A 285,946-nucleotide genomic window follows, 5' to 3' on the forward strand; every position below is an offset into this window, starting at 1 on the left:
ACCAGATGAGCCTTTCGGTCTCTTCCAACCCTACAATTCCGTGACTCTACAGAAAGATAAATCTGGGGCCAAACAAATCTTCTTTCCGGCACTTGGCGCTGCTTTCCCTGCACCTGGTTGAAATGCAGGCCATTGCCTTGCGTAGGAGGCCCTGCCAGTGACCTCTTTACTCTGTTTGCTTGGCAAAGGCACCTTCTGTGGGGTGTTGCAGCTTCCCTTCCCCGTTGCTCCAGCACAGTCCCAGCCCCCTGGCCTCTTTTATCTCCCCCGCCTTGCAAAGAGAGCCAGTATGAAGGTCAATGTGGGAGCAGCAACAGCAGCAGCAGCCGAGAGCCAGCCTCCGCCGCCACCATCTCGCTTGCCCACGGCTGAATGATGGGGAAGGGCCAGATCCTTGGAGGACCCAGCGCCTTTCTCTTCCTGCTGTTCCTTCTTCTGGGGGACACCTCAGCACCTAGCACAATACCGTAAGCTGCTTGCCTGGACACCTTCCCCTTCCCCTTCTCTCCCTGTGCTTTCCACAAACTTCTTGAAAGAAAATTCGCTTAATTATATAAATTAGAGCCATGGAATTGTAGAGTTGGAAAGGGACCAAATTTCCTTTCTATTTGGCACTACTCTCTCTCTTTTTATTAGTTTTTTAACACCCCATTTTCAACAATAATTAAACATACTTTTACATCTTATTCAATGTTTTTGACTTCCATCAGCCCTGTCTGAAAATTTTCCAGTCTTAGCGTGCATTTCTTATTTTCCCTATTACATTTCAAACTTATAACCAGTATCTCTATCTTTTTCTACTTTGCAACACTTTGTATATTTCTCCTTACAAAACTTCTTGTAGTCCTACTAGCGTAATTTGTTGATTACAGTTGCTCTTCAAATAATTCATATACTTCTTCCAATCTTCTGTACATCTCTGGTCCCGCAGGTTTCAAACTCTTTCTGTCATTTTGTCCAATTCTGCATAGTCCATTAATTTTGTCTGCCATTCTTCTTTCGTCGGAATTTCTTCTTGCTTCCATTTCTGGGCTAATAGTACTCTTGCTGTATTTGGTGCTACTCTGCGCGGTATTGCATTTCTATTATTTTGGAAGGGACATAAAAGTCTCATCTTAAACAAAACAACATGGGTTGTAGCCACCTGTAATGAGCCATAGCCCTCTTCAGCTATCTTAAGCACTGTCACATGGAAGAAGGAACAGGCTTGTTTTCTCCTGCTCTGGAGGGTAGGACTCGAACCCATGGCTTCAAGTTACAAGGAAGGAGATTCCAACTCAACATCAGGAAGAACTTTCGGACAGCAAGAGCTGTTGGGCAGTGGAATGGTCTCCCTGGAGAACTGTCCTTCCTTGGAGGTTTTTAAGCAGAGATTGGATGGCCATCTGTCATGGAGTCTTTAGATGAGATTCTGTAATGCATGGGGTTGGACTAGAGGACCCTCGGGGTCCCTTCAAACTCTAATATTCATAATTTATTATAATAATTTATTATTTGTACCCCACCCATCTGGCTGGGCTTCCCCAGCCACTCTGGGCAGCTTCCAACAAAGATTAAAAATATATCTAAGATTCTATGATTCTATGTCCTCATTCCCCTTTCCCCCCAGGCACCACTTGGTGCTGGTACCCTTCGTCATCCAGGCAGAAACCACCGAGAAGATCTGTGTCCATTTGAGTCACCTGAACAAGCCAGTGACGGTGAACATCACCCTGGGAAATCTAGCAGAGACTCGCACCAGCCATGTGGTGTCCAAGACAGATCTGTTCCAGTGCATCCCATTCCGGGTGAGTTTTTCCTCACTTAAGCATGTTCTCCTTCATGGAGAGCACGGGTTGCGGTGGGGTTAACCAGACACCCCTGTTGCTGGGCAAGTTGGTTGGGTCGGCCCAAAGTGTGATTGGACTCCTCAGGTTGCTTTGGAGAGTTTGATGTTGCCTTTGAGTGACAGCCTGGGTTGAATATATTCACTGCTTCCTCTTTTCGCTGCGAGCATCGGATCACCTGCCCACCCTCCCTAATTTTAGGGTGTTTTTTGCGTTTGACCTTGCTATGCCTGTCATGGGGTCGTCTGCTTTTGGGGCAGGGGCCTGGTAGGAATTTTGTCCATTTGGCTGATTGGCTGGTGCCGTTTGGTTTTTGCCTACTGTCACAACCTGCAAGGTTGCGGTTAGGCATTGGTTTTAGGAAAAATTGGTTGGTGAAGTGGTATGGATTGGCTGTGCCTGCCCCTCCAGTGCTGTTGCTGCAAGGGTATTCCATTAAAGGAATCCAGCGGCTCACCACGCTTTTGTCCGCACCCCTGTCAAGGGGGATAGGGCCACGCAAGAGCCCCTGGGAGCATTTGGGGAGAGGTGAGGGTCTGGCACCCAACTCTGTCTACTCCCCATAAAATGTTTTCCCTTACTGACTTCGCAGGCTCGCGGATGTCAGTTCTGTCCCTGGGCAGGGACAGGTAGTTGTAACCAATGCCTAAGCAACCACTCACATTGTTTGCATTTTAATAAAGTTGTGGCTAAAATTATGCCAAAAACCTTAAACAAAAATTATGGTGTGAAGTGTGAATTTATTTAGGGGTGGCTTGGGGACCTCGACGCACAACCATTTTGTTTTCTGTTACTGATCAAGATGTCTGGGCATTTTTCCAAGGAAAAGCAGGATTGTTGTGGTCTCGTAGGAAGCTGCCTTATCCCAAGTCAGAACATGGGCCTATCCAGCTCGGAACTGACTTAGCAGCAGCTCTCCAGGATGCTGGACTCCATCCTAAGGAGGACCATGCCCATCCCCACCTGTGGCCTTTGATCCGAAGCCCTCCAACCTGGTTGCCCTGCACTTGGTCAACCCAAGGATTACCTATCCCTCCCTGAATTCAGTCCCAAACTAGCTGGGTGTCAAGGCTTCAGGAAAGCTATTCCTCCCGGGGGCCACCAGGTGGCGCGTTGGAAGATGGCCGACAATAACATCTCTCTGACCCATACAAGGTAATTAAGGGGCTGCTATGGGAAGTATGCAGCCTTCCCTCCCCCTCCCCAGGATGTGGGGGACCCTGTCTTGCCAGCGGTGTTCACAATGCACCCCCTGATCCGGGAGATGGGGGTGCCGAACACTTGGCACGAGCCCTCGGTGAAGTCAGCTCTTCCTGACGCCGATTCCAATTAGCACGTGCTGGTTGCTTCAGCTCGGAATTATAATTGGAAACATACGATTGGAAAGGAAGCTGAAGCACATACATCAAGTAAAGCTCGACACATAAGGCTGCTGATTAATGGATCTCTGTGACCGGGAGTGACGGATGGATAAGGAAATCTTCTGATGAATCACCACTAGGAGACTGTATGTTTGGAACGAAGGGGGGGGGTGGAGGAAAAAACCTTTTTTTCTTTACACGATGTGATATTAATAACCCTTCACCCCAGAAAGAAATAAGATCGTCGCGTTTTTATCAATCATAAGCAGGATTTTAAGAACTGTGTGGGGATGGATTACAACAGAAGAGAAGACTGGTGAACGGTGAGGAAGAGGAAAATTTTTATGACGCAGTTAAAAAATGGCGTCTCGCCAAGACAGGCTTGCCGGAGAAAGAAGGACAGGGGGGAGGAGAATCAGGATCGTTCGAAAGAGAAGGAGTGTTGGAATGCAAGTTTGACCTGACAGAGCCCCCCGATCTGTTTGATATATCTGGCTAGCCTGAGGAAAAATAAAGGACAGACCGAAGGTTAACTTTGTTTATGGAAGAGATGAACAGAGGCTGTCCCTGAGAGAGATAGTTTTTGAAGAGTACAAAACCCACACAGAGACGCCAGTTTCCAGTCTGCTTGTGAGAACCATCAGAGATCGCAAAGAAAGGAATATATGAGAACAACAAGATGAGAAAGAAATTAATAAAGGACTATCCGGATCGAACTGGATAGAACTGTCTAATTTAAAGCAGTAAAATATGTGATGCCTGGAGCTATCCGGAATTTTGGACTCGTGCCGAGCTTGATGTATGGGTACCCTTAACAAAATTTAAAATTTGGCTGTATAATCTGGAACTAATGTGATTTGAATAATGTGATGTGATTGGCCTGTTAATAAAAATTATTTTTTTAAAAAAGGAAAGCTATTCCTCCCTCAGCTGCAGCAAGAGCAGAGAAAACAAGGCAGAGTCTCATATATATATATATATATATACATCATATATATATATATATATATATATACATCATATATATATATATATATACATCATATATATATATATATATATATATACATCATATATATATATATATACACATACAATTTCAACATAACAATATATCAAAACATATCATATTCATTATTTCCCCCCTTTTTCCCCACTCCCCATCAAACCCTCCCTCTCCCCCAAGACTTCCCTCAGCTCCTCCTCTCTCTGATTTCTCAGCACATGTTATTCTTCGCATGTTATAAAATTATATCAGTCCTTATATTACCTATCTACCATGTTGTCAATCAATAAATTTGTGTATGTTTATTGAAAACCTGCCAAGGAGTCCATTTCGTTTTGTTGTCTTTTTAAATACTTTGCATAAAGTTCCCATTCTTCTTTAAAGTCACAGTTTCCTTGTCTCGCAATTTGGATGTCAACTTCGCCAGTTCTGCATAGTTCATCAATTTCTCTTGCCATTGTTCCTTTGTCGGGGTTTCCACATTCTTCCATCCTTGTGCTATCAAGACTCTTGCCGCTGTTGTGGCATACATGAATAAATTTGACATTTGTAAAAAAACAACAACCCAGAGGCATTGTAGGACAAGACTTGCCAAAGAAAACAAATGCATAGACTTTTTAAATGAGTTTATTCATTCATAATAGCGAGAGACAAAAGAATGCAACAAGCCCTGACAATGGCGTTGCTCCAACTGGGCTCCTCCTTCTGAGCAACAGCATCTCCCTTTATGGTGGCCGCATGTGGCCAAATGTCTCTGATTCTGTTGTTCCTGCGCTCTTAATGAATGCTGCGTTCTGGAAGAAGGGGGAGGGTCAGAAATACTCTCCAGTGACAACGTGTCAGCTCTGCCTCTGCCTCTGCCTCCTCTCCCCCTTCTTCTAATACTTCCCAACTCTTTCGTTCATCTATCTCTGAACTGTGACCTCCCTCAACCCCCTGCTGTAAATCGATGCTGCAGTCCTCTTCTCCCGCCCACAGCCGCCCCAAGGTGGGCTCGAACAACCAAGCTTCTGGTTGACAGCTGGATGCCCTAACCCCTTGATCTATGCCATGGGTAGGCAAACTAAGGCCCGGGGACCGGATCTGGCCCAATTGCCTTCTAAATCCGGCCCGCAGACGGTCCAGGAATCTAAGGGTTTTTACATGAGTAGAATGTGTCCTTTTATTTAAAACGCATCTCTGTGTTATTTGTGGGGCATAGGAATTTAGGAGATTTCCACCAGCCTTTGGACTGCAACTCCCATTGGAGTTGGGCCGGTGTTGGAAGTTAGCCAGGCTGTTGGCCCCTCACGACCAAATGAAGATGCCTGGGGGCCACAATGGCGCCTGACATCTCCACCACCTGAAGGTGCATGCCTGGGGTGTTGGAATGTTCTAGAAGAAACTTGAAAATGGTCTTGAACAAGTTGCTAGGCAACAGAAAATTTCCCCAGCAACAGGTGTCCTTATTAGGGCATGTGATCAACTAAGTCTGGGTCAGTGTAAATGGGTATGTGAATGAGTCAGCGTTAGGTCTCTGGCCGGATGGGTAAAAGAGAAAAGGATCATGTTGTTTTATTTGTTTTTGACCCGTGTAAAGTTTTGTAAATAATAAAGGCTCTGAGAAACAGAACCAAATAGTGTGTACGGTGGACGCTCGGGTTACGAACATGATCTGTGCGGGAAGCATGTTTGCAACCCGCAGCGTTCGCAATCCGTGATTTGGCGCTTCTGCGCATGTGCAAAGCATGATTTAGTGCTTCTGTGCAGGTGCAAGCCCCGAAAACCTGGAAGTAACCAGTTCCGGTACTTCTGGGTTCGGTGCAGTGCACAACCTGAAATCGCGCAACGCGAAGCGTCTTTAACCTGAGGTATGACAGTATTCCTGTAATGGGAATTCCACTAAGTAAAAGATGCAGGAAAATTTTTCTGTAAAAGGAACTCTGCTGCAGAAAGAAAAGAAAACCCATGAGCTCACGCACCAACATGGGGATCCTTGGATCGTGGCTGACTTCACACACGAGCAACACATCCTGTAGAATTCTATCCGTTATATTTTATCTGTACAATCAGAATGAATTTCAGGAAGCAATATGCTTTTTCTGTGCAGCCTGAGCAAGAGCGTGAACAATGTTACTGTTACCCATGGGTAGGCAAACTAAGGCCGGGGGGCCGGATCTGGCCCATTCGCCTTCTAAATCCGGCCCACGGACGGTCTGGGAATCAGCATGTTTTTACATGAGTAGAATGTGTGCTTTTGTTTAAAATGCATCTCTGGGTTATTTGTGGGGCATAGGAACTTGTTCATTATTATTTTTCAAAATATAGTCCGGCCCCCCACAAGGTCTGAGGGACAGTGGACCGGCCCCCTGCTGAAAAAGTTTGCTGACCTCTGCCCTACCCCACTGCCCTGCTCACAGTTGTGAAGAATCTTTGTACATTCTGAATGGTCTGTGTCACCATTCAGTAAAAAGAGGTCGGAATAGGCCAATATGTATGTGGACTGTCCCTGGATCAAGTGACTTTTCTTCTCTAATGCTGCTGCCTTCCCCCTTCTCCCTCTTCTTCAAGGTCCCCAGATTGAGTAACTCTTCTGGTGCTTCTGAGGCCACCCTCACCGTGGAGGTGGTGGTGGAGGTGGAGGTGAAGATGCTGATGATGATAGCCCGCGAACAGAAACAGGTACTGGTCAGGAACCCAGAGAGCCTGGTCTTCGTCCAGACAGACAAGCCCATCTACAAGCCAGGGCAGGAAGGTAAGTGAGAGGCTGCAGTGGCAGCAGTGACAGTGGGAGAATCCCCTACAGATCACGCTTCCCTTTTCCAAATACTTTTTATTTAGCGGACCCTTCTTGCTGTGGGAATGTTGAAGAAAGTAGGAGAGGATATATTGATTAAATATTACCCATCCTGACTCACGCTAGTGGCCAAGCAGCAAAGCACATTCCCTTGCAGATTGTTGGAAGCAAGTTGATGGATTCATTAGTTAAGCAATCCGGTCTGAAGGGCTCCTGGTAAGTTTCCCCTCTTAAAATAATAATAACACGGCAGTCTTCTTTAAAAGTAAGAGTAAGGTTTACAGTGGACACTCGGGTTGCGAACGTGATTGGTGTGGGAGGCACGTTCGCAACCCGCAGCACATGCGCAAAGTGCAATTTAGTGTTTCTGCGCATGCTTGAGCGCTGAAACCCGGAAGAAACCCGTTCTGGTACTTCCGGGTTCGGCATGGTGCGAAACCCGAAAACGCGCGACCTGAAGTGTTTGTAACCTGAGATATGACTGTACTTACATTCAGTTCACAGCAGTAATCTGAAGGCAGGCTTTATCTTGTGGTTACAGTTACATTTGTAGAGAAAAGAAGTCTCTGAGCTAGGCCTCAGACTTTCTACCTCGTGGCTTCCATCCTTTGTAAGGATGAGCCGTGTGCTGCTGGCTAAGAGCCAGCAGAGAGGAAGATGGCAAAAGAGCCAAAAAGCCAAAGATGGCTGCGTGGCTGGCCCTTTTATAGGGTCTGCTAGGGTCACACCCATCTACCCATGCTATCAATAGGAGCATTGCATCTAGATCAAGGGAAGTAATAGTGCCACTGTATTCTGCTCTGGTCAGACCTCACCTGGAGTACTGTCTCCAGTTCTGGGCACCACAGTTCAAGAAGGACACTGACAAACTGGAACGTGTCCAGAGGAGGGCAACCAAAATGGTCAAAGGCCTGGAAACGATGCCTTATGAGGAACGGCTAAGGGAGCTGGGCATGTTTAGCCTGGAGAAGAGGAGGTTAAGGGGTGATATGATAGCCATGTTCAAATATATATAAGGATGTCACATAGAGGAGGGAGAAAGGTTGTTTTCTGCTGCTCCAGAGAAGCGGACACGGAGCAATGGCTCCAAACTACAAGAAAGAAGATTCCACCTAAACATTAGGAAGAACTTCCTGACAGTAAGAGCTGTTCGACAGTGGAATTTGCTGCCCAGGAGTGTGGTGGAGTCTCCTTCTTTGGGGGTCTTTAAGCAGAGGCTTGACAACCATATGTCAGGAGTGCTCTGATGGTGTTTCCTGCTTGGCAGGGGGTTGGACTCGATGGCCCTTGTGGTCTCTTCCAACTCTATGATTCTATGATTCTATTCTATGATTCTATTCTATGATTCTATTCTATTCTATTCTATTCTATTCTATTCTGTGATTCTATACTTGTTCACACACAGGGGGAGGATGCTCCAGAGCAGGTATGACAGGAAGTCCTCCCTGTCTGAAGCAACATTCCCCTGTGTGTCCACTCTAGGCAACAGGAAATGTTGTGTTTGACTGCTTCAGCGATGATACATCCCACCCTTGCCAGGGCATCAGCTGCCAAACATTCCTCTTTTGACCAGAGATTTGGGGGGGTTTGTACCGAGTACCATCTCCATGAGCTCTGCTCCTGAGCCGTGACACACAGACTAGCAGAGTCACATGGAAATCCTTCCCCTCCTTCTTCCTTTCACAGTTCGGTTCCGCATCATGTCTGTGGACGAAGATTTCCGACCCTTGAACGAGACGGTGAGTTTCGTCATCACGTGCGCCATGCTGGTCTCTGGAACCTCTTTCGATCCATGCACACTTTTGGGGCCTACAAAGAGGAATGGGACAAACAAACAGACAAACAAACAAACATGGCACCCCCCCGTATCCACCTCTCTGTTTCTGATGTTCAAGCTGCAAGTGCTGATCTTCATAAAGCTCGAAACAGCAACATGCATGCGCAGGAAGGGGTGGCGACTAGCAGCTTATGAGGAACTTCAAGGTTTGGAGAAGTCTATCACATCTCCAAGAACTGAACCATAAGGTTGGGATGGGGTGGCTGCTGTTATGGAACACTGCATGTTTGCAGAGGAAGGACTTTCGTAATGCAATGATGGTTGGGCTTATTTCCATCTTTCCTCCCCACCCATGTCACACGAACCCCTTCTGTAGGGTTCTTGCCAGTACCAGGCCTGGCAGCATCAGGGCTGGAGGGTAGAGATTGCTTGACATACCCCAGGGGGGCATTTTACTCTTCCCCAGTTGGGGAGAGCAAGACCTTCTCTACTGGGCTTGCCCACCTGATGGGAATGTATATGCTCTGACCTGTGGCCTTTGTTTCTTTTAAGCACTATGCTGTTTTTATTGATGAGTTGTTTTATTTGTTGATTGGCAAGGAAAAAAGGAGAATTCCTTTATGCAAAGATCCAGGTTAGGAGCAAGGACTCTTTGATGAGGGAACCCCTGCAGAGATTTAAAATCACAACACAATTCAAGGCATGGAAATATAAGCTGCTAGAGCTTTAAATATGCCCATCTAAGTTCCTTCCAAAGTTTTCCACTTCCCCTAGTGTAGAAAAAGACAACGCTTTTGGTCATTTAGAAATGGTTTACTTACAAACTCTTCAAAGGTCTGGTTCATGCGTTTTCCCATACAGCTTTCAGAAAACATAGACAGTTGTTGTTGTTTAGTCGTTTAGTCGTTTAGTCGTGTCCGACTCTTCGTGACCCCATGGACCAGAGAACGCCAGGCACTCCTGTCCTCCACTGCCCCCCGCAGCTTGGTCAGACTCATGCTGGTAACCTCGAAAACACTGTCCAACCATCTCGTCCTCTGTCGCCCCCTTCTCCTTGTGCCCTCCATCTTTCCCAACATCAGGGTCTTCTCCAGGGAGTCTTCTCTTCTCATGAGGTGGCCAAAGTACTGGAGCCTCAGCTTCACAATCTGTCCTTCCAGTGAGCACTCAGGGCTGATTTCCTTCAGAATGGAGAGGTTTGATCTTCTTGCAGTCCATGGGACTCTCAAGAGTCTCCTCCAGCACCATAATTCAAAAGCATCAATTCTTCGGCGATCAGCCTTCTTTATGGTCCAGCTCTCACTTCCATACATCACTACTGGGAAAACCATAGCTTTAACTATACGGACCTTTGTTGGCAAGGTGATGTCTCTACTTCTCAAGATGCTGTCTAGGCCTGTCATTGCCCTTCTCCCAAGAAGCAGGCGTCTTTTAATTTCGTGGCTGCTGTCACCATCTGCAGTGATCATGGAGCCCAAGAAAGTAAAATCTCTCACTGCCTCCATTTCTTCCCCTTCTATTTGCCAGGAGGTGATGGGACCAGTAGCCATGATCTTCGTTTTTTTGATGTTGAGCTTCAGACCATATTTTGCACTCTCCTCTTTCACCCTCAATAAAAGGTTCTTTAATTCCTCCTCACTTTCTGCCATCAAGGTTGTGTCATCTGCATATCTGAGGTTGTTGATATTTCTTCCGGCAATCTTAATTCCGGCTAGGGATTCATCCAGCCCAGCCTTTCGCATGATGAATTCTGCATATAAGTTAAATAAGCAGGGAGACAAAATGCAGCCTTGTCGTACTCCTTTCCCAATTTTGAACCAGTCAGTTGTTCCATATCCAGTTCTAACTGTAGCTTCTTGTCCCACATAGAGATTTCTCAGGAGACAGATGAGGTGATCAGGCACTCCCATTTCTTTAAGAACTTGCCATAGTTTGCCATGGTCGACACAGTCAAAGGCTTTTGCATAGTCAATGAAGCAGAAGTAAATGTCTTTCTGGAACTCTCTAGCTTTCTCCATAATCCAGCGCATGTTTGCAATTTGGTCTCTGGTTCCTCTGCCTCTTCTAAATCCAGCTTGCACTTCTGGGAGTTCTCGGTCCACATACTGCTTGAGCCTTCCTTGTAGAATTTTAAGCATAACCTTAAAATGAGAAATTAGTGCAATTGTGCGATAGTTGGAGCATTCTTTGGCACTGCCCTTCTTTGGGATTGGGATGTAGACTGATCTTCTCCAATCTTCTGGCCACTGCTGAGTTTTCCAAACTTGCTGGCATATTGAGTGTAGCACCTTAACAGCATCATCTTTTAAAATTTTAAATAGTTCAGCTGGAATACCATCACTTCCACTGGCCTTGTTATTTGCAGTGCTTTCTAAGGCCCATTTGACTTCACTCTCCAGGATGTCTGGCTCAAGGTCAGCAACCACACTACCTGGGGTATATGAGACATCCGTTTCTTTCTGGTATAATTCCTCTGTGTATTCTTGCCACCTCTTCTTGATGTCTTCTGCTTCTGTTAGGTCCTTTCCACTTTTGTCCTTTATTATGGAAATCTTTGTACGAAATGTTCCTTTCATATCTCCAATTTTCTTGAACAGATCTCTGGTTCTTCCCATTCTATTGCTTTCCTCTATTTCTTTGCATTGCTTGTTTAAGAAGGTCTTCTTGTCTCTCCTTGCTATTCTTTGGAAATCTGCATTCAATTTCCTGTATGTTTCACGATCTCCCTTGCATTTTGCTTGCCTTCTCTCCCCCGCTATTTGTAAGGCCTCATTGGACAGCCACTTTGCTTTCTTGCATTTCCTTTTCATTGGGATGGTTTTCGTTGCTGCCTCCTGTATAATGTTACGAGCCTCCAGCCATAGTTCTTCAGGCACTCTGTCCACCAAATCTAAATCCTTAAACCTGTTCCTCACTTCCACTGTGTATTCATAAGGGATTTGACTTAGATTGTATCTTACCGGCCCAGTGGTTTTTCCTACTTTCTTCAGTTTAAGCTTGAATTTTGCTATAAGAAGCTGATGATCTGAGCCACAGTCAGCTCCAGGTCTTATTTTTGCTGACTGTATAGAGCTTCTCCATCTTTGGCTGCAGAGAATATAATCAATCTGATTTCGATGCTGCCCATCTGGTGATGTCCATGTGTAGAGTCGTCTCTTGTGTTGTTGGAAAAGCGTGTTTGTGATGACCAGCTTGTTCTCTTGACAGAACTCTATTAGCCTTTGCCCTGCTTCGTTTTGATCTCCAAGGCCAAACTTGCCAGTTGTTCCTTTTATCTCTTGACTCCCTACTTTAGCATTCCAATCCCCTATAATGAGAAGAACATCCTTCTTTGGTGTCACTTCTATAAGGTGTTGTAAGTCTTCATAGAATTGGTCAATTTCAGTTTCTTCAGCACCAGTAGTTGGTGCATAAACTTGGATTACTGTGATGTTAAAAGGTCTGCCTTGGATTCGTATCGAGATCATTCTATCATTTTTGAGATTGCATCCCAGTACAGCTTTTGCCACTCTTTTGTTGACTATGAGGGCCACTCCATTTCTTTTACGGGTTTCTTGCCCACAGTAGTAGATATGATGGTCATCCGAACTGAATTCACCCATTCCCGTCCATTTTAGTTCACTGATGCCCAGGATGTCAATATTTATTCTTGCCATCTCATTTTTGACCACCTCCAACTTACCCATGTTCATGGTTCTTACATTCCAGGTTCCTATGCAATATTTTTCTTTACAGCATTGGACTTTCCTTTCGCTTCCAGGCATATCCGCAACTGAGCGTCCTTTCGGCTTTGGCCCAGCCGCTTCATCAGCTCTGGATCTACTTGTACTTGCCCTCCGCTCTTCCCCAGTAGCATGTTGGACGCCTTCCGACCTGAGGGGCTCATCTTCCAGTGTCATAACTTTTATATGCCTGTTGTCTTTGTCCATGGAGTTTTCTTGGCAGGGATACTGGAGTGGCTTGCCGGTTCCTCCTCCAGGTGGATCACGTTTGGTCAAAACTCTCCACTATGACCTGTTCATCTTGGGTGCCCTGCTCGGCATAGTTCATAGCTTCTCTGAGTTCTTCAAGCCCCTTCGCCACGGCAAGGCAGTGATCCATGAAGGGTTTTTTTTTTTCCCGTCTACGAATGATTTAGCACCGGGTTCCCCACGAACGTGCGGTGCGCCAAGGGCGAGAGGCGGCCCCCTTCTGGCCGCGCTCCGCTCCCCGGGCGGACGGCTCTCCGCACAATGTTTTATTGTGTTTTTATATATGTTGGAAGCCGCCCAGAGTGGCTGGGGCAACCCAGTCAGATGGGCGGGGTACAAATAATAAAATTATTGTTATTATTACAGGCTAGTTCCAAAGTGATGAAAATTCCTAAATTATACAAGGATGGCTTTGTTTTTTTAAAAAAAGTCATTCAGTGCGCGCTTGGAGCAACCAGCTCAGACCTTTTTACAGGCCGGGATTCACATGGTAGACTGAAGGAAACAATAGAACAGAAAGACTTCCTCCCAAAGTGAAGTGGAGTGACTTACCTAGGCCTGGCAGGACAGTTTACTCTATGACATTAACCCCTTCATGCATAAACTAGACTTCAGCTGGGTATCCTGCATTATTAACTGGGACCATTATGGTGAAGGAGCTTAGAGATATTAAAGGTAAAGGTACCCCTGCCCATACGGGCCAGTCGTGTCCGACTCTAGGGTTGTGCGCTCATCTCACTTAAGAGGCCGGGAGCCAGGGCTGTCCGAAGACACTTCCGGGTCACGTGGTCAGCGTGACGAAGCTGCTCTGGCGAGCCATCACCGGCGCAGCACACGGAGACGCGGTTTACCTTCCCGCTATAAAGCGGTACCTATTTATCTACTTGCACTTAGGGGTGCTTTCGAACTGCTAGGTGGGCAGGAGCTGGGACCGAAAGACGGGAGCTCACCCTGCCGCGGGGATTTGAACCGCCGACCATACGATCGGAAAGTCCTAGGCACTGAGGTTTTACCCACAGCGCCACCCGCATCCCATCTTAGAGATATTAGAAACAAACAAATCAAGGTGGGAGCAGGTTTGTGTGGTGCTGGGAGGGGTAACACCATTCATTGCTGTCTCTGAACCCCCCTCTTTTTTTTACTCCACAGTTTCCTTTGGTTTACATCCAGGTAAGTGTCTAATTCCCCGCTTCTACTCCACCACCTCTCATCATCACACCAGAGCGGCTGTTACATTGCCCCACTCAGACCACCTTTCCTAATATCCAGAGGCTGCTTCATTCCATAGCTTCCCCATAAGCCGCTCACATCTCCCGAGGGTTTTAATTTTGCCATCTCTAACAAGTGTTACGCGCCTAAGTTCATCCCTTCCTGCAACCCCTTTGTGGGGTTCTTCTGTAGCACCCTGCTTGTGGTTAACGCTTAGCTGGAATGAAATATTCAACGCAGCAATAGAGAAATTAAAATAATAATTTATTTGTCAGACAAATAAATATGAGGCACAGTGGTATATGGTTACCAAGCTCTGGCCTGGCCTCTTGCCATTCTGGCCAGCACTTATATTTCTTTAATCCAGCCCCCTTGCTCCTCCTGTGGCTGCCTCTGTCCAATCAGCCTGGTTGAAATTCCTATTGGCTGTTTGCTAGAACCAATCACAAAAGATACACCCATTTCCTCTTGCCCTTTTATGGAAATCAAAAAGCTATATATTCTTCTATCTATAAATGACAAATAAGTAGTAATATATCTTACATGTGTCTCAACAAGGAACCTTAATTACCAGTTCACCTCGCCCTATTGCCCTCCAGAACAAATGGTTTAATCTTAAATTTTTATCTTAAACAGATGTCAAGGATCTTGAGTTCACATCATTATTGAAAGATCTCCTTCTCTTGAAGGTCTTTAAAACAAAGGCCTGACAACCATATGTGCTCTAATGATGTTTCCTGCTTGGCAAGGGGGGCTAGGCTGGTGGCTGATGGCCCCTGTGATCTCTTCCAACTATATGAAATAAGAATCTAGCATAAGGATTTAACATTTCTTAGTTTCTAATTCCTTTGCATAATTACATTTAAGCCAATATATTTAATACATAACATAAATAACCTTTTAAAAGGAAAAGAAATCTTAAAAGGATCTCAGTTTAAGAAAGAAACAACTTTAGAAAAAGACTTCCCAAAATACTCTCTTCCTTTCTGCCAGCTAGATGCTTTTCCATTGCTCTTGACCTTTGAACCTTAGGAAAATATGGCTCAAGTTTAATGGGAGGCACATGGTTTTATTTTACTATTTATCCACTCTTAATTATGTTTATCTCTGCCTTTTTTATCTTCTGTAATATGTAGGGTCAGTGTCCTCGCTCTCAGCCTGTAATTCTCTTTTTGACTTTGAGAATTGTTTTCTGCTATAAATCAGGGGCCCCCCTTGTCTAGGAGAATAAACATCTTGCCAAGGTTCTTAGGCAGCTGCTCTTCTGCCTGGCATGAACATTTGAAAATCTTTAAGCTCATTTTAAGATACAGGCCCTGATCAAAATATAAGCTTGATAAAAATGCAGGCTTATGATTAGATGCCTCACTTCAAAAGAAAAAACGAGGCTGCAGTTTTGGGGGGACCATTAAGTGTGGCTGAAAAGACTATTTGGCCCATAAGGGAAATGGCTACGACCTTCTCCTGTGCCTCCTCCTCCTCCTCATTTTTTTAAAAAAAATATTTCACTCATCCAAGCAGCCTGTCGACATCCTCGGAGGTCACAGATTGGAATTGAACCCATGCAAATTGGCTAGACAGGACTCTAGCACTCTCCTGCCCCGGCCCTGTTCCCACGGTGGAGTCTACCTCTTTCCGAATCTGAGCAACTTTGCAAAATCACTGCAGGAGATCTTGGGTTCCTTACAGGCCCCAGTGGCAAAAGTGGTTCCGTTAGATTGCGAACCACCTGAAAGGGTCTCCTGCTACTGTTTCCTGCGGATGCGTTAACACCCCATAACAGGTTTATGAGACTAAAACATGGAACTATAATCTCTGGGGTGTAACCCTGATGGATATTGTTAGTGCTGTTGATGGAACTGCTCTAGCGTGTATTTTAAATTATGTGTGGCTTTTGGAATTGATTGTATACTTTTAAAATTGATTTTGTACTTGCAAACTGCTTAGAAGACATTAGAAGAGCATCTTTTCCTGCCCATTTCCCCCTCTCCCGGGGATTTCATTAGTTTTCATGGCTCCTCAAATAGACCTCAGTCTGTTGCCATCCTTGGTTAGCAATGCCCCCACCCCCTTAAGAGTGTTTAAACATCCATCCAGATACCAATAGCCCAGGAAGCCTTTGCAGGAGCCACAGGTTTTCTTGACCACTGATTGTCAGAACGCCTTTCAACAGATGTCAGCGACTTGGTTGTCAGTAACTGGTTCTGGCCCGACTGGACTGGAGCACTTTCAGAGACCTTCCAATCCTGGAAAACAGGTCCCAGCGGTGCATCGTGAGCACCAGACTCATGCAGAGTATAAATAATGTGGAAGCTAGCTGTGAAGCATAACTCCTTTTATTTCTAATAAAGGGACCCCTGACCATTAGGTCCAGTCGTGGCCGACCCTGGGGTTGCAGGGAGCTGGCGTACAGGTTCCGGGTCATGTGGCCAGCATGACTAAGCCACTTCTGGCGAACCAGAGCAGCGCACAGAAACACTGTTTACCTTCCCACCGGAGGGGTACCTATTTATCTACTTGCACTTTGACGTGCTTTCGAACTGCTAGGTTGGCAGGAGCTGGGACCGAGCAACGGGAGCTCACCCCGTTGCAGGGATTTGAACCGCCAACCTTCTGATCGGCAAGTCCTAGGCTCTGTGGTTTAACCCACAGCGCCACCCGCGTCCCTTTATTTCTAATAGCTACTACAAACTAATGAACTACTGACTTGCATGAGTGTTACAGCTCCCACTCAGCCATCTGGTCACTACGTAGATAAGACTCTCTCCACACACAGAGTCCAGCAGTCAGTCAGGAGCGGAAGAGAAGAGCAGTTTCCGCCCCCTCCTTTCTCAAAAAATCAGATCAGGAGATTCTGTCAGTGGGAGGGGTGAAAATATCAACACTGATATGGCTCAGCACGGTCCCATTTGGGGGCAGCTGCAGCTTAGACCCCGTCCCTGCTTTCAACCTGAGCAGTGTCATGCGTGGAGAGTCCGCCTCACCCTTCGGTAACTTCACAGATAATAATTAATGAGCACTTTATGCTCCTTTTTATTTCAGGCATCAGGTTGTTAGCAAAAACCCACATCCCTCCCCAAGGAGAGCAGTTGGCTACTCTAAATCTTCTCCCTTCTGTCTCCCGAAATAGGCGCCAACAGGAAGTTCCTCATCCTCCTCTCTGCATCCTTTGTTCTCTAATATGTTTGGATCTCCTAGTTTGTGGGGAGGGAGGTGTTGGAAAAACACCTGGGCATGTCTGCCAACTTCCGAAGTCTTCGGGTCGTCTCTCCTGAAATATACTCAGAGTCGCAAAGTGATTTCATGCTCTTTATTCAGCTCATGGTGGTGAGGAGGAATGAATGAAAGTCTCCTCAAAGTATCTGCTTTATATACATTATTTACACAATGGGCTGCACATGATTGGCTAATTCCAGAATTCTACTGTAAGCCTATCAGGTTGTGGATTCACTTCAATCTGGAGCATGATTGGGTGGTTCCTGACAACCAATCATATTGCTGCATTGTTCTAGGATCAATCAGACTGCTGCCTTTTGGATCCTATTGTACTAGGACCAATCAGACTGCTGCAGTTTGGATCCTATTCGACTCAGTACATAACACCCCAGTGGTCCTCTCTGGCTATAAATCTCCTTCAGTACAGAGAGACCAGTGATAGGCGAACCTCCTCTCCTGAAAAGAGCATGCCAGTCTTCTGGCATATCATAGCAGAAGAAAGATTCAGTTGTAATTTTAAACTATTTTATTTACAGTCTATATACAGTGACTCCATCAGTATGTCTGTGCTCTCTGAACACCAGTACAAAACTGCAACACACACAGAAGTGAAACTAAACTTCCAACAGTACTCAGAAGGAAGAGATAATACAGACTTTCTTTCTCACGCTCTCTCAGACACTCACATGATGTATACAATCATAGTACCACTCGCTGGAGCAGCTTGGATAGATAAAAATCCTAACAGGAGGGTCCTCCACACTCCCTAATGACGTCTCTGCTATCTGTCCCCTCCCTTCTGTTTCTCTGGTCATTATCTTGTAGCTAGGTAACTCCTGCCGAAGCTGCTCTGTATTTCTCCCTGCTTCTGAGCCCGCTGGAAACAAGGGGTGTGTGAATCTTCCCACTCCAGCTCCTCTTCTGAGGAAAGCTGATCTGCCTGCGAATGCACTCCCCCATACTCTGCTTCAGACCATTCCCTGACAAACGGCTTCTTCCGTGACCCCCCTCTTCTCTTGTGGCTCCCAGGACCCCAAGAGGAACCGCTTGCTGCAGTGGACCAACGTGGAGCAGACAATGGGCCTGGTCCAGCTCTCTTTCCCCCTTTCCTCTGAGCCCCCGCAAGGCACCTACAAAGTGGTGGTGCAAAAAGCCTCCGGGAGCAAGGCGGAACGTCTCTTTGAAGTGAAGGAATACGGTGAGGAAGGAAGGAGAGGAATCGCTTGGTCTGGGGAACGTGGTGTCAAGGACAGCATGTGGAAGGGGGTATTTTCTTGCACACTGGCAGCGCCGCTCAGGAATTCTGATAGAAACTGACAGATCAGTGCAGTTTCAAAAGCAGCGGACGAAATCTTTGGAAAGATTTGGCCCGCCATCTTTATTTAAAGTTGGGCCCAGTTGGATTGAAACATAGACAGAAGCCTGCAAAAGGATTGTGCAAAATTGGGTTCTTAGATAACTCGAGAGGCGTGCAAATGCATAGTGAACAGCTTCCCAAAATATCTGGCCCTATGGCCAGGTTCAGCGAACTGGTCCTGCTACTGGAAGCAAGTGCACCAGGGCTTTCTTCCGCCCTGCCCCCCCCCATGCCCTGCAAACAGTGGCGTAGTGTGAGTTGCCAGTGCCCGGGGCTGCACAGAGGGAAATGGAAGGAGTATGCATGCACGTTCATCTGCCTAACAGCCAGGAGATCGCAGACACAGAAATAAGAAGAGTTGTTCTGTTGTCTGGAAAGGTCACTTCCTGGTTCGCATGGTGGCTGGGTATGGGAGAGTTGCCTGTGTGAGTAGGACGGATCCTGGAGGCTGGAGACAGGAACAGGTCTTGCTCTGTGCTGGATCCAAAACTTAGTTCGGGGCACATGCGCCAGCTCCTAGGGACTGAGGCACTTTCGTCCCCCCCCCAGATGTGTGGGGTTTTTGAGGGGGGCAAACTCCCTCAGTGTTCAGAGGGTGTTTGGCTCTGCCCCTGGCTCCTTGTGACATCGCCCGCTTGATGTCAGAATGTCGCGTTGGGCCCCCCAATCTTGAGAAGATGGCACCTCTGATTTGGGGGCTTCCCTGGAAACCTAATGGGAAAAAAAAAATCTGTTGTGGGGTGTTAATGCTGCACGCATTTGCCTCCCTTCTGTGCTCAGGCTGATTATGTTGTCTTTCATCCCCATGTTCCTTTCCTTCCTACAGTGCTGCCCAGGTTCAAAGTTTTGGTGAAGGCACCCAAGGAGATAACATTTGTGGCTGAGGAACTCGAAGTGACCGTCTGTGGCCTGTAAGTGAGAGCAACCTGGGCTTCGCTCCCAGAGATGTGGGACCACGTGAATTGAGAACTTGGGTGATGTTGCTAGCACCAGCTAACCTCTCCTCCAATCATAGCTGTCAACTTTGTTGTTGTTTAGTCGTTTAGTCGTGTCCGACTCTTCGTGACCCCATGGACCAGAGAACGCCAGGCACTCCTGTCCTCCACTGCCCCCCGCAGCTTGGTCAGACTCATGCTGGTAACCTCGAAAACACTATCCAACCATCTCGTCCTCTGTCGCCCCCTTCTCCTTGTGCCCTCCATCTTTCCCAACATCAGGGTCTTCTCCAGGGAGTCTTCTCTTCTCATGAGGTGGCCAAAGTACTGGAGCCTCAGCTTCACAATCTGTCCTTCCAGTGAGCACTCAGGGCTGATTTCCTTCAGAATGGAGAGGTTTGATCTTCTTGCAGTCCATGGGACTCTCAAGAGTCTCCTCCAGCACCATAATTCAAAAGCATCACTTCTTCGGCGATCAGCCTTCTTTATGGTCCAGCATTTGAAAATAAGGGACCAGCAGCCTTGAAAATAAGGGACCAGCAGCCAAAATAAGGGATTTTAGTCAACCAGTTAAAAGGGACCAGATAATTTTGGAGAGCCCTTCGTTTCCAGAGGTTGCTGCTCAAGACACCAGCCGATGAAACACTGCAATTAAATAACTACCAGCAGCAACCACTTTTCGCGTAAAATGAAGTCCAAGCTACGAAGATGCTGTGGCAGTTCTGTATCTTTTCTCTCGTGCTCCATCTGCAGCTCTCAGTTCCATCAGGCGGGGCGGGAGGAAGGGGGGGGGAATAGCGCCCAAAGTAAACCCGCAGATCAGACCATCTATGCTAGTCTACCAATTCAAATCTATGGGAGAAGCACTTGCGGTCCTTCCTTTGTAGCCCTTGGAACACCTGCCCGCGCCTCTGCCTCCTCCTCTTCCTCCTCTCTCTGAACTGCTTTCTCTATGGTTGCCCTCGCTCTCCTCTCAAGGCTCCTCATCAATTCATAGGCCATGCCAGGCTGCCCATCTCATTCGGGTCCTTCAGCGGCACAGCCGCAGTACGGCCTAGCGGGAGCAGCGGAGACGGGCAGAGGGGAGGCCCCAGGCAGAGACGCTCAGTTCGGCGGCCACGAGGAGGATGGCAGCGGAAGGGCCCGAGGCTCCCACAAGTCCCGGCGGGGAGGGGCTCCCAGGGGCCGAGGCTGGTGAGAGGAGGCCGGAGGGGGGCGGAGGGGGGCGGACCGGGCAGCCAAGCAACACACTTGGAGCCTCCCTCCTCCCTGGCCGGCAGGGAGGGAAGGAGAGGAGCTGCTTCCTTTGAAACCTGTGAAATTTAAGGGACATCCATCAATAAGGGACAGCAGCGGGACATGGCGCTGGGAGAAGGGACTGTCCCTCCAAATAAGGGATGCTTGACAGCTAGGCCTCCAATCCAGCCTTGGCCGCACCACCCTAGCTCTGATGGAATGATTGTCATAGCTGCACTGAATTCCTCACAATGTTGGGCCACTTATTCAGGGCTTATTTCACCCAGAACTCACTTGAACTCCATTCCGGAACCTCTCAGGTGGGCACCATTGCCACCATAAGAGAACCTTGGTTTCCAGACATTTTTGTACTGTTTTTGCTACTTAGAACTCATAGAATCATAGAGTTGGAAGAGACCACAAGGGCCATCGAGTCCAACCCCCTGCCAAGCAGGAAACACCATCAGAGCACTCCTGACATATGGTTGTCAAGCCTCTGCTTAAAGACCTCCAAAGAAGGAGACTCCACCACACTCCTGGGCAGCAAATCCCACTGTCAAACAGCTCTTACTGTCAGGAAGTTCTTCCTAATGTTTAGGTGGAATCTTCTTTCTTGTAGTTTGGAACCATTGCTCCGTGTCCGCTTCTCTGGAGCAGCAGAAAACAACCTTTCTCCCTCCTCTATGTGACATCCTTTTATATATTTGAACATGGCTATCATATCACCCCTTAACCTCCTCTTCTCCAGGCTAAACATGCCCAGCTCCCTTAGCCGTTCCTCATAAGGCATCGTTTCCTGGCCTTTGACCATTTTGGTTGCCCTCCTCTGGACACGTTCCAGTTTGTCAGTGTCCTTCTTGAACTGTGGTGCCCAGAACTGGAAACAGTACTCCAGGTGAGGTCTGACCAGAGCAGAATACAGTGGCACTATTACTTCCCTTGATCTAGATGCTATACTCCTATTGATGCAGCCCAGAATTGCATTGGCTTTTTTAGCTGCCGTGTCACACTGTTGGCTCATGTCAAGTTTGTGGTCAACCAAGACTCCTAGATCCTTTTCACATGTACTGCTCTCAAGCCTGGTGTCACCCATCTTGTATTTGTGCCTCTCATTTTTTTTGCCCAAGTGCAATACTTTACATTTCTCCCTGTTAAAATTCATCTTCTTTGTTTTGGCCCAGTACTCTAATCTGTCAAGGTCGTTTTGAAGTGTGATCCTGTCCTCTGGGGTGTTAGCCACCCCTCCCAGTTTGGTGTCATCTGCAAATTTGATCAGGATGCCCTTGAGTCCATCATCCAAGTCGTTGATAAAGATGTTGAATAAGACCGGGCCCAAGACAGAACCCTGTGGCACCCCACTAGTCACTCTTCTCCAGGATGAAGTGGAACCATTGATGAGCACCCTTTGGGTTCGGTCAGTCAGCCAGTTACAAATCCACTGAGTGGTAGCATAGTCAAGACCACATTTTACCAGCTTCTTTACAAGAATATCATGGGGCACCTTGTCAAATGCCTTGCTGAAATCAAGGTAGGCTACATCCACTGCGTTCCCTTCATCTACCAGGGTTGTAATTCTGTCAAAAAACGAGATCAGTTTTGGAAGTCAAACGGACTTCCAGAACAGATTCCGTTTAACTTCCAAGGTACCACTGTATAATGATGTCATCTTTCAAGTGATGCTGTGGCTGTTTCCTGACTACAGGTACACGTACGGGAAGCCTGTCGCTGGGCAGGTGAAGGTCCGTGTCTGCCGGAAATGTAATGAACACAGAGGCTGGCATGTTTATTCCAGTTCCGGAGGGGGCTGTAACAGAGAAGCATCGGAAGGAATATGTGAAGAGTTCAGTGGAGAGGTGAGACCCAAAGCGGAAGCTGAAAATGAAATGTAGAATACTGTTGGGGAGCCGGCCCTCCCGGGTGACCTGTTATAATTGGACATTCATCCTGATTTACTCAAGGGGAGTCCCAAGGCTCTGGGAGAAACCCCAGAATGGCATTCAGCAGGAAACGAGGGAAATGTCATCCCATCAGACAAGCCAAAATGATTGAAATTGTGGGTATGGCTGCAGGAATATATATTTGTTCATTTTGTTGGTGCCTGTTGTTCCTCACTGAAGTCTCTTCAAAAACCTGAGGAACATTTGATCCCTTTGTCCAGAAAGTATCAGGGGGGCCTACATGCCCATCTGGGGGGATTTAAAATAAAATAAAAGCAAATGTCCTAGTTTGGGGGGGGGGTTAAATTTTTTTAAAATTTTTCGTGTACTCATAGAATCATAGAGTTGGAAGAGACCACAAGGGCCATCGAGTCCAACCCCCTGCCAAGCAGGAAACACCATCAGAGCACTCCTGACATATGGTTGTCAAGCCTCTGCTTAAAGACCTCCAAAGAAGGAGACTCCACCACACTCCTTGGCAGCAAATTCCACTGTCGAACAGCTCTTACTGTCAGGAAGTTCTTCCTAATGTTTAGGTGGAATCTTCTTTCTTGTAGTTTGGATCCATTGCTCCGTGTCCGCTTCTCTGGAGCAGCAGAAAACAACCTTTCTCCCTCCTCTATGTGACATCCTTTTATATATTTGAACATGGCTATCATATCACCCCTTAACCTCCTCTTCTCCAGGCTAAACATGCCCAGCTCCCTTAGCCGTTCCTCATAAGGCATCGTTTCCAGGCCTTTGACCATTTTGGTTGCCCTCCTCTGGACACGTTCCAGTTTGTCAGTGTCCTTCTTGAACTGTGGTGCCCAGAACTGGACACAGTACTTCAGGTGAGGTCTGACCAGAACAGAATACAGTGGCACTATTACTTCCCTTGATCTAGATGCTATACTCCTATGGATGCAGCCCAGAATTGCATTGGCTTTTTAGCTGCCGCGTCACACTGTTGGCTCATGTCAAGTTTGTGGTCAACCAAGACTCCTAGATCCTTTTCACATGTACTGCTCTCAAGCCTGGTGTCACCCATCTTGTATTTGTGCCTCTCATTTTTTTTGCCCAAATGCAATACTTTACATTTCTCCCTGTTAAAATTCATCTTCTTTGTTTTGGCCCAGTACTCTAATCTGTCAAGGTCGTTTTGAAGTGTGATCCTGTCCTCTGGGGTGTTAGCCACCCCTCCCAGTTTGGTGTCATCTGCAAATTTGATCAGGATGCCCTTGAGTCCATCATCCAAGTCATTGATAAAGATGTTGAATAAGACCGGGCCCAAGACAGAACCCTGTGGCACCCCACTAGTCACTCTTCTCCAGGATGAAGAGGAACCATTGATGAGCACCCTTTGGGTTCGGTCAGTCAGCCAGTTACAAATCCACTGAGTGGTAGCATAGTCAAGACCGCATTTTACCAGCTTCTTTACAAGAATATCATGGGGCACCTTGTCAAATGCCTTGCTGAAATCAAGGTAGGCTACATCCACTGCGTTCCCTCCATCTACCAGGCTTGTAATTCTGTCAAAAAACGAGATCAGGTTAGTCTGACATGACTTATTTTTCAGAAATCCATGCTGACTATTGGTGATCACAGCATTCCTTTCTAGGTGCTCACAGACTGTTTGCTTAATGATCTGCTCCAGAATCTTCCCTGGTATTGATGTCAGACTGACTGGGCGGTAATTATTTGGGTCCTCTCTTTTCCCCTTTTTGAAAATAGGGACAACATTTGCCCTCCTCCAGTCTGCCGGGACTTCGCCTGTTCTCCAGGAATTCTCAAAGATGACTGCCAGTGGTTCTGAGATCACATCTGCCAGTTCTTTTAATACTCTTGGATGCAGTTCATCTGGCCCTGGAGACTTGAATACATCTAAACTAGCCAAGTATTCTTGTACTATCTCCTTAGTTATTCTGGGCTGTGTTTCCTCTGCTGAATCATTTGCTCCAAATTCTTCAGGTCGGGCATTGTTTTCTTTATCGGAGAAGACTGAGGCAAAGAAGGCATTGAGGAGTTCTGCCCTTTCTGTGTCCCCTGTTTGCATTTCACCATCTTCTCCTCTGAGTGACCCCACTGTTTCTTTGTTATTCCTTTTGCTACGAACATACCCATAAAAGCCTTTTTGTTGCTTTTAACCTCTCTAGCAAGCCTGAGTTCATTCTGTGCTTTAGCTTTTCTGACTTTGTGTCTACACGTGCTGGCTATTTGTTTGAATTCCTCTTTGGTGGTTTCCCCCTTTTTCCATTTTTTGTACACATCCTTTTTTAATCTTAACTCAGTTAAAAGTTCTTTAGATAGCCACCCTGGCTTCTTTAGGCACCTTCCATGTTTCCGTCTCATTGGTATTGCCTGAAGTTGTGCTTTTACTATCTCCCTCTTAACAAACTCCCAGCCATCATGAACTCCCTTTCCTTTTAGTATTACTGTCCATGGGATCTCACCCAGCACTTCCCTAAGTTTTATGAAGTCGGCTTTCTTAAAGTCAAGAAATTGAGTCCTAGTATGCTTGGCTGCTCCTTTCTGCTGTATAGTAAACTTCAGAAGAGCATGATCACTCGCGCCTAATGATCCTTCCACTTCTACCCCACTAACCAGGTCATCAACATTGGTTAGGACCAGATCTAAAATGGCTGTTCCTCTTGTTGCTTCTCCCTCTTTCTGGACAATGAAGTTGTCTGCAAGGCCAGTGAGGAATCTGTTTGACCTTATGCTCCTGGCTGAGTTTGACATCCAACAAATATCCGGGTAATTGAAGTCCCCCATTACTACTATCTCCCTTCCTTTTGCATGCTTGGCCATCTGTTCCAGGAAGGCATCATCTATGTCCTCCGTTTGGCTTGGGGATCTATAGTAAACTCCCACAATGAGGTCACTGTTATTCTTCTCTCCCTTAATTTTGACCCAAATGCTCTCACTTTGGCTTTGAGGTTCTAAATCTTGGATCTCTTCACAGGTATACACATCCCTGACATATAATGCCACTCCTCCTCCTTTCTTGTCTGGTCTGTTTCTCTGAAATAGATTGTATCCCTCCATTATTACATTCCAATCGTGGGACTTATCCTACCAGGTTTCAGTGATGCCTATTATGTCATATTTAGTTTGCTGTACCAAGAGCTCAAGTTCATCTTGTTTATTTCCCATGCTTTGCGCATTAGTGTACAGACACTGAAGTCCATTAATCATTCCCCCGTGTCTCTTATTTAAGGATTTTTTCCTCCCACCACTAGGTCTGTGTGCTGTTTGCTCCATTTGGTCTATGGCATTTGGATGATCATCTTCATCGATGGCTTTCGATCTGCCATGGGCTGCTTGGTGATGGCGGATAACTGGGGGGAGAGCGAGTGATTGTCAACTTTTTTGGCGATCGCCCAAGGAAAGCTCAACAAATGTCCGGATTTTTCCTCTTGAACTATTGCCAGCCTTGTATAAACGGACAGATATAAATGAATGAGTGTGCCGAGATCAGTGGCTATTGTGTGAACCTGACTGCCTTGACCTCAAACACCTTGTTTTGTGTAATGACGCAATTCTCATTGGTAGCTGCTACAACTCTCTGTCTTCCGGTGCAGGCAAATGGGCATGGCTGCCTCTCTCAGGTGGTGAAAACCAAGATTTTTGATCTGAAGCGGGAGGGATATGCGATGAACCTCAAGGTGGAAGGCAAGATCGAAGAGGAAGGCACAGGTATTTTATTTTATTTATTAAATTCATCTCCCACCAGTCCTCCAAAGGAGCCCAGCATGTCAGTTTTAAAACCATTCAGCTAAGAAAAACCTTCTGGAAACGTTTCAAAACTCCTAATCACCCTGTTATGTACTGAGTGGAATAGGATCCAAAAGGCAGCAGTCTGATTGGCCCTAGAACAATAGGATTCAGAATGTAGCAGTCTGATTGGCCCTAGAACAATAGGATTCAGAATGTAGCAGTCTGATTGGTCCTAGAACAATAGGATTCAGAATGCAGCAGTCTGATTGGTCCTAGAACAATAGGGTCCAGAATGCAGCAGTCTGATTGGTCCACAGGAGCCATATAATCCAGCTCCAGGTGGAAGTGAATCCGCAACCTGATTGGCCTACAGGTGAATCCCGGAATTAGTCAATCACGTGGGGCCCATTGTGTAAACTTTTTGTGTAAACAATTCCTGCGTCCAGTCAGGCTTCCCTGCGCAGCTCTGACCTGGCAGGAGAGCAGAGTAGCAGTGGTCCTGCGTCCATGTGAGATAAGGGATAAATCAAGTCCAAAGACAGTTCTTATCTCTAGAAGCGTTTATTTACAAAGCAGTAAATCAGTCTCATTCCATCGGAACTTTCCGGCATCTCCGTGCTTCCAAAGGCACACAGACGCAGCCTCTCTGCTGAGCTGCGTCTCAGGCAGAAGCGAAAGCAAGTCTGCACACAGACTGTGACGCACTTCTCTGCGTCAGGCTCCTCCCAGATACAGGACACCACGGAGTTTTAACCCTGTCAGTTCCAAACTCCACACCCCCTCTTGTCCTGCATCTGGGGACAATAGCCAACAATGCTTTCCCCATACACAGACCCTCACAGAACTCCTCGTGCTTCTGGAAGGTTAATGGTTTTGTGAAACCATCAGCGAGGTTCTTGGTTGAGGGACAGTATTTCAGAGCAACTAGCCCCTCATGAACGCTCTGACATACATTCCGGAAACGTATGTCCAAATGTTTGGTCCTCGCCTTGAATTGCCCCGTCTCAGCCAATTTGAGGCATGGTTGATTGTCTTCATGCACCACAATGGGCAGACAATTCTCTCCACAGATTTCCTCGACCAAACACACATAGAACTCCAGCTCTCTGCAAACATCTGATAGCGCACTGAACTCAGCTTCAGTAGATGAAAGCGCTATGAGACTTTGCTTCCGGGACCTCCACCCAATTACTGAGTCCCCAAACTTCACCACTAGGCCTGACACTGACTTGCGATCCTCAAGGTTAGCCCAATCCGAGTTCACCCAAGCAGTCAGCTTGACTTCTCCTTCAGCTGACATCTTGAGGCAAAAGTCTTTGGTATCTTGCAGGTAGCGTAGCACCCGCTTTATACTATTCCAGGCCTGCACACTAGGACTTGAAGCCTCTCTACTGAGCAGATTGACAGCAAACGCTATATCTGGTCTGCTCCACTGTGACAGATACAACAGACTACCCAGAGCTGACTGAAAGAGTTCAGTATTCTCGAACACAGCGCGCTCTACTTGCTGGCTGTCCTTCACAAAACTAGTCTCCATAGGACTTCTCACTCCTGCACAATCACTCATCCTGAACTTCTCAAGCAACTGTTCAATCTTACCTTTCTGGCAAAGCAAAAAGCTTCCATCACTTGCCCTTGTGATCTCTACGCCTAGATAGGATTTGACATCTCCAAGCTGCTTTAGCTTGAACCGCTTTCCAAGCTCTCTAGCAAACTTCTCCACCTGTTTACCTGTCTGTGCCATGATCAAAAGGTCATCTACGAACACCTGCACCACTTGCTGAATCTCTAATGTAAAGACAACTGTCTGCAAGAGATCTCTTAAAACCTAGCTCTTCTAAGGCTTCATGTAGGCACATATTCCAATTTCTGGCAGATTGGCGTAATCCATAGATGGATTTGTGCAACCGCCACATGACGCCTGGCTCACTGACTTCAAACCCTGGAGGAGGAAGCATGTACAACTCCTCCTTGAGATCTGAGTTCAGGTAGGCGACATCTACATCAAAATGGTTCACCAACCAACCTCTCTGTGCTGCTATCGCCAAAAGCGTTCTCAAAGTCTCCGCTCTCGAGGTCGGCGAATATACCTCTGTGAAGTGGACACCCTTTCTCTGTGTGAATCCTTGGGCCACTAACCTCACCTTATACTGTGGTTCTCCTGCTTCTGTGGGTTTCAAGCGGTAAACCCATCTGCAGCTCATGGCTTTTCCACCCATCGGCAACTTCGTGAGGGAGAACACACCTAGAGACTCCATTGAGTTCATCTCCTTCTGCATCGCCTCATGCCATTTGCTAGCTTCTTCCTGAGGCAACTTCTGAACATCCTCAAAGGATTCAGGTTCACATCTAGCCACATCAACCCAGACACTTGTGGCTTCATACCTTTCAGGTGGCTTCCCTTTGGTTGATCTTGCTGACCTCCTCAGTGTGAATTCTGGAACTGCGCCTGATTCACCTGGGTCAGCTACACCATCCCCTGTTTCTGAAACCTCTCCCTCTGACCTGCTGCACCGTTTCAGGCGTACAGCTGATTCTGCTGGCGAGGATGGTACACTCCTTAGCTCAGACTTGACAGAGACCTTTGGAGGGGTCCTGGGACTCCCTTTTGGAGAGATACAGAGCCTCTCCCTTGGAGATCCCGGCTCTGGACTCTGTGGCTGTGGACTGTGCACCTCAGCAACAGGTTCAGCCTCGTCCTCCTCCTCTTCCTCATCTGTGTCTGACAGAACATCTGGGTTCCCATGGAGACGTTTCCACCCACTCTGCTCGCAAAACTCAGCACTGCCGCTAATAAGCAGCTTAGACTGGTTGCCAGTAGGGTATGCGAAACGCCACGCCTTTGAACCCGGCTCATAGCCCACAAAGATCATCTTCCTAGATCTTGGCTCACCCTTTCTGCGCATGGCCTTTGGAATGAGGACCCAAGCCTCAGACCCAAAAACGCGAAAGTAGTGGACTTTCGGTTTCTTCTGATGCAGTAAGAAAAAAGGTGTGTTGCCTACACTGGAATTGTACACCCTGTTCTGCACAAAACATGCTGTCTTATAACTCTCAGCCCAAAAGCGCTGTGGCAAACCTGAGTCTGCCAACATAGCGTTCGCTGCTTCCTGTAACGTGCGAAATTTTCTCTCTGCAACCCCGTTCTGTTGCGGACTGTAGGGGGCAGACAATCAATGACTGATACCCTTCTGCCTGAAAAACGATTGCAGCGCAGAACCTGTGAACTCCCCCCCCCGCGATCAGATTGAAAGGAAATCACCCTGGTAGAGAACCACAGCTCTACCGCTGTGATCCAATCCCTGATCAGTGCAGCTGCTTCTGACTTACACTTAAGCGAGAAAACCCAAGAATGCTTCGAAAAATCGTCAATCAGAACCAGAACCCATTTAGACCCAGCTAAAGAAGGCGTTGGCATGGGACCTGATAAATCCACATGCACAAGTTCAAAGGGTTTGCTGGTTCTCCTCTCCGACCTGGGATATGTGCATGTTGTGACCTTCGATTGCTTACAGGCTTGACAATCTAGGTATCGGTCGCATGCCTTGAACCTACACCCAATGGTGTTTTCGTCGGCCTTCCTCACATATGACCACCCAATGTGCCCAAACCTCCTGTGCCACAGGTGCACACAATCATGGTGTGGTGGGACATTGGCACACTGCACTTGGGCATCTTTAATGGACTCTCCACTAGCCCCATTTTCCACCAGTCCCATTTTTCCACCAGCCCCATTTTCAATAGGCATCTGCACCAGAAAGAGCCTGTCTTTTTTCTCAACACTGTAGAGCTTCTTCCCATCCCTGTAGAAGGAACACAAATTGTTAGAGAACAGAACATCGAACCCATCAGCAAGAAGTGTTGACACACTCAAAAGAGAATGTGCAAGCTCTGGGACCACAAAGGCTTGCACCTCGTGATCCAAAAAAGAACAATATAACAACCCAGTTTCAGTCAATGGTCTCTGAGACCCATCTGCTAATGTGACATAGTGTCCAGTCTTGCAGTTTCTCAGGAACTCTCGAGAATTTACGAGACAATGCGAAGCTCCCGTATCGATAATGAGAGATAAAGGGTGTCTCTGGCTGTTTTCCAAAGTTGCCATGGCGTTGCTTGCACCCCCACCGGTTGCCATGGCCACAGCCTCCCCCCGACTAAGGCTTTTGCCTTTTCTCAAAGACACCATCGCAGCTGTGAGATGATAAGACGCCTTGTCTTTGTTTTTCTCCTGGCCGGCTGCTTTCTCATGCCTTAGCTGAGAACTGGCCTTGGGAAACTGCTTTGTTGACATTCCACGCCGGCTGGTCTCTCTGCCATCCTGTGGCTCTAGCAGATAATGCCCTTCGCTGTTGGACTTCGCCTCAAAGCATAAACAACTCTTGGAGGCTTTGGCTTTCTCAGAGCTCTTGGATCGGCATGCACCCCCACTCCTGGGTGCCCAGCTGCCTAAGGAACAGACTGCTACTGCCTTCCTCTTCCCAGCTCTCAGCCTCTCTCCAGCACACAGTCCATCACACAGATGTGTTGAAGCATAGAAACAGCTTCCAGGAACAATCTCAACTCCCTCTGGGCTTGGTGCTCTTTCTGAGCATGGTGCTCTCTCTGGGCATCTCTTAGCCCCCTCTGGTCTGGCTCCCACTGCGGCCTGACGCCGTCTTCAGTGCCTGCCACTTGACCCAGGGCTTCTTTCCTTGAAGCTCTGGCAACAGCCAAGCATCAACGCTGGCTCTTTGCTCTCTCTCCAGAGCAGCAGCCACGTCTGCTTCACAGGCTTCCACATTGGCCCCATTCAGTCTTTCGAAGGGGAAATTATGGCTCTCATGGCCCTGCTGTGCCTGGGCAGCAGCCATCTTCCACCCACCGGGGCTTTCAGCGTACTCACACGTTTGCCAGAAAGCTGGACCTCCGAAGCAGCCGTCTTCCTTGGCTTTTGGCTCCGCTCTCCAGCATTCCCCACTGCCCTTCCTGGCAGGGGCTCTCAGCAACGCAACACTGGCGGTCTTCCTTCCTTCTCACACTTGTCAGGAAACGCGGAACTTCCATAACCTTTTCGTGTAAACAATTCCTGCGTCCAGTCAGGCTTCCCTGCGCAGCTCTGACCTGGCAGGAGAGCAGAGTAGCAGCGGTCCTGCGTCCGTGTGAGATAAGGGATAAATCAAGTCCAAAGACAGTTCGGTTCTTATCTCTAGAAGCGTTTATTTACAAAGCAGTAAATCAGTCTCATTCCATCGGAACTTTCCGGCATCTCCGTGCTTCCAAAGGCACACAGACGCAGCCTCTCTGCTGAGCTGCGTCTCAGGCAGAAGCGAAAGCAAGTCTGCACACAGACTGTGACGCACTTCTCTGCGTTGAGCTCCTCCCAGATACAGGACACCACGGAGTTTTAACCCTGTCAGTTCCAAACTCCACATAAACAATGTATATAAAGCAGACATTCTGGGGGAACTTCCATTCCTCCTCACCACTGTAAGCTGAATAAAGAGCATGAAATCCAGTCTCGATTCAGAGTATATTTCACACTCGCTCTGAAAACCTAACAATTTCAGGGGAAGGTCTTTCAGCCATCAAATGCTTAGGAAAAACAGGGTTGATTTTGCAATGTCTCTAATAAGCTGTGGGGATGTAGCAGGACGCATACCCCTAAACATTTTGTGTTGCCCTGACCGACCGATGGACCAACCGACATGCCAGCTGTCTTTGCGGTAGCAGGGCAGACTGGAGCTCTGTCATTCTCCCTGCTGGTGCCCAGGGAGGGGAATGTGGGGCGGCCATAGTATGTTGCATTCTGAAGGTAAAGGAAGGACTGGACCCTGATTGATTCAATAGACACTAGACTTGACCAGCAAGATTCTGGGAGCAAATGCGATAGCCACTCCCTGGCCCAGGCCGTTTTTATTAACAAAAGAACTTTAACACAGCATTTGTAAGAAGCAATCAGCTTTCCTCTGAACATTTCAAAAAATCCCCATGTGGGAACAAAGTCAGATCGGAGGAAGCTGAAAAGGAAAACAGAAAGAGGCAATGAGAGGTAAAGGAGGTGCTGTGGGATCGGTGGAAATTAATGTTTGTTTTTCTTTTTAGTGTTTATATTATTAACTTGTAAGATATGGATTTGTGTTTTTTGTTGTTGTTTTTTGAATGTCAGTTTTTGTGTTTTGTGTATTGTTATTTTTTGATATTTTTCTTGTTGTTGTTGTGTGGAAAATACTAATAAAATTTATTATAATAATAATAATAAAATAAAAATACCAAATCATTTAAAAAAACAGATCAGAGGAAGCTTCTTAACTACAAAGAACTACTTGAGCATGCTAAATAAAACAGGAACCAAGGAGGAATGCATTTAGCAAACCCGGTAGGTCATAAACAGGCAGTAAACAGGAAAGACAGGCATTTTTATCACCTCCATGTGAACTCTGTTTCCTGACCCTAAGATTAACAAAAGTTACATCAAAGCTACCTCCTATCTTTATGTACTCAGGATGCCTGGTCTGTGTATGTGACTGTCGGGCATAGAGAAAACGGGGCAGAGAGGCAGAGGCTTGGATTGGTCAGAAATCATGTCACATGACTCAAACCCAGTCAAAACAATGGCTGACACAATGGCTTGCTTCATTTTTTCATAATTCCTCATAGCAACCCCACGTGACCACCACAGTGGTGGAGGCGATGCTACTACTGCTCCTCCTCCTCCTCCTCTTCCTCTTGCCAGGCTAGAGCCAGGAGGCGAGTTCTTGCCCCTCTTTGCTCAAGCAACCCTGCCGTTGCCGGGGGCCTTCCCGTCCTCTCAGTGCCATCGCTGCCGCCTCGAATCCCTCGTCCAGGGGTTAGGGGCAGGAAGGGGGAGAGGGGGAGCAGCCAAAATGAGAGTACCCCTAAACATTTTTTTAAAGAAAAAAAAGCGCTGCCTATAAGTTACTAATGAATATACCATTTGTCTGATAATAAATGTTGGAAATGTAAAGAACATGAGGGAACATTCTTTCACCTCTGGTGGACCTGCCCTAAAGTGAAGGCCTTCTGGGAAATGATATATAATGAGTTGAAAAAGGTATTTAAGTATACCTTCACTAAGAAACCAGAGGCCTTCCTTCTGGGTATTGTCGGCCAGAAGGTGCTAAAGAAGGACCGAACATTTTTTATGTATGCAACAACGGCAGCAAGGATACTCATCGCTAAGAGCTGGAAAACTCAAGATCTACCCACACTGGAAGAGTGGCAGATGCAGCTGATGGACTATATGCAACTGGCCGAGATGACTGGTAGAATCCGAGACCTGGGAGAGGAGAGGGTTGAGGAGGACTGGAGGAAATTCAAGATTTATTTACAAAAATATTGTAATCTGGTTGAATGTTAAGAAGGATGCTAGATCATAAATAACTGCCCACCACTGAATTAGATCTGAATTTGACGATAAGAGAGATTAAGGAAAATATAAACTTTTTGGAAAACTGCTAGATTTTATTTAAATGAGCGGAGATAAGATAAAGATAAACAAGTGGGTAATTTGCTTGGAAAAAATTTTTTTTGTAACGATGTAAGTGGGAGCGGGAGACGTGAGGGAGTCCAAAGAAGTGACGAAATTATGTTATGTAATAAGTAATGTTGTTTATTATTTATGCATTTGTATTCAAAAAACTTTAATAAATATGTATTAATATATATATATATATAAGTTACTAATGAAGGAGACTGATACAACTCCCTAGGAAGGCATTTCATCATCAGGGAGCCACCACAGAGTGGACCCTGTCATGAGTCACCAAAAAACAGACACCCTCAGCGTTCGGCCTAACCAGGAGGGCCTCTTCTGCTCATAAGTAGGGCCCGAGATGGTTGATATTGGGAAAGGTGCTCTTTCATGTACTTTTAGGCACAGGTATGTGTGAACCAAGGAAGGACCAAGGTCCAGGGGCTTATTATGGTCCCTAGCCTCTCCCATTGAAAGGATCAGGCTCCTGCCACTATGGGTGGACAATGCTACTGGCCAAAAGGGAGAAATTGTCTAGCCTGACAAAAGAAGGGCAGCATTTTAAGCAAAGCAGAAGCCGGCAATGGAGCTTGTGAGGGCAGACAGGAGGGACATAACATTCCCTCGCTTACCCACCTTCCTTCCCCCCCCCTTTTACTTTTTATTGATTTGTTAACAAAATGAGTGCAAACATAACAAAAAGAAAGAAAACTAAGAATTGGTAACGCAAACCATGAAGCGTCACAGCCTAGAAGGGTGAAATGCAAAGATACAGCACATCTCCAAAAAGGATAACAAAGTTTCATCTCCTATACGGATACCCTTTACAATAATAAAGATTTATAGAAATAAAAGTATTCTCCACCTGTGAGTTCCATCTTTATTGAGAATAAAGGTTCCATATAGACCAGACATTTGCATATGCAAACGGCACCAACAATGTGCCTCAATATTTGTATAAGAATATTTGCATAAGAAAATCATGCCACATATCGAAAAGAAATTCGGAAAGAAATTATTGATTCAAGCTCTGCCCTTTGGGTACTTTTTCAAGATGGGCAATTTGTGAAACCCTTGAACACCAGCAATCCCAAATATTAAGATTAAGGATATTCTAGGATTTGGCAACACAGCCCTGAGCTGCTCTTAAGAGATGAGAAATAAGTTATTTACTTTTCAAATCCCATTCTGTTTCCATATAGGTTCAAAATTGCCAGGTGGAAAGATAGAGTAACTGTTTGTTTGTTTTTTACCAAAGAGATCTCAGCAAATGCCTTATTCCACAATTCAGCCACCTTTGACCAGTCCCACCATGTGTGCTTATATGTACCTACCTCTCTTTGACTATTTGGCAGGGGTGGAATTGACAGGCACGGCTTCCACCATGATCATTACGACTCTCAGCACAATCACCTTTGAGAATGTGGACTCTTACTACAAGCCTGGAATCCCCTTTACTGGGCAGGTAAGGCAGGCTGAGAGATCCCCACTGCGCATGACCCCACAGCTGAATGTTTGTTTTAAAGACAAATGTTCCCTGTACGCACTGGAACAGGAGGATGGATGGGCCACGGTGGTTCATCTCCCAGCCCCCAGCCCTCATCTCCAGTTCCGACCTCTGAGGTGCCACCTCTGGAATCCTGATGCAATTTGTGTGTCCTCAACCTTCTCCATCCTCACCCACCTGAACTTATAGAACGCCCCCTACAGACAGTCATCTCCCTCAGAGGCGGAGTAAGGTGGGTGCGGTGGGTGTGCCCCCCCGGGTGTCATTCCCGAGGGGGGTGACATCACTGTGCCACCCCCCTGGGATGCTCAGCGCGGGCGGCACACCCCTGGGACACGCACTCCCCATTCGCGTTTCCGTGCGCTGCTCTGGTTCGCCAGAAGCGGCTTAGTCATGCTGGCCACATGACCTGGAAGCCGTACTCCGGCTCCCTCGGCCAATAAAGCGAGATGAGCGCCGCAATCCCAGAGTCGGTCACGACTAGACCTAATGGTCAGCTGTCCCTTTACCTTTACCTTACCTCTTCTTACATTCGGTTCAGGTTATGTCTTTTCAGGTTGCGCCCCATAGTGACCCAGAAGTACTGGAAAGGGTTACTCCCGGGTTTCACTGTTAGCGCATGCGCTCAAAATGACATCATGCGCATGCGCGGAAGCGGAGAATCACAACCCGTGCACGTGCAGACGCGGGTTGCGTTCTGCTCATGTTGCGAATGGGGCTCTGGAACGGATCCTGTTCGCAACCAGAGGTCCCACTGTAATCATCAACATCATCTTCATCATCATCATCATCATCAGACCAAACTGCTATATGTATTGTTTTTGCCCTGCTAGGTGAAGCTTTTGGATGCTGCCAAAGTGCCAATTGCCAATGAAACAATTCAGATTAGGGTACATCTAACTGGAACCAGCACCAACTACGTAACTGATGACCAGGGACGAGCCCAGTTTTCCATAGACACTGATAACTTCACAGCTCCTGAACTCAGGATCCATGTGAGTGTTCAAGGGGATTGAGAACTAAATAAGGCAATTTATTCTTTGCAAGCACAAAACACGGGAATATCATAGAATGGTAAGAGTCTTAAAGTTGGAAGGGACCCAGGGGTCATCTAGTCCAACCCCTGCAATGCCGGAATCTCAGCTAAAGCATCCATGATGGACGGCCGCCCAATCTCTCCAATATCAATTGGATCGGTTGAAATTTTAAAAAATGCTTTGAGATTCAGTTTCCTGTGGCTCCTACTTTTCTCTTTCTCCTTCATCACCTTTTCTGGGTTTGTCATTTCCCATTAATTTCAATTCCATTTCTGAATCCAGGAAATGTATTGGGACTAGAAAAAGACCCCCAAGGGCTGGGACTGTGTATGTGATAGCAGAAATGGCTGTTGGGTTGATACATCTGACTCTTATTGTCTCCTAAAGGTGTGTGTTGGTTGCTGGGCATGCAAATAGGTCTGAGATGAATCTCGAACTGGTGTAATATCACAAAGTTGATCTCATAGTCCCCAAGGCACCAATGATTCCCTAATACAGGAACAACAAGGATTTATTTTCTCCAGTCCCTGAGCACCTGCCATTTTCCTCTTTCTTTCTTTGCCAGGCAACTTATAAATCGAACTCTGCGTATGAACAAGGCTGGATCAGTCCCCAACACCAGGGCGCATCTTATTCAGCGGGGCGTTTTTACTCACCAAGCCAAAGCTACCTCCACATTGAGCGTGTTCCTGGGACCTTAAGCTGTGGTCAGACTCAGACGCTCCGGGTCCATTATATTCTGAATTCAGCTGTCGTAAAAGAGGAGGAGGTGGTCTTTTACTATTTGGTAAGCCTGGACAGAGTGGCCTTTCTTTGGTAGGGACTTGGGAGTGGGCCTTCTCAGTGGCTGCTCCCAAACTTTGGAACCCTATTTAGGGAAGTTTTTAATGTTTGATGTTTTATCGTATTTTTAATATTCTGTTGGAAGTCACCCAGAGTGGCTGGGGAAACCCAGCCAGTTGGGCAGGGTATGAATATTATATTATATATTATTATTATTATTATTATTATTATTATTATTATTATTATTATTATTATTATCATCATCATCAGGGGACTGCCATCGGAACAGGGGAGGGAAGCCGGGAGGCCGCAGGGATACAGAGAGCTTCCGAAACTCCTGAGGAGCAGTTCCTCCTTCAGCGGTGGGAAAAGCCACACCTTCAGTGGAGAACAAGGGGAAGGGGCCAGCCAAGGGAGGAGAGGGCTCGAGGATGTTGCTGAGAGCCCCAGCGCCTCACCTAGCCAGGCTGGGCAGGAGGGACGCACACCCCTTCCGTCGCCCAGCTTGCACAGAGGGGTGAAACGCAAAGAGGGGAGGCGGAGGCTTGGGGTACCAAAGTTCTTATGCTGGGGGAGAAGCAAGAAGGGGCCACTCCCGGCTTCTGCAAGTGACTGAGACAGACATGAACTTGGTAGATCTGCACTGTAAATAGTTTGCACAATAAAACCTGTAAAAGCTAGGTCGGAGTCCTGCCTGGTTACTCACGAGCAACCACCATCCGCACCTGACAGTTATTATTATTATTATTACTCTTCATAGAGAAGTTAGACTGGCTCCCTTGTCGTCCGTCTGCCTGCTGTTTTATTCTGACAGGCCTTTGTGAACTGACTGTTTCTTGGTTTTTTTTTAAGGAAAGGACTTTGAATAGTGCTCATTCAAATCCATTTTCAGCTGCCAAACTATGTTTGATTTCTAATTGCAAAGATAGGCTCAAGCGTAATGGCAATTCATGTTGTACTACCAGGAGAGAGATTGTTTCTGGAAGCCAGAACACTCCCTGTGTGTAAGAACTGCTGGCATATCAGTGTAACAATATATTTTGCCTCCTCCATCCTCCTCCATCTTATAGGCAAATGGGTGGCCACAGTGAGAGTAAGATGCTGAACTAGATGGACCACTGGCCTGACCTAGCAGGCTGTTGTGTTCTTATGCTTTTATCAGGCATTTTCCGCCTTCCATGCAGGTGATGGCTAAGGGGGTCATTGTGCGATCAAGGACCCATGTTCTGCCTGTGGAGCACAGAGGAGGTACTGGTAAGTGGCACTCCATTCCCATTTCCTCCCTTGATTCTTGGTGACCTTTCCAATTTTTTATAAACCCAGGTGATAACGTAAACCAGGGGTCAGCAAAATTTTTCAGCAGGGGGCCACTCCACTGTCCCTCAGATCTTGTGGGGGGCCGGACTATATTTTGGAAAAAAATAATGAACAAATTCCTATGCCCCACAAATAACCCAGAGATGCAATTTAAATAAAAGGACACATTCTACTCATGTAAAAGCACGCTGATTCCAGGACCATCCACGGGCCAGATTTAGAAGGTGATTGGGCCGGATCCGGCCCCTGGCCTTAGTTTGCCTACCCATGATGTAAACCCACACCTTAGTACAGTGCCACCACATATGCTTCCATGTGCCCTTGCGGTTCCGGCATGACATGTTTCAGAGTTTCCTCAATTTTATACTCATAGACAATATAATTTTACACTCATGAATTGTAATTGTTCTCTTCCTCCCTCTCTTCCTCCTTGGGAATTTTGTGTCAGTGCACTATGCCAATCATTTGGGGTTCCCTTTTCAGTCAGCAATGTCACTCAGAAAGTCTCCCAGAATATACTTCCTCAGTTCAGCTCACCTGTGGGAATAAACACATTCCAGTTCTGCTTTAAGTATTGATGGAAGAATTAACATTACAACTTATACAACTGCTGGCCTAAGGAAAATAAAGTAAAACTACGTACAGTGGTACCCCGGGTTACATACGCTTCACGTTACATATGCTTCAGGTTATAGACTCCGCTAACCCAGAAATGGGGACGCAGGTGGCGCTGTGGGTTAAAGCCTCAGCGCCTAGGGCTTGCTGATCGAAAGGTCGGCGGTTCGAATCCCTGCGGCGGGGTGCGCTCCCGCTGCTCGGTCCCAGCGCCTGCCAACCTAGCAGTTCGAAAGCACCTCCGGGTGCAAGTAGATAAATAGGGACCACTTACCAGCGGGAAGGTAAACGGCGTTTCCGTGTGCGGCTCTGGCTCGCCAGAGCAGCAATGTCACGCTGGCCACGTGACCCGGAAGTGTCTCCGGACAGCGCTGGCCCCTGGCTTCTTAAGTGAGATGGGCGCACAACCCCAGAGTCTGTCAAGACTGGCCCTTAGGGGCAGGGGTACCTTTACCTTTACCTAACCCAGAAATAGTGCTTCAGGTTAAGAATTTTGCTTCAGGATGAGAACAGAAATCATGCTCCGGCGGCGCGGCAGCAGCAGGAGGCCCCATTAGCTAAAGTGGTCTTCAGGTTAAGAACAGTTTCAGGTTAAGTGCGGACCTCCGGAATGAATTAAGTACTTAACCCGAAGTACCACTGTGCAGAGAATCATTCCTCCTCCCTGCTCTGCAGCCATCAGAGCAGAGTAGCAACCACACCTCCTCCTTCAGAGCCTGTCTAATAAAGAGGTCTGTTGCTAAGGAAACCCTTTTGTGGCGAAGACCTGTTGCTAGCAGAAAGCTTGTTGCTAGGGGCAGATTTGTTGTTAGGGGCAAAACTATGCAAGGATCATTTCAAGTCTGTTTTTAGACTTCCACTAACATTTCGTTATCTACCAGCCAAAGGGGTGTTTTCTCTGGACCTCTCTGTCGACATGGACACTGCTCCATTGGCCCGTTTGCTTCTCTACACGATTTTGCCCAATAAAGAACTAGTGGTCCATTCAGCAGATTTCACCGTGGAGAACTGCTTCGCAAACAAGGTAAGGTTGTGGGGACTCTCTGAGGCCCAGCGCAGACATGGCCATGAGGCTCTCTGTTCCCTTTGCCAAAGTTCTCACTTGGTAGTCCATAGAGCACCATTTTTTCCAGCTGGACCAGCAGAATATTAACTTGTTGGCAGCTGAGGAAGGCGACCCAAGATGAGAAAACAAATCCCAGAAGGGATTATCTCTGTGCTGTCATGTAATAGAATGAACTCTTCAAATGCCCTTTCTATAATAATTTTTATTATTTTTTAAATTACAATCCAATAATAGCCTCATTATAACAATACCAAATTGCAATACAATTACTAAAAGCAATAATAGTAATTATATAATTTAGGTGGCCCCCTGCGTGCAAGATTTGATGGTTTGATTATTTTCTTTACTTCTGCGTTCCAAAATCTTATTAATTTCAATTACATTCCGGTCAAAATAATAATCCCTTATCCATCAACTGCAATATTAATAACTTCCATTTGTGGTGACACATTAAATGATTTATAGATCTACAAGTGAGGCACCCTGACTATATCCTTGTTCTTTCTGTGTGTGGCAATTATTCTGTGGTGTTTCTTCCTGTCCTTGTATAATGTTATGTCTGCCTTTTCCCAGTTGTTGCTGTTCTCCACCATGCCTTGGGCGGGGTTGACATCCCCTTGTTGTTTCAGAAATTATCCATTGCTCCGTCCCGTGCTTTGCTGTTTTGCAACTTTAACAACAGCTTCAAAAATCACTCCGTCCCAATAAATAACCTGTTTTCACAATTTTTTCAAATGCCCTTTATGCCTCCAGGTGAATCTGTGGTTCTCTGATGCTGAAGGCCTCCCTACCAGCAAAACTCACCTCCATCTTGCTGCCTCCAAAGGCTCCCTTTGTGCTGTCCATGCTGTCGATAAGAGTGTCTTTCTCTTGAAGCCCGAAGTTGAGATGTCCCCTAAGACTGTGAGTCAAATCTGCTTTTGAAGCTGTCCTCAAGTGTAACATTCCTAGAGCCACTTTTGCGCTTCCGTGCCATGGGGTGTGCTGATGTCATGTACACGAGCCAGGTGGCATGTATGTCTGGTGTGCTGACTGTTGGGATGCATCCAAGGGAACGGGGGCAATTGGCAGGCCCCCAGCTGGCTCCAGCCCACTGGCCGGCAGCCGGGCGATCTCCGGTCCTTGGTGCAGCATGAATCTGCGACCCAGAGCTTCAGAAGCTTCAGAAGCGGGGCACGCAATGTTACGAAAAAGGAGCAATGCAGCAGCGAGCTGCAGCTGGCTGGAAAGCCAAACAGGATGTTGATGTTTGGGACTGTACTGTGGGAACAAAGGCACAGTCTATTCACTGTACTGAGCACCGGATGTTAGCTCAGAGTGTCATCTGACCTGTACTGGAAGTACAGGGGTGGAGTTTCTTCTCTCTGCTGTTGGTGTTTGGAGAGTGCAGACGTGTTTCTCTGTACTGCTGCGTAGACAGAAATAAAGGCATGTAAATACATTTCTGTCTGTCTCTTTCCCCTTCCCGGGGAAGGCAGGGAGGAGGGAAGAGTGGTGTGTTCTTCTCACGTTTGAGGAGGATCGCCGATAGAGACCTCGCCTGCATCCTGCCGGGAGCCGCAGACAGGGAGGTCAACAAGGAACTCAAGCCGGGTGCCTGGAGAGTGGCAAATTCCTCTGACAAGGCTTGAGATTCCAACACGTAACTCAGCAGAGATAAGAACTCTTCGCAACAGAAGGGCAGATTAGAGGCTGTGTAAAACATATTTACAGGCATTTTATTCAGCATAATCAGGACAATAGGAAAAACATGCCTGCTCCCCTTCGTGTCCAAGCAAACAGCATAAGCAAAAGCTATACACAAACGGAAGTTCCCAGCAAGCTGTGCTGGAAAGTAAACAGACATGTGACACACAACAGCCTGTTCCTCTTAAGGTGGAACGGACTATCTTAACACTGACGTTGTATGGCCCTGGCCCCCTCAATTGCAGGGGCAAGGCCATATATCTCCAAAACACTTCCTTTCTCAAGGAAGCCAGACTCTGGATAACCACTAGAACCTCTGGAGTCTCTCGTTTTTCAGAGACTGGGGTGCATACAACAATTTTAAAAAACTAAGTTTCATTCCAGTTATATGCCGGACTGATAAACTGAGGACCAGGGATGCATAGAACATCTGTATCCACTTTTGAAACGGTTTGGCAAAGTGTTGAATGGACCCATTCCTTTCTGTCCAAACTGTGTCCTGGAAACCAAGTCTCGTGAGGCACAGTTGAGTATGTTTAGCCTGGGGAAAGAGAAGGCTGAGAGGTGATCTGATGGCTACCTTCAAGGCTAAAAACAGGGCAAGCTTGTTTTCTGCTGTGCCAGAGGGTGGGACCCGAGTCAAATTACAAGAAAAGAGATTCCAACTAAATATTGGGAATAACTTTCTGGTGGTCAGAGCTGTTCTGCAGTGGCCATGCAGGGACATTTTAGAGGAGAGGTGATATGGAAGGCGTTTGTAGAATTTGTACTGTTAAAATGGAAAGGGGTCAAACCATCGCAAGAGGTGTTGAAATTGTGGGTGGTTGGATAGTAACAATGGAATGGTCTCCGTGGCGAGGTGCACATTTTTATTCTTACTTATTTATGATTATTACTTTGTAAAAAATATATAGAAAAAATAAAAAATAGCAGGGGCATTTTAGGACATGCTTAATTGTGGCTACTTTTGTGGTCAGGTTTATGATCTGCTCCCTGTGAAGGACCTCCGAGGTTACGTCTACAGGCACCACTACCTGCTTGACCCGTACCTTGATCTCTGCACGGGTAGGAAAAATATTGTTATGGAAGGCATCAGCTACAGTCAAGGTGATGCCTATGACATTCTCAAGGTGAGTGCCAAAGGACCCGCTGCATTGGCATGAGACCCTTAATCTCAGGGTCATGGGTATGAGCCCCATGTGGGCGAGAGGGTCCTTCATTGCAGGAGTTTGGGCTAGGTGATCCTTGTGGGCCACACCAACTCTGCAATTCTATGATTCTGTGATTTGTCGGGGAGTGAAATGTCCGCCAGGAAGAGGAGGGCACATTGTAGGGACCCACCGCGTGACAGTGGCAGCTCAGCCACCCAAAATCTAGGGCTGTAAGGAAGCACGGTGTTGCATTCCACCCCGCATACGTCGCACGCAGCAATGTTTCCATTCCCCTGCAGTTCGTTTTCCACCAAAAGCTATTGTCCTCTGCAGAGAGATTATGTAACCTTAAGAAGAGCCTGCTGGGTCAGGCCAATGCGTTTAGTCCAGTGTTCTCACATTGCTCAACCAAATGCCTGTGGGAAGCAGCCTGCAAACAGGATCCGAGCGCAAGAGCCCTTTCCCCCCTCCTGTGGTTTTCAGCGACTGGTATTCAGAAGCATCACTGCCTCCAGCTGGGGAGGCAAACCATCATCATCATGGCTCGTAGCCACTGATAGCCTTTCCCCCTCATTTGTCTGATCCTCTGAGCCATCCACATTCGTGGCCATCACTCCCTCCTGTGGAAGCGAGTTTCAGTGTTGAACTAGATAAAAGGTAAAGGTAAAGGACCCCTGGATGGTTAAGTCCAGTCAAAGGTGATTATGGGGTTGTGGCGCTCATCTCGCTTTCAGGCCGAGGGAGCTGGCGTTTGTCCACAGAAAGCTTTCCAGGTCATGTGGCCAGCAGGACTAAACCACTTCTGGCACAATGAGATGGAGGCCAGAGCACATGGAAATGAGGAGATTTCACCCATCCCATATCCAAGAATCTCCTGAGGAGCCTGCTGATTCTACAGAGAGGAGGAGCAATGTTCTGCTTTCTACTTAGTCAGTGAGTGAATCAGTCAGCGAGTGAGTCAGTCAGTGTATCGGAGAGAGAGAGAGTGTTAGAGATCATGTCTAGAGATAAGGTTGCTGCTAAGAGCAGCTGCAGACTCTCAGTGTAGCATTGATTTATGCTTAGATCCTTTAGCTCTGTATATAGTTTTGTATCATAGTTGTAGCTATAGAATAAAAGGAAGATATTCTACAGAGCTGCTCTCCGAGTGGTTTATACTGTGCAAGACTCTGCAAAACTCTGCTGTGCAACGACTGTATTATTGTGCAATTGAACCCGGTGCTCTCAGCTCTAAGCTGTGAGTCCACAGCACGGTGACCTGTCCCTGTGAGAAAGGTGGTCAATGGCAGTGCTACCCAGCTCGCCTAGCCCAGTCGGGGTTGAAGTGCATGAGTCCAGTTGGTGCACTGGCTCAAGGGCGATGCTGACAGGAAATGCCTTTTTCCTTCCCACCGGACTGGTGCCTATTTATCTGCTTGCACTGGCGTGCTTTCGAACTGCTAGGTGGGCAGGAGCTGGGACACAGCAACGGGAGCTCACCCCGTCGTGGGGATTCAAACCGCCGACCTTCCGATCGGCAAGCCCAAGAGGCTCAGTGGTTTAGACCACAGCGCCACCTGCATCCTTACAGTTGAACTAGGCACCATGTGAATAACTGCTTTTTGAATCCGCCCTGAATCTTTCAACATTCAGTTTCACTGGATGCCCATGAGTTCTAATGTCATGAGAGTACTGTGTCCAGTTCTGGGCACCACAATTTAAGAAGATGTCAACAAGCTGGAACATGTACAGAGGAGGGCAACCAAGATGATCAAGGGTCTAGAAACAGGTAGGTAGCCATGTTGGTCTAAAGCAGTCGAGATATATATATATATATGTATATACATACACAACAGGTTTACCATACCCATTGAGTCAGTCACCCATCTCCTACTACCCTCCTGAGAAAAGCCCCTCCCCACCCTCCCACTATATATAAGGGTCTGGTGACTTCTGTTTCAGTGTATCTGAAGAAGTGTGGATGCACATGAAAGCTTATACCAAGAACAAACTTAGTTGGTCTCTAAGGTGCTACTGGACTATTTTTTTATTTTATTTTAAAACTATATTTCAAGGGTGTGGAAGCCAAGCCTTATGAGGAACGGTTGAAGGAGCTGGGCATGTTTAGCCTGGAAAAGAGGCTGAGGAGCCCTTCAAATATTTCAAGGGCTGTCACATGAAAGAGGGAACAAGCTTGTTTTCTCCTCCTCTGGAGCGTAGGGACTGGACCAATGGCTTCAAGTTACAAGAAAGGAGATTCCGACTAATCATTAGGAAGAACTTTCTGACAGTAAGAGTTGTTTGGCAGTGAAACAGACTCCCATGAGAGGTGTTGGACTCTCCTTCCTTGGAGGTTTTTAAGCAAAGTTTGGATGGCCACCTGTCCTGGACGCTTTAGCTGAGATTCCTGTGTTGCAGGCGGTTGGATGGCCACTTGATTATCCTTGGGTTCCCTTAGGTAAAGGTAAAGGGACCCCTGACCATTAGGTCCAGTCATGGACAACTGGGGTTGCAGTGCTCATCTTGCTCTTTAGGCCAAGGGAGCCGGCGTTTGTCCGCAGACAGCTTCCGGGTCATGTGGCCAGCATGACTAAGCTGCTTCTGGCGAACCAGAGCAGCGCACGGAAATGCCGTTTACCTTCCTGCTGGAGGGAAACCTATTTATCTACTTGCACTTTGATGTGCTTTCGAACTGCTAGGCTGGCAGGAGCAGGGACTGAGCAACAGGAGCTCACCCTGTCGCGCACTGCACACCCTTAAAAGGTAAAGGTAAAGGTACCCCTGCCTGTACGGGCCAGTCTTGACAGACTCTGGGGTTGTGCGCCCATCTCACTTAAGAGGCCAGGGGCCAGCGCTGTCCGGAGACACTTCCGGGTCACGTGGCCAGCGTGACAAAGTTGCATCTGGCGAGCCAGAGCCGCACACGGAAACGCCGTTTACCTTCCCGCTGGTAAGCGGTCCCTATTTATCTACTTGCACCCGGAGGTGCTTTCGAACTGCTAGGTTGGCAGGCGCTGGGACCGAGCAGCGGGAGCGCACCCCGCCGCAGGGATTCGAACCGCCGACCTTTCGATCGGCAAATCCTAGGCGCTGAGGCTTTAACCCACAGCGCCACCTGCGTCCCTCCCTGCACACCCTTACAACTCTGCAATTCTTTGATTCTATGAGAGAGGGAGAAAAATGTTTCTCTATCCCCCTGTATCCTTCCAGACCACCTGGCAGTGGGCAGAGGAGGATGTTCAGCTCCTGAAGGGTTAATCCAGATTAGGTAGAGACTCTCCTGGTCAGGTATTCGGGAACAGAGACACATATGCTGTTTGGGAAGGCATAACGCTCTAGAGAAGGGTTCATACTGGCTCATTTTCTCATTTTGCAGGACTTTGGCTTGAAAGTTTTTACCAGCATCAAGATACAGAAGCCTAACCTTTGCAGTGAAGAGACACCAGCAATTGCCAGTAAGAACCTGGTGGCAATGTTGGTGGCAATTGTGGGAGTAGGGGTGGGATTTCCTCCAGTTAGCCTTCGTTCCATCTTCATGTTGTTGTTTAGTTGTTTAGTCGTGTCCAACTCTTCGTGACCCCATGGACCAGAGCACACCAGGCCCTCCTGTCTTCCACTGCCTCCCGCAGTTTGGTCAGACTCATGTTTGTAGCTTCGAGAACACTGTCCAACCATCTCATCCTCTGTCATCCCCTTCTCCTTGTGTCCTCAATCTTTCCCAACATCAGGGTCTTTTCCAGGGAGTCTTCTCTTCTCATGAGGTGGCCAAAGTATTGGAGCCTCAGCTTCACACTCTGTCCTTCCAGTGACCACTCAGAGCTGATTTCCTTAAGGATGGAGAGGTTGGATCTTCCCTCTTCATAATGCCCTCAAAATCACAAGATTTATAAGCTCTGCAAATTTAAGAGGAACGATAACAGCTTAAGAAGAGCCAATGGCAAATCTTCTCTAGCATCCTGTTCTCACATTGGCTGAAGGGTTTCTTGTGGGAAACCAGCAAATGCACATCCAGCTATGCTCTACGTCTCTAAGGGCCTTGACTAAAACTTTTGCTGAGTGCCTAGTTCTACAGCCCTATATTTTTAAAAAAATATTAAGATACTTGGCAGAAGGGTTTTCAGGAAGAGTTTCACTTGCCTCATCCCTTCCGGCAATTGCATGCTGTAAATAGAAAGTTTACAGTGGAACCTCGGTTCCCGAACGAAATCCATTCCGGAAGCCCGTTCAGCCTGCGAAATGTTCGAAAACCGAGGCATGGCTTCCCATTGGTTGCAAGAGCTTCTTGCACTCCGCAGAAGTCGTGTCGTTCAAGTTCCGAAAACATTTGAAAATGGAAGCATTTACTTCTGGGTTTTCAGCATTCGGGAACCAAAACATACAAGAACAGAGGCATTTGGGAACCGAGGTTCCAATGTACCAGTATTTGCCCAAAGATAGATTTAGAGTGTATTTTGTTCTATTGCGCGCTTATGAATTTGCCACCGTTATCGTTATGGTAAAATATCATGCTATTTAAATGGCATAGATTAATTAGTCACTCAGCAGCAATAGAACATGGTTACAGTGGTACCTCGGGTTACATACGCTTCAGGTTACACACTCCACAAAGCCAGAAATAAGCCTGAAGAATTTTGCTTCAGGATAAGAACAGAAATCGGATTCTGGCAGCGCGGTGGCAGCAGGAGGCCCCATTAGCTAAAGTGGTGCTTCAGGTTAAGAACAGTTTCAGGTTAAGTACAGACCTCTGGAACGAATTAAGTACTTAACCTGAGGTACCACTGTATAGGCCTTGGAGGACACATGGTGATTTGCAGAATTCTACCTTTTGTTTTAAAAAGTGAAATGGCTTAAAAGTTAAGTGGAACCAAATAGAAATTGGGTTCTTCAATGCAGGTTGGGGGTTAGATTGTAAACACAGACACATACACACAAGACAGCTGTGTATGAAACACAATTTATGACACACACGCACATACACAAAGAGAGAGAGATAGAAAGTACAAAGAAAAACAAAATGAAATTAAATAAATAAATTAGTTGGCATCTGTCTCAAGAGATAATGTAAGAGTGCGGCCTTAGGGGTAAAGTCAAACCGTTGGTGAGTTAGAGCACTTGCTGTGGCTGTATGGGAGAGACATGTTTAATTGCAGCTGGAGCAGAGGAAGGTCTCGGTTTTGCTGTTACAGATGCACTGTGGTGTTACTTATCTCTGCTCTCCTCCCAGTGGTCATTTCTCCTCTGGTCACCACTGTGGAAATAAAGTACATAATTTAGGGCAATATCCAACAGTCCCACTCAGAGTGTACCTACTGAAATCAAGAGGGCTTTCTGTTCATTGAGTCCGAATAACAATGGCTATCATCTATGCTCTGTCTTCCTTCAAGTTGAGCAAACTGAGAGTGGACTGCCAGGAGCTCCAAGCATTCCTGCACGAGAAGCCGCAAGAACAGGAAGCCAGCAGGAGACGGTTAGGAGCTACTTTCCCGAGACGTGGCTCTGGAACACGTGGATAGTGAAGTAAGTACAGTGGTACCTCGCAAGATGAATGCCTCGTAAGACGAAAAACTCGCAAGACAAAAGAGTTTTTCGTTTTTTGAGTTGCTTCGCAAGACGAATTTCCCTATGGGCTTGCTTCGCAAGACGAAAACGTCTTGCAAGTTTGTTTCCTTTGTCTTGCAAGTTTGTTTCCTTTTTCTTAAAACCGTGCATTCACTTCGAGGAGCAACTCATAGCACGCGGTGTGGTAGCCTTTTTTGAGGTTTTTGAAGACTTTGGTGATTTTTGAAGCTTTTCCAAAGTCCGTGCTTCGCAAGACGAAAAAATCGCAAGACGAAAAACTCGCAGAACGAATTAATTTCGTCTAGCGAGGTACCACTGTCGTGGTTTTCAGACTTTGTGGGGTGTGCATATTGCAGATATTAATATTATGCAGTTTGAAGCGAGTGGATGCATAAAAACGGGCTCCTTTGGAAATGAAGCACTGTTTAGCGAAAGCTTTGCTTGCGGAACTTTCTTCAAAACAAAACAAAAACATCCAAACAACTCCATAAGACATATGCCAGTCCAAGGCATAGGCTCAGCATCTTACAAAATGTCAAACAATTTCAACAGACCTAGAAACAGAGGTCTGTCTCTCCCCACAACCTGCATCCTGCCTGGGGCTGTTTATCTGGAAAGCTTGAATGCCTTATGAAGAACGGCTAAGGGAGCTGGGCATGTTTAGCCTGGAGAAGAGGAGGGTGATATGATAGCCATGTTCAAATATATAAAAGGATGTCACATAGAGGAGGGAGAAAGGTTGTTTTCCGCTGCTCCAGAGAAGCGGACACGGAGCAATGGATCCAAACTACAAGAAAGAAGATTCCACCTAAACATTAGGAAGAACTTCCTGACAGTAAGAGCTGTTCGACAGTTGAATTTGCTGCCAAGGAGTGTGGTGGAGTCTCCTTCTTTGGAGGTCTTTAAGCAGAGGCTTGACAACCATATGTCAGGAGTGCTCTGATGGTGTTTCCTGCTTGGCAGGGGGTTGGACTCGATGGCCCTTGTGGTCTCTTCCAACTCTATGATTCTATCTACATCCTCACTCTCACAGAGCCCAGGAACAAAGGACTCCAGCCATCACCCTTCCAAGATGGCGAAGTTGCAATTCAATTCAATACCTCTCATGTGATCTAAGGTTAAACACTCATATGTTAGATTGCAGAAAACAACATTCCATTATCAACTCAGTTAAGGCTCAGAGTCCCTTAGAGTACGGCAGTGGAATTTTCCAGCATTAAACCCTTTCACCATTACACATAAGCATTCCCATTTCGGTGTCAATTAAAACCATTATAATCAATAGGGCAGTGGTGGTGCTGGGGGAGTCCGTAGCGAAAATCCCTTGAAAGAAATGCTGAGAACTTGTGGCCCTCCAGGTGTTACTGCCATACAACCTCCATCATACCTGCTCACAGGCCATCCAGCCCGGGGCTGATGGGAGTTGGAGCCCAACAACAATGGGAAGGCCACACAGCCCCCACCCCACAAAATCTCTGCCCTATTACGAGCCATAACCCTAGGGAGAATTAGGCAAATTAATGAAGGACAAGGCTCTTGATAGCACTTTGAATACTTGGAAGTGGTGTGCATTTTACAGGATTTCCCTGGTGATGGGAAATGAAGGGAGCTATGAAAATGTTCCTCACCCTGCACGGCCATCTTCGGAAAAATAAAGGCCTGTCACATTGAAGATGGATCAAACATTGCTGGGGCTTTGTCGACATGCAGAGGGCCGGGAGGCCAGCTGGCAAGCCTCAGCTCAGCCGACTCCTTCCATCGACCTCTGCTCTGATGTAAATCAGCTTCAGAACCAGGGTGCGCTATCAGCAGATAGAACTGCACACACAGGATAGGCGTGAGGCTTGTGACGTTATACTACAACTACAGATCTATTAATCATAAATCAGGACAAAGAAACATGTCGTCTCTCATGTTGTCTCAGAGAGAAGGGGAAAAAGCAAAAGCCGGTGTGGTGCAGTGGTTAAGAGCAGTAGACTCGTAATCTGGTGAACCGGGTTTGCGTCTCCGCTCCTCCACATGCACCTCACAGAGTGTTTGTTGTGGGGGCAGAAGGGAAAGGAGATTGTTAGCCGCTTTGAGACTCTTTAGGGTAGGGATAAAGTGGGATATCAAATCCAAACTCATGTGGTAACCTTACTTACCTTGTAGTAAGGTTAAGGCTTACTGGGAAATGATATACAATGAAATGAAAAGGATGTTTAAAATAACGTTTGTAAAAAAAACACCGGAAGCCTTTCTCTTGGGAATTATAGGGACAGAACTACTTAAATTGTATAGAAATTTATTCATGTATACGACTACAGCAGCAAGAGTGGTACTTGCCCCAAAATGGAAAGAAGCAGAAGTCCCAGCAAAGGAAGAATGGATATGAAACTGTATGGAATATGCAAAAAAGGCAAAACTTACCGGAAGAATAAGAAATCAAGATAACAAACTTTTAATAAAAGAATGGAAATGGTTTATTGAACATTTACAGACAAATTGTAAACAGATAAAAACACTGGCAGGGTTATTGTAATAACCTGCAGTTACGGTACATAAGAGTAAGAGAAATAAATAAGTTAAGTTAATTTGGATATGCAAAAGGTATTAAAAACAAAGTTAAGGAACCGCAGAAAGAGGGGGAAGGAAGTCAAGTTTTAAAATGTCAAAATGACTGTAAAATCAATGGAATGTGTATATCTGAAAAGATATGTACAGTGGTACCTCGCAAGACGAATGCCTCGTAAGACGAAAAACGCGCAAGACAAAAGGGTTTTTCGTTTTTTGAGTTGCTTCGCAAGACGATTTTCCCTATGGGCTTGCTTCGCAAGATGAAAATGTCTTACGAGTTTGTTTCCTTTTTCTTAAAACCGTTAATACCCAGGGAATCCGCGCTCCGCAAGACGGAAAAATCGCAAGACGAAACAACTCGCGGAACGAATTAATTTCGTCTTGCGATGCACCACTGTATATGTATATGTATATACATATACATATATATAAAACCCTTGGGACCCCTTCAAACTCTATGCTTCTTTGATTCCTGTTCTTCTCTGTCCCTCAGCAGCGAGTCCCAAGGCGAGATTGACATCCCCGTGACCATTCCGGACACCATCACCGAGTGGAAGGCTGGAGCTTTCTGCTTGTCCCCGGATGTGGGCTTTGGGCTGGCCCAGGCTGCCTCCCTCAAGGCCTTCCAACCATTCTTCCTGGATCTGACCTTGCCCTACTCTGTGGTGCGGGGCGAAGCGTTCACCCTGAAGGCCACCGTCTTCACCTACATGCAGCGCTGCGCCAGGGTGAGGAACGCCCTAGCTTGGCTCCCGATTCCCAAAAACTCCTCGCCCTCTTTTCCTTGGCGTAGAATTTGGATCGCCTAGGCACGGAATCATATTTCTGCTGGCACCCAAGACTCTTGAGCGGCAAGAGACTTTTGTTTCCTCCCTGCTAACACCTTTCTGTTCACGGACAGGTCAGTATCTCGCTGGCTCCCTCTGCTGAGTTTGTGGCTTCCCCTGTGGAGAAGGAGGAGGAATCTTACTGCCTGTGTGCCAATGAAAGGAAAACGGTCTCTTGGACGGTAACTCCCAAATCTCTGGGTAAGCAGCAATACTAGGAACTGGGTAATCACAGTGGCGTAGTGTGGGGGGTGCAGGGGGGCCAGCCGCACCGGGCACAACATCTGGGGGGGGCGCGCTCGCCGCCTCCGGAGTCGCCGAAGAGCCTCGGGCACAGGCTGTAGCAGAGCCCCATGTCTCGCGGAACCGACGAGCTGTGCGCGCGTCCGGGCTGAAGGCGTCCGGCAGGCAGCGGCTCTCAGCGCTCGCCACGGTCCCCACGCGTCAGGGCCATGGAGGGCGCGCCAGGCAGCCCCTCCTCACAGCCCCGCTGCTGCTGCAGCTGCTGGGCCATGTTGCATTTTCCTCGCCTCTCTGCCCTCCTCCTCCTCCAGGCAAGCGGCATCGTTTGGGCAGCAGCGCCAGCTGCAACTCGCCTCAGATCACCTGACACGGACCCACCGCCGCCGCCGCCGTGGCTACCTTACCGTAAATACCCCAGCCCAGGCAGCAGCAAGAAGAAGCTGGCAGCGGCGGCAGGTTAGGGGTTAGGGGCGCAAATTACTTGCCTTGCCCCGGGTGCTGACAACCCACGCTATGCCACTGGGTAATCACCACTGCCTGAAAGCGATATGAGCGCCGCAACCACATAGTTGCCTTTGACTGGACTTAACTGACCAGGGGTCCTTTACCAAACTCTTAGATCAGGGGTATGTATAAATGCAAGGAGTCCTGATTCCTCCTACAGAGTTATCTCCCTTAGACTGCAGTGAAAGTGTGTGTGTGTGTGTGTGCGCACGCGCGCGCACTTCCGGCATGTAAATACAATATATATATATATATTTCAGATTAAATATTTACAGTCAGATATCCAACATACATACAACATAGAAACAAGATTCCAAAGAATCTGCTGGACTTCCCTCCTCCCCTTTGTTGGTCCTATTGTTAATCATTTCCTCCTGCATCTTTTATGATAATCCAAATCTTTTACATCTCCATTGTGTCCAAAATTCACCATTAAACTACAAGTGTTATTCCAATCCTACTAACGATTTTAACTATTTACAACGGTTTTTAAGATAAACTATAAATTTCCCCCATTCCTTGTTAGAATTTTGGTCCTCCTGATTTCTGATTCTTTTAGTCATTTTAGCCATTTCGGCATAGTCCATCAACTTGATCAAATACAGTGGTACCTCTACTTACAGACGTGATCCATTCCGGGGTGCCGTTCGCACCCCAAAAAGTCCATAAGTAGAGTGCCGCACGTGCATGTGACGCGATAGAGTGCGCATGCGCAAAGTGTGCAGATCGCTTCTGTGCATGTCCAAAGCGGTGAACCTGGAAGTAAACACTTCCGGGTTTGCCGCGTTCGTAACCAGAAAAAACGCAACGTGAAGCAAACGCAACTCGAGGTATGACTCTACTGTATTTTTAGAGTCCATGGCAAATTTGGCTACTGCCTACATTTTGGATATGCATAGATTTCTCTCCCAACTTTAAATAGCCTGATAGAAGAAGAAGAAGAAGAGTTTGGATTTGATATCCCACTTTATCACTACCCTAAGGAGTCTCAAAGGGATGCGGGTGGCGCTGTGGGTTAAACCACAGAGTCTAGGACTTGCCAATCAGAAGGTTGGTGGTTCGAATCCCCGTGATGGCGTGAGCTCCCGTTGCTCGGTCCCTGCTCCTGCTAAACTAGCAGTTCGAAAGCACGTCAAAGTGCAAGTAGATAAATAGGTACCACTCTGTCGGGAAGGTAAACGGCGTTTCCGTGCGCTGCTCTGGTTCGCCAGAAGCAGCTTTGTCATGCTGGCCACATGACCCAGAAGCTGTACGCCAGCTCCCTTGGCCAGTAAAGCGAGATGAGCGCCGCAACCCCAGAGTCGGTCACGACTGGACCTAATGATCAGGGGTCCCTTTACCTCAAAGCAGCTAACATTCTCCTTTCCCTTCCTCCCCCACAACAAACACTCTGTGAGGTGAGTGGGGCTGAGAGACTTCAGAGAAGTGTGACTGGCCCAAGGTCACCCAGCAGCTGCATGTGGAGGAGTGGAGACGCGAACCCGGTTCACCAGATTACGAGTCCACCGCTCTTAACCACTACACCACACTGGCTCTCTGATAACAATGGAAAGGATTGCAAGTGAATCATGCTATTAACAAAATAGAATGAGGCCGGCCCTTTTTTCTCTTCTAGGGGAAATAAACTTCACAGCGAGCGCTGAAGCCCTGAAATCTGAACAGCTCTGTGGGAACGAAATAGTGGAGACGCCCCACAAAGGGCAGAGGGACATAGTGATCAAATCCCTTTTGGTCGAGGTACGAATGATGGCAGAGCATATGCCTGCACTGCCCAGGGTGGGGGCGCTCCCGAGGGGGGCGTGGTGCGGAGGATGCCCTCCCAGGCACAGGATCGCTGCTCGGGTGCCTGGAACAGCCTGTGTGCCCTGCAGCTGGGTGCAGAGCAAGCCACTCATGGTGGACATTTGGCATTCCACCCACCTGTGATTCCCAAGCCTCCCCCAAGTTGTCAAAACAAAGGGGGAAGGGGGAAACACCACCAGCAAAGCGGCGCAACTCCCCCCTTACCCCAACTGCTCAGGGTAGGCTTGGGAGTCACAGGCAGGCAGCACGCCGAATGTCACCCCCCTCAGTCAAGGCACCCAGGGCAGTCCGCCCCCTTCCTATGCCCCTGGGTACGAGGGCTGCTTTAATCTTGATTTGGGGTTGCATAAGTGTGATTTTGTGGGGAGTAAAGCAGACCCTCCAAGTGTCCCTATTTTCCAAGGACAGTCCTGGATTTACAGAAGCAGTCCCGGTTTCTGATTTGATTCTGGAATGTCCTGTCCCCCCCCCCCCCAATTGTTATTGGAGGAATGCTGGAGGGCATGGCCGAGCAACATCTTTTGCAATAAGTTGCCTGAATCATTAGGGAATAAAGAGAGAACGGGAACTTGCTCTTCCTCCTCATTGGTTCCTTCTCTTTCGTCAATTACTGTACTCTCCTGTGTATAAGACAATGATTTTACTAAAAAAAAAATGTAGTCCAAAATTTGGGGTCGTTTTATACACTTGGTTTGGGCTCTTGAAATAAGGCAACCCAAAAAAGCTCAATAACTTTGGTCAGCTTCCCTCAAAAAAAAAAGGTCAGAGTTGTTCTGTTTGATGTTTTAAATATTGATTTCTTAATAGTAAGGTAAACTATTTCCTTTCAGGGTCTGTTTTGCTTCTTTTCCAAGTTTCAGTCAATGTGAGCCTTCATGTGCCAGTGTATTAACTTATTGGCTCTATCTTGGCTGCATGTAAAATTCATATACAGGGACCTTAGGGTTTGTAATAACCAAATAACATTTAGAATGGCTTTGTTTGCCATGAGGAATACACATTAAGTTTTCTTTATCCTTCCAACCAGACTACAGTGGTACCTCGGGATGCGAATGGGATCAGTTCCAGAGCCCCGTTCGCATCCTGAATAGAATGTAAGATGTGACTGTGTGTCTGCACGTGCGCGGGTCGCGTTTTGCTGCTTCCGCGCATGCGCGTGATGTCATTTTGAGCGTCTGCGCATGCGCAAGTGGCATAACCCGGAAGTAGCGTGATCCGTTACTTCCAGATTGCTGTGGAGCGCAACCCGAAAGCGCTCAACCTGAGGCACATTCAACCTGAGGTATGACTGTATTTCTTTCTGCACACTGCTGGAATGAAGAATTTATTTCATTCTCCCCTCTCCTTTTCTTTTCTCTCCTCTCATGAAGCCGGAAGGCGTTGAGAAGGATGTGGTCTTCAACAACCTGCTATGTGCAGCTGGTAAGTGTCTGCTAATGGAGGCATCCCTACCCATTTCTCTGTATGAATCTCACAGAACTGGAAAGGGCACAACTGCACCATACAGAAACATCATCATCATCATCAGTTGCTTTTCTCTTATTTATTTATTCATACTTTTCTATTTATACATTTCACTGATTTTACAATCATTTTGACATTCCTTCCCCCTCTTTCTGCGGTTCCTTAAATTAAATTAGTTTTTAATAACTTCTGCATGTCCAAATTAACTTAATTTACTCATTTATTCATCTTCTTTAAATATATACTCTTATAAAACTGCAGGTTATTACAATAATCTTGGCAATGTTTTTATCTGTTTTATAATTTATCTGTAAATATTCAATAAACTATTTCCATTCGTTGGTAAAAAAAAAAATGTTAACAAAGTAGTTGCTTTTCTCACAGAGTGAAGCAAAGTGACAATTATTATTATTATTATTATTATTATTATTATTATTATTATTTATAGAAGTAATTACACACCCTTTGTTAGCTATTTTTCTGAGTCATGTAGTGCTTTCACCCTCAAAGCCCTAGTGATGAAGTAGACTCCACACACAAGATTTTGAAGACGACGCTTTACTTGCAGGATGGCAACTATTACAAGCAATAATATTTATGCATATCAAGTCAAATACAATGCAACCCTCTCCCTTGAGCCCAAGAGAGGGTCTTCTTGTTTCTTGCTTCCAAAACTCCTTTGAAGCCAACCATAAATTATCAGCCCATAGCTCCTCAAACCTGGAAGGGAACAAAGAGTAGGCGTGCAAATGTTCCCGCTAACTGGAAGAGAGGCTGTAATATCAGGCAACAGGAATGATCAAAACTCCCTCTGTTCTGCTTGCAGAGAAGTCGAAGTCATCAGGACCTGTTTCTTTAAAGCTGTCAGGCAATGTGGTGGAGGGCTCGGCCAGGGCCTCCTTCTGTGTGCTGGGTAAGTCATGAAAACTTTCCGGGGCTCGGGCTTCTCAGAGACCCTGTGTAAATGCTCTATATTCCACTTCACCCTTCCGCATGTGAATAGCTCTCTCCAGTTCCAACGTCCTGGGCTGAGTGCAGTCGCTTATGAAGTCAAGACAGCACCGACCACATAGATGTCAGTGTTAGGTTTCTGTTATGCCACTGTGCAGTTCTTGGAGTCACAAGACTCTGTTGACATTCCAGACTGTTGGAAGTCTCACGGGAGACGGATGTTGAAGTTACTGGTTTCCTCTTTCTTTGTTCCTGTTGTTTTCTGTCTCTCACAGAGAGCAGATACATATTCTTTTCTGTCCTGCGTAGTCGCAATGTAGCACACACTTCATGTCTCCTGCTGCTGTCTGGGTACTCTGCTTAAAGGGGAGCATGCCTGAAGTCTCATTCAAAGGCTTAGGTCGTTAATCACCGTCAGAGGAGAGCCGAAGGAGTAGCCTTTACAGCTGGGTCGTATAGAGGCTCCGACAGTCAGCAGGCTTGGAGGAGACCCAAGATTTGCAGAAGTAGCAAACAAAGTTGTGGAAGGAGAGCTAAGGGCTAGAGCTGGGGTGGAATGGAACAGCTCAATGAGGATTGAGCATGCACCATGGACATGGGATGCTAGCAAACCTTTGGGAAGGGAAATCAAGTGGCGGGGTAATGAAATGGAGTATGCTGGAAAAGAATGTATCTTTCTGGAACTCAATGCTACATGCTGTAAATATTTGCACTTATTTTCTTCTTGTCTTTCCCCTTATTCTAGCACATTCTTTCTTGGCCTGGCCTCTCCTTGCCTCCTTAATTATGCCTCCATCTGAGCCCAGTCATTTCTCATGTAATCTGGCACTGATAATATGTGGGAATTAGACTCTAGTTCCCATTTACAGAACTATGTGAAGGGAGGAGACCGGGTTGTTTAACCCTTTAACTAGTTCCCTTTTCTGTTCTATAAAAACTACGCAAAACACACTCTCTTTTTAAAGTTTAAATAACAAATAGCTTTTAATCAGTGTACAGTCGTACCTCGGCTCCCGAATGCCTTGGGAGTCAAACATTCTGGCTCCCAAATGATCAAAAACTGGTAGTAAGTGGTCCGGTTTTCAAATGTTCTTTTGGAAGCGGAATGTCCAATGGGGCGTCTGCGGTTTCAGATTGACTGCAGCTAAACAGAAGCCGCACTTTGGAAGTCAAACATTTGGGAAGTCAAACGGACTTCCGGAATGGATTCTGTTCGACTTCTGAGGTACGGCTGTACTTGCACTTGTTAGATTAAACATACAAGGCAGGCAGGTGTTATGTTGCTAATACACATTGCATAGATTTGTATCTTATTAGCACTTAATATTTATCTGCTTCCATCTGGCCATTCTCTCCTCCACAGCATTTTCATTACGTACATTTCCACCCGAACTATTTCCCCCTCCCCCTCCCTGATCTGTGATTTCCTGATCTGTGTTTATGGAAGTTTTTAATATTTAATGCTGTATTGTTTTTAACACTCAATTGGCAGCCGCCCAGAGTGGCTGGGGAAACCCAGCCAGATGGGTGGGGTATAAATAAATTATTATTATTATTATTATTATTATTATTATTCCTTATGGAAATTTGCATTGCTTTGATGTTTTCTTTTGTCATGCATTTCACTTGGTGGCTCTGCACCATCCCCTCATATTCCAACCAATCTTTTCCCTCCCCTCCTCTTCCCACATCCCAGGGGACATCCTCGGAACAGCTATAGAGAACCTCCACCAGCTTCTTCAGATGCCCTACGGCTGTGGGGAACAGAACTTGGCCCTCTTTGCCCCCAACATCTACATCCTGGAGTACCTGAATAAGACTGAGCAGCTGACTGAGGAGGTGAAGTCCAAGGCCATCGGATACTTAGTGGCTGGTGAGAAAAACTTGTGAGGAGAGGATGTACGGGGAGAATTCTACATTTGTTGTTTCCTGCAGGGCGGGAGGAACAATGTGGATTCACTGAGAACATATTTATAAGCATGGCTGCCGGCTTTACTGGACTGAAATCAATACATTAATTAACTACCACACTAGTTGTTGGATTGCTTGTTGTTGTTGTTGTTGTTTAGTCGTTTAGTCGTGTCCGACTCTTTGTGACCCCATGGACCAGAGAACGCCAGGCACTCCTGTCCTCCACTGCCCCCCGCAGCTTGGTCAGACTCATGCTGGTAACCTCGAAAACACTATCCAACCATCTCGTCTTCTGTCGCCCCCTTCTCCTTGTGCCCTCCATCTTTCCCAACATCAGGGTCTTCTCCAGGGAGTCTTCTCTTCTCATGAGGTGGCCAAAGTACTGGAGCCTCAGCTTCACAATCTGTCCTTCCAGTGAGCACTCAGGGCTGATTTCCTTCAGAATGGAGAGGTTTGATCTTCTTGCAGTCCATGGGACTCTCAAGAGTCTCCTCCAGCACCATAATTCAAAAGCATCAATTCTTCGGCAATCAGCCTTCTTTATGGTCCAGCTCTCACTTCCATACATCACTACTGGGAAAACCATAGCTTTAACTATACGGACCTTTGTTGGCAAGGTGATGTCTCTACTTCTCAAGATGCTGTCTAGGCCTGTCATTGCCCTTCTCCCAAGAAGCAGGCGTCTTTTAATTTCGTGGCTGCTGTCACCATCTGCAGTGATCATGGAGCCCAAGAAAGTAAAATCTCTCACTGCCTCCATTTCTTCCCCTTCTATTTGCCAGGAGGTGATGGGGCCAGTAGCCATGATCTTCGTTTTTTTGATGTTGAGCTTCAGACCAGATTGCTAGTAGCGACCAATTTTAATCACTGGGGCTTTGAGTTCAGGACACACTTTGAAACTATTGAGAAACTGAGGGTGGCGTGTCTTCTCTTGATGCCCAGATAGCCTCTGAGCATCCATCACCGCCCCCTTGGTTGTGTGGCTGAGTAACCTTTCCTCCCCTGAAAAGTAAAGGTAAAGGTACCCCTGACCGTTAGGTCCAGTCACAGACGACTCTGGAGTTGCGGCGCTCATCTCGCTTTATTGGCCGAGGGAGCCGGCGTACAGCTTCTGGGTCATGTGGCCAACATGACTAAGCCGCTTCTGGTGAACCAGAGCAGCGCACGGAAATGCCGTTTACCTTCCCGCCGGAGTGGTACCTATTTATCTACTTGCACTTTGACGTGCTTTCAAACTGCTAGGTTGGCAGGAGCAGTAGCAAGTAGGGACCAAGCAACGGAAGCTCACCCCGTCGCGGGGATTTGAACCACCAACCTTCTGATCAGCAAGTCCTAGGCTCTGTGGTTTAACCCACAGCGCCACCCGCTTCCCTCCCCCTGAAAAGTACATAGAGCCAAAGGAGGAAGTTGGAAGAGTGTTGCTCTTTCTCACTTCCTCCTCCAACTCTATGTGCTTTACAAGGCTCGGATTAATTCTGCTGGCTCTACTCAGATCCCTTGAATGAACTAGGTGTGTGTTTGTGTACCCACTTCCTTTCTGTCTCTCTGTGGGGTGAGTGGATAGCAGCATTTATCAATGGGGTTATTAGTTTGTTTTGTTCTTGTTTTTATCATGTATTTTGTGTCTTTATTTTGTATTTTTTTTTACCATGAACTGCCCTGAGATCTTTGGGTGAAGGGCGGTATACAAATTTATTTTTTTAAAAAATGGATAAAAAATAAATGTTAAATGATATGCTATCTTACTACTTCCTTTCCCCAAAATGGCATATCTGACTAGTTTGGGGTAGCATTTAGGAAAACACTGAATTTAGCATTGCCATAAGGAGCACACTCCTCTCCTATTATTGCAGAAGTAGACATAATTCCTTAAGAATGGATTTCCTTAAGAATGGAGGAATTATCCTCCATTCTTAAGGAAATCAGCCCTGAGTGCTCACTGGAAGGACAGATCCTGAAGCTGAGACTCCAATACTTTGGCCACCTCATGAGAAGAGAAGACTCCCTGGAAAAGACCCTGATGTTGAGAAAGATGGAGGGCACAAGGAGAAGGGGGCGACAGATGAGGAGATGGTGGGACAGTGTTCTCGAAGCTACAAACATGAGTCTGACCAAACTGCGGGAGGCAGTGGAAGACAGGGGTGCCTGGCGTGCTCTGGTCCAGGGGGTCACGAAGAGTCGGACACGACTAAACAACAACAACAGACATAATTCACAAAATGATAGGTGCAAAATAGAAAAGTAGTCCTTATTTATCAGGTTTCAGAATTGTAAGTCTCAAGAAAATATTCAACCTTGTGCTTTTTGTTGCATTACTGCTTCTTTCCATAGAAGATGCCTCTGTTGAGTTTTGGGTCAGTTGCAAATTTTATCAAGAAGATTAAAAAAGGGCAAAAAACCCCACCCCGATTCTCCTTCCATTTCAGGCTACCAGAGGCAACTGAACTACAAGCACTCTGATGGCGCCTATAGCACCTTTGGACAAGATAACCGGAGCCCAGGGAACACCTGGTGAGATTGACAGAGGCTGCCTCATTTATGCAAGGCATATACATACATGTTGAGCAGGGGGAGGTTACCTGGTTGAATTGCCTTGAGAGTCCAAATACACTATGTCAGCTGGCTCACCCTTATCTATATGCTTGTTGACACTCTCATAGGGCTCTATAGGTTTGTGGGACAAGACTTGTCCTTGCAGAAGCCATGCTGGTTCTACGTCAGCAAGGCTTGTTCTTCTATATGCTTGGTAATTTTATCCTTGACAATTCTTTCCTGGGACAGATGTTAAGCTAACCAGCCTGTAATTTCCACAATCCCTACCCCAGGATATATTCTATCTTAATACAATTCTGTATTCCTTAGCTTAAGCTGTCGATTTTTTGTCTCATACCTGAAAATGCTTTCCTGGTGTTGCATCCAATATTATTCATTCTGAGGTCCTATCAAAGGGCACATTTCTGGGCTTCTACCTTTCAAATTTCCCCAAATGCATTGGCACTGGTGCCTGACTCTGCTGTGCTCGGTGGCTTTCTTGCAGGCTGACGGCGTTTACACTCAAGTCCTTTTCCCGAGCCAGACCCTACATCTTTGTGGAAGAAAAACACATCCAGGATGCTCGGGCGTATCTGGCTTATAGGCAGAGAGAGAATGGCTGCTTCAGAAGCGTTGGGACCCTGTGGAACAACGCTCTGAAGGTACAGAGAGAGGGAGAGAATGCAGTCAGAACCAGATGCTGGGGCAACCTCAGAAACAAAAATTCACCAGTGTGGTTTGTGTTGGCCTTTGGGGCTGAATTAAGTTGGAAATGGTCATGGTGTGATTACCTTACACTGTTCTCTTGAGCTCTTTCTGAGGCCGCTGGACTGAGGAAATTGTAGTGTGGAAGATACCATGAAAAGAGAAGATAGGTGGGAACATAGATCCCATCCCTGGGGTGCCATAATAATAATAATAATAATAATAATAATAATAATAATAATTTATTATTTATACCCCACCCATCTGGTTGGGTTTCCCCAGCCACTCTGGGCGGCTCCCAACAGAATATTAAAAACACGACAAAACATCAAGCATTAAAAGCTTCCCTAAACAGGGCTGCCTTCAGATGTCTTCTAAAAGTCAGATAGTCCTTTATCTCCCTGACATCTGATGGAAGGGTGTTCCATAGGGCGGGTGCCACTACTAAGAAGGCCCTCTGCCTGGTTCCTTGTAATCGCACTTCCTTCAGTGAGGGAACCGCCAGAAGGCCCTCAGCGCTGGACCTCAGTGTCCGGGCTGGACAATGGGGTGGAGATGCTCCTTCAGGTATACTGGGCCAAAGCCATTTAGGCCTTTAAAGGTAGCCCCACGTAGAGCACATTACAGTTGGGGTGCCCGGCCGGGTGACCCAATGCATTGCACGTGTGACATCACATGGTGTGACGAGGCCCAATGGGGTTCATCACAGCTGTGGGAGGACCATAACACTCTCTGGAAGGCCCAGCAATGTGTGACATCATACATACACGACAGGCACCCCCAATGTGGGGCGGAACCCAGTGCACCTGGGGGGGGGAAGCAGTGCAGAACTGGAGTGGAGAAATGGGACCATTTGCATGGAAACCATCCATGATAGGGGACCCATGTAGACTGGAGCTCTAAGTATGGTGGACAGCCAGAAGAAGTGCATCCTAGTATCAGGTGGGTTTTGGAGAAGGTGGATCTTGGGAGATGGAGAAGGACCTTCACATACCCCATGGCGCTGCCTTTTCTTTCCTACAGGGTGGGGTGGATGACGAGATCAGTCTCTCTGCCTACATCACTGCTGCTTTGCTGGAGAGCCACCTGCCTCTCGATGTAAGTGTCTGTCTTCTCCTTCCCGAAGCCCATTGTGGAACAAACAGTCATGCAGGGCAGGCAGGAGGTGCCCCCCACAATCACAGCTGAATGTCTCTCTGCAAATTCCAAATCAACAAACAAGTGGGGTGCATGTTTCCTTCTCAAGCAAAGCAACCAGCCTTCTTTCTTGTGCAGAGGGCAGGAGAACCCATGACCCTCCAGATCTTGTCGGACTACAGCTTCCATCGGCCCCAGCCAACATGGCTAATGCTCAGGGATGACGGGCTCTGTAGTCAACCACAGATGTTCTCTAACTCAAGTCTAGCAAGTGGCCTTCATGCGTTCTGTGGCGGGAATTTGTTTCACTATCCTGGCAGAGCTGAGAATTTTCCTGGTTTGATTAAGATGGGTTTTCTTCATTCCAGTGGGGGAGATGCAGGACATATTCCTTGGATGAAAGGTGGTAATAATAATAATAATAATAATAATAATAATAATAATTTTTATTTATACCCCACCCTCCCCAGCCAAGACCAGGATCAGGGCGGCTAACACCCGATATAAAAACAAATTGATTGAAACACAACTTAAAAACAAGATTAAAATACAACATTAAAACATTAAAATACAGCCTCCTTTCAATGGAAACTCAAATCAAAAACTTTTTGGGGGATGAAAAATCAAGTCTTCACCAAGGCTAACTTTCCAGACTGGTCCTACGTGGGCCAGAAAAAAGCCAGGGAAGTTCCCAAATAGGAGTTCCATCACAGAAGGAGAAAGGAAAAAGGAAAGAGGGGAAGGGAGTGAAGTTGATTCCAAGCCAAAGGCCAGGCGGAACAACTCTGTCGTACAGGCCCTGTGGAAAGAAATCAGATCCTGCAGGGCCCTGGTCTCATGAGGCAGAGCATTCCACCAGGCTGGGGCCAGTGCTGAAAAGGCCCTGGCTCTGGTTGAGGCTAATCTGACTTTCTTAGGGCCTAGAACCTCTAGGGTGTTGCTATTTATGGACCTTGAGGTCCTCCGTGGGACATACGGGAGAGGCGGTCCCATAGGTACAGGGGTCCTAGGCCATGAAGGGCTTTAAAGGTCAAAAGCAGCACCTTAAATCTGACCCTGTACTCCACCGGGAGCCAGTGCAGCTGGAAAAGCATAGAAAAGGTAGAGAAATTTAATAAATGAATAAAAATGAAAGGGGTTTTCCAGAGGCAACTGGTTGTGAGATGAGAGTGCCAGACTAGATGGGCCCTTTGTGTGATCTAAGGCGCTCTTGTGATGTTCTTAGGTCTTTGCCCTGCCCAGCTTCCTGCAGTGGGTGGGCCTGACTCTGCTATTCCAGCCACCACCTACGGGTTCCCCCCAGGCCTTCTGAAACAGCTACAATGGCTTGGGATAAGCCTCTCCTCCCTCCCTTCTCTCCACAGCATCCCACCGTGCGTAATGCCCTGTTCTGCCTGGAGACGGCGGCTCAGGCGAAAGAGATCCACGTTTACAGCCTGGCCTTGCTGGCTTATTCCTTTGCCCTGGCAGGGAAGGAGGAGCAGAGGCAGAAAATGCTGCAGTTACTCCGCGAGGAAGCCGTGCAAGAAGGTGAGAACGGATCTCTGGGTGGAAGGGAAGGGTGTAGTACTCAACCCTTCTTCAGCTCCGAGGGCCTTCTGGCGGTTCCCTCATTGCGAGAAGCGAGGTTACAGGGAACCAGACAGAGGGCCTTCTCGGTGGTGGCGCCCGCCCTGTGGAACATCCTTCAGATGTGAAGGAAATAAGCAGCTATCTTATCTTTAAAAGACATCTGAAGGCAGCCCTGTTTAGGGAAGTTTTTCATATTTAATGCTGTATTGTTTTTAACACTCGATCGGGAGCTGCCCAGATTGGCTGGGGAAACAGCCAGATGGGCGGGGTATAAATAATAAATTGTTGTTGTTGTTGTTGTTGTTGTTGTTGTTGTTGTTGTTGTTCTCCCCTTGAAAATCTGGTTCCTCATTCCCTGGTGGGAATGAATAGTTGGCAATGCAGACAAAACCACCAGTCCAAAGATCCACCTCCTTCTCAGGATCCAAACAGTTTGCTGGCCCTCTTCCCACATTCCACAGCACCGACATTGTTAGGGGTGCCTGGGTTGCTCGACCCAAACATTAACGACTCCCTCCCTCCCTCCCTGAAGAGGATGGCTCCCTTCACTGGCAGCGACCTGGAAAGAAAGAGGTGGACACGCACTTTTCATTCTTTGGTCCTCCCCGGGCTCCGTCTGCGGAGGTGGAGATGACAGCCTACGTCCTTCTGAGTTACCTGACCAAACAGCCAGCCCCATCCCAGGAAGAGCTGGAGACAGCCACCCGCATTGTCAAGTGGCTCAGCCGGCAACAGAACCCCACTGGGGGCTTCTCCTCCACTCAGGTAAGCCTCCTTCCTTCCTTCCTTCCTTCCTTCCTTCCTTCCTTCCTTCCTTCCTTCCTTCCTTCCTTCCTTCCCTGCCATTCCTTCCTTCCTTCCTTCCTTCCTTCCCTGCCATTCCTTCCTTCCTTCCTTCCTTCCTTCCTTCCTTCCTTCCTTCCTTCCTTCCTTCCCTGCCATTCTCTCCTTCCTTCCTTCCTTCCTTCCTTCCCTGCCATTCTCTCCTTCCTTCCTTCCTTCCTTCCTTCCTTCCTTCCTTCCCTGCCATTCTCTCCTTCCTTCCTTCCTTCCTTCCTTCCTTCCTTCCTTCCTTCCCTGCCATTCTCTCCTTCCAGGGATCCAGACCCAAGTTTGCAAGGAGTGAAGGGAAGGCACAGCCAGCTGTCAGGGCTGCTGCAAACCCCTGAAATCCAATAAAAAATTCCAATCAAAAATTCTATACAGAATGGGAATGCATAGGAGAATACATGAAGAAACATGGTGTTAAAGCAGAACTCTTAATAGGCAATTGTTAAGCGAGTAAGGACAAAAGAAGTAATTATAATTTAACAGTTTTCAAGTTACTCTATTTTATCAAAGCAACTAGAAAAAATATATATTATGATGGGAAGATCTCGCACAGGTGAAGTGAAGCAGTGGGGAGGAGGGGAGGGTTAGGTTGAAATTGGGAAATTAAATAATATATGGGACAGCAAAGGATATACTAGATTCTTATAGAATAGTAATATATTGTAACCAGAATAGAAGTTTAAAAGTGGAAGTAAATGTACTTTTTGTTTTTTCATTATTGTAATAGTTATTATTATTTCTTATCGGTAGAAGGCAATGTTAATTTAGACTTCTTTGTTTTGCTGTCTGTATAATTTTTTTTAAAGTCAATAAAAAAAAAAGATCTCCCAATCATAGGAAATTGGGGTATGGTAATGGAAAGTCCAGGGACGCGGGTGGCGCTGTGGGTAAAACCTCAGCGCCTAGGACTTGCCGATCGTCAGGTCGGCGGTTCGAATCCCTGCGGCGGGGTGCGCTCCCGTTGCTCGGTCCCAGCGCCTGCCAACCTAGCAGTTCGAAAGCACCCCCGGGTGCAAGTAGATAAATAGGGACCGCTTACTAGCGGGAAGGTAAACGGCGTTTCCGTGTGCTGCGTTTGTGCCGGCTCGCCGGAGCAGCTTCGTCACGCTGGCCACGTCACCCGGAAGTGTCTGCGGACAGCACTGGCCCCTGGCCTCTTAAGTGAGATGGGCGCACAACCCTAGAGTCTGTCAAGACTAGCCCGTATGGGCAGGGGTACCTTTACCTTTACTTTAATGGAAAGTCCAGGGCCCGTTGAGGATGTTGCCAAAGTTTGGACGCCTTGGCTGAGAATGCAAACCCCAAGGAACCCAAATTCTCACAATAACTTTGAGGTGACCATTGATGTCCCCCTCGGTCAGCTTCTTCCCTGGCAGATTGGGGTATACCATATGATGTCCACATCCCTAGGGAAAACTCCCTTGCTCATTGGGGCCACTTATACATCCTCCATGTGGGGCTACCTTTGAAGGTGACTCAGAAACTGCAATTAATCCAGAATGCGGCAGCTAGACTGGTGACTGGGAGTGGCCGCCAAGACCATATAACACCGGTCCTGAAAGATCTTCATTGGCTCCCAGTACGTTTCCGAGCACAATTCAAATTGTTGGTGCTGACCTTTAAAGTCCTAAATGGCCTCGGTCCTGTATAGCAGAAGGAGCGTCTCCACCACCATTATCCAGCCCGGACACTGTGATCCAGCTCTGACGGCCTCCTGGCAGTTCCCTTGCTGTGAGAAGTGAGGTTACAGGGAACCAGGCAGAGAGCCTTCTTGGTAGTGGCGCCTGCCCTGTGGAACGCCCTCCCAGCAGATGTCAAAGCAACGAACAACTATTATACTTTTAAAAGACACCCAAAGGCGGCCCTGTTTAGGGAGGTTTTTAATGTCTGACTCTGTATTGTTTTTGACATTTGGTTGGAAGCCGCCCAGAAAGGCTGGGGAGACCCAGTCAGATGGGTGGGGTATTATTATTATTATTATTATTATTATTATTAATAATGACCTCTGTGTCTGCCTATGCTGTCCAGATGGGCAACTCTTGTGTGCCAAGGCCCGGTGACCCGCAGTTCCCTAGTGGATAGTAACCTCCCTCCATCCAAACAAAGGCTTAAGGTAAAGGTAAAGGTACCCCTGCCCGTACGGGCCAGTCTTGACAGACTCTGGGGTTGTGCGCCCATCTCACTTAAGAGGCCAGGGGCCAGCGCTGTCCGGAGACACTTCCGGGTCACGTGGCCAGCGTGACATCGCTGCTCTGGCGAGCCAGAGCCGCACACGGAAACGCCGTTTACCTTCCCGCTGGTAAGCGGTCCCTATTTATCTACTTGCACCCGGAGGTGCTTTCGAACTGCTAGGTTGGCAGGCGCTGGGACCGAGCAGCGGGAGCGCACCCCGCCGCAGGGATTCGAACCGCCGACCTTTCGATCGGCAAGTCCTAGGCGCTGAGGCTTTAACCCACAGCGCCACCTGCGTCCCAAACAAAGGCTTACTCAACGCCTAACCTCACAAAGTTGTGACGATTGCTACAAGGTAGGTGTATACCAAATGGCTGGTGTGAAGGGCGCGAGAGGAGGGCTCTCTGGCCATGCCACGATTTATATTTCCCATGGCCACGCCTCCTGCTGACACTAATTGGTCGGTGGAGCTACCCCTGGGCGGGGCCCTGCCCAGCGACGCAGCCTAGATGGCAAAAGTGGCAACGTGTTTAAGTTGCTAACTATACATTGGAATCTGCTCTGGATCAAAAGGAGTAGAATTCATGACAAGATGGATGACAATTAGGGGGCCCTTCCAACTCTGCAGTTCTACTAGTCTATGATAACTGGGCTTCAACCAGGGGACAACTTCAAACTGAGGACTGTCCTCTCTACAACAAGGTCCATGCCCACCTTCTCCTTGGTCTGTGTTGCAGGACACTGTGGTTGCCCTCCAGGCCCTCTCCCTCTACGGTGCCTTTACCTACTCCAAGAGCAGCACGGGCACAGAAGTGACCCTGAGCTCCACAGGGGGCATCCTGAGGCAGTTCCAGGTGAACAGCACCAACCGCCTGCTTCTCCAGTGCCAGGCTCTGCCCAGAGTGCCAGGGGACTATGACAGCACGGCCACGGGGGAAGGCTGTGTCCACGTCAAGGTGAGTGAGTGTCCCACCCGGGATGGGTGCCTGGGAAAGAGAAAGTGTGACATGTGGTGTTCTGGATCCCAGCAACACAACTGCCTGGACCAGCACTGCCTGGCGCAAAGATCGGGTGGCCCACGAGACTGTTGAGGTTGCACAAGGTGGTGGCAGCTTTGCTTTGGAAGACATTGCCCTTCCCTAGAAATGATCAGCTCCTTCTGGTGGAGTATGGAGAAACCAAGTTGGGGCAGTGGCCCCGAACAGGTAGCAAGAACAAAAGGATAGGGGGACCCCGGTCTTGGCAGCAGTATGTTTGGAAATGATCTAGGGGTCAACATTGTGTTAGCCAAGAAGCTAATGCAGTTCTAGACTGCATCAGTGGAAGTATTGTGTCCAGATCAAGAAAAGTAATAGTACCACTGCCTGGAGTATTGTGTCCAATTATGGGCAGCAAAGTTTAAGAAAGGTCTTGAAAAGCTGGAATGTGTGCAGAGGAGGGCAACCAAGATGATCAAGGGTCTGGAGACCAAGCCTTATGAGGAACAATTGAGGGAGTTGGGTATGTTTGGTCTGGAGAAGAGAAGACTGAGGGGTGACATGATAGTCAACTTCAAACAAACTGAAGGGCTGTCACATGGAGGATAGAGCAAGCTTGTTTTCTGCTGCTCCAGTGGGTAGGACGAATGGGTTCAAAATACAATAAAAGAGATTCCAACTAATCATTGGGAAGAACTTTCTGACAGTAAGAGCTGTTTGGAGGGTAGTGGGCAATCCTTCACTGGAGATTTTAAACGGAGGTGGGATGGCCATCCGTAAGGGATTATTTAGCTAGGATTCCAGCATTTCATGGGGTTGGACAAATGATCCTTGGGAGGATCAACTCTACTCTACTTGGGATCCCTCCCAACTCTACTATGGTTCTGTGACCAGTAAGCAAGGGCTGTATGGCAACCTAGCAAGCCAGGGAGTGGAAATAGGTCATTCAGAATCCCAGAGATGTGCCAAGGAAGGGATAAGTTGTTCCAGCAAAGGCTAGATGCTAACTGAACCATTATATTGCCTCTAAGACACTAAGACCTTAAAGGGGCAGACCTCCAGCCTGAAGCTGGGGCCTGTGTCCTCTCTCTGCTAACTCTCTGGCCCATCTGGGGGTATTGGCTAGAAGGCTGCATTGGTTGATGGGCTCAGTGATGTCAAGATCCATATTAGCCCCTTGTGTCACAGTCCGGTTCACAGGCGATCGAAATCCTGGCAGGGAACATCAGGACCAGGGGCAAGATGGCGGGGTGGGAGCGGGAACGGGAGTCCAGAAGCCAGGAGTCAGGAAGCCAAGAGTCCGAGGGTCAGAGAACCAGGAGTCACGAAGTCAAGGGTCCGAGGATCAAGAAGCAGGAAGTCAAGAAGCCATGGTTCAAGGATCAGGAAGCAAAGAGCCAAAAGCAGCAAGGCAGGAAGCGTGTCACTGTGGCAAAGAGCCGAAGGGAAATGTTGACCTTATATCCCTTCCCAGCTCTTGCCACCTGGTGCTGTGAGTTACCAGTCGGCCTCACCTGTGCGGCCGCACCTTGCCTCTTCAGAACAAGTCCTGCAAAGTCCTATTGGTCACAGGGCCTGGCTCTTGCACGCACACCTGACACCTTGGTTGGCTGTCCTACTGCCCTCCTGGTTCCAGAGGCCGCTTACCCTCTGAGTTGGTGTCTAAGTCACTGTTGGAAACCAAGGACATGCCTGATGCAGAGAGAGAGAGAGAGAGAACTACACAACTTTTAGAAGACATCTGAAGGCAGCCCTGTATCAGGAAATTTTTAAATGTTTGATGTTTTACGATGTTTTTATGTGTGCTGGAAGCCACCCAGAGTGGATGGGGAAGCCCAGCCTGGTGGGTGGGGTATAAATAATAAAATTACTAATTATTATTAGAGCCCTGTTTCCTTTCCAGACCACTTTGAAATACAACGTGCAGCCACACCAGGAAGAGGCGCCGTTCATGCTGGAGGTGCGCACAGTTCCAGAGACCTGCGCTGGACCCAAAGCCCACCAAACCTTTGACGTTGCCATCAATGTGAGGTAGTCCCCTTCATTAGCCAAGGCTATTTGGGAATCTGGACCATCCCACAGTCAGGATGTATTAGAACAGCAGTTCTCATCCTGTGGGTCCCCAGTTGTTGGACTACAACTCCCATCACCCCTGAGCTCTGGCCTTGCTAGCTAGGGGTGATGGGAGTTGTGGGGGACCCACAAAGGCTGTATTAGAAGATGGATAGATGGTTACGGGGTGGGCTGTCAGGGGCGAAGAGTGGTGCGATTATTTCCCCTCTCTCTTTGGCTTCTCAGTTACACCGGCAACCGACCGGCCTCCAACATGGCCATCGTCGATGTTAAGATGCTCTCGGGATTCATCCCGGTGAAACCATCCGTAAAGCAGGTAAGAGCTTCGTTTGTGTGTGAAGGCTCCGCCACAACTACAGCCTGCTTCCTTGGCTGTAGGAGACTTGAGAAGAAAAGAGCTGCCTTTGCCATATTGCCTACCTACCCCAGGCATCCTCTCTCCAAAAACAGCCACGAGGATCCCTCTGGGTGTCTCACAAGTGGGACTTTCTCCTTCTGTTTGTTAGCCTGTCTCCAAATTTTGCTACTCTGAGGCCTGCAACCTTTGTTCAAGAGGCGCCAGTGAGCTTTCGCAGCTGATGGATACAGTAATTGGCCATGGGATTGTCCAATCCCGTCTTGGTTTTAAAGTCAGGTGACCTAACGGGCATAATCATATCTTGGGGCTGCGAATGTTGTACTAGCTTGCAATGTCCACTAGCCACTAGTTAAGTCACTTGGAGACCTTCTGGTGACAAGTGACTAATAAGTCGAATGAATGAATGAATATAAGCCAAGGACACCACACAGCTCAACCTCATCTGCCAGGACTACAGAGAAGGCTCTCCTTGCTCTCACCTTAAGGTAGACTATGCTGCACTCCCTGAGGCTTCAGAGATCGCCTTTCCCCATATATGCCCACTCGACCCCTTCGATTGGTGGAACTGGCATTGTTACATTTGCTGCATAATACCCGTTCTGCATTTGTAAGAACTCGATCTTCTAGTGTGCCAGCACCTGCACTGTGGAACTCCCTGCCTCTTGACACCAGGCAACTGTTAAAAACATTCTTGTTTTGACAAGCCAACCCAGGTGCTTAGGAAGCTAATGCGAGTTTTAATCTGTTTTAGCTTTAATCTGTTTTAATCTGTTATAGCAGTCTACTGCTATATTAACTTTTTGAAAGTTTCAAATTATTGTTGCTGATGTTTCTTATTCAGAGATTTATAATTTTATTTTTTTCACGAACCACTTTGAGGTTGCTTTTTTACAGTCAATAAGTGTACGAATTTTATGAAAGAAAGAAACAACAACAATCTTCATTTTGCGCCCACCAGCTGGAAAGGCACAATCTGGTCCAGCGCACGGAAGTGAGCACCAGTCACGTCCTGCTGTATTTGGAGAAGGTGAGCAAAGATGTCAGGCTTGCGCAATTCTCTCCTCCCCCAGTAGCACCAAGGAAGAAACAAGAAAGTTCATATTTATGGTTTTATTCAGTCATTGTGTTGCAAGACAGAGAACCCAGCCCTCAACTCCACTGTGACGTTGCTCACTTTGAGCTCCTCCCCGTCTTTCCCCCACAACAGTACCTGGCTCCATGGAGGGCCTCAGAAGACAAATGTCGTTGAGCCCTTTGCTCTTGAATTCTAACTGAGCAGAGAGTCGTGGGGCGTGGTGGTGCTTCTGTGCTCTCCGACTCTGTTGCGAGTTCTCCCCCTCCTTCTCCTAACACCTCATAACTTGGCAGCTCTGCGTTCTGCTGTAATTCAATTCTGTTTCTCACTTCTCCTGAAACTGCTGGAGAAAGGAGGGGGGCGATCCCCCCACCCCCTCCTCCTCCAATGGATGCAGAGGAGAAAGAGGAGGCGATCCCTAGCCCTCCTCGTCTGTCCAGTCCCTGACAAAAGAGGGCAGAGACAGGAGGCAGGAGAATCTCTCCTTTGGTCCAGTATATCTGAAGGAGCATCTCCACCCCCATCGTTCCGCCCAGACACTGAGGTCCAGCTCCTTCAGGTATACTGGGCCGAGGCCGTTTAGCTTTAAAGGTCAGCACCAACACTTTGAATTGTGCTCGGAAACGTACTGGGAGCCAAGGAAGGTCTTCCAGGACTGGTGTTATATGGTCTCGGCTGCCACTCCCAGTCACCAGTCTAGCTGCCACATTCTGGATTAGTTGTAGTTTCTGGATCACCTAAAAGGTAGCCCCACATAGAGCGCATTGCAGTACAGTGGTACCTCGCAAGACGAATGCCTCGCAAGACGAAAAACGCGCAAGACGAAAGAGTTTTCCGTTTTTTGAGTCGTTCCGCAAGACGAATTTCCCTATGGGCTTGCTTCGCAAGACCAAACGTCTTGCGAGTTCTTGTGAGTTTGTTTCCTTTTTCTTAAAGCCGCTAAGCCGTTAATAGCCGCTACGCCGCTAAGCCGTTAATAGCCGCTAAGCCGCTAATAGCCGCTAAGCCGTTAATAGCCGCTAAGCCGCTAAGCCGCTAAGCCGTTAATAGCCGCTAAGCCGCTAAGCCGTTAATAGCCGCTAAGCCGCTAATAGCCGCTAAGCCGTTAATAGCCGCTAAGCCGCTAATAGCCGTGCTTCGCAAGACGAAAAAACCGCAAGACGAAGAGACTTGCAGAACGGATTAATTTCGTCTTGCGAGGCACCACTGTAGTCCAAGTGGGAGATAATCAGAGCATACACCACTTTGGCGAGTCAATCTGTAGGCAGGACAGGTCTCAGCCTGCATACCAGATGGAGCGAGTAAACAGCTGCCCTGGACACAGAATCTCAGCAGTCTTGTGATTCTGTATCTCAAGTGATGATCCCACCTGCTTGTCCACAGGTGACCAACATGACCCAGAGCTACACCTTCACTGTGGAGCAGGATGTGCCTGTCCAGAACTTAAAGCCGGCTGTGGCAAGAGTCTATGATTACTATGAAACAGGTAAGAAAGGCCCCCACAAATGAAGACCATTAAGGTTCACATATCCCACTTCTTAGTTAACTCCCAAAGCAAAATTTAAAACCACCATGCAGTAGATGCATTTATGAGCATTCTGCAACCAACCCCTTAAAAACCACCCACTAGTCTAAAAGTGGTGATGGAGAAAGCTCTGGGGGGCAGAGTCTGGCCTGACCACCTTTCTCTCTTGCTTCCCTCTCTTTCCAGATGATGGTGCTGATGCAGAGTACAGCGCCCCCTGCAGTACAGGTAGAGTATGAACAGAGATTGCCTTGTGCAAATCTGAACTGGCTCAAAAGTACCAAAGGCCATCCCAGACCATAATCCAGCTTTCTTCGGGGGGCAGGACATGATATAGGGGAGTGGTTTCCAAACCTTTTAGGGCCTCTGCCCCCTTGGTTCCCCAAAAATCATCCTCCCCTCATAGTTGTCAATGTTTCCCTTTTTAAAAGGAAAATTCCCTTATTCCGAATAGGATTCCTCGCAAGAAAAGTTGACAGCTATGTCCTACCCTACCCTATAAAAAGCATTATTCAAAACAGCAGTTTTCACGACCCACGAATGAAGGCAATAACACAATAAAATTCAAAACAGTGGCAATTAATTGCATGTTTATTCAAAACCCAATTCAGCTCTTTAATTGATTCAACAAAACGGATGAGTTTGATGCAGTGCTGCCAGATTTTTAAAGCCTGATAGTCATTTACACTTCCAGCACCGCCCCCCCCTGCTGCCCACTTGGCTCTTAGCACCACCCCAAGTAATCCCACTGCCCCCCAGGGCATGGTACTGCCCATTTTGGGAACCACTGATTTAGCCTCCTGGATTAAAGCAACTTGAATGGAGGCCAGGCCTCCTGTTGGGCAGGTTGAGGGGCCCCACCTGGGCTGCTAGGTTTGGGGAAGGGCATGAAATGGCAGCAGTTGGGCATGGGGGGGGGTTGGAGAGGGGCTGCCATCTGGATCTCCTGCCTCTGTTTCCCCAGAGCATATTGGGACACTTGTGGGTGAATGCTTGGCCAAAGGAGATTCTTATGCTCTTTCCTCCACTGCAGCCGAAACTAAGCGGGAATGAATGATGAAGAATGCAGCCCATCACTTCTCAGGCGGACTCTGCTGGCATCTGGTCTCATCGCTGACCCAAATAGGGCTAATTTAGCCAGCTAGCCCTGGTGATCGTCTAATGTGTATTGGATGGATTTCCCCCCTAAATTGATTTTTTAATTCTGAATTTATTGTTACTCACCTTTTATACTGCATTTTATGCTGTTTTTTGTTGCATCAGTTAAGTGTTTTAAATTTGTTGTTAGCTGCCCTGAGCCTAGTTTTCTGAACCGGGCAGGGCGGGGTATAAATAAAAAATTATTATTATTATTATCTTCCTTCCACCGGATAAGGAGGGGGGACAGAGCAGCTGGGACAGAGCAGTGGCTATGAAGAGGGAATGAGGATCTCTCCAAATGCAAGGCTCATCCACATCTCTGCTTTCCCCTGGGAAAAAGCCACTTTCTACCGCTGAGTCGGAGCAAACATTGATTGGGTTTCTCCATATGGAGGTTTGCTCTGATTTAGCGCTCAAGAGAGGGTTGTCCAAGGGAAAATAGTAAAGGAAATTTTTTCTAGAAATGGGACAAGCAGAAGTGTGTGGCCCAATTTGCTTATTCCACCCCTTGATAGTCCCAAAGGTCTGAACTGCAACCTGCTCTGGCAAGACCCGGAATAACAAAAGGAAGAAGAGGGTATCACTCAGCACCTCCTTTGTTGTTTTTTTGTTTTCATTTTGAGATCCGTCTGTGTGGCTTCAATTTCCCTCTACAGGATAAAATAAAAGAGAACTCGTATTTTTGATTCCAGTCATGTCTCAAGCATATCTCTGCGGGCATTTCTGGGGTGGGATGTGGTGCAAATCCAACCATTTATTTTTGGTGTTTTATATTCTCTGATGCATTTTAGTTTTCCAACTGGCCAAAATCAGGGTTGAGCAGCCAGTTTAGCAGCAAACTCATAAAGCAGGTTGCTGCTGAAGGGTGCATGCGGTGTTTGTGTGTGTGTGTGTGTGTGTGTGTTTGTGTGTGTGTGTGTGTAGCTTCAGATGGAGCAGATGAAAGAACATAAGAAGAGTCCTGGTGGATCAGGCCCATGGCCCAGCATCCTGATCTCACAGTGGCCAACCAGACGCCTCTAGGAAACGCACAAGCAGGACCTGAGCATTATAGATTTTCTTCTCCTGGTCCACCCTCTCCAGGAGACGATGGGAAGAACGATGCGGATTATATGAAGCATCTGATGATGTCGTCAGAAACAGGCAAGAAGGAAGCAGGAAGAAAGATGTTTGGAAATCAAAGAAAACCAGACAGGCATGAGAGGAAACAGTCAAAGAATGGGCAGAAGAAATCCTCTACTTCTCAGGGTGCGGATGACAGAAACAGAACAAAAATGAGTCCAGTGTATATTAAAACACTCAGACACAACCCCGACTAAAGAGAAACTGATGGACTACGCAGAAGTGGCAAAATTGACACATAAAGTACGGGACAAGGACAACTGTGACTTTAAAGATGAATGGGAACCTTTTACAAAGTACTTAAAGAAACAACAAAGTGAATCGGACTCCTTGGCAGGTTTTGAATAAGCACTCACAAACTTTTTATTGACAATAACCAGTCAGATAAATTAAGGATTCATACAATTCTGTAACATGCATTTGTAGAGAAATCAGAGACTGGAGCTGAGGGAAGTTGGGGGGGAGGGGAGGGTGGGTCATTTTATGGGGGGGAGGGGGAAGTAGGGGGAAATCAAGGATATGTTTTAAGATAATATGTTTTGTTTAAATTCTTAATAAAAATATTTTTTAAAACACACATTTAGACACATCAGAATTAAATAGTCATTGCAGAATCCACACAGGGGAGAAACCATATAAATGCACGGAGTGTGGAAGGAGCTTCAGTGTGAGTGAGGCAGGTTTTAATAGATTCACTGGAACATTGAGTTCTAGTGGACCTCCTTGCAGAAGAAATTCCATAACACTGGAGCCACTGCAGAGGAGACCCTACACCACAGCCTTGTTAATTTCACAAAAGGAATAACGTCTTGGAACCATCCTAGATAAAGATTTGGCCTTATCAGAAGCTATGGTTCTAGTCTAGATATCAGTGGGGACAGAACTGGTCTCCATTTCTAGTTCCTATTGTCAGATGTTTGCATCATTAGATGTTCTTTTGTATTCAGTTCAGGTCTGAATACAATAATGTAGCATTTGGGCATGAAGATGCAGCCCAGAAGCCCAGCACTGGAGGCCAAGATGGAGAAAACCTGAACGGCCACCATGTATTTCCCCTTTGTGCTCAGGTAGGTGGGCACAAAGGACACCCAAACACTGCAGAAGACCAGCATGCTGAAGGTGATCAGCTTGGCTTCATTGAAGGCCCCAGGCAGATTCCTGGCAAAAAAAGCTACTGTGAAGCTGATGGCAGCCAGGAAGCCCATGTAGCCAAGGGCAATGTAAAACATGGCAACAGACCCTTCATTGCACTGCAGGGTGATCTCTCCAGGCTGGGAGTGCATGTCGGAATCTGGGAATGGTGGAAACATTCCAAGCCAGATGGTGCAGATGAGAACTTGGACAGTGGAACAGGAAATGACAATGGAGTTGGCCAAACTCTTCCCCAGCCATCTCCTCACCCTGTTCCCTGGCTTTGTGGCTAGGAAAGCCAAGACCACTGTGATGGTTTTGGCCAACACGGAAGAGACGGCAACTGAGAAGATGACACTGAAGGCAGATTGTCGGAGAAGGCAGGTCATCTTCCTTGGCCGCCCAATGAACAGGAAGGAGGACAAAAAGGAAAACAGGAGGGAGACAAGAAGGATATAGGTGAGCTCCTGGTTGTTTGCTTTGACTATGGGAGTGTCTAGGAATTTAATGAAGATTCCTAACACAATCCCTGTGGTTAAGGACAAGAATAGGGTGAAGGAGGTCAGGAGGGTCCCCAAAGACTCTTCATAGGACAGGAAGGTGATAATCTTAGGGACACATTGATCTTGATCTTTGTTTGGATGCTGATCTTCTGGACATTTGGTGCAGTGGTCTGCATCTGAAAAGAAAAGCATCATTCATATATCACTATTATCTCTGTTCTGTATTACATTCTATTATATTCCGAAGTCCTACATGCAACAGGTGAAGGAGTGAGAAGATGTGATAAGCCATTTAGTGTCCAGTAGGAGTTAGAATAATAGATTCATATAACTGTAGAGTTGGAAGGGACTCAGGTATCAATTGAGTCACATCCTGGCAATGCAGGAACCACAGCTAAAGAACCTCTGGCAGATAGCCGTCCAACCTCACTTCAACAGGCAGAAGGAGGCATCCCGACCCCATCAGTTTGTACATATGATACGATACAATAATCTTTATTGTCATTGTCCCATACAGAACAACGAAATTGAAAAATCTGCATAAGACATTCAAAAACCAACAAGCCAGCTATCCCAGCTATCCCAGCCTGGTTAGCCCCTAAAAACTCTGATACCCCATTATTAAATACAATATACTCCCATACAATAGACTCCTTACAATGTGTTTAAAACCAAAATCACATTAGGGTAGAAACTGTTTCTAAGGAACACTGGCACTGACATATAAATTCCTTTTCTTTGCCTGCTCCAAGGTCTGCCCTCTTACCTTCCAGAGCAGAGATTGTCCCTTTCATGCACCGTGAGCAACTGTAGCAGCAAAAGGGTTGGCCTTCATGAATTACCTTGGTGTATCCCCGGCGACAGCTTTCGCTGCACCTTGAATGAGGCGGGGTCTGTTCATAAAAGGAAGGAAGTGGGTGGAGAAAGTGAACAGAGAAAAGTTTTTATCTTATAACGATAGAACTTGGGAAATTTAAAATTTAAAATTTAAAATTTAAAATTTAAAATTTAAAATTTAAAATTTAAAATTTAAAATTTAAAATTTAAAATTTAAAATTTAAAATTTAAAATTTAAAATTTAAAATTTAAAATTTAAAATTATCAGAAACCGGGATGGCTTCTGTAAATCCAGGACTGTCCCTGGGAAATAGGGACACTATTGTGTCTGTCATTGTCCCCTTCACTTGTTGGCTTTGAGTTTCTAGTAAAAAAAGAAAGAAAATTAAGTAGGTCTCACCTGGTTACACCACCCAGGCCACACAATGGCATCTGGATCTATAGCAAACGTTATTGTTGAGGGGTTGTGCCTCTCTGCACTCCCAACCTTCACTTTCTCAATTGATTTATTGGGGAGCACTAACACGTTCACAACATCGAAGGCAGCTGCCAAGTGTCCGTTCTCATCCAAGTGCAGCCCGTCTACGGAAGTATTGTCAAAGTGGAAGTTTCTCAGGAAAGGGTGAAGCTATTATGGCAAAGAAAACAGCAGCATTTAGAAATGGAAGTCGGATATTGCAAACCTGCCTTGTTGGACCTCCAAAATTTCTGTGCATAGATAAGCAAGCATGTTCTGGAACAGCGTTTCCCAAACTTGGGTCTCCAGCAGCTTTTGGACTACAATGCCCATCATCCATAACCACTGGTCCTGCTAGCTAGGGATGATGGGTGTTGTAGTCCAACAACAGCTGGAGACCCAAGTTTGGGAAACACTGTCCTAGAATATGAACAGCCTGTTCTCCCTTTGGCCAAACCAAGCCTGTCGGAAACCCACAAACAGTGTGAAGTAATGAGGTCCGGTACGCTTCCACTGCCACTGCTCAGCTTCTCTGGACCGTAGCAGAGTGTAGGCACACCATGTGCTTTGTGTTTGAGCATGCAGGAAAACAGAGTCTGTACGCAGCTTCTTCACTAATCTAAGAAGCTTTATTATGTACAGCAGCAATAAATCAGAAACTCCAGAGACGGCATCTTGTCCCCCATCTCAGTCAAAAACGAAAGGAGACTGAACACAAAGAACAGATTCCCAGATGAGGGAAACCACTCCCCATTGGGCAGGGTGCTTACTCTGAGCTGTTTATGTTAAGTTGTGGCGAACATATCAGACAAGACAGCGATTCTTCAAACAGCTCTTGTTTATTCACAAGCCAGGACGGAACTGAACTGAAGGGTTCAGTCAGCCTGCTTATATAGACCTCCAGTACAACGTAAACAGTAAACAGGACAGGAAAATAGGATTTCAGAAAGAGAAGTCAAAATTAGAAACAGAACTGTTGGAATCCAATACTAAGAACTTATCAAAAATGTATAACTTGCTGTTGAAATGGAATACACAGGATGAAACGGTGAAATCAGCAATGATTAAATGGGCACAAGATATTGGTCATGATATTATGTTTGCTGACTGGGAACAGTTATGGACCACCGGTATTAAATTTACTGCATGTAATGCTTTAAAAGAAAATATTATGAAAATGATCTATCGGTGGTACATGACCCCAGTCAAGCTTGCAAAAATTTACCATTTGCCTAATAATAAGTGTTGGAAATGTAATGAGACTGAAGGCACTTTCTACCACCTTTGGTGGACCTGCCCAAAGGTTAAAGCTTTCTGGGAAATGATCTATAATGAAATTAAGAAGGTCCTTAAGTGGACTTTTCCCAAGAAACCAGAGGCTTTCCTCTTGGGCATGGTTGGCCAAGTGGTGTTAAGGAAGGATAGGATATTCTTTATGTACGCCACTACAGCAGCAAGAATTCTACTGGCAAAGTATTGGAAGACGCAAGAACTACCTACTCTGGAAGAATGGCAAACAAAGGTGATTGACTTTATGGGACTGGCCGAGATGACGGGCAGAATCCGTGACCAGGGGAAAGAGACAGTGGAAGAGGACTGGAAGAAATTTAAAATATATCTTAAAAATAATTGTAAAATTGAGGAATGTTAAGATGTCAGGGGGTAAGAGGTAAAGAATTGCAGCAGTAATCAAAAAACTAAAGGAACTTTTATGAAAGGGAATTAAGATAATGGACCTAAGGGTTGCTAAAGAACCATTAAACAAGGATGCAGGGATGGGGAGGTATGGGGAAGTCAAAAGAAAGAAGGGCATGAAATGATGAGTTGGAAATTATATTGTTTTGTATTGTTTTTGTTATCTGTTTGAAAAACGAATAAAAATCATTAAAAAAAAAATACAACGTTACTGTAACAACTTTCTAAAACTATCCAATCACTGAACGTCACTTTCGATCCCTTATTTGCATAACTATCTACAGTATCCCCCTGCTGGCCCAGGGTGAGAACTTCAGTACATAACAGTTTAACCCAGGGAAGATTCTGGAGGAGATCATTAAGCAAACAGTCTGTGAGCACCTAGAAAGGAATGCTGTGATCACCAATAGTCAGCATGGATTTCTGAAAAATAAGTCATGTCAGACTACCCTGATCTCGTTTTTTGACAGAATTACAAGCCTGGTAGATGAAGGGAACGCAGTGGATGTAGCCTACCTTGATTTCAGCAAGGCATTTGACTAGGTGCCCCATGATATTCTTGTAAAGAAGCTGGTAAAATGCGGACTTGACTATGCTACCACTCAGTGGATTTGTAACTGGCTGAACCCAAAGGGTGCTCATCAATGGTTCCACTTCATCCTGGAGAAGAGTGACTAGTGGGGTGCCACAGGGTTCTGTCTTGGGCCCGGTCTTATTCAACATCTTTATCAACGACTTGGATGATGGACTCAAGGGCATCCTGATCAAATTTGCAGATGACACCAAACTGGGAGGGGTGGCTAACACCCCAGAGGACAGGATCACACTTCAAAACGACCTTGACAGATTAGAGAACTGGGCCAAAACAAAGATGAATTTTAACAGGAAGAAATGTAAAGTATTGCACTTGGGCAAAAAAAATGAGAGGCACAAATACAAGATGGGTGACACCTGGCTTGAGAGCAGTACATGTGAAAAGGATCTAGGAGTCTTGGTTGACCACAAACTTGACATGAGCCAACAGTGTGACGCGGCAGCTAAAAAAGCCAATGCAATTCTGGGCTGCATCAATAGGAGTATAGCATCTAGATCAAGGGAAGTAATAGTGCCACTGTATTCTGCTCTGGTCAGACCTCACCTGGAGTACTGTGTCCAGTTCTGGGCACCACAGTTCAAGAAGGACACTGACAAACTGGAACGTGTCCAGAGGAGGGCAACCAAAATGGTCAAAGGCCTGGAAACGATGCCTTATGAGGAACGGCTAAAGGAGCTGGGCATGTTTAGCCTGGAGAAGAGGAGGTTAAGGGGTGATATGATAGCCATGTTCAAATATATAAAAGGATGCCACATAGAGGAGGGAGAAAGGTTGTTTTCTGCTGCTCCAGAGAAGCGGACACGGAGCAATGGATCCAAACTACAAGAAAGAAGATTCCACCTAAACATTAGGAAGAACTTCCTGACAGTAAGAGCTGTTCGACAGTGGAATTTGCTGCCCAGGAGTGTGGTGGAGTCTCCTTCTTTGGAGGTCTTTAAGCAGAGGCTTGACAACCATATGTCAGGAGTGCTCTGATGGTGTTTCCTGCTTGGCAGGGGGTTGGACTCGATGGCCCTTGTGGTCTCTTCCAACTCTATGATTCTATGATTCTATGATTTGCATAACTATCTACAGTATCCCCCTGCTGGCCCAGGGTGAGAACTTCAGTACATAACAGTTTAACCCTGTAAGCTCTGATTCTCCTCACAAACAGGACCGGAGCGCACCTGCAGTGCTCTCCGCAGCAGGTATTTAGGAGCAGAAGAGGATCATCGTGGCTTAGTAGCCATTGATAGGCTTCTCTGTGGACTTATCTGTTTTTCTTTCGAAGCCATTCCAATTGGTGGCCATCACTGCCTTCTGTGGGAGTGGGTTCCATAGATTAACTATTTGTTGCATGAAGGAGTGCTTTCTTTTGTCTGTCCTGACTCTCCCAGCATGACCCGTGGCCCTTCCCATCATGCAGAGAAGGGCACAGTGAACTGGCGAGAACTTCTTGGTCCAGCCAAGCGTCCAAGGGGCAGTCTTTGGTATGCAGTGCCGCAGACAGCAATGGAGGCTGGTAGGTTAGGGCAAATGGGGCTCCAGCCCACCAAGCTTCGGCCAGGCTCCCTGCCCGCCTCCTTACTTTTAACCAATCCAATGGCTGGCATTCCCTGTCAGCTTCCTCCTCTTTGGAATGTTGCATTCGTAGAACTCATCAAGGAAGAGGATGGGGATGAAACATTCATTTGACTATGCTTGTCATTTACCCCCCTGCCTTATGAGGGCCAATGACCACAGCTAAGGAGGAAATGATGCTCATTGGAAGAACTTTGGACCCTCACTAACTCTCAGCCTATTGGGGATGGAGGAGAAATTCAATTTCAGTTTGTGATCAAAGCTGAATTTATCAAATTTGCACAATAAGAGAACCGGAGCAGAGCCAGCCTTCCAAATCTGCACTAAGCCCAATTTCGCAATGCGGTTCTTCCAACCAAACAACATTCACAAACATTTGTATATTAGGGGGAAATGTGTCATATCCATGAAAATAGCATACAGCATGTTGTTTTAGGAGCACTTGCTTCCAAATATGTGTACATTAATCAAAACCGCATACAAAAAAATGTGTTGATTAGAAGAAATTCACACTAAATTGCTGAAGAATTTTCATGAGGTTTTCATGAGGTTTCATGAGCAACAACAACAACTGTTGCCCTTCCTCTTCTGGGAAAGAAAAAAAACTTAAACACGTAGCAGAACTCCCCCAAAAATAGACCAGAGGCAATTGTACTTCATTCAGCAGAGCTTTTACTTGCTACTGAAGGCAAATGAGCATAATGGTCACAAATCCAGTACATTCAGGACTGGCACAGTCCATAAAAATCCAGTTGCAGCACTTACAAAAACTTATAAACTTATAACAAGACTAAACCTTAACACGAATGGTACAATGTACAGAACATCACACCAGGAGGAAGAGAGACAGAAAGGGAAAGCTTTCTGTTTAGGGAAGGTTTTAATGTTTAATAGGTTATTGTATTTTAATATTCTGTTGAAAGCCACCCAGAGTGGCTGGGGAGGTCCAGCCAGATGGGTGGGGTATAAATAAATTATTATTATTATTATTATTATTATTATTATTATTATTATTATTGACCCAGGCTCCTTCTGGCCCATATTTATAGTCAACATGACCTTAATTGGAAGAGATAAGAAAACCAGTTCAAGCCAGCTATACTCAGATTCTCTGAAGGTAGAACCCAAACAATCACGAAGCTTCTTTCCTACAGAGAAGCTTCCAGAAACTTCCAGAAACCTCTTGAATGAATTAGAATAGGAAAGATCACTGCACATCAGATCAATACTTTCTGCACTAAGAAATGCAAACTGACAATAACAACAAGATTTTTATTTTTTACACCCTGCTCATCTGTCTGAGTTGTCCCAGCCACTCTGCGCAGTTTCCAGCATATACAAAAACATAAAACATTAAACATTGAAAACCCTATAGAAAACCCTATATAGCTGCTAAATGTTGCTAAAGAAAGGCAGACAACCTAACTTGTGAGAAACACAAATGGAAGAAGAAGAAGAAGAAGAAGAGGAGGAGGAGGAGGAGGAGGAGGAAGAGGAGGAGTAGTAGTTTGGATTTGACATCCCGCTTTATCACTTCCCTCAGGAGTCTCAAAGCGGCTAACCATCTCCTTTCCCTTCCTCCCCCACAACAAACACTCTGTGAGGTGAGTGGAGCTGAGAGACTTCAGAAAAGTGTGACTAGCCCAAGGTCACCCAGCAGCTGCATATGGAGGAGCGGAGACGCGAACCCGGTTCACCAGATTACGAGACTACCGCTCTTAACCACTGCACCACACTGGTTCCCATAGACTCAAGGTATTAAATGACCTGGCAATAATATTAGCAGTGAAGGAGAAAAGAATACCTGCCATGGCTGTACCCTTTGGAAGACCAAGTCGCTTCCACCTCCCCTCACCATCCACCGGGATCTGGATGCAAATGCAGCCCTTAAGGCAAGCACCAGAGCCCGGACCAAACTGTAAATCATGTAGCTGTCCAGGGTCAAGCTGTCTCCATCAACCTCCTGATAAATGCTCTCCTTCTTCTCGACGCATCTCATTTGACCTCTTGCCGTCAACGTATGCTTCAAATGAAAGCAACGAAATCCTTTCTTATCAAACCGCGGTTTGACGTTTTCATACCTCGTCCCCTTTTTGAACTGCATTAGGAAGGCCAGTGAAATGTGGATGTTTTGCATATCAAACATGCGGTAAAGAGCACTCAGGTTGATGTCCTGCAAAGCCGTCATGATCCAAACTTTACCTGGTGTGGGCTGCTTGCTCCTCACAGCCCGGAATATGACGTAAGCTAAACCGAAAACAGATTGAGAGTCCCCAGAGAAAATGACGATGTTGACTTTCCTCTGCACGAGGAAAGCAATCATGGGGGAAATATTTCTGTACAAAACGAGTGCTGGGATTTTTTCTGAGAAGGCCACGCAGATCCCCTCCCTCGCCAGCACTTCTGTCAAACTCCTCATGAGTCTCTCTCCGTTGTCATTTTCTGGAACGACGAGGCCAACCCACCTCCACCCAAAATGCTGCAGAAGTTTGGCAATGCCCAGGTATTTGGTCTCAGCACTTGGGACCATCCTGTAGACAAAAGGGAGCTGAGATTTGTCTTTCAGAGCAGGAGAAACAAAATCGTAACTGACCTGTGGAGAAAAGGAAGGTTTCGAATCTCAGGATAAAGCTAAGGTGTTTGCAAACTTAAATATCACAACTAGCTATTGAAATGGCTGTTGTCATTTATTGTGTGTGTGTGATTTTGCAATCAAAATCCTAGACTATGTCAGTACATAATCTGCTCAATCCGTTCGACTTCCAAAACATTTGCAAACCAAGGTGTGGCTTCTGATTGGATGATTGGCCCCAGAAACAATGGCAGCAGCCAAAATGGAAGTACGGCTTCCGAAAAACGTTCTCAAACCGGAACACTCACTTCCGGTTTTGCTGTGTTTGGGAGCTGATTTGTTTGTCAACTAAGCCGTTCAGGAACCAAGGTATCAGTGTACCAGCCACACTTTCCTACCTGTGGGGTTTTGTAGATGCTCAACATATTTGAAATCTGGCCAGAGATATCAGAGTCAGCCCCTTCGAGGACAGCCAAGAGGTTATTCCGCCTTCCGCAGCAGTAGTTTGGGATGTTTGTTTGCCCAGTAGAGAGAAGGTCTATTGTAGCATCATAAGTCGTCCTTGCATCAAAGTAGTTTTCGTAGATGTTGTAGCCCAGAGTGACGTTGAGCAGGAGCCCAGGATCCCTGCTGACTCTCTGAGTGGCAAATATGAAGGGGAGGAGCTGCCTGAACTGCACGTTTGATAACCTGCAACAAAATTTGTGTCCCACATTTAACGACCATCCAGCTAGATGAATGCCCACAGCATTCAGCCTGGCTCTGACTGTTAACTGTCTCTCACTTTGCTGGGGTTTGAAGCTCATCCTGTCTGTGACATCATACACTGATGTCAAAATGATACATCTGCGTTCATCCATGGTAACGTCACTGGCCAATAAACTCCAGCAACTAGGTCACCAGCAGCCTGGCTCTCCAGCAAACTTAATGTTTTAGCCTGAGCATGAAGAAGAATATGGAGATCATCAGAGGGGTTAGGCTGAGTGTTCACCAGTGTGCGGATATCCAGCTCTACCTCTCTTTTAAATCGGAACCAGTGAAGGGGGTAAATTTCCTGTGTGAGTATCTGGAGGCGGCTGGAGGATGAATGGTGGCTAATGGGTTGAGGTTGAATCCTGACAATCCTGTTTTGGAGGGACAGGAGGCGGGCGGGTGTGGAGGACTCCCTGGTCCTGAACAGGGTAACGGTGCCCCTGAAGGACCAGGTGTGCAGCCTGGGAGTCATTCTGGACTCACAGTTACCCATGGAGGCGCAGGTCAATTCTGGTCTGGTACACAGGTTGAGACCCTACCTGCCTGCAGACTGTCTTGCCAGAGTAGTGCATGCTCTAGTTATCTCCCACTTGGACTACTGCAATGCACTCTACATGGAGCTACCTTTGAAGGTGACCTGGCAACTACAACTAATCCAGAATGTGGCAGCTAGACTGGTGACTGGGAGTGGCCGCCGAGACCACATAACACATAAGACCTACATTGGCTCCCAGTACGTTTCTGGGCAAAATTCAAAGTGTTGGTGCTGACCTTTAAAGCCCTAAATGGCCTCAAAGGCCCAGTATACCTGAAGGAGTGTCTCCACCCCCATCGTTCAGCCCGGACACTGAGGTCCAGCTCCGAGGGCCTTCTGGCGGTTCCCTCACTGCGAGAAGTGAAGTTACAGGGAACCAGGCAGAGGGCCTTCTCGGTGGTGGTGCCCACCCTGTGGAATACCCTCCCATCAGACATCAAGGAAATAAGCAACCACCTAAATTTTAGAAGACATCTGAAGGAAGGGAAGCTTTTAATATTTGATGAATTATTGTATTTTAATATTTTGCTGGAAGCCGCCTAGAGTGGCTGGGGATGTTGGAATCTATTGTTTACATGCAGCTTTGCAAGTTAGCAATTAGTGTCTTCACAGCCTGGGAAGACAGAGCATGAAAGGAATCTGTCTAGAGATGAGGAGACCCAGCAACAGCTCTGTGATTGGCTGAGGTCCCTCAGATAGGCAGCATGACTTATGACACTGCTTGTTAGAATGGTTAGTGTCGGTGAGTATTGAGTTGGTTAGTGTTGAGGAGTTGCTGAGAGTGAAGAAGTCGTGTTGTAAGCAGTAACTTGTAGATAGACTTGTATGTTTACTGCTGTATGTAATAAACTACAAGAATCAAGTTGCTAGTCGTCAGCTTTGTTCCTGATCGTCGTCCTGCCTGGGAAATCTCAAGAGTTGCCTAAGAAACGCTGCAGTACTCTGCTATACTCTGCTAAGCTGTGCAACAGGCAAAAGCACTTCGAAAGTTCACCAGGGGAAATTCAGCCAGCTGGGAGGGGTATAAATCATATATCATCATCATCATCATCACTGTCATCATCATCATCATCATTATTCAATGACAACACCAGTCACTGAAGCAACATATATTGTATGCCATATGAGTTTGATTGATCGATTGAGTTTACTTCTGCACTGCTATTTTTCTAGAAAAAGAGGTGTCATTAGTCACCATGAACGCTTCCCTCATTATCTTATAATGGCAATGGCACCCACCTGAGAGGAGCCGTGACTGAGTTCCGGCAAGTTCCGGCTGATAAAAATACCATGTTTATATGTCATTTTCCCACAATGAGCTGTGCCCAAAGCTGCTTACAGCCAACATTCAAAACATCAAAATACAAATATATACAAAATACAGACAATGCCAGCAAATTCAAAAACTGCCAAAAAATTTGAAGGATTTTGAAGAGATAAGAGATTTATTAACTGATTGGCGACAATTTCATCAATTAAATGATATTTTCAAGACAGATAAAAAGAGGGGTTTCAGTCATGAGACCTCAGGATTTGAAAAAGATTTGTTAGAAAATAATAATAAAAAATACTGTTGAAAATGTATGACTTGCTTTTGGAATGACATACAAAGGATGAACAAGTTAAATCTGTAATGATACACTGAGTAAGGGATTTGGGACGCAATATCCAACTTTCAGATTCAGAAAGGTTATGGAAAACTGATTTGAAATTCTCGGCGGGTTGTACACTGAAAGAAAACTATATGGAAATGATGTAGAGATGGTATTTGACTCCCAGTAAGTTAGGAAAATTGCATAAGGCAGGTACAAATATCTGTTGTAAATGTAAAGAGAAAGGAGGCACCTTTTATCCTATGTGGTGGTCTTGTGAGGTAATAAAGGCATTCTGGGAAATGAAAAATTCCAACCCCTTGCTGTGCAATTTTTACAATTTATACATTTTTTAATTTTTTTGTGGTGTTTTTTAAAGCTGTGAAGGCTAGGCATACAAATTTAAGTAAAAGTAACGATGATGATGATGATGATGATGATGATGATGATGATATTTTGATTTAGGTATTTTGTGCTTTTAGTATATTCTGATTTTAACCTGTGAACCGCCCTGAGACCTACGGGCATAGGGTGATATATAAATCCTAATAATAATAATAATAATAATAATAGTAATAATAATAAACTTTCTGCCAAAAGAGGGGATATTGTTCAGTTTTAGGACCAGAGAAAGAGAGAGACTGGAGCACAATTGGCACATACGAAATCAGAATCAGCAGGAATTGCAACAAATCCACCACTGCCCCTTAATTAAAGGTAAAGGTACCCCTGACCGTTAGGTCCAGTCGTGGATGACTCTGGGGTTGTGGCGCTCATCTCGCTTTATTGGCCAAGGGAGCCGGTGTACAGCTTCCGGGTCATGTGGCCAGCATAACTAAGCCGCTTCTGGCGAACCAGAGCAGCGCACGGAAACGCCGTTTACCTTCCTGCCGGAGCAGTACCTATTTATCTACTTGCACTTGACATGCTTTCGAACTGCTAGGTTGGCAGGAGCAGGGACCAAGCAACGGGAGCTCACCCCGTCGCAGGGATTCGAACCGCAGACCGTCTCATCAGAGGCTCAGTGGTTTAGACCGCAGCACCACCCGCATCCCTGCAATTACCTGCGCCCCTTAATTACTTACGGGTAATATCTCGTAGAGGGAGTCTTGGAGAACTTGATCGGGAGTAGAATGACATTGGTGGCAGATACAAACCCACTAATGATATAGTCTGCTGCTCTGTAATAATTCAAAGGGTCTGTCTGGTTGTTTATGAAATTCAAGGGGCATTTTGCCACCGGCATCTCACAGGTTGTCCGGGAAAAGAGTATCACCATCAGCACAATCTGGATATACCTGCCACAACTGCTGCCTCTGGGGCTGCTCTCCATGCTCATGAAAAGCAGCCAAGACCCTCGGGCAAGGCTGAGACTGCAATGAATCACAGACGGAATCTAGTCATGGCTACAGCGCCACATAGGACGTCTCAACCTGACTCGGCCCCCTGCTCCCCACCCCTTCCTAATTGTCACCCGAGGCTCTCAGTGGTGCAGGAGGTATTTATGCCGCATGGTTGCTGCTGCAAGAAGTTTCACCTCCTTGCTGTCGATTCCGATGTTTCTGTTATTGCTCTAAATTGTGATCTTTGGGAATGCCCTTGAGCATTGGCAAGGCAATGGAAAATAAATTACTACAATTCTGATAAGTAGCATGGGATGTATCACCTCTGCAGCCTCCTGGACTTACTGGGTGGGTTCAGTCGTGGAACTGGTTGGGGGGGGGGGAGGAATCCCGCCTCCCAACTTCCCCCATATAATATTGCAATAGGTCAGAGGGGGGCAGGCTGGACCTTTAACCGAGAAATCTTCCAAAATCATCCATCTTCCATCATTATTTCTATGAATTATTATCCATGCCCCAGTGACATTACAAGAGAGGAATGGAATGAAACCTTCCCACTGGCGGAGTCCCTGCCTGCCCCCAAATCACAGCCAAAGGTCTCTATGTGCAGTAGGCATTTCAGGCATGTGAAATGGAGTTGCGTCACGCTGCCTCATTTCTGTTATTTGTATCCAAGTGAAGTTTTGACCAGAAGAAGAGTAACAAATAACTGTGATTTATTTACTTTTAATTATAATTAACAGCTCTGTACTTTCATGGATTCTCCCTGAGGCTCTAGGAGCAGCTGCAAAGTTGGAGGAAAACATGTTGGTGGAAACACAGATTCTGAGAAGGGTCAGGGAGGGGAAAGGTGAGATTGGTCTGACTTTTAGTGGAGAACTACCATAAGATGATGGCGGTTGTGGTGGTGATTTTATTATTTGTCCCTACTCATCTGACTGGGTTGCCCCAGCCACTCTGGGCGGCTTCCAGAACACAGTTGTACCTCGGAAGTCAATCGGAATCCGTTCCGGAAGTCCATTCAACTTCCAAAACATTCATAAACCAAAGCACAGCTTCTGATTGGCTGCAGGAAACTCCTACAGCCAACCAGAAGCTGCGGAAGCCCCATCGGATGTTGCAGAAATAACGGAGGACGACACAGGAGTTGGATGCATGTGAGTTGTGCAGGAGCAAGCAAGCTAGCAAGCTCCAAGCAAGCTGCCGGCTAGCTCTGCCTTGGCTCCTTTTATTAGCAGAAGTCAACAACTGGAAACTGTAGCGAAACCATCCTGAACTTAACGTATTTCCAGCAAGGCACATTTCTAGTGTTAGCAATTCACGTGCCAGGCAGGTGCTTCCCCCCAAATGTTCCCCTGATACTCGAAAGTCTGCTTCATTCGTCATGCTCCAGCCAAGTGGAACTTAAGCAAAGCTTTCTGCGAGGGAGGCAAAGGTCAGAGAGTGGGCATGGCGGCTAGACATGCTGTGGCGTGTCTTATGCTGAGGTGGGGGTGCCCCACACTGCACCCGCAACCTCACAGTATGTTCGGCTTCCAAAAATTGTTCAAAAACCGGGACACTCACTTCCGGGTTTTGCTCATTCGGGAGCTGATTTGTTTGGGAGCCAAGGCATTTGAGATCCAAGGTACGGCTGTATTCAAAAACCTGATAAAAAATTAAACATTAGAAAGCTTCATCGTATGATATGCCAGGATCAATCTATTCATTCAGGGTGTATATGTGACCTACCACACAACAGGGCTGATTTACTGCTGAGCATCATTAAAATGCGAAACTGAGTCACCAAGAACAATATCGGTCTCCTCAGGAAAGCAGTGGTGGCTCAAGATCTGCAGCTGAGATCGCAAGATAGGGTAGCTGCAGGGCTGAGACGGCTTCGTCTGTAACCTGAGATGTGAGATGTTATTCGATGGGGATGGGAATACGGGCAGATGTAAGAACATAAGAAGAGCCCGCTGGATTTGGCCAGCAGCTTAAGGTTTAAGGTGCTGGTTTTGACCTAGTACCTACGGGACCGCCTCTCCTGGTATGCCCCGCGGAGGACCTTAAGGTCCACAAATGACAACATTTTGGAAGTCCCAAGTCGCAAGGTGTTTAGATTGGTCTCAACTAGGGCCAGGGCCTTTTCAGTACTGGCCCCAACTTGGTGGAACACTCTGTCACAAGAGACTATGGCCCTGCGGGACTTGACATCTTTCCACAGGTCCTGCCTGGCCTTTGGTTTGGACTCAGTCTGACCCTTATGTTCCCCCCCCCCGCCTTTATGGTTTTGCTCAATGGGCTACTTTTAAAATGAGGCTGCATTTTAAATTGGATTTTAACCTGTATTTTAAATTGCCTACCCCCCCCCCCTTATGTTTTTATTGTAATTTTACCAGTGTTAGCTGCCCTGAGCCCGGCTCTGGCCGGGGAGGACAGGGTATAAATAAATAAAATTTATCATCATCATCATCATCATTGTTGAGTATTCTGTTCCCACACCTGTGGGAAGCAGGAACTGAGCCCAAGACAACCCTTGCCTCCTGCTGTCTGCCTTTGACCATGTAGGCAGAGCAGATGAACTTAGCATAGGTGCCAACTGTGGGGGGGCCATGGTCCCTTGCCCCTAATAAGTTTCTTCTGGAGGGTCAGTCCCCTCAATATTTTATCCCCCATCACCACCCGCCCGCCTGCCTCCCTCGGTCTCAAGGGGGGTGACCACGCCGCACAACATACACAAGGATCAAGCTTATGTTGCAGAATCTGCTCTCGCTGTGAGCACATGTCGTCCAACCTGCTGACGTGTCACCCGAATGCCACATGCGCTGCTCAATTAAGGTGAGCATGTCTCATGGCATGTGCACACATCCGCTGTGGATTTTGGGGGTGTTCTGGTCCCCTCCCTGAATTTTTTTGGGAGGGCCTCAGCAAACGCTTACACAAAACAATGACTTGGTACCTAAATACCAATAGACTGTTGTGGCGTTTTCCCGTTCTTTTGGAAATGTCTGTACAGGGGGAGAGAAAGGGTTAATAGGTAGACCAATAGAAAAGCCAGAGGCAGAGCCTACGTGTTTATAAAAGGGCTTAGCCCAAGGGTGAATTGGTTGGTTGGTTGGTTGGTTGGTTGGGAAAGGCAGTTGGGAAAGCAGTTGGCAGACAGTTGGAAACAGAGACAGTTAGTGCAGTTGGTTCTTTTGTGAGGGGAGGTAGAAGAGTTATAGACAAGATAAAATAAGACTAAGAAGATAAAGGGTAACAACATTTTGAATGCAGCTAAAGTGTATTTGTGTTTGCTTTAAAAGGTGAATCCTTTATTAGGCATAGCAAACCTCACATTATCAAACAAACACCGTATACAAATTGTGCAAAATACGAGCTCAGCATAAGAAGGTTTGTCCCAGTCAGAGCTTTAACTCCAGAGAAAATCAATTTGCATAAATAATACAATATAGCACTACCACATCACCGATCAACTAAGAACCACTAAATCTCTTTATAATGGCCCAATATTTGTGTTTGCAATAAACTACACTCTTCTTTGTTAACTTAAGAACCTGACTGAGACTAAGTGATTTACTGGGGAGGACCTTATTGGTGGCAGCGGATTAGTGTACAGGTCAATAGTCCGTGAGACAACCGGGGCCTCCGTACGAACGCCACAACTGTTGACATGCAAAGTCATAAAACATGTCTCTCACAGATACCATTGGTTTTTCAATAGGGGCCATGTAGCAGAGGTGCTTTTCCCCCTTTGTGATAAACCTGTATCACACAGTACACTGCTTTCCTTAACACCAGGGATGTCCAACAGGTCGATTGCGATCTACTGGTAGATCCCCGGGAGCTTTTGGTAGATTGCATTCGATCGCTGGGTCCCTTTCCTTAGCGTTGCTAAAATGCAATCCGTCCCCGCCCCCTCGTCCTACCCTCTACGGATATGCAGTGAGGCTTTTAGTTTTGCCAGTGATTTGTTGGTGAGTGGCCGTTCCTCTTTCTCCCCCCAAACCCTTAAAAACGGTACTTTCCTCCTCCCTAAAAAAAGGTCAACAACTTTGACCTGAAAACCTGTCAGTTTTTAATTTTGTAAATAGATTGCAGTCTCTTGGGAGTTGGCCACCCCTTTTTACACCAATTTTACACCCTGATTTCTGGAAAGAATTGCATTTTTGCATTTTACTTCTTTATCAGAGGCCAACTATGAATGTCTGCTTAGGCAAGCAAGAGATCTGCAACATACCACACAGTTTTTTTGCATATTTGATACCTACAAAATATTAATAGAACCTGTGGGCTTTCCATGGTCACTATAGCCTCATCTTCATTGGCCATAACCTATAGCCTTTGGGACATTAGTAAAGGGAAGAGAAAATATTTAAAATAGCAGCTCATAATAATCACTCACAAGTGAAATAGCTTTTTTTATTACTTCTTTGCTGAACTGTGTAAGATGGGGAAAAAATCTACTAAGAATCAGATGCCATCTTTAGTTTTGTTGTCAGATTATCTTTTCTATTCAAGTTAGGCCTGAGTATAATAATGTAGCACTTAGGAATGAAGATGCAGCCCAGGAGCCCAGCACTGGAGGCCAAGATAGAGAAGACCTGCACGGCCACCATGTATTTCCCCTTAGTGCTCAGGTAGGTGGGCACAAAGGACACCCAAACATTGCAGAAGACCAACATGCTGAAGGTGATCAGCTTGGCTTCATTGAAGGCCCCAGGCAGATTCCTGGCCAGGAAAGCCACCGTGAAGCAGATGGCAGCCAGGAAACCCATATAGCCAAGGGCAGTATAAAACATGGCAACAGACCCTTCATTGCATTGCAAGATGATCTCTCCAGGCTGAGAGTTCATGTCGGAATCTGGGAATGGGGGAAACATTCCAAGCCAGATGGTGCAGATGAGAACTTGGACACTGGAACAGGAAATGACGATAGAGTTGGCCAAACTCTTCCCCAGCCATTTCCTCACCCTGTTCCCTGGCTTTGTGGCCAGGAAGGCCAGCACCACAGTGATGGTTTTTGCCAAGACTGAAGAGATGGCAACAGAGAAGATGATGCTGAAGGCCATTTGTTGAAAGAGGCAGGTCTCTTTCCTTGGCCTGCCGATGAAGAGGAAGGAGGTTAAATAGGTGAGAAGGAGAGAGACAAGGAGGATGTAGGAGAGGTCCCGGTTGTTGGCTTTGACTATGGGAGTTTCCTTGTATTTAATGAAAACTCCTAACACAAAGATGGTGGTTAAGCACAAGAATAGGGCAGAAGAAGTCAGGATGATTCCCAAGGGTTTTTCATAGGCCAGGAAGTTGATAATTTTAGGAACACATTTATCTTGATTCTTGTTTGGATGCTGGTCTTCTGGACATTTGGTGCAATGTTTTGCATCTGAAAAGAAGAACAATGACTTCAGCATCATTCATATGTGCGCAATTACTCTGTTACGTTCCACAAAAGACATGTTTTGTTCTGAAAATTTGAACTACATTTGAAAAATAGACTAATAGCCTGTTCCAATATTAAGGCAGATTAATGTGTTAATTGAATTGCAAAGGGTTAGTCGATACATCAAAATGGCAAGCAGTCACATGTAAAACACTTGGGGTAGTGGTAATGGAGATGATACTGGGGGGCTGGGATTTCTGGATCCTTAAACACCCACCAGTCCACCCATAAGGCCATTTCTTTGAACTCCAAAAAGGTCTAATTCATCCAAAAATATTTAAATATAATTTACCCATTCCTTAAAGGCTGCCCTTTCCTCTGGAGAAACTTACCTTCTTGGGTAGAGATTGTCCCTTCCTTGCAGGGAGCGCAATCATAGCAGCAAAGCTGCTCTCCTTCCCGGTTCACCTTGACATGCCCAGGCTGACAGTTCTTGCTACATCTGGAATGAGGCACCATCTACTCATAGACAAAGGATCAATAGTGAGGGCTATTTCTATCTATGCAAAGTCACCAGAAGTAATAGGAAGGGAAAGTAAGGGCAGTGGCGTAGCGTGGGGGGTGCAGGGGGGGCCGGCCGCACCAGGCGCAACATCTGGGGGTTAGGGTTAGGGGGCGCAAATCCACGGGTTAGGGGGCGCAAATTACTTGCCTTGCCCTGGGTGCTGACAACCCACGCTACGCCACTGAGTAAGGGGATTATGGGAGGTATTTTCATCAGGACTGTGGTATCATAAGCAGTTTAGACCTTGATTTTGGCTAATTATATGTATAAAAATGCAGTTTAATGACTTCTCCGCAAACTGGTTCATTCAGTTTGCTGTTCTCAACCTAACCTGCTCCATGGTATTCTGAATTTCCTGACCTCATGGATCCATTATGAGAGCAGATCTTACTTGATCCCAGCCTCATCTCTGTATTTGTTACTTCCTTCAAGTCTGTTAGGAACCTTAAGTAAAACTTAAGGTATTAGAAGATATCTGAAAAATCCATGTTGCTGATATGGAAACCACACTTTTGCAAAGCTCAAGGGTGACCTTCAAAGGGGTATCCGTGAGACGCTGTTTCTCTCCAGGAACGAAATTCAGCTTGTAATCAGGAAAGAAATCCAGCCTGTGTTCTAAACTGAAGCAGATTAGCTGTCAAAGAATTTACGATCAGGTTCCTTCTTTCGCATTGCCTTTATAGGTCCATTGTATACTTATTTAATAATAAGAATAATTTTTTTATTTGTACCCTGTCCATCTGACTGGGTTGCCCCAGCCACTGTAGGCAGCTTCCAGCATATGTAAAAACAATAAAACACTAAACATTAAAAACTTCCCTGTACAGTAGAACCTCTACTTACAACAGCATCAGGTTACAAACCCTTCAGGTTACAAACTCTGCCAACCTGGAAGAGTTACCCCGAGTTGAGAACTTTGCTCCAGGATGAGAACGGAAATCGTGTGCAACTGCAGCTAGAGGCCCCATTAGTGAAAGCACGCTTCTAGTTAAGAACAGTTTCAGGTTAAGAGCAGACCTCCGGAACGAATTAAGTTTGTAACCAGAGGTACAGGGCTGCCATCAAAACCAGTGGGCTTACTTCTGAACAGAGCTGCATAGGGAAATCTACTCTGATGTAACCATGGTAAAAAAAATGAAGTCAGGCAAATTTTATTCCAGATTTGTTGATCCAGAATTCTTTCGTGTTTTGCTCTGCCCACCTTCAATATCGATTCCACCCTCAGCCCTGCCTGCAGCTCCCTGAGAGATTCGCTCTTCATTTCCCTCTGAGGGAATGTGACCCTTGGGAGAAAAAATGGTTGCCTGCCCATGATTTAACATGTAGCTCAAAACAGAGGAGCTCTGATTTGGAATTGCCATGCTTTTTAGAGAATGAGTGAATATGGAAGAACCTTTCCTGAGTATTTTCAAAGCAATGATAGCTCTCTTTTTTGAGGTCTAATCAACAATACCAGAAGTATTGTTAGAACTTAACAGATGATCAAAAGAATAACATTAATTGAATGGCTCAACCCACCTTGTTAAACCAAGGAGGCCACACAATGGCATCCTGGTCGATGGTGACTTGTACGCCTTGGGATCCCCGTTTCTCCACACACCCAACTTTCCCTTCATGAAGGGAGTTATTGGGAAGAATCACAAAGTTCACAATATCAAAGTCAGCTGCCAGTTGCCCATTCTCATCCAAATAAACTCCATCCACAGAAGCATTATAAAATCTGACGTTTCTCAGGAAAGGGTGAAGCTAGAAGGACAGAGAAAATCCTGGCATTTATCGAAGTTGGTTCTTTTCTTTCTTTTTTGTTTGAATAAACTTTATTATAATTTTAAAGAGAGATACAAAGATTATTATCAAATATCACTTTATCCAAACTAAAATGTTAATGTAGCTAAAAACACAGATCCAGACAAAAAGGGGGGGGGGAGAGAGAGAGAAATAATAATTTATTTATTTATTTATTTATTTATTTATTTATTTATTTATGCATACCCCGCCCATCTGGCTGGGTTTCCCCAGACACTCTGGGTGGCTTCGAACAAAACACTAAAATACAATAACCTATTAAACATTAAAAGCTTCCCTAAACAGGGCTGCCTTCAGATGTCTTCTAAATGTTTGGTAGTTATTTTTCTCTTTGACATCTGGTGGGAGGGCGTTCCACAGGGCAGGTGCCACTACCGAGAAGGCCCTCTGCCTGGTTCCCTGTAACTTGGCTTCTCGCAGCGAGGGAACCGCCAGAAGGTCCTTGGCGCTGGACCTCAGTGTCCGGGCAGAACGATGGAGGTGGAGACTCTCCTTCAGAGGGTAGATAGAAAAAGGATTAAAATAGAGTCATGCTCCAAGATTCATGGCTGTTGGTGCTGACCTTTAAAACCCTAAATGGCCTCGGTCCAGTATATATATATATATATATATATATATATTATTATTATTATTATTACACATGGCTTAGGGTCATAGAATCATAGAGCTGGAAGAGACCCTGAAGATCATCTGGAACCAGGCCTCTTAATTACAGGTATATGCAGCTGTCCCTTATGGGGATTGAACCTGCAACCTTGATGTTATCAGCACCATAGTGGCCACACAAGTTTGTTTTTTTTTTTAAGTGGCCCCAATTTACTTGAGGTCGTGGAAAATGGGGCCCTCTTTCCAGCAGTGGAGCCTAGTGGAAAGGACTCCTTTGGAAGGTGGTGGACACTCCTTCCTTGGATGTTTTTAAACAGAGGTTCGATAGCCATCTGTCATAGATGCTTTAGTTGAGATTCCTGCATTAGAGGGGAATGTAGGAAGATGACTAGCACTACAATTCTATGATGCTATGTTTCTATGATAAATAGGGACCAGTAGAAGCTCACATGTTGCAGCCGAGGAGGAGTCAGAGGAGTCAATGTGACCTCAGAATAGGTAAAATCTTGCCTCAGGTAAAGGTAAAGGTACCCCTGCCCGTACGGGCCAGTCTTGACAGACTCTGGGGTTGTGCGCCCATCTCACTTAAGAGGCCAGGGGCCAGCGCTGTCCGGAGACACTTCCGGGTCACGTGGCCAGCGTGACATCGCTGCTCTGGCCAGAGCCAGAGCCAGAGCCAGAGCCGCACACGGAAACGCCGTTTACCTTCCCGCTGGTAAGCGGTCCCTATTTATCTACTTGCACCCGGAGGTGCTTTCGAACTGCTAGGTTGGCAGGCGCTGGGACCGAGCAGCGGGAGCGCACCCCGCCGCAGGGATTCGAACCGCCGACCTTTCGATCGGCAAGCCCTAGGTGCTGAGGCTTTAACCCACAGCGCCACCTGCGTCCAAAAAAAAAAAAAATCTTGCCTCAGTTCTCCTCTAATTCTGAAAGCACCTCAGAGACTGGCTCCAAGATAGTAAGCTGCCTTATACATAAGGAATCTCTTTTCTTAAAACTTGTAGACATTGGTGTGAGTCCTACCCTCCAGAACAGGAAAAAACGAGCTTGTTCCTTTTTCCATGTGACAGCCCTAATGACCGCTCCCCACTTAAAACGGGGGGCGCCCTTTGCGGAGACGCGTGCAGCCCTGGATCTGGAGTGGCCCCATCAGCATAGGCTTTGCCTTCCCTCAGGTGGGATACCTGGAGGTCCCTGCCTACCCCAGTGAGTTGTCCAATCCCACCTGGGGGAAGCGTTGCCAGGGAAACCAGGCCAGGTAGGGGGAGGGATTACCTGCCCACACAATAGAGGGTGGATCTTAATTGTTAATCCTCACTTGGCTCCAGAGCTTCTCCCACCCTACCCACCCTCAGTTAATGTCTTCTTTTGCAGGTTAACTTTTCTTCATAGGTTTTGCAGGTTAGCCTGTCTCCACAGGTATGCGGGCGCTGCTACGATAAGGTCGCTGTTAAAGGGCCGGAAAGGAATTTCCCTGCATTGGCAGGTTTCGCCTTTCCCGTAGCAAAACGTCACAACTTTGGCGGTATCAGGCCTTGGGCGGAATCCTTTAGTCCATCTTCCTCTTTGCGGCGGCGATACCAGGGTTCCCCGTTAAAGGGGTTTTTGAAGGGAGGCTTTGGCCGTACGCCGAAAGGTCATCATTGCTCTCCCCTGCGGCGGCGGCATAACGGGGGCGGCTATCTCTGCTTGAACGTATGTTCTCCAGAGCCGGCCCATCCCCCCCACACACACTGGATAACCCTGATGCTCCCTAGGTCCCCGGCTGGGGACTGGGGAGGGAGAACGCCCAATGCCTGAGCCAAGGTCCACCCACATTTGAAATTTAATAAAGTTGTGGCCAATTTAATCCCATAGCACGTTGTCTAGAGTCGTTATTCCACATGACGGGGGGGACCACTCGGGATCTGGGGACTCCGCCTGTCCACGCAAAGATATTTGAAGATGGCTCTCATATCTCCTCTCAGTCTCCTCTTTTCCAGGCTAAACATACCCAGTTTCTTCAAGCATTCCTCTATTGTTAGTAAGCCCGGTATCCCCAATCTTATATTTGTTCATCTGGTTCTTCCTGCCTCAGGGCAGAACCTCACATTTCTCCCTATAGAAATTCATTTTCTTAGCTTGGGCCCAGTTCTCCAATCTGTTAAGGGCATTTTGATTTCTGATTCGGACTTCTGTGGCATTAGCTACCCCTCCAAGTTTGGTCTCATCAGCAAATTTGATGAGCACTCCCTCAATTCCTTCATGCAAGTCGTTTCTAAAGTTCAATTTGAACTTAGCCTGATCTTTTATTCCCCTTCCTTCCCTCCCCCTCCCCTTTCTATGAAGATTACCCGCTCTGGGATCCCACAGCTAATTCTCCCCTGGTCTCTCTGCTGGCCCAAATAGGACTAATTTAGCCAGCTAGCCCTGGTGATCATCTAATGATTATTGGATGGATTTCCCCCCTAAATTGATTTTTGAATTCGGAATTTATTGTTATTCATGTTTTATACTGTATTTTAAGCTGTTTTTTGTTGCATCAATTGTGTTTTAAATCTGTTGTTAGCTGCCCTGAGCCTGGTTTTCTGAACTGGGAAGGGCGGGGTATAAATAAAAAAATATTATTTATTATATAGATGTTGAACAAAAACGTTGTTCTTGGAAACCCCAAGGATTGGACCTGTTATATAAGTAAAATAACAGTTGCAGAGTGGAACTGATTGTCAGTTCAAGTGGAACCATATACCGCCACGTCACTAGAATAAAAAGGAATACCTGTGCTGACTGGATTCTTTCACCTTCCGATCTCTTTCTGCCCACCATCAACATCCACTTGGCTCTGGATGAGTCTGCAGCATTTAAGGCACGTGCCAGAGATCGAACAGTGTTGTAAATGCTGTAAGTGTCTTGAAAAAGGCTTCTTTCCAGGACATCTTGAGGGTAGCTCTTCAGGTTCTCCTTCGCAGTGCATCGGTCCTGGCCTTTCACAGATAACACATGCTTTGAATATAAGCAATGATATCCATTTTCCCAGATTGTATTCATATCGAGATTACCATGATATATAACTGGCAGGTTATGCTTCGATTTTTTTTTGGTCTGGATAAATAATGATAAATAACCATAGATGTGCTTGTTCATAAGCATTGTGGGAGATAGGTTGGAGTTGAAGTACGACAAAGCTATTGTGATCCAAATTTTCCCTGTAATTGGAGTCAGGGTTGAACCCACCACGTGAATTGTTGTTAATACATCTACCAAAGACAGAGACTCCCCATAGTACAGAAATACATTGATTCTCCTGTCCATGGAAAACAAAATCTTGTGCAGGATCTTGTCAAGCAAATCGGGCACAATGAAATCCTCTCGTGACATTTTTTGTGAGAAGGCAACACAGACACTGCTCCTAATGAGAACGGGGGTCAAGGTGCTCCGAAACCTTTCTCCATTGTCCGTGTCAGGAGCAATGAGCCCGATCCACATCCACCTGAAATGCAGAAGTAGACGAACAATCCCTTGGCTTGGGGGTTCTTCATTTGGGATCACCCGGTAGATGAAAGGGAACTGTGCTTTGCCAAGAGCATGATTAACGGAAATGTAACTTACCTAGTAAGGAAAGGAGAGATTGAAGAGTTTCTTTTGCTTTCAGGGCAAGCACTGATATTATCAATTAACTGGGAATTCTGTTCAGGAAGAGTCATGTCCTGCACATTTCTCTGTGTGCATAGGGTGCTCCTAAGCAGCTGTTTAATAGATATTTCACATCTTCCGTGCGAGGTCAGTTCTATAGATTTCTTTTCCTGCCCTATATTTATCAGCCTTCAGCATAAGGTCCTACCACGTGGACTCATTTCACTTTCTGCTTCTCACCTGAGCACTGCAGAGAAGCTACCTGGTGCATTACATTTATATATGCCATTTTGAACTGTGATGATATCTCATAAAGCGGTTGGCGATCGCAATGCAATGTGAGGAAGCACCACACTTTTCTAGGTATTTGGAGCAGCTCTGAAGCAGGGATCGCAACACTGATAGGTGATTTTGCAAGGGGAAAGTGCAAATGTGCCATCCCTCTACTTCTGCCAAATCAAAAAGGAAGGAAAGAGGAGAGGAGAGGAGAGGAAATGGATAGATGCAGCTGGAAGAAGTAAAGATATAACCTTAATGGATCTGAAGAACTCTTCTCAGCAGATCTACTCCAAAATTATTGGTGCCAGGCAGACCCCTAAAAGGTGGCATTTTTATCATGCTCCATTTCCCCTTGTACTTCCCCACTAAGCTACTAAGCAGTGTAGTTCTCATGAGTGTTCTGTTTATAGAAACATAGAATTGTAAGGGACTCCGAGAGTCATCTAGTCCAACCCCCATGCAATGCAGAAATCTCAACGCACTGTCTCCCATCCAATTTGAAACCATACCGGGCCCTGCTTAGCTTTGAAAATGTGCTAGCAATGTTACTGCTGCACTGCTAGGATTGTTTTCCTTCTTACAAGGGTGCTCTGGTGAACTCTCCTTGTGGGACTTTTCTTCTCACAGCTGGACAAACCCTTCACTCAGGGTGGGAGATATTCCCTAACCACATGCCTACTATTAACTGGAACAAGGGGCTGTGTGATTCCTCTGGTGGAAAGGGCAGCCCTTACTTCTCTGAACAATTCCTGGCATTTTCTCCAGCAAAGCAGTGGTTTCCTGCAGGCTGCCTATGCTTTTGTTTTCATACCTGGGGGATTTTGTAAATTCCCAGTGAACTTGAAATTTGGGCAGAGGTGTCCGAATCAAGCCCTTCAATGAAAACCAGGGGCTTGCTCTGTCTTCCGCAATTGTAGTTTGGAACATTTGCCCTGCCAGGAGAGAGCAGATCTATCATCACGTCGTAAGTCATTCTTGAATTGAAATAGTTCTCATAGAGGTCATAGCCCAGGGTGACATTGGGCAAAATCCCAGGATCCTGATTTATCTCATGAACAGCAATCTGCAGGGACAGGAGATACCAGTAGGAGACATCAGTCCTGCCATAAAACAATGTATTATTCTCATGTCATTCTCCATTCGCTGAAATCATATCTTAATCTTCAGCCTCTGGATTTTACTCAAAGAATGACACCACAGCTTTCGCACAGATCTAAGCAAGAAGCAAATTGCCATCACAGAATCTGCCATAAGTGTGTTTGATACAAGGCAAACAGCTGCTTGCCACCAAAGCAGAGACAGACAAAAATCATCAAATTGTAGAGATGAAAAGGACTCCATCCCCCTAAAGTGCAGAAATCGAAACTAAAGCATCCATGACAAATGGCCAATACATTTGGGCACTAGAGCCCTGTAAAGAGGGAGTACGCAATATTCAAACATGTCAAGGAAATGTTTCTGGAATGGTGGGGCATTGGACAAAATCATAGCTGAGTTTAACAGCCTTATTCTGATTTCTTTTCAAGTGCTTACCGTATAACCACATTTTGTGGGGGCATGCTAAAATTGTACGTTGACAGCATAGATTGCACTGTAGATATGAGCCCACTTATGATGTGGTCTCCTGGCTTGTAATAGTTCAGCGCATCTGGATAGTCCCTCCTCAAGTTCAACGGGCATTCTGCCTTCAGCATCCCAGAGGCAGCACTGGGTAGCAGCTGAAGGAACAGCAACAGCAGAAGGAGCATCACTCTGGGTCTGACGGCTGTTGTGGCCACTATTGTCACTGCTCTTCATAAGCAGCTAATGAGAAGAAGCCCAAAGTCTCCAGCAAGACCCCATTGACATTTCAAAACAGAGGGGCGATATGGGACCTCCACATTGGCAGAGTCCCTGCCTGCCACAAAAGCCCTCAGTGACACATGAGAGACTTAAATACAAACCTGTTGCTTGAAGTTGCCTCATGCTGCTCTCCACTCTGAGGTCTCTGTTATTGGTCTCAAAGGTGATGTTTGGCTGGTTGATCCTTTGGGTATTTGCAGGGAAAAGAGGAATAAATCACTGTGATTCTGATAATTGCGAGGGGAAGCATCAGCTCTGCCCTGTCAAGGACTATCTTGGTGGGGCTGGAGGAACAGGTGCAGAAGGAAAACAGTGTTTGCAGGATCTCACTGATGCCACTGCATCTTCTGGCAAAGTTCAGGGAGGGGGAAAGTGACCCTGAAAAGTGACCCTTTATTTGAGAACGGCCGTCTGATGAGCTGGGATCAAGCTATTCTTTTTGGATAGGCGTTACCACCACTTTTGAATTCATAGGCCTCTTTGCAAACCAAAGAAACTGTCCCACCCCACAACTTGCTACCACATGGTGCTTATTTCATAAGGTGAAAGATGAACATTAGAGTTTGTCCCTTATATTCCCAGAAAAATATCTTTAAACGAACCATAAGGGCAGTGGCAACTAAAAATGAGCTATTCTCTATGTACACATCTACATGCGCCCCATTATATTTTAAACTTAGAGAGGCCTATGAACATACACCTTATTTTAATGAATTGACTTTTGCACAACTTTGGAAAGCTTTTACATAGTTACGATTAAATACAATAAACTCTGCTTATAGAAATGGGAGACACAGAGGCATACCAATAAATGAACGTGTTTGTATTAGGGGATGTCCTGAAGTAGAGGACCTTATGCATTATATCTTGCGCTGCCCCTTATATAATAAAGCAAGAGAACAATTACGAGGCACTTGTTTAGCGAATGGCTGTGGGGCAAGTCTTGCCAGGCCACCAGAAAAGTGTTCGTGGTGCTAGGTGTTTTCTTTTCTTTTTTTATAAGATATTTATTAAAGTTTTCAAAAATAATACATTGTACATTGATAATATTCTTTGAACCGCCCTGAAAGCCCTGGTATATAAACTCAATTAATAATAGTAGTAGTAGTAGTAATAATAATAAAGGTAAAGGGACCCCTGGCCATTAGGTCCAGTCGTGACCGACTCTGGGGTTGCGGCGCTCGTCTCGCTTTATTGGCCGAAGGAGCCGGCGTACAGCTTCCGAGTGCTGAAAGTGGGCCATCGGAGTGTGGCAAAGTACATCGGTGACCTGCTACGGCACCGCTGTGTGCTTCTACAGGCTGCCTTCCGCATCGTGGATACTACGGAAGACCGTGACCTAGAAAACTCAGCAGCTGTGCCACTGCAGCTAATCGATGAGAGCGCTGCAACAGTAGAAGAGGCCTCCCTTTCAGGAGAGAAGCAGAAGTTCAGCAAACGGAAACCTTTGCTCCCACCCTGCGTCTTGAACCCGGCAGAGAGGCTACGAACTCCTGAGCTAAGCCTTGAAGATTCTGCTATCACTGGGGATGAGCCCATTTTAGACAGATACAGCAGTATATCCGGACTCCAGAAGAAAAGGAGATGTTTAGCAAGGCTCAAGCATGCCTGTGACCTCGAAGCCGCAAGTGATTCAGACAGGCTTGCAAGCAATAGCCTTCTGATACATATTTTGCTCTAGGAGGCTTAGTTTGGTAAGAATAGAGTATATACTTCCAAAGTTAATGCTAAATACATTACTTCTGGTAAATGAGCCATCATAACCACTAGAGGATTCTGAAAATTTGTGTCCTGGGCTTTTTAGACTTGTCTACCTATGAGGCTCCAGTACTTTGGCCACCTCATGAGAAGAGAAGACTCCCTGGAGAAGACCCTGATGTTGGGAAAGATGGAGGGCACAAGGAGAAAGGGGCGACAGAGGACGAGATGGTTGGATAGTGTTTTCGAGGTTACCAGCATGAGTCTGACCAAGCTGCGGGGGGCAGTGGAGGACAGGAGTGCCTGGCGTTCTCTGGTCCATGGGGTCACGAAGAGTCGGACACGACTAAACGACTAAACAACAACAACCTATGTACTGCCTGAAGCAAAGGGATTCATTGGTTGCCAGATGTAATTCCTGCCCCCCCCCCAGCTCTCCTGTCCCACTAAGAATCTCCCGCATCCTTCAGGCATGGCTCCTTCCACCCTACTGTGGTAATAATTAAAGACAGGTTTGGGGGGCCTGGATAACTTTGGTTACTGGTGGGGACCACTAGTAACCAGTTGGTGAGGTTGTCTGATTATTTCCCTTCACCTCTGACAAGAGGTATAGGAAGTGGCCACATTGCAGTGGTTTGCATGCTGTTTAGGACAACTTTTGGTGTAAAGATTGGTGTATCTCTGGATGAGAAGTAGTATCCACTCTTGAAGGGTTGGGTGGAGGCAGTCAGCCAGCCTGAGCAACAAATACCTCCGTGAGTTGGCGTTTGACTTGAATGAGTGTTTGTCTGGTCTACTTATGGTCCTCATAGTTAGGCATGAGAGAGTGGAAGAGAAGTGTGAAAATCTAATTGTAGGTTGTTTTAGACATGCATGCTTTAAACCTAGATCCAGAAGAAAAAGTTGTGGCTTTGCAAGCATCTCTTTATAGAACATGGTATGGTGATTCCTGAACATCATACCCGTGTCACAAGATAGGTGGTGAGTCAGTCACTCTGATTAATGGAGCTGCTTAGTTAATTTTTGACCCTACATGTACATGGTGAAGGGAGGGCGAGCGAGCGGGGGCCTCCGGCGGAGCTCCCGCTGCCAGGGGCAGTCTACATGCGCGGAGGGAGGGAGAGGGGGCTGGTGCCAGGCGCTGCCTAGAGAGGCCTCCTAAATATGACCCGTTGCATCTGATTTTCGCTCCTTCTTTATTTAGGGAGTCATAGCATGTTGGTACTAAAGGGTTAAGAGGTAACAAGTCGCTCTAATCACTGAGCAGCTGGAAGTCATTAAGCATCCAGGAATGTGAGTTGGTTTGTATAAATAGTCAGTTCACCCATGTTTCTCTCTCCCCCCCCCCCCTTGACCTGACTCGCAGACTCAGTTTGTGGCCATGGGCGTGTTTGCTGATATGAGTTAAGTTTAGAGTAAAGTTTGCTTTATGCCGGAGATAAAAGCATGTGTGCTTTATCGCCAGGGTTTTTTTGCTTTTGTGAATAAACTTTTTTCCTGAGTTCCAAAGTGCTTGCTCCAGGATTCTTCATTTATAAAAGGCACTGACTCTCCTGCCTCCTTCAGCCGCTGCACAAAATTCTCTGCTGAGATAAGACTTATGGCGTTGGAAGCGCACTGGACGTTTACTTAACATTAAACTAATCAAAGTTTAATGGACATAGCAGGACTTCTGAAAGAATGCGGGTAAGGGTATGCTTTAACTTCGAAGGAGAGAGAGGAAATGCGCCAGAGTGTTGTGGTCAGTGTAGGATTAGCCGGGTTCAGTACTTTGTCCAGTTCCAGTTGCTGCATTTTAAGGAGGAGATAGACAAACTGGAGCAGGAATCTTTCTGGCTGTGGGGGGCCAAAAACTTTCGCAATCTAAAATGCGATTTTTATGGCTTGGTGGAATGCAACCTTTGGATAAAACGTTGCTTTTGCATGGAAGCTGTGTGTCACAGAGGCGCCACTCGTTTTCCTGCCTGACTCCCGTATGCTTGGTGCTTTGTATATTTCACTGTACTACTACTACTATGATAATACTATAATGTAATTGGGATTAAAAAGGTGTTCTATTGAAAAGAGATGTTACTGATAGACTTTTTAAAATGTACAAAATACTTTCATTCAGGCAACGTGTTGTTTTCTTTTATAGGCATTTGCTGCTGTTAAAAGGTAAATTATAATATGAAGGGGGTGGTTTGCTGTTATGGAAAAATCTAGGTGTGACGCTGCTCAGTCACCCAGCTCGTTGGGCAGAGCCCGCGGGTCCCTGCGGAATAAAGGAAGGAGTCCAGCCAACCAGAGCAAATAGCTGTAGACCAAAGTTTATTGTGCAATAGGTTCAAAGAGCAAATTTTGAACCCCGAGGATGGGGTGACAAAGACTTTTAAAACTTTCCCACCATATCCCAGAATACAGTTTACACAGCATCATTGCTACATCACTGACATGTCACCAAAGGGGAGGGGTAGACAGGGGTTACACTAGTTCAACCTTGGCAAACATGTCCAAACTTGGTACAAGATTAGTATAAGCAGACAAGGCAGGGCAAGACTCAGGTATAAGATTAGCATAGACAAATATGTCTTAAGTACCCACCACCCAAAAGTACAATAGAAGTTCCTTTTCATGTCTGGAGCCTGAGTCGAGTCAGGTGATGAGATTTGACTTCCCTTGGCTAACAATGAGCCCAGCAATTGTCACCTCTGGGAACCTCCTGGAGTCCCTTTTCAAGGGGAAAATAGCTTTGGAATGGAGGAAACTGGGAAAGGAGATGATTTTATATTATTTTTAAAGCTAGGTAACTTCCCTGAGCTGTCAAGTTGAAAGGATACATTCAGGCATAATATTTGTAATATTTAACTTTAAAGATGTGCCCCCCCCCCTGTAATTTCCGTAACATTTGCTAAAACCCTACACCTTTCCTATTCACTTAACATGCAGCAACCTTGTTAAACTTGTCTTCAAAATGTTTCTGCCTGTCTTACATTGCAACTGCAACTGACATGCACGTTTTATTTTGTCCCTTTTTACAGACTGGGCTCGTCTTCAGAGAATGAAACCAAAGCCACTTCTGCTATTTCTGCACCTCCTTCTGCTTCCCTTTTCTCTCCTTCCTATCACTCTAATAAAAACAACCCTGTTATCTCTAAATTTGATCCAGAAGAGCAACCTCGGGACACTGATAGGTTTGCTAGTGACAGCAATCTGTTCACTACAAAATGGGGACAGAAATCCAAGCAAGATACTGAATGCTTTATAGCTACTACTTCTTCTGCTTCTGGGAATGAAAATAAACCATTTGCTCTTAAAAGGGAACAAGAATCCCAGATAGAGGATTCTTCAAACTCTGCTAAGTCTCCCCTGCCTGTTCCTGCAACTTCTGTTCTTGAGTTGGATCCTTCTGCTTTTCAGCTTTTTGATATTGATAATCCTCCCGTGTCTAAAGTGGGAGAGGACTCTGAAAGTTTTAACAGTCCTCCAGCATCTTTCTCTACTCCCTCCTTAGCAGGAAACCTTGATGATTCCAAGCATGTTCATGTTGTGCCTTCAGAGAAGCTCCAAAATGAAGGTTTAACTAATCAGATAGATCCTGACAATTTGATCCCTGGAGATCTGAATGTAAAACCCACCACCCTTTCTGTTATTCCAGAAGTGGGATTGGATGATGAGCATCTGAGTGATTATCCCCAGGGTACTGAAAAGATTGCAGTTTCTGGAGATTTGTCCAGGAGTGGAGATGGTTCCTCAGAGTTACGGTCCTCCATTGAGGGGGGAGAGCTGACAGCAAATAAAAGACTGAGGCAAAGAAGGCATTGAGGAGTTCAGCCCTTTCTGTGTCCCCTGTTTGCATTTCACCATCTTCTCCTCTGAGTGACCCCACTGTTTCTTTGTTCTTCCTTTTGCTACGGACATACCCATAAAAGCCTTTTTTGTTGCTTTTAACCTCTCTAGCAAGCCTGAGTTCATTCTGTGCTTTAGCTTTTCTGACTTTGTGTCTACATGTGCTGGCTATTTGTTTGAATTCCTCTTTGGTGGTTTCCCCCCTTTTCCATTTTTTGTACACATCCTTTTTTAATCTTAACTCAGTTAAAAGTTCTTTAGATAGCTACCTTGGCTTCTTTAGGCACCTTCCATGTTTCCGTCTCATTGGTATTGCCTGAAGTTGTGCTTTTACTATCTCCCTCTTAACAAATTCCCAGCCATCATGAACTCCCTTTTTAAATATAAAATCTAAACTTGCACTAATAGAGGTACGTAGAAGAGGAAAATGTACTTTATTCTTTTTAGAAGCCAAAGCAGGAACGTGTGTGCATGCAGTACTTCATGCAAGACCAAAAGTAAAGGTAAAGGGACCCCTGACCATTAGGTCCAGTTGTGGCCAACTCTGGGGTTGTGGCGCTCATCTTGCTTTATTGTCCAAGGGAGCCAGCGTACAGCTTCCAGGTCATGTGGCCAGCTTCCCGCTGCATTCGGTACCTATTTATCTACTTACATTGTGTGCTTTCGAACTGCTAGGTTGGCAGGAGCAGGGAGCTCACCCCGTCGTGGGGATTCGAATCGCCGACCTTCTGATCGGCAAGTCCTGGGTTCTGTGGTTTAACCCACAGCGCCACCCGCGTCCCTTCAGACCAAAAGGAGAACTGCACAAAATTGTCCAGGTACAAAGTACTGTAGGGTTGCCTGAACTAATTGTGTGTGCTTCTTTCTGACTTCATCCTGTGAAACCAATGCATACTACAACAAGCAAATCATCTGCAAAAAACCAGAACATAACATCAAAGATCTTAGATAACCAAAATGAAGCCGATATAAAGGTAATTTAAGACACACTATATTTTAAAACCTAATTGGGTGGTCTGTGCCTTGAGCTAGGAAGCTTGTAAATTTATTGGCGGGATTAGACAAACTGCAAAGGGGTATAGTCGTTTGGAGACAGAAATGTGTTCAGGTTTTCTAGGTTATCAATTTTCTGATAATAATAATAATTATAATAATAATAATAATAATAATAATAATAATAATAATAATTTATTATTTATACCCCGCCCATCTGGCTGAGTTTCCCCAGCCACTCTGGGCCTTTTACTGACACAAGTTTAGATCTGTGAGTGGGTATGAATTCCCCAGGCTCAAATCTTCACCAAAGGACTTTGGCCTGAAAAGAATTTTTGTTTTCAGATAAGCAAGGTTTAGTGATTTAGTGCCTCCAACTAATATTGCAAATGATCTGTTTGGTGTTTGAGCACAGAACCTGAATTATTATCACTTAACTGAAACAACCACTACAATATGATCAGAAGGGACCATCTGATTAAAGGTAAACAGGTCGGAGCTAAACAGTACAAATTGAAAGCTTTTGCAGGTGACTTAGTATTGACATTACAGGAGCCAGAATCTAGTACTAAAAGGGTATTGGATCTGATTCAAGAATTTGGTCAAGTGGCAGGATTTAAGCTGAACAAGTTAAAAACTAAGGTTCTTGAGAAAAATTTAACACCGATTGAGAAAGAGAGGTTTCAGAAGGAGACAGGTTTAACATTAGTTAAGAAAGTTAAATACCTGGGGGTTAATATGACCGCTAAGAATTTAAATTTATTCAAAGATAATTATGAGAAATGTTGGTCAGAAGTGAAAAAGGATTTAGAAATATGGTTAAATTTGAAGCTTTCCTTGTTAGGCCGAATCGTTGTTATAAAGATGAATGTGTTGCCAAGAATGTTATTCCTGTTTCAATCATTGCAAATTTTGGACAAGATGGACTGTTTCAAGAAGTGGCAGAGAGATATTTCTAGATTTGTCTGGCAGGGCAAGAAGCCCAGAATAAAATTTAAAATACTAACTGATGTAAAGGAAAGAGGTGGATTCGCCCTGCCAGACCTTAAACTTTACTATGAATCAGCAGCATTTTGCTGGCTGAAGGAATGGCTGCTTCTTGAGAACACAGACATTTTGGATTTAGAAGGTTTTAATAATGTTTTTGGGTGGCATGCATGTTTGTGGTATGACAAGGTTAAAGCTTACAAAGCATTTAAAAACCATATTGTCAGGAAAGCATTGTTTAATGTCTGGACAAGATACAAAGATTTACTTGAAAATAAAACCCCAAGGTGGATATCACCGATGGAAGCAAAGGCTCAGAAAAAGCTCAATTTGGAGGCTAAATGGCCAAAATATGGGGAGATTTTGGAACAAGAAGGTGACAAATTGAAATTGCAGAGTTTTGAGAAACTAAAAGATAAAGTGCGAGACTGGCTTCATTATTATTAAATAAGGGAGGCTTATAATATGGATAAAAAAATTGGCTTTCAGGTGGAAAAATCAAAATTGGAAACAAAACTGTTAGATCCCAAAACTAAGATACTATCAAGCATGTATAACTTGCTGTTGAAATGGAAAACACAGGATGAAACGGTTAGATCTGCTATGATTAAATGGGCACAAGATGTTGGACATAACATAATGTTTGCTGACTGGGAGCAGTTGTGGACCACAGGTATGAAGTTCACAGCATGTAATGCCTTAAGAGAGAATATTATGAAAATGATATACAGGTGGTACATGAAACCAGTCAAGCTTGTAAAAATATATCATTTGCCCCATAATAAGTGTTGGAAATGTAAAGAGAATGAAGGTACATTCTTTCACCTTTGGTGGATGTGCCCAAGGATCAAGGCTTTCTGGGAGATGATATATAATGAAATGAAAAAGGTATTTAAATATACCTTCTTGAAGAAACCAGAGGCCTTTCTCCTGGACATGGTCGGCCAACTGGTGTTAAAGAAGGATAGAACTTTCTTTATGTACGCTACTACAGCAGTAAGAATACTCATCACAAAGTATTGGAAGACACAAGATCTACCCACCTTGGAAGAATGGCAGATGAAAGTGATAGATTATATGGAACTGGTGGAAATGACTGGCAGAATCCGAGACCAGGGAGAAGAGTCGGTGGAAGAAGATTGGAAGAAATTCAAAGACTATTTGCAGAAACATTGTAAAATTAATGAATGTTAAAATGATGTCGGATTGAAATGAAGCGGCGTTAGCAACAAGGTTAAAAAGAATATGTAAAAATGGATTGATAACGGATGAAAATATAAAGTTATAATATGTTAAGAGATAGAAATTAAGATAAAAACAAAGAGGGTAAGGATTTGCTGAATTAACCATGTGAACTGGAATACAAAAAAGGGAGGCATGAGGAGGTCAGGGAAATAAGTAAATGAAATTTGAGATATGAAAAGATTGATTTGTTTTTAACTGTTTTCTATTTATTTTCTCTGTATTTTGCATTTTTTCCCCTTTGTATTCTTGTATTTTTTGTATTCTTCTTTTTTCTTCGTTTTTATTTTGTAACTTTTTCTCTTTGTAAAACTTTAATAAATATCTTTTTTTAAAAAATGAAACAAACACTACTGCTGCTGCTTTGTATTTATTTAGTACTTTTCGCATGTTATGAGGAGGGTTTTATCTTCACTTTTCCATGTTTATTACTGGGAAGAAATAGTTGAAGGCAGGTGTACAGAAACCTTGTATGCACATTTGTCTGCATGCCATAAAAGTTGTTGTTGTTGCTTAGTCGTTTAGTCGTGTCCGACTCTTAGTGACCCCCTGGACCAGAGCACACCAGGCACTCCTGTCTTCCACTGCCTCCCGCAGTTTGGTCAGACTCATGTTTGTAGGTTCGAGGACACTGTCCAACCATCTCGTCCTCTGTCGTCCCCTTCTCCTTGTGCCCTCCTGTTGGTTTCTGCTCTCTTCACTGTGCAGCGAAAGGCTTGTCACAAGACAATGTTTACATTCCACAGACAGCATTGCTGTTATGTTTCCCACGGGAAAGGGGAGGCTGGATGTGACGTACACTGGTTTCCTGTTTTTCACTGTTCTTTGCAGTTCAGTGTGTTTCTCTCTGAGCTTCAGAGGAGAGAGGATGCAGTTTTCTGCTCCGGCAGAGACAAGATGGTTTTCTGTAATCTACCAGCTATGAAATGTAAATAAAGCAATACAGAGCATGTTGGCACGTATTCCTCATCATTCCGCTGTGCACTTGGATGCTACAAATCAACATTGTGGTTATGGGCCCAGAAGACGCAGTCATTGGAATTCCGGAAAAAGGATCGGAATGCAGAGGGACGGATCGGACGGTATCTGCGCGTCAAGATGATTGATGAGGTATGTGCTACTGCTCCGGGCAGCCTGCCAGCTTCTAATTAATGGCTTTATGGCTGGACTTTGAACTTTTATGTCCGTTTGCCGGGAACAGGCAGCGGCTATGGCTATGCTGGCGAAATCGAAAGTAACTTTTACAAGGGCTGAAGCAGCTGTAGAAGTGACGCAGCATGATTTAGGCAGCAGAGAGAAAGCTGTTTTGAACTTGCCTTTGGAATGAGGCTTGAAGCAGCACAGACACAGCTTGTATAAAGCAGCTTGTTTAAAGCAGCAGAGATGATGCAGAAGGCTAATGCCAGAGTCATGATGGCCCTTCAGGATGCTTGTGGGATTCCCAAGCTCAATAAGAAAAATTATACGGACTGGGTTATCTATGCAGAGGCTATTCTGCGGAAAGAGGGTCTGTTTGAAGTTATTACAGACACCCCCCCAGCTCCAGTTACAGATGCATGGAAAGCTAAGGATTCCAAAGCAAGGGGAACTCTTACATTGATAGTATCCCCAGAAGAGCTCTGTCTATTGCGTGATAAGACCTCAGCCAGAGAAATTTGGGACGCTTTGAGGGAGGCGCACTTGATGACAGAAGCTGGATCTACTATGTTTTATTTTAACAAGCTGCATAAGATGGCTAGCTGCAGAAGGCTGGCTGATGCAAGTGGGGAATCTGATGCCAATCAGCCACATGCTCAGCTCAGAGTAGCCTGTGATACTGCCATGATTCAAAATGAAGCAGATTGCCAGGGTGATAGCTGCATGGGTAAGGGGGAGACTTCACAGTCGTCATCCCAGAGTGCAGTGGAACCACCAGATGGCGCCAAAGCTTTGAAGGCAGTGAAATGCTACTCGTGTGGACGTCTAGGCCATATGAAGAGGGAATGCAAATATCCCAGGGCCAAGACAGAGCAGCGCAGCGGAAGCTCATCGCGTGGAAAAGGCCAGAGCAAAGGCAAAGGTCCAGTGTCCAGGACAACGCAGCACAAAGCAATGGTCTCGCGCTTCACTCCAAAAGTTGCAGAGGTCCAGAAGACGTCTAGATCTTTCTTCGTTGTTGATTCAGCGGCAACCCATCACATGTGCAACGATAAGCGACTGTTTGTGTCTTTTACACCGCAGGAAGGTGCGATTCACCAGGCGGATGACCACACAATTCCCAGTAAAGGCTACGGAACTGTTGTTCTTCACAGTTTGGACTTATCGATACAGAATGTACTTTATGTTCCAGATGCTAAACATAATCTGCTCAGCGTCGGACAGCTGAATGAGCGGAACATTGACGTTTCCTTTAAGAACAAAAGGTGCATCATCACAAAGAAAAATGATTATGTATTGTATGCTGAATATGTTGATCGTTTATATGTTTTGTATTATGATGATGTTGTGCAGGATGACACTTGTTGCATTGCAGGTTCTAACAAAAGTTTGCATGCAGAATGTATTCATGATTTTCATCGAAAATTTGGTCATTTGGGTTTTGAGGCAGTATCTAAAATGCCTGCCTTGGTTGAAGGTATGACTATTAAACCCTGCAGGTACCACATGAAGTGCAAGGCATGCGCAGCAAACAAGGTGAAAATGGCTGCGAAAGGTAAGGTGTCTAGTAGGCAAGCTACAGAACCATACCAAATTGTTCATGCTGATTTGGTTGGACCACTAGCGCCCTCTTTGGGTGGAAATAGGTACTTCATGGTTCTCATTGATGCATTTTCCAGGTATATTTATGTGTACAATCTCAAGCAGAAATCAGAGGCTTTTCCTAGGTTCAAGGAATTCTGTGCTTGGTTGGAAAATGTGCATGGTAAGAAGGTAAAAATTCTTTTCACAGATCGCGGGGGAGAATTCACTTCTCAGCAGTTTGAAGCTTTTCTGACTGAGAAAGGAATTCAACACGATTTGTCTAGTCCTCGCTCGCCATGGCAGAATGGACTTGCGGAACGAGCAAATCAGACATTGCTTCAAGGGTTAAAAACCTTGCTACATGATGCAAATCTTCCAGAGAGTTATTGGGCCGAAGCTCTCTCATGTTTCACTTACAGTTATAATCGCAGGTTATCTTCAGCGATTGGTTGTACCCCCTATGAGAAGATGTTTGGCAAGAAGCCATACATCAAACACATGAAAATTTTTGGTTCTGACATGTGGGTTCACTCACCACAAAACTCCAAGTTAGACAAGCGTGGTTTGCATGGTATCTTTCTAGGTTATGAGAAAGGTTCTTACAGAATAAGGATGACTGACTCTAAGACAATTAAGCTCACAAGAAGTGTTGAGTACAATGCCAAGTGGGGGGAGAATGTTGGAATTTTCCAATGTTATCCTGATGACAGTGATGAGACTGAGGATAGTCAAAAGCAACCACAGCAACCCACACCCACTGAGGAAAGTTCTGATTCTGATTCTGAGTCTGAAACTGAATCGGGTGATTCAGAGGATTTCAAGAGTGCGAAAGCCTCTATGCGACCCTCTGAAAGTTCTGATCAGGAATTGGAGGAACCATTGTTCACAATAGGTCGTTTTTCTCCTAAGAAGGAAGAGGAGAGTGTTGAAGACCTACGGCTAATTCGCAGGTCACAGAGAGCCACAAAAGGCAGACCTCCAAAGAGATTTGCTGATGAGTTTGCCAAGATAGCAGTAACAACTGTTAAAAGCTCCAAGAAGGTATTTGAACCTTCAAGTTTCCAAGAAATCCAGGATTTGGATTCAAAGGAAGCTGAACCATGGTTAAATGCCATGAAGGCTGAGCTTGATTCCTTGGAAAGGAACAAAACATGGGAACTTGTTCCAGTAGTTCCAGGAATGAAACTGCTTGGAAGCAAATGGGTCTTCAAAGCGAAGACAGATCAAAATGGCAAGATAGTCAGACACAAAGCCAGATTGGTAGCCAGAGGTTTTGCACAGGTACCAGGTGAAGACTATCACGAGACCTACTCACCCACAGTGAGGTATGAGAGCATTAGGCTTATGCTCAAGCTAGCTGCAGAGGAGAATTTACACATTAGTCACCATGATGTGAATACAGCTTTTCTGTACGGATCTCTAAATGAATCACTTTATATGCTTCCACCTGATGGCGTACAGGTAAAACAGGGATTAGTTTGTGCTCTGAAAAAGTCCCTTTATGGTCTCAAACAAAGTGCACGGTGTTGGCACACAAAACTCACTGAGGTATTGTTTTCTCTAGGTTTTCAGCAAGGGAAAGCTGATCCATGTGTATTTGTCAAAGAGGAGGGGCAAAAGAAACTGTATTGTTTGTTTTATGTTGATGATCTTTTATTCTTTTGGGATGATGTCACAATGTACAATAACGCCCTAGCTCAACTGAAGGAACACTTTGACATGAAAGATCTTGGTGAGGTAAACAACTACCTATCTCTGGAAATAGAGAGAGATCAAGATGGTAACATTCTAGTACACCAGTCACGGAAAATTGCTGATGTGTTAGGCAAACTAAACCTGATGGATGCTAATCCTGTAGACACACCAATGATAACAGGTTATCAAGTAGATGACACTGAAGAAGCATTTTCTGACACTACACTGTACAGAAGTGTGCTAGGCAAGCTAAACTTCATTGCCAGATGTTCAAGACCAGACATTGCTGTTAGCTGTAATTTGCTAAGCAGACAAGTCAACAATCCTACTGTTAAGGATTGGAAAGCTCTGAAACGCATAGCACGGTATTTGAAAGGCACTATGCATTACAGACTGAGATTTAACAATCAGAAGTCTGGTGGTCTTGAGATATTTGCAGATGCAAGTTTTGGAAGTGACACTACAGACAGGAAAAGCACGTCTGGAGTTTGCTATATGTACAATCAGGGTCTATTTGATTGGTCATGCAAGAAGCAAACAACAGTTAGCTTAAGTACTTGTGAAGCTGAGCTGAATGCACTGTCTTATTCACTTAAGGATTGTGAATGGTTGTTACAATTGTGCAAAGACATGAAAATTCCTGTCAAATGTCCAATCCAGGTTTACCAGGACAACAAAGCATGTTTGGCTTTGCTGAATTCTGAAGGTTGTAAGCAAAGCACGAAGCACTTGCAATTGAAGTTGCAACATGCTAGGGAACGTATTCAGAAGGGACTCGTAACGGTGTCCTATATGCCAGGTAATGAAATTCCTGCTGATGTATTGTCCAAGATTGTATCAAGGGATCAACACTGTACCTATGTGCAGAAGTTGGGTTTGTACTGATATTGTACGAACACGCTGCCCAGTGGTGTTCACAGAAAGGGGGAGGATGTTGGTTTCTGCTCTCTTCACTGTGCAGCGAAAGGCTTGTCACAAGACAATGTTTACATTCCACAGACAGCATTGCTGTTATGTTTCCCACGGGAAAGGGGAGGCTGGATGTGACGTACACTGGTTTCCTGTTTTTCACTGTTCTTTGCAGTTCAGTGTGTTTCTCTCTGAGCTTCAGAGGAGAGAGGATGCAGTTTTCTGCTCCGGCAGAGACAAGATGGTTTTCTGTAATCTACCAGCTATGAAATGTAAATAAAGCAATACAGAGCATGTTGGCACGTATTCCTCATCATTCCGCTGTGCACTTGGATGCTACAAATCAACACCTCCATCTTTCCCAACATCAGTAATAAACATGGAAAAGTGAAGATAAGACCCTCCTCATAACATGCGAAAAGTACTAAATAAAAGTACTTACTGGCAAATCCTGAAATTCTAGTTTTTTGTGAATCTTCAGTAGCTTTTAAGATGCTTTGACAGATTACCTCTTTGCTCTGACATCATTCTTGGGATTCCCCAGTAATCCCTGAAACCAAAGGTTTCTATACCTTCCTTTGATCCTTTGACGCCACCCTTGCAACAGTGCTTGATATCAAAATGACTTTAACTTGTTCATTCTTCCTTCCTAAAGAAATATGATCCTTCACTGACTTCCGGTCGGCGCCAGCGCTTAATGGAGGTCCTCCCATCGATCTCCGGAGGAGGACTACTCCGCGAGTTCGGGTCTGACCGCTACGGCGAAGCGGGGACCCCTAAAATCAGAGGCGCGGAAGCCTGTGAACAAGGAGACTCGGTGGGCACCATTTGCGCCCCCCCTTACTGTTAAGGAGCCTTTTTAAAGGCTCCGGAGTGGCATCGGGGTGCGTGCGGTGCTGAGAGTCGTTACCCAGCCCGTGGAGTGAAGCCGCGTCGCCATTAGCGGAGAGCGCTGATTCCTTCTTGAAATTTGGTCTGAAATCGAAATACCCGTAAGTAGGATTGGAAACCTTACTGGGACTATAAAAGTACTTGAAATTTGGCCGAAATCGGGGGACGGTAAATAAAGGAAGTCTGCCTCCCCCGGACTGCATGATTTTTAAAGCAACGGAATTGGAAAGCTGCAATTGAAGGAAAAGTAACTTTGAACTCTTTGAACTGCTTAACTTTCACATTGAACTTTAATTCCCCCCCCCCCAGCAAGCAGGAGCAGGGGGGGAAGAAAAGGGAATTTGGTTTGACCTGCATGAGAGAAAATTTAATTAAAAAAATCTCTGCTGTCTCTGACTCTGGTAACAGACTGCCGGGGCGAAGCACTTTGACAGGGGACTGTCAGATAAGATCTGCTGCAAAGCGCAGACTTTATTGGACTTTATTGGATACAACTTTTGGGACTTTACAGAAATAACACTGTTGCAATTAGTACGGAAAATACCAAACAACTGACAGAACTTACAACAAAATTAGACTTAAATACTAAGAGCATTACGTCTAACACAGAAACCATAAATAAATTGGTTCAAGAAAACGCCACAATCCGAAAAATCGCGGAAGAAGCCAAATTCACTGCAGAAACCACACAGGAAAGTTTAATACCAGTTTGTAAGAAGCTTGACCAACATGAGGCGGCCTTGTCTTTGTGGGAGATGCAGAGGAAGGAGAAGAATCTGAGACTTAGATTGGTTCCCAAAAGTGAGGGGGACAACCTTGTGGACTTTCTCACCAAAGAATTTTCAGAATTTTGGCAGGTAAAGCCAGAGGAAGATGAATTTAAGATAACAACTGCCTTCAGATTGGGTAGAAGGCAAGGCAGGAAGATTCCAAGGGATTGTCTGATAACTTTGAGATCCAAAGAGGAAAGAGATAAAATATTAAACCTGCATTACCAGAGAACTCTTCAGATCGGAAACGCTTTGGTGCAAATCTACAAGGACATCCCAAAATATATTCTGGAGGTAAGAACCTTCTATAAGAATCTGGTTGACCTGCTGAAGAAGAACAACATACCTTTTAGGTGGGAATTTCCACAAGGCCTGTCTTTTAACTTCAAAGGAAAGAAAGTTAAAATAAAAACAGTGCAAGATAAAGAACAATTCCTTGATAGAAACGAGGAGGACCTGGTGAAAGGAGTGTTAGAGTCGACTTCTGAAACAGATCTTGGAAACCTGACATTTGGACTTAAGTCACCAACGGAAGAAGAACAGTTGCAGGGAGCAACTGGAGGTAACTAATTAATTATGTCTCTGCAATTTTTAACCTGGAACTGCAATGGACTGAACCTTCCCAGAAAAAGACGTGAGGTTTTCCACATTTTGAAAAGAGAACAATTGGATTTAATTTGTTTACAAGAAACCCATGTGACAAGGGCACATAGAAGATTGCTTATAAATAAAAGATTAGGACAGGAATTTATCTCATCAGATAAAGTTAAGAAAAGAGGAGTGGTGATTTATGCAAAGGAGAGATTGGCTCCAAAATTGATTTTTAAAGATGAGCATGGAAGAATTTTGGCAATTGAGATACAAATCCAAGGAGAAAAATTTTTGACAGTTGGCATTTATGCACCGCACCAAATGAAGGGAAGGCAGAATTTTATAAGAAATTGCATGAGACATTAATGGACCATTTGGATTATAAGGTGATCTTATTAGGAGATATGAATGGCGTGGTTTCTACAAATATGGACAAAGCACAAAGACAGGCGGTTTCTAAGGATGGGAGACTACCTAAGACTTTCTTTGAAATGACCGAAAATATGGACTTGATTGACATCTGGAGAACAAGAAACCCTCTTGAGAGAGAGGGAATATTCTTTTCAGAGGCTCAGATGACATGGACAAGAATAGATCAAATTTGGATTACTAGTGGAATGGCTCCAAAGATAAAAAAGTGGAAATCTGCCCAAAGACATGCTCTGACCATAACGCAGTAAAGATGGAAATGAAACTAACAACAGCAGGTTCCTTCAGATGGAGAATGAATGACACCCTATTCAGAGACGTTGAGATTTACAAAAAGGCCCAAAAAACTTTGAAGGATTATTTTGAGATAAATCTGAGGACAGATGTTGAGAAAAGAGTGATTTGGGACGCAAGCAAGGCCGTGATGCGAGGTTTCCTAATACAACAGAATTCTTTAAAGAGGAAGAAACAAAATGAGAAGAAAGATAAGATTTTGGAAAAAATAAAAGAAGGAGAAAAGAAATTGAGGTCTAAACCAAAGTCTCATGAGATTTTGAGAGAAATCAAGTTTTACCAGATGCAGTACATGGAACTGATGAACCAGAATGGAAAATTAAGCAAATGAGACAGAGGACATTTGAATCAGCGGACAAATGTGGGAAACTTCTAGCATGGCAATTGAAGAAGAGACAGAAATTGAACACAGTTACAAGCTTGGAGGTGGATGGAAAGAACATCTTTAAACCAAATGAGATCAGCAACTGTTTTCAGAGCTATTTTAGAAGATTATATGCTCAAGGGCCGGAAAACGAAGGAGATATAGAAGATTTTCTTAAGAAATATGGATTACAAAAAATTTCGCAACAAAGTATGTTGGTTCTAAATGAGAAAATAACAGATCAAGAAATAGAGGGTGCCATTCAAAACATGCAATTAGGGAAATCTCCAGGACCAGACGGACTAACCTCCAGATACTATAAAGCATTGAAGGAATGGTTAATACAGCCGCTTAAGGAGGTTTGTAATGAAATATTAGAGGGGGAAAAGGCACCTGAATCATGGAAAGAAGCTTTTATTACACTTATACCAAAGACTGAAACTGAAAAAAATCAGATCAAGAACTACCGCCCTATATCATTACTTAATGTGGATTACAAAATATTTGCTGACATTTTAGCAAAAAGACTGAAGAAGGTGTTGGTGGAGGAGATTCATAAGGATCAGGCAGGCTTTCTCCCAGGAAGACATTTATCAGACAATGTAAGGAATATAATTGACATTATGGAACTGCTGACTGTAAATATTAATACAAAGGCAGTTTTAATTTTTGTGGATGCGGAGAAAGCCTTTGATAATATTTCTTGGAACTTCATGAAGAAGAATCTCCACGGGATGGGGGTAGGCCAAAGGTTTGAAAATGGCATAGGTGCAATATATTCTGAACAAAAGGCAAAGTTAATTGTAAATAATGTGGTTACTGATGAACTTTCTATAGAAAAAGGGACACGGCAGGGGTGCCCGATATCCCCATTACTTTTTATATCAGTCCTGGAGGTTTTGTTGAATATGATCAGGGGGGACCAGCTGGTAAAAGGAGTTCAGGTCGGAGCCAAACATTATAAACTGAAGGCATTTGCAGATGATTTAGTATTGACTTTACAAGAGCCAGACACTAGTACAAAAAGAGTTTTAGAGTTAATCCAAGTCTTTGGTCAGGTGGCAGGATTTAAGCTGAACAAACAAAAAACTAAAGTTTTGGAGAAAAATCTAACAAATGTTGAAAGAGAGAGTTTTCAAAATGAAACTGGGTTAATGGTGGCAAAGAAAGTAAAATATTTGGGGATTAATATGACATCTAAAAATGTGAATTTATTTAAAGACAATTATGACAAATGTTGGACAGAGGTAAAGAAAGATCTAGAAATATGGTCGAACTTGAAGCTTTCCTTGTTAGGCCGAATTGCAGTGATTAAAATGAATGTATTGCCTAGAATGTTATTTTTGTTTCAGACATTACAAATTGTGGATAAACTAGACTGTTTCAAGAAGTGGCAGAAAGATATATCTAAATTTGTCTGGCAGGGCAAAAAGCCCAGAATAAAATTTAAGATACTTACTGATGCAAAAGAAAGAGGGGGGTTTGCCCTGCCGGACTTAAGACTGTACTATGAATCGGCAGCTTTCTGCTGGTTGAAAGATTGGCTACTTCTTGAGAATGCAGACATTCTGGATTTGGAAGGATTTGACAATAGGTTTGGTTGGCATGCATATATATGGTATGACAAGGTTAAAGTTCACAAGGGTTTCAAAAACCATATTGTTAGGAAAGCATTATACAATGTTTGGATTCGATATAAGGATTTGCTGGAAAACAAAACTCCTAAGTGGTTATCACCAATGGAGGCTAAGGAGGTGAAGAAACTTAATATGGAATCCAAATGGCCAAAATATTTTGAAATTTTAGAGCAAGAAAGTGGCAAATTCAAATTACAGAGTTTTGAGAAAATAAAGTCCAAGGTACGAGATTGGCTCCATTACTACCAAATAATGGAGACCTTTAAACAAGACAGGAAAATTGGCTTCCAGGTGGAGAAATCGAAATTAGAAACAGAATTGTTAGAACCCAATACTAAGAATTTATCAAGAATGTATAATCTGCTGCTGAGGTGGAATACAATAGATGAGACAGTCAAGCCAGCAATGATTAAATGGGCACAGGACATAGGCCATGACATTATGTTTGCTGACTGGGAACAGTTATGGACCACCGGTATTAAATTTACGGCATGTAATGCCCTAAGAGAAAATATTATGAAAATGACTTACAGGTGGTACATGACTCCAGTCAAGCTTGCGAAGATTTATCATCTGCCCAATAATAAATGTTGGAAATGTAATGAGACTGAAGGCACCTTCTTTCACCTTTGGTGGACCTGCCCAAAGATTAAAGCCTTTTGGGAAATGATTTATAATGAAATTAAGAATGTACTTAAATGTACTTTTCATAAGAAACCAGAGGCATTTCTCTTGGGCATGGTCGGCCAATTGGTGTTAAGGAAGGATAAGATTTTTTTTATGTACGCCACTACAGCAGCAAGGATCCTTCTAGCAAAGTATTGGAAGACGCAAGAACTACCCACACTGGAAGAATGGCAGACGAAAGTGATTGACTTTATGAGACTGGCAGAAATGACTGGCAGAATCCGTGACCAAGAGAAAGAGACGGTGGAGGAAGATTGGAAGAAGTTTAAAGTATATCTTAAGAACTGTTACAAAATTGAGGAGTGCTAAAATGTCAAGGGGAAGGAAGATGCAGAATTACAGCTGAAATTGTTTGATGATTTAAGGGGAAATTGAGAAAGATAATAAGTTTAAATTGGCAAAAAGGGTTGCTGAAAAACTGTAAAATAAGGATGCAAAAAGGGTGAGGTATGGGGAAGTCCGAGAAAGGAGGCTTATGAAAATGAGGTTGAGAAATTATATTTGGGTGTTTGCCTGTATTTTGTTGATGTTCCTATGTTGTTGTTGTTTTGTTTTAAAATTGGAAAATTAATAAAAATTATTATATAAAAAAAAGAAATATGATCCTTCAGACCCCGCCTACGCTTATGGTCAGCTGACACACAGCGAGCTGATCCAGCTGGTCTTGAAGCAGGAAGATGCGATTGCAAAGCGAGATCAGCAGGTGTGGGAGCTGGAAGACTACATTGATAACTTGCTTGTCAGAGTTATGGAGCAAACCCCTAACATTCTTCGAGCTCAAGCTCATGTGAATAAGAAAGCTGGAAAAATGTGAAGGAGATAGAAAAAGGGACATGACAGGGGTGCCCAATTTCACCATTGCTTTTTATATCGGTCCTGGAGGTCCTGCTGAATATGATTAGAATAGACCAGTTGGTTAAAGGTATACAGGTCGGAGCTAAACAGTACAAACTGAGAGCATTCGCAGATGACTTAGTTTTGACGTTACAGGAGCCAGAATCTAGTACTAAAAGGGTTTTAGACTTAATTCAAGAATTTGGTCGAGTGGCAGGATTTAAATTGAACAAGTCAAAAACTAAGGTATTAGAGAAAAACTTAACATCAATTGAAAAAGAAAGGTTTCAGAATGAGACTGGTTTGACTGTGGTTAAGAAAGTGAAATATTTGGGGATTAATATGACAGCAAAAAATGTAAACTTATTTAAAGACAATTATGAAAAATGTTGGTCAGAAGTGAAAAAATATCTAGAAATATGGTCAAATCTGAAACTTTCCTTGTTGGGTCGAATTGCAGTTATAAAGATGAATGTATTGCCTAGAATGTTGTTTTTGTTTCAAACATTGCAAATTTTGGACAAGATGGACTGTTTCAAGAAGTGGCAGAAAGATATTTCTAGATTTGTCTGGCAGGGCAAGAAGCCCAGAATAAAATTTAAGATATTAACTGATGTAAAGGAAAGGGGTGGATTTGCCCTGCCAGACCTTAAACTTTACTATGAATCAGCAGCATTCTGCTGGTTGAAAGACTGGCTGCTTCTTGAGAACACAAACATTTTGGACTTAGAAGGATTTAACAATGCTTTTGGGTGGCATGCATATTTATGGTACGGCAAGGTTAAAGTACATAAAGCATTTAAAAACCATATTGTCAGGAAAGCATTGTTCAATGTTTGGATAAGATACAAAGACTTACTGGAAAATAAACCCCCAAGGTGGTTGTCACCAATGGAAGCGAAAGCTTTTAAAAGACTCAATATGGAGTCTAAATGGCCAAAATACTGGGAAATTTTGGAACAAGAGGGAGACAAATTGAAATTGCAGAGTTTTGAGAAATTAAAAAATAAGGTGCGAGACTGGCTTCATTATTATCAGATAATGGAGGCTTACAAATTGGACAAGAAAATTGGATTCCAGGTGGAAAAATCGAAATTAGAAACAGAACTGTTAGAACCCAAAACTAAGATTTTGTCAAAAATATATAACTTGCTGCTGAAATGGAACACTCAGGATGAAACGGTGAAGTCTGTTATGATTAAATGGGCACAGGATGTTGGACATAACATTATGTTTGCTGACTGGGAACAGTTATGGACCACCAGTTTGAAATTTACGGCATGTAATGCCTTGAGAGAGAATATTATGAAAATGATTTACAGGTGGTACATGACTCCAGTCAAGCTTGCAAAAATCTATCATTTGCCCGATAACAAATGTTGGAAATGTAAAGAGACTGAAGGTACATTCTTTCACCTTTGGTGGACGTGCCCAAGGATTAAGGCTTTCTGGGAAATGATCTATAATGAAATGAAAAAGGTATTTAAATATACCTTCCCTAAGAAACCAGAGGCCTTTCTTCTGGGCATGGTCGGCCAATTGGTGCCAAAGAAGGATAGAACTTTCTTTATGTATGCGACAACAGCAGCAAGAATACTCATCGCAAAATATTGGAAGACGCAAGATCTACTCACCCTGGAAGAATGGCAGATGAAGATGATCGATTATATGGGACTGGCAGAAATGACCGGCAGAATCCGAGACCAGGTAAAAGAGGCGGCGGAAGAAGATTGGAAGAAGTTTAAAGACTATTTGCAGAAATATTGTAAAATTAAGGAATGTTAGAATGATATTGGATAGAAATTAAGCAGTTTTCAGCTGTAATGTATAAAAGAGATGGAAAATAAGGTTTTGAAATAATTAAAAGAATCAGTGGTGAGGATTTGCTAAACAAACAAATTGAATTAGAATATAAGAAATGGAGGTATGAGGAGGTCCGGAAAATAAGTTAAATGAAAATAAGTAAGTGGAAACTTTATGTGTTTTTAAATCGTTTTTATTTTATTTTTTGTATTTTTGTATTTTTGTATTTTTGTATTTCGGTTTTTCTTGTCTTTTTGTTTTATAATGTATTATCTTTGAAAATCTTAATAAATATCTTTTTTTTTTAAAAAAAAGGAAAGATGTGAAGGAACCAATTTAACCTAATCAGTGGCTTCCTTACTCAAACTTTGGAAGTAGTGAATGTGGAAAAGCTGCTTGTACCAAAAGAGATTATTATTTACTTGTCTTAGGATAGAGTATGGAAGTGAGAGCTGGACCCTAAAGACGGCTGATCGCCGAAGAATTGATGCTTCTGAATTATGGTGCTGGTGGAGACTGTTGAGAGTCCCATGGACTGCAAGAAGATCCAACCTCTCCATCCTTAAGGAAATCAGCCCTGAGTGCTCACTGGAAGGACAGATCCTGAAGCTGAGGCTCCAAGACTTTGGCCACCTCATGAGAAGAGAAGACTCCCTGGAAAAGACCCTGATGTTGGGAAAGATGGAGGGCACAAGGAGAAGGAGACGGCAGAGGACGAGATGGTTGGACTGTGTTCTCAAAGGGACCAGCATGAGTTTGACCAAACTGTGGGAGGCAGTGGAAGACAGAAGTGCCTGGCGTGCTCTGGTCCAGGGGGTCACGAAGAGTCGGACCCGACTAAACGACTAGACAACAACAAAGCATAGAGCTGACTTACCTTGGAGACTGCCTTATATAATCTACAAAGTCAATAGTGTTAAAAAAACACCTTTTACCTTTTAGTACATTGTACATGTTTTGCTGCTCTGCAGGTGAAAGGCCTGAAATTATGGGACTGTGGAAGGAGTTGTGAGCCAGATTTTACCTGTGAATAAGCTCCAAGGGGCACATTTTTAAGGGTTTAGTCAAAAAATGAACACTTCTCTGTAGTTTTTCAACTCCTGATTTCTTTACTCTTTTAGGATATTAAGTTTTAGTGCAATATAAGCAATCATATTTACATTAGATATACTGGATGAACAAATATTTATGAAGTACCTTGTTTGGATTTGAGTTCCTGGGAAATAAGCACTTCCACCTGAAAGCTGGTTGCCTCTCTGCTTACAAGCAGCCCAGTCTATTAGGAATTTCTGCTGTTGTAGCTCCACCGAATCAGTAATTATTAAGAAAACAGCTCATTCATTTGGGTGGGGCTTAAGCTGTGCAGGCTTACATAGTCACTCTCCCCTAGTGGGTAACTGATTCCCTATGTAAGCTCTCAGAATACTTAGAATTAGTCAAATTGACAGATATAATAAGACAAAAACCAAAAAGTGAAGTAAAAAAAGAATGGAAGTGCCTAAATGATTCCCTCAAAAGTCAAGGTTCGAGGGCAGAAATCTGGCTGAGTCTGGAATAACCTTGTGAAGTGAAAGGACATGAAAAGAAAGGATTTGTATCTAGATGTTAGGATAGAGAGGATAAAGAAAACAGGAGAACAGGAAGACAGAATGAAAGATAAAGGAGGTGCTGTGGGATTGGTGGAAGTCAATGTTTTGTGGTTGTTGTTTTAGTGTTTATAATATTAACTTGTAAGTTATGCATTTGTTTGTTTTTATGTTTTGTTTTGTCTTTTTCAGTTTTTGAATGTTGATTTTTGTGTGTTGTGTATTGTTATCTTTTGATATCTTTTGTGTTGTTGTTGTGTGGAAAATACTAATAAAATTCATTTTTTTTAAAAAAAAGCTGTGCAGGTTTCCTGCCAACTGTGCAAAATTGCCTGCATTTGCCCTTGGGAAGTGATGAAGATCCATAGTTAAGAAATAAAAAATGATGGTTGTTCGAGCAAACCCTGCTGGAGTGCCGTGATACCACTATCAAAATGAAATGTCATTTGAGTAAGAGGAGGTTAGCTTCTAAGCACTAAACTGACTTTATGGTGGTCAGTACAGGATGTATTAAACTTTTGAAATCAATACTGATTTAAACTAACTTTCCCATCACCTCCTCTCCTCTCTTGACTCATATGTTGGGCCTCGTCACTCCATAGCTTTTGGACATTTGAATATTTCATTTTATACCTGCAAGTTGCTGCATTTTGTTATTGCCATTCTGCTCAGATCCCTACAATGGAAAAGAATGTACAAAGATTCAGATGGCATCTTTACTTTTTGTCGTCAGATGCTCCTTTGTATTCAGACCAGGCCTGAATAAAATAATGTAGCACTTGGGGAGGAAGATGCAGCCCAGAAGCCCAGCACTGGAGGCCAACATAGAGAAGACCTGCACGGCTACCATGTATTTCCCCTTGGTGCTCAGGTAGGTGGGCACAAAGGACACCCAAACACTGCAGAAGACCAGCATGCTGAAGGTGATCAGCTTGGCTTCATTGAAGGACCCAGGCAGTTTCCTGGCTAGGAAAGCCACCGTGAAGCAGAGGGCAGCCAGGAAGCCCATGTAGCCCAGGGCACCATAAAACATGGCAGAAGACCCTACATTACATTGCAGGATAATCTCTGCAGGTTGGGAGTGCATGTCTGAGTCTGGGAATGGGGGAGAGGTCCCCAGCCAGGTGGTGCAGATGACAACTTGGACACTGGAACATGAAAGGACAGCAGCATTGGCCAGAGTCTTCCCCAGCCATTTCTTCACCCTGTTCCCTGGCTTTGTGGCCAGGAAAGCCAGCACAACAGTAATGGTTTTGGCCAACAAAGAAGAGACAACAACTGAGAAGATGAGGACAAATGCAATTTGTTGGAGAAGACAGGTGGCTTTTCTTGGCTGGCCAATGAAGAGCAAGGAGGACAAAAAGGAGAGCAAGAGGGATAAAAGGAGGATGTAGGAAAGCTCCCTGTTGTTGGCTTTGACTATGGGAGTTCCTGAGTATTTAATGAAGATTCCTAACACCAAGCATGTGATTAAGGAGAATAATAAGGTAAAGAAAGACAGGAGTATCCCCAAATAGTCTTCATAGGACAGGAAAGTGATAATCTTGGGAACACATTGATCTCGGTCCTTGTTTGAGTGCTGATCTTCCAGACATTTGGTGCAATGGTTTGCATCTGAAAGGAAGATGAGTGATTTCAGTACCCAGGGTCTCAAGCAAGGGACATTGCCAGCCCTGACCTGCAGATAATATGACTTGAATTGGCAATCTTTTGCATGCAGAGCAAATCCTTTGCTACTGAACTACAGCCGTTCAACCAGCAGAAGCAGACCCATCTGAAGTTTTCCAGGAAATCCTCTGGCAAGGCTGGTGGAAAGGGGTGGGCACCAAGCAGGCGAAAACACATACTGTTTCCTAGGAGGAAAGCATGGGTCCCACATGGATCACCAGAAGAGAACTTTCAGAGAAACCAGATGTCCTATTTCTAATGATTCTAAGAGAAAACCCAATTCAAAATCAAACCACAGGGAGTCTGTCATCACTACACATGATGATGATGATGATGATGATGATTTATTTATACCCTACCCATCAGATACACCAACCTTGGGTAAAGATCATTTTTTATGTGGGGGGCGGGGATAAAATAAATAAATAGCATTGTGTTGGACAGGATCACAAAAGTTGTCCCTCACTTCTTGTTTCCGGCGGTGAGAAATGGCTGATTCCCATACGATCGAATCCCAGCCATGCCGGTAATTCAGGGCTGATAGGGGGGTAATTAGCCCTGGCAGACTCCCCAGGGTGGGGGAGGACTGTCTCGTAGACCCACAGATTGTCCGAGATTGTCAGTTTGCATCAAGGTGCAAGTGACAGGACACTGGGTCCCAGAGCACGACACGGCTGGCATTCTCCGATGTTACTCTCATAGCTGGAGATATCTGTTTGATAAAATAATTGGATTTGGACAATAACAGACATAGTCTGGACCGAAGAAGATTAAGAAGAAACCTGCAGAACTGTACAGTCCCTGGTGTTTAAGCTCGGACTTCAAAGAGATTCTCATCATGGCGTTTGGATTACGGAGGTATTTGGTATGTCTTTTTTCTCTTCTTAACATCTACAATTGGTTTTCTATGCCTCATTAAGAAACCTATTTTTTTAAAAAAAAAAAGAGTACAGATGGGCTTCTATTTATAATTAAGTATTCAACTGTGCAGCTTTACTCAGACTTGAAAGACTTGATAAACATAAAAGAAGAAACAAGATGGCGTTTGTTGATATGATGCAGCACGGAAAGATGAGAATTCCCCCCTTTTTTGAGGGGAGTACGAAATATTTGCTGGCTGACTTTGTAATGTCTTGAAATAACAATTTGGGATAACATATAGTGCAGCTGTTTGCACAAGTTTTTCATTATGAGCGAGAGAGAAGGCTGAATGGATGTCTATCAGCCCCCCTTCTAGGGCCTGAAGGGGGGAATTGTGTGGTCTCCAAGAGGCTGATCTTATAAGCCAAATGACTTATATTTGCGGAATACAATTCATTTACATTGCAATATTGCAAACAGTCTCCGCAACAATCTATAGTAAAAACTCAACAACGTGGAGGACACTGCCTCACTAAATCTCAAAAGAAAGGTTTGGACAACAGCCTGGATTGGAGTGATTTAACAACTTGGGAGTTGCTGCATCATTAAGCTTCAAATGATAAACTTGGACAACAGCCCAGATTGGAAGATTGGAATGAAGTCAGGAAAAGCTGCGTTGGTAAATAGACAGTTGGAGAAAAAAAATATTTACAAATAAAGCTGTATTTGATGAATGAAAGGACATATGACTTTTGACATGATTGAGAATTGCGTAGCCAGGGGCGGAGAACTTTAAAGTGTTAAAAGCAGAAGGCATAAATATGAAAACAATGAGAAGAGGCAGGACTGAAGATTTGGAGATATGCTTCAGAGGTCCAGACTATGGGGAACCCGGAAAAATTAATAATTACAATTTGGACTATAATTTGGTCTTTTTTTATTTTAGTTTCTTGTTTTTAATTGGATTATGATGCGGATAGGTTGATTGGCTGTTTTTATTGAAAAATAAATAAAAATGATTTTTAAAACACACACAGAGAAGTTTCCCCATTCCTTCAAAGCTGTACTTCTCTCACTTGCCTTCCACAGTGGAGACTGTCCCATTTACACAGGGAGCGCAATCATAGCAGCAAAGTGGCTCTCCTTCCCGGATGACCTTGACATCCCCAATATGACAGCTCTCAGCACATCTGGAATGAGGAACGGTCTGCCCATAAAGAAAGATGGCCAGGAGTTAACGGTCTTTCTATCCATGCAATCAAAGTGGAGCCAATAGTCCCAGCTCCTGCCAACCTTGCAGTTCTAAAGCTTACTTGTGCAAGTAGATAATTAGGTACTGTTGCTGTGGGAAGGTAAACAGCTTTTCCATGCATTCTGGCACTCGGCAATTTAGTCAGTCTGGCCACATGACCCGAAAAAAGCTGTCTACAGACAAATACGGGCTCCCTCAGCTCGAAAGCACAGATGAGTGCCACACCCCAGAGTTGGATTTGACTGGATTAAACTGGCTTTAACTTTACCTTTACTAAATTGTCTAGGGAATTTTAAACAAAAATAGATTGCGAAGACCTCCAACAGAACCTCTCCAAACCTGAGTGACTGAGCAGTAAATTGGGAAATGTAATTCAAAGCAAGCAAGTATGAAGTGATGCAAGTTGAGGCAAAAAATATTACTTTCATAAATATGCTCCTGGGACTTGAAGTAGGGATGACTCTTCCTACAAAACTGAAATCCCTTTCAATCCAAAATCCTCTGTTTTCTTTTTCTTTCTTTTTTTTTTGGATCATAATCAAATGTATCTGAATGATTTAACCCACCTTATTAAACCAAAGGGGCCACATGATGGCATCCTGATCAATGGTGACTTTTACGCCTGCGGATCCCTCTCTCTCCATACTCCCAACTTTCCCTACGTGAAGGGAGTCATTGGCAAGCATCACAATGTTCAACACGTCAAATTCAGCTGTGAGGTCCCCATTCTCATCTAAATATACTCCATCCATAGAAGCATTGTAAAACTGAAAATTGCTCAGGAAACGGTGAAACTGGAATGACAGAGAAGATCGCAGCATTTAAGAAAGTTGGCTGTTTCAGCCCAGGTGTTTCACATATAATCGAGGCACCTAGAGGCCATGGAGGGTTTTTCTATTTAATGTGCCCAATATACCTGAGGTCTTTCAGAATGGGTTCTTCCTTCAGCTGAGCAGCCTAAGAAATAGGTTATGTCCAAGATCCTGTGAGTTGGCGTTGGAGAGGGTATGGCAGCTCCTCCAAGCGGTGGCTGCAGCTGTGGGTCTGGCTGCAGTTGTGGCAGCTACCAGTCAGGCTACAGACTTGCAGAGCAGGCATTTCACGAGGCAGGCTTCTGACCCTCAACCAGAGTGAGAGGCTGGTTGAAAGGGAACTTTGGTTTGGTGGAGTTCCCCCTCTGAATGAGAGGCAGTGGGGGGAAAGTAGCTAGGTGGGTAGGGGAGAGCATGGTTGGAGTGGAGGGTGGGCTGGCCACCATCGGGAGTGGAGACCTAGGTGTTTGGTTTCTGTTCCTTCTTCCAGCCCTCTCACACCCCCAGAGGTTACTAGTAGCAGATCTACTGAGCCCTCTGGTCTGGTGCTGCTACTACTGAATGTCAGATCAGTCCCTATTAAAAACATGCAGTTCCATGATTTGATTGCACATGAGTGGGCTGATTTGGCTTGTATTACGAAGTGTTTTTTGAAGCTAAGAGCCGCTTGACGGTGGATCTGTGGAACAGTCTCCCTCGGTGGGTTGTGGACGCTCCTTCATTGGAGGTTTTCCAAGAGAGGTTGGATGGCCATCTGTAAACGATGATTTACTTGAGATTCCTGCATTGCGGTATGTGGGGCTAGATGACTTTCAGGGTCCCTTCCAACTCTCCAGTTCCATGATTCTATGATTTGGGTGAGGGAGCTGGCTGGGCCTGACCTTACCTAGCTCTGCCCACCTGAATTTTTGATACTGCACGAGACTAGACTAGGGGGTCAAGGCAGGGGAGTTGCTATTGTCTGCAGGGACACCATCTCCTTGACCAGGGAGCCTCTTGACCTTGGAAAGGGTTTGTGGAGAAACTTTGGAAATAAAAGTCATTGAACTTCTTACATGCAGTAGAATTCTATCTTGCTTTAACTTTGGAATGCTTTGTTTGTCTTTGATAATTAGTAAAGTGAGATATGATTATTTTGATGAAAATAATTATGATGGTATACCTAGGAAAGTACATGAATGGAGATTTAAAATGAATGTGATAAGAAGGGTCTATCAGTTCTATATGAATCAATTTTCACCTACAGTATTTTATAACCTTATTTATCTCCTTTTTTAAACCTTGCTTTGTTGTTGTTTAGTCGTTTAGTCGTGTCCGACTCTTCGTGACCCCATGGACCAGAGCACGCCAGGCACTCCTGTCTTCCACTGCTTCCCGCAGTTTGGTCAGACTCATGTTTGTAGCTTCAAGAACACTGTCCAACCATCTCGTCCTCTGCCGTCTCCTTCTCCTTGTGCCCTCCATCTTTCCCAACATCAGGGTCTTTTCCAGGGAGTCTTCTCTTCTCATGAGGTGGCCAAAGTCTTGGAGCCTCAGCTTCACGATCTGTCCTTCCAGTGAGCACTCAGGGCTGATTTCCTTAAGAATGCAGAGGTTTGATCTTCTTGCAGTCCATGGGACTCTCAAGAGTCTCCTCCAGCACCATAATTCAAAAGCATCAATTCTTCGGCGATCAGCCTTCTTTATGGTCCAGCTTGATTCTTGCGTAATTTCTGTTAATTAAAGGAAATGGACCTACAAATCTGTCATTGAACGAATCGTTATTTAAAATGGAACAATATCCATCCAGAGCATTAGAGAAGAAACATGAATACCTGTGATGCTTGGATTTTTTCATCTTCCAACCTGTTCTGACCCATCATCACCACCCTCTTGGGTCTAGACGAGTACGCAGCATTTAAGGCAAGGGCCAGAGCTCGGACCGTGTTGTAAATGCTGTAGGTGTCCTGAAACAGGCTCCTTTCAAGGACGTCTTGAGGGAAACCTGAAAGGTTCTCCTTCACTCTGCATCGCCTCTGGCCTTTCACAGATAACACATGCTTTGAATATAAGCAATTATAGCCTTCAGGCCAACATGGATGGAAATTACTATAGGGGAAAGAAACTGGCAGATTACCATCATGTTTTGATCTCTTTTTGGTCTGGAAAAATAAAGATAAATATCCATGAATGTGTTTGTTCTCAAGTATTTCCGGAGACATGCTGCAGCTGACATATGAGAAAGCTAATGTGATCCAAACTTTCCCAGTAATGGGTTTCAGGGTTTCACCCACTATTTCTAGCGTACGTGCAGCTTCTAGGGTGGACTGAGATTCCCCATAGTAAAGAAACACGTTGATTCGCCTGTCCATGGAAAGTGAAATCTTCTGCTGGAGCTTTGCGGTCCATTGTAATGTAAAGAGATTGCATCGTGAAAGGGTTTGCGAGAAGACAACGCAGACACCATCCTTAGCAAGCGCAGGTGCCAGGGTGCTCAGAAACCTTTCTCCATTGTCAGAGTCAGAACCTATGAGCCCGATCCAAGTCCACCTGAAATGCAGGAGTAGCCTGACAATCCCTGAGCCTGGGGGTTCTTCATCTGGGGTCATACGGTAGAACAAATGAGATTCTGTTTTGTCAAGCGCATGATGAACAGAAGCATAACTGACCTAGGAAGAAAAGGAACATATAGAGGGTTTTATTAGTCAACTAGAAATTGTGGTCAGGGAGAGCAATATTCTCCAGTACTACTCTGGAATGGAGATGTAGGACACTTATAGGAAACAATACACTCTGTCCAGTGACCGAAATAAATCGATTCATTCATTATAGGCAACAATATAACATATCTTCAACATCATTTCCTTTTTTTATATATTAATTTTTATTAAATTTTTCCTTTTACAAATTCTTCATCATAACAATGTTCACAAATTTCCAATTTTTGTACTTCCACCAGCTCCTCCACCAATCATCCATATTTTCTATTTTTACTCATTTTCTATATTTAATATTGCCAATTAATATTATCCTTTTCCATTTCTATTTCTTTTTTACAATACATCTTTAACTATCATAAAGCCTCTTTAAATCCCACTAGTGTTGTCTGTTCATCACATATGCTTTTCAGATAATCCGTGAACTTTCCCCAGTCCTCAATTCATTCATTATAGGCAACAATATAACATATCTTCAACATCATTTCCACCCAGAATGTCCCCCTCCCACCAATGTTTGAGACTATGTAGAGTTAAGATGTGTTGCATTTTCTACTTTTAACATTTGGTTCGGAGGAAGGGGTCAATTTTTAGCTCAATTGAGTGTTAGTTTCACATGAGTTTTGTTCCTTAGATTTGTTTTTCTGCCCAGTATTTATTATTCCTTCATCTTAAAGTCCCAGGGCAACTTACCAAAATAGGCTTGGGTGAAGCCATCCCAGAGATGTCTTCTGGAGGCTGCATTTCTGTCCCACCAAAGTATGATTCATGCCCCGTGTAAACTGCTATTTTCCTAGAAAAAGTGGTGCCAAAACTCACCATGAACCCTTGTCCTCTTCTAAAGTGCCGGCTGAAAAAAGAGTCTGTATAAAGTACTTAGTAGCTCACAGTACACATCTTGTGAACTTCCTGTTGTAGCTTCTAAGAGACATCTCTCTTTCCAAAAGGCATGTTCCCCCCCTTAGTCGGCTCTGATGGTGATTCTCTTTTGAAAGCCTTCTTCACCCAGCAGGACAAAACATTCAACATAAGAAGAGCCTCCTGGATTAGGCCAATGGCCCATCTAGTCCGATATTGTGTTCTCACAGTGGCCAACAAGATGCTTGTAAGAAACCAGCAACTGGCACCCAAAAGCATTGGTGCCTCCAACTAGGAAGGTAGATCACAGTCATCATGCCTAGCATTCATCAATAGCCCTTGCCTTCATGAATTGGTTTAATCCTCTCTTAGAACCTTCACTGCCTCCTGTTGGAGTGAGTTACATAATTTGCTTCCTATTCAAAGAAATGGCTGTTCTCTGCATGTTGCCCATGCTAGTGTGTTCATACCTGGGGGATTTTGTAGGTTCCCAGCATAGTTGAAATCTGGAGTGAGGTGTCAGAGTTGACCCCTTCAATGAAAACCAAGGGCTTCTTCTGTTTTCCACAGTGGTAGTTTGGGACATTGGCCCTCCCAGGAGACAGCAGATCTAGCGTGGCGTCATAGGTCATCCTTGCATTGAAATGATTCTCATGGATGTCATAGCCCAGGGTGATGTTGGGTAAGATCCTGGGGTCCTGATTAATCTCATGGATGGCAATCATGAAGGACAGGAGATACCAGTATGCTCTTGTCCCTCTTTCTCTGTAATAAACATGAAGCCTAATGTCAGTCTCCGTTCAGTGAAAAGTGTCAAGTCCTATAAGAAATTGCAGCCACAAGAATGAAGCAAAACAGAACATCCACATCGCATAATCAGCCATCTGTGAGTTTGTTGGAAGGGGAACGGCTGCTTGCCAGTTAAAGATAGAAGCATATTTGAGCACTTGAGTGCTGGAAGCAGGGAGTGAATATCACCCTCAAATATATTTAGCAAAAGTTTGTAAAAGGATGGGACGCTAGTTCAAGGGGAGTGGTAGGTTGTAAAGAGTTTGCTTCCTTATTTTTAAAAAAGGAAGAGGAGATGTAAAATAGAGATCTTTACAAGTCATATAATTCCTGCTTCTAATTGTTATTGCTGTTGTTATCCTATTTAGTAGCTACGTTTCACCCTAAGGTCCCAGGGCAGGTGAACTGTACTGGTTGCCAGTTAATTTCTAGACGCAATTCAATGTGATTATATGTTGACTTGATAGATAGATTGTGAAAGTTTAATAGCTATAGTCCTGCTCCTTTCAGAGGAGTGCAGATCAGTCCATCTTCACATTTCCCAAGTCAAGAAGTTGGGATGCAGATGATCTCGGGCTCTTCATGATTCACCATCAATTTGGTTTATTTCCAGTGGAAAAAAAGAAAGGAGGGAAGCAATGCACATGCATTTCGTGTCTTCAATGGGCAAACTCTAGAAAGCAGGATTTGTCCCTGGCGTATAAGCATTAGAGGCCTGGGCAATCACAGCTAAGCACAACAGTATTCAAGAATATGCTATGTATATATGCCTACCCTATGTATATATGCCTACTCACAATCTTATCTGCTATGCTGAAATTGCAAGGGGAAAGTACAGGGGGCAGGGGTACCTTGGGGGACGCGGGTGGCACTGTGGGTAAAACCTCAGTGCCTAGGACTTGCCAATCGCATGGTCGGCGGTTCGAATCCCCGCGGCAGGGTGAGCTCCCATCTTTCGGTCCCAGCTCCTGCCCACCTAGCAGTTCGAAAGCATGCCGAAGTGCAAGTAGATAAATAGGTACCGCTTTATAGCGGGAAGGTAAATGGCGTTTCTGTGTGCGGCGCTGCTGCTGGCTTGCCAGAGCAGCTTCGTCACGCTGGCCACGTGACCCGGAAGTGTCTTCGGACAGCGCTGGCTCCCGGCCTCTTAAGTGAGATGAGCGCACAACCCTAGAGTCGGACACGACTGGCCCGTATGGGCAGGGGTACCTTACATTTATATTGTTGTTGTTGTTTAGTCGTTTAGTCGTGTCCGACTCTTCGTGACCCCATGGACCAGAGAACGCCAGGCACTCCTGTCCTCCACTGCCCCCCGCAGCTTGGTCAGACTCATGCTGGTAACCTCGAAAACACTATCCAACCATCTCGTCCTCTGTCGCCCCCTTCTCCTTGTGCCCTCCATCTTTCCCAACATCAGGGTCTTCTCAAGGGAGTCTTCTCTTCTCATGAGGTGGCCAAAGTACTGGAGCCTCAGCTTCACAATCTGTCCTTCCAGTGAGCACTCAGGGCTGATTTCCTTCAGAATGGAGAGGTTTGATCTTCTTGCAGTCCATGGGACTCTCAAGAGTCTCCTCCAGCACCATAATTCAAAAGCATCAATTCTTCGGCGATCAGCCTTCTTTATACATTTATATGCCTACCCATTAATCACAATCTTATCTGCTATGCAGAAATTGCAAGGGGAAAGTACAGCTTACCTTACAATGTAATTGCAAGGGGGGATAACGAAATCGTGTTCAGGATGAACGGTCTGTAATGTAGATATGACCCCGCTTATGAGGTGGTCTCCTGGCTTGTAATAATTTGTAGCATCTGGACTGTCCCTTCTCAAGTTCAATGGGCATTTTGCTTTCCGCATCCTAGAAGCTGCATAGGGAAGCAGCAGCAGCAGCAACAACATTAATAAGAGCCTCACTCTGGGTCTGCCTCCTGTCATTGCATTTGTTGTCACTGCTCCCAACTAAGCAAGAAGCGAATTAGATGAAGCCCAAAGTCTCCAACAAGACCGAAGCCCCAGTGAAAATGTGAGGAAAGGGAGAAACGAACTTTCACACTGGCAGAATCCCTGCCTGCCTGGAAGATAAGTCAAAGCCCTCAATGGCACAAGACGTCTTTAAATATGCAGCAGGCATTTCAAGCTCTCATTTCTGAAAAATCTGTTCTTTGTGTTAAAAGTGGGTACGTTGCTTGAGTTTTGCCAAGGAATAAATCACTATTATTATGATAATTATGCAGGGAATATACATCTCTGGAATCACTGTGGAGCTTGAGCAGCAGCTGCAGAGCTGGAAGAAAACATCACAATCTGTTTTCTGATGCTCTAGAGGGTAGGACTCGAACCAGTGGCTTCAAGTTAAGGGAAAGGAGACTCCAACTAAAAAATCAGGGAAAGGTTTCTGACAACAAGAGCTGTTTGGATAGTCCCCCTTGGGAGGTTGTGGACTTTCCTTCCTTTACTCAGAGTTTGGATGACCATCTGTCATGACTGCTTGGTTGAGATTCCTGCATGGCAGAGGGTTGAACTACATGCCCCTTGGGATCCCTCTTCAAACTTTACACTTCCATAATTCTATGATTCTTTCTTCCAAGTTCTCAATGATGTGGCAAAATGCTCTGAGAAATAGTCATGGAGGGGAAAGGTGATCCTAGAATGACATTTATTTAAGATATGTCAGCAAATAAGCCAGGATCAAGCTATTTTTTTCAGGAAATTTTGGGGCCTGATATGATGAACTTCTGCTGCCTGGTGGACTTTTGTTATGCATATGGGGGGGGGGCTTAAGCCTCCTGTGCCAGTCGAATATTTTATTTCAGAGTATTTGTATCTATCCCATCACCTCATATCTTCTCCTGACAAAGTTTTTTGACATTTGAATATTTCATTTTATATCTGCAAGTTGCTGGTTTTTTTTATTGCCTTTCTGTTCACAGATACCTACAATGGAAAGGGATGTACAAAGAATCAGATGGCATCTTTACTTTTTGTCGTCAGGTGCTCCTTTGTGTTCAGACTAGGCCTGAGTACAATAATGTAGCACTTGGGCATGAAGATGCAGCCCAGAAGCCCAGCACTGGAGGCCAACATAGAGAAGATCTGCACGGCTACCATGTATTTCCCCTTGGTGCTCAGGTAGGTGGGAACAAAGGACACCCAAACACTGCAGAAGACCAGCATGCTGAAGGTGATCAGCTTGGCTTCATTGAAGGCCCCAGGCAGCTTCCTGGCTAGGAAAGCCACCGTGAAGCAGGTGGCAGCCAGGAAGCCCATGTAGCTGAGGGCAGTGTAAAACATGGCAACAGACCCTTCATTGCATTGCAGGATAATCTCTGCAGGTTGGGAGTGCATATCAGTGTCTGGGAATGGGGGAGAGGTCCCCAGCCAGATGGTGCAGATGAGAACTTGGACACTGGAACAGGAAAGGACGACAGTGTTGGCCAGACTCTTCCCCAGCCATCTCTTCACCCTGTTCCCTGGCTTTGTGGCCAGGAAAGCCAGCACAACGGTAATGGTTTTGGCCAACAAAGAAGAGACAGCAACTGAGAAGATGAGGACAAATGCAATTTGTTGGAGAAGACAGGTGGCTTTTCTTGGCTGGCCAATGAAGAGCAAGGAGGACAAAAAGGAGAGCAAGAGGGATACAAGGAGGATGTAGGAAAGGTCCCTGTTGTTGGCTTTGACTATGGGAGTTCCTGAGTATTTAATGAAAATTCCTAACACCAAGCATGTGATTAAGGAGAATAATAAGGTAAAGAAAGACAAGAGAATCCCCAAATAGTCTTCATAGGACAGGAAAGTGATAATCTTGGGAACACATTGATCTCGGTCCTTGTTTGAGTGCTGATCTTCCGGACATTTGGTGCAGACATCTGCATCTGAAAGGAAGATGAGTCATTTGAGGACCCAGGGTCTCAAGCAAGGGACATTCCCAGCCCCAGCGGGAGATACTATGACTTGAATCGGCAATCTGTTGCATGCAAAGCAGATATCCCAACCTTGGGTAAAGGTTTTATGGGGGGGGGGGATAAAATGATACTGTTTTGGACAAGATTACAAAAGTTGCCCTATTCCTTCTCTCACTTGCCTTCCACAGCGGAGATGGTCCCTTTTACACAGGGAGCACAATCATAGCAGCAAAGTGGCTCTCCTTCCCGGATGACCTTGACATCCCCAATATGACAGCTCTCAGCACATCTGGATTGAGGGACAGTCTGCCCATAAAGAAAGATGGTCAGGAGTTAGTGGTATTGTGGGATGTAAAGGTGCACTCAAGTGGAACCTTCCGACAGAGGACTAACGGCCTCCATGTTCTAACCAGTTGCTGTGACAACCAGTTTGTCAGTTGCTGGTAGTTTTCAAAGATAACTGCTGAATTGCAGTCACCTCAGGACCAACTTCCCTCTGGTGTAGTTCATTTGCTTGTTATGTAACCTAAGCCGGCCTTCAGGTACACTTCTGTAAACCTGAATGAATCTGAGAGTAAAATGGTTTTATATTACATGAATCAGATTCGTGTGTGTATTCCTATAGAGAGATTCTAAGGGATTTTTAACCAGGAAGGCATAATTATTAGTAGAACTCAGACAAGTCAGCAACAAGCTGATCACTGCATAAACTTATAAAGGGGATTGTTTAACTCTGCTAAATTAAACCTTCCCACAGGTATGTCTATCTATGCAATAATACTGGAGCCAATACTCCCAGCTCCTGCCACCTAGCAGTTTGAAAGCATACTAGTTCAAGTAGATAAATAGATACTGCTGCTGTGGGAAGGTAAACAGCATTTCCGTAAGCTCTGGTGTCCTATTGCGCCAGAAGCGGTTTAGTCATTCTGGCCAAAAGAGCCAGAAAATCTGTCTACAAACAAATGCCAGCTCCCTTGGCCTGAAAGCAGAGATGAGTGCCACACCCCATAGTTGGATTTGACTGGATTGCACTGGATTGAACTTTACATTTACTAAATTGTTCAGGAAATTTTAAACAAAATAGATTGTGAAGACCTCCAACAGAACCTCTCCAAAATTGAGTGAATAATAATAATAATAATAATAATAATAATAATAATAATAATAATAATAATAATTCATTATTTATACCCCACCCATCTGGCCGGGTTTCCCCAGCCACACTGGCTGGCAATAAAATATTAAAAAACAATAGGCTATCTGTAGTCGGATTAAGCAATAAATGGGGAAATGTAATTCAAAGCAAATTAGTGTGAAGTGATGCAAGTTGAGGCAAAAAATATTACTTTCATCAACATGCTCCTGGGAGTTAAAGTGGCGGTGACTGTTCCTACAAAACTAAAAGCCCCTTTCAATCCAATATCCTCTGTTTTCTTTTTCTTTTTGCACCACAGTCAAATGTATCTGAATGATTTAACCCACCTTATTAAACCAAAGGGGCCACACGATGGCATCCTGATCAATGGTGACTTTTACGCCTGCGGATCCCTCTCTCTCCATACTCCCAACTTTCCCCACGTGAAGGGACTTATTGGCAAGCATCACAATGCTCACCAGGTCAAATTCAGCTGTCAGGTCCCCATTCTCATCTAAATATACTCCACCCATAGAAGCATTGTAGAACTGAAAATCGCTCAGGAAACGGTGAAACTGGAATGACAGAGAAGATCGCAGCATTTAAGTAAGTTGGCTGTTTCAGCCCAGGTGTTTCACATATCATCTAGGAACCTAGTGGCCATGAAGGGTTTTTCTATTTAATGTGACCAATATACTTCTTTTTTTAAAAAAATTATTTTCAATGCAAAGTTACAACAAAAATTACAAACATAAAATCCTAAAAAAGGAACAAACCAACAAAAGCAAATCAAAACAAACAGAAACCAAAAAAGAAAAAAAATCACACCTACAAAAAAATCCCCTGCCATCATACTAATCTTTACGTACATATACACATATTGACTTCCTTCCTCTGTTTGAGACCTCAAAAATTTTAATCTTCCTGAATTGTTGTGTCTAATGTAAATTACCCCTATCTTTACACCTTTCGCACTGCTTTTAACCCTGCAAAGCTTCATTTGTTACATACCGATATACTTACTCCAGAACAATGTTTTTTTCATATATTCTTTAACACAATCCCATTCCTTTGCTAATTTTTGGTCCGATTGTCCCCTTAAGAATGCAGTGAATCTTGCCAAATTCATATAATCACAATGTTTAATTTGCTATTCTTTTATTGATGGGATTTTCCTCCCTTTCCAGTTTTTTGCTATGAGCATCCTGGCAGCTGTTGTTGCATAAAGGAATACTTTCCTTTGACTGCCGGGAACATCTTTTGTAATTATACCTAAAAGGAATGCCTCCTATTTTTTACTAAAAGATATCTTAAAGATCTTTTTGGTTTCTTCATACCACATGTGAAACATTGTTCCTATTTCTTTCTTGCATCTCCAACAGGTATTTGATTTTGATTTATAATTTTTTGCCAATTTTACTAGAGTTAAGTACCGTTGGTATATCATTTTCCCAATATACTCGAGGTCTTTCAGAATGGGCTCTTCCATCAGTTGAGTAGCCTAAGAAATAGGTTCCTTTCAAGATTTCACTGAACATGAGTGGACTGATTTGGCTTGCATTACCAAGAACTTTCTGATGCTAAGAGCTGTTTGACAGAGGAACAGTCTCCCTCAAGAGGTCGTGGACTCTCCTTCATTGTAGGTTTTTCAAGAGAGATGGATGGCCGTCTGGCAAGAATGATTTATTCAAGATTCCTGCATTGCGGTATGTGGGACTAGATGACTTTCAGGGTCCCTTCCAATTCTACAATTCCATGATTCTATTATTCAGGTGAGGGGGCCTGACCTTCCCTAGCTCTGCCCATCTGAGTTTATGATACTGCGCCAGGCTAGACTAGGGGGTCAAGGCAGGTGTGTTGCTCTTGTCTATAGAGACACCATCTCCTAGACCAGGGACCCATTTGGTCTTGGAATGGGTTTGTGGAGAAACTTTGAAAATACACTTTATTGAACTTCTTACTTAAAGTATAATGCTATCTTGCTATTATGAAGGCATACCTAGGAATGTATATGAATGGAGATGCAATATGAATGTCATTTCCTTTTAAGGAATCTTTGGTCTTCTCTTTGAAAGGGTCACATGATCATTGCTAGCAGTCCATAGTCTTGCAAATCGAGGTAACTATTGAATGGTCTATTAATTCTGTATCAATCATTTTGACTCAGGTAGGTATCTGCGTTGGTCTGACGCAGTAGAAATATATTTTTAAAATAAAAAAATTCTCCAGTAGCACCTTAGAGACCAACCAAGTTTGTTCTTGGCACACTTCTTCAGACACCATGTGCATGCACACAAAGCTCATACCAAGAACAAACTTAGTTGGTCTCTATGGTGCTACTGGACAATTCATTTATTTTTTTAAATCATTTTGATGTACAGTATTTTATAACCTCATTTATCTCCTTTTTTTAAATGCTTGGTTAATGTCTGTCAATTAAAGGTAATGGACCAACAAATCTGTCATTGAACCGGTCGTTATTTAAAATGGAACAAAATCCATCCAGATTATTAGAGAAGGAAAATGAATACCTGTGATGCTTGGACTTTTTCATCTTCCAACCTGTTCTGACCCGCCATCACCACCCTCTTGGATCTAGAGGAGTATGCAGCATTTAAGGCATGGGCCAGAGCTCGGACCGTGTTGTAAATGCTGTAGGTGTCCTGAAACAGGCTCCTTTCAAGGACGTTCTGAGGGAAACCTGAAAGATTCTCCTTCACTCTGCATCGCTTCTGGCCTTTCACAGAAAACACATGCTTTGAATATAAGCAATTATAGCCCCGAGGCCAAAATGGATGGTAATTACTGTAGGCAGAGGAAACTGGCAGATTACCATCATGTTTTGATCTTTTTTTGGTCTGGATAAAGAAAGATAAATATCCATGAATGTGCTTGTTCTCAAGTATTTTGGGAGACATGTTGGAGCTGGCATATGAGAGAGCTATTGTGATCCAAACTTTCCCAGTAATGGGTTCCAGGGTTTCACTCACTATTTCTATTGTATTTGCAGCTTCTGAGGGGGACTGAGAGTCCCCATAGTAAAGAAACACATTGATTCTCCTGTCCATGGAAAGTGAAATCTTCTTCATGAGATTTGTGTACTCATCTCCTTTATACAGAATGTCTCGAGGAATGGTTTGTGAGAAAGCAAGGCAGACACCATCCTTAGCAAGCGCAGGTGCCAGGGTGCTCAGAAACCTTTCTCCATTGTCAGAGTCAGGAGCTATGAGCCCGATCCAAGTCCACCTGAAATGTAGGAGTAGCCTGACAATCCCCGAGCCTGGGGGTTCTTCATTTGGGGTCATTCGGTAGAGCAAAGGAGATTGTGTTCTGTCAAGGGCATGATGAACAGAAGCATAACTGACCTAGGAAGTAAAGGAAGATATAGAGGGTTTTATTGGTCAACTGGAAATTGTGGTGTGATATTCTGCTTCCTCCACAACTCTTTAAGAAAACATGGAGCAACATTGCTAGATTTAGACCCTAGATCTTATCTGCTGTCCTTTTAGAGTTGCACAATTAGAACAGCAACAACCCACATTCATAAGAACAAGTAAAGAAAAACAGCAGAATTTATTTTAAGAGAGATGGCTTCTGTCGGTGTCATCAGAAGAGGGGCGGGAAACAGAGGGGCAGTTGTGTTATAGGGAGCCTCTGAAAATCTTGCGAAGCAGTTCCTCTTCCGGTGATGAGGAAAACCCCACCTCCAGTGGGGAAGAGGTGAAAGGACCAGAGGATGCTGGTGGGAGCCTCAGCACCACTGCTGGCAAAGCCGGCCAGGACAGAAGCATGCCCCCTCCATTGCCCACCCTGTGCAGAAGTCTAAAGCGCAAAGAGGGGAGGAAGAGGCTGGGCGTAACGAGGCTTTTATGCTGGAGGAGGTCCAGGAAACAGGCACTCCCGGATTCTGCCAGCGATTAAGGCATGAACTTTGGGGTTCTGCACTGTAAATAAAGGTAAAGGTAAAGGTACCCCTGCCCGTACGGGCCAGTCTTGACAGACTCTGGGGTTGTGCGCCCATCTCACTTAAGAGGCCAGGGGCCAGCGCTGTCCGGAGACACTTCCGGGTCACGTGGCCAGCGTGACATCGCTGCTCTGGTGAGCCAGAGCCGCACACGGAAACGCCGTTTACCTTCCCGCTGGTAAGCGGTCCCTATTTATCTACTTGCACCCGGAGGTGCTTTCGAACTGCTAGGTTGGCAGGCGCTGGGACCGAGCAGCGGGAGCGCACCCCGCCGCAGGGATTCGAACCGCCGACCTTTCGATCGGCAAGTCCTAGGCGCTGAGGCTTTAACCCACAGCGCCACCTGCGTCCCTTGTAAATAGTTTGCATCTAAAGAAAACCTGTAAAAGACAGGTCAGAGTCCTGCCTGGTTACTGGTGAGCAGCCACCCTTGCCATCTGACAGTTGGGGCTGTTCTGGGATTAAGAAATCTTAGGGCAATACTCAACCAGTGACTAGTAGTGTGGGAATCTGTCCCATTTTTCCTATCCTGTTTTCCAGATTTAAAATTCGCACCCATCTCACAAAGCTGTTTGCTCTTTGAGAGGAAACATTCCTTTTCCATACAGGCCAGGGGTTCCCAAAGTCATGCCCTCCAGATGATATTCAGCTCCAACTCCCGTGAGCCAATGGGAGCACATGGGTGCTGGGAGTTGTAGTGCAGCAATACCAGGAGGGCACCCCATGGGCTACTGCTGATATAGGTAGAGAAGCTACTTAAGCCAGTGATTTTCAGAGAATGAGTCAGAGATTTGGGTGATTGGGTCAGAGCAGGTAAAGGTAAAGGTAGAGGTACCCCTGCCCGTACGGGCCAGTCTTGACAGACTCTGGGGTTGTGCGCCCATCTCACTCAAGAGGCCAGGGGCCAGCGCTGTCCGGAGACACTTCCGGGTCACGTGGCCAGCGTGACAAAGCTGCATCTGGCGAGCCAGAGCCGCACACGGAAACGCCGTTTACCTTCCCGCTGGTAAGCGGTCCCTATTTATCTATTTGCACCCGGAGGTGCTTTCGAACTGCTAGGTTGGCAGGCGCTGGGACCGAGCAGCGGGAGCGCACCCCGCCGCAGGGATTCGAACCGCCGACCTTTCGATCGGCAAGTCCTAGGCGCTGAGGCTTTAACCCACAGCGCCACCTGCGCAGAGGGACTTCATATGTCCAGAAAGCTGTTCAACAGTGGAACAGACATCTTTGGGAGGTGATGGACTCTCTTTCATTGGAGGTTTTTAAGCAGGGGTTGGATGGTCTTCTGTCATGGATGCTTCAGTTGAGATTCCTGCATTGCAGGGGTTGGACTAGATGACCGCTGGGGTCCCTTCCACACTGGCAGAGAAAGGGGGCAGTGGGGATGGACTGCCTCCCCCACCCGGAAGAGTGGGGCAACGGAACCACCAAAGTCCACCCAACCATATTTATGTGAGATAAAGATGGCATCCGGCACGTTTCCACTGCGCCACTGGACGTCTGTGCCGATCGAAAACAACTTCAGCTCCCTTAGCATAGTCCTAGCAGAGTTCAGCAGAGATCAGCAGTGGGAGAAAACTGTTGCCGTGTGTGTGGATAATAAATCAGACTGAATGCAGGCTTTCTTTCTAATCTCCAACAGTCTTTAATGAGCAGCACAACATCATAAATCAGCCCGGCGAAACAGCAGGTATCCTTACGCTTCTCCGTCAAAAACGAAAGAGCTCTCACACACAGAGAAAGGTTCCCGTATGTGAACATAACCACGCCTCAGAATGTGAGACGTCACTTAGAACTGTTTAACCCTGTAAGTTCTGATTCTCCTCACAATTTACAGCACCTAAGAGACTCTGCTGCCGCCGTCGCTCTTGCAGCGATCAGCAATTCCTGGGGGGAGAAGGCGGCCCTCCAAGCCAGATGTTTCCTAGCTTATGCCTTGCCCACCCACTGCCACCCGCACACCTTCAAGGCCCAGTGAGGAGTCCGACGCTGCCCTACCTGGACGCACCTGGATGCAAAGCTGGCATCCACTGAGCAAGGGGAGGGACAGAAGGTGCCTAGACAGAGGCCCCTAGGAAAGTTAGGAAAATAAAGATTTAAGTACTTATGCTCACAAGGTTAAGTAAATAAACCAGAAAATAACATTTGCAACTGTATCTTATTTTTGCTTCTTTTAATAATTTCAATGGGGGGGGGGACAAAAACATGTCCGCACCGGGTCCTATCTGACCTTGCTACGCCACTGATTGAGTGTTAGCTCATTTGAGTGTTAGTTTCACATGAGATTTGTTTTTCTGCCCAATATTTATTTATCCTCCATCTTAAAGTCCCAGAGCAGGTTACAAAAATAGGCTCGTGTAAAGCCATCCCTGAGATGGCTTCTAGAGGCTGCATTTCTGAACCACCAAGATACGATTCATGCCCCGTGTAAATTGCTGTTTTCCTATTCATTTATTTTTTTTAAAAAAAAGAGGTGCTGGAACTCAGCATGAACACCATTCTTTTCCTCTTAGAAGGTGCCGGCTGGAAAAAAAGACTGTTTCCCCTTTGTAAGTGTAAAGTACTTAGCAGCTCCTGTGAACCTCCTGTTGCAGCTTCTGAGATGTGTTTGTCTTTCCGAAAGGTTTGTTCCCCCCTTAGACTGCTCTGATGGTGACTCTCTTTGTGAAACCCTTCTTCACCCAGCAGGACAAATCCTTCAACATAAGGAGAACCTCCTGGATCAGGCCAACAGCTCATCTAGCCCAGCATCCCGTTCACACAGTGGCCGGCCAGGTGATTGTAGGAAACCAGCAAGCACAGCATAAGCACGAAAGCACTCATGCCTCATCATAGCTGTCAACTTTACCCTTTTCTTGTGAGGAATCCTATTCGGAATAAGGGAATTTCCCTTAAAAAAAGGAAAAAGTTGACAGCTATGTGCCTCATATGATTCTCAGCAAGTGTATTCATACCTGGGGGATTTTGTAGGTTCCCAGCATATTTGAAATCTGGAGTGAAGTGTCAGAGTTGACCCCTTCAATGAAAACAAAGGGCTTCTTCTGTCTTCCGCAGTGGTAGTTTGGGACATTGGCCCTCCCAGGAGAAAGCAGATCTAGCGTGGCATCATAGGTCATCCTTGCATTGAAATAATTCTCATAGATGTCATAGCCCAGCGTGATGTTGGGTAAGATCCCGGGGTCCTGATTAATCTCATGGATGGCAATCATGAAGGACAGGAGATACCAGTATGCTACCATATCTGCTGCCCTGCAACAAAGCATGAAGCCTAATGTCAGTCTCCGTTCAGTGAAAAGTGTCAAGTCCCTGCTTTCTTAACCCTATAAGAAATTGCAGCCACAAGAATGAAGCAAAACAGAACATCCACATCGCATAATCAGCCATCTGTGAGTTTGTTGGAAGGTGAACGGCTGCTTGCCAGTCAAAGGGAGATTGAAGCATATTTGAGCCCTTGAGTGCTGGAAAGAGGGAGTGAATACAACTCTCAAATATATTGAGCAAAAGTTTGTAAAAGGACGGAGCACTAGTTCAAGGGGAGTGGTAAGTTATAAGAGTTTGTTTCCTTATTTTTGAAAAAAGAAGATGAGATGTAAAATAGAGATCTTTACAAGTCATATAATTCCTGCTTCTCATTGTTATTGCTGTTCCTATCCTATTCAGCACCCTCCTTTCACCCTAATGTCCCAGGGCAGGTGAACTGTACTGGCTGCCAGCTGATTTCTAGACTCAATTCAACGTGATTGTATGTTAACTTTATAAATACATTGCGACAATTTAATAGCTAAAGTCCTGCTCCTGTCAGAGGAGTGCAGATCAGGCCATCTTTACATGTCCCAAGTTAAGAAGTTGGGATGCAGATGTTTTCTGGCTCTTCATGATTCACCATCAATTTGTTTCTTTCCAATGGAAAAAGAATGGAGGGAAGCAATGCACATGCATTTTGTGTCTTCAGTGTGCAAGATCTAGAAAGCATAACTTATCCCTGGCATACAAGCATTACAGGCTTAGAGAATCACAGCTGAGCATAAGACTACTAAACAAGGTTCAATGTAGATGCCTACCCATTAATCACAATTTTGTCTGCTGTGCAGAAATTGCATGGGGGAAATGCAGCATACCTTATAATGTAAATGAAAGGGGGGGCAAGGAAATGGTGTCCAATATGAACAATTTGTAATGTAGATATGACCCCGCTTATGAGGTGGTCTCCTGGCTCGTAATAATTCATTGCATCTGGATGGTCCCTTCTCAAGTTCAATGGGCATTTTGCTTTCCGCATCCTAGAAGCTGCACAGGGAAGCCCCAGCAGCAGCAGCAACATCAATAAGAGCATCACTCTGGGTCTGCCTCCTGTCATTACGTCTGTTGTCACTGCTCTCAACTTAGCAAGAAACTGAGAGTCTCCAGGAAGACCGAAGCCCCAGAGAAAATGTGAGGAAAGGGATGATACAAAGCTTTCACACTGGCAGAATCCCTGCCTGCCTGGAAGATAAGTCAAAGCCCTCGATGGCACAAGAGGTCTTTAAATATGCAGCAAGCATTTCAAGCTCTGATTTCTGAAATATCTGTTCTTTGTGTCAAAAGTGGTTACATTGCTTGAGTTTTGCCAAGGAATAAATCACTATGATTATGATAATTATGCAGGGAATATACATCTCTGGAATCATCACAATCTGTTTTCTGGTGCTCTAGAGGGTAGGACTCGAATCAATGGCTTCAAGTTAAAAGAAAGGAGACTCTAACTAAACTTCAGGAAAAAGTTTCTGACAACAAGAGCTGTTTGAAAGTGGAATGGTCCCCCTTGGGAGGTTGTGGGCTTTCCTTCCTTGGCATAGCTGTCAACTTACAGATTTGAAAATAAGGGACCAGCAGCCTTGAAATTAAGGGACTAGCTTGCATTAACTAGCCACACACAAGGCATGCTAGCTCCACCCCCCCAGTCTTTCTTAGACTTCTTATTGGGTGAGCAACGCAGCCAAGCAACACAGTTGGAGCCTCCCTCCTCCCTGGCTGGCAGGGAGGGAGGGAGAGGAGCTGCTTCCTTTGAAATTTAAGGGACATCATTGAAGGGACATTTACGGGACATCCATCAATAAGGGACAGCAGCGGGACATGGCGCTGGAATAGGGGACAGTCCCTTCAAATAAGGGACACTTGACAGTTATGTTCCTTGGAGGTTTTTAAGCAGAGTTTGAATGGCCATCTGTCATGAATGCGTTAGTTGATATTCCTGCACTGCACGGGGTTAGACCGGATGCCCCTTGGGGTCCCTGCCAACTCTGCGCTTCCATAATGCTATGATTCTATGTTCACAATATCTCACTGATGTGGCAGAATGTGATCCTAGAATGACAATCATTTAAAATACATCACCAGATAAGCCGGGCTCAAACTATTCTTTCAGGACATGTTGGGGAACTTCTGTTGCTTGGCGGACAACATATGAAAAAACAACCATAGAAGCCCCCTCTGCCAGTCAAATATTTTATTTCAAAGTATTTATAACTCTCCCCATCACCTCAAATCCACTCCTGACGCATATGTTGGGCCTACTCACTCCACAGCTTTTTGACATTTGAATATTTCATTTTATACCTGCAAGTTGCTGCATTTTGTTATTGCCTTTCTGTTCACAGATCCCTACAATGGAAAGGAATGTACAAAGATTCAGATGGCATCTTTACTTTTTGTCGTCAGGTGCTCCTTTGTATTCAGACCAGGCCTTAGTAATATAATGTAGCACTTGGGAATGAAGATGCAGCCCAGAAGCCCAGCACTGGAGGCCAACATAGAGAAGATCTGCACGGCTACCATGTATTTCCCCTTGGTGCTCAGGTAGGTGGGAACAAAGGACACCCAAACACTGCAGAAGACCAGCATGCTTAAAGTGATCAGCTTGGCCTCATTGAAGGCCCCAGGCAGCTTCCTGGCTAGGAAAGCCACCGTGAAGCAGGTGGCAGCCAGGAAGCCCATGTAGCCAAGGGCACCATAAAACATGGCAGCAGACCCTACATTACATTGCAGGATAATCTCTCCGGCCTGGGAGTGCATATCAGTGTCTGGGAATGGGGGAGAGGTACTCAGCCAGGTGGTGCAGATGAGAACTTGGACACAGGAACAGGAAAGGACAACAGCGTTGGCCAGACTTTTCCCCAGCCATTTCTTCACCCTGTTCCCTGGCTTTGTGGCCAGAAAAGCCAGCACAACAGTAATGGTTTTGGCCAACAAAGAAGAGATAGCAACTGAGAAGATGAGGACAAATGCAATTTGTTGGAGAAGACAGGTGGCCTTTCTTGGCTGGCCAATGAAGAGCAAGGAGGACAAAAAGGAGAGCAAGAGGGATACAAGGAGGATGTAGGAAAGGTCCCTGTTGTTGACTTTGACTATGGGAGTTCCTGAGTATTTAATGAAAATTCCTAACACCAAGCATGTGATTAATGAGAATAATAAGGTAAAGAAAGACAAGAGAATCCCCAAATAGTCTTCATAGGACAGGAAAGTGATAATCTTGGGAACACATTGATCTCGGTCCTTGTTTGAGTGCTGATCTTCCGGACATTTGGTGCAGACATCTGCATCTGAAAGGAAGATGAGTCATTTGAGCACCCAGGGTCTCAAGCAAGGGACATTTCCAGCCCCAGCGGGAGATACTATGACTTGAATTGGCAATCTGTTGCGTGAAAAGCAGATGCCCCAACCTTGGGTAAAGGTTTTATGGGGGGGGGGGATAAAATGATACTGCTTTGGACAAGATTACAAAAGTTGCCCTATTCCTTCTCTCACTTGCCTTCCTCGGTGGAGATGGTCCCATTTACACAGGGAGCACAATCATAGCAGCAAAGTGGCTCTCCTTCCCGGATGACCTTGACATCCCCAATATGACAGCTCTCACCACATCTGGAATGAGGGACAGTCTGCCCATAAAGAAAGATGGTCAGGAGTTAGTGGTATTGTGGGATGTAAAGGTGCACTCAAGTGGAACCTTCCGACAGAGGACTAACGGCCTACATGTTCTAACCAGTTGCTGTGACAACCAGTTTGTCGGTTGCTGGTAGTTTTGCAAATAATTTTTATTAAGTTTCCATTTTCCAAGCCAATCATATCATATCATATTAATTATTCCAAATTATATCAATACATATCACAAAGTCCAAATATTAAACCAAATTTAAATTTTTTGTGGTGGGTACCAATGCTTTGAGTTCGGTAGGAGTCCAATCATCTTTGTATTTCTGCTACCTTGGTGTTCACATTCCTATCTTCTCATCTCCTTGTCATTGTCCTTTTTTTCTTAATAACCTCCGAGTTGTCTCCATAAGTGAGTTGAAAGAAACAGCCTTGTTTATATTCCTGTGTGAACTTTGTAATGCTCTCCCGTAATTCATCTCACATAGATCCAAGAGTCCTGTTCAAGCAGCAGTCGCCATTTTAGCCAGTTCTGATGAAATACAGTCTCGGGGTCCGCTCTTTAATTTTCCCAGACCCTTTGCACCTTATATCAGTCTTTCCAGAAGGGTTATTGCCCTTTCAGATTTACGATCCAAATCTAATAGCAGAACAGTGGCTCACCCCTTCCCCTACAACTGAAAGACTTGCAACCGGGTCTGCCTCTTAATGGCGGATTGCTTTTATAACTATGGAACAAGAAAGCCTCCCTTCTTTCCAGATCTTTCACAGAGTAACACCTTTTATTAACATTTTTTTGTTTCCACACAGTTTGTTTTTCAATCTCACTTGGTATCAGACATTGTGACGGTTCTTCAAGGGGGGGGGTGGTTGTTAGGTAAATCATATTGAAAAAGAAGAAAGTCCCCCCCCCCTTTTCCGCTCCGTTCAACATACCGTCATGGCTGTGCTTCCTTGATGTAATCCTTTGTTCATTCCGTCCCATCGCTCAATCTTCTCAGTGGTAGATTTATTTAGCAGATAATACACTCCTGCCCTTGCTCGAAGCATGTGCATTTACTTCTCCAATTTTTTTCTCTCTTAAACAACGCAACTAGTTTCGCTCCTGAAAGTAGCGTCCGGGAGTTCCAGAGCTCGCACAAGGGCTTTCCGCCCAGTGTCCCCACCCCCTCCATCTTTTGAACTCGGGGGTGATTTATGGACAATCGCGGGCGAGTACAGCATCTTCCCACCCCCTGGGAAGACGAGGGAGACTGATATACTCCCCATAATCAGCCTCTAATTACCTCGTGCAAGCCGGATAGATGGTATTGTGGGCCATCTTCCAAGGCGCCCCTAGTGCCCCGCCCCCCGGTTGCTGGTAGTTTTCAAAGATAACGGCTGAGTTGCAGTCACCTTAGGACCAACTTCCCTCTGGTATAGTTCATTTGCTTGTTATGTAACCTAAACCTGCCTTCAGGTATGCTTCTGTAAACCTGAATGAATCTGAGAGTAAAATAGTTTTATATTACATGAATCAGATTCGTATGTGTATTCCTGTAGAGGGATTCTAAGGGATTTTATACTCTGCTAAAGTAAACCTTCCCACAGGTATGTCTATCTCTGCAATAATACTGGAGCCGATACTCCCAGCTCCTGCCACCTAGCAGTTTGAAAGCATACTAGCTCAAGCAGATAAATAGATACTGCTGCTGTGGGAAGGTAAACGGCATTTCCGTACGCTCTGGTGTCCTGTTGCGCCAGAAGCGGTTTAGTCAGTCTGGCCAAATGAGCCAGAAAATCTGTCTACAGACAAATGCCAGCTCCCTTGGCCTGAAAGCAGAGATGAGTGCCACATCCCATAGTTGGATTTGACTGGATTGCACTGGATTGAACTTTACATTTACTAAATTGTTCAGGGAATTTTAAACAAAAATAGATTGTGAAGACCTCCAACAGAACCCCTCCAAAATTGAGTGATTAATAATAATAATAATAATAATAATAATAATAATAATAATTCATTATTTATACCCCACCCATCTGGCTTGGTTTTCCCAGCCATGCTGGGAAGTGATGCAGGTTGAGGCAAAAAATATTACTTTCATAAATATGCTCCTGGGACTTGAAGTGGGAGTGACTCTTCCTACAAAACTAAAAGCCCCTTTCAATCCAATATCCTCTTGTTTTCTTTTTCTTTTTGGATCAAAGTCAAATGTATCTGAATGATTTAACCCACCTTATTAAACCAAAGGGGCCACACGATGGCATCCTGATCAATGGTGACTTTTACGCCTGCGGATCCCTCTCTCTCCACACTCCCAACTTTCCCCACGTGAAGGGACTTATTGGCAAGCATCACAATGTTCACCACGTCAAAATCAGCTGTCAGGTCCCCATTCTCATCTAAATATGCTCCACCCATAGAAGCATTGTAGAACTGAAAATCACTCAGGAAACGGTGAAACTAGAATGACAGAGAAGATCGCAGCGTTTAAGAAAGTTGGCTGTTTCAGCCCAGGTGGTTCACATATTATCTAGGCACGTAGTGGCCATGGAGGGTTTTTCTATTTAATGTTCCCAATATACCGTATTTTTCGCCCCATAGGACACACTTTTCCCCCTCCAAAAATGAAGGGGAAATGTGTGTGCGTCCTATGGGGCGAATGCAAACTTTCGCTTAAGCCTGGAGAGGGAGAGGGGTCGGTACGCACCGACCCCTCTCGCTCTCCAGGCTTCGCGCAGCTCTCCGCAAGGCACGGGAGACCGGCGCTGGGCTCCCATGTCTTGCAGAGAGTTGGCTGAATTCCGAAGGCTGGGCGCACTAAGCTCAGTGCACCCAGACTTTGCGCAGCTCTCCGCAAGGCGCGGGAGCCCGGCGCTGGGCTCCCGCGCCTTGTGGAGAGTTGCCTGCATGCCGAAGGCTGGGCGCGCTAAACTCAGCACACCAAGACCCGCGCAGCTCTCTGTAAGGCGCGGGAGTTCGGCGCCGGGCTCCCACGGCTTGCGGAGAGTTGCCTGTTCTGGGGGCTGGGGTCGGGGGAAGCTCGGGCTTCCCCTGCCCCAGCCCCGCGCCTGGTGGGGAAATAATTTTTTTTTCTTTTATCCCCCCCCCCCAAAAAAAACTAGGTGCGCCTTATGGGACGTTGTGTCGTATAGGGCGAAAAAGACAGTACTTCTTTTTTAAAAAAAATTACTTTCAATGCAAAGTTACAACAAAAATTACAAACATAAATTTCTAAAAAAAAGAACAAACCAACAAAAACAAATCAAAACAAACAGAAACCAAAAAGGGAAAAAAATCACACCTACCAAAAAAATCCCCTGCCCTCATACTAAGCTTTACATACATATACTTATATTGACTTTCTTCCTCTGTTTTGAGACCTCAAACATTTTAATCTTTCTGAATTGCTGTGTCTAATGTAAATTACCCCTATCTTTACACCTTTCGCACCGCTTTTAATCCTGCAAAGCTTCATTCGTTACATACCGATATACTTACTCCAGAACAATGAAAAAGACAAAAACTCAATACTATTACGAATTTGGAAGTGGAAGGAAAGGATATACAGAACCCAGTGGAGATTAGGAAGTGCTTTCAGAGGTATTTCAAACAACTTTATACACAGGAGAAGCAGAAAGAAATGGACATTGATCGATTTTTGAAAATAAATGGACTACACAAAATCTCTCAGGAAAAACAGCTAATGTTGAATTACAAAATAACGGATCAGGAGGTGGAAGGGGCCATTCAGAACATGCAATTAGGTAAATCTCCAGGACCAGATGGTTTGACTCCAAGATATTACAGATCTTTGAAAGAATGGTTAATACAAACATTGAAGGAAGTCTGCAATGAAATACTGGAAGAGAGAAAGGCACCAGAGTCGTGGAAGGAAACTTACATTACACTTATACCAAAAACAGAGACTGAAAAGACACAGCTCAAGAACTACCGCGCTATATCGCTGCTTAACGTGGATTACAAAATTTTTGCAGATATTTTGGCTAAAAGATTAAAAAAGGTGTTAGTAGAAGAAATCCATAAAGACCAAGCGGGCTTTCTCCCGGGCAGACATTTGTCTGACAACAGGAGGAATATAATTAATATTCTAGAAAAACTACAAGTGAATATCAATACTAAGGCAGTCTTGATATTTGTGGATGCAGAGAAAGCCTTTGACAACATTTCTTGGAGTTTTATGAAGAAGAATCTACGGGGGATGGGGGTAGGTCAAGGTTTTGAAAATAGTATAGGTGCAATTTATTCAGAACAAAAGCCGAAATTAATTGTGAACAATGTAGTGACAGAAGAGTTTAAGATTGAGAAAGGGACACAACAAGGTTGCCCAATTTCTCCATTGCTCTTTATATCGGCCCTCGAGGTTTTGTTAAATATAATTAGAAAGGACCAAGAGGTCAAAGGTATACAAGTGGGAGCTAAACAGTATAAATTGAAAGCATTTGCTGATGACTTAGTATTTACAGGAGCCAGAATCTAGTACTAAAAGGGTACTGGAACTGATTCAAGAATTCGGACAGGTAGCAGGTTTTAAGTTGAATAAGATGAAAACTAAGGTTTTAGAGAAAAACTTAACTGTGAATGAGAGAGAGAAGTTTCAGGAGGAGACAGGACTAACATTGGTTAAGAAAGTGAAATATTTAGGGGTTAACATGACTGCCAAAAATGTGAATTTATTTAAGGATAATTATGAAAAATGTTGGATTGAAGTGAAAAAGGATTTAGAAGTATGGACAAATTTGAAGTTATCATTGTTAGGCCGAATTGCTGTGATAAAAATGAATGTGTTGCCAAGGATGTTGTTTTTGTTTCAAACATTGCAAATTTTGGATAAGATGGATTGTTTCAAGAAGTGGCAGAAAGATATTTCCAGATTTGTTTGGCAGGGCAAGAAGCCTCGAATAAAATTTAAGATATTAACTGATGCCAAAGAAAGAGGTGGATTTGCCCTGTCAGACCTTAAACTTTATTATGAATCAGCTGCTTTTTGCTGGCTGAGAGAATGGCTGCTTCTTGAAAACACTGAAGTGTTGGATCTAGAAGGCTTTAATAATACATTTGGCTGGCATGCATATTTGTGGTATGATAAGGTAAAAGCACATAAAGCGTTTAAAAATCATATTGTTAGAAAAGCATTGTTTAATGTTTGGATAAGATATAAGGATTTGTTAGAAAAGAAAACCCCAAGATGGTTGTCACCAATGGAAGCGAAGGCACAGAAAAAACTCAATATGGAGGCCAAATGGCCAAAATATTGGGAAATTCTGGAACAAGATGGAGACAGAATAAAATTGCAGAGCTTTGAAAAATTGAAAAACAAAGTGCGAGATTGGCTCCATTATTACCAAATAATGGAGGCATACAATTTGGACAAAAAAATTGGCTTCCAGGTGGAAAAATCAAAATTGGAAACAGAATTGTTAGACCCAAAAATCAAGAATTTGTCAATGTATAACTTGCTGTTGAAATGGAACACTCAGGATGAAACGGTGAAATCAGCTATGATTAAATGGGCACAAGATGTTGGACATAACATTATGATGGCTGACTGGGAACAGTTATGGACCACAGGTATGAAATTCACGGCATGTAATGCCCTAAGAGAAAATTTAATGAAAATGATTTATAGGTGGTACATGACACCAGTCAAGCTTGAAAAAATTTACCATTTGCCCGACAACAAATGTTGGAAATGTAATGAGACTGAAGGTACATTCTTTCACCTTTGGTGGACATGCCCAAGGATTAAGACATTCTGGGAGATGATTTATAAAGAAATGAAAAAGGTATTTAAATATACCTTCCTGAAGAAACCAGAGGCCTTTCTCCTGGGCATGGTTGGCCAATTGGTATTAAAGAAGGACAGAACTTTTTTTATGTATGCAACAACAGCAGCAAGAATACTCATTGAGAAGTATTGGAAGACACAAGATTTACCCACCCGGGAAGAATGGCAGATGAAGTTGATGGACTATATGGAATTGGCGGAAATGACTGGCAGAATCCGAGATCAGGGAGAAGAGTCGGTGGAAGAAGACTGGAAAAAGTTTAAAGATTATTTACAGAAATACTGTAAAATTAATGAATGTTAGAAGAATGTTGGAATGAGGTTATATGGCTTTAGTAGAAATGTTATAAGGAATTAAGTATAAATAGATTAATAGAATATTAAAAGAAAAAATAAGCTTAGAATGTGTTAAGATAATCATAGGATAGAAAACAGAGGAAGATGGAAAGGAATTGCTGAAACGATTAACAGAAGTGGAATACAAAAAGGGGGGTGTGAGGAGGTCGTTGAAATAAGCGAATGAAAGATAAGATATTGAAATTGTTTGATGTGTTTTAAATTGTTTTTGTTTGTTTTTGTTTTGTTTTGTTAGTTTAATGTGTTAGTGTTATGTAGTGTTTTTGTATTGTATTGTATCATATTGTTCTTTTTGGGTAGTGTTTAAATTGTTGGAAAAGTAATAAATATTATTTTAAAAAAACAAAAGAACAATGTTTTTTTCATATCTTCTTTAACACAATCCCATTCCTTTGCTAATTTTTGGTCCGATTATCCCCTTAGGAATGCTGTGAATCTTGCCAAATTCATATAAGCACAATGTTTAATCTGCTATTATTTATTGATGGGATTCCACCCCCCTTTCCAGTTTTTTCCTATGATCATCCTGGGAGCTGTTGCTGCATAAAGGAATATTTTCCTTTGATTGCCGGGAATATCTTTTGTAATTATACCTAAAAGGAATGCCTCGCGTTTTTTACTAAAAGATATTTTAAACATCTTTTTGATTTCTTCATATATTTCATTCCAAAATTGTTGAATAGGTCGGCATTCCCGCCACATGTGAAACATTGTTCCTATTTCTTTCTTGCATCTCCAACAGGTATTTGATTTTGATTTATAATTTTTTTGCCAATTTTACTGGAGTTAATTACCATTGGTATATCATTTCCCCAATATACTTGAGGTCTTTCAGAATGGGCTCTTCCATCAGCTGAGCAGACCAAGAAATAGGTTCCGTCCTAGAGCCTCTGTGTTGGGGTTGGGGAGGGAATGGCACCTTCTCTCTGAGTCTTGCTCCAAGCTATGGCTGCGGCTGCGGTTGTGGCAGCTACCAGACAGGCTGCAGACTTGCAGGCCTGGAACTGCATGAGGCAGGTTTGTGACCCTCAACCAGGGTGAGAGGCTGGTTGAAAGGGAAATTAGGTTTGGTGGACTTCTCCGTTTGAGTGAGAGGCAGTGGTAGGAAAGTAGCTGGGGATCTAACATCTTCTTCTGACAGTGTGGGGCATGTCTAATAATGTGCCTTTGCTTAGTTTTCTGTGGCCTAATCCCACAACTGTAAACGGGGTGAATGGAAATGCTTTAATGCTTCCAGGTGGGCAGGTAGCAGGGCGTGGTCAAGATGCTGCTCCAATTCTCGTGGTGGTGGGCAGGGGAAAGCCTGGTTGGAGTGGGGAGGGGGCTGGCCACCATCAGGGGTGGAGGCCTAGGTGTTTGGTCTCTCTTCCTTGTTCCAGCCCTCTCACACCACCAGAGGTTACTAGTAGCAGATCTACTGAGCCCTCTGGTCTGGTGCTGCTACTGCTGAATGTCAGATCAGTCCATGTGAAAACCATGCTCTTTCAAGATTTGATCGTACATGAGAGGACTGATCTGACTTGCGTTACTAAGAACTTTCTGGCCCTAAGAGCTGTTCAGCAGTGGAACAGTCTCCACCATCTCCTTGACTAGGGAGCCTCTTCACCTTGTAATGGATTTGTGAAGAAACTTTGGAACTTCTTACATGCAGTAGAATTCTATCTTGCTTTAACTTTGGAATGCTTTGCTTGTCTTTGATATTAGGAAAGTGAGATATGATGACTATGATGGAAATAATCATGATGGTATACGTAGGAATGTATATGAATGGAGATTTAATATGAATGTCATTTCTTTTTGAGGAATCTTTAGTCTTCTCTTTGAAAGGGTGACATGATTATTGCTAACAGTCCATAGCCCTGCAGATCAAGGTAACTATTGAAGGGCCTATCAATTCTGTATCAATCATTTTGACCTACAGTATTTGATAACCTTATTTATCTCCTCTTTTTTAATGCTTGGTAAATTTCTGTTAATTAAAGGAAATGGATCTATGAATCCGTCATTAAATCGATTTTCATTTAAAATGGAACAATATCTATCCAGATCATTAGAGATTAAAAACGAATACCTGTGATGGTTGGACTTTTTCATCTTCCAACCTGTTCTCTCCCACCATCACCACCCTCTTGGATTTAGAGGAGTACGCAGCATTTAAGGCATGGGCCAGAGCTTGGACCGTGTTGTAAATGCTGTAGGTGTCCTGAAACAGGCTCCTTTCAAGGACATCTTGAGAGAACCCCAAAAGGGTCTCCTTCACTCTGCATCGCCTCTGGCCTTTCACAGACAACACATGCTTTGAATATAAGCAATGATAGCCTTCAGGCCAACATGGATAGAAATTCTTATAGGAGAAATCAACTGGCAGATTACCATCGTGTTTTGCTCTTTCTTTGGTCTGGATAAACAAAGATAAATATCCATGAATGTGTTTGTTCCAAAGTATTTGCGGAGACATGTTGGAGCTGACATATGAGAGAGCTATTGTGATCCAAATTTTCCCAGTAATGGGTTCCAGGGTTTCACCCACTATTTGAAGTAAAACTGTAGCTTCAATGAAGGACTGAGATTCCCCATAGTAAAGAAACACGTTGATTCGCCTGTCCATGGAAAGTGAAATCTTCTGCTGGAGCTTTGCGGTCCATTGTAATGTAAAGAGATTGCATCGTGAAAGGGTTTGCGAGAAGACAACGCAGACACCATCCTTAGCAAGCGCAGGTGCCAGGGTGCTCAGAAACCTTTCTCCATTGTCAGAGTCAGAACCTATGAGCCCGATCCAAGTCCACCTGAAATGCAGGAGTAGCCTGACAATCCCTGAGCCTGGGGGTTCTTCATTTGGGGTCATTCGGTAGAGCAAAGGAGATTGTGTTCTGTCAAGGGCATGATGAACAGAAGCATAACTGACCTAGGAGGAAAAGGAAGATATAGAGGGTTTATTTGGTCAACTGGAAATTGTGGTCCTATTATGCTGTGCTTCTCTGTAAAGGAGATGTAGGACACTTTGGGCAACAATACACTCTGGTCAGTGAACGAAATAAATCAATTCATTCATTATAGGCAACAATTTAATATGTCTTCCACATTATTCTCTCCCTGAATGTCCACCCCCCCCCCCCGATATTTAACACTATGTTGAGTTAAGATATGTTGTCATTGAGTGTAGTGGTGGAGGAAGCGGGCGGGGAATGTCCTTCCCTGGGAGCCATCATTGAGGGGAGATTACAAGAAGACACCCCGTGGGGGGGGGGGATTCGCAACCAACCCCCGAGAGTGGCGTCACAAGCCTCCGCAATCGGAGGATCCTTCACTCAGGGTTGCACCCTCCGCCACTGTCTGTACGGCGCTATTTCACACACCTGCCAATATAAGGATGTGCTCAGCTGTGATTCCGGCATTGCAGTGGGTTTTGATGGATTGGTTATTTAATTTTTATACTGCATAATATATTTAAAATATCTGTAAGCATTGCACAGAAAAGTGAAGCAACAACAGACACCTTAAATAAAATAATTCAAAAATGCACCGTTACTTTAAAAAAGATTACACGCACCCAACACATTTAGAGCATGTCGAAGGCTCTTGGTGTCCCCCAAAGAATCCTGACAGCTGTAGTTTCTTGGTAATTATAGCTCTTTGAAGGGTAAACCACAGTTGCCAGGATCCTTGTATTGAGTGCTTTACATTTATGGTGTACACAACAGCATCAGCAAAGGCACAATATGGAAATGAAAAGGCCCTAGACCTACTCAAGAAGCTCAGCTTCTTGAGGAAATGGGACTTGGACAATAATTCATGCATAACCACACAATCGTTTGCTAGAACATTGCTAGATTTAGACCCTAGATCTTATCTGCTGTCCTTTTAAAGTTGCACAGTTAGAACAGCAACGACCCACATTCATAAGAACAAGTAATGAAAAACAGCAGAACCTCCTGGATCAGGCCAACGGCTCATCTAGCCCAGCATCCAGTTCACACTGTGGCCAGCCAGCTGCATGTAGGAAACCAGCAAGCACAGCATGAGCACAAATGCACTCTGCCCTCATGTGATTCCCAGCAACTCAGCACCCAGAAGCATTGGTGCCTCCAGCTAGGGATGTAGATCATGCCTAGAAGCCTTTGCCTTCATGAGTTGGTTTAATCCTCTCTTACAACCTTCACTGCCTCCTCTGGGAGTGAGTTTCATCGTTTGTTTCCTGTTAAGGGAGGTTGCTGTTCTCTGTATGTTGTCTAGGCTAGTGTGTTCATACCTGGGGGATTTTGTAGGTTCCCAGCATAGTTGAAATCTGGAGTGAGGTGTCAGAGTTGACCTCTTCAATGAAAACCAAGGGCTTCTTCTCTCTTCCGCAGTGGTAGTTTGGGACATTGGCCCTCCCAGGAGACAGCAGATCTAGCGTGGCGTCATAGGCCATCCTTGCATTGTAATAATTGTCATAGATGTCATAGCCCAGCGTGATGTTGGGTAAGATCCCGGGGTCCTGATTAATCTCATGGATGGCAATCATGAAGGACAGGCGATACCAGTATGGTACCATATCTGCTGCCCTGCAACAAAGCATGAAGCCTAATGTCAGTCTCCATTCAGTGAAAAGTGTCAAGTCCCTGCTTTCTTAACCCTATAAGAAATTGCAGCCACAAGAATGAAGGAAAACAGAACATCCACATCGCATAATCAGCCATCTGTGAGTTTGTTGGAAGGTGAACGGCTGCTTGCCAGTCAAAGGGAGATTGAAGCATATTTGAGCCCTTGAGTGCTGGAAAGAGGGAGTGAATACAACTCTCAAATATATTGAGCAAGGGTTTGTAAAAGTGTGAGGCACTAGTTCAAGGGGAGTGGTAGGTTTTAAAGTTTGTTTCTTTATTTTTTTAAAAAGAAGAGGAGATGTAAAATAGAGATCTTTACAAGTCATATAATTCTTGCTTCTAATTGTTATTGCTGTTCCTATCCTGTTCAGCACCCTCCTTTCACCCTAATGTCCCAGGGCAGGTGAACTGTACTGGCTGCCAGCTGATTTCTAGACTCAATTCAACGTGATTGTATGTTAACTTGATAGATAGATTGTGACAATTTAATAGTTATAGTCCTGCTCCTTTCAGAGGAGTGCAGATCAGGCCATCTTCACATTGCCCAAGTCAAGAACTTGGGATGTAGATGATCTCTGGATCTTCATGATTCACCATCAATTTGTTTGTGTTTTTTTCCAGTGGAAAAAAGAAAGGAGGGAAGCAATGCACATACATTTTGTGTCTTCACTGGACAAGTTCTAGAAAGCAGGATTTGTCCCTGGCATATAAGCATTAGGGGCTTGGGCAGTCACAGCTAAGCACAACCGTATTAAAGAATATGCTATGTATATATGCCTACCCATCAATCACAGTTTTGTCTGCTGTGCAGAAATTGCATGGGGAAATGCAGCGTACCTTGTACCGTAAATAAAAGGGGTGGCAAGGAAATCGTGTCCAATATGCAGAATTCGTAATGTAGACATGACCCCACTTATGAGGTAGTCTCCTGGCTCGTAATAATTCATTGCATCTGGATTGTCCCTTCTCAAGTTCAATGGACATTTTGCTTTCCGCATCCTAGAAGCTGCACAGGGAAGCAGCAGCAGCAGCAGCAACATCAATAAGAGCATCACTCTGGGTCTGCCTCCTGTCATTACGTCTGTTGTCACTGCTCTCAACTTAGCAAGAAGCGAATTAGATGAAGCCCAAAGTCTCCAACAAGACCGAAGCCCCAGAGAAAATGTGAGGAAAGGGAGGATATGACGCTTTCACACTGGCAGAATCCCTGCCTGCCTGGAAGAGAAGTCAAAGCCCTCGACGGCACAAGAGGTCTTTAAATATGCAGCAAGCATTTCAAGCTCTGATTTCTGAAATATCTGTTCTTTGTGTCAAAAGTGGGTACATTGCTTGAGTTTTGCCAAGGAAAAAAATCACTATGATTATGATAATTATGCAGGGAATATACATCTCTGGAATCACTGTGGAGCTTGAGCAGCAGCTGCAGAGCTGGAAGAAAACATCACAATCTGTTTTCTGGTGCTCTAGAGGGTAGGACTTGAATCAATGGCTTCAAGTTAAAAGAAAGGAGACTCTTAACTAAACTTCAAGAAAAAGTTTCTGACAACAAGAGCTGTTTGAATAGTCCCGCTTGGAAGGTTGTGGACTTTCCTTCCTTGGAGGTTTTTACTCAGAGTTTGGATGACCATCTGTCATGACTGCTTGGTTGAGATTCCTGCATGGCAGAGGGTTGAGCTACATGTCCCTTGGGATCCCTCTTCAAACTTTACACTTCCATAATTCTATGATTCTATGTTCACCAGATAAGCCAGGATTAAGCTATTTTTTTCAGGACATTGTGGGGCCTGATATGATGAACATCTGCTGCCTGATGGACTTTTGTTATGCATATGGGGGGGGGGGGCTTAAGCCTCCTGTGCCAGTCGAATATTTTATTTCAGAGTATTTGTATCTCTCCCCATCACCTCATATCCTCTTCTGACAAAGTTTTTTGATATTCGAATATTTTTTTTTTAATAAATGTTTATTAGAGTTTCCAATTTAATACAAAAAACAAAAATACACAATTACACAATTAAAAAACAAAAACAAAACACATATAATTTCCAATACTTATTTCTATTACCTTGTTTCTCGGACCTTCTCTCACCTCCCCCTTTTGTATTCCAGTTCAAAACTTAATTCAGCAAATCCTTATTGTAACTTATTATATATTATTTTAACTTATTACTCCACTTTTACATTACAGCTGGAAACCACTTGATTTCTGTCCAACAACTTTCTAACATTCGTTAATTTTACAATATTTCTGCAAATAATCTTTGAGTTTCCTCCAGTCCTCTTCCGCCAACTCTTTTCCCTGGTCTCGAATTCTGCCAGTCATTTCTGCCAGTTCCATATAGTCAATCATCTTCATCTGCCATTCTTCCAGAGTGGGTAGATCTTGTGTCTTCCAATATTTTGCAATCAATATTCTTGCTGCTGTTGTTGCATACATAAAGAAGGTTCTGTCCTTCTTTGGCACCAATTGGTCGACCATGCCCAGGAGAAAGGCCTCTGGTTTCTTCAAGAAAGTGTACTTAAGTACTTTTTTCAATTCATTATATATCATTTCCCAGAAAGCCTTAATCCTTGGGCACGTCCACCAAAGGTGAAAGAATGTACCTTCAGTCTCTTTACATTTCCAACATTTATTATCGGGCAAATGATAAATTTTTGCAAGCTTGACTGGGGTCATGTACCACCTGTAAATCATTTTCATAATATTCTCTCTTAAGGCATTGCATGCCGTGAATTTCAAACCAGTGATCCATAACTGTTCCCAGTCAGCAAACATAATGTTGTGTCCAACGTCTTGTGCCCATTTAATCATAACAGACTTCACAGTTTCATCCTTAGTGTTCCATTTCAACAGCAAGTTATACATCTTAGACAAATTCTTAGTTTTAGGTTCTAACAATTCTGTTTCTAATTTCAATTTTTCCACCTGGAATCATATTTTTTTATCCATTTTATAAACCTCCATTATCTGGTAATAATGAAGCCAGTCTCGTACTTTACTCTTTAGTTTCTCAAAACTCTGCAGTTTCCAATTGTCTCCCTCTTGTTCCAAAATCTCACAGTATTTTGGCCAATTGGACTCCATGTTAAGTCTTTTGAAAGCCTTAGCTTCCATCGGTGACAACCACCTTGGAGTTTTATTTTCCAATAAGTCTTTGTATCTTATCCAAACATTAAACAATGCTTTCCTGACAATATGATTTTTAAACGCTTTATGAACCTTAACCTTGTCATACCATAAATATGCATGCCACCCAAAAGCATTATTAAAACCTTCCAGGTCCAAAATGTCTGTGTTCTCAAGAAGCAGCCAGTCTTTCAACCAGTAAAAAGCTGCTGATTCATAATAGAGTTTGAAGTCCGGCAGGGCAAAGCCCCCCCTTTCCTTTACATCAGTTAAAATCTTAAATTTTATTCTGGGCTTTTTGCCCTGCCAGACAAATTTAGAGACATCTTTCTGCCACTTCTTGAAACAATCCATCTTGTCCACAATTTGCAATGTTTGGAACAAAAATAACATTCTAGGCAATACATTCATTTTTATAACTGCAATTCGGCCCAACAAGGAAAGCTTCAAATTTGACCATATTTCTAAATCTCTTTTCACTTCTGACCAGCATTTTTCATAATTATCTTTAAATAGGTTCACATTCTTCGCTGTCATCTTAATCCCCAAATATTTAACTTTCTTAACCACAGTCAAGCCAGTCTCATTCTGAAACCTTTCTTTTTCCATTGATGTTAAATTTTTCTCTAAAACTTTAGTTTTTGACTTATTCAGCTTAAATCCTGCTACCTGACCAAATTCATTAATTAGGTCTAAAACCCTTTTCGTACTAGATTCTGGCTCCTGTAGGGTTAAAACTAGGTCATCTGCAAATGCTCTCAATTTATACTGTTTGGCTCCGACCTGTATCCCTCTAACCAACTGGTCTTTTCTAATCATGTTCAGCAAAACCTCCAAGACCGATATAAAAAGCAGTGGGGAGATTGGGCACCCCTGTCATGTCCCTTTTTCTATCTTAAACTCCTCCGTAACCACGTTATTTACAATTAATTTTGCTTTTTGTTCTGAATAAATTGCACCTATACCGTTTTCAAACCCTTGCCCTACCCCCATACCATGTAAATTCTTTTTCTCCGCGTCCACAAATATAACGAATATTTCATTTTATACCTGCAAGATGAAGTTGATGGACTATATGGAATTGGCGGGAAAGACTGGCAAGATCCGAGACCAGGGAGAAGAGTCAGTGGAAGAAGACTGGGAAAAGTTTAAAGACTATTTATAGAAATATTGTAAAATTAATGAATGTTAGAAGAATGTTGGAATGAAGTTATATGGCTTTAGTAGAAATGTTATAAGGAATTAAGTTTAAATAGATTAATAGAGTATTAAAGGAAAAATAAGGTTAAAATGTGTTAAGATAATTACAGGAGTGAAAACGGGAAGATGGAAAGGAATTGCTGAAATAATTAATAGAAGTGGAATACAAAAAGGGAGGTGTGAGGAGGCCGTGGAAATATGTGAAAGAAAGATAAGATATAGATTTTTTTCTTCTTTTTCCCCCTTCTTTCTTTTTTGATGTGTTTTTAAATTGTTTTTGTTTTGTTTTGCTAATTTTTATGTAGTGTTTTTGTATTGTAATGTACTGTTTTTTCTTTGTTTTTTTTGTAAGTGTTTAAATTGTTGTAAAATTAATAAATATTATTTTTTTAAAAAAAGATAAACAAAACAATGCCCGACCTGAAGAATTTGGAGCAAATGATTCAGCAGAGGAAACACAGCCCAGAATAACTAAGGAGATAGTACAAGAATACTTGGCTAGTTTAGATGTATTCAAGTCTCCAGGGCCAGATGAACTGCATCCAAGAGGATTAAAAGAACTGGCAGATGTGATCTCAGAACCACTGGCAGTCATCTTTGAGAATTCCTGGAGAACAGGCGAAGTCCCGGCAGACTGGGGGAGGGCAAATGTTGTCCCTATTTTCAAAAAGGGGAAAAGAGAGGACCCAAATAATTACCGCCCAGTCAGTCTGACATCAATACCAGGGAAGATTCTGGAGCAGATCATTAAGCAAACAGTCTGTGAGCACCTAGAAAGGAATGCTGTGATCACCAATAGTCAGCATGGATTTTTGAAAAATAAGTCATGTCAGACTAACCTGATCTCGTTTTTTGACAGAATTACAAGCCTGGTAGATGAAGGGAACGCAGTGGATGTAGCCTAACTTGATTTCAGCAAGGCATTCGAAAAGGTGCCCCATGATATTCTTGTAAAGAAGCTGGTAAAATGTGGTCTTGACTATGCTACCACTCAGTGGATTTGTAACTGGCTGACTGACCGAACCCAAAGGGTGCTCATCAATGGTTCCTCTTCATCCTGGAGAAGAGTGACTAGTGGGGTGCCACAGGGTTCTGTCTTGGGCCCGGTCTTATTCAACATCTTTATCGACGACTTGGATGATGGACTCAAGGGCATCCTGATCAAATTTGCAGATGACACCAAACTGGGAGGGGTGGCTAACACCCCAGAGGACAGAATCACACTTCAAAACGACCTTGACAGATTAGAGAACTGGGCCAAAACAAACAAGATGAATTTTAACAGGGAGAAATGTAAAGTATTGCACTTGGGCAAAAAAAATGAGAGGCACAAATACAAGATGGGTGACACCTGGCTTGAGAGCAGTACATGTGAAAAGGATCTAGGAGTCTTGGTTGACCACAAACTTGACATGAGCCAACAGTGTGACGCGGCAGCTAAAAAAGCCAATGCAATTCTGGGCTGCATCAATAGGAGTATAGCATCTAGATCAAGGGAAATAATAGTGCCACTGTATTCTGCTCTGGTCAGACCTCACCTGGAGTACTGTGTCCAGTTCTGGGCACCACAGTTCAAGAAGGACACTGACAAACTGGAACGTGTCCAGAGGAGGGCAACCAAAATGGTCAAAGGCCTGGAAATGATGCCTTATGAGGAACGGCTAAGGGAGCTGGGCATGTTTAGCCTGGAGAAGAGGAGGTTAAGGGGTGATATGATAGCCATGTTCAAATATATAAAAGGATGTCACATAGAGGAGGGAGAAAGGTTGTTTTCTGCTGCTCCAGAGAAGCGGACACGGAGCAATGGTTCCAAACTACAAGAAAGAAGATTCCACCTAAACATTAGGAAGAACTTCCTGACAGTAAGAGCTGTTTGACAGTGGAATTTGCTGCCAAGGAGTGTGGTGGAGTCTCCTTCTTTGGAGATCTTTAAGCAGAGGCTTGACAACCATATGTCAGGAATGCTCTGATGGTGTTTCCTGCTTGGCAGGGGGTTGGACTCGATGGCCCTTGTGGTCTATTCCAACTCTATGATTGTATGAATCAGATGGCATCTTTACTTTTTGTCGTCAGATGCTCCTTTGTATTCAGATCAGGCCTGAGTAAAATAATGTAGCACTTGTGCATGAAGATTCAGCCCAGAAGCCCAGCACTGGAGGCCAACATAGAGAGGATCTGCACGGCTACCATGTATTTCCCCTTGGTGCTCAGGTAGGTGGGAACAAAGGAGATCCAAACACTGCAGAAGACCAGCATGCTGAAGGTGATCAGCTTGGCCTCATTGAAGGCCCCAGGCAGCTTCCTGGCTAGGAAAGCCACCGTGAAGCAGATGGCAGCCAGGAAACCCATGTAGCCAAGGGCTCCATAAAACATGGCAGCAGACCCTACATTACATTGCAGGATAATTTCTGCAGGTTAGGAGTGCAAGTCTGAGTCTGGGAATGGGGGAGAGGCCCCCAGCCAGGTGGTGCAGATGAGATTAATGTGATTTGAAATAATGTGATATGATTGGCCTGTTAATAAAAATTATGTTGTTTTTTTTTAAAAAAAAGATCAAAACATGATGGTAATCTGCCAGTTTCCTACGCCCATAGTGATTTCGATCCGTCTTGGCCTGAAGGCTATCATTGCTTATATTCAACGCACGTGTTTTCTGTGAAAGACCAGAAGCGATGCAAAGTGAAGGAGAGTCTTTCAGGTTTCCCTCAGGACGTTCTTGAAAGGAGCCTGTTTCAGGACACTTACAGCATTTACAACACGGTCCGAGCTCTGGCCCATGCCTTAAATGCTGCGTATTTCTCTAGATCCAAGAGGGTGGTGATGGCGGGTCAGAACAGGTTGGAAGATGAAAAAGTTCAACCATCACAGGTATTCATTTTAAATAACAATTTGTTCATTGACAGATTTGTAGGTCCATTTCCTTTAATTAACAGAAATTAACCAAGCATTAAAAAGGACATAAATGAGGTTATAAAATACTGTTCATCAAAATGATTAAAGCAGACAAAGCTCATACCAAGAAAAACTTAGTTGGTCTCTAAGGTGCTACTGGACATTTTTTTAATTTTTAAAATATATTTCTACTGTGTCAGAACAGCACGGCTACGTACCTGAGTCAATATGATTCGGTACAGAATTAATAGACCCTTCAATAGTTACCTTGATCTGCAAGGCTATGGACTGCTAGCAATGATTATGTGACCCTTTCAAAGAGAAGACCAAAGATTCTTTAAAAGGAAATGACATTCATATTACATCTCCATTCATATACATTCCTAGGTATGCCATCATAATAGCAAGATAGCATTATACTACAAGTAAGAAGTTCAATAAAGTGTATTTCCAAAGTTTCTCCACAAACCGATTCCAAGACCAAATGGTTCCCTGGTCTAGGAGATGGTGTCTCTATAGACAAGAGCAACACACCTGCTTTCACCCCCTAGTCTAGCCTGGTGCAGGATCATAAACTCAGGTGGGCAGAGCGAGGTAGGGTCAGACACACCCAGTTTGTTCACCCAAATTATGGAAACAAGGAATTGTAGAATTAGAAGGAACCCTGAAAGTCATCTAGTCCCACATATTGCAATGCAGGAATCTCGAGTAAATCATTCTTGACAGATGACCATCCAACCTCTCTTGAAAAACCTCCAATGAAGGAGAGTCCACAACCTCCGAGGGAGACTGTTCCTCTGTCAAACAGCTCTTAGCATCAGAAAGTTCTTGGGAATGCAAGACAAATCAGTCCACTCATGTGCAATCAAATCATGAAACAGCATGTTTTTAACATGGACTGATCTCACATTCAGCAATAAAATCATGAAACAGCATGTTTTTAACATGGACTGATCTCACATTCAGCAGTAGCAGCAGCAGACCAGATGTCTTTGTAGATCTGCTACTAGTAACCTCTGGTGGTGTGAGAGGGCTGGAACAAGGAAGAGAGACCAAACACCTAGGCCTCCACTCCTGATGTTGGCCAGCCCCCCCCCCCACTCCAACCAGCCTTTCCCCTGCCCACCACCACGGGAATTAGGGCAGCATCTTGACCACGCCCTGCTACCTGCCCACCTGGAAGCATTAAATCATTTCCATTCACCCCGTTTACAGTTGTGGGATTAGGCCACAGAAAACTAATCTAAGGCACATTATTAGACATGCCCCATACTGTCAGAAGAAGATGTTAGTTCCTCTAGCTGCTTTCCTCCCATTGACTCTCATTCAGAGGGGGAAGTCCACCAAACCTAATTTCCCTTTCAACCAGCCTCTCACCCTGGTTGAGGGTCACAAGCCTGCCTCATGCAGTTCCAGGCCTGCAAGTCTGCAGCCTGTCTGGTAGCTGCCACAACCGCAGCCGCAGCCATAGCTTGGAGCAAGACTCAGAGAGAAGGTGCCATTCCCTCCCCAACCCCAACACAGAGGCTCTAGGATGGAACCTATTTCTTGGTCTGCTCAGCTGATGTAAGAGCCCATTCTGAAAGACCTCAAGTATATTGGGGAAATGATATACCAATGGTCCTTAACTCCAGTAAAATTGGGGTAAAATTGGCAAAAGATAAAGATGACCTATCAAGATATTGGGGGCCCAAGTTGTTTCAGGGTTTTAAGCACTAACGTGAACAATGAAATCTGAGCTTCCATGGACAATGTTGCTGGACTCCAAAGCTGTGGACCTCGTCCACCCAGAGGAGGGCAGCCCCTTTTAGCTCAGACCATCTTCCCACTCAAGAACATGGCAGATAGAACATCTCTAAGTTTTCAGAATTCATCTTCAATTTCCTTTAGGAGCAGATTATTTTGCGGACCTTCAAGAAACGATTGGAAGCAATGCACTGGGCATTTGTGTCAAGTTTAAGGTTTAAAATAGTGAATTGCAAAACCTCCTGTGGGACTTCCCTATATATCAGGAGTCCAGGTTCTCACCTTAATACGCGGTACACGAAGATAATTAAAAAGAGGATTTATTGCAAAAAACCAACAACAGATAACTCCGGTGGCTGTAACGTACCACTGTCATTAATCACGATGATCCTTCCTGAACTCTCCTTTCTTTTTCTACAGAATATACTGAACCGGCTCTGTTTGCGCCCTTTGTTTTTCTTCCTGTCTAACAGACTTCCCATACAGCGATGGCACGAACTAATTGGCTCAGCTCCGACTTCCTCTTTTCCTGTCTATTTTCCCGCCTGTTCACTCTTTCGAAGAGTGTTGGCTCTGTTCCCCCTCTCTCGCAAAATAGAGCGTCCTCATCGCATAATCAGTCATCTGTGGGTTTGTTGGAAGGTGAACGGCTGCTTGCCAGTTAAAGGGAGATAGAAGCAGGGCAGGTGAACTGTACTGGCTGCCAGTTGATTTCTAGACAAAGTTTGGATGGGCATCTGTCTTGGGTGCGTTAGTTGAGATTCCTGCATTGCCGGGGTTGGACTAGATGAACCTTGGAGTCCCTTACAACTCGATGATTCTATGTTCACAAAATCTCACTGATGTGGCGACATGTTGTGGAAAACGTCAGAGGGGAAAGTGATCCTTGAATGACTTTTATTTAAGATACACCACCAGATAAGCCAGGATCAAGCCATTTTTTCAGGACATTTTTTGCGCCTATGTGCACATCTGAAAGCCCAAGAAGCAGTCCCATCACTCACACCCCACAACCTATTCTACTAGCTACAACATAATGCTTCTTTCACCAATAATGGGATAAGGGATCCCTGCTGGCATCAGGGATGTGGTTTGGGGGCACATGGGCCTATGAACTGCTTTGAAGGGATGATAATGGACTCTTATTGTTTTCTGGTAGCTAACATGTGAGTGTTTAACCTTAGATAAGTGACAATGGTAGGTAAAGGTAAAGGGACCGGACCATTAGGTCCTGTCGTGACTGACTCTGGGGCTGCAGCGCTCATCTCACTTTATTGGCCGAGGGACAGCTTCCAGGTCATGTGGCCAGCATGACTAAGCCGCTTCTGACGAACGAGAGCAGCACACGGAAACACCGTTTACCTTCCCGCCAGATTGGTACCTATTTAACTACTTGCACTTTGACGTGCTTTTGAACTGCTAGGTTGGCAGGAGCAGGGACCAAGCAACTGGAGCTCACCCCGTCAAGGGGATTCGAACCGCTGACCTTCTGATCAGCAAGTCCTAGGCTCTGTGGTTTAACCCACAGCACCACCCACATCCCTTACAAGGGACAAAGGTATTGAATTGCAAATCGGCATTTTGAAAGAGTCTTTTTTCTCCAGGTTCTGTGAGAGTATGGATGTAAATGAAGTTCTCCAGGTGAACGGCCTCAGGCTAATTGGAGGCTTTAAGGAATGGAGATATTTTCTTATAGGTCTGTTTGGAATTTTCTTTTCTTTCTAAGAAATGGACTTGCACAATATACCGTATTGCATGGAATTATTTGGATGTATCTTTGATGTTTTTGTTCTGTTTTGAAGAAAGTTCTGCAAGTAAAGTTTTGAACAATGGGTCCAGACAATGCCTTATTTCAAAAGGAGTCAGTTTTTTATGCAACCAGTCACTGCAGCTGGCCCCTGCCCACCTGGCTATGCCCATGATAGGGGGGTTAGTTCAGTGGAGTGGTAGCTTTGCTGTCTAGCAGAATATCAGAGTTTTCCTGCTTTCTATTGGTCAGCCTTTTCCAGAGTTTTTTGCTTAAGAAAACTCATTTGCCACGCGGTTCAGTTCAAAGTATAGAGTGTTTATTGTCTCATGGAAAGCATAAACAGACTAGATGCAACAAGTTTAAGAGAAGCTGGTACATCATGAACTCATCTTCTACAATACAGTTCTTCTGGTCGTAGAAGTAAACTTTGTAAAGATAAAAGTATACAGGGGCAGGGGCAACCCAGCCACATGGGTGAGCTATAAATATTATTATTATTATTATTATTATTATTATTATTATTATTATTATTATCATCATCATCATTATCATCCAGCTCACTGTGTCTTAAGCACTAACGTGAGCAGTTAATTCTGAGCTTCCCGTGACAATGTTGCTGGACCCCAAAGCTGTGGACCTCTTCCACCCAGAGGAGCGCAGCCCCTTTTAGCTCAGGCCATCTTCCCACTCAAGAACATGGAAGATAGAACATCTCTAAGTTTTCAGAATTCGTCTTCAGTTTCCTAATACCTTTAGAAGCAGATTATTTTGTGGATCTGCAAAAACAAAAAAGGGGTTAGAAGCAATACATTAGGAGCTTAAGGTTTAAACCCTAACCCTAACCCATACCTACACAGAGCCAAATCCACTTACATCTGCACAAAAGGAAGAAAATGTCAGACTCAGTGTGCAGCATATATGTTACATATACAAATTTAGTTGTGGAAAATAAGATCATGCAGCACCGGTCAGGGTGACACAGATATAAAGATCACCCGGGCATATTAAGATGGTGTGTGTTTTTTAATCAAGTTCTGAAAAGAGTTCCCATTTAGTGATAGGTTAAATCAAAAGGGCCTCTGACAGTCCTGAGATGACTGTGCATTCACTTTGGAAATGACATGTTAGGTTTTGGATATATTAAAAAATAGTTACAAGAGCAGCTCATAATAAACACCTGAAAGGGAAATAGCTTCTTCTCATAAGTATTGTGCTGCACGCAGATTCCCTTGGTGGGAAAAGCGCATTAAGAATCAATTTCCATCTTTTGTTTTTGTTGTCAGGTGCTCCTTTGTGTTCAGATCAGGCCTCAGTACAATAATGCAGCACTTGGGAATGAAGATGCAGCCCAGAAGCCCAGCACTGGAGGTCAACATAGAGAAGACCTGCACGGCTACCATGTATTTCCCCTTTGTGCTCAGGTAAGGTGGGCACAAAGGACACCCAAACACTGCAGAAGACCAGCAGGCTGAAGGTGATGAGCTTGGCCTCATTGAAGGCCCCAGGTAGCTTCCTGGCTAGGAAAGCCACCGTGAAGGAGATGGCAGCCAGGAAGCCCATGTAGCCAAGGGCACCATAAAACATGGCAGAAGACCCTACATTACATTGCAGGATAATCTCTGTAGGCTGGGAGTGCATGTCATAGTCTGGGAATGGGGGAGAGGTCCCTAGCCAGATGGTGCAGATGACAACTTGGACACTGGAATAGGAAAGGACAACAGTGTTGGCCAGACTCTTCCCCAGCCATTTCTTCACCCTGTTCCCTGGCTTTGTGGCCAGGAAAGCCAGCACAACGGTAATGGTTTTGGCCAACAAAGAAGAGACAGCAGCTGAGAAGATGAGGACAAATGCAATTTGTTGGAGAAGACAGGTGGCTTTTCTTGGCTGGCCAATGAAGAGCAAGGAGGACAAAAAGGAGAGCAAGAGGGATACAAGGAGGATGTAGGAAAGGTCCCTGTTTTTGGCTTTGACTATGGGAGTTCCTGAGTATTTAATGAAGATTCCTAACACCAAGCATGTGATTAAGGAGAATAACAAGGTAAAGGAAGACAAGAGAATCCCCAAATAGTCTTCATAGGACAGGAAAGTGATAATCTTGGGAACACATTGATCTCGGTCCTTGTTTGAGTGCTGATCTTCTGAACATTTGGTGCAGAGTCTTGCATCTGAAAGGAAGATGAGTGGTTTCAGTACCCAGGGTCTCAAGCAGGGGATATTCCCAGCACGACCTTGGCATATTATCGATTAAATCAGCCATTTTTTGCAAGCAAAGCAGATCCTGTACCACTGAACTACAGCCTTTCAACCAGCAGAAGCAGACACACCTGGAGTTGCCCAGGAAATCCTCTGGCAAGGCTGGTCGAAAGGGGTGGGCATCCAGTTGGTGAAAACATATTCTGTTTCCTAGGCGGAAAGCATGGGTCCCTATACATGATGGGTTACAGAATCCCCAACCTTGGGTTTGGGGGGGGGGCGAAGGGGGAATAATATTAAGAAATAATATTGCGTTGGACAAGATTACAAAAGTTGCCCTATTCCTTCTCTCACTTGCCTTCCACAGCAGAGATTGTCCCTTTCACACAGGGAGCACAATCATAGTGGCTCTCCTTCCCGGATGACCTTGACATCCCCAATATGACAGCTCACAGCACATCTGGACTGAGGGATGGTCTGCCCATAAAGAAAGATGGTCAGGAATTAGTGTTATGTCTATCTGTGCAATAACACTGGAGCCAATAGGAATCTTTCTCCCGTGGCAAGCAGTAGGTCTGGTGGAGTGGTTTTTGGTGGAGTGGACAGTTCTCCAAAGGCAGGGAAGTAGAAAGTGGATTTCCATGCCAATACAAGTAGAGAATAGGTACTGCTGTGGTGGGATGGTAAACAGCATTTCCGTGTTTTCCAGCACTCTTCACGGTGTCCTGTTGTGCCAGAAGCATTTTAGTCATGCTGGCCACATGACCCGGAAAAGCTGTCTACAGGCAAATGCCGGCTCCCTCAGCCTGAAAGCAGAGATAAGCGCCACACCCCATGGTTTGAATTGACTGTATTGAACTGGAGGTACCTTTACCTTTACTAAATTGTTCATTTACTAAATTTACTAAATTTTAAACAAATATAGATTGGGAAAACCTCCAACAGAACCTCTCCTATCCTGAGTGACTGAGTAGTAAATTGGCAAATGTAATTCAAAGCAACCCAGTGTGAAGTGATGCAATTTGAGGCAAATAATCATATTTTCATAAATATGCTCATGGGAATTGAAGTGGAGGTGGCTACAAAACTAATATCCCTTTCAGTCTAATGTCCTCTTTTTTCTCTTTTCTTTTTGGCTGGTAGGCAAATTAACCTGGATGGTTTAACCTACCCTTTTAAACCAAAGGGGCCACACGATGGCATCCTGATCAATGGTGACTGTTACGCCTGCGGATCCCTCTCTCTCCATACTCCCAACTTTCCCTACGTGAAGGGAGTCATTGGCAAGCATCACAATGTTCAACACGTCAAATTCAGCTGTCAGGTCCCCATTCTCATCTAAATATACTCCACCCATAGAAGCATTGTAAAACTGAAAATCGCTCAGGAAACGGTGAAACTAGAATGACAGGGAAAATTGCAGCATTTATATATATGATTTTTATTAATTGTTCTGTTTTACCATCTAAAATACCCATTTAAACATCTTTTTTTAAAACCTCAACTACTTTTTCTTCTTCTTTATTTTTTTTATTTTTTCATTTTTCCATAAATTGTAGTGTCATGTGTATTGTGAGGTATACAAAGTATCTTTGCTTCAGTTGCCATCATTTTCTTTTTTGTTACAAACAAAAACAGAGAGTGTTGTATAAATGTATGTTTTTTAAAAGAATAATAAAGATTGAATTGGGGGGGAAGCATCCTTAAGATATCAGTGACTTCCCTTCTTCTCTTTCCATGGTTCATTTTGCATGTCATAAATCCCTGTATATATTACAGCAACTAAATCGTTCAGTATTCCATTAAGAGCTGTTCGACAGTGGAGCAGTCTCCCTCGGGAGATTGTGGAAGCTCCTTCCTTGGAGGTTTTTAAGCAGAAGCTGGATGGCCATCTGTCATGGATGATTTAGGTGAGATTACCTGCATTGCAGTATGTGGGATTGGATGACATTTTGAGTCCCTTTCAACTCTACAATTTCATGATTCTATGAATCGGGTGAGGGAAACTGACCTTACCTAGTTGGCCCTCCTGAGATTTTGATACTGCACAAGGCTAGACTAGGGGGTCAAGGGAGGGGTGTTGCTATTGCGTGGACAGGCGGAGTCCCCAGATCCCGCGGGGTTCCCCCCGTCATGTGGAATAACGACTCAAGACAACGTGCTATGGGATTAAATTGGCCACAACTTTATTAAATTTCAAATGTGGGTAGACCTTGGCTCAGGCATTGGGCGTTCTCCCTCCCCAGTCCCCAGCCGGGGACCAAGGGAGCATCAGGGTTATCCAGTGTGTGTGGGGGGGATGGGCCGGCTCTGGAGAACATATGTTCAAGCAGAGATAGCCGCCCCCGTTACGCCGCTGCCGCAGGGGAGAGCAATGACGTCCTTTCGGCGTACGGTCAAAGCCTCCCTTCAGAAAACCCCTTTAGCGGGGAACCCTGGTATCACCGCCGCAAAGCGGAAGATGGACTAAAGGATTCCGCCCAAGGCCTGATACCGCCAAAGTTGTGACGTTTTGCTACGGGAAAGGCGAAACCTGCCAATGCAGGGAAATTCCTTTCCGGCCCTTTAACAGCCACCTTAACGTAGCAGTGCCCGCATACCTGTGAAGAAATGCTAACCTGCAAAACCTGTGAAGTAAAGTTAACCTGCAAAATAAGACATTAACTGAGGGTGGGTAGGGTGGGAGAAGCTCTGGAGCCAAGTGAGGATTCCCAGGTAAGATCCTCCCTCTATTGTGTGGGCAGGTAATCCCTCCCCTACCTGGCCTGGTCTCCTTGGCAATGCTTCCCCCAGGTGGGATTGGACAACTGACTGAGGTAGGCGGAGACGTCCAGGTATCCCACCTGAGGGAAGGCAAAGCCAAGCCTATGCTGTTGGAGCCGCTCCAGATCTAGGGGCTGCGTGCGTCCACGCAAAGGGCGCCCCCCCGTTTTAAGCGGGGAGCGGTCATTGTCTATAAAGACAACAATTCCTTGACCAGGGAGCCTCTTTGAAGTGAAGGACATGAGACAGGAGTTGATAATGCAGGTGAGCTGTGCATAAGCAAGCTGCCAGCTAGCTCTGCAGAGGCTCTTTTTATTAACACAATATGGAAAACCAGTCAGATACATTTTGGACTGTGCCCTTTACACATCTTCCATTCAAGAGATCGTGGGGTGGTACAAAGTTATTTTGGCACCTGTTTCCACCGCGTCACTTTCCCCTTGAACAATGTATAACGAAGGAGACAAAGGTCACAGACAGGGCACGACAGACCACTAAGAGAGCAAAAGGTTAGACAGAGGGCATGATGTTCAGGCAGCTGTGGCCCATCTGTGGGCGGAATTGTGCTCCACACCCAGCGGTCATTCCTTCACGCTTGACCTTAGAAAGCGTTTGTGGAGATACTTTGGAAATAGAAGTTTTTGAACTTATTACATGCAGTGGAAGGCTATCTTGCAATAACTTTGGATTGCTTTGTTTGTCTTCGATAACTAGGAAGGTGAAGTATGATGATTGTGCTGAAAATAATTATGATGGTATACCTAGGGATGTATATGAATGGAGATTTAATATGAATGTGATACTGAAGGGTCTATCAGTTTTGTATGAATCATTTTCACCTACAGTATTTTATAACCTTATTTATCTCATCTTTTTTAATGCTTGGTAAATTTCTGTTAATTAAAGGAAATGGATCTCTGAATCTGTCATAGAACCAATTTTCATTTAAAATGGAACAATATCTATCCAGATCATTAGAGAATAAAAATGAATACCTGTGATGGTTGGCCTTTTTCATCTTCCAACCTGTTTTGTCCCACCATCACCACCCTCTTGGATCTAGAGGAGTACGCAGCATTTAAGGCATGGCCAGAGCTCGGACCGTGTTGTAAATGCTGTAGGTGTCCTGAAACAGGCTCCTTTCAAGGACGTCCTGAGGGAAACCTGAAAGATTCTCCTTCACTCTGCATTGCTTCTGGCCTTTCACAGAAAACACATGCTTTGAATATAAGCAATTAAAGCCTTCAGGCCAAAATGGATGGACATTACTATAGGAGTAGAAAACTGGCAGATTTCCATCCTGATTTGCTCTTTTTTGGGTCTGGATAAATAAATATAGATATCCATGAATGTGCTTGTTCTCAAGTAGTTTGGGAGACATGTTGGAGCTGACATATGAGAGAGCTATTGTGATCCAAACTTTCCCAGTAATGGGTTTCAGGGTTTCACCCACTATTTCTAGAGTAAGTACAGCATCGAAGGTGGACTGAGAGTCCCCATAGTAAAGAAACACATTGATTCTCCTGTCCATGGAAAGTGAAATCTTATTCTTGAGCTTTGTGTACTCATCTGCTTTAAACAGAATCTTTCGTGGAATGGTTTGTGAAAAGCCAACACAAACACTGCTCTTAGCGAGTGAGAGCTTCAAGGTGCTCAGAAACATTTCTCCATTGTCAGAGTCAGGAGCTATGAGCCCGATCCAAGTCCATTTGAAATGCAGGAGTAGTCTGGTAATCCCTGAGCTTGGGGGTTCATCATTTGGGGTCAATCTGTAGGGCAAAGGAGATTGCGTTTTGTCAAGGGCATGATGATCAGAGGCATAACTGACCTAGGAAGAAAAGGAAGATACAGAGGGTTTTATTGGTCAACTGGAAATTGTGGTTCAGGGAGAGCCATATTCTGCAGTGCTTCTCTGGAAAGGAGATTTAGGACACTTATAGGGAACAATACACTCTGGTCAGTGACCAAAATAAATCAATTCATTCATTATAGGCAACAATTTAATATGTCTTCAACATCGTTCTCTTCTTGAATGTTGTCACCATGCCCAATGTTACAGACTATGGACAGTAAAGATATGTTGTATTTTCTACTGTTATTATTGGGGGGGGGGGAGGGTTCAATTTTTAATCACCTGCGTGTTAGTTCCACATGAGTTTCGTTCCTTAGATTTGTTTTTCTGCCAGATATTTATTTATTCTCCACCACAGCAGGTTACCAAAATAGGCTTGTGTGAAGCCATCCCTGACGTGTCTTCTGGAGGCTGCATTTCTGTCCCACCCCGTGATGTATGATTCATGCCCCGTGTAAACTGCTATTTTCCTATACAAAGAGGTGCTGGAACTCACCATAAACACCTCCTTTGTCTACTTATACATTCTATCCCTGAATGTCCCAACCCCCCCCCCCCCGATATTTCACACTATGTTGAGTTAAGATATGTTGTCATTTATTGTAGTGGTGGAGGAAGGGGGCGGGGGGTGTACTTCCCTGGGGGCCATCATTGAGGGGAGATTACAAGAAGACACCCCGTGGGGGGGGGATTCGCATCCCCACCCCCGAGAGTGGCGTCACAAGCCTTACTTCCTATTCAGAGAGGTTGCTGTTCTTTGCATTTTGCCCATGCTAGTGTATTCATACCTGGGGGATTTTGTAGGTTCCCAGCATATTTGAAATCTGGAGTGAGGTGTCAGAGTTGACCCCTTCAATGAAAACCAAGGGCTTCTTCTGTCTTCCACAGTGGTAGTTTGGGACATTGGCCCTCCCAGGAGACAGCAGATCTAGCGTGGCGTCATAGGTCATCCTTGCACTGTAATAATTGTCATAGATGTCATAGCCCAGGGTGATGTTGGGTAAGATCCCGGGGTCCTGATTAATCTCATGGATGGCAATCATGAAGGACAGGAGATACCAGTATGCTACCATATCTCCTGCCCTGCAAGAAAGCATGAAGCCTAATGTCAGTCTCCGTTCCGTGAAAAGTGCCAAGTCCCTGCTTTCTTAACCCTATAAGAAATTGCAGCCACAAGAATGAAGCAAAACAGAACATCCACATCGCATAATCAGTCATCTGTGAGTTTGTTGGAAGGGGAACGGCTGCTTGCCAGTCAAAGGGAGATAGAAGCATATTTGAACACTTAAGTGCTGGAAGCAGGGAGTGAATACAACTCTCAAATATATTGAGCAAAGGTTTGTAAAAGGATGGAGCAGTAGTTCAAGGGGAATGGTAAGCTGTAAGCAGTTTGTTTATTTTTTTTTTTTTAAAAAAGAGGAGATGTAAAATAGAGATCTTTACCAGTCATATAATTCCTGCTTCTCATTGTTATTGTTGTTCTTATCCTATTTAGTACCTTCCTTTCACCCTAAGGTCCCAGGGCAGGAGAACTGTACTGGCTGCCAGCTGATTTCTAGACTCAATTCAAACGTGATTATATGTTAACTTGATAGATAGATTGTGACAATTTAATAGCTATATTTCTGCTCTTTTCAGAGGAATGCAGATCAGGCCATCTTCACATTTCCCAAGTCAAGAAGCTGGGATGCAGATGATCTCTGGCTTTTCATGATTCACCATCAATTTGGTTTTTTTCCAGTGGAAAAAAGAAGGGAGGGAAGCAATGCACATGCATTTCGTGTCTTCATGTGCAAGATATAGAAAGCAGGACTTATCCCTGGCATATAAGCATTACAGGCTTAGACAATCACAGCTGAGCATAATACTATTAAACAAGGTTCAATGTAGATGCCTACCCATTAATCACAATTTTGTCTGCTGTGCAGAAATTGCATGGGGAAAATGCAGCATACCTTATGTCAGGGAACTGACATCAGAGCGAAAAGCGGAGGCAGGGCTCCAGAGCGATGCCGGAGAGGGAACCAGTCTGGGGGAAGGAATTCAGTGTGACACCAATAGAGAGGAGATGGAGGAATTGGTGTCAGGGCTCCAAGACCCTTCAACCGAAACCAGCGGAGAGAGCGCTGGCACGCCCTTGCCATCCCCTTACTTGCGCAGATGCGTTCCGCGCAGGGAACATAGGCGGAGACTTGGGGTCAAGCAGCTTTTATGCTGGAAGAGATTCAAGAAACGCCCACTGGCAGATTCTGCAAGTGACTAACAGGTCACGGAGGGCGAGCTCTAACCCTGAACATGTTTGAGCAAACCATCTAATCGAAGTGGAGGCAGTTTACGCACGAGTAACCACACAATACCATTACAGCAATCTGCCAGTCTCTTGCTGTTACTCGTGAGTAAGCAGTGGAAACATGAGCCAGACAGGAGGCGCCGGGGCAGCGGAGGCAGCTGCGGGGGCGCAGGACCTGGTGAAGAGGAACCAGGAGCTGGAACGGCATGTAGCACTGCTGATGGCGCAGCTGGACGAGAGGCGCACCCAGGACGCGCAGGTGAGACCCACCCCAGTGGCAAAGAAGGTGCCCGGACTGGTACACAAGTTTTGGGGAAAACCCCAAGAATATAATGGATTCCGGACAGAAATAGAGTACGCACTGCAGCTGCAGCATGATGATTTTGCTGACAAGGCGGCGCAAGTGGCTTACATCGTGGGGCATCTTGAGGGCAGCGCGAGGGAATGGGTTAGACCCCTAATGGCCGCGCATAACCCCGCCATGAAGGACGTCCGGAAGTTTTTTCAGGCGATGGACGCTATGTATTCCAGCCAATTGGGGGAGAGTGTGACCCAACGGGAGCTGATGAGATGTAAGCAGGGGGACCTTTCCGTTAGAGACTATTGGTCCCGCTTTGCGATGCTAATACACAGGCTCGAATGGGATATGGACAGCCCGCCCATACGAATGCTGTTTGAGGAGGGGTTGTTCCCAGCCGTTAAAGATGAGCTCTCCCACGCGCCCCGCCCGGAGACGATGGATCAGCTGACAAAATCTGCGCTGGCGATAGGCTCTCGCCAGGAAGCGCGCGCTTTGGAAAGGCGGGAAGGGAGGGGGGAGCATTGCCCTGACTACCGCATTCCTGAGATGCCAAGGCAGCCTTCCAATGACGTGGTGCCAATGGAAATTGATGGGGCGCGCGCACGCGAGGTGCCGAGCGCCCAACAAATAGTCAAAAGGGAAGCAAAGGCTGGGAGAAACTCCAAGAAATGTTTCCTCTGCCAACGGCCAGGACACTTTGCCAGGGTCTGCCCACAAAGAAAGGCTTGGCAAGGGATGGTGGGGGCCGCTGGAAATGAGGGGGAGGGGGCAGAAGACAAGGTGCAGGAAAACGCCAGCGCTTGACTGCCCACAGGGGGGCGCAGCAGCCAAGCGAGCAACTAATTGAAGTGCCCCAACCGGACCCACCCAAGGTTTCTATAGCGATAGAGGTGACGCTAGAACTCCCAAATGGGCACCCAGTCAAGGTGAAGGCAATGTTGGACTCAGGGAGCTCCTGTAATTTTTTTAGTAAGGAGTTTGCGCTGGAGCACCAGATCCACTTGCTGCCACTGGATTTCCCACTCCAAGTCACCACAATAGATGGCAGAGAGTTGCTAGGGGGAGAGGTGACACATCAAACCCCGCCAATGAGAATGAGTGTGTCCAGGCACACAGAAACCATAGCCTTTCATGTGGCCACACTGGCGGGACCCCCAATAATACTGGGGATGAGCTGGCTAGTGCTACATGATCCAGTGGTGGCGTGGCACCAACGCACGGTTACCTTCGGGTCAGCCCACTGTTTGGAACACTGTCTAGGAGGGGAGAAGCCCAGGGTGAGGTTGGCCAGAGCAGCAGCAACCACGCTGGAGCAGAAAGGGAAGGTGCCGCCACAGTACGCAGACTTACAAGAGGTCTTCAGCGAGAGGGAAGCGGACAGGCTGCCGCCACATAGGCCCTTCGACTGCCAAATCAACCTTCTCCCTGGAGCACAGCTGCCGGTGGGTAAGCTGTATGCCATGTCCGACAGAGAGATGCAGGAGTTGCGAGACTTTATAGACAAGAACTTGAAAAGGGGGTTTATAAGAGAATCTGGGGGGCAGCCCTGTGTTTTTTGTGGATAAAAAAAACACGGATCAGCTGAGGCTCATCGTGGACTTTCGAAGATTAAACCTGGTATCAGAACCCGTGACCTTCCCAATGCCCAGAATTGATGATATTCTGACCAGGGTAAGGAAGGGTAAGATTTTTACCAAGCTGGACCTTAGGGGGGCCTACAATCTGATTCGAATGAGAGAGGGGGACGAATGGAAAACCACCATGTTCACCCCCCTGGGGGCCTTTGAATATTTAGTTATGCCATTTGGATTACAGTCAGGCTCTGCCTGTTTTCAAAGCTTCATGCACCATGTGCTGGGTCCCCTGCTGTACAAGAACTGCGTAGCATTTCTGGACGACGTACTGATCTATTCGGACAATGAAAAACAGCATGTCCAGGACGTCAGGGAAGTGCTGAAAAGGCTACGAGAGCACCAACTGTGGGTCAAGCTGGAAAAGTGCCAGTTTCACGCCAAGGAAGTGGAATTTCTGGGATACAGGTTGTCAGACAGAGGTCTAGCCATGGACCCCGGCAAGGTGCAGGCAGTGCTGGAATGGAAGGCTCCCAAAACCCGGAAGGATGTGCAGAGGTTCCTAGGGTTCAGCAACTTCTACCGGAAGTTCATCAAGAACTTCGCCCACTTAACCGCACCCATCACGGATTGTCTCAGTAGCAAAAAGAAGTTCGTCTGGACGGAAGGGGCCCAACGTGCCTTCGAGGGGCTAAAGCGGGCGTTCGCCTCGGAGGAACAGCTCCTGCACGTGGATCTGCAGAAACCGATGAGGCTAGAGACCGACGCGTCGGACAGAGCGATAGGAGCGGTGTTGCTCCAGCCGGGACCGGCCCAAGACACATGGAGGCCGTGCGCCTTCTACTCAAGGAAGCTGAACGAATCGGAACAGAACTACACGGTGTACGATCGTGAACTGTTAGCTATTTATGCCGCGTTTCGCCAGTGGAGACATCTCCTGATAGGGGCTCAGCACAAGATCCAGGTTTGCACTGACCACAAGAACTTGGAATACTGGAGGACAGCGTGAGTGCTCAACCAGCGACAGATTCGGTGGGCACAGGAGTTCTCCAAGTTCTTCTTTGAGATCAAGTACGTGCCAGGGCAAGAGAACGTGAGAGCAGACGCGCTTTCACGGAAACCAGAGTACACGGAAGGAGGAAGACCACCGGACGCTCGACATGTGTTCCCTGAGGAACGATGGGTTTGTGGGGGGGCGTTGGTTGGGAAACGAGAACTAACCGAGTTGATTCGCCAGGATGAATTTGCCCAAACCAGAATCAGGGAACTAAGGGAAAATGGGAGAGACCGGGGGGACTTCGAGGTAAGGGAAGGGTTACTGTATTACAAGGGAGCATTGTATGTGCCCGGGGGGGCCTTACGGGAAAGGGTGCTCCGACAACTTCACGACAACCCTACAGCGGGACACTTTGGGCAACACAAGACCATGTTACTGGTCACTAGGGAGTTTTGGTGGCCGAAGGTGAGGGAAGATGTACGAGAGTATGTACGAGGGTGTGACCGCTGCCAAAGAGCCAAGGGGGAGCGGGCAGCCCCGGCAGGGTTACTAGAACCCTTGCCCACGCCGGGGAGACCCTGGGAGGTGGTATCAATAGATTTCATGACAGATTTGCCCAAATCCAGAGGTAAGACAGCAGTCATGGTAGTAGTAGATCTGCTAACCAAGATGTGCCATTTTATATCATGCTCTCATGCGGTGACAGCCGAGGAAACCGCACAACTGTTTGTTACTCACATCTTCAGGTTGCATGGAGCTCCTTCAAGGGTTATCTCTGATCGGGGGAAACAATTTACCTCGAGGTTCTGGAGGAAGCTTATGAGCTTATTGCAGGTGGAGGTGGGATTCTCGACGGCGAGGCACCCGGAAACTAACGGGCAGGCAGAGAGGGCGAACAGCATATTGCAGCAATATCTCCGCTGTTACGTCAACGAGAGGCAGAACGACTGGGTAGATAAGCTAGCACTGGCCGAGTTTGCGTATAACAATGCGGAGCATGTGTCCACGGGGATGAGCCCATTCTTGGCTAATTATGGGTGTCACCCCAGGGCCTTTCCCGGGAGGGGGGAGGAAGAGTGGAGCGTGCCCGCCGCAGAGCAGTTCGTGGAAGAAATGGAAGCACTGCACCAGCAGCTTAAGATGAATCTGGAAAGGGCCAAGGAAGAGTACAAGAGGCAAGCGGATAAACGTCGCCGGGAAGGGGAGACCATTAGGGTGGGGGACCGGGTGTGGTTATCCACTCAAGGATTGCCCTTCAAGGGTGGGTGTAAGAAACTCCGGCCGAAGCGGCTGGGGCCTTTCGAGGTGATACACCAAGTCAACCCGGTGGCATTCAGGCTCAAGTTGCCAGACAACATGAAAATCCACCCAGTATTTCATAGGTCACTGCTCTCGCCATACCGAGGGGAGCGGAGAGTCCGGGAGGTAGGAGGAGAAGGGCTCAGACACCCACCACTGGAAGAGAAGGAACACCACCAGCAGATAATGGAGATCCTGGATTCGCGGTGGTGGGGGCGGCAGGTGGAATATCTAGTAGCGTGGGAGGGGGAGCCCGAGTCAGAAAACACGTGGGTTCCAGAAGGGGAAATAGATGGTGGGTATCTAGTGGAAGAGTTCCACAACAGGTATCCGAGGAAGCCCAAACCTCTGGAGAGATTCTGGGAGGAGCAATTCGCCACCACCGATGATGAGGAGGAGGATTTTATGGGTTTTCCAGAGTCGCCAGAGGAAGGAGGGGAGTCGTCAGGAGAGGAGGAATCAGATTGGGAAGCCCCTCCCGTCAGAAACCGGGGCGGGTGGGAAGCGGGGTTTGAGTCCTCGGACGATGACGACAGCTCCTTTCGAGGGTTCCCTGCATCGTCGGCTGAAGGTGGGGACAAGGTCACGTCACCGGGTCAGGCCGGGGGTGGAGGGGGTCCTGGGGGGGAGGTGGATGTCAGGGAACTGACATCAGAGCGAAAAGCGGAGGCAGGGCTCCAGAGCGATGCCGGAGAGGGAACCAGTCTGGGGGAAGGAATTCAGTGTGACACCAATAGAGAGGAGATGGAGGAATTGGTGTCAGGGCTCCAAGACCCTTCAACCGAAACCAGCGGAGAGAGCGCTGGCACGCCCTTGCCATCCCCTTACTTGCGCAGATGCGTTCCGCGCAGGGAACATAGGCGGAGACTTGGGGTCAAGCAGCTTTTATGCTGGAAGAGATTCAAGAAACGCCCACTGGCAGATTCTGCAAGTGACTAACAGGTCACGGAGGGCGAGCTCTAACCCTGAACATGTTTGAGCAAACCATCTAATCGAAGTGGAGGCAGTTTACGCACGAGTAACCACACAATACCATTACACCTTATAATGTAACTGTAAGGGGGGGGCGAGGAAACAGGTTCCAGTATGAACAATTTGTAATGTAGATATGACCCCGCTTATAAGGTGGTCTCCTGGCTCGTAATAATTCATTGCATCTGGACTGTCCCTTCTCAAGTTCAATGGGCATTTTGCTTTCCGCATCCTAGAAGCTGCACAGGGAAGCGGCAGCAGCAGCAACAACATCAATAAGAGCATCACTCTGGGTCTGCCTCCTGTCATTACGTCTGTTGTCACTACTCTCAACTTAGCAAGAAACTGAGAGTCTCCAGGAAGACCGAGGCCCCAGTGACAAAGGGATGATACGAAGCTTTCACACTGGCAGAATCCCTGCCTGCCTGGAAGATAAGTCAAAGCCCTCGATGGCACATGAGGTCTTTAAATATGCAGCAAGCATTTCAAGCTCTCATTTCTGAAATGTCTGTGTCAAAAGTGGGTACTTTGCTTGAGTTTTGCCAAGGAATAAATCACTATGTTTATGATAATTATGTGGGGAATAATCCTCTCTGGAATCACTGTGGAGCTTGAGCAGCAGCTGCAGAGCTGGAAGGAAACATTCCAATCTGTTTTCTCCTGCTCTGGTGGGTAGGACTCGAACCAGTGGCTTCACATTAAAAGAACGGAAAAAGCTTTATGACAGTAAGAGCTGTTTGAGAGTGGAATGGTCCCCCTTGGGAGGTTGTGGACTTTCCTTCCTTGGAGGTTTTTACTCAGAGTTTGGATGGCCATCTGTCTTGGATGCGTTAGTTGAGATTCCTGCAATGCAGGGGGTTGAATTAGATGCCGCTTGGGGTCCCTTCCAACTCTGCGCTTGCATAATGCTATGATTCTATGTTCACAATATCTCACTGATGTGGCAAAATGTGATCCTAGAATGACAATTATTTAAGATACATCACCGCATAAGCCAGGACGAAACTATTATTTCAGGACATGTGGGGGAACTTCTGTTGCCTGGTGGACTTTTGCTTTGCATACGGAAAAACAACCATAGAAGCCTGCTGTGCCAGTCAAATATTTTATTTCAGAGTATTTGTATCTCTCCCCATCACCTCAGATCCTCTCCTGACAAAGTTTTTTGACATGTGAATATTTCATTTTAGACCAGCAAGTGGCTGGATTTTGTTATTGCCTTTCTGTTCACAGATCCCTACAATGGAAAAGAATGTACAAAGAATCAAATGCCATCTTTACTTTTTGTCGTCAGATGCTCCTTTGTATTCAGACCAGGCCTAAGTACAATAATGTAGCATTTAGGTAGGAAGATACAACCGAGAAGCCCAGCACTGGACGCTAAAATAGAGAAGATCTGCACGGCTACCATGTATTTCCCCTTGGTGCTCAGGTAGGTGGGCACAAAGGACACCCAAACACTGCAGAAGACCAGCATGCTGAAGGTGATCAGCTTGGCTTCATTGAAGGCCCCAGGCAGCTTCCTGGCTAGGAAAGCCACCGTGAAGCAGATGGCAGCCTGGAAGCCCATGTAGCCAAGGGCACCATAAAACATGGCAGGAGACCCTACATTACATTGCAGGATAATCTCTGTAGGCTGGGAGTTCATATCAGTGTCTGGGAATGGGGGAGAGGTCCCCAGCCAGATGGTGCACATTAGAACTTGGACACCGGAAGAGGAAAGAACAACAGCATTGGCCAGACTCTTCCCCAGCCATTTCTTCAGTCTATTCCCTGGCTTTGTGGCCAGGAAAGCCAGCACAACAGTAATGGTTTTGGCCAACAAAGAAGAAACAGCAACTGAGAAGATGAGGACAAATGTCATTTGTTGGAGAAGACAGGTGGCTTTTCTTGGCTGGCCAATGAAGAGCAAGGAGGACAAAAAGGAGAGCAAGAGGGATAAAAGGAGGATGTAGGAAAGCTCCCTGTTGTTGGCTTTGACTATGGGAGTTCCTGAGTATTTAATGAAAATTCCTAACACCAAGCATGTGATTAAGGAGAGTAATAAGGTAAAGGAAGACAAGAGAATCCCCAAAGACTCTTCATAGGACAAGAAAGTGATAATCTTGGGAACACATTGATCTCGGTCCTTGTTTGAGTGCTGATCCTCTAGACATTTGGTGCAGACGTCTGCATCTGAAAGGAAGATGAGTGATTTCAGTACACAGGGTCCCAAGCAAGGGACATTGCCAGCCCCAGTGGGAGATACTATGACTTGAATCGGCAATCTTTTGCATGCAAAGCAGATCCTGTGCTACTGAACTGCAGCAGACACATCTGAAGTTTTCTGTAAAGCCTCTGGCAAGGCTGGTGGAAAGTGGTGGGCATCCAGCTGATGAAAACACATTCTGTTTCCTAGGAGGAAAGCATGGGTCCCACATGGGTTGCCAGAAGAGAACTTTCAGAGAAACCAGATGTCCTATTTCTAAAGACAGGAAACCCGATTCAAAATCAAACCACAAGGAGTCTGTCATCACTACACACAATGGTTTACAGAATCCCCAACCTTGGGTAAAGAGGGGTTTTTTTTGGGGGGGGGGATGAAATAAAGAAATAACATTGTGATGTAAAGGATTTCAATGGTTGCCCTATTCCTTCTCTCACTTGCCTTCCACAGTGGAGATGGTCCCTTTTACACAGGGAGCACAATCATAGCAGCAAAGTGGCTCTCCATCCCGGATGACCTTGACATCCCCAATATGACAGCTCTCAGCACATCTGGAATGAGGGACAGTCTGCCCATAAAGAAAGATGGTCAGGAATTAGTGGTATGTCGATCTATGCTATAATACTGGAGCCAATAGGAATCTTTCTCCCGTAGCAAAGAGTAGGTCTGGTGGAGTGGTTTTTGGTGGAGTGGACAGTTCTCCAAATGCAGGCAAGTAGAAATTGGATTTCCATAGCAGTGCAAGCAGATAAATAGGTATTGCTGTGGTGGGAAGGTAAACAGCATTTCCGTGTTCTCTAGCACTCTTCACGGTGTCCTGTTGCCCCTGAAGCGTTTTAGTCATTCTGGCCACATGACCTGGAAAAACTGTCTACAGACAAATACGGGCTCCCTCAGCCTGAAAGCAGAGATGAGCGCCACACCCCATAGTTGGATTCGACTGGATTAAACTGGCTTTAACCTTACCTTTACTAATATGTTCAGGGAATTTTAAACAAAAATAGATTGTGAAGACCTCCAACAGAACCTCTCCAAACCTGAGTGACTGAGTAGTAAATTGGCGAATGCAATTCAAAGCAAACTAGTGTGTAGTGCCAGTGGCGTAACGTGGGGGGTGCAGGGGGGCCCGGCCGCACTGGGCGCTACATCTGGGGGGTAGGGTTAGGGGGCGCAAATCCACAGGTTAGGGGCGCAAATCCATGGGATAGGGGGCGCAAATTACTTGCCTTTACCTGGGTGCTGACAACCCACGCTACGCCACTGTGTAGTGCTGCAAGTTGAGGCAAAAAATCTTATTTTCATAAGTATGCTCCTGGGAATTGAAGTGGGGGTGACTATTCCTACAAACCTAAAATCATTTTCAATCCCATATCCTCTTGTTTCCATTTTCCTTTTTGGCAGGTTGACAAATTAACCTGAATGGTTCAACCCACCTTTTTAAACCAAAGGGGCCACACGATAGCGTCCTGATCAATGCTGACTTTTACGTCTGCGGATCCCTCTCTCTCCATACTCCCAACTTTCCCTACATGAAGGGAGTAGTTGGGAAGCATCACAATGTTCACCAGGTCAAATTCAGCTGTCAGGTCCCCATTCTCATCTAAATATACTCCCTCCATAGAAGCATTGTAAAACTGAAAATCGCTCAGAAAACGGTGAAACTGGAATGACAGAGAAAATCGCAGCATATATATATATATATATGTTTATTAAATGTTCTGTATATTTTACAATAAACTAAATCATTCAGTCGAAACAAAATAAAAAATTCCTTCCAGTAGCACCTTAGAGACCAACTAAGTTTTTTATTGATATGAGCTTCTTCAGATATAAATCATTCTGTATTCCATTAACAGCCATTCAACAGTGGAACAGTCTCGGGAGGCTGTGGATTCTCCTTCCTTGGAGGTTTTTAAGCAGAGGTTGGATGGCCATCTGTCATGGATGATTTACTTGAGATTCCTGCCAGTATGTAGGACTAGATGACTTTCAGGATCCCTTCCAACTCTACAACTCCATGATTCTATGAATCGGGTGAGGGAACCTGACCTTACCTAGTTGTGCCCTCCAGAGTTTTCGGAACTGCACCAAGCTAGACTAGGTTGTCAAGGCAGGGGAGTTGCTATTTTCTATAGAGACACTATCTCCTTGACCAGGGAGCCTCTTGACTTTGCAATGGGTTTGTGGAGAAACTTTGGAAATAAAAGTTATTGAACTTCTTACATGCAGTAGAATGCTATCTTGCAATATTCTCAAGATATTGCAAGGATTGCTTTGTTTGTCTTCGATAATTAGGAAAGTGAGATATGCTGAAAAAGATTATGGTGGTATACCTAGGGATGGATATGAATGGAGAGTTAATATGAATGTCATTTAGTTTTGACGAATCTTTAGTCTTCTCTTTGAAATGGTCACATGACCATTTGCTAGCAGTCTATAGTCTTGCAGATAAAGGTAACCATTGAAGGGTCTATCAATTCTGTATCAATCATTTTGACCTACAGTATTTTATAACCTCATTCATCTCTTTTTAATGCTTGGTTAATTTCTGTTAATTAAAGGAAATGGACCTACAAATCTGTCATTGAATGAATCATTATTTAAAATGAAACAATATCTATCCAGATCATTAGAGAATAAAAATGAATACCTGTGATGCTTGGACTTTTTCATCTTCCAACCTGTTCTGTCCCACCATCACCACCCTCTTGGATCTAGAGGAGTACGCAGCATTTAAGGCATGGGCCAGAGCTCGGACCGTGTTGTAAATGCTGTAAGTGTCCTGAAACACGCTCCTTTCAAGGACTTCTTGAGGGAAACCTGAAAGGTTCTCCTTCACTCTGCATTGCTTCTGGCCTTTCACAGAAAACACATGCTTTGAATATAAGCAATTAAAGCCTTCAGGCCAAAATGGATGGACATTACTATAGGAGTAGAAAACTGGCAGATTTCCATCCTGTTTTGATCTTTTTTTGGTTTGGATAAATAAAGATAGATATCCATGAATGTGCTTGTTCTCAAGTAGTTTGGGAGACATGTTGGAGCTGGCATATGAGAGAGCTATTGTGATCCAAACTTTCCCAGTAATGGGTTTCAGGATTTCACCCACTATTTCTAGCGTAGTTGCAGCTTCTAGGGTGGACTGAGAGTCCCCATAGTAAAGAAACACATTGATTCGCCTGTCCATGGAAAGTGAAATCTTATTCTTGAGCTTTGTGTACTCATCTGCTTTAAACAGACTCTCTCGTGGAATGGTTTGTGAGAAAGCAAGGCAGACACCGCCCTTAGCAAGCACAGGTGCCAGGGTGCTCAGAAACCTTTCTCCATTGTCAGAGTCAGGAGCTATGAGCCCGATCCAAGTCCACCTGAAATGCAGGAGTAGCCTGACAATCCCTGAGCCTGGGGGATCTTCATTTGGGGTCATTCGGTAGAGCAAAGGAGATTGTGTTTTGTCAAGGGCATGACGAACAGAAGCATAACTGACCTAGGAAGTAGAGGAAGATATAGAGGGTTTTATTGGTCAACTGGAAATTGTGGTCAGGGAGAGCTTTATTCTGCAGTGCTTCTCTGGAATGGAGATGTAGGACACTTTTGGCAACAATACACTCTGGTCAGTCACTGAAATAAATCAATTCATTTATTATAGGCAACAGTTGAATATGTCTTCAACATCGTTCTCTTCCTAAATGTTGTCTCCACCCCCCATGTTTCAGACTCTGTAGAGTAAATGTATGTTGCATTTTCTACTTTTACCATGTGGTTCAAGGGAGGGGTCAATTTTTAGCTCACTTGAGTGTTTCACATGAGTTTTGTTCCTTAGATTTTTTCCTAAGATTCCCCTCCCGCCGCCCAATATTTATTTATCCATCTTAAAGTCCCAGGGCAAGTTACTAAAATAGGTTTGTGTGAAGCCATCCCAGAGATGTCTTCTGGAGGCCACATTTCTGTCCGATTCATGTCCCATTTAAATTGCTATTTTCCTAGAAAAATAGGTTCCAGAACACACCATGAATCCTTGTCCTCTTATAAAGTGCCGGCTGAAAAAAGAGTCTGTTTCCTCCTTGTAAGTATAAAGTACTTAGCAACTCGCAGTACACATCTTGTGAACTTCCTGTTGTAGCTTCTAAGAGACATCACTCCATCCAAAATGCTTGTTCCCCCCTTAGACTGCTCTGGTGACTCTCTTTTCAAAGCATTCTTCACCCAGCAGTACATATCCTTCAACATAAGAAGAGTCTCCTTGATCCGGCCAATGGCCCATCTAGTCTGATATCGTGTTCTCACAGAGGCCAACAAAATGCTTGGAAGAAACCAGCAACTGGCACCCAGAAGCATTGCTACCAACAACTAGGAAGGTAGATCACAGTCATCATGCCTAGCATTCATCGATAGCCCTTGCCTTCATGAATTGGTTTAATTCACTCTTAGAACCTTCACTGCCTCCTCTGGGAGTGAGTTTCATAATTTGCTCCCTATTCAAAGAAGTGGCTGTTCTCTGCATGTTGCCCATGCTAGTGTATTCATACCTGGGGGATTTTGTAGGTTTCTAGGATAGTTGAAATCTGGAGTGAGGTGTCACAGTTGACCCCTTCAATGAAAACCAAGGGTTTCTTCTGTCTTCCACAGTGGTAGTTTGGGACATTGGCCCTCCCAGGAGAAAGCAGATCTAGTGTGGCATCATAGGTCATCCTTGCATTGAAATGATTCTCATGGATGTCATAGCCCAGGGTGATGTTGGGTAAGATCCTGGGGTCCTGATTAATCTCATGGATGGCAATCATGAAGGACAGGAGATACCAGTATGCTACCGTATCTGCTACCCTGCAACAAAGCATGAAGCCTAATGTCAGTCTCCGTTCAGCGAAAAGTGTCAAGTCCCTGCTTTCTTAATCCTGTAAGAAATTGCAGCCACAAGAATGAAGCAAAACAGAACATCCACATCGCATAATCAGCCATCTGTGGGTTTGTTGGAAGGTGAACGGCTGCTTGCCAGTTAAAGAAAGATAGAAGCATATTTGAGCACTTGAGTGCTGGAAGCAGGGAGTGAATACAACTCTCTCTTTTTTTTATAAGATATTTATTAAGTTTTCCAATATTACACAAAAAGAGAACACATCAAGAAAAAAGAATAAAAAAACACAAAACAAACAACAAACAAACAAGTATAATTTCAATCTCTTACTTTCATATACCTAACTTCCCCGACCTCCTCATACCTCCCCTTTCTGTATTCGAATTTCTGTATTATCAATTCAAACAAATCCTCTCCCTTATTTTCAAAATAATTTTCACTTTTCCTTTCTTTTTTCTTAATCAATGCCGCTGAAAACCACTTAATTTTTGGACCCACGTCATTCTAACACTCATTAATTTTACAATGTTTCCAAAGATAGTCCTTAAATTTCTTCCATTCTTCTTCCGCCGTCTCTTTTCCTTGGTCCATGAATACAACTCTCAAATATATTGAACAAGGGTTTGTAAAAGTGTGAGGCACTAGTTCAAGGGGAGTGGTAGGTTTTTTTTATTATTATTTTTATTGATTTTCAACACAAATTAAGAACAAGACAACATACACACATAAACCAACAAAAACAAGAGAAAAGGAAAAAACAACAGAAACAACAAAAAAAGCAAAAAAGAAAACACAAACAAACGCAATTTAATTTAACATGGGAGTGGTAGGTTTTAAAGAGTTTGTTTCCTTAATTTTTTTAAAAGAAGAGGAGATGTAAAATAGAGATCTTTACAAGTCATATACGGTAATTCCTGCTTCTCATTGTTATGGCTGTTGTTATCATATTTAGTACCTGCCATTCACCCTAAAGTCCCAGGGCAGGTGAACTGTACTGGCTGCCAGCTGATTTCTAGACTCAATTCAAAGTGATTGTATATTACCTTGATAGATAGATTTTGACAATTTAATAGCTATAGTCCTGCTCCTTTCAGAGGAGTGCAGATCAGGCCATCTTCACATTTCCCAAGTCAAGAAGTTGGGACGCAGATGATCTCTGGCTTTTCATGATTCACCATCAATTTGGTTTCTTTCCAGCGGAAAAAAGAAAGGAGGGAAGGAATGCACATGCATTTTGTGTCTTCAATGGGCAAGATCTAGAAAGCACAACTAGTCCCTGGCATATAAGCCTTAGAGGCCTGGGCAGTCACACCTAAGCACAACAGTATTAAAGAAGGTGCTACACATATGCCTACCCACTATGCACAATTTTGCCTGCTATGCTGAAATTGCAAAGAGAAAGTACAGCTTACCCTTTAATGTAATTGCAAGGGGGGATAAGGAAATCGTGTTCAGGAAGAACTGTCTGTAATGTAGATATGACCCCGCTTATGAAGTGGTCTCCTGGCTCATAATAATTCATTGCATCTGGACTGTCCCTTCTCAAGTTCAATGGACATTTTGCTTTCCGCATCCTAGAAGCTGCACAGGGAAGCGGCAGCAGCAGCAGCAACATCAATAAGAGCATCACTCTGGGTCTGCCTCCTGTCATTACGTCTGTTGTCACTGCTCTCAACTTAGCAAGAAGCGAATTAGATGAAGCCCAAAGTCTCCAACAAGACCGAAGCCCCAGAGAAAATGTGAGGAAAGGGAGGATACGAAGCTTTCACACTGGCAGAATCCCTGCCTGCCTGGAAGATAAGTCAAAGCCCTCGGTGGCACAAGACGTCTTTAAATATGCAGCAGGCATTTCAAGCTTTCGTTTCTGAAATATCTGTTCTTCGTGTCAAAAGTGGGTACATTGCTTGAGTTTTGCCAAGGAAAAAATCACTATGATTATTATAATTATGCAGGGAATATACATCTCTGGAATCACTGTGGAGCTTGAGCAGCAGCTGCAGAGCTGGAAGAAAACATCACAATCTGTTTTCTGATGCTTTAGAGGGTAGGACTCAAAACAGGGGCTTCAAGTTAAGGGAAAGGAGACTCCAACTAAAAAATCAGGAAAAGGTTTCTGACAACAAGAGCTGTTTGAATAGTCCCCCTTGGGAGGTTGTGGACTTTCCTTCCTTGGAGGTTTTTAATCAGAGTTTAGATGACCATCTGTCATGACTGCTTGGTTTAGATTCCTGCATTGCAGAGGGTTGAGCTACATGTCCCTTGGGATCCCTCTTCAAACTTTACACTTCCATAATTCTATGATTCTATGTTCACCAGATAAGCCAGCATCAAGCTATTTTTTCGGGACATTTTGGGCTCTGATATGATGAACATCTGCTGCATATGTGTGTGTGGGGGGGTGGGACTTGAAGCCTCCTGCGCCAGTCAAATACTTTATTACAGATTATTTGTATCTATCCCCATCACCTCATATCCTCTCCTGACAAAGTTTTTTGACATTTGAATATTTCATTTTAGACCAGCAAGTGGCTGGATTTTGTTATTGCCTTTCTGTTCCCAGATTCCTACAATGGAAAGGAATGTACAAAGAATCAGATGGCATCTTTACTTTTTGTCGTCAGGTGCTCCTTTGTATTCAGAACAGGCCTGAGTAATATAATGTAGCATTTGGGAAGGAAGATGCAGCCCAGAAGCCCAGCACTGGAGGCCAACATGGAGAAGACCTTCTGGCGTGAGCTTTGCAGAGTACGCAATGTCGTTGGAAGCCGATTGAAGTCTGAACGCCGTACTTTCGGACAAAGAAGGAAAGAACGGCTTGAAAGCTACAACTAGTGTTTATTGTAGAAAACAGTAATAAACACATAGATTACTATATACAGATACAGAGCGTTAACAGCATATACACTCTCTCAGCAAACTGTCATTAACCAATCCCTCATACTATAACCACCACAGACAGACAGACTCACATTACGCAGACATATAGATATAGCTGCTCTATTACGGTATAACACTGATTGGCTGAGCTCAACCAATCCTTATCTTACACCTACGGTTAACCAATCAACAGGCTGTCTCTGGGCAGACTACTCTCTCTGAGGCAGACTTACGTTTCTGGGCAGGCTGCCAAGAATATCTCACAGTTACATCATGAACTCATCTACTACAATATAGTTCTTCTGGTCTTAGAAGTAATCCTTGTAATGATAGAAGTATGCAGAGGGTGGCTGGGGCAACCCAACCAGATGGGTGGGCTATAAATAATAAAATTATTAAAATTAGTATTATTATTATCCACTAGTACTTCCCCATGCTAGCTCACTATGCTGCACTGAAACACACAGTAAATAACCTTCAGCTTTTCTGCTGATACCTTGCACTCCTGCTAATAATAATAATAATAATAATAATAATAATTTATTTGTACCCTGCCCATCTGGCTGGGCTTCCCCAGCCACTCTGGGCGGCTTCCAACAAAGATGAAAAATACATTAAAATGTCACGTATTAAAAACCTCCCCGAACAGGGCTGCCTTCAGATGTCTTCTATATGTTAGGTAGTTGTTTATCTCTTTGACATCTGATGGGAGGGTGTTCCAAAGGGCAGGTGCCACTACCGAGAAGGCCCTCTGCCTGCTTCCCTGTAGCTGGGGATTTGCTGTGGAATCCAACCTTGGCTTTATACCTCATACACACGTTCCTTAGGGAAAGGGAGGGCAGATGAGTCAAGCTCCAGGCATCCAGCTAACTCTAACCATCATCCAGATGTGGAGGGAGGGCTGCTCAAGACATGGACCAAGAACTTTGTGCCATTTCACCCATTTCTCCAAATGACAACAATCATTACACTCAGGAGTATCTGTAGAGATGAAGATGACCTATCTCACTAATTAGTGACCTAGTTAAAAGGAGTATGCAAAAATTCTTAAAAAGAAAAGGGGGGAAAAGATCGGAGTAATATTATGTCAAACTTAAACAAAATGGCACAAGGGTTTAAGCAATTAAGAATAGCGGTGGACTCGTAATCTGGGGAACCGGGTTTGCGTCTCCGCTCCTCCACATGCAGCTGCTGGGTGACCTTGGGCCAGTCACACTTCTTTGAAGTCTCTCAGCCCCACTCACCTCACAGAGTGTTTGTTGTGGGGGAGGAAGGGAAAGGAGAATGTTAGCCGCTTTGATACTCCTTAAAGGGAGTGAAAGGCGGGATATCAAATCCAAACTCTTCTTCTAGTTAAAATTTATGAATGAGAAGAGAAAGAAAATTGGAGACATAATAGGTTGAAATATATAACTATAAACGAGGTTTGAAAGAGGGTTAGAATCTGCTGAACTTGAATGTGTAAAGGGGAACACAAAGAAGGGAGATGTGGGGAAGTCAAGAAAGAAGGTTATATAGATAATAAGTTTAAAAATGGATTTTCTCTTCTTTATATCTTTATTGTTTCTTGTTTCTTGTTTCTGTTTCTTTATGATGTATTCTTTCTTTTTGTTGTTTCTATTATATAAAATCTTAATAAATATCTTTTTTTTAAAAAAAAAGATGAAGATGACCTATCAGGATATTGGGGGCCCAAGTTGTTTCAGGGTTTTAAGCACTAACGTGAACAATGGAATCTGAGCTTCCAGTGACAATGTTGCTGGACTCCAAAGCTGTGGACCTCGTCCACCCAGAGGAGGGCAGCCCCTTTTAGCTCAGACCATCTTCCCACTCAAGAACATGGCAGATAGAACATCTCTAAGTTTTCAGAATTCATCTTCAATTTCCTTTAGGAGCAGATTATTTTGCGGACCTTCAAGAAACGGTTGGAAGCAATGCACTGGGCATTTGTGTCGAGTTTAAGGTTTAAAATGGTGAATTGCAAAACCTCCTGTGGGACTTCCCTATATATCAGGAGTCCAGGTTCTCACCTTGATAACGAGGTACACGAAGATAATTAAAAAGAGGATTTATTGCAAAAAACCAACAACAGATAACTCTGGTGGCTGTAACGTACCACTGTCATTAATCACGATGATCCTTCCTGAACTCTCCTTTCTTTTTCTACAGAATATACTGAACCGGCGCTGTTTGTGCCCTTTGTTTTTCTTCCTGTCTAACAGACCTCCCATACAGCGATGGCACGAACTAATTGGCTCAGCTCCGACTTCCTCTTTTCCTGTCTATTTTCCTGCCTGTTCACTCTTTCGAAGAGTGTTGGCTCTGTTCCCCCTCTCTCGCAAAATAGAGCGTCCTCATCGCATAATCAGTCATCTGTGGGTTTGTTGGAAGGTGAACGGCTGCTTGCCAGTTAAAGGGAGATAGAAGCAGGGCAGGGGAACTGTACTGGCTGCCAATTGATTTCTAGACAAAGTTTGGATGGGCATCTGTCTTGGGTGCGTTAGTTGAGATTCCTGCATTGCCGGGGGTTGGACTAGATGACCCTTGGAGTCCCTTACAACTTGATGATTCTATGTTCACAAAATCTCACTGATGTGGCGACATGTTGTGGAAAAGGTCAGAGGGGAAAGTGATCCTTGAATGACTTTTATTTAAGATACACCACCAGATAAGCCAGGATCAAGCCATTTTTTCAGGACATTTTTTGCGCCTATGTGCACATCTGAAAGCCCAAGAAGCAGTCCCATCACTCACACCCCACAACCTATTCTACTAGCTACAACATAATGCTTCTTTCACCAATAATGGGATAAGGGATCCCTGCTGGCATCAGGGATGTGGTTTGGGGGCACATGGGCCTATGAACTGCTTTGAAGGGATGATAATGGACTCTTATTGTTTTCTGGTAGCTAACATGTGAGTGTTTAACCTTAGATAAGTGACAATGGTAGGTAAAGGTAAAGGTAAAGGGACCGGACCATTAGGTCCTGTCGTGACTGACTCTGGGGTTGCAGCGCTCATCTCACTTTATTGGCCGAGGGACAGCTTCCAGGTCATGTGGCCAGCATGACTAAGCCGCTTCTGACGAACGAGAGCAGCACACGGAAACACCGTTTACCTTCCCGCCAGATTGGTACCTATTTATCTACTTGCACTTTGACGTGCTTTCGAACTGCTAGGTTGGCAGGAGCAGGGACCGAGCAACGGCAGCTCACCCCGTCACGGAGATTCGAACCGCTGACCTTCTGATCAGCAAGTCCTAGGCTCTGTGGTTTAACCCACAGCACCACCCACATCCCTTACAAGGGACAAAGGTATTGAATTGCAAATCGGCATTTTGAAAGAGTCTTTTTTCTCCAGGTTCTGTGAGAGTATGGATGTAAATGAAGTTCTCCAGGTGAACGGCCTCAGGCTAATTGGAGGCTGTAAGGAAAGGAGATATTTTCTTATAGGTCTGTTTGGAATTTTCTTTTCTTTCTAAGAAATGGACTTGCACAATATACCGTATTGCATGGAATTATTTGGATGTATCTTTGATGTTTTTGTTCTGTTTTGAAGAAAGTTCTGCAAGTAAAGTTTTAAACAATGGGTCCAGACAATGCCTTATTTCAAAAGGAGTTGGCTTTTTATGCAACCAGAGTTTATGCAGCTGGCCCCTGCCCACCTGGCTATGCCCATGATAGGGGGATTAGTTCAGCGGAGTGGTAGCTTTGCTGTCTAGCAGAATATCAGAGTTTTCCTGCTTTCTATTGGTCAGCCTTTTCCAGAGTTTTTTACTTAAGAAAACTCATCTGCCACGCGGTTCAGTTCAAAGTATAGAGTGTTTATTGTCTCATGGAAAGCATAAACAGACTAGATGCAACAAGTTTAAGAGAAGCTGGACATCATGAACTCATCTACTACAATACAGTTCTTCTGGTTGTAGAAGTAAACTTTGTAAAGATAAAAGTATACAGAGAGTGGCAGGGGCAACCCAGCCAGATGGGTGGGATATAAATATTATTATTATTATTATTATTATTATTATTATTATTATTATCCACTAGCACTTTCCCATGCTAGCTCACTGGGTCTTAAGCACTGATGTGAGCAGTGAAATCTGAGGTTCCAGTGACAATGTTGCTGGACCCCAAAGCTGTGGACCTCGTCCACCCAGAGGAGGCAGCCCCTTTTAGCTTAGGCCATCTTCCCATTCAAGAACATGGAAGATAGAACATCTCTAAGTTTTCAGAATTCGTCTTCAATTTCCTAATACCTTTAGAAGCAGATTATTTTGCGGATCTACAAAAACAAAAAAAAGGGTTAGAGGCAATACATTGGGAGTTTAAGGTTTAAAATGCTGAATTGCAAAAACCTCCTGTGGAACTTCCCTATATATCAGGGAAGGGAATTGCTATGTTGTGCTCAGAGGCAGAAAGAGGGAGAGGAATATTTACAAGAAGTGGTCAGAAAAACAAAGTGAAATAATTTGAAATATATACAGCTTTCCACTGGATATTCCAGTGGTGCAACCTTGAGCATACTTGCACAGAGCCAAATCCACTTACTTCTGCACAAAAGGAAGAAAATGTCAGACTCTGCATGCGGCATATATGTTACATATACAAATTTATTTGTGGAAAATAAGATCATGCAACACCGGTCAGGGTGACACAGATATAAAGATCACCCGGGCATATTAAGAGGATATATCTGAATCAAGTTCTGAAAAGGGTTCCTATTTAGTGAGACATTAAATCAAAATGGCCTCTGATTGTCCTGGGATAACTGTGCATTCACTTTGGAAATGACATGTTAGGTTTTGGATAGATTAAAAAATAGTTACAAGAGCAGCTCATAAGAAACACCTGAAAGGGAAATAGCTTCTTCTCATAAGTATTGTGCTGCACACAGATTCCCTTGGTGGGAAAAGCGCATTAAGAATCAAATTCCATCTTTTGTTTTTGTTGTCAGGTGCTCCTTTGTGTTCAAATCAGGCCTCAGTACAATAATGTAGCACTTGGGAAGGAAGATGCAGCCCAGAAGCCCAGCACTGGAGGCCAACATAGAGAAGATCTGCACGGCCACCATGTACTTGCCCTTGGTGCTCAGGTAGGTGGGCACAAAGGACACCCAAACACTGCAGAAGACCAGCATGCTGAAGGTGATGAGCTTGGCCTCATTGAAGGCCCCAGGCAGCTTCCTGGCTAGGAAAGCCACCGTGAAGGAGATGGCAGCCAGGAAGCCCATGTAGCCAAGGGCACCATAAAACATGGCAGAAGACCCTACATTACATTGCAGGATAATCTCTGTAGGCTGGGAGTGCATGTCATAGTCTGGGAATGGGGGAGAGGTCCCTAGCCAGATGGTGCAGATGACAACTTGAACACTGGAACAGGAAATTACAATAGAGTTGGCCAGACTTTTCCCCAGCCATTTCCTCACCCTGTTCCCTGGCTTTGTGGCCAGGAAAGCCAGCACAACAGTAATGGTTTTTGCCAAGACAGAAGACACAGCAACTGAGAAGATGATGCTGAAGGCCATTTGTTGGAGGAGGCAGGTTATGTTCATTGGCTGACCAATGAAGAAGAAGGAGGACAAAAAAGAGAGCAGGAGGGAGAAGAGGAGTGTGTAGGACAGGTCCCTGTTGTTGGCTTTAATGATGGGAGTTTCGTTGTATTTAATGAAGATTCCTAACACGAGGCAAGTCATAAAGGACAATAATAGTGTGAAAGAAGCCAAGATGATCCCTAAAGGTTCTCCATGGGACAGAAAAGTTATAATCTTGGGGACACATCGAACTCGCTCATTGTTTGGATGCTGATCTTCTGGACATTTGGTACAGTGGTCTGCATCTGGACAGAAGAAGAGTAACTTTAGCATCATTCATATATCCACAAGAGTTCTATTACATTCCACAAAATACATGTTTTGTAGTGAACATTTTCATGCCACCTACAAATGAAAAATGGAAGGGAAGTATGGAAGGCCGGGCCATCAGTGGGAGAGGTCATGCATGGCACAGGCTGAGCCTGGGGTCTCCCACAAGCCAGAAATAGAATTTCCAGGAGAAGAGCTGGGTTGTCGCCTTCCTGAATTGTGGGAGAGCCATTTTACCATAGAATACAAATGTTAGGACTAGTCAGATGAATATTCTTACCCAGTAAGTGGATGACCAATTTATATCTTGCTTAAATGACAAAGATCAGCATTGGTGATGTTGATGATGATACAAATAAATAACTTTGGGGTGGGGTGGGTTGCTGAATCATCCATCACCCTAATCAGTTCCCACCACTGTCATTTCTTCCAAGTTCCAACAATGCCTATAGAACCATTGTCCCATTCTTGAATGCCTCCCTTTCCCCTGCAATCACTTGCCTTCCTTGGTAGAGATTGTTCCTTCCATGCAGGGGAGGCAATCATAGCAGCAAAGCGCCTCTCCTTCCCGGATCACCTTGAAGTCCCCAGGGTGACAGATCTCTGTACATCTGGAATGAGGCACGGTCTACCCATAAAGACAGAGCAGCAAGAGTTAGGGGGATTTCTAGCTATGGAAAATCACTGGAGTTAACAATGGATTCCCTCACAAGCCAAGTAGCAGCTCTAGTGGAGTGGTGATTGGAAATAATGTTCATGAGCGGTGTGACATGTAATGAAAAGGTTAAACTCCTTCCCCACAAACCACAGTCCCAATCATGATCAAGCCCTCCAGGAGCTGCTATTTAAATGAAAGAAACAAGACTGCAGTAATGCTGAAGGTCAAAAGTAGTTTGGATCTTGATTTTGGATGAACATGCATAAAAGTGCACTTCACGATAACCTCTGCAAAGAGTTAGTTCAGCTCTTCGGTGTTTCTGCATGCTGGTTTCAGTCTCCTGACCTCCTGTACTCAACATGAGAAGAGACTACTTCTGCTTTTCCAATATCCCTTCACTTGCCTACTCCACCCTCTTTCATTGCTCATTGTTCGATCATTTTATGAGGGTCACTTTGTAACTCCAAGTAAATCTTTTCTATCTTTCAATAAGCTTCAGAGACACTGTCTTATGGATAATACAAAAAGAATCATTAGAACCTGAGATAAGTTACAGAATGAAGTGAACGGCTTAACCCACCTTGTTAAACGAAAGAGGCCACACAATGGCATTCCGATCAATTGTGACTTTTATGTCTCGGGATCCGCACCTCTCCATGTGCCCAACTTTCCTTTCATGAAGAGAATTATTGGGAAGCATCACAAAGTTCACAATGTCAAAGTCAGCTGCCAGCTCCCCGTTCTCATCCAAATAAACTCCGCCCATAGAAGTATTCCCAAGCCTGACATTTCTCAGGAAAGGGTGAAGCTAGAATGATAAAGAAAATCCAGAAATTGGCTATTTCTTTTTTTAAAAAATAATAATAATTTTTATTAAGTTTTCCATTTTAACAATCCAATCAAATCACATTAAATATTCCAAATTGTACAAATACATATCATAAAGTCCAAATATTTTGCCAAATTATAATTTTTTGGTTGGGGGTTCCCATGCTTCGAGTTCAGTGGGGTCCAATCATCTCATATTTCTACTGCCTTGAGTGTCAATAGTCCCTTCTTTAAATCTTCTTGTTATTATCCTTCTTTTTTTATAGCCTCTGAGTTGTTTCCACAGGCGAGCTGAAGTGAGCAATAATATACTACTGTGTGAACTTTGTATGACTCTCCCTTTTTTTTTTTTCTTTTGCAGCTGGTAAGTCTTTTATTTGCAGTGTGTCCTCACACGCTGGTGTTTATGCTGAATCCATCCAAAAGTCCTTCTCGGGTGGCAGACGCCATCTTTTCTCAGTTCCGATGAAATAAAATCTAGGCATTTGCTCATTAATTTTCTCAGACAGGTTGCACCAAACATTAGTCTTTCCAGGGGAGGTTTGCCAAATCGAACTTGAAATGCAAATATAATAACAAAGTCAGAGCTTGCCTCCCCCTATGACTATCAATCTCTGCAACACAGTCTGTCTCATAATGACGGATCCCGATTAAATAGTGCGTCACAAGAAAGTCTTTTATCTTCTTCCAAATATTTCATAGAACAAAAGCTTTAGTTAATATTGTTTCCACACAGTTTATATTTTCCAATCTCACTTGCTATAAGTAGTATAGACGGTTCTTCTGGGGGGGGGGGGTTGTTAGGTAATACCGTAATAAGAAAAGAAAAAGTTTTATCCCCCCTCCTTTCCGTTCCGTTTCAACATACCACCTTAGATGTTATTCTTTGATGTTGTCTTTCTTCCAGTCCGTCATTCTTAGCATCTCAGTGGCTGACTTAGCAGATTAAATACCCATTCTTCGCTCGAAGCATGTCCATAAATCTTAAATCCAATCTTTTATCTTAAGAAATGGAACTTGGAGCGCTCACAGAGACGGCGTCCAGGAGATCCGAGCTCCCTCAAGGGCTTTCCATCCAGTGCCCCCACCCCCTCCTTCTTTACGAACTTGAGGGTGGTTTGTGGGCAGCCGCGGATGAGACTGGGACTTCCCTTCCACCGAGAAGAAAAAGGGAGGCTGATTACTCCCATCTCAGCCTCTAAATTACCTCATGTGAGCTGGAGAGATGGTATTGCTGGCCATCTTCCGTGGTGCCCATAGCGGAGCCCCACCAGAAATTGGCTATTTCTAACCTGCTCTGTTACACATGTCTTCTAGACACATAGTGGCCACACTTTTTTTTTTTTTTAATGGTCACAATGTGATTGAAGATCAATATCGTTGACACTGATTAACTGTATAAAATTGCAAAAATGTATAAGAGTAAAGCAAGTACCTGGTATCTGAAGAAGTGTGCATGCACACGAAAGCTCATACCAAGAACTAACTTAGTTGGTCTTTAAGGTGCTACTGGAAGGAATTTTTTTATTTTGTTTTGACTATGGCAGACCAACATGGCTGTAGCAAGTACCTGTTAGTGGTGGACCTGCAGAAAGGTGAAAGGTTATTGGGAAATGGTTTATGAGTTTTAAAAAACATTTAAAGCGATGATTCCCATGAAACCTGAGGCCTTTCTGTTAGGTATCATTGGACCAGAGCTTCCGAAGGAACTGTCTGATTTGTTTATGTATACTACGACAGCGACAATAATAGCCTCTGCGCAAAAACTGGAAAAAGAAGTCCCAACAAAAGAAGACTGGTTTATGAAGATGATGGAATATGCTGAGGTGGCTAGACTAACTGAGAGAATTAAAGAAGAGAATGAGGGGGAAAATTCTTGAAATTTTGAAATATTATGTGGAATATTTGTAAAAATATTGTGGCTATGTTGAAGTGTATGCAGGATTTGTAGTATACCAGCAGACGAGAATGGGTAGTTTATCAATGTATATAATGGGTAAAATATAAGTAATATAGCAGCTTTCTAAGGTAAGAAAATAACACCATGGAAGGCTGGGTGGGAAGTAGTAGTAATAATAATAATAATAAAAATAATAAAAATAATTTATTATTTATACCTCACCCATCTGGCTGGGTTTCCCCAGCCACTCGGGGCAGCTTCCAACAAAGATTAAGAATACATTAAAATGTCACACATTAAAAACTTTCCTGTACAGAGCTGCCTTCAGGTGTCTTCTAAATGTCAGGTAGTTGTTTATCTCTTTGACATCTGATGGGAGGGCATTCCACAGGGTGGGTGCCACTACTGAGAAGGCCCTCTGCCTGGTTCCCTGTAGCTTTGCTTCTCGCAGTGAGGGAACTGCCAGAAGGCCCTCGGCGCTGGACCTCGGTGTCTGGGCTGAATGATGGGGGGGAGACACTCCCTCAGGTATACTGGACCGAGGCCGTTTAGGGCTTTAAAGGTCAACACCAACACTTTGAATTGTGCTCGGAAATGTACTGGGAGCCAATGTAGGTCTTTCAAGACTGGAGTTATGTGATCTCGGCGGCCGCCCCCAGTCACCAGTCTAGCTGCCGCATTCTGAATTAGTTGTAAACAGATAAGGGAGATTCTTCCAATGTTGCTTAGAAGAATTTGTAAAATTTGAAAAAGTAATAAAAAAATGTTTTGAAAAACTTTAAAGCATTTCAGATAGGGTCTCTCACAGGTTCACCAGGTGACCCCAGAGACTGAAATTGTGACCTCTACCTCTGAGTAACAGCCCCTTTCCCTGTTGGCATATTTGATTCAAGTAGCAATTGCAGTGTGGAACTTTCCAAAGGATTCATAGCCATACATATCAGCAGAGGAAGAAAAGAATACCTGTGACGGCTGGAGTCTTCCACCTTCCCACCTGTTTCCACCCACCATCACCATCTGCATGGATCTCGATGAGTAGGCTGCATTTAAGGCCTGTGCCAGAGCTCGGACAGTGTTGTAAATGCTGTTGGTGTCTTGAAACAGGCTTCTCTCGAGCACACCTTGAGGGAAACCCTCCAGGTTCTCTCTCACTTTGCATTGGTTCTGGCCTTTCACGGATAACACATGCTTTGAATACAAGCAATGATATCCTTTTCGCCAAACTGGATTGCCTTCTCTATGAGGTGCAACTGGTAGATTATCATCATGTTTCATCCTTTTTTCCGTCTGGATAAATAAAGATAAATAGCCATGATTGTGTTGGTTCTGAAGTTTCTTGGGCGATGTTCTGGAGCTGATATATGACAAAGCTATCATGACCCAAACTTTTCCAGTAATGGGTTTCAGGGTTTCACCCACTATTTTTTGCGTAGTTGCGGCTTCTGAGGGGGACTGAGAGTCCCCATAGTAAAGAAACACATTGATTCGCCTGTCCATGGAAAGTGAAATCTTCTGCCGGAGCTTTATGTATGCGTCGGCTATAAAAAATAAGCCTCGTGAAATGGTTTGTGAGAAGGCAACGCAGACACCGCCCTTAGCAAGCAGAGGCACCAAGGTGCTCAGAAACCTTTCTCCATTGTCAGAGTCAGGAGCTATGAGCCCGATCCAAGTCCACTTGAAATGCAGGAGTAGTCTGACAATCCCTGAGCTTGGGGGTTCTTCATTTGGGGTCACACGGTAGACGAAAGAAGATTGTGTTTTGTCAAGAGCATGATGAACAGAAGCATAACTGACCTGGTAGGACAGGGAAGAGATGGAGAATTTCATTGATTTTTCAGGACTAAGCTCCAATATTCTTTATTAACTGAAAACTGCGGGCACAGAGAGCCATATTCTGCAGAGTTTCAAAGCATTCAGCAGGTGATTTCATTGGTTCTCTCCATCCCCATTCATTGGAATAAGGGGCTCAGGTTACTGAATATTCTACTTGGAAGAACAGCCCTTCCTTTTTTGAACAACTTCTGGAAAAGATGTACTATTCTATCGCGTACTTGTGGTTGTGCCTTCATACCTGGGGGATTTTGTAGATTCCCGTAATGCTTGAAATCTGGATGGAAGTGTCTGAGTCAACCCCTTCAATTAAAACCAGCTGCTTGCTCTGTCTTCCACAATGGTAGTTTGGAACATTTGCCTGCCCAGGAGAGAGCAAATCTACAATGGTGTCATAGGTCACCCTTGCATCGAAATAGTTCTCATAGATGCTGTAGCCCAGGGTGATGTTGGGTAAGATCCTGGGATCCTGGTTGATCTCAAGAATGGCAATCTGGAAGGAGAAGAGGTACCAGTAGGCTATGAGCCTTGCTTGCCTGCAACAAAGTGTGTATCATAAAGTCATTCTCTAGCCAATGAAAACATGTCAAATCCCTGCCTTCTTAATCCTTAGTCTCTGGACACCACAGTGTTGGTACAGATTTTAGCATGAAGCATCACAGCAGATTCTCGTCACATTTTGGTTTGTGTGTGTTTGTTATAAGATAAATAGCTGCTTGCCAGTTAAGCAACAACTCCACACCCCCCAGGGTTGCCATATTTCAAAAAGTGAAAATCCAGACACTTCCCACATGGGTTTCCCCAGGCATTCCCAATTTTGGGAAATTCCACCCAGATGCTATTATTGACAGACAAGTCCCGGATGCATGGCAGCTCTAAACACCCTCAAAAGGAGAAGCATTTGAATACTTGAACACTGAAAAGTTCACAATCATGAATGAAGGACGTCTTTTTCAGATCCAACCTGGCAATTAGCAACAGCAGCCAAGAAGAGAGCTGGCTTATAGGACAACCACAATTTCCCAGTTAGAGGAAGGGCTGGCACGTGGCATGGTAATAACTGCTGGTGTCATATGCCCTTTTCCCAGCCTGCCCCACCTCCCACACCTTACCCCCCCTTCCCTAATCTACTGTGATTGACCCCCTACTTCTCCGAACTCCTCTCCTCCCAGAAACATCTCCCCTCTCTGAAACAAACAGCATGTGCTGGGTGCGGGGTAACCCGAGAAACGTGGTCCAGGACCAGACCAGAATCTGGAGGTTCCACTAGGAGTCAGTCTGACAGGGCCAAGGCAGGAAACCAGGCAAGGACAGGTATAGGATCTCAGGCAGGATCTAACATACAGCAATGTTGCTCCCGCAACCTGGGGCGGGGTCCGACAGCCTTTTATCTTTGTCGGGGTAGCGGCCAGTCCTGATTCCCCGGCGTCTCACCTCCCGGTTTCACCCAAAGGCGAGCACTCCTCCTGCGAGTACTCAGGTCTCTCCTTCTCTCAGACCTGAGTCTCTGCAGCTTGGGAGACGTCGCTGGGTTACTAGACCCAGGGGCCGCCTCAACCTCTCCTGACCCAACTGGTAGCGGAGCAGCTGTAAGTGATGGCCCAGCTGAAGGCAACAAGGGAATTCCCGCATCTGGAGCCAGGCCAGGCTCAGGCCCCTGACTCGGCCCAGCTGGTGTTTGTTGCAGGGGAACCTGTGCAGACTGGGACTCTTCAGGATCAGGCCCCAGACTTGGTTCAAATGATGCCTGAGGCAAAGGATCCGGTGCAGACTGAGACTCCTCTGGTTCCGAGCCTGAGTCCCAGGCCATCACACAGCAGCAACAACAAAATGCACACAAATTAAAAAGCTAAAACAATTCTAGCAGCACTGGCCTGTCTCTGCTTTGTAGCTGGTGCTGCAGCGGCTTCCAACACCAACGTGAATATTTTCATGGTCATAGCTAATGGGGGGCGTCCTAGCCAGGGTTTCGGTCCTGGGTGAAGCCTCTAGAGGGGTTCCACTGAGGCTCCCAGCCTGCCTGGGTTTCCTGCCTAGCCAGCTCTGATCATAGTCATGGAGTGGAGAACTGCTGCGCACCGGAGGGATGGTTATTTGCAAGGGGAAGCAGGAAAACCTGGAGAGGCAAAAGTGAACGGACCTCCTTCCCCTTTCCCCGTTTTTTGCAACTGTGTGTGAGAGAGAAATTGTGGAAAAGGCACAAGCAAAGTTGAAAAGGGGAAGTTTTGCTGCTTCCTTCTGCTTTTGCTTCCCTCAGCACCTCAGAGGTCAATTAAAAGTGGTGAAGAGGTAGAACACCACCTCCTGCCCCTTTTGGGAACAGGAGCTTTTATCAGGGTTAAACAATTTAAATGTCAAGTTCACAAAATAAGTACTTTGGAATATTGCTTGCTTTTGTGTTCTCTCTCTGTGGGTGGGTGGGTGGGTGGGTTTGAATCTAGAGGACAACATACATGTTTACACAATGGGCACTGCTGCATACAATGAGCTACAAAAACTGAACTAACTTAGTTGGAAGGAATTTTTTTATTTTGTTTTGACTATGGCAGACCAACACGGCTACCTATCTGTAACTACAAAAACTGAGTCCTCTTTATATTGAAAATAACATACTTGCAATGAAAGAAATGTGTTGCTGACATACAAAGCTGTTTGTATTTATCCCTTCCTATAATTTGGGAGGAAAATGTAGCCAATCCACTTTAAATTCTTTAATTGCAATGGTTCGGCAGCCAGCAATCTTGTGGCGTATACTTTGTTTATTCTTTCATTCTTTAGAGCCTTAATGGCAAGCTTTTACTACTCACTGAACAGCAAGCCTTTACTACCCACTGAATTTGATGGAGCTTACTCCCAGGTAACTGTGTAAAGATTCTGCAGTCGTATGCTGCAATCTTACGCATTTTTACTCTCTGCTATGTGCCAGACTTAAAGGTAAAGGTAAAGGTACCCCTGCCCGTACGGGCCAGTCTTGACAGACTCTGGGGTTGTGCGCCCATCTCACTTAAGAGGCCAGGGGCCAGCGCTGTCCGGAGACACTTCCGGGTCACGTGGCCAGCGTGACATCGCTGCTCTGGCCAGAGCCAGAGCCAGAGCCAGAGCCGCACACGGAAACGCCGTTTACCTTCCCGCTGGTAAGCGGTCCCTATTTATCTACTTGCACCCGGAGGTGCTTTCGAACTGCTAGGTTGGCAGGCGCTGGGACCGAGCAGCGGGAGCGCACCCCGCCGCAGGGATTCGAACCGCCGACCTTTCGATCGGCAAGTCCTAGGCGCTGAGGCTTTAACCCACAGCGCCACCTGCGTCCCTTATGTGCCAGACTTACTCTGGACTTACTCTCTGGTATGTGCCTGATCATTGCAGCTTCCATTATTGTTGTTGTTGTTGTTGTTGCATGTGTGTGTGCCAAACTGAGTCTTTGACCCGGGTGAAAGAAAGCCTAGTTTCATCCCTGACACCTTGAGTTGTGTCTGCAAACAAACTGGCATATGTTTAAACACGAGGATTATATGAATTCTAAACGGAACCCTATCCATCAAAAAGCGCAACAGCCCATTCACAGCAACTGGTATTCAGGGAAATGCTGCCTTGACAGTGGAGGTAAAATATTGCCATCCTGGTCAGTAACAATGTTGGATCCAGGAGAACCAACAAGTTATGGACCTGCTCCTTGCAAAGAAGCCCAATCCCACCCACATCAGGCCACCTGCCCACCTCCGAAATCCAGAACTGGGAACACGTAGCCTACATATTTTCAGGATTCAGCGTCAATATGTTAGCAACTTAATGGGTAGCTGTTTTGCTTCTTGCAGGTGGAAAGACAGGATGGAAGTGACATCCATTGGTTTTTTGCATCGCCACGGACGGACACTTCCAGAAAACAGGACTTGTCCCTGGCAAATAAGGATTCCTGGAGTGGGGGAAATCCTAGTTGAGAATAATAGCATGAAACCAATTGCCACAGAAGTGCTTACCCAAAGAGCACCATTTGGGGTGCTTCGCGGAAACTGTCGGCTGCATGGAAAACATGTGTTGTAGAAATGACCCCACTTACGAGGTGGTCTCCTGGCATGTAATAATTCAACGCATCTGGGACATCCCTCTCCATCTTCAAGGGGCATTTTGCCTTTGGCATCCGAGAGCCTACAAATCGCAGCAGCAACAGCAGCAACAGCAACAGCAACAGCATCACTCGGGGTCTGCTGGCTCTCATTGCCTCTGTTGTGGCTGCTCTCAGCATAGTAAGCAGCAAATTAGAAGCAGGACCAAGCCCCCGGTGACATTAAGAGCAGAGGGATGATACAGTCTCTTCATACTGCCAGAGTCCGTGCCTGCCTCAAAGCGTTCGGTTTCTCAGGAGGTATTTACGTAGGCACTTCTTGTTGCATTAAGTTGCCTCGTTCATCTCTCCATTCTGAGATTTCGGTTATTTGCAGAATAACAAAAATAAGGTGATGCTTGGGGGGTCGGTCCCTTGAGTTTTGGGGCAAGAAAAAAAGAGAACTAAATCACTATGATTCCTATAATCAGGAGGTGAAGCATCACCTCCACCCTGTAGGAGCAGGTGCAGAGCTGGAGGAAAACAGATCCGCAAGAGGAAAGGCCATAGCTCAGGGGTAGCTCCGCAAGGGGAATTAAGAGTTAAGGAGATACTGCACACAGCATCGTCTTGCGCAGATGCCTGATTATCGTCTTCCAAAGCAATTACTCTATTCCAAACTTAAAAATGGAAAGCCTAATGCTGGTGGTCAACAAAAGAGGTTTAAAGACTCTCTCAAGGCAAATCTTTAAAAAATGTACTACAGTGGTGCCTCGCAAGACGAAAATAATCCGTCCCGCGAGTCTCTTCCTCTAGCGGTTTTTTCGCCTTGCGAAGCAATCCTATTAGCGGATTAGCGCTATTAGCGGCTTAGTGGCTATTAAAGGCTTAGCAACTTAGAAAAGGGGGGGAGGGGAAAAAAGTCGGGAAAACTCGCAAGACGTTTTCGTCTTGCGAAGCAAGCCCATAGGGAAATTTGTCTTGCGAAGCACCTCCAAAATGGAAAACCCTTTCGTCTAGCGGGTTTTTCGTCTTGCGAGGCATTCGTCTTGTGGGGCACTACTGTATGAACACCAGCAATTGGGAAACACTGGCCTGCAAGCGCTCCAGTTGGAGAACAGCCTTTACCAAAGGTGTCATGGACTTTGAAGACACTTGAACTCAGGACGCAAGGGAGAAATGTGCTAAGAGGAAGGCACGCTTGGCAAATCCACACCATGATCAACTCCCGCCCGGAAACCTATGTCCCCACTGTGGAAGGACATGTGGATCCAGAATCGGCCTCCGCAGTCACTTACGGACTCACTATTAAAACCATGTTTATGGAAGACAATCTTACTTGCTACGAGTGATTGCCAAAGAGAGAAGAGAGAAGAGAGAGATTTGCACTGCAAGCAGAAGATCTCAGGTTCGATTCCTGACTTCTGCCGGGATCCCCGCGTTAGATGCAATAGTACTAGACCGCCTATAGCCATTTGGTGATGAATGCATTTCGACAGAGCAGCTGTGCTCCAGCAGCCAATAGGAGTTGCAGTCGCTACCTTGCAGAGCCTACATCCCTCAGGAGCGGGCCGTCCTCTGAACCGTTCCAGGTGTCCCAAGAAAGCCCAAAGAGCCTTGAGGGCATCAGATACTCCTTTCTCACACAGTAAAGAACTCGTGTGTCCATAAGTTATCCTTTATTGATTTGCTTTCAATGCTTATGCCTTTCCTTTCCATATATAGTTCAATGCTGCTAAGGAAAATGATCATGATGATGATGCTAATAATAATAATAATAATAATAATAATAATAATAATAATATGCAATTAAAAACAACAACATATGCAAGCACAAACGAGTAGTATTTCAAAAGGAAGAGAACAAAATCTACAAGGCAGAAATAGAGCGATTTGGGGGTGGGGGGAAGCAACAGTGAAAATATCCCACAAAGGTTACGCATCAATTATAGAGGGAGCCTGGATAGCTCAGTTGGTTAGAGAGTGATGCTGATAATACCAAGGTTGCAGGTTTGATCCCCATCCGGGACAGCTGTGTATTCCTGCATTGCAGGGGTTGGGCTAGATTATCCTCAAGGTCCCTTCCAACTTTATGATTCTTTGTGAGAGCTGGGAGGGTTCAGAACTCTTCTCTGTGTGGAATAAGGATGAAGAAATCATTTTAATAGAGGGCTTTATATTCCCTTTTTCTTCTTTTCCATCTTTATTGTCTTGCTTTTGTTATTCTTGCTCTTTCCCCTTTTTTATATTAGTTTCAGCCTGGACACTGAGGTCCATCTCCGAGGGCCTTCTGGCAGTTCCCTCACTGAGAGAAGTGAGATTACAGGGAACCAGGCAGAGGGCCTTCTCGGTGGTGGTGCCCACCCTGTGGAACGCCCTCCCATCAGATATCAAGAAAAGAAACAACTACAGTAGAACCTCGGTTTTCAAACTTAAATCAATTCCGGAAGATCGTTCAACTTCCATAAAGTTCAAAAACTGGGGATCAATGGATTGGCTTCAAAGTCAGTGGGAAAAAATGAAAAATGCGGCTTGGAAGCTGTATGGCTTCCGAAAATCGTTCGAAAACAAAAGCATTCACTTCTGGATTGTTGGCGTTCAGGTTCCAGATTGTTCAGCTTCGAAGCGTTTGACAACCAAGGTTTCACTGTATCTGACTTTTAGAAGACATCTGAAGGCAGCCCTGTTTAGGGAAGCTTTTATTGATGTTTTATCATGTTTTTAAGATTCTGTTGGGAGCCGCCCTGAGTGGCTGGGGAAATCCAGCCAGATGGGTGGTGTATAAATAATAATAATATATTATTATTATTATTATTATTATTATTATTAGGCTTTTATTGCATTTGATGTTTAAAACTTTCAATATAAATTGATTACAATTATATAATCAATATAAATTGATTTCAATTATAAATTGAAAAAGGAGAAGACAGCACCAAACAGAAAGCAGAAAGGTACAAAAACAAACTTAAAAACAGCTTTCCATTTTGCCTCCTCTCCCACCCCATCCTAATTAGAGAGATTAAAAAAATGCTGCATTGAAGATGCATTGTGAAAATACAAGGCGCGTAAACCAAATATGTATGTTACTTATGCAATCATGGCCATGCAATATCTAAATGAAAAAGAAGGAAGTAACATTGAAAATATCCCACAAAGATTATATATCAATTATGGCAAATCAATCAATCAAATCCAACCTCCCAACGCTGAAGACCTCCCTAAAATAAACCGGCCTTATAAATAAGTTCACAAAAATCACTGGCCTGCCATTATTATTTCCTTACCCTGATGCTGGGCTGGAAATAGTGCCGGAAAACCCCATCCCTCCTCTGACAACCCACTTGCATTTTGTGCTGAACTCAGAGAAGGTACAGAATACGGCCCCCCTCACTTAGGTAAAGGTAAAGGAAAGGTACCCCTGCCCGTACGGGCCAGTCTTGACAGACTCTGGGGTTGTGCGCCCATCTCACTTAAGAGGCCAGGGGCCAGCGCTGTCCGGAGACACTTCCGGGTCACGTGGCCAGCGTGACATCGCTGCTCTGGCAAGCCAGAGCCGCACACGGAAACGCCGTTTACCTTCCCGCTGGTAAGCGGTCCCTATTTATCTACTTGCACCCGGAGGTGCTTTCGAACTGCTAGGTTGGCAGGCGCTGGGACCGAGCAGCGGGAGCGCATCCCGCCGCAGGGATTCGAACCGCCGACCTTTCGATCGGCAAGCCCTAGGCGCTGAGGCTTTAACCCACAGCGCCACCTGCGTCCCCTTGCCTGCCCACAATTCTCTCACTTGCCGGCGGGATTCGAACCGCCGACCTTTCGATCGGCAAGCCCTAGGCGCTGAGGCTTTAACCCACAGCGCCACCTGCGTCTCACTTGCCTGCCCACAATTCCTTGTCTCCTAAGGCTATCAGGCTACTGCTTAAACATAAGGCTGGTCTTAACACTGCAATAAAAGGGACAAATCCCCTCGGATAGCTCAGTTGGTACAGCATGAGACTCTTAATCTAAGGGTCAAGGGTTCAAGTCCCAGGTTGGGCAAAAACATTCCTGCACTGCAGGGGTTGGACTAGGTGGTCCCCGCGGTCCCTTCAAACTCTACAGTTCTGTGAAATCTCCATGGGTGGGGTGTGGCGACAGAGGAAGGCCCCTTCCTAGGCGTAGGTTTGGAATTGGCAAGAGGGCCTACGTAGATGACCTTGATATCCAAGCATGCTCATATGAGAAGCTGGTCCCACAGAAACCATGGTCCAAAACCAGTTTCACGATCTGCATCATGGTTAACTCTTGCATCTGCGAGACTTGAAGCTTTCATTCGTTTGTTCAGAATAGTACGAAAACTTTTTTTCTTTTTCTTTTTTACAGAAATCTTAAGTGCAACAAATGGAAGTACAAAATAAGAAGTCCACAGTAAGGCAAAACCTTTCTTTGGGCCAACTGAAATGTCACAAAATAAGTCAGCAAGCTTTCCAATTCTCCGAAAGCTTCTTTTACGCTCCCCAACACTCCCAAGTATTCATTTGGGGCAGAGGGGTTGAATTCCCTGTGTGGGTTCTCTGGTGACTAATAAGGGCTGTGCTAGCAACAGGGTTCTTGCTTAATCTCAGAAGCCATACACTGGCTTTCCTCTGTGAATTCCCCTAGAGGGCATAAGATGGATACGCCATCTGAAGCCATTTCAACGCTCCAAGCAATGATGGGTCTCCCAACCCCAGCGTGAACTTTTTGGTGTCTGTTTAGATCCGCTTTTCTGTAAAACCTCTTCCCACATTCCAGACACTGGAAAGGTCTCACCCCAGTGTGGATTCTCTGGTGTGAAGTAAGGTCCGTTTGCTGCCTGAAATACTTCCCGCACTCTGGGCACTGATACGGTTTCTCTCCTGTGTGTATGCTTTGATGAGAGGTGAGGCTCTTTTTCTGACTGAAGGTCTTCCCACACTCCTGACACTCATATCGTCTCTCTCCTGTGTGGATTCTTTGGTGTGTGAGGAGGTTGGACTTGTCGTAAAAGCTCTTCCCGCAGTGCGAGCACATGAAGGGTCTCTCCCCGGTGTGGATTCTCTGATGGGAAGTGAAGCTCGTGATTTGGCTGAAGCTCTTTCCACATTCCGTGCAAGTATATGGTTTCTCCCCCGTGTGGATTCTTTGGTGTCTAGTAAGGTGTGGCTTATCGTAGAAGCTCTTCCCGCATTCCGAGCAAACGTACGGTTTCTCCCCAGTGTGGATTCTTTGGTGGGAAGTCAGGCCGAAGCTTTGATGGAAGCCTTTTCCACATACCAAGCACTGATATGGTTTCTCCCCTGTGTGGATTCTTTGGTGGATGACCAAGCTCGATTTGTCGTAAAATCCCTTTCCACACTCGGAACACTTATACGGTCTTTCTCCCGTATGAATTCTTTGATGTGACGAGAAGCTTGCTAGCTGCCGGAAACTCTTTCCACACTCCAGACATTTGTATGGCTTCTCTCCTGTGTGGATTCTCCAATGAACGTTAAGGTCTGACTTGCGATTGAAGCTTTTCCCACATACTGGGCAGACATTTTTTCTTTGCCCTTTCTGTTTTCCCTGCTGAACTAAGATTTCGGGGAAATTGTCACCCTGCCACGTAACAGATTCGTTCATCCACATCTCTGTTTGATTTCCTTCCTGCTTTTCTGGCTCAATTTGATCTCCAATCTCCTCTTCCATTTCTAGATTCTTGTTCCTTTCCGACAACTCTCCATATGTCCCTTCATCAGTCTTACGCTCCCACTCATCACCTTCTGGAATACAGAGAGAGAAACTTGGTTAGAGGACATAGCAGGGGAACAAGGAGGAAGTAATTTTTCATCACCCATCATGCCAAATTTACTGCTGCAGAGAAGACGGCGTACAGGTGTGGTTCTGCTTCCACATTCCTTCCAAAGACTTAGAACTGCTCTACACATCCATCAGAAGTTCCTACACTGTGCTGCCCAGATTTGATTGGGGCTGCACTTGAAGATGACTTAGAAACTTCAACTGGTCCAAACTGCAGCGGCCAAATTACTGCCTGGGGTTCCATTTAAATCTCATATAACACATGTTTTCAAACAGCTGCATTTCTTTATCCCATCTCAGCTGCATGTAAGTTGACCTACCCCTTTTGCAATGAACAGACCACACACTGCTAAGTAAGTTTAAAATGCTTTACTTACAGTTCCAAGCTGCACTGGGTACCATGCAATGGGTTAATTCCCGGGCCCAATTCAAGGTACTCATGCTTGTGTTTAAAGCCATATATCATTCAGGCCCCAAATATATGAAAAACGGCCTCCTTTCCTACAGACTTCCAAGACGCCCATCCCCACCCCCCGAAGCTCAGGATAGTGATGGTGGCAGACTATAAGCCGTAGAACTCCCTCCCCACAGAAGTTTGTCTGGCAACTTCATTACAGTGGTACCTTGGTACTCAAATGGCTTGGCTCCCGAACAAATTGGCTCCCAAATGCCGCAAACACGGAAGTAAGTGTTCTGGTTTGCAAATGTTTTTCAGAAGCTGGACGTCTGACGTGGCTTCTGCTTGAGTGCAGGAAGCTCCTGCAGCCAATCGGAAGCCACGTCTTGGTTTCCGAAAGGTTTCGGGGGTTGGAACAGACTCCCGGAACATATTAAGTTCGAGAACCAAGTTACCACTGTATATATGCTTTAGACAAACCTCTTTAACCTGGCCTTTGACACCTGAGAGGCATATTTTCAAGATTCACTGTATATTTTGTGACAGCATTTTTAAAAGTTGTATTGTATTGTAACAAATGGATGGGACTTAACAAAGTGTGGCCCTTACCCAGAGAGGCCACGTTCCAGTAATTCTCCAGTTGCACTTCCCCGTGCAGAGCCCTTTGGCCCGGATCCAGCAGAGCCCACTCCTCCTCGGTGAAACACACGGCCACTTCCTCAAAGGCCATGGGACCCTGAATGAGGAAGAAAATGCCACGTCCTTCAAGTTACATATATCTTACATATATATCTTGGGCTAGGGTATTTTTAGAGGGAACAGTTGTTGTGGGAATGGTTGTTGCTGTTGTCACGGTTCATTTCTCGCACCTTTATTTTGGATATTATTATTTATGTGGAAATAGTTCAGTTTGGTTGTGAGCTTTTTGATGCTTCACTTATTGTTTACGACTACTTTTGTTATGCTTGTACAGTGCTACCTTGGTTCTCAAACGGCTACGTGCTGAACAGATCGGCTCCCGAACGCTGCAAACCCGGAAGTAAGTGTTCCGGTTTGCAAATGTTTTTCGGAAGCTGAACATTCAACGTGGCTTCCGCTTGAGCACAGGAGGTTCCTGCAGCCAATCGGAAGCCGTGCCTTGGTTTTCAAATGTCGAATGGAGATCCAGAATGGATTAAGTTCGAGAACCAAGGTTCCACCGTAGTTATGTAATTTTTTAAATATATGTTGTAAGCCGCTTTGAGCATGGTTTTAACTTTGGAAAGGCGGCATACAAACGAAAGATTGACAAACAGATTCTGCCAGATTTCTGATTTGGAAGAAATGAGCGTCCCCTTCCCCACCACCCCTTTGGAGCCAAACCTTTGCCTAAGGAAAATAAGCAGAGCTCGCAGCCTCTGTTGTGTGTCGTTTGATGGGTTTAACATCTCTATCGCCATATGACAGGCACCCGATATACAGTCATACCTTGGAAGTAGAACAGAATCTGTTCCGGAAACATTCAGTCCCAAAACATTCAGAAACCAAAAAGCGGCTTCTGATTGGCTGCGGGAAGCTCCTGAAGCCAATCGGAAGCCGGGGAAGTCCCATCAGACGTTCGGCTTCCAAAACTAGTTTGCAAAACGGAACAGTCATTTTTGTTTAGGGGCCAAAACTAAGCTGTTCGAAAGCCCAGGTACAACTGTATACACTTAGACTAAGCATTAGGAATAATTTTCTGACGGTAAGAGCTGCTCGACAAGTGGAACAGACCCTCTCAGAAGGTGGTGGGCTGCTTCATTGGAGATCAGGTGGCCATCTGTCAGGGATTCTTTAGGTGTGACTCCTGCACTGCAGTGGACTGGACTAGCTAACCCTCATGTGGTCCCTTCCATCTCTATACTTCTGTGAATCTATGGAACGTGGAAGCTCCCCAACCATCCTATGTACACGTTTTTCTGACGATCCTTACCCGAGTTGACTGTGCAGAAGCTGCTGCTGTTGCTCTGTCACAAATGAGAGATGATTCGGAGAAAGTCAGGGACAACACCCCATTGCCTGCTGCAGAAGATGGCGAAAAGAGATATTGTTTTTGCTTTTAGAAAAGCAGTGCTAATAATAATAATAATAATAATTTATTATTTATACCCCGCCCATCTGGCTGGGTTTCCCCAGCCACTCTGGGCGGCTTCCAATCGAGCGTTAGAAACAATACAGCATTAAATATTAAAAACTTCCCTAAACAGGGCTGCCTTCAGATGTCTTTTAAAGATAAGATAGCTGCTTATTTCCTTCACATCTGATGGGAGGGCGTTCCACAGGGCAGGCGCCACTACCAAGAAGGCCCTCTGTCTGGTTCCTTGTAACCTCACTTCTCACAATGAGGGAACTGCCAGAAGGCCCTCAGCGCTGGATCTCAGTGTCCGGGCTGGACGATGGGGGTGGAGACGCTCCTTCAGGTATACTGGGCCTTTGAGGCCGTTTAGGGCTTTAAAGGTCAGCACCAACACTTTGAACTGTGCTCGGAAACGTACTGGGAGGCAATGAAGGTCTTCCAGGACTGGTGTTATATGGTCTTGGCCACTCCCAGTCGCCAGTCTAGCTGTCGCATTCTGGATTAGTTGCAGTTTCTGGGTCACCTTCAAGGGTAGCCCCACGTAGAGCGCATTGCAGTAGTCCAAGCGGGAGAGAACTGCTGCTGTTATGCCCATGCTGCCAACTTTTTTTATTGCTTGGTTAATCTGAAGGGGCAACCGCGCACTAAAAGGTATCAGCACACAATATTTCTCTAAAACGCTACAAGTATAATGCAATGATTTCATAATCGCAATGCCAACCTGAACTCCTTTGGGAGGGAATGGTGGGATATGAATCAGATAACAAACAAAAGGAATAATACTTCTAAGTATAAGAGGAAACAACATCCACAACAGATGAATGGGTTAATAAAATTAATGGACTGTGTTGAAACGGCAAAGCTAACTGCCAGACTAGGAGAGTGGAATTTCTTCTTGTTAGGTATATATCGAATGTATTGTTATGAACAAGAAGGCAGTAAAGAGATCTGAATTATAATTGCTTTATCGAACAATATGGAAAGTCAAAGAAAAAACAAAAATGGTTATTTGTAATGTAGCTAAGATGGATTATGTGAAAATTTAATAAAATATAAATCTTTCAAAAATACTTCTCTCTCTCTCTCTCTATATATATATATATATGCCATCTTATAATATAATGTTGTTGTGCGTATTAAGGCATTTAAAAGCCTTTCTCTTTACCCAGGCATTTGAAGGCTAAAATCTTGGCAACCCTGAGGATAATTGTGATTGCTTTAAACTGTTTTCAGGATGTTTTAAATTATACTTTTTACTAGCGTGCTGCAATTCTGGGATATAACTTGAGACAACTACAACAAAACAGTACAGTAGTGCCTCGCAAGACGAAAAGAATCCGTTCCGCGAGTCTCTTCGTCTTGCGGTTTTTTCGTCTTGCGAAGCAAGCCCATTAGCGGCTTAGCGCTATTAGCGGCTTAGCGGGTTAGCTGTTAAGCGGCTTAGCGGGTCAGCTGTTAAGCGGCTTAGCGGCTTAGAAAAAGGGGGGGGGAAGGGGGGGAAAACGCAGGAACTCGCAAGACATTTTCGTCTTGCGAAGCAAGCCCATAGGAAATTCGTTTTGCGAAGCACCTCCAAAACGGAAAACCCTTTTGTCTAGCGGGTTTTCCGTCTTGTGAGGCATTCGTCTTGCAGGGCACTACTGTACTTGGTAACAAGATAATATAGAGGGACATAAATAATCATCATCAACAATAAAACATTATGATCGCCAAGTCATTTAATTTGCCACTTTCAGATTCCCCATAGATCAGTTTTAAAAAGAGAGAGGAGGGAGAAGAGGAGGAGAGAAGGAGGAGGAAAATGTTAAAATTAAAATATAAACATAACTGAAATGCGTGGTAAAACAATTACATTGAATCAATACAGTGGATGCTCGGGTTGCGAACGTGATCCATGCAGGAGGCACGTTCGCAACCCACAGCACCGCATGATTTGGCACTTCTGCGCATGCACAAAGCGCAATTGAGTGCTTCTGCCGAAACCTGGAAGTAACCTGTTCAGCCACGCGCCTGCCTGGAAGCCGGGTCTCCTTCTGTTCCTTCTCCAGCTTCGCTTGAAGGGGCACTGCGCAGAGAGGGAGAACTGTGCAGCGCCCCTTCAGCGACGCACCTGCCCTGGCTTCTGCCTTAGCTGTGTGCAGCCTCTTCAGGCAGGGGGAGCCTTCATCTTGCTGCCCTGAAGAGGCTTGGCACGGTTATCCCAGAAGCCAGAACAGCCACACGGTATCCCAGAAGCCAGATCCCTCTTGCTGTTCTGGCTTCTGGGATTCAAAGTATTTTTTTTCTTGTTTTCCTCCCCCCAAAACTAGGTGCGTCTTATCATCTGGTGCATCCTATAGAGCGAAAAATACTTAAAACAGGAGACAAGATGCGATTCGACTCAGTTGTGTGTACGGAACAAGATCTACTATTGCAGTGGGATTTTTCCCTCTCCCCAAAGCCTGCTAAATCTGTTCTGGAGAGTTAAGAGAAAACTCCATACAGATTTAATCTTGTCGTGCAAACGGAACTTGTTCCGTGCAGTGATACCCAGCTTAGAGTTATGCTGAATTCAACCCTCAGGCTGAGAGAGGAATAAGCTCTGGGAGTTGTGGTGGGACCCACGCTCAGAGATGGACAGGCACCCACCCCCCCACAGGCAAGATCAGCGGCTCATTAATTACAGGCATCCACAAAAAGGAAGAGGGAGATCTAGACTTTATCCTGGAGAACGTCATAGCACCCAGAAATTCAAGGAACGGGAAATCCTCCCTTACCCAGTGACGCATCTTGAGTCCGAATCTCTGGCGCGATTCCCACGCAGAGAGACTTCTTGCAGGCATTAGGAACATCCTTTTCTGACTCGAGGGAATCAGCGACCGCTTGCGGGAGGGACCGCGGCACCTGAAACAGCAACCAAGATTTGATTCAGGGAGCAGGGAAGAGAACTACAGGAATGGGATGGATTTTCACCATCTTCTTCTTCCAGCTCTGCAAAACCCTGCAGCACTCAGTGGGGCTGGAACAGGAACACAGGAAGCAGAGAATGGCCCACCTGCCACCACGATTTAAATCATCGGTTCTGAATTAAGGGGCGATTCAATTAGAAAGTAATGTGTTTAGCGTTAACTCTTGGAGCGTGCACTCGGTTCTGACCCAACTAAGCCTCCTGGAGCAAAATATACTGGTACATCAGGACGCTTAGTTTGGTCAGAATCGAGTACACTATTCCAGAGTTCATGCTAAATACATTACTTCTGGTCAATGGTCCACTGCAGCCGCTTGGAAGGCTGTGACAATTTGTGTCCTGGGTTTTTTAGACTCGTCTACCTATGGACTATCTGAAACCAAAGGGGCACATGGGTTGCTAGATGGGAACTTGTTCTCACAGTGACCAACCAGATGCCTGGGGGAAACCTTAAGCAGGACCCGAGAACATTATAACTCTCGTCTCCTGAGGCTTCCAGCAAGGAGTGTATTCAGAAGCATGGCTGCTTCCCACTGCAGAGGCAGAGAACCACCATGGCTAGTAGCCATTGATATAGCTTTCTCCTCCTTGGAACCACCAAGATGAAAATATTCTCTGTAATGAAAATGCAATACAGATGGTACTTGACCCCGGCCAGATGGGCAAAAATGTACAAAAACTGTAGTAATGTATGTTGGGGATGCAACAACGGGGCAGGAACCTTTCTACATATATGGTGGGAGTGCAAAGAAATAGTGGGATTCTGGGAAAATATCTATAATGAACTGAAAAAGATGTTAAGATTTTCATTTGAAAAAACCCCAGAATCCTTTCTCCTGGGTATCATGTCAGAGGAAATAAAAAGAATGGCCAGACCAATATTTATGTATGCAACTACGGCGGCAAGGTTATTGATTGCCAAAAATTGGATAAGCAGCAACGTCCCAACTAAAACAGACTGGTTATCTAAAATGATGGAATACTTTCATATTGCCGAACTAACAGGGAGGATAAGAGGAGATATGGTGCAAAAATTGAATAAGGAGTGGCCTATCTTTAAGGAATACATCAAAAATTATGTGGAAAAAGTAGAATTTCTGACAGATACTGAGTGAATCCAGAAAATGATTAGAGTGAAAGGAGAGTAAAGTTAAGATAAAAGAAGAGATAAAAGAAATAATGAAATGTGTTTAAGCCAGTTGGAAAAATAAAGTAGTGTAACTGTTAGGATATTTCCGTTCCACCTTAAAAGGGAGCAGGCTTTATGAGTCACAGAGTCTGCGTATTTCCTGTTCACAGGATGTTTCTGTTGTGTCTATGCTTTCGTTTTCTCTGTGTGCCTGAACACGCAAGCAGGCAGTCATGTTTTTTCCTTTGTTCTGACCAACGCTGAATAAACTTCTAAATAATGCTCTCCTGCGTGCATCTTTCGCTGTGCGAATTCTGCTGATAGAGCGTGCATCAGCTCTGGAATGTGGCAAGCTATTTTCTGGAGCTCGTGTCGCTAATTGCTGATACTGTATCTACGGGAGATCGATGGATCGTCCGGAGGCGACGTGGGGGCCATGATACAGTAACAAGAACGACTGGAAGTCAAGTCACTTGGTGGGTGTCCATATGGGGTAGGTGTGTAGGTATGTTGATATGTATAGTATAAAAGGTAAAGGGACCCCTGAACATTAGGTCCAGTCGTGGCCGACTCTGGGGTTGCGGTGCTCTTCTCGCTTTACTGGCCGAGGGAGCCGGCGTACAGAATGACTAAGCCACTTCTGGTGAACCAGAGCAGCGCATGGAAACACCATTTACCTTCCTGCCAGAACGGTACCTATTTATCTACTTGCACTTTGACGTGCTTTCGAACTGCTAGGTTGGGAGGAGCAGGGACCGAGCAACGGGAGCTCACCCTGTGGCGGGGATTCAAACCGCCAACATTCTGATCAGAAAGTCCCTCTATGTATAGTATGGGTAGGTATTATATAGAGTAATGTAGGTATGTTTTATGTTAGGAAAATTAGGTAGTGTGCTATGTGCGTGTATTGTGTAAATGTATATGTATGTGTTTCACATGTTAATAAAAAAAAAAGATGAAAATATTCTCTCACCTGCTCCTTTTCTTCCTGCTTCTCCTCTCCCTGCTTCTTCCCCTCCACCTGGCTCAGGAGGAAGCCTTCGGCCAGGGCCACCGCCTGGGAGCTGGTCTCCGCTCCGCACTCCCTGACCCAGCTCTCCATCTCCGGGGGGAGGACAGCCAGGAACTGCTCCAGGATCACCAGGTCCAGCATCTGAGCCTTGGTGAGCCGTTCCGGCTTCAGCCACAGACGGCAGAGGCTGTGGAGTCGGCTGCAAACCTCTCGGGGTCCCTTGGCCTCCTGGTAGAGTAACCCTCTGAAGCGCTGGCGCTGGTCATCAGAGCTGGCATCGTCCACCCCCAGGATCTCTGGGACAGACTTTTCCCTGTATGTCCTACGGCTCCCAATCTCAACAGTGTCAGGGCCAGCTGCGGTTCGCTCCTCCATCTTCGCTCTGTACTCCAAGGTGGCTTCCGAGATCGCCGTAAAGATATTCTCCCGCCAATTTCTGTCTTGTTAAAGCCAAGAGCTGTCCAGATCCGAGGCTTGCAAAGGGATGGAGTTCTTCTGCGTGGAGCAAAGGTATTTTCACAAGCTGGCGCGGACGATTCCAGCTAGCAACCAACTGGGGCTTCTGCCTGCAGGAAAAACAAGCAAATCTTAAGGCTCAGTGAGAAACCAGAGATTGAAGAGTTGTTTGTAAAATTTTTAAAAAATACTGTTTGCAATGCTGTATCCAGCCCTGGCACCTTAGCGTGAATTGGCAGGGTAATAAGTAAGTACCGTATTTTTCGCTCTATAAGGCGCACCAGACCACAAGACGCACGTAGTTTTTGGAGGCGGAAAACAGGAAAAAAAATATTCTGAATCTCAGAAGCCAGAACAGCAAGAGGGATCGCTGTGCAGCGAAAGCAGCAATCCCTCTTGCTGTTCTGGCTTCTGGGATAGCTGCGCAGCCTGCATTCGCTCCATAAGACGCACACACATTTCCCCTTACTTTTTAGGAGGGAAAAAGTGAGTCTTATAGAGCAAAAAATACGGTAAATAAGTTATGCACCCACACGCAGTGGTTTTGCCTCTAGGTCTCTACAGTGTTGGCGACGCAATCTTTGATTGCATTTCTAAAATCAAGAACTGGCCCACCCACAAAGTAGCCCCTTCTCTTGTTTTCCTTGGCCTCAAACTCCTCCATAAATATCTTATTCATTTCCTCTTGGCTGCAGCCAGATCAATAGCTGGAGGCTGGAAAACGTCCTTTGATTTTTATTTTTATTTTATTTATTTTTTATTATTACAGTGGTACCCCTGGTTGCGAATGGGATCCGTTCAGGAGTCCCGTTCGCAACCTGAAAAGAACGCGACCCACGTCTGCGCAGGTCGCAATTTGCCGCTTCTGTGCATGCGTGTGACGTCATTTTGCACATCTGCACATGCGTGAGTGGCGGAACCCGGAAGTAACCCATTCCGTTACTTCTGGGTCACCATGGGACACAACCTGAAAACACGCAACCTGAAGCAAACGTAACATGAGGTATAACTGTATTATTACTATTACTATTATTATTATTATTAATACCTCAGTTGTCGAACAGAATGCTTTCTGGCAGACAGTTAGACCTCTGCAGCGTTTGACAACCAAGGCGCAATGGGCAGGCGGCAAATTCCATTGAGAAAATTATGAAACATTGTTCATGTATGCAACAATGGCAGCTAGAATATTAGTGGCAAGAAATTGGAAAAATGAAGTGATAGCAGAGTGGCAAGCCCTAATGACAGAATATCTCCAGCTAGCAAAGATGACAGGGAGAGTAAGAGATCAATCAAAACAGAGTGTATATATAAAGAATGGAGAATATTTAAAGAACACCTAAAAAACTATTGTAAGAATAAGAATCTCCTGGTAGAACTAGAGTAATTCTTGTAAATAAAAGGTGGAAATGATATTGTGTTTGCACGTACGAAAATGATTAAGTGAATTTGAGACTGTGCATTATAAAGGAAAGAATGGATATAGTAAATGAAAATACTGGGAAGTCTTTTTTAGCTAATTCACAGTAATGTTTTTGTTCTTTTTTGTGAGCTTGTATTGATATGAATTTATGTGTAAATATGATATGGCATTTACATATATGAAATGTATAATATTATGTATTTTTTCTATTTTCTTTTTTTTTTGCTTTATGTTTGTATTAAGAGTTGTTGCGTTTTGATATTTTTTAATTCAAATCAATAAAGATTTATTTTTTAAAAGAGAGAGAGAGAAAAAATTGAGAAACACGCCCCATTTGACTTCCGAAGCGCATTTGAAATATTCAAAGTGTTGGTGCTGACCTTTAAAGCCCTAAATGGCCTCGCCCAGTACAGTGGTACCTCGGGTTACACACGCTTCAGGTTACATACACTTCAGGTTACAGACTCCACTAACCCAGAAATAGTACCTCAGGTTAAGAACTTTGCTTCAGGATGAGAATAGAAATGATGCTCTGGCGGCGCAGCAGCAGGAGGAGGCCCCATTAGCTAAAGTGGTGCTTCAGGTTAAGAACAGTTTCAGGTTAAGAACGCACCTCCGGAACGAATTAAGTACTTAACCCGAGGTACCACAGGTGGCGCTGTGGGTTAAAGCCTCAGCGCCTAGGACTTGCCGATCGAAAGGTCGGCGGTTCGAATCCCTGCGGCGGGGTGCGCTCCCGCTGCTCGGTCCCAGCGCCTGCCAACCTAGCAGTTCGAAAGCACCTCCGGGTGCAAGTAGATAAATAGGGACCGCTTACCAGCGGGAAGGTAAACGGCGTTTCCGTGTGCGACTCTGGCTCGCCAGAGCAGCGATGTCACGCTGGCCACGTGACCCGGAAGTGTCTCCGGACAGCGCTGGCCCCTGGCCTCTTAAATGAGATGGGCGCACAACCCCAGAGTCTGTCAAGACTGGCCCGTACGGGCAGGGGTACCTTTACCTTTACCACTGCATACCTGAAGGAGCATCTCCACCCCCATTGTCCAGCCCGGACACTGAGATCCAGCTCCGAGGGCCTTCTGGCAGTTCCCTCCCTGCGAGAAGTGAGGTTGCAGGGAACCAGGCAGAGGGCCTTCTCGGTAGTGGCGCCCGCCCTGTGGAACGCCCTCTCATCAGAAATCAAGGAGATAAGCTATATGACTTTCAGAAGACATCTGAAGGCAGACCTGTTTAGGGAAGTTAATGTATGATGTTCTATTGTATTTTTAATATTTTGTTGGGAGCCGCCTGGAATGGCTGGGGAAATCCAGCCAGATGGGCAGGGTATAAGTAATAAATTGTAGTTGTTGTTGTTGTTGTATAAGTAATAAATTGTTGTTGTTATTATTAAACAATATTGATGAATATTGTTATTATTATTAAACAATATTGATGAAGATGGACCAGTGGTCCTGATAGAGGCCTATTCACACCATACGTTTAAAGATTTGTGATATTCCTGCATTGCAGGGGTTGGTCTAAATCAGTGTTTCCCAACCTTGTGCCTCCAGCTGTTTTTGGACTACAATTCCCATCATCCCTTGCCACTGGTCTTGCAAGTCAGGGATGATGGGAATTGTAGTCCGAAAACAGCTGGAGGCACAAGGTTGGGAAACACTGGTCTAGATCAGTGTTTCCCAACCTTGGGCTTCCAGCTGTTTTCGGACTACAATTCCCATCATCCCTGACCACTGGTCTTGCTAGCTAAGGATGATGGGAGTTGTAGTCCAAAAACAGCTGGAGGCCCAATGTTGGGAAACGCTGGTCTAGATGACCCTTAGGGATCCCTCACAAGTCTACAATTCTATGATACCATGTTAAACAATCATGGCTTCCACAAAAAAAACATCCTGGGAGCTGCAGTTTGTTAAAGGGATGTTGAGATTTATTAAGAGACACCCCCCTACATTTCACAGTTTCCTGGGAAGTGGGGTTGATTACTAAGCCACTCTGGGAATTGTAGCTCTGTGAGGGGAAGGGGTGGGTGGGTGTCTCCTAATAACTCTCAGCACCCTTAACAAAACTACACTTAGAATCATAGAATCATAGAATCCTAGAGTTGGAAGAGACCACAAGGGCCATCGAGTCCAACCCCCTGCCAAGCAGGAAACACCATCAGAGCACTCCTGACATATGGTTGTCAAGCCTCTGCTTAAAGACCTCCAAAGAAGGAGACTCCACCACACTCCTTGGCAGCAAATTCCACTGTCGAACAGCTCTTACTGTCAGGAAGTTCTTCCTAATGTTTAGGTGGAATCTTCTTTCTTGTAGTTTGGAACCATTGCTCCGTGTCCGCTTCTCTGGAGCAGCAGAAAACAACCTTTCTCCCTCCTCTATGTGACATCCTTTTATATATTTGAACATGGCTATCATATCACCCCTTAACCTCCTCTTCTCCAGGCTAAACATGCCCAGCTCCCTTAGCCGTTCTTCATAAGGCATCGTTTCCAGGCCTTTGACCATTTTGGTTGCCCTCCTCTGGACACGTTCCAGTTTGTCAGTGTCCTTCTTGAACTGTGGTGCCCAGAACTGGACACAGTACTCCAGGTGAGGTCTGACCAGAGCAGAATGCAGTGGCACTATTACTTCCCTTGATCTAGATGCTATACTCCTATTGATGCGGCCGGAATTGCATTGGCTTTTTTAGCTGCTGCGTCACACTGTTGGCTCATGTCAAGTTTGTGGTCAACCAAGACTCCGAGATCCTTTTCACATGTACTGCTCTCAAGCCAGGTCACAGGGTGCTTTGTGGGGAGGGATGACTGTTTAAAGTGGTATCTGAGTGCTTTAAATGTACATTGTGAATGTACAGGACGCCTTCCTCTTTTCCAATTTACACAGCAGGAAACAGAGGTTTGCTCAATTAAAAGCGGATTCAAGCGTTCTGTTGCCTTGCAGGGCGGGATCTATTACATTTTTATTTTTTCCTTTTTGCAGTTTGTAACTGTGTTTGCGGGAGGAGGGTTATGGGATATTCTCTGTCTTTTGTCTTCTCGTTTTGAACAGTATTATTATGTTGTCAACCGCCCTGTGATTTTCAGGAAAAAGGGCGGTATACCAAATTCATAACCAATAATAAAAATAGTAACAACATGATGAGGTTTGAGCTCTGCAAGCAAAACGAAGTGGTGGGAATTGCTTTAAGCACCATGCAAGCTTTCCGCAAAGCAAAGCAAATCGGGGCTCAACAAAGGAGACCGTCCAAAAAGTCTGGCAGACGACTGCTGCTGCTGCTGCTGCTGCTGCTGCTTGCGTGAGTGTTGGGAGGACCGCTCCCTCTCCTGCCAACTCCATCCGGCCTAGGGGGCGGGGCCTGCACTCACTGCCACAGCATAAGAGGCCTGAGAGAGGCTTCCGGGACACGGCTGCTGCTGCTGCTGCTGCTGCTGCTTGCGTGAGTGTTGGGAGGACCGCTCCCTCTCCTGCCAACTCCATCCGGCCTAGGGGGCGGGGCCTGCTCTCACTGCCACAGCATAAGAGGCCTGAGCAGCTACCGGCAGCAATGGACAAAATGGTTTTAAATGTTTTAATCGCTTTTAATTTGCAGCACTTTAAATGGTGGTTGTTGTTTTTTATAATATTATATTATTTCATTATTTTATTTTTGCTTGGGGTGGGATAAGCACTGAGTCAGCAGTATTGTTCCTTGTTTTGCTTTGTTTTGTTTTGTTTTGTTCTGTTTTGTTTTATTATTATTATTATTCTGTTAAATTATTATATAGTTTGTATTTTGCCTTTTAAGGGGGAGGGTCATGGCTGCCTGGGAGTGGGCCTCAGCCAATAGATTGGGTGGGGCAGGTTCCACAGGGGGAGATGTATTGGGACACCCGATCTCAGTGATCACGGGCAGGAGGAGGAGTTATGCTAAGACCAGACCATGTCATTACCGAGGAGGCAGGTTTAGTCGTTGTTTGAGGACTATCCCTGCCTCCAGGTCTGGTCCTGACCGGAAGGATACAGTAATCAGCAAGGGAAACCCACATGACCTGAAAGTGTTGCTGTGCAATGCCAGGTCAATGATGAATAAAACCACTGCCATCCACGACCTGATTGTGGATGGAGGATTTGACCTGGCATGTGTGACAGAGACCTGGTTGGATGAGGCAGATGGGCCTGTCCTTGCCGCTGCTTGCCCACCAGGTTTCTCTTACGCACAACAACCCAGGTCATGTGGGCGGGGAGGGGGGGTTGCAGCGATTTTTAGGAAGTCATTAGTCTGCACCAGGCGTCCTATTGGGAAGACCCAGTTTTCTGAGTGCATGTTCTGGAAGTTGGGCAATAGGGGCAGTACAGGATTCCTACTGGTGTACCGACCTCCCCGCTGCACCAAGGATTCCCTGCCCGAGCTGCTTCAGGTCGTGGCGGATATACTCCTGGAGACACCTAGCTTGGTTGTCCTGGGGGATTTTAACATCCATGCCGACACGACCTTACAAGGGGCAGCTCGGGACTTCGTGGAAAGCATGGCCTCCATGGGGCTGTCCCTGAATAAGTCTGGCCCAACTCATAGCCACGGACATGCCTTAGACTTGGTGTTCACCTCTACGGATGTTGGTGATCTGACATTAACTAAAAGCGAAACAAAAGAAGTGCCATGGTCAGATCACTACCTGGTGCAACTGGACTTCTCCGCAACCCTTCCCCTCCGCAGGGAGGTGGGACCGATTCGGATGGTCCGCCCCCGCCACTTAATGGATCCAATTGGCTTCCAGAGAGTGGTAGGGGATGCTTTATCCCAAGTTGATGGCCTTTCAGCTGATTCCCTGGTGGCACGCTGGAATGCGGAGTTAACCAGGGCTATTGACTGTCTGGCTCCGAAGCGCCCTCTCCGATTGCATGGAGCCCGGACAGCCCCGTGGTTCTCCCCGGAGCTGAGGGTGATGAAACAATCGTTGAGACGGCTAGAGCGCCGGTGGCGGAAAACTCATTCTGAATCAGACCGGACACGGGTTAGAGCTCAACGTCGAGCCTACCAAGTGGCAATGGCGACGGCGAAGAGGGCCTTCTTCGCCGCCTCCATTGCATCTGCAGAAAACAGCAGCAGGAGACTTTTTCAGGTGGTTCGCAGTTTATCGGAACCACCTGTACCACCGGGGCCTGGTAGGGACCCCAAGATCTCCTGCAATGCTTTTGCAAAGTTTTTTGCAGATAAAATCGCTCAGATTCAGAAGGAAGTAGACTCCACAGTGGGAGCAGGGCCAGGGCGGGAGAGTGCTAGAGCTCTGTCTGGTCCTGTTATATGGGATCAATTCCAATCTGTTACCTCCGAGGATGTGGACAGGCTGCTTGGACGAGTGAAACCGACCACCTGTCTTCTTGATCCTTGCCCATCCTGGCTGATAAAAGCGAGCCGGGAAGGGCTGGGCGATGGGCTTTGCGGGGTGGTGAATGCTTCCCTCTGTGAGGGAGCCTTCCCAGACCCGCTGAAAGAGGCGGTCATTAAACCGCTTCTTAAAAAAACATCTTTAGACCCGGCCAATTTGGCCAACTATCGCCCAGTCTCAAATCTTCCATTCTTGGGCAAGGTGATTGAGCGGGTGGTTGCTGAACAACTCCAAGCACGCCTGGAGGAAACGGACCATTTGGATCCCTTCCAATCGGGATTCAGGCCTCACCATGGGACTGAAACTGCCTTGGTCGCGCTGGTTGATGATCTCCGGCGGGCTAGGGACAAAGGTGAGAGCTGTTTCCTAGTTCTGCTGGATCTCTCAGCGGCCTTTGACACTATCGACCATAACATCCTTCTGGACCATCTAGAGGGGCTGGGAGCTGGGGGCACTGTTATACAGTGGTTCCGCTCCTTCCTCCTGGGCCGTGTTCAGAAAGTGGTGGTGGGGGATGAGTGTTCAGACCCTTGGGCCCTCACTTGTGGGGTGCCTCAGGGTTCCGTCCTCTCCCCCATGCTTTTTAACATCTATATGAAGCCGCTGGGAGAGATCATCAGGGGGTTTGGACTGGGTGTTCATCAGTATGCAGATGACACCCAGCTCTACCTCTCCTTTAAATCAGAACCAGTGAAGGCGGTGAAGGTCCTGTGTGAGTGCCTGGAGGCGGTTGGAGGTTGGATGGCGGCTAACAGATTGAGGTTGAATCCTGACAAGACAGAAGTACTGTTTTGGGGGGACAGGAGGCGGGCAGGTGTGGAGGATTCCCTGGTCCTGAATGGGGTAACTGTGCCCCTGAAGGACCAGGTGCGCAGCCTGGGAGTCATTTTGGACTCACAGCTGTCCATGGAGGCGCAGGTTAAATCTGTGTCCAGGGCAGCTGTCTACCAGCTCCACCTGGTACGCAGGCTAAGACCCTACCTTCCCGCGGACTGTCTCGCCAGAGTGGTGCATGCTCTGGTTATCTCACGCTTGGACTACTGCAACGCGCTCTACGTGGGGCTACCTTTGAAGGTGACCCGGAAACTGCAATTAATCCAGAATGCGGCAGCTAGACTGGTGACTGGGAGTGGCCGCCGGGACCACATAACACCGGTTCTGAGAGATCTGCACTGGCTCCCAGTACGTTTCCGAGCACGATTCAAAGTGTTGGTGGTGACCTTTAAAGCCCTAAACGGCCTCGGTCCTGTATACCTGAAGGAGCATCTCCACCCCCATCGTTCAGCCCGGACACTGAGATCCAGCGCCGAGGGCCTTCTGGCGGTTCCCTCATTGCGAGAAGTGAGGCTACAGGGAACCAGGCAGAGGGCCTTCTCGGTAGTGGCGCCCGACCTGTGGAACGCCCTCCCATCAGATGTCAAAGAGATAAAGAATTACCTGACATTCAGAAGACATCTTAAGGCAGCCCTGTTCAGGGAAGTTTTTAATATGTAATGCTGTATTGTTTTTAACACTGATTGGGAGCCGCCCAGAGTGGCTGGGGAAACTCAGCCAGATGGGCGGGGTATAAATAATAAATTATTATTATTATTATTATTATTATCCTAATTTATATCATGGGTAGGCAAACTAACGGGACGCAGGTGGCGCTGTGGGTTAAAGCCTCAGCGCCTAGGACTTGCCGATCGAAAGGTCGGCGGTTCGAATCCCTGCGGCGGGGTGCGCTCCCGCTGCTCGGTCCCAGCGCCTGCCAACCTAGCAGTTCAAAAGCACCTCCGGGTGCAAGTAGATAAATAGGGACCGCTTACCAGCGGGAAGGTAAACGGCGTTTCCGTGTGCGGCTCTGGCTCGCCAGAGCAGCGATGTCACGCTGGCCACGTGACCCGGAAGTGTCTCCGGACAGCGCTGGCCCCTGGCCTCTTAAGTGAGATGGGCGCACAACCCCAGAGTCTGTCAAGACTGGCCCGTACGGGCAGGGGTACCTTTACCTTTACCTTAGGCAAACTAAGGTCGGGGGGCCGGATCCAGCCCAATCGCCTTCTAAATCCGGCCCGCGGACGGTCCGGGAACCAGCGTGTTTTGACATGAGTAGAATGTGTGCTTTTATTTAAAATGCATCTCTGGGTTATTTGAGGTGCATAGAAATTTGTTCATATCCTCCCCCCCCCCAAAAAAAATATAGTCCGGCCCCACAAGGTCTGAGGGACAGTGGACTGGCCCCCTGCTGAAAGAGTTTGCTGACCCCTGATTTATATTAATAGTGGGCCTTTGGCGACAGTTGTGCAAACCTATAGATCCCGTATGCGTTTGAATCCCCGCCCCCGCCCCCAATAGTGACAGCCTGGAGGTGCCCCCCCCCACCCGCGTCTCCCTTTGTAGGGACTGAAAAAAGAGGGATGGAGCAGGAGATCCCTGTTTGCCTACTTCTGCCTGCCTTGGGCTTCTCTCCCCACGGGACCCGACCGAAGCCCACTCCTCTGCAATGCATTGCAGCGCAGTGCAACAATGCAACGTATTGCAACGCTGTAATGCAATGCCTTGCAACAATGCAATTCAGTGCGTTGCAAGAATGCAATGCAACTGCAACAGTGCAATGCAATTGCAACAATGCAATGCCGTCCCCTGCTCTTTCCTCCCTGGGCAATCGCCCATTCCCGGAGAGGCCCTTTTGCACTCACCAGATGCTCTTTTGCCAGGGGAATGGTGGCAGGAGGGGTGGGGGTGGCGCAGGCAGGAAGTGGGCCTTCCTCTTTCTTCTGAGGCGCCTCTCTAGGAAGGACGACTCTCTCGCGTTAACCTTTAGACTGCTGAATTTCCCCCCCCCCATTCTACCCCCCCCGCTCTCTCTCCAGCAAGTTTGCTCGTAAAGGAGCGCGTTGCATTGCGTTGCCTGTTCTTCTATGATTATTTTTAAAAGGCTTCTAGTTAATTTTGCTTTTTTACTTGCTCGTGTTTTATTTTGATGTGAAGTGGCTTTGAGACTTTGGTGTGTCTTTGTAAGGAAGCATCCCAATGCAATATAATAAAATAATAATAAGCAGGACGTTTAAAGCACCAAAAAAAGAATCCCATGAACAGTTAACAGTTAGAAAACTACGGTTCCCACGATTATTTCTGGGAGGGCATGTTTGAAATCGGTGTTTCCCAAACGTGGGTCTCCAGCTGCTTTTTGGACTACAATTCCCACCATCCCTGACCACAGGTCCTGCTAGCTAGGGATGATGGGAGTTGTAGTCTAAAAAAAACAGCTGGCGACCCAAGTTTGGGGAGATAAAAGTAAAGGTAAAGGTACCCCTGCCCGTACGGGCCAGTCTTGACAGACTCTGGGGTTGTGCGCCCATCTCACTTAAGAGGCCAGGGGCCAGTGCTGTCCGGAGACACTTCCGGGTCACGTGGCCAGCGTGACATCGCTGCTCTGGCGAGCCAGAGCCGCACACGGAAACGCCGTTTACCTTCCCGCTGGTAAGCGGTCCCTATTTATCTACTTGCACCCGGAGGTGCTTTCGAACTGCTAGGTTGGCAGGCGCTGGGACCGAGCAGCGGGAGCGCACCCCGCCGCAGGGATTCGAACCGCCGACCTTTCGATCGGCAAGTCCTAGGCGCTGAGGCTTTAACCCACAGCGCCACCTGCGTCCCAGTCAAGTTTGGGGAACTCGGATTTAAATGTATCGCGCACAAGAACGAGAGAGAAAAGTCGCTCAGACAAAACTTTTGAGCTTTTCTAGCCTTTCTAGATTTTATCTCTTGTCTCCTAAACTCCTCTCTGAAACTTTGGCGAGCTGCTGAACTGCCTCGTTGGCTCAGATCGCATTCATACAGTACAAATTTTTGTTAAAGGTCCAAAGAGTTGTTAGGAGATCCTTCCCTCGCAGAGCTATGAAGAAGTGTGCATTCACACGAAAGCTCATACCAAGAACTAACTTAGTTGGTCTTTAAGGTGCTACTGGAAGGAATTTTGTTTTGACTATGGCAGACCAACACGGCTACCTATCTGTAACTAGAGCTATGATTGTCAGAGTTCCCAGCCAGATGGTCGGGGTATAAATAATAAATTGTTGTTGTTGTTGTTGTTGTTAGGAATGGGATGAAAGAATATGAAGAAGACTTGCAGAAGGGACCTGGAAAAGACTTAAGAGCCTCAGACAGAAGATCTCCAGGTTGATGGACTATATGGAATTGACGGAAAGGACTGACAGAATCCGAAACCAGGGAGAGGAGATGGTGGAAGAAGATTGGAAAATTTAAAGCTTATATATAGAAATATTGCAAAATTAATGAGTGATAGAAAAATGGTGGAATGATACTTTATGGATTTAGCAGAAATGTTATAAGGAGTTAAGCATATATAAGTATTTTAGTTTTAATGGAAAATAAGGTTAAAAAATATGTTATTTACAATATGATAGAAAATAGAGAAAGATGGAAAGGATTTGGTGAAACAATTAATAGAAGTGGAATACAAAAACATCAAAAATGTGTGATGTATGTTTTTAAATTGTTTTTGTTTTGTTTTATTTAGGGTTAGGGTTAGGGATTGGGTTTTGTTTAGTTTAGCTTAATGTGTTTAGTTTAATGGGTTTAGGTTGTGTTTTGTATTGCCTATATATTGTATTGTATTGTTTTTTCTCTTTTGTTTTGTCTCTTTTGTTTTCTTTTCCTTTTTTGTAATCTTTAAAAGTAATAAATATTATTTTAAATAAATAAATTTTAAAAAAGGAATGGGATGTTCGGCTTGTGCCGAACGAGGGGCGGGAAAGGTTAAAGAAAGGGAGTGAAGAGGTCCCAGAGAGGCAGGGGAAAAAAAAACAAGAGGAGGACCCCACTTCCTATCTTCACCCTCCCCCCCCCCCACACACTTCAAAACCATTCAGCTGGCCAAGCCTCTTCTGGTGAGTGCAAAGTGGCGGGTGCAAGGAGTGACCCCCTTACCCAGGATGGAAAGTGCAAAGCAAGGAGAGAGGGGTCGCTGGGATGCAGATACCCAGCTAGGGAAAGCGGGGGTTGGGGGCGGGGGGGGGGGACAATGCCAAAGCATCTCTAGTGTAGTGTGAGGCTGGAGCCTCCTGCAGGGGAAAAATAATGCACGCCAGGAAAGCGGCGTGGGAGTTTTTTGGGTGGAAGGCAAGTCCATAAAAGTCAGGAAGCTGCAGATGGGGGGGGGCAGGAGACCACCCTAGACGCAGCGGGGGGGGGGGTGTGCAGAGGGGCGGGTGAGTAGGTAGGTCTAGGTAGAAGCCGCAAAAGGGAGGGTATCAGGACCACTGGTTCATCTTCATCAATATTATTTAACAACAACAACAACAACAATTTATTACTTATACTTTATACTTTATTGTCACTTCAACAACTTGTATACAGTGAGATTACAGGAGCACTCAGCTCTCTTAGTTTTAATTCCCCTTGTTTACTGACGCACACCCACCAAACCCGAAAGTCGCTTGCCCTGTTGTTATCTTTTCATTCAGCAGCCTAACAGCCCACGGATAGAAGCTTTTCTTTACCCTGTTGGTGCAACTAATCATGCTTCTATATCTTCTGCCACAGTTTACCTTGTGGGGTTTTTGCGGGGGAGGGGGAGAGAAAGAGGGGGTTATTGTTTCATCCTGTTGCATAGTGTCACCACGGGGATTTGTATCATGTGGGCAGGTCCTTTACTTATATATTTGTCTTCATATCTGAGCACTCCTTCAAGATAGAGGCTTCTTGTTCCCTCTGAAGTTTGGGCGAAGAACACAAGACGACGGAAGAAGAGACCTCTGGATCAGGCCCATGGCCCGTCTGGTCCAGCATCCTGTTCTCGCAGTGGTCCAATGGAAATCAAGCAAGCAGGATTTGAGCACATGAGCAACTCTGTGGTTTCCAGCACAGCCATCGTGGCTGGTACCCATCAATAGTCCTCTCTCTCTGTTTCGTGACCAAAGCTGTTTTGTGACCATCCACACACACTCCAATCTCTAATTGTTTTCTTAGTCTTGATATCCGCCTGTGTTTCCTGCATGGAGACATATAAAATGCATGCCAGCAGTGTTTCTAGCCAGCTTTGAAACAGTACAGTGATGGTACCCTGCCTGATATCAAGTGGCAAGGAGTTCCAAAGTGTCAGCTGGTGCCCTTTCCATGGAGGTGCAGCGTGCAGCCACAGCAAAGGTGGCATTTTCCCATCTCCGCTGTATCAAGCAGTTGGTCCCTTACCTTTCTCACCCTGATCTGGCCACAGTGATCCATGCGACGGTCGCCTCCGGGCTTGACTACTGTAATTCGCTCTACGCGGGGCTGCCCTTGAAGCTGTCCCAGAAACTCCAGCGGGTGCAGAATGCTGCAGTGAGGCTCCTCACGGGGTCTCTGCCATGGGAGTATATTCACCCAGTGCTTTTCCAGCTGCACTGGCTCCCGGGGAAGTACAGGGTCAGATTTAAGGTGCTGGTTTTGACCTTTAAAGCCCTTCACGGCCTAGGACCCTCGTACCTACGGGACCGCCTCTCCTGGTACGCCTCACGGAGGACCTTAAGGTCCACAAATGACAACACCTTGGAGGTCCCAAGTCGCAAGGTGGTTAGATTGGTCTCAACTAGGGCCAGGGCCTTTTCAGTACTGGCCCCGACTTGGTGCAACGTGCTGTCACAAGAGACTGGGGCCCTGCGGGGCTTGACATCTTTCCACAGGGCCTGCAAGACAGAGCTGTTCGGCCTGGCCTTTGGTTTGGACTCAGTCTGACCCTTCTGTTTCCCTCCCCTTATGGTTTTGATCTATGGGCCACTTTTAAAATGAGGCTGCATTTTAAATTATATTTTAACCTGTATTTTAAATTGGTTCATTTCTTTTATTTTTTATTGTAATTTTACTGGTATTAGCCAGCTCTGGCCGGGGAGGGTGGGGTATAAATAAATTGTTGTTGTTGTTGTTGTTGTTGTTGTTGTTGTTGTTGTTGTTAGCCATTCGCTACCACCAGTGCTCCTGTGCTTGAATCCTGCTTGTGAATCCTGTGAGAACAGGATGTCGGACTAGGTGGGCCACTGGCCTGATTCAGTCAACTCTTCTTCTCCTCTGATGTTGCTGCTTGTGAAAAACTCATTCATGCCTTGAGAGCTTTCGATGCACAAAGCAACTCTTTGCACTTGCGCAGATCCTTCCAGCCTCTCTGATCTGGGGGAAGCCTTCAGCTCAGAAAGATAGAAATTGACAGAAGAACAAGGAATAAAGTCTTTCTGTTGTCTTGGAAGCCAGAGGCTGGTACACAGGCTGAGACCCTACCTGCCCGCAGACTGTCTCGCTTGAACTACTGCAATGCGCTCTATGTGGGGCTACCTTTGAAGGTGACCCGGAAACTACAACTAATTCAGAATGCCGCAGCTAGACTGGTGATTGGGAGCGGCTGCCGAGACCATACAACACTGGTCTTGAAAGACCTCCACTGGCTCCCAGTTTCCGAGCACAATTCAAACTGTTGGTGCTGACCTTTAAAGCCCTAAACAGCCTTGGCCTAGTATACCCCCATTGTTCAGCCCAGACACTGAGGTCCAGTGCTGAGGGCCTTCTGGCGGTTCCCTCGCTGCGAGAAGCCAAGTTACAGGGAACCAGGCAGAGGGCCTTCTCAGTAGTGGCACCCGCCCTGTGGAACGCCCTCCCACCAGATGTCAAAGAGAAAAACAACTACCAGACTTTTAGAAGACATCTGAAGGGAAGCTTTTAATGTTTAATAGCTTATTGTATTTTAGTGTTCTGTTGGAAGCCGCCCAGAGTGGCTGGGGTATAAATAAATTATTATTATTATTATTATTATTATTATTATTATTATAGCAAAAGATGGAGGAGAGAGACTCCTCTTTTCCTGATCCGATTGAAGCAGGGAGCTGTGGAGCTTACAGGGACAGGACAGCGCAGAAGACGCTGGGAGAGGAAAAGGCCACGTCAGACGCCCCGCAAAGGCGCTTCAGGCATTTCCGCTACCAGGAGGCCGGGGGACCCCGAAAGGCTCGCAGTCAGCTCCATCACTTTCGCTGTCAGTGTCTGAAGCCGGAAAGGCTCACCAAGGCCCAGATGCTGGACCTGGTAATCCTGGAGCAGTTCCTGGCTGTCCTCCCCCCGGAGATGGAGAACTGGGTCAGGGAGTGTGGAGCGGAGACCAGCTCCCAGGCGGTGGCCCTGGCCGAAGGCTTCCTCCTGAGCCAGGTGGAGGGGAAGAAGCAGGGAGAGGAGAAACAGGTGAGATTGTTTTATTGTCATCTGAAGGGGTAGACGACATGATCAGTAATACAGTTGTACCTTGGTTTATGAACGCCTTGCGACTCAAACGTTTTGGCTCCCAAACGCCGCGAACCCGGAAGTGAGTGTTCCGGTTTGCGAATGTTCTTTGGAACCCAGACGTCCAGCACGGCTTCCGATTGGGTGCAGGAAGCTCCTGCAGCCAATTGGAGGCCGCGCCTTGGTTTTTGATCGCTTTCGGAAGTTGAACAGACTTCCGGAATGGATTCCATGCGCCAACCAATTTTTTTTATCTAATGGGATTTATGTTCTGCTTAATCATTGACGCCCTTAAGAGATTTATATACAATGTACATTCAAATTACTGATAAAACCAGATGTCACAAACAAGTTCACCAGGTGTGTTTTTTTACCCCCAAAATACAGTGGTGCCTCGCAAGACGAAAAGAATCCGTTCTGCGAGTCTCTTCGTCTAGCGGTTTTTTCGTCTTGCGAAGCAACCCTATTAGCGGCTTAGCGGATTAGCGCTATTAGTGGCTTAGCGGCTATTAGCTGCTTAGCAGCAAAGCGGCTAAGCGGCTATTAGTGGCTTAGTGGCTTAGGAAAAGGGGGGGGGAAGCGAAAAAAATCGCAAGACTCGCAAGACATTTTCGTCTTGCGAAGCAAGCCCATAGAGAAATTCATCTTGCGAAGCGCCTCGAAAAACGGAAAACCCTTTCGTCTAGCGGGTTTTTCGTCTTGCGAGGCATTCGTCTTGCGGGGCACCACTGTATCTCTTTTTAAAATATTGTAAAATTTGTTTTGTAAAATTTTTATATGGGATTTTTAGTAAAACTACAACAACAATTAAAACATTCAGAAAATGACAATAATCTAAAACCTGTCGGCATTCTAAATATCTTTTAACAGGTAAGTCAAAAAAAGTTTTTAGCAGGTACTTGCGCCTGACGGATATCAATGTGTGGGGAGTTCCAAAGTGTCGGTGCCGCCATGTGGAAGTTTGTTCAAGCCCTTTTCCTTTCCTGACGGCTCTCCCTTACCTGCCGGCGACCATCATTGCTGCTGTTTCAGGTGAAGAAGCAGACAGACATGGCCCCTGATTTCTCTCAGACAGAGAAGTTTCCAGCAGATCCTACGTTCAGATGGGTTGTGATAGAGCGCGACGGAAGAGCTACCTCACCAGGTAATGATCAGTAGCCGTGCAGTTATTTAGTATTTCTTTCCCAGTCAAACACAGATGTCACGTTGTTGATTAGAATATTAACAATGCCATCAACTACAACATACCTTACCAAAGAACCACTGCATACGATTAACGTATAAACATTAACCTATTGAAATTAATGAGCAAGACTAAGTTTGGCCCATTAATTTCACTGGATATACACTATGCAAGTGATGGAGAAGACAGTCGGAACTCTAGAGGGCCACCTGTAGTTTCATCGGGAGTAAAGAAGAAACCTTTTAAATGTGTGGAATGTGGATTTTGCTTCCGTCATCATTCAAACCTGAGGGTACATCAACGGATTCACAGAGGAGAGAAGCCTTTTGAATGTATGGAATGTGGGAAATGTTTTAGCCGGAAGGAACACCTTGCTTCACACCAACGAACTCACACTGGGGAGAAGCCATTTAAATGTATGGAGTGTGGAAAGAGCTTCAGTAGGAACAGCACACTTACTTTACATCAGCGAACTCACACAGGTGAAAAACCATTTAAATGTATGGAGTATGGAAAGACTTTCAGTACTGGTTCAACACTTAATATTCACCATCGAATCCACACAGGAGGAAAACCATATAAATGTATAGAATGTGGAAAGAGCTTCAGTTATAGGGCAAATTGCAGAAGACATCAACAAACGCACACAGGGGAGAAACCATTTAAATGTATGGAGTGTGGAAAGGGCTTTAATAGGAGTGAACACCTTACTCGACATCATCAAACTCACACAGGGGAGAAACCATTTAAATGTATGGAGTGCGGAAAGGGCTTCATTCAAAATTCACATCTTAATTCACATCAGTGAACTCACACAGGAGGAAAACCATATAAATGTATAGAATGTGGAAAGAGCTTCACTTATAGGGCAAATTGCAGAAGACATCAACAAACTCACACAGGGGAGAAACCATTTAAATGTATGGAGTGCGGAAAGGGCTTCATTCAAAATTCACATCTTAATTCACATCAGCGAACTCACACAGGTGAAAAACCATTTAAATGTATGGAGTGTGGAAAGAGCTTTTATCATAGAGCACACCTTACTTGACATCATCAAATTCACACAGGGGAGAAACCATTTAAATGTATGGCGTGTGGAAAGGACTTTAATCAGAGTGCACACCTTACTTCACATCATCAAATTCACACAAGGGAGAAACTATTTAAATGTATGGAGTATGGAAAGACTTTCAGTACTGGTTCAACACTTAATATTCACCACCGAATCCACACAGGAGGAAAACCATATAAATGTATAGAATGTGGAAAGAGCTTCACTTATAGGGCAAATTGCAGAAGACATCAACAAACTCACACAGGGGAGAAACCATTTAAATGTATGGAGTGTGGAAAGGGCTTCAGGGATGGGCCAGGACTTACTAAACATAATCAAACTCATAAAGGGGAAAATAAAGTTTAAATGTGTGGTGTTTGTGTGGTGTCCCGGTGTTTGTATGTAAATTTGTAGGAACATGTATTAAACTAGTGCACAAGAGGTAATGCTAGGTAATACAGGTGAGAGTGTGAATCTGGAGTCTTGGTGGTGAGTGAGCTGAGTTTTGATGCCCCCTTATCACTGCCCAAATGATGGACCTACCTTGTCCTTTCGACCAGCATCACTGTTGAGATACAACAGGTGCTCACTACCTGAACTTTACATAATCCTTTGAATACCATTTTTATAATACCATTTTCCAGCTGAATGAAAAGGTTTCTGTACTAAAAAATAATTTGGCATTTTAAAACTCATTGGCTGCATTTTCCATACCACGGGAACACTGACCATCCCCTGTGCTACTCATCAATGAGCTTTGAATGCTATATTAAGTCAATAGACCATGAGTAGACCATTTTTAAGAGCTACAGTACTTCGCTTTATCTCGCAATCTGTTTGACCTCTTTTCTTCCTGCCTTCTGTTTATTCAAATGAAGTTTCACAGTTTGATGATTGGAGAGTGTGTGACTTTCAGCCTCATTAATTTGGTATCCCCCTGGGCTTAGGTTGCCTTGGGTTTCACAGTCTTGGGAGTTCCAAGTCCACAAGAGGTCAGGGAATTCCTCTCTTTTTGGGGGAGAAGGTGCGAGCGGGAGAGATTGGCTGGGGGCATAAGGGGTGCTGCTTCTGGACCCCCGATCTGACCATGTTTTGTTCACCCCATTTCCCCCCATTTTTTCTGGGGCTGTCGGTGACCCTCAAGTGCTTGGTGACAGAACCTACTCGGCAGGAAAGCACTGCAGGGCTGTTGTTCAGTGTTGGGGCCAGGAAGGGCGGAGGATGGACTTCACTGAGAGCAAAGTGTGGTGTAGTGGTTAAGAGCGGTAGACTCGTAATCTGGTGAACCGGGTTCGCGTCTCCGCTCCTCCACATGCAGCTGCTGGGAGACCTTGGGCTAGTCGCACTTCTCTGAAGTCTCTCAGCCTCACAGAGTGTTTGTTGTGGGGGAGGAAGGGAAAGGAGAATGTTAGCCGCTTTGAGACTCCTTTGGGTAGTGATAAGGCGGGATATCAAATCCAAACTCCTCCTCCTCTTCTTTTTTTCTTCTTCTTCTTCTTCACTGAGCATCCCCTCATCTCTACAAGGTGTATCCAGAGTGATGCCCCCAGAACCGGCCCAACCAAGAGGCAAGGTGAAACGACCACTTTGGGTGGCAGGATCTACAGGAGAAGCAGATCCCAATATGGATTAGCTTTATTCCCCTCCCCCTTTGTTCCTGGTGTAGATCTTCACCCTTCTTCCTTGGTGGGTGCCATTTTGTGCATTGTCTTGTTGGGGACTTCAAAATATAGACCAGAAATGTAAAACTCCAGGCAGCAATATTTCTTAAAGAGAAGATTTTATTCAATTTGGTTTTTGTCAGACAAAAAGCAAAAAGGGGTGCATTCAGGAAGAAATGAGAGAATGCCCACGAACACCAGGGGCAGACAGTTTTTATACCCTTAGGCAAAGCAAAAGTTCAGCCCCTTGACCCACCCCTTAAACATTCCCCTTTATGCATAATCATTAAAGCTCTACCAATTAGAACATTGGTGGTGGCCTTTTGGTTCCAAACTGCTTTCTCCATTAGGTGGCACTGATGGCTTAAAATCTCTGACCTATTTACTCGTTCCAGCAAATACCACTTGACCCCCACCTGTGTTTGTGGTTTTAGCAAGTTCAGGCCTAGGTCTGCATTTAGAATCCTGCGGTGGGCAGACATCCTGGGCAAACAGACAGTTTCTCAGAAACAGCTCAACTACTAGCAAAATCCCCTGACCGCATCCTCTTGCAAACTCGCTGTGTTGCAAAAATATTGTTTTTGCAAGCAGGGGCAAGCAGGGGAGAGAGAGAAATGTCTTTTTAGCTTTTAGTTTGCTCTCTAAGATGGCTTTCAGCTTATAAAATGGCTCCAGCCTGGCTCTCCAAAGTGGACCCCTGGTCTTCACTCCTTCAGTCTCAGGTGCCCAAGTGTTTTGGGAACAGCCCTGGGCTTTCCCCCCATGTTGATGTTGGGCAGAACACTTTGAGTTTTGTCAAGTTCAAGTTTTAATTGTGAGTTGAGACTCCGTGGGGAGACTTGAGGAATGTTTGGGGGCCAAGGTGGGCATCTTCCCACCCTTTCCCTTTATTTACTTGCTTGCCCATGTCTTCCTGCATCTCTGTCTCCTTGGAGTCGCCCTCCTCCTCCTCACTGCCTTCCCCTTGGGAGTCTTTCCCTCGCCCCTTCCTTCTGAATTTGCATCAGCCACTAGCCGAAGCTATAGACTAAAACAGAAAGCACTGAGGAGAGAGCCAAATGCTTACTGTAGCTATGCAGAGTAGGGAAGTTGTAAAAGGTAAAGGGACCCCTGACCATTAGGTCCAGTCGTGACCAACTCTGGGGTTGCGGCGCTCATCTCGCTTCACTGGCCGAGGGAGCCGGCATACAGCTTCCGGGTCATGTGGCCAGCATGACTAAGCCGCTTCTGGCGAACCAGAGCAGCGCATGGAAACGCTGTTTACCTTTCCGCCAGGGCAGTACCTATTTATCTACTTGCACTTTGACGTGCTTTCAAACTGCTAGGTTGGCAGGAGCAGGGACCGAGCAACGGGAGCTCACCCTGTCGCAGGGATTTGAACCGCCGACCTTCTGATCGGCAAGTCCTAGGCTTTGTGGTTTAACCCACAGCGCCACCTGCGTTGACATCAATACAAATTGACATCAATACAAATGCCAGAATTAATACACGATCCTCTGGCCGCAGATAAAACATGGGAAGCAAACAATAGGATTTCTTTCGATTAAAAATAAATAAATTGTGCAATGTTAGAAAGAGAATCAGATAACAGATCTTATTCTAGTTGCCCCTGCTTAAATATTCTGCAGTTTTTGCTGTCTGCTGGTTATCTTGATCTTCATCTAGAAGAAGAAAGGACACGGCTGAGCTGGGATGGATAGTAGCAGAGGGATAATAACGTCACTCCTCAAATCCTTATGAAGCCAAACAGCAGTTGAGCTACAGATTCAATACTGACATCTCCACATGGACAAATACATGTGTGTACAGTCATACCTCGGGTTACGGACACTTCAGGCGGTCACGCATGAAAAGGCCCTGGCTCTGGTTGAGGCTAATCTGACTTCCTTAGGGCCCGGGACCTCTAGGGTGTTACTATTTATGGACCTTCAGGTTCTCTATGGGGCATACTATACCGTGGGGCATAGTCTTCTCCCTGGTCCTCTCATAGGCCATCAGCTCGAATGAAGAGCAGGCTTACTTCCATTTGAGGAACGACGGGGTTCTATTCAAGCTGGATAGAACCCGAACCGATGGCTTCAACTTCCAGCAAAGGAGATGCCTACTACACATCAGGAAGAACTTTCTGATAGTAAGAGCTGTTTGAAAGTGGAACAGGCTCCCTCAGGAGGTGGTGGACTCCCCTTCCATGGAGTTTTTAAAGCAAAGCTTAGATGGTCATCTGCCATGGATGCTTTAGTTGAGAATCCTGCACTGCAGGGGGGTTGGAGTAGGTGTCCCTTGGGTCTCTTCCAACTCTATGATTCTATAGCCTTGAACAAGTTGCTAGGCAACAGAAAATTCCCCCCAGCAAGAGGTGTCCTTATCAGGGCATGCGATCAACTCAGTCTGGGTCAGTGTAAATTGTCAGCATCGCCCTTGAGCCAGTGTCACCAACTGGACTCATGCACTTCAACCCCGACTGGGCTAGGTGAGCTGGGTAGCACTGCCAGAGACCACCAGGTCAAAGTGCTGTGGACTCACAGCTTAGAGTTGTGAGCACCGGATTCACTTCCACAATACAGTCGTCGCACAGCAGAGTAGAGCAGAGTCTGGCAGTGTATAAACGACTCGGAGAGCAGCTCTGTAGAATATCTTCTTTTATTCTATAACTACAACTATAATACAAAACTATATACAGAGCTAAATAGGTCTAAGCATTAATGAATGCTGCACTGAGTGTCTGCAGCTGCTCTTAGCAGCAACCTTATCTCTACACACGATCTCTAACACTCAGTCTCTCTCTCTCTCCGACACACTGACTGACTGACTGACTGACTGACTGACTTGGTGCTGGAGCTGAATAAGTAGAAAGCAGTATGTGAGTATGTGAATGGGTCAGCTGGCTGGCTGGCTAAAAAGAGACAATTATTATGTTTCTTTGTTTGTTTGTTTCTATATTAATGACCAGCATAAAGTTTTGTAAATAATAAAGACTGAGAAACAACAAAAAGAGAGAGAGAGAAACAAAAACAAATAATAATATAATAATAATAATAATTTATTATTTGTACCCCGCCCATCTGGCTGGGTTTCCCCAGCCACTCTGGGCGGCTTCCAACAGAGATGTAAAATACACTAAAATGTCACATATTAAAAACTTCCCTGAACAGGGCTGCCTTCAGATGTTTTCTGAATGTCAGGTAGTTGTCCATCGCCTTGACATCCGATGGGAGGGCATTCCACAGGGTGGGCGCCACCACCGAGAAGGCCCTCTGCCTGGTTCCCTGCAACTTGGCCTCTCGCAGTGAGAGAACCGCCAGAAGGCCCTCAGCGCTGGACCTCAGTGTCTGGGCAGAATGATGGGGGAGGAGACGCTCCTTCAGATATACTGGACCGAGGCCGTTTAGGGCTTTAAAGGTCAGCACCAACACTTTGAATTGTGCTCGGAAACGTACTGGGAGCCAATGTAGGTCTTTCAAGACCAGTGTTATATGGTCTCGGCGGCCGCTCCCAGTCACCAGTCTAGCTGCCGCATTCTGGATTAGTTGTAGTTTCCGGGTCACCTTCAAAGGTAGCCCCACGTAGAGCGCATTGCAGTAGTCCAAGCGGGAGATAACCAGAGCATGTACCACTCTGGCGAGACAGTCTGCAGGCAGATAGGGTCTCAGCCTACGTACCAGATGGAGCTGGTAAACAGCTGCCCTGGATACAGATTTGACCTGTGCCTCCATGGACAGCTGTGAGTCCAAAATGACTCCCAGGCTGCGCACCTGGTCCTTCAGGGGCACAGTTACCCCATTCAGGACCAGGGAATCCTCCACACCTGCCCGCCTCCTGTCCCCCAAAAACAGTACTTCTGTCTTGTCAGGATTCAACCTCAATGGTGTTTATTCCAGAGATAGCTGGAATGCTGCTGCTGCTTTAAACAATTTAATTTTTAAAATCTCTGCTAAATATCCTGAAACCATCTCGATGGTTTCAAGTACGTATACCATTCCTCAACAGATATTGGATTACAAATTCTTTTTTTAAAAAAATTATTTATTTATTATTAATGTTGCAATACGTATATGAAATCTTTACATAATGATGAATTACAAATTCATTGCAAGTAGATCAGGTATCCCCAAACTTGGCCCTCCAGATGTTTTGGGACTACAACTCCCATCATTCCTAGCTAACAGGGCCAGTGGTCAGGGATGATGGGAATTGTAGTACCAAAACATCTGGAGGGCCAAGTTTGGGGATGCCAGAAGTAGATACTTTAAGCTTCAAATGGCTCTCCAGTAGGTCTCTCTCCGAAGAATGTCAGAGGACAGTCCAAAATTATATGGTATATTGTCTCTAGTGTTTTCACTCCACAATAGCAAATCTATATAGTAGCAAATTTATGATGATATAAGTGTTTCTGGACTACCATTCATTTCAGCAGCATGGCATGCATCTGATGAGTTAGACCGGGGTGGTCCAACCTGCAGCTCACCAGGCCTTTGCCGCAGCCCTTGCCCTCAGCTCTGCTCCTGCCCTTCAGCGGCTCTTCCGACTTCCCTGTCCCACAGAGGAGGAGGAGGAGGAGCTTGTTGACACGCAGAGGGCTGGGAGGCCAGCTTGCAAGCCCCAGCTGTGCCATCTCCTTCCATTAGCAACCTGGGCTTTAAAGCCAGGGCACACTATCAGCAGATAGAACTGCGCACACAGAATAGGCGTGAGGCTTTTAGAGATTTAGTAATCATAAATCAGGACAAAGAAACATGTCTCTCTCATGTCGTCTCAGAGAGAACAGGAAAAGCAAAAGCTATACACACAATAGAAGTTCCCAGCATACTGTGCTGGAATGTAAACAGACATGTGACACGTAACAATCCCACGTCTGTTCCTTAAGGTGGAATGGGAATGTCAACAGAGTTTCCTCCTCTCACTGGTTAGGTGCTTGGGCTCTCTCAACTGCAAACAAGTGCTGTTAACAAGGGAGTACAAGCATGGAAAGGGGATGACCACAATGGGGAGAGCTGGACACAAAATTTCTGGACATTTTGAGGCCCCACCTTTTGATTGGCAGTGTGATGGCCTAGGAATCTGATTCAGAGGCTGAACCTGAGGAATCCCAGCCTGCACAGGAGTCCCCGCCTCCAGGGCTGGCTGAGCCGGGGCAGGGGCTTGAACCTGAAGGGCCCTCACCTGTGCCGGATCCTCAGGAGGAGACACCAGCTGAATCCGCTCTGGCTTCAGAGGTGATCGAGCCTGCAGGTGCTCCTCTCCCAGCCCTGTCAGGGGAAGGTGAGGTTGCCTCTGGATCCAGTAACCCTCCAGCCTCTCCTGAGCTGCAGAGGCTCAGGGCAGAGAGGCGGAGGGAACTAAGTTCTCACAGGAGGAGTGCTCGCCTCCAGGCCAGGAGAGGTGAGTCACCTGTGGGCTGGGACCACCCTATGCCTCAGAGGAGATAAAGGCCAGTCAGCCCAGTCCCAGGTTGCGGGAGCAACATCGTTGGTAACCTGTTCCTGCCGGCACCCTGACCACGCCCGACTCCTCGCTTCGCCCCTGACGGACAGCCTCCTTACCCTCGACCTAGGACCGGACTTCGACCACGCTGCACGGTAACCCCCCGGGACCAGCACAGGTGGGTTGGCTTGGTGATGCAGAGTGAGAAGTGTGGCTTGGCGGTGGTGGCCCCTTTGCGGGAAGAAGCAATGGCAATGGCAACAGGAGGTCAGAGCAGAGCTTCTTGGCCAGAAGGAGGCTGCAGAGCCAGGTATCCCCCATCTCAGATGTGTGCACATCTGGTTCCCTCTTGAATGTGAATGCAGAAGCCGTGTATCAGCAAATTCTAAATGGGCATATGCTACAGGCATTGGTTGGCTGCCGACACCTCTCCCTGGGATATGCAGTGCTTGTTGCCTGAAGCAGACTTCAGACTGATGCAGCAGCGCTCTGCATGTGTTCTTGTGAATGGGTGGCTGGTTCTCATGGAGGGACGCACACTTTCCTGGAGGTCCTTCCACCCCCATTACATTTCCTGCAAATGTCCCAAACAGGATGCAGCATTCTTTGGTGAGAGGGGCAGGGGGACGTCCACCTGTTGGATGCCTGTAAACTCTTCAGCACACACCCGAAAGATATGTGCACACATAGCAGAGTCAGCAAAAGCAAGATTGCGCAGGAAATGTGGCGTCAAGCATTTATTATTTACAGCAAAGAAAACGAAAGAAACATGGCGTGAGTGTCTTCTCACACATCTCTCTGTCTGGAGAGACAGAAACAAACAATGAAAAGACATGGAAACATCCAATCATGCAATAGTAGCATTGAAAATACTGACGGGATCATCAAAAATTTTTATTTCTACAGCATTTCAGGTGGCCTTTTCTTCCCTCAAATGCTCATATGAAAAGATTTAACACTGGACTTCCCGTTGTCGCCATACTTTATTTAACCATTACTGACTTATTGCAAAAACACATCCACTTGTTGTATAATAAAATATTATTTCTCCTGTGTCCTTTTTCTTACTTAAAACAGCTACAGATGTTATTCAAAGGCTGTGACTGAGTTCAAGCTGCAACAACTGTTCTTAAGATATCTTTTAAAAACTTCCCATTTTGAAATAAATACTTGTTTTGAATTATCATTTATTTTTGGGGCTAGATTGGCTAGCATATTAGACCATATTAGATTAGCATATTAGACCATATTAGCATATTAGATTGGCTAGCATATTAGACCAATTTTTGTAACCATTCTAACCTGGAAGGAACTTTATCACTCTTCCAATTTGTCGCTATTAGGACTCTAGCGACAACAGTGGCGTATAAAAAGACCTCTCTTACATTTCTAGGAATATCGGGGCCTGTGATAAAAAGGCTTCTGGTTTTTTTGTGAAATAAACATTTAACATTTTTTAAAGTTCTATATAGATGTCATCCCAGAAAACCTTGATTTTTTTTACATAGCCACCACATATGGAACATTGTGCCTGTTCCTTCTCCAAATCTCCAAAAATTACTAGAAACATTTTTATACATTTTTGAAACTTTCCATGGGATCAAATACCAACAGTATTGCATTTTTTGGAAATTTCCCCTCAAGGTATAGCCCGCTGTTAATTTCAAATTTACCGTAGTTTTCGCTCCAAAACACGCACTTTTTTGCTCCTAGAAAGTAAGGGAAAATGCCTGTGCGTGTTAAGGAGCGAATGCACGGATCGGAGCCATGGCTGCCGTCAGTCAAGCAAAGCGGGAGCCGTTTACACACTCTACGAGGCTCTCGCTTTGCTTGCTTTAAAGTGACCTGGAGCGGAGGGAGGGAAGGAGAGCCATGGCAGCAAAGCGGGCAGCAGCCGCTTACACGGGAGGAGGGACAGACGCTAGCAAAGGTCCATGCGCTCTCTAAACAGAGCAATGAGGCTGCAGAGGGACGGCAGGAAAGATAAAATTTAAGCAACCAGCAGCAAAATAAAACCAATCTCGAGCTCTGAGCCACGCAGTGAAAACCAGGAAGTTAAAAAAAAAGGCTGGGGATGAGGGAGAGGGGAAAACTTCGCAAATCCCCGCGTCTCAGCTGATCCGCTGGGAGGGAGCAGCTTGTTTTCAGGCAGGATAGATTCGAGCATTGTCTGGGTCCTAGTGCCCCTACCACTTTTTTGTGCTCCATTCTATTGCTGCTGGTGGCTGCTTATCACTCAGGCTACAAGGAGGAGCGCTTTTACACAGCTAATGGTGAATCCCCTGCCATCCAAGTCCTCCTCACTTGCTATTCTGCCTCAAAACAAGGAGCGGAAGGAAAAGGCTGCAAACTGTTAAATGGAAAAAAACCCAAGCACAGGGCAAGTACCTTAAGTATACCTTTAAAGCAACAGTGCTCTTTCCCTCCCTCCTCCCCGCTCAGCTCGCCGAAAAGCTCCTTCTCCACGCGTGCTCCTTGTCCCTTGAGTGCTTTTCCTTCCCTCCCCACTTAAAACGTGGTTACAAAGCACGGATCCACATGGATCCTCAGGATTTTTGCATTGGGCTACCCCAAACTCACCATCAGATCACATGTCTGTGGCCACAGCATGAACCATAAAAATCATGCACCCACTGTTTCGTTCAGAATATTTTTTTCTTGTTTTCCTCCTCTAAAAACTACGTGCGTGTTATGGTCAGATGCGTGTTATAGAGCGAAAAATACGGTACTTTCCATAAATATTCCCACTCTTTCATATCTGTTATACCCCAAATCCTCGGCCCATTTAATCATGACAGCTTTAACCTCCTCCTCCTTGACTTCCCAGTCAAGAAAAAGAAGAAGAGTTTGGACTTGATATCCCGCCTTTCACTCCCCTTAAGGAGTCTCAAAGTAGCTAACAATCTCCTTTCCCTTCCTCCCCTACAACAAACACTCTGTGAGGTGAGTGGGGCTGAGAGACTTCAGAGGAGTGTGACTAGCCCAATGTCACCCAGCAGCTGCATGTGGAGGAGTGGGGAAGCCAACCCGGTTCACCAGATTACAAGTCCACCGCTTTTATTAATAGCTGTTTTCACACACAAAATCAGTGTGATACCTTGGTTTACGAACTTAGTATGTTCAGGAAGTTCATTCTAAGCCATAGCGTTCTTAAACCAAGGCATGCTTTTCCATAGAAAGTAATGGAAAATGAATTAATCCGTTGCAGACAATGAAAAAAAACCACTAAAACAGCAATTTAACATGAATCTTACTATCTAACAAGACCACTGATCCATAAAAGTAGCAGAAATCAATGTACTGTACAATAAAATAAATAAGACAGTATTGTAGATGATAAAAATTAAAATTATTATTTTTTCTTACATGCACTGATGATAGTAATTGTTTGGATGAGGGACTTTTATAATAATAATTTATCATTTATACCCCGCCCATCTGGCTGGGTTTCCCCAGCCACTCTGGGTGGCTTCCAACTGAATATTAAAAACAATACAGCATTAGACATTAAAAACTTCCCTAAAGAGGGCTGCCTTCAGTTGTCTCCTAAAAGTAAAATAGTTGTTTATTGCCTTGACATCTGCTGGGAGGGCGTTCCACAGGGCGGGCGCCACTACCGAGAAGGCCCTCTGCCTGGTTCCCTGTATCCATTTCTGCAGTCACACAATCAACCAGTAGCTGACCTGGGTTCCACACAGTCACAAAAACAAGTCACAAAAACGAAGTCACAAGGCACAGTCACAAAAAAAAAAGATGAAAAAGCCACACAAACAAAAAGACAAAAGATAGCAAAGACAGAAGCTCCAAGTATCACCTCTGTGTTGTGTGGGTGCTCCGGACTCAACGGCCAACAGACTCAACAGGAAGCCTCTGATTAGCAGCGGGGGACTCAATTTACAAACGGAACACACTCAACAGGAAGCGGAACATGTTCTGTTTCCAAGGCAAAGTTCACCAACCCAAACACCTACTTACAGGTTTCCAGTGTTTTTATTCCAAGTTGTTCATAAACTAAGCTGTTCTTAAACCAAGGTACCACTGGAGTTGGCACTGGGAATCTGATTAACCCACATATTGTGAAAAATATCCATTGTCCTGATTCAGTCCACAAGTGACAGCAATGAACTTCTTGGTACATTGTCATGCTAGTCTGCCTTTGAGGTTCATTTGTTCCAGAAAAGTGAACAAAATACAGTGAATGTGTTTCCACTCTGCCCCATCGAAAAATCCCTCAAATTATGTCCACGGTCAACTCTAACATTCTAGAATTCTATGTAAAATAATGAACATTGAGTGAATGTTCACTAAGTTTCTCACGTTGACTGAAGCTCTTTCCACACTCCAAGTATTTAGTGTTTCAGCCCTGTATGAGTACGTTTATGTAAAGTAAGGTGTGTACTCTGACGGAAACTCTTTCCACACTCCATACATTTAAATGGTTTCTCCCCTGTGTGGGTTCGATGATGAATATTAAGGGAGCAACTTTCGCTGAACCTCTTTCCACACTCCATACATTTAAAGGGTTTCTCCCCTGTGTGAGTTCGTTGATGCGAATTAAGCTGATTCTTCCAACTGAAGCTCTTTCCACACTCCATACATTTAAAGGGTTTCTCCCCTGTGTGAGTATGTTTATGTAAAGTAAGTTGTGCACTCTGATGGAAACTTTTTCCACACTCCATACGTTTCCCCCCTGTGTGAGTTCTCTGATGTTTACGAAGTTTATCACGTCGAGTGTAGCTCTTCCCACACTCCAAGCATTTAAACTGTTTCACCCCTGTGTGAGTTTGCTGGTGTGTTCTAAGGGCTCCACTGTGACTGAAGCTCTTTCCACACTGCATACATTTAAATGGTTTCTCCCCTGTGTGAGTTCTCTGATGTTCACTAAGTTTATCACGTCGACTGAAGCTCTTTCCACACTCCAAGCATTTAAAGTCTTTCACCCCTGTGTGAGTATGTTTATGTATGTTAAGGTGTGCACTCTGACGGAAACTCTTTCCGCACTCCATACATTTAAATGGTTTAACTCCTGTGTGAGTTCGCTGATGTGTATGAAGCTGGTAACTCTGACCAAAGCTCTTTCCACACTCCATACATTTAAAAGGTTTAACTCCTGTGTGAGTTCGCTGATGTGTACGAAGGTTGGAACTCTGACCAAAGCTCTTTCCACACTCCATACATTTAAGTGGTTTCTCTCCTGTGTGAGTTCGTTGATGTTCTGCATGTGTTCGACTATCAGTGGAAGTCTTTCCACATTCCAAACATTTAAATAGTTTCTCCCCCGTGTGAGTTCGCCGATGTGAAGTGAGGTGTGTCTTTCGTCTGAACCACTTTCCACACTCTAGACATTCAAATGGTTTGTCCCCTGTGTGAGTCCGTTGATGTACACGAAGTGAACTAATATGACGGAAGCTCTTTCCACACTCCATACATGTGAATGGCTTTTCCCCTGTGTGAATTAGTTGATGTTTTCTAAGTGTTCCCCTGTCACGGAAGCTCTTTTTACACTCCATACATTCAAATGGTTTCTCCCCTGTGTGGGTGTAACGATGTAAAGCAAGGCTTGAACTATAACTGAAACTCTTTCCACACTCCATACATTTAAATGGTTTCTCCCCTGTGTGACTTCGATGATGCGTATGAAGGGTCCAACTTTCGCTGAAGCTCTTTCCACACTCCATACATTTAAATGGTTTCTCCCCTGTGTGAGTCCGTTGATGTCTTGTAAGTTTTCCACTCTCACTGAAGCACTTCCCACACTCCACACATTCATATTGTTTTTCCCCTGTATGAATTCGCTGATGTTGTTTAAGAGTGGCATTACTACTGTAACTCTTTCCACACTCATTACACTGAAATGGTTTTTCCCCTGTGTGAGTTTGTTGATGGTTTGTAAGGTTTCCACCATCAATAAAGCTCATTCCACGTTCTGCAGATTTCTGTCGATTGTCTGCACCACCTGCTTTGGAGGAAAAGGGAGAAATGATTTTAGGGTTTCAAGGAACATCTTTGTATGAAGGGCGATATATAAATTACATACATAATTATAATTGTCTAGAAAAAAATAAAAGTGGTAGAAGTGTTTCAAAAAAATAAATAATCTAATAATAATAATAATAATAATAATAATAATAATAATAATAATAATTTATTATTTATACCCCGCCCATCTGGGTGGGCCTCCCCAGCCACTCTGGGCGGCTTCCATAAAAACCAAAAATACAGTAAAATATCACACGTTAAAAACTTCCCTAAACAGGGCTGCCTTAAGATGTCTTCTGAATGTCAGGTAGTTGTTTATCGCTTTGACATCTGCTGGAAGGGCGTTCCACAGGGCGGGCGCCACCACCGAGAAGGCCCTCTGCCTGGTTCCCTGTAGCTTTGCTTCTCGCAATGAGGGAACCGCCACAAGGCCATCGGCGCTGGACCTCAGCGTCCAGGCTGAATGATGGGGGTGGAGACGCTCCTTCAGGTTTACTGGACCGAGGCCGTTTAGGGCTTTAAAGGTCAGCACCAACACTTTGAATTGTGCTCGGAAACGTACTGGGAGCCAATGTAGGTTTTTCAAGACCGGTGTTATGTGGTCTCGGCGGCCGCCCACAGTCACCAGTCTAGCTGCCGCCTTTAGTAATCTATAATTACTAAAAGCATTTCCCCAAACCCTTTACCCATATTTCTGTATTAGTTTAGGTAATCATCATCATTTAATCATGTAGTGGGGGGAAAACATGTAAAATCAAAACGCTGTGAGAGGGAAAAGGTTTCTGGCTCCTCTATGAAAGCAGATTCCAGAAACAAAGAGGAGCATGGGAAAAGGCCTCTCTGCCTCCTTCTTCCTGCCTTTTCTCTCCTCTCCATCTTTTCCCCTTGCCAATGTGTTTCCCTCCTCCTGTCTCTTTCCACCCCTGTGCCCATTATCTTATCCCCTGCAACTCACCAGATCTCTCTGAGGGCCCTGGCAGGGAATGCTCAACAGTTTTGGAGAGGGATGCAGGAGGCAGCCTAACCAAGTCAACCGTCCATCTTCCTCCTTTCATCCTCGCTAGGTTTGCAGGATCAGACTCTTTCATCCTTCCTGAGGAGCTCCCAAGCGAAAACGAGCTGCAGGTTCCTGAGGGATGAAGAAACAAAGGGAGCCTCACATTTAGCTGTTGAAGGATGTCTTTCACTGTTTCCATGGTGAAAGAGGTGCCTTCCTCTTGAAACCCACCACGCAAGAAAAATAGGTCCTGCCCCAGTGTGGAATAAATGAATAAAAATGAATCCTTAGCTGAATCAAAGGATTCTCGCTAAACTCCTTTCCGTGTTAGAGGGTGCAATTAAGACTAAGAAAGACTAAGAATGTGTTCAAGGCCCATGCTGACCCTGAGAGTGATAGCTTTATAGTTTAGAGGTGACTCGAGATAACAAGGAGAAATAGCATGTGATAGTTTAAGAACTAGTACGCATGCTCAAACGCTTCATGGATACGCACCCCTAAAGGAGAAATTGCTACAGTATCTGAATGGACATGGGATGCATGTTATTGATGGGGGTACATATTAGAGGGATAATGTGTAGGTAGATTGGGTAGCCTGTAAACTGCAATTTCTTAACCAATAGGAATTGCAGGAGGGATATTCGAATAGTTTTAGGTTATAAAATATGTGTGTTGTAAGCTTGGAATGAGCACTCCTTTACAGCGTGAGCTAAGGAGTCGCCCGTGCAGTCCTATTAGGGCAATAAATCTAGTGATGCCCGATCGTGGTGTAGGCTCCTTTTTTACACAGAGTTAATTGACACCCTCTGGGTAAAGATTCCTTGGGACATAATTTGTCCAACAATTTTGGTGGAGCATGCAGGCAGGTGAACCCAGATTGCCAACCTCACCTAGCGAAGCCCGGACGACACCTTTAGCGCATGACCGGTCCGATGGAGTTCCGTTGCCGCTGGGACCTCAGAAGCCCACCAACTTAAGGGGACACCTGTGAGACTCTACACCAGGGGTCAGCAAACTTTTCCAGCAGGGGGCCAGTCCATTGTCCCTCAGAACTTGGGGGGGGGGCAGATTACATTTTGAAAAAAATATATGAACAAATTCCTATGTCCCACAAATAAATTGACACCCTCTGGGTAAAGATCCCTGGGACATATTTGTCCAACACCTTGCCAATGTGTTTCCCCCCTCCTGTCTCCATCCATCCCTGCCCTTTTCCCCTGCAACTCACCAGATCTCTCTGAGGGCCCTGGGAGGGAATGCTCAACAGGTTTGGGGAGGGATGCAGGAGGCAGCCTGACCAAGTCAACCGTCCATCTTCCTCCTTCCATCCTCGCTAGCTTTGCAGGATCAGACTCTTTCAAACTTCCTAGGGAGCTCAGAAGTGAAAACAAGCCGCAGGTTCCTGAGAGGGAAGAAGAAACCAAAGGAGCTTCACAGACCCTGCTAGCCTTTTCCTGCTCCAGACATTTAGCTGTTGAAGGGTGAGTCTAACCCTAACCCTAACCCTATCCCTATTTCACTATTTCTGTGGTGAAAGAGGGGTGCTTTGCTCCTGAAACCCACCATGCAAGAAAACCCAGCCACCTAGAATGGCTGGGGAAACCCAGCCAGATGGGTGGGATATATATATAATAACATCATCATCATGACTAGAGTCATGCCCTTTGCGTCTGCTTTTATCTCTGTTGGATGGGAGCTTTGGCATTGCAGCCTCCCGGGCCACAAGCTCCCAGTTATTTCAATAAAAAAAACCCCACAATAATAGATAGGTAGCCGTGTTGGTCTGCCATAGTAAAAACAAAAAAAATTCCTTCCAGTAGTACCTTAAAGACCAACTAAGTTAGTTCTTGGTATGAGCTTTCGTGTGCATGCACACTTCTTCAGATACATGTATCCGTGTATCTGAAGAAGTGTGCATGCACACGAAAGCTCATACCAAGAACTAACTTAGTTGGTCTTTAAGGTGCTACTGGAAGGAATTTTTTTTGTTCCCACAATAATAGTAATTATTATTTCCCCCCGCCCATCTGGCAGGGCTTCCCCAGCCACTCTGCTGGCTGCCAGTTCCTCCCCCAACTCTCTTCCTCCAGCCCGGCTTCCCTTCCACTGTTGCCCCCCCCCCCCAGACCACGTACCCTAGAAGAGACTATGGCCAGGACACAAAGAAAAAGGAAAAATAATGCAGGCATTTTTATAAAATTCCAGAAGGGGGCATCCTGTGAGGCTGCAATAGATTGTAATGGGTTGCTCTGAAGTCAATTCAGCGCCAAATAATAATAATAATAATAATAATTATAAAGAATCCCGCGAGCCCCCCCCCCACCGCCCTGCGCATCTTTTCCCAGAACAAAGGCAGCATCCCTTAGCAATTCTGACCCACGTCGGCCGAAGGGCGGGCTCGGTGTAAGGCAGCGCCCCACGTTGGGATCCCCCAGAAGATCCGGCTTCCCCACTGGGAGGAGGAAGGGGGCAGGAATCCAGCTTCCAGGGAAGAAAGGCTTTGGGGGGGGGGATAGGACGCCCCTCGCCTGTGCAGGGATGGGGCTTCAAGGAGATTCCTGAGCAGGAGCAAGAAGGCTGGGCGTCCCTCCCAGAGATCCTTCCCTCCCCCCCTCAGCCCCCCAACCCCCTCGTCTTCGGGTCCCCCACCCCCCACGAAATCTCCCCCCTGGCACGACTCACCCCTCGCCCTGCGCGCCGCATCTCTTCCTCCGCATCCGGAGGGACCACCCAAGACGAGCGGGGAGGGGAGGGGAGGGGGAGGGGGAGGGGGAGGGTCTGTTCCCAGGCCTCTTTAGGCAGCCGGGCTCTCTCTATTCCCTTCCCCTCCCTCTCCTCCCCAAACAGCACTACCTGGGCGCCTCGCCAGCTGCGTTTTTCAGGTCTAGGCAGGAGGAAGGATCCGGATCCCGCAGAGAAGGGCGCTGGATTTGAGTCTTTGGTGCAAAACCAGCCTGGCTGGAGGATAGGGGCCCTCATGGGCATCACTTTCATATATACACACACACACACACACACACACACACACACACACACACATATTTATAAAGGTAAAGGTACCCCTGCCCGTACGGGCCAGTCTTGACAGACTCTGGGGTTGTGCGCCCATCTCACTTAAGAGGCCGGGGGCCAGCGCTGTCCGGAGACACTTCCGGGTCACGTGGCCAGCGTGACATCGCTGCTCTGGCGAGCCAGAGCCGCACACGGAAACGCCGTTTACCTTCCCGCTGGTAAGCGGTCCCTATTTATCTACTTGCACCCGGAGGTGCTTTCGAACTGCTAGGTTGGCAGGCGCTGGGACCGAGCAGCGGGAGCGCACCCCGCCGCAGGGATTCGAACCGCCGACCTTTCGATCGGCAAGCCCTAGGCGCTGAGGCTTTTACCCACAGCGCCACCCACGTCCCCACACACATATATATCTATATATATATATATATACACATATACACACATTATGTTGGGGGTGTGCATGCTCTTGCGGAAAGATGGAGCACCCTCAGGATGCACGCGCTTTGCAAAGGCGTCTCTGGAAGAACTTGGCCAGATCTGTAACCTAAGAGCGCCCCCCCTCCCCTTCGGCCCTAGCATCTTTCCTTTTCCCCCTCGTTTACTTGCCTGGCTTGGCGTGTCCTTCCTTAGAAAGGCTTGGGTTCATTCTTCCTCCCACTGACCGGTGTAAATGACTTCAGCCTTCTCTCTGCTTTAGTGGGTTTAATATCTTGCACAGGAGCCACCTCTTCGGAGCCCTAGGGGCTTCACACACACACACCCCCCAATAAAATATTTGTGGGGGCCGGGTCCTTCCCCTCAAGTTGATGGGCACTGCCAGTCAAATGGGGGGGGTGTATTGTGTCATGTGATCAATTATGCAGGACGCAGATTACCTGTGTTACGGAAGGCGGGGGGCATGTCTTCTTCACCTTCTTTGCCACAATATATTTGCTCAATTTCTCTAGGACTCCATCACCCCTCCTCCATAATCCCTCAAGGTGTCAAGACCCTAATCCTGTCAAATCACTCTGATCAGCCTTTCCTCCAGGCAATGTCAGGTGGCAAACTATGCATATTTGGGACCATTGTTTTCTCGTCCCCAGGAAGTGTTTATCTGTGCATATCTCCAGCTCTGCATATTCCCCCCTCCCTCCTCCATATGTTAATCTGTGTAACCCAACCTCCCTTTAATATATTCATGATGTAATCTGTGTAACCAAACCTCTCTTTAATGTATTCATGACGTGTTTTGCACTGTATTCTGGGACATGGAGGGAGTTTCAAAAACTCATGTCACCCCTTTCTCGCTGTTCAATCTCGCCTTGAACCTGTTGCGCAATAAACTTGGATCTTCTGCTGTTTGCTCCTGTCTCCGGCTGAGCTCATTTTCCTCCGCAGGGACCCACGGACTTAGTCCGATGAGCTGGGTGGCAGAGCAGCCTCGCACCCAGATTTTAGCCGTAACACCTGGACCCCCCCCAAATATTTTATTCATTGGCACCCCCAATATGTTGCATTATTTTTACATTGGCAACCTTCTCCCTCTTCTCCCCACTACCCCCCTGTGGCCCCAGGGCGGATTTTTGAGGGGGCACAAAGCAGGCACCACCTGCAGGCGTCCCCAGTGCAGCCCAGCACTCCTCTCCGTTGGTTGGAGGAACCAACCATGGAGCTTGTTTTTTTAAAAAAATAAATCATTTATGCTTTTCAGATTTATACATTTCATCAAATTTACAATCATCTTAACATTTCAAAACTTGACGTTCTCCCTCTCTTTCCGCAGTTCCTTAAATTTATTTTTCATATCCTCTGCATATCCAAATCGACTTAAATTGCTCTTTCATTCATCCACTTGACAAATATACACTTATAATACTGCAGGTTATTACAATAATCCTACGAATGTTCTTATCTGTTTACAGTTTATCCGTAAAAATTCAATAAACCATTTCCGTTCTTTTATAAAAAGTTTGTTATCTTGATTTCTTATCCTTCTGGGTAAGTTTCACAATTTCTGCATATTCCCTAAGTTTTTGTATCCACTTTCCATTTGGGGGCAAGCAGGTGGCGCTGTGGGTTAAAGCCTCAGCGCCTAGGGCTTGCCGATCGAAAGGTCGGCGGTTCGAATCCCTGCGGCGGGGTGCGCTCCCGCTGCTCGGTCCCAGCGCCTGCCAACCTAGCAGTTCGAAAGCACCTTCGGGTGCAAGTAGATAAATAGGGACCGCTTACCAGCGGGAAGGTAAACGGCGTTTCCGTGTGCGGCTCTGGCTCTGGCTCTGGCCAGAGCAGCGATGTCACGCTGGCCACGTGACCCGGAAGTGTCTCCGGACAGCGCTGGCCCCTGGCCTCTTAAGTGAGATGGGCACACAACCCCAGAGTCTGTCAAGACTGGCCCGTACGGGCAGGGGTACCTTTACCTTTACCTTTAAAATTCTATAGTTTCTTCTTCTTCTTTCGTGGTCACTCGTAGCCGAGTAAGATTGTCTTCCATAGACACGGTTTTAACAATGAGGCCGTAGGTGACAGAGAGGGAGGCAAAGAACAAAAGACATTGGGGAAAGCCCCCTTAGCACCCCATAAATTTGAGTGAGGGAAAGGCTCAAAACTGTAGAAGAAAGGTGGAGTAAGGGCTTGGGGATGCTGACAATGAAATCAGCTGCAATTCAAAGCAACAGTAGGAAATGTAAGAGAATGGGCTGCTGGGGGGGCAGAGAGAGAGAGAGAGAGAGTGAAGCCCTGTGGTGACAATCTGGGTGCTGATGCCGCGACGGAGAGCGAAGCAGCAGCACCCAGGTCCTGGGATCAGAGTAACCGGAGCTGGGAGCGATCCAGGAGCACTTCTTCTCCATCATGGACTGGGCATGGTGAAGCAGGCCTGAGCCGGCTGCCCCCACCCCCAAAAAAATAACACCTTAGGCGAAAGAATCTGAGCAGGGCTGGCGTGCCCCAAAGAGGAAAGGGGCATAAAGGGGAGGGATGAGCATGAGCATCGGGATGCCAAGCGCAGCGCACTGCTGCCACATTTCCCCGGGGACATTTAATGAAATCCGGGGACATATTGGGGACAGATTTGCAAATCCCAGGACTGTCCCCGGAAATTGGACGTCTGGTAACCCTGATTTGGGTGCTGATCTCCCATATCCTCGTCTGACACTCTCACCACTACACCATCCTGCCTTCCTGAAGTCCTTCTGCATTGGGGTAGCTATAAAAATTTAAGTACGTAAATAATTACGGAGAAAGCAAAATGTCACAGAGATGGATCTGAATCTTTCCCCTCAATGCGAAGGACTTCCGGGGGCGGCGCCAACGGCAATGGCGGTCTCCTTCTGACTCAGAGGGAGAAGCTCCGCGGAAACGGGGTCTGTCCGCTACGGCAAAGCGGAGACCCTCGCAAAAATCACAGGCAGAGGACGCCTGTGACCGTGGGACTTAGCGGGCACCGGTAGCGCCCCCCGGACCAGCTTATCATCTGTGGATAAGTTAGAGACAATTACTTAACTCCTGGGAATGGACTGCCAGGTTGACTAGAACTGTTGCACTGAGAATTGCACTACGTATAGACATTGTAACTTTTTAAAGGCTAACTCTGCAAAGGTGATACTTGCTGAAGGTCTTCTTTTGATCTGAAACTGTTGAAACTGTTGCTTGCTTTTTGGAGGGGGACTTTGGAAAGTAGGAAAAGATTTTTTAACTTTAACATTAATGACTGCTACAGTGTCCCCCTAGAGGAGCCATGAGGTCTGTACAACCAACTGGAGGATTTTTCCATTCTGACTTTGGGGATTTTCCACGGCAAGACTTAACCGTGGGACCGACCTTGACTCATAGACAAAAGTGTGATGACTGAAAGGATAACAAGATCGGGCAAGGCTAGAGTGCAGCAGCCCAGTGCAGTTTCCCAGCAACGTAGATCATCTGTTCCTTGCCCTCCTGTGACACAGGGGGAAGATTTTGCACAAGCTGGGCCAAAGGAAATGGCTTCAGAAGGGGATTTTACTTCACTATTAAATAAAATTTATGAAAAATTGGAAGGCTTAAGCAAACAAGTTACTGAACAATCGACTAAAATAGACCGAAACACGGCTAGCATCAATAATCTGGGACAGAAAGTGAATTCCAATACAGAATCTATCGAAAAATTGCTGGAAGAATCTGCGTCTAATCAAAAGATAGCTGAGGAAGCAAAAGAAAAAGCAGTGGCTGTAGAGGAAGAAATAAAACCGATGCGCAAGCAGATTGGGGACCACCAGTCACTTCTGTCTATGATTGAACTGAGGGAGAAACAGACAAATCTGAGGATCAGGGCAGTACCAGAACTTGAAAAAGATAACCTAAGCGACTACCTTACGCAGGAATTTGGAAAATTTTGGAATTTGGAGGTGGAGCAAGACTTTAAGATAGTAAGTGCGTTTAGACTCGGAAGAGGAGGGAGAAAAAACAGGGTGAGAGACTGTTTGGTGACCCTTTGAATGAAAGAAGAGAGAGACAAAATATTGAGTGCGCACTTCCAGAAGACTTTGGAAATCAACGATTCGAGAGTCGAGATTTTAAAGGATATTCCGAAACATCTATTAGATCTCAGAACCAATTACGGAGATCTGGTGGCCCTACTGAGAAGAAACGGAATTGTTTTTAGGTGGGAATTCCCTCAGGGACTATCTTTTACCTTTAAAGGGAAGAAGTTTAAAATAAGATTAGTGGAAGACAAGAAAAAAATTCTGAGAGACCACGAAGAAGACCTGCAAAAAGAAGTTTTAGAAGAGCTAAGAGCCTTAAGATCAGGAGTACTAGACATAGTACCACCACCTTTGGGACTGGATAAACAAAAAAAAGTGATATCACCGTCAGAAAAAGAAGAACTTTTGGGAGCAGTCGGAGGAGAATAGAATAACCACACCATGTCTCTGCAATTTTTAACTTGGAACATTTGTGGACTTAATTCCCCGGAGAAGAGGAAGTCTTTCATTTATTGAAAAAGGAACAATTGGACTTATTTTGTTTACAGGAAACACATGTGATAAGGCTACACAGGAAAGTACTGATTAATAAAAGACTGGGCCAAGAGTTTATCTCATCGGATCAGGTTAAAAAGAGAGGAGTTGTTATCTATGCCAAAGAGAGCCTATCACCAAAATTTGTTTTTAACGATGAACAAGGAAGATATGTGGCAATTGAGATTCAATCACAAGGAGAAAAATTTTTGATTGTAGGAATTTATGCGCCAAATGAGAGGAAATCTGAATTCTTTAAGAAATTGCATGAGACATTGTTGGACTATATGGACTACAATAACATTATTATGATGGGAGATATGAATGGAGTGGTATCTACAAATATGGACAAGTTGCAGAGACAAGTTGTAACTAAAGATGGCAGACTACCAAAAACCTTTTTTGAATTGACTGACAATATGGACTTGATTGATATCTGGAGAACTAGGAACCCCCTTGGAAGAGAGGGAACATTCTTCTCTGAAGCCAAAATGACATGGACAAGAATTGACCAAATATGGATAACTAGAGGACTGGCACCTAAGACTCGAAAAGTAGAAATTTGCCCAAAAACCTGCTCCGACCATAATGCGGTGAAGATGGAGATGAAACTAACACCAATCGGTTCTTTCAGATGGAGGATGAATGACACCTTATTTAGAGATCAAGAGGTTACTAAGAAGGCCCAAAAAATCTTGAGAGACTATTTTGAGATAAATTTGAACACTACGGTTGAAAAAAGAGTAATCTGGGATGCAAGTAAAGCGGTCATGAGAGGGTTTCTGATTCAACAGAGTGCAATAAAGAAGAGAATTCAAAATGAGAAAAAAGATAAAATTTTGGAAAAAATAAAAGAAGGAGAGAAGAAACTAAGAGTGAAACCAAAGTCGCAAGAGATTTTGAGAGAAATAAAGTTACATCAAGTACAATATATGACAATGATAAATCAGGAAGTAGAATGGAAAATTAAGCAGATGAAACAAAAGACATTTGAATCAGCTAATAAATGCGGGAAACTGCTAGCTTGGCAGATGAAAAAAAGACAAAAGTTAAACACTATCACAAATCTGGATGTGGAAGGAAAGAACATACAGAATCCATTGGAGATCAGAAAGTGCTTCCAGAGATATTTTAAACAACTATATACAGAAGGGCCACAGAAAGAGACTGAATTAGACCAATGTTTAAGAACAAATGGATTACAAAAGATCTCTCAAGAAAATAAGATAATGTTGAACCACAAAATTACAGAACAGGAGGTGGAAGGTGCCATTCAGAACATGCAGTTGGGTAAATCTCCAGGGCCGGATGGCCTAACCTTCAAATATTACAGATCCTTGAAAAATTGGTTAATTCACCCACTAAAGGAGGTCTGCAACGAAATTATGGAGGGGAAAAAGGCGCCAGAGTCATGGAAAGAAGCTTATATTACACTTATACCTAAAACTGAGTCTGAAAAGACACAACTTAAGAACTACCGTCCCTGCTTAATGTGGATTACAAAATTTTTGCTGATATTTTGGCTAACAGATTAAAAAAGGTACTACTACAGGTAGGAATCTGTCTGACAATACGAGGAATATAATCATCATTTTGGAGAAGCTCCAAGTGAACATCAATACCAAAGCAGTTTTAATTTTTATAGACGCAGAGAAAGCCTTTGATAATATTTCTTGGAATTTTATGAAGAAAAATCTTCAGGGAATGGGGGTAGGCCAAGGGTTTGAAAATGGTATAAGTGCAATTTACTCAGAACAAAAAGCTAAATTAATAGTTAATAATGTGATGACAGAGGAATTTAAGATTGAGAAAGGTACACGACAAGGCTGCCCAATTTCCCCATTGCTCTTTATTTTCGGTCCTGGAGGTTTTGCTAAATATGATTAGAAGGGACCGTCTGATTAAAGGTATTCAGGTCGGAGCCAAACAATATAAATTGAAAGCTTTCGCAGATGACCTAGTTTTGACGTTACAGGAGCCAGAATCTAGCACGAAAAGAGTATTAGAACTGATTCAAGAATTTGGTCATGTGGCAGGATTTAAGTTGAACAAGTTAAAAACTAAAGTTCTTGAGAAAAATTTAACACCAATTGAGAAAGAGAGGTTTCAGAAGGAGACAGGTTTATCATTAGTTAAGAAAGTAAGATACCTGGGGGTTAATATGACTGCTAAGAATCTAAATTTATTTAAAGATAACTATGAGAAATGTTGGACAGAGGTGAAAAAAGATTTGGAAATATGGTCAAACTTGAAGCTTTCCTTGTTGGGTTGAATTGCAGCTATAAAGATGAATGTATTGCCAAAAATGTTAGTTCTGTTTCAGTCATTGCAAATTTTGGACAAGATGGACTGTTTCAAGAAGTGGCAGAAAGTCATTTCTAGATTTGTCTGGCAGGGCAAGAAGCCTAGAATAAAATTTAAAATACTAACCGATGCAAAGGAAAGATGTGGATTTGCCCTGCCAGACCTTAAACTTTACTATGAATCAGCAGCATTCTGCTGGTTGAAAGACTGGCTGCTTCTTGAGAATACAGACATTTTGGACTTAGAAGGTTTTAACAATGTTTTTGGGTGGCATGCATATTTGTGGTACGACAAGGTTAAAGCACATAAAGCATTTAAAAACCATATTGTCAGGAAAGCATTGTTTAATGTCTGGATAAGATACAAAGACTTATTGGAAAATAAAACCCCAAGGTGGCTGTCACCAATGGAAGCAAAGGCTCAGAAAAAGCTCAATATGGAGGCCAAATGGCCGAAGTATTGGGAAATATTGGAACAAGAAGGAGACAAATTGAAATTGCAGAGTTTTGAGAAACTAAAAGATAAAGTGCGAGACTGGCTTCATTATTATCAAATAAGAGAGGCCTATAACGTGGACAAAAAAATTGGCTTCCAGGTGGAAAAATCAAAATTGGAAACAGAACTGTTAGATCCCAAAACTAAAATACTTTCAAGAATGTATAACTTGCTGTTAAAATGGAATACGCAGGATGAAACGGTTAAATCTGCTATGATTAAATGGGCACAAGACATTGGTCATAACATTATGTTTGCTGACTGGGAACAGTTGTGGACCACCGGTATGAAATTTACGGCATGTAATGCCTTGAGAGAGAATATTATGAAAATGATCTACAGGTGGTACATGACACCAGTCAAGCTTGCAAAAATCTACCATGTGCCCAATAATAAATGTTGGAAATGTAAAGAGAATGAAGGTACATTCTTTCACCTTTGGTGGACGTGCCCAAAGATTAAGGCTTTCTGGGAGATGATATATAATGAAATGAAAAAGGTATTTAAATATACCTTCCTGAAGAAACCAGAGGCCTTTCTCCTGGGCATTGACGGCCAATTGGTGCCAAAGGAGGACAGAACTTTCATTATGTACGTAACAACAGTAGCAAGAATACTTATTGCAAAGTATTGGAAGACACAAGATTTACCCACCCTGGAAGAGTGGCAGATGAAGGTGATGGACTATATGGAATTGGCGGAAATGACTGGCAGAATCCGAGATCAGGGAGAAGAGTTCATGGAAGAATATTGGAAGAAATTTAAAGACTACATGCAGAAACACTGTAAAATTAATGAATGTTAAAATGATGTTGGATTGAAAATAAGTGGTATTAGCAACAAAATCAACGAGAATATGCAAAAATGAATTGATATTGGATGAATATAGAGTTACCAAATGTTAAGATACAGAGTTAAAGTAAGGGAAAGAGGGTAAGGATTTGCTGATTTGATTATGTAAATGGGAATACAAAAAGGGGAGGTGTGAGGATGTCAAAGAAATAAGCAAAGGAGCTTAAAGTTATGAAAAACGGATTTAATTTTAACTTCTTTATTTTTTCTTCGTCTTTTATATGTTGTTGTTTTTTATTATCGCCATTTTTTTCTTTTTTCATGTATTTTTTGTCTTTTTTCATGTATTTTCTTTTTTATTTGCTTTTGTATTTATGCTTTTGTAAAACTTTAATAAATATCTATGAATCTTCCCCTTCAAAGCATAAATGTGTTTTATTCTGGATTGCTTTATTTCATGTTTTAATGTGTTGCAAGCAGATTTGAGTTTTTTTACTGTAAGATATAAAGTGGTATAGAATTATTATTTTTCAAAAAAAATGCTTTATTGGACTTAAACAAAGAAAAAAAACATACATTCATGCCCATTGTTTACAAATAAAAGAAAATTAAGAGAAACCTATATTTTCTGACAAAGAAAATATTCTTAATATACATATGACTTCCCGTCGTCTCCATACTTCATTTAACCAGTGTGGTGTAGTGGTTAAGAGCGGTAGTCTCGTAATTTGGGGAACCGGGTTCGCGTCTCCGCTCCTCCACATGCAGCTGCTGGGTGACCTTGGGCCAGTCACACTTCTCTGAAGTCTCTCAGCCCCACTCACCCCACAGAGTGTTTGTTGTGGGGGAGGAAGGTAAAGGAGAATGTTAGCCGCTTTGAGACCCCTTTGGGTAGTGATAAAGTGGGATATCAAATCCAAACTCTTCTTCTTCACCATTACTGACTTACAGTATTGCAAAAACATATCCACTTGTTGTATAATAAAATATTATTTCTCCTTTTTCTTACTTAAAACAGCTACAGAGGCTGTTCAAAGGCTGTAACCGATTTCAAGCTGCAACAACTTTTCTTAAGATATCTTCTTAAAACTTCCCATTTTGAAATACCGTATTTTTCGCTCGATAACACGCACCTGACCATAACACGCACTTAGTTTTTAGAGGAGGAAAACAAGAAAAAAAATCTGAATGAAACAGTGGATGTATCATATTTGTGCTTCATGCTGTGGCCACAGTCATGTGATTTGACGGTGAGTTTGGGGTAGCCCAATGCAAAAATCCTGAGGATTCATGTGGATCCATGCTTTGTAACCACGTTTTTGTGCCATTGCAGCCCCAGGCAACAGTGGGTGCGTGATTTTTTTGGTGCAGGCTGTAGCCATGGACATGCTATGTGATCTGATGGTGAATCTGGGGTGACCCAATGCAAAGATCCTGAGGATTCATGTGGATCCGTGCTTTGTAACCACGTTTTTGCACCATTGCAGCCCTGTTTTTGCATCAGATCATTGCTATGTGATCTGATGGTGAATTTGGGGGGGGGCCAATGCAAAGATCCTGAGGATCCATGTGGATCCGTGCTGTGTAACCACGTTTTAAGTGGGGAGGGAAGGAAAAACATAGAAGGGACAAGGAGCACGAGAGGGGTGTGCGGAGAAGCAGCTGGCTAAGAATGCAAGAAAGGGGATTAAAGGGGGGGAAAGGAAGGCAAAAGTCCCCCCACCCACCCAAGCCAGCCCCCCCCTCTCTCTCCTGCATGTTTTCCGCTGCCTGCGAGTCCCTAGACGCAGCAGCAGCAGCAGCAGCACCGGAGCACGGAGAGGAGCTCTGCTTTCCCCTCTGCTTGCCTGGAGGGGAGGGGATTTGCCTGCTCTTCCGTTTGAGCAAACACAGTAATGAAACAGAAGTGGGTGGGCAGTAAGACCCTGAGGCAGAATGCAGGAAAGCAGCAGCCTCCTCTCCTCCATGATGGTGTGATATGATTTTTGCCTGATTTTTGCCCTGTACTTGGGACAGTCAGCTCCAGGGACCACACATTCACTCAATAACACGCACAGACATTTCCCCTTACTTTTTAGGAGAAAAAATCTGCGTGTTATAGTGGGGGAAATACGGTAAATACTTGTTTTGAATTATCTTTTATTTTTTCGGTTGGTTTCGCTACCTCTGCATATTAGACCAATTCTTGTAACCGTTCTAACCTAGAAGGAACTTTATCACTCTTCCAATTTGTCGCTATTAGGACTCTAGCGGCAACAGTGGTGTATAAAAAGACCTCTCTTACATTTCTAGGAATATCGGCGCCTGTGATAAAAAGGCTTCTGGTTTTTTTGTGAAACAAACATTTAACATTTTTTAAAGTTCTATATAGATGTCATCCCAGAAAACCTTGATTTTTTTTTTACATAGCCACCACATATGGAACATTGTGCCTGTTCCTTCTCCACATCTCCAAAAATTACTAAAAACATTTTTATACATTTTTGAAAGTTTCCATGGGGTCAAATACCAATAGTATTGCATTTTTTTGGAAATGTTACCTCAAGGTTTAGCATTCTGTGAATTTCAGATTTACTTTCCATAAATTTTCCCACTTTCATATCTGTGTTATATCCAAACTCCTGGGCCCATTGAATCATGACAGCTTTAATCTCCTCCTCCTTCCCAGTCAAGAAGAAGAAGAGTTTGGACTTGATATCCCGCCTTTCACTCCCCTTAAGGAATCTCAAAGCAGCTAACAATCTCCTTTCCCTTCCTCCCCCACAACAAATACTCTGTGAGGTGAGTGGGGCTGAGAGACTTCAAAGAAGTGTGACTAGCCCAAGGTCACCCAGCGGCTGCATATGGAGGAGTGGAGACGCGAAGCCAGTTCACCAGATTACAAGTCCACCGCTTTTATTAATAGTTGTTTTCACACACAAAATCAGTGTGATACCTTGGTTTACGAACTTAATCTGTTCAGGAAGTTCATTCTAAGCCATAGCGTTCTTAAACCAAGGCATGCTTTTCCATAGAAAGTAATGGAAAATGAATTAATCCATTCCAGACAATGAAAAACAACCACTAAAACAGCAATTTAACATGAATCTTACTATCTAACAAGACCACTGATCCATAAAAGGAAGGCAATAATCAATGTACTGTACAATAAAATAAATAAGACAGTATTGTAGATGATAAAACTCAAAATTAATATTTTTTTCTTACATGCACTGATGATAGTAATTGTTTGTATGGGGGGCTTTTATACATTTCTGCAGTCACATTATCAACCAGTAGCTGACCTGGGTTCCACACAAGTCACAAGCAACAGTCAAAAGTCATTGCCATAAAACAAAGAACAAGTCACAGTTAAAAAGAAAAGCCACACAAACAAAAAATCAAAAAAATGGCAAAGACAAAAGCTCCAAATAACACCTCTGTGTTGTGTGGGTGCTCTGGACTCAACAGCCGACAGACTCAACAGGAAGCCTCAGATTAGCAGCGGGGGACTCAATTTACAAATGGAACACATTCAACAGGAAGCGGAACATGTTCTGTTTCCAAGTTGTTCATAAACTAATCTGTTCTTAAACCAAGGTACCACTGGAGTTGGCACTGTGAATACGATTAACCCACATATTGTGAAAAATATCCATTGTCCTGATTCAGTCCACAAGTGACAGCACTGAACCTCTTGGTTCATTGTCATGCTAGTCTGCCTTTGAGGTTCATTTGTTCCAAAGAAGTAAGCAAAATAAAGTGCATGTGTTTCCACACTGCCCCATCCAAAAACCCCTCAAATTATGTCCAGTGTCAACTCTAGCATTCTAGAACTCTATGTAAAAGAATGAACATCGAGTGAATGTTCACTAAGTTTCTCACGTTGACGGAAGCTCTTTCCACACTCCAAGCATTTAAAGTGTTTCACCCCTGTGTGAGTACGTTTATGTAAAGTAAGGTGTGTACTCTGACGGAAACTCTTTCCACACTCCATACATTTAAATGGTTTCTCCCCTGTATGGGTTCGATGATGAATATTAAGGGAGCAACTTTCGCTGAACCTCTTTCCACACTCCATACATTTAAAGGGTTTCTCCCCTGTGTGAGTTCGTTGATGAGAATTAAGCTGATTCTTCCAAATGAAGCTCTTTCCACACTCCATACATTTAAAGGGTTTATCCCCTGTGCAAGTATGTTTATGTAAAGTAAGTTGTGCACTCTGATGGAAACTTTTTGCACACTCCATACGTTTCCCCCCTGTGTGAGTTCTCTGATGTTTACGAAGTTTATCACATCGACTGTAGCTCTTTCCACACCCTAAGCATTTAAACTGTTTCACCCTTGTGTGAGTTTGCTGGTGTGGTCTAAGGGCTCCACTGTGACTGAAGCTCTTTCCACATTGCATACATTTAAATGGTTTCTCCCCCGTGTGAGTTTGCTGATGTGAAGTGAGGTGTGTCTTTCGTCTGAACCACTTTCCACACTCTAGACATTCAAATGGTTTCTCCCCTGTGTGAGTCCGTTGATGTACACGAAGTGAACTAATATGACGGAAGCTATTTCCACACTCCATACATGTGAATGGCTTTTCCCCTGTGTGAATTAGTTGATGTTTTCTAAGTGTTCCCCTGTCACGGAAGCTCTTTTTACACTCCATACATTTAAATGGTTTCTCCCCTGTGTGGGTGTAATGATGTAAAGTAAGGCCTGCATTTTCTCTGAAGCTCTTTCCACACTCCATACATTTAAATGGTTTCTCCCCTGTGTGACTTCGATGATGCATATGAAGGGTCCAACTTTCGCTGAAGCTCTTTCCACACTCCATACATTTAAATGGTTTCTCTCCTGTGTGAGTCCGTTGATGTCTTTTAAGATTTCCACTCTCACTGAAGCACTTCCCACACTCCACACATTCATATTGTTTTTCCCCTGTATGAATTCGCTGATGTAGTTTAAGAACGTCATTACGACTATAACTCTTACCGCATTCCATACATTTAAATGGTCTTTCCCCCGTGTGAGTTCGTTGATGATTTGAAAGCGTCACCCTCTGACAGAAGCTCTTTCCACACTCATTACACTGAAATGGTTTTTCCCCTGTGTAAGTTTGTTGATGGTTTGTAAGGTTTCCACCATCAATAAAACTCATTCCACGTTCTGCAGAGTTATGTCGATTGTCTGCGTCACCTGCTTTGGAGGAAAAGGGAGAAATGCTTTTAGGGTTTCAAAGAACATCTTTGAATGAAGGGCGATATATAAATTACATACATAATTATAATTGTCTAGAAAAAAATAAAAGTGGTAGAAGTGATTCAAAAAAATAAATTTTCTGTAATTACTAAAAGCATTTCCCCAACACCCTTTGCCCATATTTCTGTATTAGTTTAGGTAATCATCATCATTTAATCATGTAGTGGGGGGGGGGAACATGTAAAATCAAAACGCTGTGAGAGGAAAAAGGTTTCTGGCTTCTCTATGAAAGCAGATTCCAGAAACAAAGAGGAGCATGGGAAAAGGCCTCTCTGCCTCCTTCTTCCTGCCTTTTCTATCCTCTCCATCTTTTCCCCTTGTCAATGTGTTTCCCCCCTCCTGTCTCCATCCATCCCTGCCCTTTTCCCCTGCAACTCACCAGATCTCTCTGAGGGCCCTGGGAGGGAATGCTCAACAGTTTTGGAGAGGGATGCAGAAGGCAGCCTGACCAAGTCAACCGTCCATCTTCCTCCTTCCATCCTCGCTAGGTTTGCAGAATCGGACTCTTTCATCCTTCCTGAGGAGCTCCCAAGCGAAAACGAGCCGCAGGTTCCTGAGGGATGTAGAAACAAAGGGAGCCTCACGTTTAGCTGTTGAAGGATAAGTCTTTCACTGTTTCCATGGTGAAAGAGGGTGCCTTCCTCCTGAAACCCACCAAGCAAGAAAAATAGGTCCTGCCCCAATGTGGAATAAATGAATAAAAATGAATCCTTAGCTGAATCAAAGGATTCTTCCTAAACTCCTTTCCTTGTTGAGGGTGCAATTAAGACTAAGAAACAGGGTGTTATCTGTGAAAGAATGTGTTCAAGGCCCATGCTGAACCTGAGAGTGATAGATTTATAGTTCTGTCGAGATAACAAGGTGACTCGAGATCACAAGGAGAAATAGCAGATGATAGTTTAAGAACTAGTACGCATGCTTCATGAACACACACCCCTCAAGGAGAAATGAAAAGAAAACCCAGCTGCCTATATGGTTGGGATAAATAATAATAATAGGGATATTACAATTTATCTAGGAGACCGTTGTAAGCAGATGAAAACATTAGAAGGATTTTAACTGCACTTGTAAGGTATTAAAGATTATGGATAACTTGGATGAACAGAAAAATATGGACAATGGACTTATATGCAGTTGTAGATGGTAATATTAGGACCAACGGAGGGGATGGGGGGAAGCCACAAGATTCAGGGTAATCTCCATTTATGGATTTGTTTTTATTTTTTTTTGTAATAATTTTTTTTTGTTTGTTTAAAAAAATCCAGATTTTTTTTTTTTTAAGAACCTTGCCCAAGAAGGGGAGATTAGCAACTAAGCCAGCAGTCCTGAAGTGGAAATAGCACCTAACATTCAAAAGCCTGGGAGAAGGTTTTCCTCTTCACCATCCATCTATCGATCCTTCTGTGTCCCTATCTCCACTCCATAGGAACTCACCAGATGTCTCTGAGTGTCCTGGGAGAAAACGCCCAGAGGTTTTGGGGAGGGATGCAGGAGGCAGTCTGATAAGGTCAACTGTCCATCTTCCTCCTTCCATCCTTGCTAGGTTTGCAGGTTCAGCCGCTTTGGTCCTTCCTGAGGAGCTCAGAAGATGCAGGTCCCTGGGAGGGAGGGAGGAAGAAGCAAAGGGAGCCTCAGAGGCCCTGCAGGGATTCTCCTGCCCAGAACATTCTGCAGCCTCTAGAAAAGCCCCAAAGGGGTTCCCCCTTCCCAACAGGAGCCCCATTTTTAAGGTTTTTTTGAGTGATACCAATTCAATCTGTCCTCTCCCCATGGGGGCTTCCTTATGAGTAAATCTGCACAGGTCTGCTCTGCATATTCCTCCTCTTCTGTGACACCTAGAAACATGTACCAGGTGAATACTTTGGAGAAGACTGCTCCACTCCCTTCCTCCAGCCAGGGCTTTCTTGAATTTTGTGTGTGTGTGGGGGGGGTCATTTCCCCCTCCAGCTCCCATCCATTCATTTCTCCTCCACACACAACCCCCTGGAACTCAGCACACCTCTCCTAGCCTCGGATAGCAATGATGATGATCAGATCCAGCCTCTTTCAAAATATTTCGCAGACCTCAAAGTTTAAACAAGTCGTGGGGGCGGGGGGGGGGGGGGGAGAGAAGCCAAGGCAGCCCCAGACCGCTGCAGAGATTTCCCTCCCTAAGAGGCACCCCAGCAACCCCTCCTACAGGAAAAGAAGGGTTACTTGCTCCTGAACGCCAGCAGACTCATGCCTGAAAGCGGCTCTCCTTCACTCCACCATTAAAAAACACTCCTTTCCTTCGGACTTCATTTTTTTTCTGCCATCTTGGAAATCTTGCCTCTGGAGATTTCCCTGCCAGTGCTCAAGATGGAGCCCTTTCTCCCAAAGGACACATCTCTCTCTTGTTGTAGCCTCACAAGGACTGCTTGCTGCTTGCTGCCTGCTGCCCAGGAAGACTCCCCTGAGTGAGTGCCTGAGGGCCCTGCTCTTGCCACTTACCATCTGGCCTGGGGTGGGGCCTGAAGCCTCACAAGGACTGCTTGCTGCTTGCTGCCTGCTGCCCAGGAAGACTCTCCTGTGTGAGTGCCTGAGGGCCCTGCTCTTGCCACTTACCATCTGGCCTGGGGCGAGGCCTGAAGCCTCACAAGGACTGCTTGCTGCTTGCTGCCTGCTGCCCAGGAAGACTCCCCTGAGTGAGTGCCTGAGGGCCCTGCTCTTGCCACTTACCATCTGGCCTGGGGCGGGGCCTGAAGCCTCACAAGGACTGCTTGCTGCTTGCTGCCCAGGAAGACTCCCCTGAGTGAGTGCCTGAGGGCCCTGCTCTTGCCACTTACCATCTGGCCTGGGGTGGGGCCTGAAGCCTCACAAGGACTGCTTGCTGCCCAGGAAGACTCCCCTGAGTGAGTGCCTGAGGGCCCTGTTCTTGCCACTTACCATCTGGCCTGGGGTGGGGCCTGAAGCCTTACAAGGACTGCTTGCTGCTTGCTGCCTGCTGCCCAGGAAGACTCCCCTGAGTGAGTGCCTGAGGGCCCTGCTCTTGCCACTTACCATCTGGCCTGGGGCGGGGCCTGAAGCCTCACAAGGACTGCTTGCTGCTTGCTGCCTGCTGCCCAGGAGGACTCCCCTGAGTGAGTGCCTGAGGGCCCTGCTTTTGCCACTTACCATCTGGCCTGGGGTGGGGCCTGAAGCCTCACAAGGACTGCTTGCTGCTTGCTGCCTGCTGCCCAGGAAGACTCCCCTGAGTGAGTGCCTGAGGGCCCTGCTCTTGCCACTTACCATCTGGCCTGGGGTGGGGCCTGAAGCCTCACAAGGACTGCTTGCTGCCCAGGAAGACTTCCCTGAGTGAGTGCCTGAGGGCCCTGCTCTTGCCACTTACCATCTGGCCTGGGGTGGGTCCTGAAGCCTCACAAGGACTGCTTGCTGCTTGCTGCCTGCTGCCCAGGAAGACTCCCCTGAGTGAGTGCCTGAGGGCCCTGCTCTTGCCACTTACCATCTGGCCTGGGGTGGGGCCTGAAGCCTCACAAGGACTGCTTGCTGCCCAGGAAGACTCCCCTGAGTGAGTGCCTGAGGGCCCTGCTCTTGCCACTTACCATCTGGCCTGGGGTGGGGCCTGAAGCCTCACAAGGACTGCTTGCTGCTTGCTGCCTGCTGCCCAGGAGGACTCCCCTGAGTGAGTGCCTGAGGGCCCTGCTTTTGCCACTTACCATCTGGCCTGGGGTGGGACCTGAAGCCTCACAAGGACTGCTTGCTGCTTGCTGCCTGCTGCCCAGGAAGACTCTCCTGAGTGAGTGCTTGAGGGCCCTGCTCTTGCCACTTACCATCTGGCCTGGGGTGGGGCCTGAAGCCTCACAAGGACTGCTTGCTGCTTGCTGCCTGCTGCCCAGGAAGACTCCCCTGAGTGAGTGCCTGAGGGCCCTGCTCTTGCCACTTACCATCTGGCCTGGGGTGGGGCCTGAAGCCTCACAAGGACTGCTTGCTGCTTGCTGCCTGCTGCCCAGGAAGACTCTCCTGTGTGAGTGCCTGGGGGCCCTGCTCCTTCCTGCCACTTACCATCTGGCCCAGGGCGGGACCTGACAGGCCTCACTAGGACCGTTGTTGTTACTGCCGGGAGGGCACAGAGTGTTTATAAAATGTTTTTTTAAAAAAATTTCTTTTGGATTTTTTGTATGTGGGGGGGTGGGGGTGGGATGGATGTTTGGTTGGGTTTAGGGAATTTTTTATTTTACTTTGATGTTTTTGTAATTTTTACATTTTTTTGTTTGTATTGTTTTATTGGTTTTGTTTGTTTGTTTAAGGTGTTATTTTGTTCTTAGGGGGAGGGGTCAGGGCTGCCGGGGAGTGGGCCCCAGCCCACAAAATGGCTGGGGCATGTTCCACAGGGGGGATGCACTGGGACAACCGATCTCAGTGATCACGGGTAGGAGGAGGAGTTACGCTAAGACCAGACCATGTCATTACAGAGGGGGCAGGTTTAGTCATTGTCTGAGGACTATTCCTGCCTCCGGGTCTGGTCCTGACCGGATGGATACTAGAATCAGCAAGGGATACCCACATGACCTGAAGGTGCTGCTGTGCAATGCCAGGTCAATGATTCATAAGACCACTGCCATCCATGACTTGATCATGGATGGAGGACTTGACCTGGCATGTGTAACAGAGACTTGGTTGGATGAAGCAGATGGGCCTGTCCTTGCCGCTGCTTGTCCACCAGGTTTCTCTTACGCACAGCAACCCAGGTCATGTGGGCGGGGAGGGGGGGTTGCAGTGATTTTTAGGAAGTCATTAGTTTGCACCAGGCGTCCTATTGGGAAGACCCAGTTTTCTGAGTGCATGTTCTGGAAGTTGGGCAATAGGGGCAGTACAGGATTCCTTTTGGTGTACCGACCTCTCCGCTGCACCAAGGATTCCCTGCCCGAGCTGCTTCAGGTAGTGGCGGATGTTCTCCTGGAGACACCTAGCTTGGTCGTCCTAGGGGATTTTAACATCCATGCCGACACGACCTTACAAGGGGCCGCTCGGGACTTCGTGGAAAGCATGGCCTCCATGGGGCTGTCCCTGAATAAGTCTGGCCCAACCCATAGCCGCGGACATGCCTTGGACCTGGTGTTTACCTCTATGGATGTTGGTGATCTGACACTAAGTAAAAGCGAAACGAAAGAAGTGCCATGGTCAGATCACTTCCTGGTGCAACTGGACTTCTCTGCGACCCATCCCCTCTGCAGGGAGGTGGGACCAATTCGGATGGTCCGCCCCCGCCACTTAATGGATCCAAATGGTTTCCAGAGAGTGGTAGGGGATGCTTTATCCCATGTTGATGGCCTTTCAGCTGATTCCCTGGTGGCCCGCTGGAATGAAGAGTTAACCAGGGCTATTGACTGTTTGGCTCCGAAGCGCCCTCTCCAATTGCATGGAGCCCGGACAGCCCCGTGGTTTTCCACGGATCTGAGGGCAATGAAACAATAGTTGAGACGGCTAGAGTGCCGGTGGCGGATAACTCATTCTGAATCTGACCGGACACAGGTTAGAGCTCAACGTCGAGCCTACCAAGTGGCGATAGCGACGGCGAAGAAGAATTTCTTCACCGCCTCTATTGCATCTGCAGAAAACAGCAGCAGGAGACTTTTTCAGGTGGTTCACAATTTAGCGGAAAACCACCTGCAACATCGGGGCCCAGTACGGGCCACATGTTCTCCTGCAATGATTTTGCAAAGTTTTTTGCAGATAAAATCGCTCAGATTTGGGAAGAAGTAGACTCCACCGTGGGAGCAGGGCCGGGGCGGGAGAGTGCTAGAGTCCTGTCTGGTCAAGTTGAGTGGGGTCAATTCCAATCTGTTACCTCCGAGGATGTGGACAGGCTGCTTGGATGAGTGAAACCAACCACCTGTCTCCTGGATCCTTGCCCATCCTGGCTTATAAAAGCTAGCTGGAAAGGACTGGGCAATGGGCTTTGTGGGGTGGTGAATGCTTCCCTCCGTGAGGGAGCCTTCCCAGACACGCTGAAAGAGGCGGTTATTAAACCGCTTCTTAAAAAAAATCTTCAGATGCGGCCACGATGGCCAACTATCGCCCAGTCTCAAATCTTCCTTTCTTGGGCAAGGTGATTGAGCGAGTGGTTGCCGAACAACTCCAGGCACGCCTGGAAGAAGCGGACCATTTGGATCCCTTCCAGTCGGGATTCAGGCCTCATCATGGGACTGAAACTGCCTTGGTCGCACTGGTTGATGATCTCCGGCGGGCTAGGGACAAAGGTGAGAGCTGTTTCCTAGTTCTGCTGGATCTCTCAGCGGCGTTTGATACCATCAACCATAACATCCTTCTGGACCGTCTTGAGGGGCTGGGAGCTGGGGGAACTGTCATACAGTGGTTCCGCTCCTTCCTCCTGGGCCGTGTTCAGAAAGTGGTGGTGGGAGATGAGTGTTCAGACCCCTGGGCTCTCACTTGTGGGGTGCCTCAGGGTTCTGTCCTCTCCCCCATGCTTTTCAACATTTACATGCAGCCGCTGGGAGAGATCATCAGGAGGTTTGGGCTGGGTGTTCATCAGTATGCGGATGATACCCAGCTCTACCTCTCTTTTAAATCAGAACCAGTGAAGGCGGTGAAGGTCCTGTGTGAGTGTCTGGAGGCAGTTGGAGGATGGATGGAGGCTAACAGATCAAGGTTGAATCCTGACAAGATAGAAGTACTGTTTTGGGGGGACAGGAGGCGGGCAGGTGTGGAGGATTCCCTGGTCCTGAATGGGGTAACTGTGCCCCTGAAGGACCAGGTGCGCAGCCTGGGAGTCATTTTGGACTCACAGCTGTCCATGGAGGCACAGGTCAAATCTGTGTCCAGGGCAGCTGTTTACCAGCTCCATCTGGTACGTAGGCTGAGACCCTATCTGCCTGCGAACTGTCTCGCCAGAGTGGTGCATGCTCTGGTTATCTCCCGCTTGGACTACTGCAATGCACTCTACGTGGGGCTACCTTTGAAGGTGACTCGGAAACTACAACTAATCCAGAATGCGGCAGCTAGACTGGTGACTGGGGGCGGCCGCCGAGACCATATAACACCGGTCTTGAAAGACCTACATTGGCTCCCAGTACATTTCCGAGCACAATTCAAAGTGTTGGTGCTGACCTTTAAAGCCCTAAACGGCCTCGGTCCAGTATACCTGAAGGAGCGTCTCCACCCCCATCATTCTGCCCGGACGCTGAGGTCCAGCGCCAAGGTCCTTCTGGCAGTTCCCTCATTGCGAGAAGCAAAGCTACAGGGAACCAGGCAGAGGGCCTTCTCGGTAGTGGCGCCCGCCCTGTGGAACGCCCTTCCAGCAGATGTCAAAGCGATAAACAACTACCTGACATTCAGAAGACATCTTAAGGCAACCCTGTTCAGGGAAGTTTTTAACGTGTGATATTTTGCTGTATTTTTGGTTTCTATGGAAGCCGCCCAGAGTGGCTGGGGAGGCCCAGCCAGATGGGCGGGGTATAAATAATAAATTGTTGTTGTTGTTGTTGTTGTTGTTGTTAACAAAATCTGCCCTTTTTCCTATTAGTAGGAGAAAATAACAGAGCCCAACCAGAGAATATTTAGAAGCAAAGCAGCTAGTAAGCCTGATCTTTATTGATCTGTTGCAACAGGGTCCTCATTCACCACGCACAGGACAGGAGGAACCCAGAACAATGGCGTGCAAGGCCTTATATAGACATTTTGAAATTGCCACCCTGTAGCTCAAGACCACCATCCCAGATAAATCAAACCTACATCACAGAAAAGGCGGTCTAAAACAGAAATTTGAATGTTGCTTTTCTCCTGTCCTTTATCTCCTGTCTGGCAGGTTACTTGATTGGATACCCTGGGGAGCCTGGCCAGTCTTTTGTACTGATAAATATTTAGTAATGATAAATACTTAGTTCCTGAGTCAGGTCACAGGCTCACCCTGTTCAAACACAGACATACCCTTAAGATAGGATTTGTGAAGGAAAGGACAACGGGGAGGCTTTTCCATTTTCCTTTAACCTTGCAGCGAAAACATTTGGTCAATTTGGGACAGTTTGGGAATCAAAAATGGTTCCAGGTTATGAACATTTAACATATATCTAAGACCTCAAAATTTCTATCACACACTCTCTCTACCCTAGGGGTGCAAACTTGAATTAAATATTGGGGGGGGGGGTTGTGGCAGCAAGCCTTGCTCCATATAATATCACATGATACAATGCACAGACAACCCCCAGGCCCCTCAAGTGTTTTACTGTGGGGGCCAAACCCCTCCCGGCCCCATGGAGTTGGCTCCAATGCTCCACCCCCCAAAACCATAGAACTGTGGAAATGGAAGGGACCCCAAGGGTCATCTAGTCCAACCCCCAGCAATGCTGGGGTCGCAAGGAAAGCATCGCCCAAGATGGAGGCCCACCTGAGGCATCTAATCATAAGCCTGCATTTTTATTAAAGCTTATATGTTTAATCAGGGCTTGTATTTTAAAATGAGCTTAAAGATTTTCAAATGTTTTATGCCAGGCAGAAGACCAGCTGCCTAAGAACCTTGGCAAAATGTTTTTACTCCTAGACAAGGGGGCCCCCTGATTTATAGCAGAAAACAATTCTCAAAGTCGTAAAAAGGGAATTACAGGCTGACAGCCAAGGTTACACTGACCCTACAAATTAAGGGTTGATAAATAGTAAAATGAGCCATATCTTCTTCCTAAGGTTAAAAAGGTCAAGAGCAGTGAAAAAGACAACTGGCTTGGCTGGCAGAAAGAGAGCATTTTTGGGAAGTCTTTTCTAAAGCTGTTTCTTTCTTAAACTAAGATCCTTTTAAGATTTCTTTTCCTTTTAAAAGGTTATTTATGTATTAAATATATTAGCTTAAATATAATTATGCAAAGGATTTAAGAAATGCTAGATTCTTATTTCATATAGTTGGAAGAGATCACAGGGGCCATCAGCCACCAGCCTCCTGCCAGACAGGAGACGCCATCGAGCACTCCTGATATATGGTTGTCAGGCCTTTTGTTTAGAAACCTTCAAATGAAGGAGATCACTCAATGTTGATGTGAACTCAAAATCCTTGACATATGTTTAAGATAAAAATTCAAGATTAACCATCTGTTTTGGAAGGCAATAGGGCAAGGAGGGCAAGAGGTGAGCTGGTAATTAAGATTCCTTGTTGAGACACATGTAAGATATATTACTACTTATTTGTCATTTATAGATAGAAGAATATATAGCTTTTTGATTTCCATAAAAGGCAAAAGGAAATGGGTGTATCTTTTGTGATTGGTTCTAGCAAACAGCCAATAGGAATTTCAACCAGGCTGATTGGACAGAGGCAGCCACAGGAGGAGCAAGGGGGCTGGATTAAGGAAATATAAGTGCTGGCCAGAATGGCAGGAGGCCAGGCCAGAGCTTGGTAACCATATACCACTGTGCCTCATATTTATTTGTCTGACAAATAAATTACTATTTTAATTTCTCTATTGCTGCGTTGAATATTTCATTCCAGCTAAGTGTTAACCACAAGCAGGGTGCTACACACCCTCTTTTCCCCACTTGGAGCCCCCTCTTCTCAAGGGGCGCCCACTTCCGAGCCCCCCCCCCCAACAACAACCCACTCCCCTCCACGGGGGTGCTGGGACCTCAGAGGCCTCGGGTCCCATGGCTTCCCTTCCCCCCACCCACCCAGGGGATCCTCCCATTCATCTCTCAGCCCCCCAACAGCCTCCTCTGCACCCCACCCCCCGCCGCCCCACAGCCTCCCCTTCGCCCAAAGGACTCACCGCCCCAGAGTCCTCCCAAGACAAGCCGAAAGAGGAGGCGAGGCGGAATGGACGGAGAGAGGGGCCTTTCCCAGGCCGCTCTAGGCAACCGGGCTCTCTCGCTCTCCTTAACCCTTACGCGGCCTCGCGTCTCAGAGATTCCTGCCCAGGGAAAAAGCTGGCGAGGCACCGAGAGGGATCGCGATCGCGTCGTGAGATCCCGCCAGATTTAGAACATGACTCGGCAAGGCTTCCAGGCTGGGAAAGGGGCATCCTTAGAGGCGAACTCCTAGGGAGCCACAAGCCCCCTGGGGTGGGGAATGACATATTGGAGGGGCGATAGGTGGGATGGCTCAGTGGGTACAGCCTGAGGCTCTTCATCTCAGGGTTGCGGGTTCGAGACTCATGTTGGGCAAAAGAGCCCTGCATTGCAGGGGGGTTGGACTAAATGACCCTCGGGTCCCCTTCCAACTCTAGGATTCAAACATCCTCAGGGGCGGCGGCGGAGGTCAGGACCAGGGTGCAAGACCAATATGGGGCTGGTTGGCTTACAATAAGGGAATCGGGGAATGGGAGAGATTCAAGGGGACCCGCGAGGGTCATCCAGCCCAACCCGCCGCGATGCTGGACTCTCCACGGAAGCATCCACGAGAGACGCCCTCCAACTGCCAGCCTGGTCCGCCGAGGATGCCATGCGCGGCCCCCTTTCAAAGCAAGAGGTTCTGTCCCTGGGGGGAGCGGGTGGGATGGAGGAAGTCAATGCAACCAGTGGCGTAGCGCGGGTTGTCAGCACCCCGGGGCAAGGCAAGTAATTTGCACCCCCTAACCCGTGGATTTGCGCACCCTAACCCTAACCCCCAGATGTTGCGCCCGGTGCAGCCGGGGCCCCCCCTGCACCCCCCACGCTACGCCACTGAATGCAACTCTGCGGAAGTAGAGGGAATATTCTCCACCCGCCACCCGCCCCGTGCAATCAAGTAAATAAATAAATAAATAAATAAATAAGACTTAACTAACTGACCTATCGCGTTGCAGATAGCTCGGTTCTGCACCCCTGATATAAATCCTGGCTATGCCCAGGCCTCTAGACTGGAGGTGGGCTCTGCAAAAAGGACACAGCGAGGCGAGATGCAGAAGCCG

The 285,946-nt window shown here is 45.4% G+C and overlaps 12 protein-coding genes across 15 annotated transcripts; 2 read left to right on the top strand and 10 right to left on the bottom strand.

Moving 5' to 3' along the window:
* The first annotated feature begins 334 nt into the window (after positions 1-334).
* Positions 335-75,508, top strand: LOC307210984 (alpha-2-macroglobulin-like). Its single transcript, XM_079967181.1, has 35 exons — positions 335-467; positions 1,610-1,787; positions 6,744-6,927; positions 8,656-8,708; positions 13,867-13,887; positions 18,172-18,340; positions 19,326-19,410; positions 22,373-22,523; positions 26,171-26,285; positions 35,133-35,242; positions 36,118-36,279; positions 36,887-37,108; positions 38,289-38,352; positions 39,918-40,060; positions 40,856-41,005; positions 42,766-42,918; positions 46,295-46,442; positions 48,303-48,435; positions 51,527-51,761; positions 51,935-52,061; positions 54,223-54,344; positions 55,781-55,832; positions 56,701-56,787; positions 58,522-58,698; positions 61,163-61,247; positions 61,774-61,930; positions 62,997-63,071; positions 64,475-64,640; positions 65,215-65,447; positions 68,423-68,641; positions 70,566-70,693; positions 70,961-71,051; positions 72,052-72,120; positions 73,552-73,654; positions 73,880-75,508. The coding sequence occupies exons 1-35, from the start codon at positions 373-375 to the stop codon at positions 73,930-73,932; spliced, it is 4,515 nt and encodes a 1,504-aa protein (XP_079823307.1). The 5' UTR covers positions 335-372; the 3' UTR covers positions 73,933-75,508.
* LOC307208743 (vomeronasal type-2 receptor 26-like) lies at positions 38,152-136,481 on the bottom strand. Its single transcript, XM_079963667.1, has 3 exons — positions 136,177-136,481; positions 133,433-134,800; positions 38,152-38,161 (listed from the first exon to the last, which is right to left on the bottom strand). The coding sequence occupies exons 1-2, from the start codon at positions 136,429-136,431 to the stop codon at positions 133,946-133,948; spliced, it is 1,110 nt and encodes a 369-aa protein (XP_079819793.1). The 5' UTR covers positions 136,432-136,481; the 3' UTR covers positions 38,152-38,161; positions 133,433-133,945.
* Positions 76,437-86,215, bottom strand: LOC307206872 (vomeronasal type-2 receptor 26-like). The gene is made up of 5 exons (XM_079960335.1): positions 85,704-86,215; positions 84,538-85,326; positions 78,827-79,054; positions 78,356-78,482; positions 76,437-77,765 (listed from the first exon to the last, which is right to left on the bottom strand). The coding sequence occupies exons 1-5, from the start codon at positions 86,163-86,165 to the stop codon at positions 76,852-76,854; spliced, it is 2,520 nt and encodes an 839-aa protein (XP_079816461.1). The 5' UTR covers positions 86,166-86,215; the 3' UTR covers positions 76,437-76,851.
* On the bottom strand, positions 93,919-104,000 carry LOC307208090 (vomeronasal type-2 receptor 26-like). Of its 3 annotated transcripts, XM_079962482.1 has the most exons (6): positions 103,292-104,000; positions 102,570-102,821; positions 100,625-100,830; positions 96,974-97,201; positions 95,283-95,409; positions 93,919-94,893 (listed from the first exon to the last, which is right to left on the bottom strand). In XM_079962482.1, the coding sequence occupies exons 3-6, from the start codon at positions 100,676-100,678 to the stop codon at positions 93,977-93,979; spliced, it is 1,326 nt and encodes a 441-aa protein (XP_079818608.1). In that variant the 5' UTR covers positions 100,679-100,830; positions 102,570-102,821; positions 103,292-104,000; the 3' UTR covers positions 93,919-93,976. The 3 variants fall into 3 exon arrangements, with proteins under 3 accessions (XP_079818608.1, XP_079818607.1, XP_079818609.1); XM_079962481.1 differs by lacking the exons at positions 102,570-102,821; positions 103,292-104,000 and adding an exon at positions 101,456-101,775 and having other exon boundaries at positions 100,625-101,336; XM_079962483.1 differs by lacking the exons at positions 102,570-102,821; positions 103,292-104,000 and adding an exon at positions 101,456-101,548.
* LOC307208461 (uncharacterized protein) lies at positions 124,186-169,501 on the top strand. The gene is made up of 2 exons (XM_079963047.1): positions 124,186-125,357; positions 168,493-169,501. The coding sequence occupies exons 1-2, from the start codon at positions 124,231-124,233 to the stop codon at positions 169,337-169,339; spliced, it is 1,974 nt and encodes a 657-aa protein (XP_079819173.1). The 5' UTR covers positions 124,186-124,230; the 3' UTR covers positions 169,340-169,501.
* On the bottom strand, positions 139,432-140,384 carry LOC307209104 (vomeronasal type-2 receptor 26-like; the record flags this gene model as incomplete). Its single annotated transcript, XM_079964207.1, has 1 exon — positions 139,432-140,384. A coding segment is annotated over one exon (927 nt), but the record flags the coding sequence as incomplete, so codon positions are not given.
* On the bottom strand, positions 140,384-196,683 carry LOC307208556 (vomeronasal type-2 receptor 26-like). Of its 2 annotated transcripts, none has more exons than XM_079963259.1 (5): positions 196,559-196,683; positions 148,452-148,746; positions 144,065-144,898; positions 141,881-142,108; positions 140,384-140,704 (listed from the first exon to the last, which is right to left on the bottom strand). In XM_079963259.1, exons 1-5 carry the CDS (start codon positions 196,666-196,668, stop codon positions 140,570-140,572), a joined length of 1,602 nt encoding a protein of 533 aa, XP_079819385.1. In that variant the 5' UTR covers positions 196,669-196,683; the 3' UTR covers positions 140,384-140,569. The 2 variants fall into 2 exon arrangements, with proteins under 2 accessions (XP_079819385.1, XP_079819384.1); XM_079963258.1 differs by lacking the exon at positions 196,559-196,683 and adding an exon at positions 149,616-149,869.
* Positions 150,693-152,091, bottom strand: LOC307209860 (vomeronasal type-2 receptor 26-like; the record flags this gene model as incomplete). Its single annotated transcript, XM_079965224.1, has 1 exon — positions 150,693-152,091. A coding segment is annotated over one exon (927 nt), but the record flags the coding sequence as incomplete, so codon positions are not given.
* LOC307209861 (vomeronasal type-2 receptor 26-like) lies at positions 189,275-195,075 on the bottom strand (the record flags this gene model as incomplete). Its single annotated transcript, XM_079965225.1, has 5 exons — positions 189,275-190,263; positions 190,736-190,889; positions 191,824-191,928; positions 193,683-193,778; positions 194,821-195,075. 5 exons carry the CDS (start codon positions 195,073-195,075, stop codon positions 189,353-189,355), a joined length of 1,521 nt encoding a protein of 506 aa, XP_079821351.1. The 3' UTR covers positions 189,275-189,352.
* Positions 196,684-202,051: 5,368 nt separating the features above from the next.
* Positions 202,052-205,306, bottom strand: LOC307210985 (vomeronasal type-2 receptor 26-like; the record flags this gene model as incomplete). The annotated part of the gene is made up of 3 exons (XM_079967182.1): positions 202,052-203,857; positions 204,384-204,510; positions 205,121-205,306. 3 exons carry the CDS (start codon positions 205,304-205,306, stop codon positions 202,947-202,949), a joined length of 1,224 nt encoding a protein of 407 aa, XP_079823308.1. The 3' UTR covers positions 202,052-202,946.
* Positions 205,307-216,991: 11,685 nt separating this feature from the next.
* LOC307208475 (zinc finger protein 202-like) lies at positions 216,992-236,480 on the bottom strand. The gene is made up of 6 exons (XM_079963081.1): positions 236,431-236,480; positions 226,475-227,079; positions 224,182-224,308; positions 221,282-221,370; positions 219,940-220,066; positions 216,992-218,896 (listed from the first exon to the last, which is right to left on the bottom strand). The coding sequence occupies exons 2-6, from the start codon at positions 226,886-226,888 to the stop codon at positions 217,713-217,715; spliced, it is 1,941 nt and encodes a 646-aa protein (XP_079819207.1). The 5' UTR covers positions 226,889-227,079; positions 236,431-236,480; the 3' UTR covers positions 216,992-217,712.
* Positions 236,481-255,062: 18,582 nt separating this feature from the next.
* On the bottom strand, positions 255,063-285,844 carry LOC307207507 (uncharacterized protein). Its single transcript, XM_079961470.1, has 6 exons — positions 285,828-285,844; positions 276,534-276,697; positions 275,479-275,652; positions 259,520-259,693; positions 258,250-258,423; positions 255,063-257,274 (listed from the first exon to the last, which is right to left on the bottom strand). Exons 2-6 carry the CDS (start codon positions 276,631-276,633, stop codon positions 255,665-255,667), a joined length of 2,232 nt encoding a protein of 743 aa, XP_079817596.1. The 5' UTR covers positions 276,634-276,697; positions 285,828-285,844; the 3' UTR covers positions 255,063-255,664.
* Between the last annotated feature and the right edge of the window lie 102 nt (positions 285,845-285,946).

The sequence above is a fragment of the Podarcis cretensis genome, assembly GCF_951804945.1.
Source record: "Podarcis cretensis genome assembly, chromosome: 2".
Taxonomy (NCBI): domain Eukaryota; kingdom Metazoa; phylum Chordata; class Lepidosauria; order Squamata; family Lacertidae; genus Podarcis; species Podarcis cretensis.

What these genes read in the sequence shown, in the direction of transcription:
- LOC307208475 (XM_079963081.1), bottom strand. Translation starts at nt 226,888, where the DNA reads ATGGAGGAGCGAACCGCAGCTGGCCCTGACACTGTTGAGATTGGGAGC. An exon ending in GACTCAAGATGCGTCACTGG is followed by an intron (nt 221,371 to 224,181) that starts GTAAGGGAGGAT and finishes CATCTTCTGCAG; the next exon opens with CAGGCAATGGGGTGTTGTCC. An exon ending in CTGGAACGTGGCCTCTCTGG is followed by an intron (nt 218,897 to 219,939) that starts GTAAGGGCCACA and finishes TCTGTATTCCAG; the next exon opens with AAGGTGATGAGTGGGAGCGT.
- LOC307208556 (XM_079963258.1), bottom strand. Translation starts at nt 149,854, where the DNA reads ATGACAGGAGGCAGACCCAGAGTGATGCTCTTATTGATGTTGCTGCTG. An exon ending in CCTTTCATTTACATTATAAG is followed by an intron (nt 148,747 to 149,615) that starts GTATGCTGCATT and finishes GCTTTGTTGCAG; the next exon opens with GGCAGCAGATATGGTAGCAT. An exon ending in AAAAAGTCCAAGCATCACAG is followed by an intron (nt 142,109 to 144,064) that starts GTATTCATTTTC and finishes CTGTCATTCCAG; the next exon opens with TTTCACCGTTTCCTGAGCGA.
- LOC307207507 (XM_079961470.1), bottom strand. Translation starts at nt 276,633, where the DNA reads ATGGAAGGAGGAAGATGGACAGTTGACCTTATCAGACTGCCTCCTGCA. An exon ending in AGGGCCCTCAGAGAGATCTG is followed by an intron (nt 259,694 to 275,478) that starts GTGAGTTGCAGG and finishes CTTCCCTCTCAG; the next exon opens with GAACCTGCGGCTTGTTTTCA. An exon ending in AGGGCCCTCAGAGAGATCTG is followed by an intron (nt 258,424 to 259,519) that starts GTGAGTTGCAGG and finishes TTCATCCCTCAG; the next exon opens with GAACCTGCAGCTCGTTTTCG.
- LOC307208090 (XM_079962481.1), bottom strand. Translation starts at nt 101,550, where the DNA reads ATGACTCTTCCTGAACAGAATTCCCAGTTAATTGATAATATCAGTGCT. An exon ending in ATCTCTCCTTTCCTTACTAG is followed by an intron (nt 101,337 to 101,455) that starts GTAAGTTACATT and finishes TCTGCATTTCAG; the next exon opens with GTGGATGTGGATCGGGCTCA. An exon ending in AAAGAATCCAGTCAGCACAG is followed by an intron (nt 97,202 to 100,624) that starts GTATTCCTTTTT and finishes CTGTCCTTCTAG; the next exon opens with CTTCACCCTTTCCTGAGAAA.
- LOC307208461 (XM_079963047.1), top strand. Translation starts at nt 124,231, where the DNA reads ATGATTAGAATAGACCAGTTGGTTAAAGGTATACAGGTCGGAGCTAAA. An exon ending in ACTCAGGATGAAACGGTGAA is followed by an intron (nt 125,358 to 168,492) that starts GTCTGTTATGAT and finishes CCGAACCCAAAG; the next exon opens with GGTGCTCATCAATGGTTCCT.
- LOC307206872 (XM_079960335.1), bottom strand. Translation starts at nt 86,165, where the DNA reads ATGGATGAACGCAGATGTATCATTTTGACATCAGTGTATGATGTCACA. An exon ending in GCATCTACAAAACCCCACAG is followed by an intron (nt 85,327 to 85,703) that starts GTAGGAAAGTGT and finishes TTTTCTCCACAG; the next exon opens with GTCAGTTACGATTTTGTTTC. An exon ending in AAAGGGTACAGCCATGGCAG is followed by an intron (nt 79,055 to 84,537) that starts GTATTCTTTTCT and finishes TTGCCATAATAG; the next exon opens with CTTCACCCTTTCCTGAGAAA.
- LOC307208743 (XM_079963667.1), bottom strand. Translation starts at nt 136,431, where the DNA reads ATGATTGCCATCCATGAGATTAATCAGGACCCCAGGATCTTACCCAAC. An exon ending in GAACCTACAAAATCCCCCAG is followed by an intron (nt 134,801 to 136,176) that starts GTATGAACACAC and finishes TTTTCTTCCTAG; the next exon opens with GTCAGTTATGCTTCTGTTCA.
- LOC307210984 (XM_079967181.1), top strand. Translation starts at nt 373, where the DNA reads ATGATGGGGAAGGGCCAGATCCTTGGAGGACCCAGCGCCTTTCTCTTC. An exon ending in AGGTGGTCTTTTACTATTTG is followed by an intron (nt 37,109 to 38,288) that starts GTAAGCCTGGAC and finishes CCTTCCATGCAG; the next exon opens with GTGATGGCTAAGGGGGTCAT. An exon ending in AAGGCTGTGTCCACGTCAAG is followed by an intron (nt 68,642 to 70,565) that starts GTGAGTGAGTGT and finishes TTTCCTTTCCAG; the next exon opens with ACCACTTTGAAATACAACGT.